The 201,941-nt window shown below is 36.9% G+C and overlaps 2 protein-coding genes across 10 annotated transcripts; one reads left to right on the plus strand and one right to left on the minus strand.

Annotated features, from left to right (window-relative positions):
- Positions 1-2,883: 2,883 nt before the first annotated feature.
- On the minus strand, positions 2,884-168,955 carry LOC120635643 (segmentation protein cap'n'collar-like). Of its 6 annotated transcripts, none has more exons than XM_039906688.1 (22): positions 168,723-168,955; positions 159,323-159,444; positions 116,923-116,997; positions 115,170-115,313; positions 114,306-114,351; positions 72,922-73,052; positions 68,889-68,975; positions 32,395-32,576; positions 31,385-31,467; positions 29,327-29,406; positions 29,045-29,144; positions 18,971-19,057; positions 17,762-17,873; positions 16,457-16,553; positions 15,459-15,564; positions 14,250-14,350; positions 13,277-13,394; positions 12,345-12,431; positions 9,678-9,808; positions 6,789-6,962; positions 6,201-6,303; positions 2,884-6,004 (listed from the first exon to the last, which is right to left on the minus strand). In XM_039906688.1, the coding sequence occupies exons 2-22, from the start codon at positions 159,404-159,406 to the stop codon at positions 5,940-5,942; spliced, it is 2,193 nt and encodes a 730-aa protein (XP_039762622.1). In that variant the 5' UTR covers positions 159,407-159,444; positions 168,723-168,955; the 3' UTR covers positions 2,884-5,939. The 6 variants fall into 6 exon arrangements, with proteins under 6 accessions (XP_039762622.1, XP_039762620.1, XP_039762618.1 ...); XM_039906686.1 differs by having other exon boundaries at positions 12,330-12,431; XM_039906684.1 differs by lacking the exons at positions 159,323-159,444; positions 168,723-168,955 and adding exons at positions 130,804-132,233; positions 156,139-156,424 and having other exon boundaries at positions 12,330-12,431; positions 115,170-115,310.
- Positions 168,956-192,311: 23,356 nt separating this feature from the next.
- Positions 192,312-196,763, plus strand: LOC120635597. 4 transcript variants are annotated; one of them, XM_039906607.1, is made up of 3 exons: positions 192,312-192,356; positions 195,291-195,446; positions 196,202-196,763. In XM_039906607.1, the coding sequence occupies exons 1-3, from the start codon at positions 192,326-192,328 to the stop codon at positions 196,630-196,632; spliced, it is 618 nt and encodes a 205-aa protein (XP_039762541.1). In that variant the 5' UTR covers positions 192,312-192,325; the 3' UTR covers positions 196,633-196,763. The 4 variants fall into 4 exon arrangements, with proteins under 4 accessions (XP_039762541.1, XP_039762544.1, XP_039762542.1 ...); XM_039906610.1 differs by lacking the exon at positions 192,312-192,356 and adding an exon at positions 192,675-192,705; XM_039906608.1 differs by lacking the exon at positions 192,312-192,356 and adding an exon at positions 193,101-193,289.
- Positions 196,764-201,941: the final 5,178 nt, after the last annotated feature.

Below are 201,941 nucleotides of genomic sequence, written 5' to 3' on the forward strand. Positions count from 1 at the left end.
CAGCACCTTGGCTTCAACGTCCATCGGTGCTACTTAAGTTAGTTCGTTGATCTACGTCGGTAACTCTGGTTCTTCTACGTATCTTCTCAGTTACAATTTGATCTCGTAGACATCAGGCAGAGACTGATCTTCATTACCAGTTTCGTGAATTTATATAACTTTGAAGTAAAATCAATTGCCCAAAAAGCGGCAGCAGCTGCCGAATCTGCTCAATTGCTTAAGCGCCGTAAATACTCCGTTATTTGTAATGACTACGTTTTTGCGGCGCTTGCGTTTGAGACTCTGGGGCCATGGTCTTCGGACACGAAAAATTTTATTAACACAGTGTCACAAAAATTGGTCCTTACGTCTGGTGTCCCAAGAGCTGGCGCTTATTTAGCCCAACGGCTAAATCTAGCTATACAAAGGGGCAATAGCGCCAGCATTTTGGGTACCATGCCCATAAGTGAACAGTTACACGGCTTATATTTATTATAAATATTAATTTTAGTTTGTAATTATTATTTCCATCTATATGTATTATTACTTAAATAAATAAATTAATTCATTAAACTCTTATTACCTAGTGATTGTGAGGTATTAGCATTTTCAGTTCCAAAATTCTCAGCTGGAAGTCCAGAATTACCATGTTTTTTTTTATTAACGATAGGCCAGCGCTGCCTATTGGTAATAAAAAAAAACAATCACGCCTGTTAGGAAGCTGTATAGGTGCCTAGAGAAAGCCTATTCACTCTTGCCTTGAAGGTACTCAAGTTATACGTGGCAGGAAACACAGTTGCCGGGAGCGCGTCGTTTCGTGCGTTGATGGAATATCAATCACATAAACACTCTTTTCGATTCCACCGATGCACAGAGAAACAACATTGTGAAGTTCCTGAACACACTCATCGAAGTATATCCGGTAAAAAACCGATAAACAGGCAACATTGCGTCGGTTCTGTAAACTATTTCGCCTGTGTCATGTGCTTCGGTGAGCACGTTAAGTCGTCATCGGTCTCATGACCAGCAGCACTTCTACTATCCCACTAATATCCTAATAATTTTATAAATGAGAAAGTGTGGATGATCGTAACTCGATCACGCAAAAACAGCTGAACAGATTTAGATGAAATTTAGCATGCATGTAGCCTTTGACATGGAAAAGAACATAGGCTACCTTTTATCCCGATTTTTAAGTAGCTCCCGAGGGAAAGATGAAAATTGTTTACGAGCCAAGCCGCGGGCAGACAGCTTTGTAATTTGGTATGCATGTCACCTATGCTATGGAAAAGGACCATGTACTTTCTATAGCGATCTCTAATAGTTCCCGTGGTAACATTAAAAATTGTTAGCAAGCACGCGGGAATAAACACCTTAATCCACGCGAACGAAGTCGCGGGTATCAGCTAGTATGATAATAAATGTTAAAACCCACCAACTCGGATTGGAGCGAAGGGTCGAGTCTAAGTTCTAAACCTAAGCTAAGTGGCACGTAGATAGGCAAAGAATGATAAATGATGTGACAGTGATGTTTCCCAAATGGAGGCAGGGTTTTCCGATCTTGCACCTCCAATATTTTGGAGTTATTTGCGTTTTAAGCAATTAAATATCACTTACTTTAACGGTGAAGGAAAACATCGTGAGGAAACCTGCATGCCTGAGAGTTTTCTATAATGTTCTCAAAGACGTGATACGTCTACCAATCCGGGCTAAACCCTTTTCAGTCTCAGAGGAGACATGGAGAGAGTGGTGTAGATAATAAAACAAGCATACAGCCACGCTAAGAATTTATTTTAAAAAACTTAGTGAAATGCATTACCCGTCGCCTAAGTCCCTTATGTTACATAAATATTATTTTTAATTTTAGTTTTTTTTTTCTGAAAAGCGCTATCACTAATAATAAAAAATATGCACCACAGAGTAGTGAGGTTCTCGAAGACAACAATTTTTTTTCAATTTTTTTTTTTTTATATACATTACTTACTTATTTGTTCGAGCAAAAATGCTTAGTGATATTTTCGTAAATTAAACTTTTGTTAAAAATTATTTTATTTAGCTATAAATTATGTTAAGGCTACTTTGCAATACTTTAACATTCACAGCTTAAAAAAATCGGAGATTATTGTTTAGCATTTTTAACTAAAAAAATTAAGAATAATAAAACAACAAAACTTAAAATACTTTAAGTTGGGGAACTTAAATTATGAATTTTTTGAATATCAATTCAATGGCTATGTTAATTCTTGATATCAATATAATTTTTTAGGTAAGGTTGTAAAAGACTAGTTGATTAAAGTTACGAATATATCAACAAAAACAAAACTTATTATTTGATTTTATTAAAAAAAAAAAAAGATTGTTGCCTTTTGAAAACTGTTACAATATTATTGCCGACACAAGTGACATAATATAAAAACTTATCAATTAAAAATCTATTGAAAATCCAAAAAATCGATTCGGTACACAACTGAGACCGACCATTCAGATTTTCCTGAAAAAATCATTACTTCTGGAAGGTTCTAACCGGAGTTCTGTAAGCCACTTAAATAGTAAAATTTAAATATAGCATTATTTAATTTCAAAATCGATGAATTTCATTAATTATATACATTTTAAACGGTTAAAGCGACACTGACAAAGTATATAAGAATTTCGCTTACAAGGCTGTTTGGCAGTATTAACGTCGATTTATTTAAATATTTAGCGAGAATGGACGCGATTTATTCATTTATATAAAAAGCTTTTTAAATCTTCCTTTTTTTTTTTTTTTTTTAATGTACTTTTATTTGTTTCGTGCATAAAGAAGGGTATTTTATAATTATATAAATTTATCTTTTTTTATTAATAAAAAAAAAACATTTTCAATAAATGGTAAAAAAATAATTCACTATAGAACAAAAAAACTATTTGTTAGAAAAGAATTGAATTGAAAATGTGTTTTTTTATAATAAGGGAAAAAAAATCTAGTATACGAAAAAACCGCGTCCACTCTACATAATTTACCAGTTAGAACCTTTTTTTACATAATATCGCGTATTCGTTTTTAATTTGTACTCTTTTCCGAACAGATGTATTGGTATTACTATTATTTTTTTTTTACAAAACCTTTAATTTTAAACCTAGAACAATCCTAAGCTTAGCTATAATTAATATACATAAATAAACCTACAGATAAAAAATATGTTACACATAAAAAAAAAACATGGTTCTTAATCGCTTCTAAAATTACTTATTGCAACGTGACAATGTCAAAGACATCAATTATTTCCTTCAGCCTCGGTTAAGAGGTCAAAGGGATTTAGTAGGGAACACTAGTTCGATCAAAACCTATGCGACACTAAAAAAAAAATGGAATATTTTTTTTCTATCACAATTTTTTAAAGTTTTTTTTCCAAGAGAAAAATAAAAGACTGTTGTTAATCCAACAAAAAAGTTTCGCTCAAATATCACTTATAAAAATTCTCCTCTTTTTTTTATTATTTCATAATTAGTATACATAAGGATGACTTTTTTTAAGCCATTTCAGTATTAGTAGTCAGTGCAGCATCATAATTTTTAGTCTAAATGAAAAAAAAAAAACATTTTTCTTTAAAAAAAAACTTAGGTACATTTTTATAAGAACTCATTTCCATTCATTGCTTGTGTTTTAAGATACACATTTACTCCAAATGATGTTATAATACATTTTTGTAGGATGCCCTTTCACATGGCGACATTTTTAAGACGCAGTTGAATGTAAAACGCTTTACAAACGCGCTACAAACGCGTCTAAGCCGCAGCGCAAACTATTGACGATGTTGTATAAATACATATAACCAATGATGTTGTAAGTGAAAAGAGGTGGACAGGTTAGATCCTCCATAGTCTATTGATTACTCTTCTCCTCTTTGAGAAACAAGATGTTCTCATGAAGAAGTTACTCATGACATTTTAGGGTCACACAAACATCACACACAAAATATGATAGTATGTCTGCGTCTAGAGGAGAAAAGCTCAAGTATGGTAACCCTATATTGCAAAAAGCGTAGTTAACGATGCAATACAGCGGACAGATCATAATAGTACTTTTGCTCTGACTCATAGTCCATGTTTTCAGCAATAAGAGGACCACGTTATTAATAAAGTAGCGGTACGATATGAAGGCATTTTTATCTATATCTCCCTGCCTTATAGGTTTACTATATCCTCAAACTCACTTTTTACTAATTTTACCCATTAAAGAGTGCCGTTACTTTCATTTCAGTGATCTCACTTATTTCACTCAGGGAGAATTTCACCAATTCAGAATCTTTGTCTAAGGTTGGCTAATTAGCCTAGTTGTAATGTGTCTATTTTTACTTATAACATCATTGCAAACCACAAACAGTAGAAAATGCGGTTCAGAGGGCAACATATTTATTTTCCGGAAAGACAAAATCGACCAGCGATTGTCCAACTGGTATTAGTTAAGGTAGCTAAGGTGAAATACATTTTTTGTGAATACATATTTCTTTTGGAAAAAAAAAATCGCAGATATTTCAAATGCGAATAAAGATTTAAATGCAATTTTCGAAAGTTATAATCACATAGCAATAAAAAAGTTTTGAAAAATGATGTAACTTGAGCAAAATGTATTCACAAAAAAATCTTCCATTTTGAATTTCAAATCAGTTTTTTTGTTTGTGAAATAAAAATGGAAAAATTGACTATATCAAAAACAATATCCTTCAAAGCAGTAATAGACATACCAAAGTATGATAAAAGGCATAACGTAAATGTTAAGATCACGGATATGGGCGAAAGTATTTTTATGTACGGAATGCAAATAAAAAAACTCGCGTTTACACTTTCCTCAAAAACTACACCAATTTTGCTGTGATTTTTTGTTCTCTTTTCCCTACTTGCTTGTACTCGGTTATCATGTACAGCATGCAATTGACTATGGGCCTATTCCACTTTGACCGTCTTATGAAATCTTGACAAATTAACTTTATTGAATGAAATAAATTGAAATAAAGAATTCTATGGAAAAGAACACATTTTTCGGTGCAAACTGTCTACGTTACTGCACACTGTTAATACAAAGTTATATGCGCGTTTTCAACTGTGTGTTTGAAAACGCGCATATAACTTTGTATTAACTAATCAGTGAACATCAAAATAATTCAAAGGTTAAACTAAAAAAGGGTTTAAGTGATATCAGTTAAACCATTTTATTTCTAAAAGTTACCTGTTAAATTGACAGTGCTCCTGCTAAAACTATATATTTTAGAGTATTTTAGAAGAGTATCAGCCAAATTGATTGAATTGAGTTGTTTTAATTTATTTATTAACTGAAGTTATATTAATACGGTTAAATTTACAAGCTTCACTTTGCCCGGACAAAGTTACTTTGCCCAGTGCATCTAAGGAGAGTTCTCAAACTTTTCTTCAATACCAGTCCTAATGCCTTTCTCAATAGCTGAGATATCTAACTTACATTTTTTTTTTAAATGTAGGTTAAAGGGATTTTGCTTCAATCCAGATAATTCTATACCTGGCTAGCACGGGCGGGAGATAAAAATTATATCCTCCGATTAACAAGGGATATACTTACTTGTGATAAGTAAAATTTATATTTAAATTTATATTATTTTTTCCAAGATATGATTGTCTCATGCCCACACTAGCCGTGCTGGGAGAGATTTTTTTCGAAAATAACTTCTATGCGCACACCCCGCGAATTTTGGCCGCAAACATTTATAAAAAGTGGTACAATGAGTGTTGGGAAATTTATTTACTTGCAATTAGCCGCTTGGGTTGCATTCAGTTATTTGTTGCCTTCGCTTCGCAACTTTGCCCGGGCAAACCCTGTGAATTTTGCCCGTGAACATATATAAAAGGTGTGTTTTTGAGGAATGCGATTCGTGTATTGGTGTCATATTGTTTTATATGTGTTAGTAATATGTCTGACTGTTTGTTTGTGTGTGCGCGAATGGATGTCACTGCTCGTAGTTCTTTGTCTTGCGGTCCATATCGTCGTCCGAGGTGCGGTTCATTGGGTGATCTGCAATAAGTTAATATATAAAATAAAATTTAAATATCTTATTATTATTAATTTATTTATGGATATGGGGATATTAACAACATCGGGATGAAAACCAGCCCGGTGTTGCAGTGCCATGATATCCTCTCTGCATAATTGGTGCAGAGAGGATACCATCGCATGCTCGTGGTAATAAAATATTAATGCGAAATCTCACCAGAGTGTTGCATTTTGGGTACAAGTACGACATTGCCATCAGCTGCTTGCTGGAGCGAGTACTGGTTTGAGGACAACGGCCTACCGTCCTGGTCGCGAAGGTTCTGGAACAAACGGTCATTGTTCATTACTGTGCACACCGAAATGTTGTTTGACCGCATCGACCCTGAGGCTGTAGGTCCGATGCCAACAACTGGGAAATGTTTGCGTGATGAACATAAATATTTTTCAATATCTGTGTGTTTATCTGTGTATCACAAGTATTCATGTATATTATTCATCAGTCATCAGTCATGTCGACGGTTGACTCACAACGAGAATAAATATCGACGGTTGGCTTATCTGGAATACATGCCAACGGTTGACTTAGAAGACGTCTGAAAGTTGACTTTACTGGAATGCATGCCTATGATAAACTAACATTGAATGCATGTCGACGGTTGACTCATCTGGAATACATGCCGATGGTGAACTCGCCTGGAATACATGTCGATGGTTGACTCGTTGAAAATAAATATCGACGGTTGGCTTATCTGGAATACATGTTGACGGTTGCCTTAACTGGAATACATGTCGACGGTTGACTCACCTGGAATACATGTCGATACAGTGCGGCGAATCGCTCCTTCACCCGTTGCCTCTCCGCCATGAGCGAGTGGTGGTCTCTTTGGGTGCGTGCTTTCCTATCGCGTACTGTACGCACTTCGTCCGCCAGCGACGTGATCTGATCAAGCTTCCGTTTGCGACAGTTCTGAGCTGCGACCTGAATGAACATATGAATAATAAATAAATAAATATACTACGATAATACACACATCGCCATCCAGCCCCAAAGTAAGCGTAGCTTGTGTTATGGGTACTAAGATTACTGATGAACATTTTAATGTATAATACGCATAAATACTTATATACAAATAAACACCGAGACACTGTAAAACATTCATGTTCGTCACACATACATTTTACAGTTTTGGGAATCAAACCCACAGCCTTGACTCAGAAAGCAGGGTCGCTGCCCACGGCGCCAATCGGCCGTCAATGATGAATAGTATATTCATTTACTATTGTACTATTGCACACAAAAAGGCAAAATTTGGCGCGTTAGGGAATAATTATAAGAGTAAATTATTACGATGCGCGCGCGCACCGTCACAAAAAACCGACACCCTCAAGTTAGCTATAGTCGACGCAGTAAAAGTGAGGACATCTACGTATGTTTGCGTGGGAACTGACAACTGTATTCACGATCTGTATTTATTTGTGGTATTTAAATAAACTTTATTGAACTAGATAATGCGTTATAGTAAAACTTTTGAAGTATTAAATAACTTTTTTCTATTGTTAGTGTCGTTTTTTCTACTAACGTAGAATAAGGCGAAAGATAAAAAATTTGAAAAGATTTTAATATAACTAGAAGTAACACGCGTACATAAGTATGCACACGTTTTTTTTTCCACTACAAGTTAGCCCTTGACTGCAATCTCACCTGGAGGTAAGTGATGATGCAGGTATATAATACCCCTAATCGGTTTCTACGCGACATCGTAACGGAACGCTAGATCGCTGAACGGAAACGGCAGAAGCCCCCACCAGACCGGACCGGACCAGAGAGAATTCAGAAATAAAAAAATTCCAAAGGTTCCAAAGGAACCCGGGACCTTCCACTTAAATTCACAGCGCTCACCGCTACGCCAGGGAGGTCGTCAAATATTTCTTTATCGAAGTAGGCACATAGATGGCACTTTTGATGCGTTCATTACATACAAAACGTGTACATAATACATAGTAGTGAGTAGTGAAGTTTAAAAAGAAAAAACATACTAAGAATCGAGCAATGAGCGATGCGAAATGAAAGTTTGTATGGAAAAATTAATTTTAAAGAAGTACGTATTAAAACAAGGTGTTGGCCCAGTTGGTAGGACTGCGACTTCACTTTCGGGGGAGCGAGTCCGAATCCTCGCACCTCTTTCTTTTCTAAGTTATGTGCGTTTTAAGCAATTCAAATATCACATGCTTCAACGGTGAAAGAAAACATCGTGAGGAAACCTGCATGCCTGAGAGTTCTACATAATGTTCTCAAAGGTGTGTGAAGTCCACCAATCCGCACTGGGCCAGCGTGGTGGACTACGGCCTTAACGGGGGGTTAACGAGTCACTGTGGGAGGAGACCCGCGCTCTTTTGTGGGCCGGTAGTTGGTATGATGATGTAGACAGATAGATAGATAGATAGACAAATTCTTTATTTTACACAACTAAGGGATAAAGATAATATAAATTGAAAACATAAATACAAGAGAAATAAAAATGCGCAAAGGCGGTCGTAAAGAAGAAGAGGAGTATGGAAACGGGATACTGCAATTTTTAAAAATATGTCATGTCAAACTACATCAACTGTATATAACAATAATACATAAATAGCTAATACAAATACAAATAATATAGAATTAAATTAATAAAAATTTTAAATTATTAAATTAATTAATCAACGAATTAGTTTGTCCATCCAGAGGGGCAATGCTGCCAGCATCTTAGGAACTGTGGCTCGCTGCGGTGGTTTCGAGGACGTTTTAGATTTTATTTAGTTTTTAAATAGTTTATTTTAGGTTATAGTTATGTATTAATAAAAATAGGCAAAGGCAAATAATATAGAAATATTATACATATCTTAATATATAAAAATCTCCTGTCACGATGTTTGTCCGCGATGGACTCCTAAACTACTTAACCGATTTTAAATTAAATTGGCACACCGTGAGCAGTCTGGTCCAACTTAAGAGATAGGATAGCTTAGATCTTTAATTATAGTCACAATTGTATTTTATTGCAAATTATTTGTCTATAATTAATTGACAGTCACATGTTATATATATATATATACTACTATACTCATTTAAGGCTTAGCGATTCTGAATACTTTAAAAACAAAATCAAACGCAGACGAAGTCGCGGGCAACAGCTAGTATATATATAGAAATACATACAGAGCAAATATATAAGTTTATGACTCCGTAGTTTTAAACGACTTTTGAAGATGCTTAATGATTAAGACTGTCTAATGTCTCTTGGCAATCCATTCCAGAGTATAACTACCTTGGCTGTAAAAGAATTTCCATACGCATGCCAGTGACTGGCAGGAACAAGCAAACTTTTGTCATCCTTAGCCCTCAACAGAACATTGCTACCAAGAAATTTGAATCGCTTTTTTAATGACAAGGTTGCTTGGAAGCATCCGGCTCCGCTTTCATCTCTCACAAGATGGAAAAATGAATGTTAAAATGTAAAATACAAACTTGTTATGTTGGAAAAGAGCAACTGCTGAGTTTCTTGCCGGCTTCTTCTCGGTAGAATCTGCCTTCCGAACCGGTGGTAGAGTCACTACACACAGACAGACTTGACGTTTCAAAAGTGCTTATTTTTTTTTAAATTTCTTTTAAATATGGTGGCGTCTGACGCTAAAATAAAATAGAATGTAAGCTTACCTTATTTTTGCCCCTCCTTCGTATATCCCTTATAAGAGACAGCTGGGCTTCGCTCAGGTCGTGTTTGGACAGGCGTTCGTTGAATTCATCCATCGGCAGATTAATAATTTCCTGCACCTCCAGCGGGATACCTGTCGGATGAATGAGTGGAACTTAAGAAAAGGGCAAACTTAAACAAAAGGCAAACTTAAGAACAGGGCAAACTTAAACAAAAGGCAAACTTAAGAAGAGGGCAAACTTAAACAAAAGGCAAACTTAAGAAAAGGGCAAACTTAAACAAAAGGCAAACTTAAGAAGAGGGCAAACTTAAGAAGAGGGCAAAGTTAATGAAAAGGGCAAATTAAATGAAAGGACAAACTTAAAGATAAGGGAAAACTGAAGAAAAGGGCAAAGATAAAAAAGGGCTAACTTAAATAATAGGGCAAACTTAAGAAGAGGGCAAAGTTAATGAAAATGGGAAAATTTAAGAAATAAATAAATTAATATACTACGACTATACACATGGTCATCTAGGCCCAAAATAAGCGTAGCTTATGTTATGGGTACTAAGATGACTGATAAATATTTTTATAAATAACATACATAAATACTTATAATTTACATATAAACACCCAGACAGACAAGAAAAGGGCAAAGTTAAAGAAAAAAGCCAATCTAATGAAAGGACAAACATTAAAAGAGGGAAAGGTTAATGAAAAGGGCAAACTTAAGAAGAGGACAAATTTAAAGAATAAACTTAAAGAAAAGGGCAAACTTAAGAATAGGGTAAACTTAAGGAAAGGGTACACTTAATAACTAAATCTTAAATTATAAAGTTAAAAAACTGCCTACATAAATAGTCCACCTACATAATATAGTGTACATTATTCTACTAGTTAAGCCCTTTCATTTGATACCAATATTGAGGGAGTGGTGAAAAAAAGGCACACATACTATATTTTTAGAGTGGACGCTTGCGTCGTGCGTGCGTTAATAGAACAGAAAAAAATCTTTTTTCGGTATCAATACTACAATTATGTTACAAATGCCAAAGTATGTTAGACTGTTAGTTTGTTTGTTTGTCCGTACTTCACGCCCTAACCTAGCAAGCAATCGACTTTATGATTTACATAGAGTTAATTGAAAGAACGGAGAGTAACATGACGTTTATACAACGTGTAAATTAAAACGGAAGTAATACTTCACAGGCTTGAGAGGCACATTATGTTCTGTCTTTGAGACTTATCTGTGAAACCGAAACCCTAACAGTTTTTGAGTAAACCACTGCCATAGTTTTTACTGAAAAAAAAAACAGATACAGCCCTCACATCACATGCAAAAGTAAAATCAAGTGGCTCGTGTCACTTTATTAGATACGCGTCGCGTAGCGTAGGTACTATGCGCGTTTCGGTATTTTATCTTCAACAGGGTTGCCAATATTTTGAATTAGTTTGTATGCAAAAATAAATAGTTTCTTTTGATTTAATATTTTTACTGGGTGATTCCTTATGAAATATACCTATGCATCCAACAGTATTATTTCGTAATTCCATTACACGTTGAATATATCCAAAAAAAAAAATGGATTTATAACACTTTTCTGTGTAATTGATGGTACATACAGTAACTGTTAGAATCTCTATGCTATAAATTATTAGTACATATGACCCACTCGTTACTTCCTCTCTGTAATGTACCCATAGAGTAAACACCCAAGGTTTTAGCTCTTAAGTTTATTTGTTAATATATGTTAATATTGAGCCAGCGCAATTAAAGAATTGATTTATGAAAAACAGTCGATATCGTGCTATCTCTTTCTGGCACTATACAATATTTAGCGAAAGAAATAGGTGCTATTTACAAATTACAATTACAAATACAACGTTTGCTTCTTGTAAATACATTCTTTATTGGCGCGGTTTATACTTCTTATTTAATTTAACGATTTTCAAATATATTGATTCATTATAACTTTTTCTATTTAACTGACAGTACACGCTATTTTTTTGAAGTAAAACTTCTTTAGGCGCGACTCAGATTTTTTTCTGTTGGAAGTAACGCTTACGTCAGACGTCTGTGTAGTTTCCACAATTTAAAAATAATAATTTGGATCGGTCGTAAGTATATGTCGTATACTCCACGCTTCTTGACTTATACGCCAGCTACTGGCAAATATAATAATCAATTAGGATTATTTATTTCAAATATTTTCAAACGGATCAATTGTGAATGGCGAAGTAAATAAAAATTCAACAGTTTTAGAAAAAATATCTTAAATTACAAAGTTTTTGAAAATTGCTTAATATACTTGTTTATTTATTAGTTTGTAATACATAAAATATTAGTAAATTTTCTGACGATTGCGACATTCTATAATATTCAATGACAAGGTTATATCGACATGTGCTGATCTAAGCTAAAATTTTCTACTCTAAATTATTCTATTTAACAAGTCAAAATTTTTATAAAATGTGAAAGAGATATTAATGAAATGGTTGAGTCCCTGGAATACATTACTCTTTCATCAATAAAAAAATAATAAAGGTTTTACTTAAATCGCGCGTAACACGCACACACTATTTTTTTTTAAAGTCTTCGTTATCTATGGTTAACATAATATTTATTAGTAACAAAAGTAGGCCACTCGTGACTTGTTCTCTGTAATGTACATACCCATAGAGTACATACCCAGTGCTTTAGCTCGTTTCTCGTCCCGCGATAGGTGCGACCCCCCGCAGCCGCCATCCGACGTGCTCCCGTCCGTAAGTCGACGTACTGTGAAATAATAAAGAAAATAATAAAATGAGTGTTAGTTAACTTATTCGTATACTCATTGAGAGAACCGGCGCGCAAGCAAAGTGCCAACCCCACACAGTATACTCCACATCGCATCCATTGGAGTCTCTCTTGGGCGGTTGAATTAACTCGGTATTTAAACCAAAAAAGAAACAGTTTTCCACTGAGTTTTCCAGTTTTCTTTTGATTGAGAAATTTTGGATTACATGAACGATTAACAAAGCTTGGGTATGAATTGCTCTAGCTTCACAGATAAATATTAATTGACTGTGAGATGGTGATAAAAAAACCTCAGCTAAGTTTGTTGTGGGAATAGACCAGGATGCGTTTGGAACCATCCTCCTAGCTTTAGTATTAAGTCAACAAAAGTAGTTATCACCAACACAATAATGGTAACATGTACGTATAGACGCTTCATAATTGTTAGGTCTACATGAATAAAACATTTTTGAATTTGAATATTATATTCTCCGTTATTTTATTTTAGTTCACTATTTCGTGAGTTTTACCAAATATTGATTCATAGACTATTCTAGAGTGTTCTATAAACATGTGATGTAATAGTAAATGTACTTTCGGGGGGCCGAGTTGAAATCCCAGCATATTCTAACTTTTCTAAGTTATATGTGTTCCAAGCAATTAAAATGTCACTTGCGCCAAAGGTGAAGGGTTTTCCTAGGGTCTTGTGGAGTCCACCAATCCGCAGTGAGCCAGAGTGGTGGACTGCGGCCTACACCCTTTTCATTGTGCGAGGAGACCCGCGCCATTTAGTGGGCCGGTAACGGGTCGATATGCTGAGGTAATGATACGTATTGGTACATTACCTCTCTTGTCTCTCAGCGGCGGCCGCTCGGCCGGTAGCGGCGCGCTGTATGTGTGGTTGTGTCTCACTCTATCGCCCGAACCAAAACCGAACCGAGGCCCGGGACTCGGCACTGCGCTCTGCGGACAAACAATAACAATGACATATTCCTTACTAAAATCTGTCAAAATAATTCTCTACCGATATTTAAAAAATAAAAAAATATATATATTTATATACTACGACAATACACACATCGCCATCTAGCCCCAAAGTAAGCGTAGCTTGTGTTACGGGTACCAAGATGACTGATGAATATTTTTATGAATAATATACATAAATACTAATAATATACATAAACACCCAGACACTGAAAAACAGTCTTGTTCATCACACAAACTTGTTTCATGTGGGAATCGAACCCACGGCCATGGACTCAGAAAGCAGAGTCGCTGCCCACTGCACCAGTCGGCCGTTAATATTGGGTGTGCAATAAGGCTTTAGGGGTACATCATTAACTGTCTCGGAGACTTATCTGTGAAACCGAAACGCTAATAAATAGTTTTTTAGTAAACCTATTATTGCCGTAGTTTTTACTGAAATAAATCAGATACAGATATCAGATATCACATGCAAAATTCAAGTGACACCTGTCACTTTATTAGGTACGCGTCGCGTAGCGTAAGTGCTACGCGCGTCTCGGTCTTTGATCTTCAATAGGGTTGCCACAAGTTAACACTTAGAAAGTTTTGAGTTAGTTTTTATGAAAAGTTTAATATTCTTGCCTCTTTTGATTTAATATCTTTATTATTATTATTAAACTCTTTATTTGTATACCACAACATTTAAAATGTAACAAAAACAGAATCATCGAAAGAAGTAGTAATACAAACAGGCTTTACAGGGTGATTCCTTATGAAATATAATTATGCATACTTCAATAGGTTTTCGTTACACGTTGCATAATAGTGAGTATATAGTAGTAAGTTAGTTACCTGTAGTAGCGCGTGGCTGGAGTGCGGTGCATTGATGTCCAACGCTGGCTGGAGGAGTGGCACGTGGGGCGGTGCAATTTGAGATCGCGCATTGTACTCCACTGTGGAACATATGTTTATTTCGTCATCGTCGACCCATTAACGGCCCACTACAGAGCACGGGTCTCCTCCCACAATGAGGAGGAGTTGAGGCCGTAGTCCACCACGCTGGCCCGGTGCGGATTGGTGGACTCCACACACCTTCCTTTGAGAACTATCAGGCATGCAGGTTGACCCAATACCCGACTTAAGATCGCTTTGCGCTTTCGACTCCAGCGTTTTTAAATCGGGCTCGTACTTCTATGCTTTAAAAAAAATTAGCATGTTTTGTACATTAGATACATGTATATGTTTGTTTAACGTACATAAAGTCAAAGTCAAAAATATCTTTGTTCGAGTAGGCCCATAGGTGGCACTTTTGATGCGTACATTACATGAGAATTACACGGTAGTGAGATGATGGCGATAACCATATTCGTAAACTTAAAACTAAAGCTACAAGGGTTCCAAACGCGTGCTGGTCTAAGAAGAAGCACACAACAAACTTAGCCGGGTGTTTTTTTTGTTATCACCATCTCACATTGTCAATTAAAATTATTAGAAGAGCAACAATTCAGACCCAAGCTTTTTTATCGATTACGTAGAATAAATTGGTTCGACATCCCAAAAAGCTAGTGGTGGCAAAACGTTGTACGAGTATATTTTAGAATTTGAAATGTAGTTATACCCGTCCAATGATTGTTGACGGCGACGAAAAAACTCATGTTTTACAACTTTTTAATTAAACATACAAAACATTTCGTAATTCTCGATTAAATAAATAAAAATGAAATAAATAATTTTTTGCCAATGACGCATACAGATTACAAAGGCTGTATGGCTAATCACCTTTGCCTTTCTTCTTTTTTATCAAGGTACGCATGCAGACACCGAAGAAGATTAAATAAATGGACTCTCGCCATTATGCATGTCATGTTTTACAACCTTTTAATTAAACATACAAACAATTTTGTAATTCTTGATGAAATAAATACAAATGAAATAATTTTTTTTTTTCCATTGACGCATACAGATTACAAAGGCTGTATGGCTAATCACCTGTGCCTTTCTTCTTTTTTTATCAAGGTACGCATGCAGACACCGAAGCAGATTAAATAAATGGACTCTTACCATTATGCATATGCATGCTGTCGTGGTAGGTCTGCTCGCATTCGTACTTTATGACGCCGGGCGGCCGCGACGCCACTATGGGCTCTATGGGGGCAGCTGGTTGTTCCTAAGAAAACAAAAGTTATGATAAAAACAAACCTTATTACTAACGCCGTAAAGTTCATAGTCGCTCGCAAGTAAGCGAGACAATAAACCTACCAACAACGAAGTAGTTGCGAGAATTTTCTACTTTTATTTTTCTGTAACATCTTTTTCACCTGTATCAGTAAATAAATAAAATTGGTTGATCGATTGATTGATTGACTGAAATCTTAGCTGTTAAGTCAAAAACAAAAATTTTTTTGTCTTTATTCAAGTAGGCCCGGCCCACAGATGGCATATATGGTGCTTAACATTACATGAAAAATGTTTACAGTACATTTTTTTTGAATTCCACTTCAAGCTAGGCCATGAGTGCAATCTCATCTTGTGGTAAGTGATGATGCAGTCTAATACGGTAGCGAGCTAACCTATTAGGGAGTATGGTAGCCATACCCTAATCGGTTTGTACGCGACATCGCACCGTAACACTAAATCGTAATGACAAAGTCAAAGTCAAAGTGAAAAATAACTTTATTCGAGTAGGCCCATAGGTGGCACTTTTGATGCGTACATTACATAAGAATTACACGGTGGTGAGATGATGGCGATAACCATATTCGTAAACCCAAAACTGAACCTACGAAGGTTCCAAACATGTTCTGGTCTAAGAAGAACCCCACAACAAACTTAGCCGGGTGTTTTTTTTTGTTATCACCATCTCACAATGTCATTTAAAATTATTAGAAGAGCAACTTGGTTAGAGCAATAATTAATAATTCACAGCCAAGTTTTTTTATCGATTACGTAGTCCTTTATACTATAATAGGACTTTTCTATAAGCTTACGTTTAATCGCAAGGTGGTATCCTAGCCACGGCCGAAGCCTCCCACCAGACAAAACAATAATGATTCATTTACCTGGAAGCATCGTTTTCCAAACATGTGGTGTTTCTTTTGAGGAGCGTGCGAGGCGCGATCTCGGCCGTACGTACTGTCGTACGGACGGAATTTTGAGCTGGAACAAAATATACGTGTAAATGAAAACAGAAATAATACTTCAGAGGTACATTATTTACCTACTGTCTCTGAGATTTATCTGTGAAATGAAAACGCTTATAGTTTTTGAATAAACCGTGCCATAGATTTATAAATTTAAATTTTGTCATTGAAAAAGTTGATCGAAACTGTAACGTTTCCTACTGGATGACGCTACAGTCGCTATAAGACTGATGGGAAAGGCATATATTAATTTCGGCATCGACGGTAGAAGAGCCGTAGCTTAATTGGAGAAAGCGCTCAGGCCGCGATACTATGCGCGTGTCGTTTTTTACCTCCAATAAGGTTGTCATAAGTCAAAACTGAGGATGTTTTGAATTAGTCTGATATCTATATTTTAATGATATCTATGGAAGGGTATGCAAAGAATGTGAGAACCGAGTTTAAAAACAATTATAAAGTATTTCACGTATGACACGTCACGAATGTTATGTTGGTTTGTGTACGCTTCTAAAACTCTAAAAGTTCTGCACCGATCGAGCTGAAATTTTAGCATAATATATAATACGCATCAAGGATTGTTTTTATCTATTTTTCTCAACCATTCAATAACAATGTGCCACAGCGAAGTGTGGCAGGGTACAGCTAGTATAATATCATATAGGTGGCTAAACAACTAGTAGATGAAAACCGAAATAATTCAGAGGGTTTAGAGGTACTGTATCTGATTTATCGGTGAAAGTTATTCGCTAATAGTTTTTGAGTATATTATTGCCGTTGTTTTTACTGAAAAAAATCAGATACAGCCCTAACATCACATGCAGAAGTAAAAACAAGTGACTCCGTAGGTACTATGCGCGGGTCGGTCTATCATCTTCAACAGGGTTGTCACAAGTAAACACTTAGAATGTATTGAATTAGTTTGTACGGAAAAATAAATATGCTTTTTTTGATTTAATATTTTTACAGGGTGAATCCTTATGAAATATTCTCATGCACCCTGCAACAGTATTTCGTGATTCCGTCACACGTTGTATATGTGCCAAGCAACTGCATATAAAGGTAGAAGTAACCGGCATCGTGCTAAGAACAGGTTTTCAAGTATCTGGTCATTCAAGGCTTGAGAACAAACTTGGAAACCTGCTACGGACCTTAGAGTTGAGATTAGAAGAGAGAAAGGAATCGCAAGTTTGGTGACCCCTGATGTCTGGTCCATGGAGGCTTTACCTGTGGAACTCCTGCGCGGAATCGCTGCCGTCGCACCACTCGCCGTCAGACAAGGATGGCACCCTCTCAGATCCCATGGACGACACGGCACTGTCCGAAGCGGAGTCACGCTCTGAAACAAAGCAAATCAATCCATTTTTCTTTATCAACCTTCTTCTGGCATTCACTCAAAGTTATCTGGTGTCTTAACAATAATGATTGAATGATCATTTAATATATTACCTTTGCGCATACGAGTAAACAAGATAGAATAAAAAAAATACCAGAAAGCTCTCGGCCTGCAGTTGTTTACATTAAAACTAACTGCACTCCAAAACTCACCAGAGTCGCTAATATAAGTGCAAATAGTAAAATTCTGTGTCTAAATAAAGGCTACATTATAATTTTATAATTATTTGGACGGCCGATTGGCGCAGTGATCAGCGATCCTGCTTTCTGAGTTCGTGTATTCCATTCCTACAACTGGAAAATGTTTGCGTGATGAACATGAATGGTTTTAAGTGCCTGGGTGTTTATAAGTATTTATTTATATTATTCATAACAATATTCGTCCGTCATCTTAGTACCCATAACCCAAGCTACGCTTACTTTGGGGCAAGATGGCGATGTGTGTTTGGTCGTAGTATATTTATTATTATACAATTAGTACAAATGAAATTAAGCTTAGCCTAATTTGCTATACTCCGCGAAAAGCAGGAGAATCTGTATGGTGTAATTTATAATTTCTTCAATCCTTATACTCTACACCAAACAGATCCTCAGCAATGTTCCCTCTACGCACGTTTCGAAACCGGAGCATCCTCAGGAGATGTTGACTTTACAATGAATAATTGTTAAGTCTTAACAATTATTCATTGTAAAGTCAACATCTCCTTGAAGCTTTCCGCGGAGTATAGCAAATTAGGCTTAAGTTTCATGATATATCATGCATGGATTTCCGCAAAGTAACGCCCGCTTCTATCCAATACTTCAGCTTTTTCATGTAAAGTTATAGTCAAAGTCAAATATTTCTTTATTCAAATAGGCACATAGATGGCACTTTTGATGCGTTGATTATATACTAAATGTGTAGACAGCATTGAGTAGTGATGGCGATAACTACAATCGTAAACTTAAAACTAAAGCTACGAGGTTTCCAAACGCGCCCTGGTCAGAAGAAGGCCACAACAAACTTAGCCGGGTGTTCTTATTGATAGAGTGTTGACTTACCAGTGGTCATCGGCATGTGTGTATGGCTGTGCGCTGCGGAGACGTGCGCGGAAGACGCCCCGTCCAGCATACGCATCGTGTACATGCCTGCAACAAGAAAAAAAAGTAGTAAAGCCATTTGTGACAAAGCTCGTCCGGCGAACTACTACCGCCTAGGGTGAAAACGGCTTGTCTATGTCACTTTTCAACACAATAAATAAACAAAACTTTGACGGCCGATTGGCGCAGTTTGCAGCGACCCTGCTTTCTGAGCCCAAGGCCGTGGATTCGATTCCCACTACTGGAAAATGTTTGTGTGATGAGCATGAATGTTTTTCAGTGTCTGGGTGTTTATATGTATTTTCTAAGTATTTATGTATATTATTCTTAAAATTATTCACCGGTCATCTTAGTACCCATAACACAAGCTACGCTTACTTTGGGGCTTAACGACGATGTGTGTATTGTCGTAGTATATTTATTTGTTATTTATTAAAAGCAAAATATTCCGTCCGATCCGTTTCCCTCGTACGAGTGTGCACACTTTTTATTCTCGACAACACTGATGGTTTTATCGACTACTGCCTGCGTTCTTCGTCCGCGTTTATTGCGGTATTTTTTTGCAAATCTCTCGGGAACCGTTCGTTTTTCTGGGACAAAAAATTGTCTATGTTACTCTGCGTCCTTTCGACTTACTCTATGCCCAAAATCAAGTTTATTGGTTGCTTGTTAGGGCGTGAAGGTAGGTAGGTAACTACTTTGTTATAGTTAAATTTTATAGCCACCTATATTATCCCTATTCCTATCCCTACTAATATTATAAATGTCAATGTAAGTTTGTTTGTTACGCTTCCACGCAAAAACTACTTAACCGATCCTCATGAAACTTTGTACACATATTCTTGGAAGTGTTACAAGTAATATAGGATACTTTTTATCCCGACATTAAGCTCGGTTCCTTTGGGAGAGGGGATGAAAGTGTTTGAAGATTTTACACCATAACTCCCGACAAATCATAACCGATTTAAATCATTATTTTTGTACTATAGAGGTTATAATATGTTTCATTGAGCCTAAACAGGACAGAACTCCTCAGTGGACAGCAGCAAACCCCTCATTTAAGGCTTAGCGATACTGAATACTTTTAAATTTTTTTAGAACTACAACTAAATTGAATGCCACATCAAAATACAAAATCAAAAGCAGACGAAGTCGCGGGCAACAGCAAGTATTATATAAGTAAAAGTCAAAAGACGCACACGATTTCCAACGCAAAGAAATACACTGCTCGTGACGTGTCTGCGTATGTATGTGTGTTTGTCTGTTGTGACATCCAGTGGCGTGCACAGGGTTTTTGACCAGGGTATGCAAAAAGCAGGTACATGGCATAAAATGGAAATTTTCCCCTCCAATATGACTTATATAAAATAATTTGGTATGCAGTGCTTTTGTGCATGTATGAAGTGCACGCCACTGGTGGCATCGTATTGGAAATACTTTATAATTGTTTTTAAACTCGGTTCTTACATTCTTAGCATACTATAGATATCATCGGGTTGCGTCAAAATTAATTAGTTTAACAGAGGTTTGATTTTATTACCTTCTAATCGTAGCACACACAATGTTTTCATTGTTAACTGTCGTTACCACAATGTCAACAGTTCATGACTGGCGTTTAACGAAAAGCTAAAAGAGTTAAGAAACACCCTAGGGAGAAAACGAAGGGCGCGGTGCGGTGGCGATATCAACAGCTATTCAGGTACGCATATTCGTTTATGCACTTAATTGAATCAGGTGTTACGAAACTGCACAAAGTTTTTATCACTCGTGTAAATTATTATCATTGAACTATCTCGAGAGGTAATAAAAATGTTTTTTTTTAAAGTGTCGTTACCACAAAGTCGCAAGTAATGATGACAAGGTGGAAAAGTGTGTTTTATCACTAAATACGCCCATGTGTTCTTTAGGTATTTGTTTTGCGGTTATCTTAACTCAGGAGTAATAAAATGTAGGTAGGTTTAAAATATTGTTATGTATGACTTTTAGCTCATACTTTAACTTCGACGGCCGGTTGGCGCAGTTTGCAGCGACCCTGCTTTCTAAGCCCAAGGCCGTGGGTTCGATTCCCACTACTGGAAAATGTTTGTGTGATGAGCATGAATGTTTTTCAGTGTGTGGGTGTTTGTATGGATATTCTATGTATTTATGTATACAATTCATAAAAATATTCATCAGGCATCTTAGTACCCATAACACAAGCTACGCTTACTTTGGGGCTAGATTTCGATGTGTGTATTGTCGTAGTATATTTATTTATTTTATTTATTTAACTAGTTGCACGCGACTCCGTCCACGTTTGTATTTGTTTTTAGAGCATCCCGTAGGAACAGTTTATTTGGGAGATTTCAGCGTTCATTTTGTAACGCTGAAACGCCCTGCTCACGTCTCACTTTACACCCGCGGAATGTTGCTACCTCGCAAACTTTTCCGTTTTCCTTTCCTTTTTTGTATATGGTAAACGTTTAGAACATTAGATGTAAAATAATTAACGTCAACTGTTAAGTTGTAAAATAATAAAAAAATAAATATACTTCGACAATACACACATCGCCATCTAGCCCCAAAGTAGGCGTAGCTTGTGTTATGGGAACTAAGGTGACAGATGAATATTTTTATGAATAATATACATAAATACTTAAAATTTACATATAAACACCCAGGCACTGAAAAACATTAATGTTCATCACATAAAATTTTTTTAGTTGTGGGAATCGAGCCCACGGCCTTGGACTCAGAAAGCACGGTCGCTGCCCACTGCGCCAATCGGCCGTCAAAGTGGTATAAAGTGACTAACCGTTTGTTCGAGAAACCATTCCAAAGCAGATTGGTTTTTGATGCTTCAAAGTCAAGTCAAGTCGTGTACACGATTTCAGTATTGTCTTAATTATTTGCCTTTTTATTGTTAAAAATTATCTATGTAAATATTAATTTTAGTTTGTATTATTAAGACCTACTTGAAATAAACTTTTACATGAAAAAAAATTATGAAATAAATTAAAATGTAAGATGGTTACAAAAAAAAACTTATTATTTAAATTAATTATGGTCAAAGTTTCACCACTTGGGTGCCAGTAGTTTAATAAACGTAGTTCTAGTTTGCCCACGGTGCAGTAACCGAAATCAGTATGAGAAACTGTATAAGTTTAAATGACTCCTTAGATAACATAGGTAAAACCGTAGGATGTAGCTGGTTTAATATTATTATCATACTCGTATCTCTGAACACAATGATTTATTATTTTCATACATAAGCCGATTAACGAATTTGGTATTACATATAAATAACGTGATGACGCAAACAATATTTTCGTAGCCAACAACGAAACACGAGTAACAACGAGATATCGACGCAACGAAATATAACGATTAGTAACGAATTCATAGCTTCACGTGTTTGTTGATAAGAATCGTTTAGGTATCAGGTGATAAAGCAATGAAAATATCATTTGCTTCAGCGGTGAAGGAAAACTTCGTGCGGAAACCTGCATGCCTGAGAGTTCTCCATAACGTTCTCAAAGACCAAGGTGGAGTACACCGAATTCAGTGGCGTGCATGGAGGGTATGCACAGGGTATGCAGATGATATAAAATGAAGAAAATCTCCAGTGCGAGTTCTAAAAACATAACGGTAGGCTTTAGATAACTCATACAAAGGATATCCTTAAGTTTTTTATAACTCGTTCTGGAGTTTTTTTTTCATTTTATATTTATTATCAGCCCGCTAGTAGCATTCCCTTTGCATACCCTGTGTGCACTCCAATGCCACCAATCCGCACTGGGCCAGCGTGGTGGACTAAGACCTAAAGCTTTTGTTTTCCTTAACCTAAGGTTGCCTAGAAGAGATCGCTACAAAGCGATAAGGCCGCCTTTTGTATACTTCTTCTGTCTGTGTTTCCTTTTATTCTTCTTCTGTATTTTTATTTGTGTGCAAATAAAAAGTATAAATAAATAAAGCTATCCCATTTTGGAAGAAGACCCGTCTCCTCCACGGCTAGCATGGACAGGAGACAGTTATATCCCCGGGGACAGGATTTAAATGTATCTCCTCCCACAGCTTTATCAACTCTCAGAGCATTGGCACACAAGTGGAAATAATATCCAAATAATATATGTGTAATTATAAACGGGGGTGAACTTCTCCTTTTCATATTCCCGTACTTTAGGAGGTGGAAACGTTAATTTTATCCCTTGTCAGGGATATACCCCTCCCCGTGCTAGCCCTGCTGCAGGAGACAAAAATTTTATGCCCTGACATGGGATGTAATGAACATGCCCATCTGCTTAATCACTGGAACATGAAATAGAAGTTTTAGAATGTATTTATATCTCTGTAACTACTTTTTACACTCTTTATATTAGCTTCACTTGTATGTTTGTTTGTAACCGACTTCTTTGGGCGCGATTTTGACCCACTTTAAACGGTCAGATTTCTTTCAAACTTTGTAGACATATCGAGGACCGATGACAATACACTAATCTGAAAAGATTATTCCAATTTTCACTATAAAAATAAGATTTTTAACTAATTACTACAGCGCCATCTAGACCCAAATGTAAAAAACCTATGGCGTTCGCGTACCTAACAAATTCCACAGAAAACATTAAGCTACTAGATGGTAGAGGGCGTTAGCTATTACTTTTTAATGGCCTGTTTTAAATAATAATTAGAACTTGCATTTCGAGAGACGGGCACACTGAAAAAAAAAAAAAAAAATTATCTCTTTAATGGTGGATGGGTTACCGATTAATTTTACTCTAATTAAAATAATAGAACAAACATAGTGAAAAAAAGAATGAAGTAAAAAAAATCTATAAAGTTTACATTACAAATTCGTTTTAACATTTTATTTTTTTAAGAATTAATTTATTATTGGTTTTATATTTAATTTGCAAGGAGGTGGTGGCCTCAGGTGAAGGCCTCCTCCAAGGGTTTGCATATGTTATATGGATATTATTTCCTGTTAAACGGCTAAGACACCGAGAGGTATCTATGCATCGTTCGAGTACATGTAGGACTGCGGTGCATCTTTTCTTGCTTTTTCGGAAGGACACTTGCCGATAACCACCTAAAGGGGTTGCTACGGCGTTACCGGGGGAGTAGGGCGAGCGCGAAAGCTCGCCATGAGAAGAGCCCCAGGGCTCGACGACATCGGGGGGGAGAGTGGGAGACGCCGACCCGATGGTGCCTCCTGCGAGGACCCGGACCTCGGCTCGGTTCGACGTTAATCTGACTGTTTGCGGAGCATCGATAATGCAGTCGTATTTATATCAAAATACCCACCAACTCAATGTCATGAACATTGGTTGTTAATTGTTTACCCATTTTATAAAATAACTGTAACATTCCACTTGTGCGCCAGTGCTCTGAGAGTTGATAAAGCTGTGGGAGAAGATAAATTTATATCCTTAACCCGGGGATATAATTGTCTCCTGCCCATAGCGGTGCTGTAGTGGGTCGTTAAGGGTAGAGGCGTGTACTTTATCATACAGGTCAGTCATCACCCTCGATCCATTAACACCATCCAATGATTGGCAAAAATTTCGATCTCTTGATCTGTGACATACCAATCTATTCCGCGGTAACCGTACATTATTTGCTAATAAACAGCAATTTATGTGCTATTCCAAACTATTATCTATAACTGTGCTTAATTTTATCCAGATTGGTTAAGTCTTAAATGACTTAAAACTGATTCTGATGAAAGTATTCGAGTATCTTTTCTCGGCCGAGGAATAATACCCACATTATTAAAAACCTTCTTTATCCGTTTATTCTGCTTTCTTATAATTAAACTAAATAGACAAATGCACTGAGCCAAGCGTTCTATAAACACATGAGCGTATTTATTACATTCAATTTTGCTCATGGTTGATAATGACGTGTAGTCTCGAGCGATGACGCCGTGCGACTGAATGAAAACCAGGCAATTACCTTGCGTAATATAACTTACACATATAAAATATCATAGTGTGCCCGTTTATTTTAAAACTTACCGTCATACATATTGTAGTACGAGTTTAAATATTCGACGGCGTCTGGGTGGTAAATTGGATTCAAATATGGCGTAATAGGGTAGAAAGGCGTCATATACGGGTACGGGAGCATTAGCATGTGCATTTTTAATCGGGGGATATATTTTAGATCTTATATCTTTTTACTATTAACTTTCTCTTAACTCGCTTTATAGATATTCTGTAATATGTATCTATAACGATGTTTGAGTTTCGAAATATCGATTCATTCGTTTTTATCAGCGAATTTTTTCCAAGAACTCGCAATTATTTTCTCTAATCTTTTATTAGCTTTTATCTTTAAGATAAAAGATTGACTAGAATCCGAAGTCCATAATCTTTTGGACAATACCTTCCTTTTTTTGTTCGAGATTCAAATGACTATCAACGTCATATGACGTTTGTCTTTGCAGCGGAATCTTCTACGACCTTCCACAGACTATCGTAATGTAAACAGCTTTTATCCCCACAAATAATGCTATTGCAAATAAAACGCCTCGTGTTTTCTTTATCTAAGAATTAATTCGATGAAAATAGACTTCAGTTTCTATTTAGCAACGTCAATTCAACTATTCTCATTTCCAATCGGTTTTCCTATATTTAAACGACCATAGACAAAAATTGTATCGTTTCAAGACGAAAACGTGGACTTTGATCCAAGACTCGCAAGTTGTCTTTGGTCTACGTAGGGCTCGGCATACAGCGCATTTACATTTGGGACAATTCTTGATATGCACCCTTCCACTCTTCTTTGTACGTTTGTTCAAAAAGTATGTCATATGTAGGCTTTTCGTTAACATGCAATACGAAACTCCTTTTTGCACAAGATTCTAAGTGTTACAATACAAATTCAGTCTATATAGTTCAAAACTTTTGCACAACAGGTAAAAGAAAAAATTAAAAAAAAAAGTTATTTTATAGTTTTCAATTCACAATCTTTAAAGGATAGTCTCACACAAAATATGGTCTCACTTTACTATGTTATTCTTCTTGACAAACAATCTATAAATGTACGAGAAAATTCCCATTTTGAATAAATTGTTCTAATTCGCGATATTTTTCACCATTTGCTTTAAAATGTTTTAAAGTTCTTCAAAAAACAACACTCCAGTAGCGTTATCAGAACTGCTTCTATAAATAACCCAAAACAAATTCTTATTTCAAATCACAGCACACAGCTGACAGCTAAACTTTCCGCGGCAAACGTAACAAATAAGGTCCTGGTATAATTTTATCTCATCGTATTATACAAATAAAATACTTATCGTTATCATTTTATTGTCACATAGGTATATACACAAATCACAGTATAAACATCTATGATAATCATGTACTTTCACAATACTTTTACTCGTTTCCGAACGTCAAGGTTGTTGTTTAAAAAAAAAAAAACTTTTTTAATCGAACCGAAGCGTCCATGCTTTGGACTGCAGCCGTACATACTAAAACTAAAAGAATGACTAATCAACTTTCGAGTGACATCATATAGGTCAAATCGAGCGATAATGCGTAGATAAAAACGTGTTCATATTACATTTATGAAAAACGCAAATTGGATAAAAATTTATTCGTTAGACGAATTAAGAAAAAATTAAATTGTTTTCATTTATAAAACTGTAATTTTTTTTTTTCAATTTATTACAATGCATTGTAGTTTTTTTAATTCGTCCTTATGGGGATAAGCAAAGATCTATGACCGTACAGCCTAATAAAAGATTAGTATATAAAATATAGACCTCATAATAATATGGATAGAGTTCTTTTATTTCTAAATTAGGTAATAAGTCATTATTCCAGTAAAGTCATTTAGTATGTCAGTTACTAGTAACAAATGGACGGAATACAGCTAGAACAATTTAAACTAGTCGGTATGTGACCAACAGAAAGTGTAAAACCCCAAAGAATAATGTAATCAAAAAAAAAATATTTACTTTTCTATCGCTCATCATTGACAGATCGTATAGATAAGCCCAAGGCCGTGTATTACAACACTATTGCGTATAATTATCAAGGCGCCATAGATTTATAGAATGACATTTACACCCGTTATCACTAACAACGAGCAAGGCAATGCTTAAGTAAGTAACGCCTAATCAAATATATACATTTACCTTTCACCGATTTCCGATTTTCACTTGGCAACTCTTATTAACCTTACTTGTCTATGGTTCTTGGTACTTTGTGTTTGTATTATCATATTTTTCATTTTAAAGTGAAACTTTTATTACGTCGTCTCAGACTTTTTCGACTGTGCTGTTGCATGTCGCGTGACGGTCGGCCGCGGAGTAGGGATAAAGTGACAGGCGCTCGTCAGAGCAGCCGAGGCCAGCTGACCGTGTAGTGTATAGACTATCACTCATTTGTGCCAGTGCTTCATATAATATTGGTAACATTTATAACCTTATGACGAAGATGGAATTGATAATAGAATGATTGAAAATAATTGAAAAACGGATCAAAATGACTTAGCGATTGTAAAATATTGTTTTCAGTTTTTTGATATGTGTTTATCATCTAAATAATTGTTAAGTATTATGTATGTCGTATTCTTAAAAAACAGAGTTCAAAAAAAATATTAGCTAACATTACTATTTTCAAAGTATAAAAATAAGATTGATGAAGCAATTTTTCCGAATTTTGATGACCCTAATTTGGTTTGTTAACATGTATCCTTTTTTCGTACATTTTATCCCACAGAAATTCCAAGTTCTCATGGATGGATGGATTAGTAGAATAATTAAAATTATCCTTGTAACAAATGTGGGAATCGAACCCACGGCCTTTGACTCAGAAAGCAGGGTCGCTGCCCACTGCGCCAATCGGCCGTCAATGCAGATATTATGTAATTTGAGCTTAAGAATATTTATTGTAATAATTTTGTCGGACACAATATCACACATACCTACATATATTTGAGAATGATGTTACTAAGCGCGGTTTGCTTTAGGATTTAACTGGTGGAAATCGTCACGTAACGAAAAAGCGTTACGCGAGAAGGTGTCAAAGTCTGCGAGCTCATTCCGGTGATTTAATTCATTCATTCAAATTTTAATGTTCAATGTTTCTTGGTTGTCCGACAATGTGATAACTAGATAATGCGTTATAATAAAACTTTCAATGTATTCAATACCTTTTTCAATTGCTAGTGTCGTTTTCCCTACAAACGTAGAACAAGGCGTGAGATAGAATTTTTGAAAAGATTTCTATCTTGTTACGCCAAAGAAGTACAACTTCTAACGCGTGTACATATATTTAACAATAGCGGACCCCCGAAACTTCTTCTGCGTATGAGTCAATCAAAAGGCGAGAATAGATCTAATACTAACATCGTAATCATCGTGGCTAGCTATATACCCTTATTCTATATTATTATTTAAGTTGATACATACATACATACATCCACCATACATCCATACTCACAAAACTTTCGCATTTATATTACTAGTAGGTTGATACACATGCATTCGATCGTTGTCCCATATGCCTTGCGACTTGCTGTTATTTATGAAGAGTTATGTCCTTTATCTCCGACAATATTTATCAGATCGTTATTAAAATAAGACGATACATGCTTGATAGTATACACTTTTAAATAATAAAAGAATTATTGAAATCGGTTCAAATTTAACGGAGCTATGAAGTCAAATTGATAAAAAAAAATCATGCCATTTCCCGGAGAAAACTTATAGTTTATCGGTATAAAAAGTATCCTATATGTTGACCCAAAATATCAGCTACCACTATACCAAATTTGATTTAAATCCGTTCAGTAGTTTTCACGTGATGCCCGGACAGACAGACGGACAAAAATTAAATAAAAATCGGTTTTGGACTCAGTATCGATTATAAAGCATCCCCCGGTCAAAATTTTCAAAATATATTAAATGTACAGAAATCGTCCAGTTACAGTTTTATTATAAGGTATAACCAAACCGGTTATAACCGGTTTGGTTCGAATATCCCTGCACCAAACCGGTTATAACCGGTTAGCATAGTTGTCAGCTAGTTATGTATAAAAGCTCACCTTCGTTCATCGCCATATCCATTAGTTGCAGATCCTCATCGTTGAGTATTGACTGCAGGAAACCGTCCTGATTCGGCGGCGCCATCTCACTGGTGGAATTCTGTAACAATAAAAAAAAATGCTTCACCATACAGATTCTCATGCTGTACGCGGAGTATAGCAAATTAAGCTTAATTTTCATAATCTTGTATTTGGATTTATTTCCCTTTTTATGGCGATTCTTATTTTCAACTTCATTTCACACAAAAACAGCCTTCACTGCTTTATTTTAATGAAAAATACCTGATAGTAAACTCCATCTTGGTGTTGGGGGTGATGTGCGGATTCCACCTTATACGCACCTTCCAGCGGGGCCGAGGCGCCTGCAATGATATAACATATATACAACGTGTAAATAAAAACCGAAATATCACTTTACAGGCTTTAGAGGTACCTACATTAGAATAGAAAAATAAGTCTTTATTGCACATACAAATAGAAAGCTAGGTTAACAAAATTTAAAAAAAAAACCAAATTCAAAATTCATTCATTTCAAGTAGGCATAATATTAGCACTTTTGAAACGTCAAGTATGTCTGTTTGTAGTGTCTCTACCACCGGTACGGAAGGCAGATTCTACCGAGAAGAAGCCGGCAAGAAACTCAGCAGTTGCTCTTTTCCAACATCGTTTTACAATTTAACAATCAGTGTTCCATCTTGTGTGAGATGAGAGCGAAGCGGCTTGCTTCCAGGCAACCTTGTCATTAAGAAATTCATCAATAGTATAGTAACCTCCATGTATTAAATGTGTTTTTATACATTCTTTAAACATATGTAACGGTAGATCTAATATTACTTTCGGTAGCATGTTATAAAAGCATATACGCAGCGCCACAAAGGTTTGCTGTACTTTCCTAAGACAATATGCTGATATCACTAATTTATGATCGTTTCTAGTAAGTCGATTGTCTATATCCCCTTTTTTATATAGTTTAATGTTTTGTTTTACATACATTAAATTGTTATAAATATATTGCGAAGCTACTGTAAGTATAGCTATTTCTTTAAATTTTTCAAGGAGAGATTCGCGCGATCGAAGTTTGTATATTGATCGGACAGCACTTTTTTGTAATAAAAATATAGGATCTATGTCAACAAACGATTGTACAAAATATATGCGTAGAGGCTCGCTAGAAGCGATCTACATTGTTTACTATCTCTGAGACTTATCTGTGGAAGCGAAACGCTAATAGTGTTCGAGTAAACCACTGCCATAGTTTTTACTGAAAAAGATCAGATACAGCCCTAACATCACATGCCAAATTAGAATCAAGTGACACCTGCCATATTACGCGCGTGTCGGTGTTTATCTTCAATAGGGTTGTCAGAATGTTTTGAATTAGTTTGTATGTAAAAATAAATATGTTTCGTTTGATTTAATATTTTTACAGGGTGATTTCTCATGTAATATACATATGCACCCTTCAAAAGTATTTCGTAATTCGGTTACACGTCGTATAGAGCCTCAACAATAAAGGTTACGTGCTGTATAAGTTTGCAGGGTTCCGTACCGAAAGGGCAATGAAAATACACTTTATTGTACACGTAACAGAAATGAAATTATAAACAAAAAAAAACACTAAATAAGGCCTTATCGCTAAAAAGCGTTATCTGCCAGGCAACCCAACAAAGGATAGGGTTTAAAAAACACTAAGATTTTAAGACAAGGTTGTACACAAGAAGTACTATATATATATATATTTTAAAGTATAAAAACTTTAAAATATATATATATATATATATATATACACTAGCGGACCCCAGCGCCATCTGTCGGGCTGATTTGTGAATCTAAACCATCCAGTGTGCCACCCAAACGCATACCAAAACATTCATTCAAATCGGTCCAGCCGTTTAGGAGGAGTTTAGTGACATACACACGCACACAAGAAATATATATATAAAGAGATATATATATATATATATATATATATCTTTATATCTTTAATGCCAAAAGTCAACATCTCCTGAGGATGCTCCGGTTTCGGAGCGAAACGTGCGTAGTGCGTGCAGATCTTCGGCAATATACCCTATATTGCCGAAGATCTGTTTGGTGTGGAGTATAAGGATTGAAGAAATTATAAATAACACCACACAGATTCTCCTGCTTTTCGCGGAGTATAGCAAATTAAGCTTAATTTTGATAATATATCATGGATTTTCACAAAGTAACGCCTGCTTCTATCCAATACATCACACTAGCATTTACCTACATATTTTTCATGTAATGCACGCATCTATAATGGGATATTCTTGACTTTGAGTTCGATGGGTTGATGATGTTTGTATACTGGGCTCTCACCATAAGGTTCGTGTTGTTTTTCAGGCACGGGAGCTATGGGGGCGTGATAGTTCGGCGCGTAACCCGCAGCGGCGCCATGGGTGCTGTTAACAAAAGAGTTTCTATAATCACTTAAGCTCACTTTGAAGGTAATTGGTGCGGCTAACGAAGAAAATGTGTTTTTAATAATTACTTACGGGTATAACTACGGTAATCAAAATTGGAAATTTGTCACTAAAAATGGTAATTTGTCATCATAGTTGTAAATTTGTCGCCAAAATTGGTAATTTGTCATCATAATTGGTAATTTGTCACCAAAATTGGTAATTTGTCATCATAATTGGTAATTTGTCACTAAAATTGGTAATTTGTCACTAAAATTAGTAATTGGTCATCGGAATTGGTAATTTGCCAACGAACTTGTTAATTTGTCATAGAAATTGGTAATTTTTAGCCAAAATCCGTTAAATAAAAAATACTAAATCGTTATTTTTATAAATTAAAAAAGCATATAAAAAATTTCTGAACCGACAGGATTTGAACCTGCGACTCTGGCAATCGCGGCCTGAGCGCTTTCTCCGATTATGCTACGGCTCTCCTACCGTCAATGCCAAAATCAGTATATGCCTTTCACATCAGTCTTATAGCGGCTGTAGCGTCATCTAGTAGGAAACGTTGCAGTTTCGATCTACTTTTTCAAAGGTCCATATTACAATGAGACACGTTTGAAACAAGAGATGACACATTGCTTTTTTTATAATTTTTTTTTATCTATACTTGCTTTAGGCCGCGATGGCCAGTGAGACGCAGGTTCAAATTCTGTCGGTTCCGAAAATTTAATATGCATTTTTAATTTATAAAAATTGATAATTCCTCCAAGTGTAGGTAAAAAACACTAATAAAAATTATAAAAATTACTGAATCGGTAAATGCAACTGTATTCTGAACGGCATACATACAGTAGCGAACAATCTATAATAATGAATGAATAAGAAAAAGATTACCAACATTTAACATCTTTATTAGCTTACCTGATGTTGTGCGGATGGGCGTGCGGGTGCGGGTGCGGGTGCGGATGCGGATGCGGGTGCGGATGCGGGTGCGAATGCGGATGCTGGTGGTAGTGCTGGTACTGGTCGGGCGGATGCGGGATGGTCAGCAGCGAGGCGAGGTCCTGCCACCTCTGCTCCACCGACATAGAGCGCATCAGTGACTGGAACAAAGGACATATCTGCATTGAATAGGCTGTTAAGCTTTGGAATGCCTTTGGCCATAAATAGAGACATCTATATATGGGGTATTCCATGCCAAATCGACCACTTTTGAACCTTACCCCTTTAGATTTCGATGATTTTTTTTATCTTTTTCTACTCGATGAAAGACGTTTTTCAGAATATTTTCAAATTTTTTTATCCAACCCAAAAAAAGTTATGAAGCTTTCAAAAAAGTGGCTTTTTATTTTCAAATAGCCAAAAAATTCTCTCAATAATTGATCTTTCGGGTCGTTTTTTTTTTAAATTTTTTTGAAAAATAAATAAAAAAAATTTAACATGATCGCTTCCATGAAATAAGCGCGTTTTTGTATAAAATCGTTATTTTTTCGAAGTTCGTCGTTCTAAATTTTTTTTTTCTCAAAAAAAACTTATCCCAGTGAGGGCCGATTTTTTTTCTATTTTTTTTATTTAGTTGAAAAAAAAATTTGTTGCATTTGCTTTCTCTTTTATATATATAAATAACAAATTTTTTTTATATATAAAAGAGAAAGTGTGTGGGTATGTTCCGTATAGGCTCCGAAAAGGCTGGACCGATTTCAATGAAACTTTTAGGGAATATCCGGATTGACCTGGCGAGTAATCCTGTAGAGTTCGGTGACGATCGGAGCACTCCTATTTTTGAACTGTCAATCTGTCAAATATATGATGATATTCTATTGTTGGGTGTAGATAGTGATCTTCACCCGCTCGAGAAGAGAATAGAAGAGAATGAATACGGAGAGAAATAAATGATTTAATATATTATGAGACTTAATTAAAAATTTAATGATGTAAGTTTATTGTTTAAATAAAATAAAGCAAAATCTAGCTCGGCGATGCGGGCTGGGTACGCTAGTAAATAATAAAAAATAAAAAAAGAGAAGCGAGCAGTGTCCCTTTTCTTTTTTCATTTTTAATTCTTTATGTTTGAGGATAATTATTTTTTTTAAAGTAAATATCATTTTTATGTATTACATTTATAAATGTAATTACTTATTTATTTGTCTTTAGTTACAAATATTTTTTTTATATTTATTAATGTAACGAAATATTTATTTTATTGGTATATGTATACATGCACCACCTAACTGTTTTCTGTATTTTTATCTCCGCCATTGGTTGCCTTAAAGAAATCGCTATGAAGCGATAAGGCTGCCAAATTGTATAGGTACGTTGTTTTGTTATACTTTTTTTTTTATGTACTTATGTCGCGTGCACTAAAAGTATGTTCATTCATTCATTCATTCATTCATCATCATTATCTTCATCAATAACCATGTCTTAAGAACATCGACCCATCACCAATGTGGCCCAGTGCGGATTGGTAGTCTTCACACAACTCTTAGAGCGTTACAGAGAACTCTCAGGCATGCAGATTTCCTCACTAAGTTTTCCGCTGCAAACACTAGTGTTCGCAGTGTGTCAGAATACCGGTTGTTTATCTGTATATTATATGTATTTATGTAAGTTATATTCATAACAATATTCATCAGCTATCATAGTACCCATAACACAGGCTACGCTTACTTTGGGGCTTGATGGCGATGTGTGTATCGTCGTAGTAAATTAATTTATTTAAAAAAAAGCCATTCTATTATTTGAAGTACGGCTTTGTTAGTATTTATTAAAATTTTGAAATTAATTTTAAACTACACTACTACATTTATTACGTTTAGTTGTGAGTATTTGGGGTATTTTTTTTAAATCTACTAACACCGCTATTTCATAAGACCATCGCCGTTTTTCAACTAGGCTATCACCGCTTCTCCATTAAAATATCACCGCTTCTCAACTATTCTATCACAGCTTCGCCATTAGGCTATCACCGCTTCTCATAAAACAATCACCGTTTTTCAACTAGGCTATCTACGCTTCTCATAAAACAATCGCCGTTTTTCAACTAGGCTATCACCGCTTCTCATAAAACAATCACCGTTTTTCAACTAGGCTATCACCGCTTCTCCATGAGGCTCTTCTATCTTTAATTCATTTCAAATTCGCTCCAATAGAAAAACAGTCAATAGCAATAGAAGGAAATACAAGTAAATTAACACTTACGGAAAATTACACAGAAAACAGTAAAGCGACATGGTACTTTCTTTGGTGGGCAAATATTGGGTGTGTCAACACTTGCTCTCAAGAGGTACCTACGTGTAGACAGAGCGTACGATTTTATTAACGGTGTTTGTGTAATCTACGATTTCGTATTTTACAGGATGCGATGCGATACGACGGTGTAACACGATACGATGATACGATACGACACAAATACGTCTAAAAGAGCTTAAGATCCTTTTCTTGTAGGAGTGGGGAGCGGTGGCGTGCATACGTTTTATACCAGAGTACGTATAAATCAGTTAGACGTCATATACCAACACATTTTAGATATTTTAGGTTATGCAGTGAGCATGTATGAAGTGTACGCCATTGCAGGAGAAGCCCAGCAGTGGGACTTTAATAAGGACGGTGACAATAATGTTTAGGTCTGGGGTTCCCGGGTACCCGGCAGGGGCATTTCGGGAATATATAATTACTTAATATTCTCTGCTCTGGGCTGGTGAGAGGCTCTTGCCGTGGCTTGTTACAACCCGACAGCCATGCCGCCAATCTAAAAATAATTGCTAAACCGCTAGCAGGTTAGCCTGCTACCATCTTAGACTGCATTGTTACCACCAGGTTAGAATACAGTCAAAGGCTAACTTGTAGTGAAATAAAAAAAAATATGTGAGATGGTGATAACAAAAAACGCTATCAACTAAGTTTTTGTAGGCTTCTTATTAAACCTTTGGAACTTTCGTAGCTTTAGTTTTAATTTTACGAATGTATTTATCGCCATCATCATCATCATACATAAAAATGTACATAACATTGTGTTTGTTTGTTTTAAGTCTTTATTGCACACACACATTTTATATAAATTAAACACAAATAGAAGAAACTTAAAATAATAAAAATAAAATAGAGCGTGCAAAGGCGGTCTTATCACTAAAGCGATCTCTTCCAGACAACCTTTGACGTTAGGAAAAAAAAACGAAGGAACGGGTTGGTGCAGCAATTTAAGTATAAAAAAAAAAAATATATATATATATTTATATATATATAAAATAATTTTAATAAACTACTTACTCATAAATTCTAATACTACATACATATTATACATAATATATATAAGTATATACATATTTAAGCAATATACTACATACTAGATAAAAAATGGTGAGGACTATGTACATATTTTATATGTTATTTACGCATCAAAAGTGCTATATATTTGGATAGAAGGAGGCGTTACTTTGCGGAATTCCATGATATATTGTGGAGATTAATAATAATTTCTTCTATCTTTATACAACGCACTACGGACGTTTCGCTGCGTATACGAAGCATACTCAAAGTAAAGTTATGCTAGCACATTCTCTTTTTCTATCTATTCTCGATTATGCGGATGCAAGCTTTCTCAATCTGACCGAGGATCAGCTTAATAAACTTGAGCGTCTTCAAAATCTGGCTATTCGGTTCATATTTGGCCTTCGCAAATATGACCATGTTTCCGTATTTCGACAAAAACTCAAGTGGCTTCCTATTCGTCGTCGCCGGGATATGCATGTACTTTCTCTTCTGTACTGTGTGTTATTTCATCTAAATACTCCCTCGTATTTAAAAGAGAAGTTCACTTTTCTTGGTGAGCAATCTGGTGTAAGATCGTGCCGTGCGCTGACGCTGTGTATGCCTTATCATAAGACAAAATTTTATAAGCGTTCGTTTAGCGTACGAGCTGTGGAATTGTGGAATGCGCTTCCATTGAGCATACGACGATCCAAATCACTGGCGATATTTAAAAGAGCAGTTAAGGCCCATTATATTGTTAACGACTTTTAATAGTATGTATATATGTACTTACTCATTTATTGTATGTTAAAGTATTTAATTATGTAAGTGTTGTTATTATATATATTAGTTTATTTTTATATTTATTTATTTATTATATTATTTACTTTTTATCTATTTGTGCACACTAGTTTATGTATTGGCATGTAGTTATTTGCATGTATGTATTTTAATATTTGTACCACCAGCAGTCTATTCTCCTCTTCTTATTTTTTTCCTAATTCTAAGGTTGCCTGGCAGAGATCGCTATTAAGCGATAAGGCCGCCTTTTGTATTACTACTTCTTTCGATGTTTCTGTTTTTGTTATATTTTAAATGTTGTGGTATACAAATAAAGAGTTTTAATAATAATAATACTCAGGAGATGTTGACTTTACAATGAATAATTGTTAACAATTCATTATTCATTGTTAAGTCGTAGAGGATATATTGCCGAAGATCTGTTTGGTGTGGAGTATAAGGATTAAAGAAATTATCTATCACACCACACAGATTCTCCTATTTTTCGCGGAGTATAGCAAATTAAGATTATTTTTCACAATATGCTTTATTACTAGATATTTGTCATTGACTTTAAAGCACCCATATATATTTTGTCGCACGATATAAATGGATTTCTATCAAGAGTTATAGATCGAAAAATAAGCATTTTCACGACTACCTGTGAAATTACGCGGACGACGTCAAAATTTTATGATTACGAATACATAAACAATTATGACCCTTTTTGGACCTTATGATTAGGCCCCGTGCACACTATGATCCAAGCGAAGAAATGAAACTCACACAACACGTCTATACATGGACTGACTTCTTCTTAGACCAGGGCGCGTTTGGAACCCTCGTAGCTTTAGTTTTAAGTTTACGAATGTGGTTATCGCCATCATCTCACTACCGTCTAATTCTTATGTGCGCAAATGGGCCTACTTGAATAAAGATATTTTTGACTTTGACTTTGACTTTGTGTATTCTCTTTCTTTATTTGCATTTATATCAATCAATCAAATTAAAAAATATATTTTCATTTATATAAATCAATTATATATGTATTTGTATCTTTACATTTTGGTATTTACGTATATCTATCAACACTCTTGGCACTATCCCGTTCTCTTGCTGTAAGTCCTATCTACAATTGCCTGTAAGAGATTGCTTGCAGCAATAAGGCCGCCTTTGCATGTCTACATTGTGTACTGTATACTCCTTACTGTTTCTTTTCCTGTATGTTATACGTGCAATAAAGTGTTTCTTCTTCTTCTTCTTCTTCTTCTTCTTCAATTGTTATTTTTTTGTTTTGCATCTTCTAGAGATTTTTTGCATTAACTTGCTATGCCAGCTAGTTTTAATTTTTGATTAGGTACTTTATCGTATCTACAGTTAATAAATATTATCTGTCATAGGAAGTGTTACTTGTATCTACATCGTATCGCTCTACTGCTTCCTTACAATATTATGTGGATAATTTTGTGGAAAACATGTGAACCCTATTTCTTTTTGTTGAATTTAAGAGCTATTGTTGTAATATGTAACTTTTCCCCATTCTGGATTGGTGACAAAGGCATACTACAGCAAGCAACACTGCTTCAATGGTACGACTTCCAGTCTCGGAGAGGAATACTGTGGCGGTCTCCGCATTACATAACTAGATGGCGCTACTAAAATCCTACATCGCGCTAGCGAAGTGTTCACTAAGAATGCCTATATATACAACTTCCAAAAATGAAAGTTCGGTCGGCTACCTCGCCGCTGGCTGATGGGCGCTTGCCAACTCATATTGGCAAGTTCGACCTCGCTGAGCGGCGGGCGCAAGCCCCACCAAAGAAATGCCAAGTCGCCGCAGCAACGCTGATCGCGATGCCGCGACTCTTCCCCTGAACCTGACTCCGCGGACCCAACGGTCCTACCAAGTGACCCGTCTGTAGTAGCAGACGGCGGTGAACACCACCGAAAAGGGCCAACGCCCTGAACGGTCACCCCGAGCCCCAAACCTGGGACTCCGAGGAAGATTCGAGGCAAAGTTCGGTCGGGCCCGATTTCTGACGTCATCCGGACGTGGATCCTTACCACGGTCACGGGGGCGATCGGACTAAACAATGATTAGTCCAAAAGTCCAAAAACAGTCAGATTAACGTCGAACCGAGCCGAGGTCCGAGTCCTCGCAGGAGGCACCCTCGGGTCGACGTCTCCCACTCTCCCCCCCGATGTCGTCGAGCCCTGGGGCTCTTCTCATGGCGAGCTTTCGCGCTCGCCCCACTCCCCCGGTGACGCCGTAGCAACCCCTCAGGTGGTTATCGGCAAGTGTCCTTCCGAAAAATGAAAAAAATGAAAATGAAAGTTCGGACCTCGGTCTCCGAGCACGATCACCCGCTCGGAGGAAGATCTTCCTATTGTTACGGTCGAGCGTATCACCATAGCTCCTGTAAAATCCTTATTCGTAAACATTCTGGTTATAAAGTTTTTAGGGTTTCAATTGCTTTCATTTCCTTAAGTCATATTTCTTTCTCGTTCAAACATACGGCACTAAAGGTTAAGTATAACCAGCCCTCGCCCCCGGAACATACATATACAGATTGAAATTAAGACGTTACTATTATGTTGCTTTAATTGTAACTTCAAAAAAAGGAAATAATAAAAATAGTAAGTAAAGTGTGTGTCTGTGTGCGTGTTTGTGCGTGTGTGTTTGTGTGTGTGTGTGTGTGTGTGAATGCGTGTTTGTGTGTGTTGTGTTAAAAATTTTTGGGGTAGGAATTTTAAATCGTTAGAGACATTAGCACACAGTGTGAGGCTTTGACCTAAGGCTTTGTAGATACCCTTAATCGATAAGAAAGTTTACAGCGGCATTTGACACTCAATGCGCGTACGTCATAAATTAGAACTATTTCCATAGAATTATTAATTTATGCGAATATTTCTGCTTTCGAACTGTCATAAAAGTTAATACTCGTGTGACGGAATTGTCAACGTTTTTATTAAATTAACTGGCTGCCGCGCGCCTTTTATGACCGCGTTATTTACTGTTTTTGAAAAATCCCGCGGGAACAGTTTGTTTTCTTTTCTTTTCAATACAAGGTAGCTTATGCCACTTAAAGCAAGAAAAAATATATATATTTAGAAAAAAAAACGTGAGAGCCGTCACGGGACGCCTGGCAGATGTGAAACATCGAAATCGTTTTCTGTAAGTTATTCCAGATTATTGCATAGTGGAAAGATAAAGCATTACAAATTTTTCCCGCAAATGAAAAAAAACCAAATGGATAACCACTCCTTTTTGTAAGTTGGTTAATAATGACTGTTTTATTACAAATTAATATTCATTTTTATTGTTACATACGAAATACAAAAATTCAATCATATAGCCTGTGTCGCCACGCAAAAAATCAGGTTTACCCTCCGCCTACAGATGTTTCACATAAAAAAAAATTGCATATTTCTTAATAGGCTAACCAATAAATGGACAGATTTAGGGGTAGACTTATTGATTTAAAAAAAAAACACAGTCACCATCATCATATCAATCCATTATCGGGCCACTACAGGCCACGGGTCTCCTTCCACAATGAGAAGGGGTCCATTCAACTAACTCTGTGTCAAAAGCCAAGTAAGTGGCTTAGCTAGGACAATCGAACAAACAAACATTTTTTTTTTATTCGACTTCAAAATAGGCTTTGACTGCGATCCCACATGCTGGTAAGTGATGATGCAATCCTTACACATGATTACGGGTTAACCTGTTCGGGGTACGCCAGTTATATTTAACCCATATCTGTTAATAAGTTTCTACGCGACATAGTACAGTTCCTAATCGCTTGTCGGTAGGGTGGTTACAAGCCACGGCCAAACCCCACTAGACCTGAGTCATGATTCAGAAATTATAAAAAAAAAAACTTCGGGTTTTGTTTGTGCCCCCATACCCACCAGTGCCATTGGGCACACAAACGTATTAACGAAACTACCATACCCACCACTGCGCCTAGGAGGTCTAACTACTCAAAGAGAGCAACTCAACATGTTTGTTTGTGCTCTCATTACCGCCCGTGCCATTGAGAACACAAACGAAATCTTCCCGTACCCGAGACCTCCCACATGTAAGACCACAGTACCCACCACTGCGCACTGAGCTAGTCTTAAAACTCACAAAATATAAGTTTAAATTATGATGTTTGTGCTCCCATTTCCGCCCGTGCCATTGAGCACACAAACAAAAGTGAGCACACAACTCGACTAAGCACACGCCAGTAGGTCTGTCTCTGTGTATTTGTCGAGCACTAAGCCAACGCCAGTTTTCACCGCACCGGCGAAACGGTTTCTTGGAGTGTCGCCTTTATTTTCGCTTAACTGTACCGTATGTCACTCATTTTGTAAGCTTTAAGTGTGTGGGTGAATGAATATGCTACCTTTTGTTACAGATTCGAAAAAAAAAAGAAACCAATTTTTCCTACAATTTGGCGACTCATCATATGAACTCATTACCGGTCCACTACAGGGCACGGTTTTCATTGGCCCGACCCGGGAATCGAACACATGACTTCGTGATCAGCAGTCGTCGCACATGCTGACGCGGCAGTAGCCAATAAGATAACAAATATAATGATGTCAAGTAATTATTTCCATAGTATGTTATTCCACAGAAGCAAAACCAGCAAACCGCAGAACGCTATGCGATATGTTGATTTTGAGTAAAATAAAATTAAAATAAACTCTTCACACAGAGCACGGTTATAAGTTTAAAGAGTCTTAACACAAATGTTCGCGTCAATTCGCAATAACTCTACACTTCTTCCATTCTCTACGGTTACATTCAATTTTAAATGATTCTCTTTGAAATCGAGGAGTGTCGATTACTCATAAATATATTGTGTTGTTTTGGGTCGATTTATTATTAGCTTTTTGGTGTATGCCATTAACTATAAAAAGTACTGTATGCGAACAAATGCGTGAGGAAACATACTTAAAGTATCTAGTTCAATGAGTACACAAACACTACAATTATGTGTGACCCATAAATAATCGGATTGAATACTTATATACTCTGTGTATATGTATTCTTCATTTGATTTTCTTTTCGTGTTTTGATTAAAAAAGAATTTAAAAGCAACAAATGATTGAATTAAACAGACACGAGATGCTAAAACTTTATGTAACTAATTACAAATAAGCATAATACTTTAATGAGTTTCGAATTCGAAGTTACGACAATAAAGATAAGGCTCTATGCCTTACAATCAAATAAGACATGATTATGAAAACCACTAAAGACATGGCTGTACGGTGATATACCTTTGCCTTTTCCCTATGGGAAAGGATAAAGAAAAAAAAAGTTACGGTGTCCTAAGCAAAACGGTGATGATTATTGGTTTTATATCTGAATAAATATACGTTTTTTTTATTGTGCGGCGAAACGTCGGCGCGTGAGTTTGACAGGCACCGGTTTTTAATTATGAAAATTAAGATGTACTTAAACGCGGAACGGGTGCCCGGCGGCCAATTTTATTGAAGTGCCAATTGGACGAAAGCATTTGACACAATCTGGCGACGGTGTTAAAATGTTGTTTATTGACACATTTCACAAATCGATCGAACACTGCTTCAATTAACTAATTTAGCAACTAACTCTCTGTTTATGGGGGGTACTGATTTTGTAAAATCTATTAATTTTTTTTGACTACAAATTGGCTTACTGCAATCTCACCTGATAAGCGATAGTAGCGAGCTAACCTGCTAGGGATGTGGCAGTTACGTTAAGCACATACCGGCATTGTTATTGAACGCTAAATCGCTCGGTGGCACGTGATTGCTGGCACGACGGTACCTAGCCACCGCTAAACCCTCACACCAGATCGTACTAGGAAAAATTCAGAAATTATAAATTCCCATATTGCCCGTGCCGTTGATATAACCTAACACCTCCGTAAGAACAGCGCTCACCGCTGCGCCCATTATCGGTCCAACACCTCAATTCTACGCTAAGGCAAGACGCCGTGTCATCGTTCCGTGGTTGTCATCCAATAAATTTTTAGCAGTAGTAGAAATTTCTGTGACAGAGTTCGCCCGGGGAAGTACTACCTTTCTTTGCGGCTTTTTGCCAACAGACTAGCAACAGGCTAGAATTGCTCTAGCTTCATAGCTTAATTTAAATTTACCGGAAGATGGTGATAACAGAAAAATAAGTTTGTTGTGGGCTCTTCTTAGACCAGGGCGCGTTTGGAACCCTCGTACCTTGAGATTTAAGTTGGCGAACGAAGTTATCACCATCCCGTTACAATTATGTAAACAAATATGTATGAACGCTTCATAAGTGCCTGTGATAGGCCTACATGAATAAAGAAATTTTGAATTTGAATTTTGACATTTTGACACACACACACTTTAAACCAGTGGCGTGCACAGAGGGTATGCAGATGATATAAAATAAAGAAAATCTCCAGTACTAGTGCTAAAAAACTTAAGGATAGAAGAGTATAAAAAGCCTAACATTCAGCGGGGGGGGGGGGGGGGGGATGAGAGAGAGAGAGAGAAGGCGAGATAGAATCCCAGCACGCAACTCTAACTTTTCTAAGTTATGTGCGTATCAAGCAATTGAATTATCACTTGTTTCAACTGTCAAGGAAAACGTCGTGAGGTAACCTGCATGCCTGAGAGTTCTCCATAATGTTCTCAAAGGTGTGTGAAGTCCAACAATCCGCACTGGGCCAGCTTAGCGGACTACGGCCTTAACCCCTTCTCATTGTGGGAGGAGATTCTGTAGTGGGCCGGTAATGGGTTCATATGACGACGCTGATGATTACGTTACTCGCTGTACATAGCTCGGAAAACCGATGGATGCTGGAATGGCGACTGCGCACCGGTATACGCACTGGTCTACCCTTAACGAGGTGGACAGACGACATCAAGCGATATTGGATAGAAGCAGGCGTTACTTTGCGCAAATCCATAATATATCATGAAAATTAAGCTTAATTTGCTATACTCCGCGAACAATGAATTGTTCACAATTATTCATTGTAAAGTCAACATCTCCTGAGGAAGCTCCGGTTTCGGAGCGAAACGTGCGTAGAGGGTACATTGCCGAGGATCTGTTTGGTGTGGATTTATTTAATTTATTTATTTATTCAAGCCTTATAACTTTCCTATACTTAACTTATACAACTACAGTGAATTATGTACTACTTAATCTATTATTCAATTATTATTACTTTATGTATAATTTTTATGTATCAGGAACCCTCTTCGGTGAAGGCCTCCTCCAAGACTTGCCATCTTTCCCTATCCTGAGCTATTTGGTGTGGAGTATACGGATTGAAGTAATTATAAATTGCACCATACAGATTCTCCTGCTGTTCGTGGAGTATAGCAAATTAAGCTTAATTTTCATAAGACATCAAGTGAGTCGCTGGGAGCAGCTGGAAACAAGCGGCCAGGGACCATGGATATTGGGACTCGCTCCAAGAGACCCACGTCCAGCAGTGGACGTCCATCGGTAGAAGCGACGATGATGATGTTTATTCTACTTAGGCGATTCGCCTAATATTTTTATTAACTCGAGTTAATAGCATTTATTTATTTATTTTTGTACCATAAATTGTGAATGTGAACATAAGATACATGAAGTGTACAAAGGAAAGCTTATCTCTATAAGAGATCTCTTCCAGCTACCCCAGGATGTGAGTAAGATGATTTAATTGTGGTAAAGGTCAAATAAAGGTACAATATACTTCATAATAACTACTAAGTATGTTTAATATATCTAAATAATAACAAAATTCTACATACTAACATTTTAATATACTATACATATATACAAAATACATAAAAATAATATAATAAATATTTATATAATATAAATATAAATATATATCTATAATAAGTAAACAGTGATAAATATACTATGACAACGATAGATAATGCTCCTTTACATTGTGTTTAAAAGAGTGCACCGATCGGCAGTGTCTAATATGTTCTGGCAGTAAGTTCCAAAGGTGTGTAGCGTTTACGTTATGTGTAACTTAGCCAGCGTATTCGTATGTCACTGGGAAGTCATAAGTCCATCGTGCGGAGTGATTAAATGCATATGTCATTATGTGATGCGGAATGGCTCGCGTGCGACAAATGACCGCTGTGGATGCTATAATTTAGTAACGCCTTGAGTCCGTTTCAAGGTCGCCTCACATTTGTACCATAAAAAACACCACAAACATGTTTCCAATAACTGAGCGGGTTTTTTTTTTTTTTTATGAGACGTGATTGCAGTTTTTCCGGGATAGAAAGCAACTTATCTCCGTCTCCAGGAAGTATGCTAACATTTCTTTTTTTTTATTTATTTTATTTTATGGATTCAAGACTTTTAAGGCCTATGAAATAAAAGAGCAACTGCTGAGTTTCTTGCCGGCTTCTTCTCGGTAGAATCTGCCTTCCGAACCGGTGGTAGAATCACTAGAAACAGACAGACTCGACGTTTCAAAAGTGCTTATATTAGGCCTACTTGAAATAAATGAATTTTGAATTTTTTGAATTTTTATGCTAACATTGCGCAATATGTTACCAAGATCGGTTAAGCTATGGAGTTTTTCTTAAGTGAAACTTCTTTAGAATCGTTGTGATTTCAAACTCGTTAAAACTTTAAAATAGGTCCATAGAGACACAAACACATAAATGTAAGTCAAAGTCAAAGTCAAAAATATCTTTATTCAAGTAGGCCCATAGGTGGCACTTTTGATGCGTACATAAGAATTACACGGTAGTGAGATGATGGCGATAACCACATTCGTAAACATAAAACTAAAGCTACGAGGGCACATAACGCGTCCTGGTCTAAGAAGAAGCCCACAACAAACTTAACCGGTTTTTTTGCTTATCACCATCTTACATTGCGATTTAAAATTATTAGACGAGCAACCTTCAATAGGGTTTTCATAAGTGAACCCTTAGAATGTTTTGAATAATATGTTTCTTTTGATTTAATATTTTCCTTATAAAATATACTTATGCATAATATTTTTTCTTAATTTTTTTACACGTTGTATAGGTTGTACATCAGAATAACACATATGCTATAACTTATGAAGAAGTTTATTGCTAGTCGGGAAGAAATCTGTGCAAGCAATCGCAAGTAAAACAAAGAACAGTTCGTCCGGACCCGAGCATCACAGGTGCTAACCACTGGACCACCGCGACATCCGATAACAAGTTCAACACACACGTTAACTACATGCAATTTAATTTCAAGGTTCCAAATTCGGTTCCCGAGCGAGGTAATTTTATAATTCACAACAATAGTAAACACAAAAAATAACCGGCAATTTAGCTCTTTAGCCACTGTTCTGTAATTTACTCTGTTGGTACCTTTTTTTTTTTGCTACGTGTTTACGTAATGATTGATTAGTGTGAGGAACCTACATACTACACATAAGAAATATATATACATAAGATAACAAACCGAGTACTTCGTGAGGCACACACGAAGCGTCAAATATTAAGAATCAAACTAATTGCAAATTATCAGAATCATTCCACGGTAGCAATTTGTATTTCAATTAATTACAGATCTCGACCCGTTGCCCGTTGCAACTCTTATAATGCTCTAAACGGATTTTGATAATACTTTCACCGATAGAAAGCATCGCTTCTCAAATACGCTACGCTCTTAGACATTGTACTCAAGTGATACTTGACTATCTAAATGTGCAACATAACATTACTGCCCGTGCAATACCTACTTCTGAGCGTAAGAACTACCGTCTTACTGCCATCGCTTAAAGCAGTATTATTCTAATTTTGTTGAAGTTTTATTGCAGATTCTATCTAATAATTTTTACTCTTCAGAACTGCATAGTATCTATACTAATGTCATAAATGCGTAAGTTTGCATGGATGTCTGAATTAGCTACTTGACACTGGCGAGGTACAGTGTGCTGTTTTCGCACTACGAAAAGCAATAAATCAAAAGAAGATGGATGACGCATGTGGCTGTACAGTTATATACCATTGCCTTCCCCCTATGAAAAAGAATAAAGAAAAAAAAATACTGAAAGCATATGGATTAAATTAATTACATTGGCTATTTTATATTCCGGGTAGAATTGGATGGATTTGTTTTTGTTTGTCACAGATATAGATACGTTTTGGTGCATTGTTAAAATGTCGCAGGCTAATTATAAAACTGAAACATATTGAAATCTGGCTTTACTTTGCGGAATCCCATGATATACTGTTAAAATAAAACTAGATTTGCTCGATACTCCGCGAAAGGCAGCTGAATCTGTACGGTGTAATTTATAATTTCTTCAAACTTTATACTCCACACCAAACAAATCTTCGGCTATGTACCGAAGTTATATAGTATGTACTCTTTATGCACGTTTCGTTTGACACCGGAGCATCCTCAGGAGATGTTGACTTTACGATTTAATTAAGATCTGTTGAACACTTAAGTATTATTGGAGATTGAGGGTCAGAACTGAGCCTGCTAAAAACATAAAACAATATTATGCGGTTTTATGGAAACAAGTTCCTTTTTTATTATTAAACATCCTAGTTCTTTTTATTTTCTATTAAGAACTTTAAATTAAAAGTAGATAATTAAATTATTGAACATGATATAACCAATTATAAACAAAGAGTAAAGAGTTGAACGATTATCGGTTAAAATAAGGTTTTATATTTGAAAATAAAGTCTTTTTTGTTGTTTGTTTACGAGGCAATTATGTCAGTAAGTGGTCTCGGAGACAATTTTCTTGGCTCGCCATATAAATTACACGGCTTGGGAACAATCATATAGTGTCCCCTAGAATTAATGTAAACTATGTTTCCATGACAGGCCCCGTAAGTGCGATCTCGTGCGTGAAATTAAAAAAATACGTTTGTCGTTGGACACCATTTTTTTTTTTCATAACAAGGTAAGTTATCGTACAGCCTAAGCCGGTGGCAGGCCAACCTATTAGAACTATGGCAGTTATGTTAAACCGTTACTTTTAATCGGTTTCTACGTGGAATCTTACAAGAACGCTAAATTGCTTGGCGGTCGGCCCCGGCCGAAGCTTCCGACCAGAGAAGTTAACCATACCGATATTTATAAAATCCGGTATCATAAATATGTATCTTCATTCATCATCATATCAAACCATTACCGGCCAACTACAGGACACTGGTCTCCTCCCACAATGAGAAGGGGTTAAGGCCGTGGTCCTCCACGCTGGCACAGCCCGGATTGGAGGACTCCACACACCTTAGAAACTACAGGCATGCAGGTTTCCTCACGATGTTTTCCTTCACCGTTCTTTATCGTATCGTATCTACATTATCAAATTCAAATTTGGAAAATATATGGTACTAGCTGTTGCCCGCGACTTCGTCTACGTTTGATTTTGTTTTTTTGATGTGGCATTAAATTTAGTTGTAAATTTAAAGTATTCTGTATCGCTAAGCCTCAAATGAGGGGTTTGGTGCTGTCCGCTGAGGAGTTCTGTCCTCTATCTCCAACCACAGTTTGGGCAAAATTAAACACATATTATAACCTCTATAGTACAAAAATAATTATTTAAATCGGTTATAATTTGTAGGAGTTATGGTGTAAAACCGTCAAACACTCATCCCCTCTCCCAAAGGACCGAGCTTAATGTCGGGATAAAAAGTATCCTATATTACTTTTAACACTTCCAAAAATATATGTACAATGTTTCATGAGGATCGGTTAAGTAGTTTTTGCGTGAAAGCGTAACAAACAAACTTACCTTGACATTTATAATATTAGTAGGTGTTAACCTTTTTTTGCTTTTATACATATTTCGTCGTTCACATCGACACCAACGCCCAAATATTCATTAAATAATTAAAGCTTATTATAACTTCAGTATATTAATCTTATCCTCATATTTAAGACCCGCTACCGGGCAAAGGGGATACTCTCTTAAAATATAAGTTATAAACCTTTATTATAAAAGCGCGAACTGGTGGTTTAAGAGTTTCTAACCAATACTCTACTCCAATGAGGTTAGTCGGGTTGTAACGTTTTTTTTAAAGTTACTAAGAGACAACACCTACAATACTAATAAATATGTACTAAATTCGTTGATATTTAGACAAATTATATTGGCAATAATAATTAGTCCTTTTACATAAGAAATGCTTATTAATGCCTCCATTCTATATGGATGGAGGCTGTACTGAAGGGAAACGGGGAAATGAAAAGGGGAGTAAAATTGTAACATGTTTCTGATTATAACTGATACCTTACTCTACAAACACTGGGATGGAGTAACACCGAGATCTATTGTATTCGGTCTTAACGTTTTTTTTATCCTTTTCAGGACAGGCAAAGATCATTTTCCATACAGCCTTTATTAGGTCTAAATAAATCGATGGGCTTCTAGAAAGTAAAAAAATCTACTGGTTTAAACTCGATCGGTAATAAAATATACCCCATTATGAACTTAACATCATTTAAATTTAATTATTGGACTATCAAAATATGAGACTCCAGAGAAAGGTTTGAATTGAAACACTTAACATTTAAAACTGATAACTGTCAAGTTTTCTGCTCCCGCGCATTCCTATATAAAAAACAACTCTTACAATTTTTTTTGTCACTAGTTCCTTGTACACAATTTTGTAACTCTACCCAAAAACTTGTTTAGGCTGTTTATTTTACAAAAGATTTTTAAGCATGTTAAAACTAACAAGAGCCTACTTTATCAAAAAAAAATAAAAAAAGCAACTCACCTGATATTCAAGCAAATCCATATTTCCAAAAAAAAACACTTAAAAAACTACAAATAAATTAAACTTAAACACTTAATATTGCACTTAAATCAGACTGTCCACAAAGTGGTTAAAATATTGCACACATTTCATAATCAGGTACTTTAGGACAATTAAAAAATAAAAATTTTAACGCTACATTATCTGTTTAAAAAAAACAACTGTCACTTTTCCCGCTCCCGCGCGTTCCATGTTTAAAATCGCCGCGTCCGCGTTTGCTCGCGTACCACACTGGTATACCGTAATGGCCGTCTTAAAAAACTTAAAGCTAATATGCGACTGTGAAATCGCCAGAATCGGCCATTTTCTAACGGTATAGCCGTAAGGAGAACTAAGCCGTTGCTTTCTTTAACTTGGAAGTAATTACATACGTCAATTTTGTACAACTTTTTATTATTGCCGCATGCAATATTGTCACTTATTTGATGGCGGGTAGAATTAAAATGGCGTATCGGTATATACACGTTTTGGTAGTAATTTGTTTGATTGATATGAGTTGGGACGGTTATTAATCGTTAATTTTTAATCCGCTTTAAAATAAATCAAATTGCGAGTGTTTTGTTTTATTTCTATTTCTATTCAATACATTACACTACATTTCATAAAACATGTGAACCAAAAAAAGATAAAAAGTAATAAAAAAAAGTTTTTATGGTAAAACCGTTAAAATGCACATTTAGTTCATGATGTGACTCCAATTAATACAAAAACAAGTATTTTGAAGTCGAGTAAAATAAGAAATAATAAATTGGCTTTCGTCCTACTTATGCGAGTATCTAGACAAGCCAACGAAACGTAATTATTAATTATCTGTGCCTATCCTATAGGCCTGATAGTGCGATCTCGTGCGTGACATTAAAAAAAAAATACCTTTGTTGTTGGATATCATATTGTTTTTTTATAACAAGGTAAGTGATTATGCAGCCTAAGAAAGATGGTAGAAGGCTAACCTGCACTGTTAATAGGTTTCTACGCGGCATCGTACCCAAACGCTTAAACTTTTGACGGCTCCTTTTTGGTAGGGCACGTTGGTGGCTAGCCGCGGCCGAAGCCTCCGACCAGACCAGACCAGAGTACATTACCTAAATTTATCTTTCTAGGATCGAACCTGGAACGCCACATTTAAAAGACCACCCGTAATCTAAGAAGATTACGCAACAAGTCGCATTTGTATCATGATTATTCTGACGATCTCCCCCTAGCGCAGCGAAAAGTCTTTGTAAAGAGAAGTCCCAGGTTTTTAGCACCCCGGTACCGTTTAGTGTTTAGGAACCTAGGTAAACCTGCCCTACTACTCATGTATTGAATGACATTAGTTCGTTGCTGCGCGAAAGACCAAAAAACACTCGCACGTTTACAATATTGAGTAGGGATGAATCTACCGTATAATTAATTTATCGAACAGTAATTCAGAGGAGAACGAGTGAAAGTATGAGATATTGAGGTGCAAGTACTTATTCGAAGAGTGTAAAAGTTACCACTTCGTACCACAGTTTAGCGATCGTGCAGTTCGGCACCGAAGAACTCGGCGCCGAGGTCGTACCCCGGTTACGCACCTCTAACTTTTCAGTTTTGTGCGTTTTAAGGAGTAAATATCACTTGCTTTAACAGTGAAGGAAAACACCGTGAGCTAAACCTGCATGCCTGAGAGTTCTCCATAATGTTCTCAAACACGTGTCAAGTCTACCAATCCGCACTTGACCAGCTTGGGGCCTAAACACTTCCCTTTGTTGGGGTGAGACCCTTGCTTCGTAGTGGGACCCGTAAGGGTTGATCATCATATCAACCGATAGACGTCCACTGCTGGACATGGTGTTTTGTAGGGAGTTCCAAATTCCACGGTTTTGTGCCGCTTGAATCCAGCGGCTACCTGCGACGCGCCTAATGTCTTCCGTCCACCTCGTCTGCGGGGCGGGGCACAAAGTTCGGAGGGATGGACGTTGGGGTCCCAAGGTGCTGGAATGGCAGCCCCGAACTGGTAAGCGCAGCGTTGGTAATTAAGCGCGTCGCAGGTAGCCGCTGGATCCAAGCGGCTCAGAACCGTGGAACTTGGAACTCCCTGCAAAAGACCTATGTCCAGCTTCGGACGTATATCAGTTGATGTGATGATGATGAATTTAATATACTGGTGGTTTTATGGCAACCCCGCACTAGTAAGATATGATGATATTTTTATAATATTCAATGCCCTCTAAGCTGCATTAATTTCAGCCAGTGGGGTGCATTAATAGATTGACGTTTGTAAAGTAGGTGAGCCGACTGTACTGTACACTTTCTAAACTGTGGTAAAAAGTTAATTTAGTAGTAAAACATAGTATAGCGTTTCACTGCGTTTTCGTTACAAATATCTTCTTAACTGTTCTAAAATCTAGGAATTAGAACTAGATTAATTGTGACTGCGCGTAGCTGTGCAGTTTAACCGATTCCAAAGTGGGTTACTTATTATTTTAATGGTGAGACTTTTATTTAATGTTTGTCTCTACTTGAAACAGGTTTTGGTTTATGTTGTTGCCCGATTTTGTGCACATAAACGAGGGATACAAAAAATTCAAAAAAAAAAAAAAAAAACGGTTGTCTGTAAAGTCGGTTTACTGACGATAGTTTAACGTGACAACGTCGTAAGAAAATACTGATGGAATGGTTGCATTTTAATTTTATTTGTTTGATAGATATTATCGTTGCTATAAAAAATTGACACCACATTCACTTTTCACTGCACTTCATCCTTGCCGAAAACATGTAAATGTATTGTATAGAAGCTGTCCACGCGGACGCATCGCTCACTCAAGTAGGAGAGAGACAGATGTCGAACGCGGAGGCCGACTGTGCCTCTTTGTCGCTCGTTCCGCGCTGCTCTCGCTTGCACTTCAAGCCTTGAATGGAACGCCTCAGATCGAGGTAACGCCGCATACGTCATCTTTTTACGTGCATGCAGCCGGCTCCATCGAATTATAAGACGTTGTTACGTCAAAAAAAAAAATACAACGTGTAACAGAATTACGAAATAATATCGAAGGATGCGTACGTATGTTTCATAAGGAATCACACTGTAAAAATATTAAATCAAATGAAGCATATTTATTTTTCCATACAAACTAAAGTGTTTACTTATGACAACCCTATTGAAGATAAAAAAACGACACGTGCATAGTACCTACGCTACGCCAAGCGTAACTCATCTGCACCGGCCCAGCGTGGTGCAACACGGCCTTCATCCCTTCTCATTGTGGATTGATATCATGACATATAGCTTAGTACCAGGGTAGTCATAAAGCAAGAAGATGGCATAAATTGTAAAATCCTCCTACCATAAGAGTTATATCAAGAAATTAGGGTAGGCAGTGCTTTTACGACTGTATGAGTGCGCACCACTGGGTGGAAGTCTGGATAGTGGCGTTTTTTACTGGCCCCGATAATCATATTATATACAACGCCATAGCCGTCTACGAAAAATACCAGCACAACATAATCAAAGCAATGATCGACGCGTGCAAATGATCTATGGATCCATGGATCATTATCGATCCGCGAGCGCACGCGCTTTTTGTCCGACGTGGTTATGACAAGAGTAATGGCATTGTCAAGGCGGCGCGAGTTAACGGGTTCTTTTGCTGTGTGTGCATTTAAAGTGGATACCTTCTGTGGTATGCCGGTGATTTAAAAAAAACCAACACTGTCGTTAGCTGCCCTCTACAGAGCACGGATCTTAGAGCAAAAAGGGTTTAAGCCGTAGCCCACCATACTGGCTAAGTGTAGATTGGTGGACTTTACACGCCTTTGAGAACATTATGGAGAACTCTCAAACATGCAGCTTCCCTCACGATGTTTCCCTTAAAGTGATTGATATTTAACAATATTATTTAAAAAAACGCTCGTAACTCTGAAAAGTAAGAGGCACCCTCGAAACAGAGGCCGTTGACGAAAATCACTATAGTTTACATAAAAATCGACTTGCATAGTATTTACTGTTTTTTTATGTATTTATGAAATGTACATAGTACATATTTGAAAATTTAATGTACGGTCATAAAAACATTTCTATATTAAAGAAAAAAAGTGACTGCAATAATTTAAATAATAACAGTAAGAACTAGCTAGGTGACATAAAATTCATAATTCGTTTAAAGGAAATTGAATGCAATTCTACAATAAACTATCTTGGAGATGTCTCTTAAAAAGTTCAAAGCTTGTAACAAACGTAAGCTTATAGAAAAGTCCCATTACAGTATAAAGGCCTACGTAATCGATAAAAAAAGCTTATATTATTGCTATTCTAATAATTTTAAATGATATTTTGAGATGGTGATAAAAAAACACCCGGCTAAGTTTGCTGTGGGCTTCTTCTTACACCAGGACGCGTTTGGAACCCTCGTAGCTTTAGTTTTAAGTTTACGAATATGGTTATCGCCATCATCTCACTACCGTGTAATTCTCATGTTATTTACGCATCAAAAGTGCTACCTATGTATGGGCCTACATGAATAAAGATATTTTTGACTTTGACTTGTGCAATCTAGTTCAAGTATAAATAAATAATAAATAAATATACTACGACAATACACACAACGCCATCTAGCCCCAATGTAAGCGTAGCTTGTGTTATGGGTACTAAGATAGCTGATGAATATTTTTTTTTAATGAATGAAATACACATAAATACTTATAATATACAGATAAACACCCAGACACTGAAAAACATTCATGTTCATCACACAAACATTTTCCAGTTGTGGGAGTCGAACCCACGACCTTGGACTCAGAAAGCAGGGTCGCTGCGCACTGCGCCACTAGGCCGTCAAAGTATATAGTTGTAGTATGTAGTTATTCTCAGTGGCGTGCATAGAGGGTATATACAGGGTGTTACGAGTTATAAAAAACCTACCCTTAAGTATTTATAACTCGTACTGGAGATTTTCTTCATTTTATATCACCTGCAAGCCCTCCATTCACGCCACTACTTATTCGTATGTTTTTTTTTCTTTATTTTTTTTATGCGCAACCTACAGTCTGTACCTCCCAACCTTTTTTTTTCCTTATCCTTAGGTTGCCTGCAAGAGATCGCTACTAAGCGATAAGGCCGCCTATTGTATACTGCTTCTGTCTGTGTTTTTTTTTAATTCTTCTTCTGTTTTTTTTTTCTCAGCAATACTGCTTGGCGGCAATGTGAAAAAAAGTTCTACTGCTACTAGCGAGTTGGTTGAAGCCCGCTATCCCCGATTGGCGGTGCGTGGTGGGCTTAAATTGTATAAGTGAGAGAGGACCTACGCCCATTGGGACACCAATATGCAGTGAAAGATAACGAGGTTTAGATACAAATATTATAAGTTATATAGATGAAAGAAAGTAACCATTGTACTCAGAATACGTTTCGAAATGTTGCTGTCAAAAGATTTAATTCGACATTGTCAGAATTGCGACTATTTAAAGTAAGTTAAAAACGAAAATTCCATCAAAATTGTTTAAGATTGTGACACGACATAATTCGATTTTAGCATGCGACGGTGCAATTTAAATTTTTTTTTAATGATTTTCTTTATTCCCAATTTTTTCATTCGTTCCGCCAGTCGTTGAGTTCATCTTAAAATAAGTTTTATAATTTTAATAAAGTGCGTACAGTTTTAGAATTTTTAAATAAAAAACTTTTTTTAAATTTCCGCTAAAGGTAACTTCGTATTTTTTTTCTTAAGAGAATATTTTACAGATCAGTATAAAGCGGACGGCTATTTTAGTCAGAATTATGGTCAAGATGAGCGGTCATAGCCCAATGGGTAGGACCTCGAATTCACTTCCGAGTTTTGTGCGTTTTAAGCAATAAAAATATCAATTTTATAAATTTAAAATGCATATAAAAATTTTCGGAACCGACAGGTTTTGAACCTGCGACTCGCTGGCTATCGCGGCCTGAGCGCTTTCTCCAATTAAGCTACGGCTCTCCTACCGTCGATGCCGAAATTAGTATATGCCCTTCACATCAGTCTTATAGCGACTGTAGCGTCATCTAGTAGGAAACGTTGTAGTTTCGATCTACTTTTTCAAAGGTCAATTTTATGCATTTTAAATTTATAAAATTGATAATTCCTCCAAGTGTAGGTAAAAACACTAATAAAAATTATAAAAATCAAAATATCACTTGCTTGAACGGTGAAGGAAAAGATTGTGGGGAAACCTGCATGCCTGAGAATTCTCCATAATGTTCTCAAAGGCATGTGGAGTCCACAAATCCGCACTGGGTCAGCGTGTTGGACTACGGCCTTAACCCCTTCTCATTGTGGGAGGAGACCCTGTAGTGGGCCGATAATGGGTTTTTATCATGATGGTCAGGAATGTGAAGGACTTCCTTGATTATTAACAGTTCTTTCCACCTCATTTAGCAGCATTCAGCACCCTAAGAGCTACATAGACAAAGGGCGGGACTTTAACACCCCTTCTTAGCGTCGGACGGTATCATTGTGAACCATGATCAAAGCACTAAATCTAAACACACGGGCACTATACAAATCGCCGTCCGACACCACTCCAACTGCAACATAATCAAGTGTAATGCTCACAAGTGAATAGCGGCGTAATTGCTGACCCCAAAGCGATCTATAGATCCCCGTCGATCTATAGATCAATGATCGATAATAAACCGCAAGAAAGTCCGACATGGTTCCTTTGAATTGAGTTACACGTTATTATAATAGTGTCGTCGGTCGGTTGGAGTTTTTAGCAAATTTTAATGGACTTTTGGAATGTTCTGGACTTTTATGTCAGGTAATTTCTCAGATATCTGTCTATTTGATAGCCTCACAGGTGAGTCATATTTTCATATTTCGGATGGACACTTAACCCAATAACCACCTGAGGGGGCGTCATCGGGGGAGAAAGAAAAGAGCCCCGGGGCTTGATGACATCGGAGGGAAGTGGGGGACGTCGACCCGAGGGTGCCTCCTTCGAGGACTCGGACCTCGGTTCGACGTTAATCTGACTGTTGGTGGACTTTTGGACTAATTGTTGTTTAATCCGAACGCCCCCGTGACCGTCGTGAAGGTTCCACGTCTGGATGACATCCGAAATCGGGGTCCTCGTCTACGCCGGCGAAGATGCTATGTTGTGGCTGGGACAGATTGTCGGTTGTTATTTTTTGCAGGTCAGTTAATGGTATTGTGGTTTAAGATCTTTATTTCTCAAAAGAATTACAAAAACTCGCTTAGTTGAGAAAACAACAGTAGATAAACTGTTGCATGCTAGGTAAACTTAACAATTTGTTATAGTTAGCTGCGTTATTGCTGGGTTCTATCAGGTACCCTTGTTTATATAAGACTTATCTGTGGAAACATGTTATTAGTTTTAAGTCAAACAATTTGTTAACTATTTAGTATCTACAACTGTTGGTTTTCCAATTAAAGAAAAAATAAAAATAAAATAAACATTAAACTTAAAAATAAAACATGCTGTGAGCGTACACTATAGGAAGGACATATAAATCTATAAAGCATAACTCAATGCAGCTAAAAGAAAATGTTCGTACAATCGGGTAGTTTCACAAATATTACCGAGCAAAAACATACGACTTAAACAAAGATCATCGTTTACTGGAAACGACTTATACTGACATATTATTTATCAAGTAGAATTTTAATTTTTTCTTAAAAATAAACGTAGATTTAGCTTCTTTTATATCAGATGGCAGTTTATTATAAATTGAGTTTATAAGTATGTATTGGGTTTTTGTATCAAGAAATTTTTGGTACCAGCCCGGAGTTGTGAGAGTGGCGGTGACTCCGTGCCTCACGTTAACCTATCGGTCCTGCATCTGTATGGCATGGAGAGTATATCTGTCGGCATGGGGAGTGTACCTGTGTTTGCACACAAACTTGTGCCCTATACTATCTCTCGCGTAATTATAAAATCCCTCTGGAGATTGACATCGCGCCATCCCGAAAATCGATCAGGGAAACTATGTTTATTATATCTTTTAGTACCCATGAGCGTACTACGCACTGTCCCATAACATTAGTTGCTTATAACAGATTCCGTGCAGCAATAAGGCCGCCTTTGCAAGCCTTCAACTTCCTGTTCATAAATCCCCATCGATCTAAATACCCTATGATACTACCGTACAAGAAAGTGAGACACGATTCCTTCAGATTTAGAAGTTTATTAAAATAATGTCGTTTAGAACTTTAATAGACTTTGGAACGCTCTGGATTTTTCATGCAGTTAATTTAATCGAATATTGAATGATGTTTACGTATATTATATTCATTTAAAGCAATATATATATAGATACGTTTATAAGTAAACCGTAATAACACATAGGATTATATTTATAAATATACTTTGTTAGTTAGCCAAAATAAAAGGAAAAGTGTCAAGTAAGTAAGAAAAAATCTGTTTGCGTGTGGCGTGTGGTGCATAAAGGAAGATAATGTATGGTAACTGATGGACGTTGGGGTCTGACGGAGGCGACCCCGCACCGGTAAACGCAGGTCGCCCCCCAACGAGGTGGACAGATGACATCATGTTAGTCGCTGGGAGCCGCTGGAGGCAAGCGGACCGTGGATTGTGGAACTCCCTACAAAACACCTATGTCCAGCAGTGGACGTCGATTGGCTGAAATGATGACGATGGTAATGAGGATTGTTAATTTTTAACAGTTCTAAAAAGGTAGTTATTATCTCAAGGGAAATCCGAAATTCTACGCAGACGAAATTGCGAGCAACTGCTAGTACGAGTACCTACAAAAAAAAGTATCCTTTCTTACATTTTTTATTTTCTAAAAAAATACTTTTCTTATTCTACTATAGTTAAACGAACCTTTCAAAAACAATATAATACATTATGCCTTTACCGCAGAATTTTACTTCAATACTCAAGGGAAAACCCTACAAAAATGTCTATCATAAACAGTCAATGGATACAATTATCAACCCTATTACGATAGGAATAAGCATAATAATACAATAGATTTTATTAAAAAGGGACACCGCCATTCCCAAGTGATTACAATTTTACACGTTACAATAATTAATGGTTACAGAAGCAACCGGACGCCATTTTGTTTTGTTAAGAAAGGATTGCTTTTGTTAATTGTCCGGATTTTTTTTGTTTGACTGCTACATGTTTGTTTGAAATGTACCGATTTCGAAATTAAACTTGGCGAATTATTTAAACCGTTGATAGTAATCAAAGTCAAAGTCAAAAATTACTTTATTCAAGTAGGCCCATATGGCACTTTTGATACGTACATTACATGAGAACGGCAGTGAGATGATGGCGATAACCATATTCGTAAACTTAAAACTAAAGCTACGAGGGTTCCAAACGCGTCCTTGTCTAAGAAGAAGCCCACAACAAACTTAGCCGCGTGTTTATTTTTGTTGTAATAATTCACACCGAAGCTTTTTATCGAATACGTAGCCCGTTATACTATAATAGGACTTTTTGAACTTTTTAAGAGACATCCAAGATGTCAATGGGTAGTTTATTGTAAAATTGTATGCAAACGAAATGAGAATTTAATGTAACCTAGTATATTGCACTGTAAGTTTATTCTTACTTTTGTTATTTAAATTAATGTGCAGACACATTTTTTTTGTAAGTTTATTATTACTTTTGTTATTTAACTCGCTGAGCTATTTCGGTAACTCTAGTTCTTCTACGGATCTCCTCATTTCTGATTTGATCACGTAGAGATACTCCTAACATAGCTCTCTCCATCGCCCGCTGAGTGACTCTGAGCCTTCTTATGAGGCCCATAGTTAGCGACCATGTCTCTGATCCGTAAGTCATCACTGGCAACACGCACTGTTCGAAGACTTTAGTCTTCAGGCACGGGATGGGGGGGGTAAACATCATAAGGACACCTAAATACCTAAGAGTTCTCAATAATGTTTTCCGGGACGTGAAAACATTTAGAGTTCCGATTAGGGGTACGGATTTAATATAACTGCCGTACCCCTAACAGGTTAACCAGCGCGGGTGAGATTGCAGGCGAGCGTAAATATTTTTTTTGATGTGAAGAAATCCTGTCGGTTCCGAAAATTTTTATATGCATTTTAAATTTATAATTATATTTTCTATGTTCTAAATAAAATGTAGACCAAACCAGATCAAACCTGTATTACCTCGTTGGTCTAGTTGTTAACATGGTCGGATACATATCACGAGTTCCAGGATTCGATCCTAGCCTCGGGCCAACATGTATTAGGTACCGGTTTTTAGCTCGGAGTATAACTTTTACAATTATTCATTGTAAAGTCAACATCTCCTGAGGATGCTCCGGTTTCGGAGCGAAACGTGTGTAGAGGGTACATGCCGCGGATCTGTTTGGTGTGGAGTATACGGATTGTAGTAATTATAAATTACACCATACAGATCTGCTGCTGTTCGCGGAGTATAGCAAATTAAGTTTAATGTTCATAATATACTAGCGTACCCAGCCCGCTTCGCCCGGCTAGATTTTGCTTCAAATTATTTAAACAATAAACTTACATCATTACATTTTTAATTTAAGTCTCCTAATATATTAAATCATTTATTTTTCTCCGTATTCATTCTCTTCTATTCTCTTTTCGAGCGGGTGAAGATCATTATCTACACCCATGTACACCCAACAATAGAATATCATCATAGTAAATAAAAACTGTATTTGACAGTTTGACAGTCCAAAAATAGGAGTGCTCCGATCGTCACCAAACTTTACAGGATTACTCGCCAGGTTAATCCGGAGATTCCCTGAAAGTTTCATTGAAATCGGTCCAGCCGTTTCGGAGCCTATACGGAACATACCCACACACTTTCTCTTTTATATATATAGATTATGGATTTCCGCTAAGTAACGCCTGCTTGTAACAAATGGATATTTGTGTTTAAGTTTTTAAAGTCCGCCAACAGCGAAGTGGATAAAAGCTTTTTTTTTATTCCACTACAAGTAAGACCTTGACTGCAACCTCACCTGGTGGTAAGTGATGATGCATTCTGCTCCCAAGTCCTTAGTATTCATTTAAAATGACAATGTGAGATGTTGATAACAAAAAAGAACACCCGGTTAAGTATTTTGTGGGCTTCTTTTTAGTACATGGCGCGTTTGAAACCCTCGTAGCTTTAGTTTTAAGTTTATGAAGTTATCGGCATCATCTCACTACCGTGTACACGTTTTTTATGTTATCTATGCATCCTACTTGAATGAGGATATTTTTGACTTTGACTTTGACCTACGAAGGGAGCCCATGCCCAGCAGTGGGAAATCAATAAATGACAAAGGAGAAACAGCCTTGACAGTCGGCAAGGTGACAGTCGAATGACTAATGTTGTTGAGAGATTGTGACAGGTGACGCTTGGCCACCTGCGATGTATACATGACAAATTGTTTACTGACACATAGTTTACAGGATGTTCCGACAAATTCAGGAAGGTATACAGGATGTTCCAAGGAGATCAGCTAAAAGTAAAGAAAGCAAGGACAAATTGTTATATTTTCCAATATATATTCGGATGACAACATGTTCACTAACACATAATATACAGAGTGTTTCGACATCTTAAGGATGGTATACATGGTGTTTCGAAAAGATCAGGAAGAAGAAATATAAGAAAGAAAAAATTATGTTATCTGTCCCAATATATAGATAAAACAAAAAACTAAAACATAGTATACAGGATGTTTCGACAACTATAGGAACGTATACAGGGTGTTTTAAAAAGATCAACATAATGTAAAGAAAGGGAGAAATAGACGTTGCTAGTTACGACACTACGGGCAAAGCTGTGCAGCAAAGTGAGTCTGCGTTCCGGTACGATACTGAGTAGAAATTTGGATGGATTAAGGATTACATGTATGATAACAATTGGGTATGAATTGCTCATGCATAGCTCAAGATTAACTAGACTGTGAGATGGTGATAACAAAAAAAAAACTTTGCTAAGTTTGTTGTAAGCTCTTCTTAGAATAAGGCGCGTTTAGAACCCTCCTAGATTTAGTTCTAAGTTAACGAATGCAGTTATCACCATAACCTAACATTAGTGTTAACATGTTAAATGTATGAACGCTTCATAAGTACCTGCGATAAGGTCTACATGAATAAAAAAAATTGGAATTAGAATTTTGAATTTGAAACTGTAGAGGTATAGGGTAATGGCTTAGAATTGCCGTGCTCGAAAGCAAGTTAGCTAAAAAGAAAAATATTATAACCAAAGCGACCGACAGCTTAGCTTGCTCTCCGAGGCACGGGGGTGGATTCTATCAATTTCCTAACTCCGAGCTAGTACTAAGATCTCTTTATAAAAAATCTTTTTAACAAATTTCTTGCCCAAACTGGAAATCGCAAGTTACAATAAAAAAAACCCTCATACTAATTATCTTCATTTTAAAAGTCGGTTGAAACATAAATCCACCCTTTTAAGTGTACACCCTCACAACCACCTTAAGGGCGAAAATGTCAAAAGAAAAAAAAACATAAATGACAAATGACGCGTTGACAGTCCGCGGCTTGTCGGGCAGGTACTTGGTTTTTGTGACCCACGCCTCCTCATTGTTGTGGTGTGGCGGTTTTCGGATGCCGCTAATTGATTTTGTGTGTGTGTTTTTTTTTTTAATTTGCTTTAGGTAATGCCCGCAAAATGACATAAGAATTGTAGTTAGGACTTCAGACTGTATTTTTTGGTCTAGTATCGTTATTGATGACTTACGGAACTGAGACATGGCCGCTAACCAGTGGCGTGCACAGGGTTTGTGACCAGGGTATGCATAAAGCAGGTTCATGGCATAAAATAGAAACATTCCCCTCAACGTACGTGTTTATATAAGATAATTTGGGTATGCAGTGCTTTCGTGCATGTATGAAGTGCACGCCACTGCCGCTAACTATGGGCCTCATAAGAAGGCTCAGAGTCACTCAGCGGGCGATGGAGAGAGCTATGCTAGGAGTATCTACGTGATCAAATCAGAAATGAGGAGATCCGTAGAAGAACTAGAGTTACCGAAATAGCTCAGCGAGTTGCGAAGCTGAAGTGGCAATGGGCGGGGCACATAGCTCGGAGAACCGATGGACGTTGGGGTCTTAAGGTGCTGGAATGGCGACCCCGCACCGGTAAACGCAGCGTAGGTCGGCCCCCAACGAGGTGGACAGATGACATCAGGCGAGTCGCTGGGAGCTCCCTACAAAAGACCTATGTCCAGCAGTGGACGATCTTTCGCCTTATTCTACGTTGTTGAAAAAATGGCACTAACAAAAGAAAAAAGGTATTGTTTGAATTATTGCAAATTAAGTCAACTGTCAAACCTTTTTTAGAAAAACTAAAATGTTGACTATAGCTGACTTCATGGTGTCGGTTTTTTGTGACGGTGTTTTCGCATGCGCATCGTAAAAATTTACTCTCACCATTTCTCCCTAACGCGCCAAAAGAAGTATAACTTAAGTATTACAATAAATTAAATAATAAAACTTATTACACTGTAAACGCTTTTTCAAAATAATGAAATATTATAATTTTTATTATTAAATTGTCTGCCTTTATACTACCCCAATTGCTGCGCCCTAAAAGGGTTTTAATAACAATTGCTTTCGATTATTGTGATATTATTATCAAATAAAATTGAGATTGGAATTGATTGAAATTCAATATTTTTAATTTACCTGACCGGGAACAGAACACGGGACCTCACAAAATAGCTGGCGTAATTTTAACTAGGCATGTCCATCTTGTATGCCAACAATTTCTCCATACAAATCACATTGATTAGTGATTTTATCTGCGCCGGCCGATCTCTCGCAGTTTGATCTCGCCGACGTCTTATCTCGCCATCTGACGTCCACTCAGCATCTCTGGGAGATGCGATCGCGGTATGCACTAGCTTATTAACCCAACTACGTCAAACCGATAGAACGGTTATATTTTCCCACGTATTCGTAATTAACAATCGACTTACCAGAAACGGACATAAATAAGTGATATCTGCATATCGTCTGCGAAAGGTGCAGAACTCCTTTGTGGGGTTGAGTATACGCTTTTACAACATGATTCCTTTTCCAAAGAAATTCTTAACCTACCAATGCATACATTTAAAAATGTGTAAAAACGCATCTAGTACAGCGAGGTTACTATACATTTGATGAATTCCTCAATGACAAGGTAGATAAGATGCAGCCAGCTTCGCTCTCATCTCCCGCAAGATAGAAAAATGATTGTAAACGTTGATGTTGGAAAAGAGCAACTACTGAGTTTCTTGCCGGCTCTTCTCGGTAGAATCTGCTTTCCGAACCGGTGGTAGAGTCACTACAAACATACAAACTTGACGTTTCAAAAGTGCTTATAAAGTAGGCCTACTTGAAATAAATGAATTTGAATTTGAATTTATTTTTAGTAATTTTTATTATTTAGTTAAGCCAAAAGCACTAAAAGTTAAATTATAGTCGTAACACATAAAAGTGGATAAGTAGCAATATTTTATTTTTTTAATTTAATATTTGACGCCCGAGTGGCGCAGTGGGCAGCGACCCTGCTTTCTGAGTCCAAGGTCGAGGGTGCGATTCCCGCAACTGGGAAATGTTTTTGTGATGAACATGAATGTTTCTCAGTGTCTGGGTGTTTATCTGTAAACTATGAGTATTTATGTGTATTATATTCATAAAAAAAAATATTCATAATCTATCTTAGCGCCCATAACACAAGCTATGCTTACTTTGGGGCTAGATGGCGATGTGTGTATTGTCGTAGTATATTTATTTATTATATTAATATTTCATAGGAAATATTACACTTGTTTGCAAGCACATAAATATCTTTGAGACAGCTGCTGAGCTTTTATGGGAATCTTAACAGTAATACATTAATGGTGCATAATGCAATAGCTCGAAATACTTGTAACATATACTATGTATGTTAAACTAGATATAAGGCAGTTGCCTAATCCCCGAATTCGATCCCCGGCACGCACCTCCTATTTAATCGGTAACCATTGATACCCAATATACAGGGTTAATAATACAGTGTTTCAGCTGAGAATGAGAAGGGAATAAGGTCGTAGGCCACCGAGCTGGCTCAGTGCCGTAGACTTCAAACGCCCTTGACAAAAAGACCTCTAAGGCATGCAGGTTACCTCGCGATGTTTTTTTTCCCATAGCGTTAAGAAGTAATAATAATAACAATATTCTCTATGTTTCAGGCATAGATTTTTTTTTTTTCATTTTTATTGTTAATACAAGTTGTACCCAGCCACGCTTCGCTGTAGCACATTTTTATGGAATGGTTGGGAAATGGGAAACAAAACAAAGAATACATTACATATGTCAGCGAGTGTTTTTCTCGCTTTCGGCAGATGGTGCGGTCACTGGTACATCGATCGTTAAAAAAAACTGGTGACTGATGCGAAAAATAGATACAAACAATCCTTGATGCGTATAATATAAAACCAACATAACATTTTTATATGTATATTTATATATAGTAGATATGCATATAGTATGTTATGTACATTATTACAGATTGCATCGCGAATCATAAAAGATATGCATTTAAATATCGATCCCAGTGCAAAATCGAATGCCGAGAAAAGGGGGTAACGGACAGACAGACTGACTGACAGCTGCATAGGTAGGCGTGGCGAAAAGTGGTCAGTCATTGCGGGATACCTGCATTCAATGCCCGATAGCCTGACTCACCATAAAGTACGCGAATTGAAATTTATATGCACTGATTTGATTTCACGTAATTTAAAACCTTCAGACCTTTATTGCGAACTCCAGGCGCAAAATGGAAGGGGTGTTATAAGTTTCACGTGTTAGTCTGAGCCATCGAAGCTCCCGAATGATTTTGGTTTTGTTTGAAAGCTAAGTCGCGAGAGTTCTTAGCTATGTTTGATGAAAATCGGTCCAAGATGGCCGACGCCACAAAATGGCGGATCACATATTTTCTCGCAAGTCCTCATTAAATTAAATTTCTTATCAATTAAATACCTGATAAGAATTTAATTTAATACACGGTTTCTGTACGTACTAATTATATGTGTATAATGTTAGTCTGAGGTGTAGTTTTCGCTTTTATTAATATTGTATACAGTTGGCTTCCAAAAAAAAAAAAAAAAATTAAAAAAAAAACGCACCCCTGCCACCTTGCCTTGTAAAATTATAATCCGTTTGACCGCACGCATGTTTGTCTAAGCGAGGAATTCATAACATTTTCAAGTGATCGCAGTTTGTGGACTAAAACGGTAGCCCAATTTATTAAGCTAGTGAGGCACTAGTGTCGATGAAACTATTCTATTAAAACATATATGCCCTCAAAGAGTGGTAGAGTCACTACACACAGACAGACTACTTATTTACTTACTTGAATTTTGAAACTTGAATTTTTTGAATTCAAAGGTGCGTGGAGTCCACCGATCCGCACTGGGCCAGTGTGTCTACCGCACGGGCTTAACTTCGGGCTAGAAGTGTTTAACTTCTCATTGTGGGAGGAAACTTGTAACCTGTAGTGGGCCGACATATTATATCGGCCCACTACTGGGATTATAGGATGATGATGATGTTATACTTATCAAGTTAAGAGAAACCCCCGCTACAAAATTGCGCCATATTGTCTCATCACTTGTGGTATTGCAGTCAAGTGCTAACTTGTAGTGAAACAAAAAAACGGCTGTGTACTTTATGTACACGCGTTAGAAGTTATACTTCTTTGGCGTAACAAGATAAAAATCTTTTCAAAAATTTTATCGTTCGCCTTGTTCTGCGTTCGTAGAAAAAACTACACTAACAATAGAAAAAAAGTATTTAATGCATTGAAAGTTTTATTATAACGCATTATCTAGTTTTGTACAATTGAATCAATGAAATCACCGGAATGAGCTAACCTTTTTAAAGTCAAACTAAAATGTTGACTATAGCTAACTTCAAGGCATTGTTTTTTTGTGACGGTGTGCTCGCGCATCGTATAAATTTACTCTCAAATTTTTTTCCTAATTCGCCAAAAGAAGTATAACTTCAAAATAAAGTTACTGTAGTGTGCTTCGCAATCGACTTCATCTCATCACTACTGATAACAATTGACCATAAAAACTCAAATTTACGGAATGCCTTTATTTATTTAGGATCCGATGGGACACATGCGCGTGAGTTGAAAAACTCAAGTACCTTTTTTTAACTAACTGACTCATATATGAATCTGTTATGTATAAAAATATTACTTTTAAGGCCTTATACCGAGTTATTTTATTGCTAGAGCGGTTTTAGCCCAGCGGGTAAAACTTTTGTCTCCCATTCGGTGGCACGAGTTCCGCACCCGGCACGCATCTCTAGCTTTTTTGTTTTCTTCAGAAGTTATACTTCTTTAGCGGCGTTAGGAAAAAATCATGGGAGTGAAATTATTTGAATTGTCTAAGTCTGCGGTCTCATTCCGGTGATTGAATTCAAAAAAATTCAAAATTCAAAATTCATTTATTTCAAGTAGGCCTAATATAAGCACTTTTGAAACGTCAAGTCTGTCTGTTTGTAGTGATTCTACCACCGGTTCGGAAGGCAGATTCTACTGAGAAGAAGCCGGCAAGAAACTCAGCCGTTGCTCTTTTCCAACATCAACAATTTACATTTTGCACTTTTGACATTCATTTTTCTATCTTGTAAGAGCTGAAAGCGGAGCCGGATGCTTCCAAGCAACCTTGTCATTAAAAAGTACATCAATTGTATAGTAACCTCGCTGTAATAAATGTGTTTTAACAAATTCTTTAAACTTGTGCATTGGCAGGTCCAAAATCACCTTAGGAATCATATTATAAAAGCGTATACTCAAATGATCCCTGTACCTTACGCAGACGATATGCAGATGACACTAATTTATGACCATTTCTTGTAAGTCGACTGTTTATGTCCACTTTGAATTGATTCAACGGTACAAACATCTCAAATTTTAATGTTCAGTGAAACTTGGTGGTCCGATACCGACATAACTAGGTAATCATCATATCTACCCATTCTCGGCCCACAACAGGGCACGGGTCTCCTCCCACAATGAGAAGGGGTTAAGGCCGTAGTCCACCACGCTGGCCCAGTGCGGATAGGTGGACTTCACATACCTTTGAGAGCATTTTGTAGCACTCTCAGGCAGGTTTCCTAAAGATGTTTTCCTTCACCGTTGAAGCAGGTGATATTTTTAATTACTTTGTATTACTCATGCGGGATAAGTAGTATCTTAGTACTCGCTGTTGCGGTTGAAAAAGAGCTGTTTGCCCATTTTAAAATGACGCGTGAGTTTTTTCGTTAAAATTAACGTGTCCACCTCCTAAAGCCACGAACATAGAATAGGAGAAGTTTACCCCCGATCATTATAACACATATATTATTTGGATATTATTTCCACTTGTGCGCCAATGCTCTGAGATTTGATAAAGCTGTGGAATTAAGATACATCTTAATCCTTCCCCCGGGGAGATATTTTTTTCCAGCAGGGCTAGCACGGGCGGGGGATAAAAATTATATTCCTTAACAAGCAGAGCCGTGCATTGAGTTTCTTACCTGGGTATGCATACAGCGGCAAAACATGGATAAAACGGCAAAAATCCTCCTCTTTCACGAGTTATATATAACATTTAGGGTAGGCAGTGCTTTTGTGCATGTATGAAGTGCACGCCACTGCTAACAAGGGATTTAATTACCGTGACCGCCTGCTGAAGCCCGGGAACATGGAATAGGAGAAGTTTACCCCCGTTTATTATTACACATATATTTGGATATTAAAATTGGACTGGACTTGTGCATCAGTGCTCTGAGAGTTGATAAAGCTATGGGAGAAGATAATTTTTTATCCTTTCCCGGGGAGATAATTGTCTCCTCGCCATCCATGCTAGCCGTGCTGGAGAGGATGTACATACACTCTTTATCCCGTGAAAACTAACAGTTTCCACACGATTTCGACAGAAACGAAAGAAATGCCAGTATTTTATATTATTTTATTCCTTCAAATTGTTTGAACGCCGTGTGTGGTATCTGATCCGGCGACACCAAATCATTTATCACCTACAATTTGACGTTTTTTTTCTCCATTCCCGAATGTTTTGATGCTTAACTCCCGAGTTAACAATGTACGGTTTTGTTTGATGGTGTAGTTTGGTTGTAGTTTTTTTTGCTCTAACGAATATCAATTTGTAGTTCTGGCGCCATTTTGATTTTATCACTTGTACGAGGCGCATGCATGCTCACGATCATATATAAAAAACGGATCAAAACGTTGTGTTTAAAGGAGCGTAGATTAAAATAAGTAAAGATTATAGTGTTATGCGTATAAGCACTAAATTTGTTCAAAGACGCTTTTATTTCATTAATTACTGAATATGGCTAAAATACTAAGTGAGCGAATGTTATCGTCGCGATTGCGAATTCCGAAAACGGCCACTATTAATACCCCAATAACATCTAAGTGCACGGAATAACCTATCTTTAGATACCTTTTGTAAAAAAGGGTACCTAATAGAAGCGCGAGGGCAGCAAAACTTCACTTTCTTAAAGTATAAAGTGCTATTGCGTTGTATTTTATAGTCGCCCAGCTTGTTATAAAATTCGCCCACTCAGTATTTCTATTCGTTATATTAGTATTTCGCTCGCACGTTTAGTTAATTTTTCGATTTTCTCGAGTTTTATTCCATTATTAAATTACCTTACCTGATTATGGTAGTGCGCGAGTGGGTGGTGCGGCACATGCCGCATCGCCGGATGCAGCATCTCGCTCGTACTGCTTCCCTCTACCGCCTGCAAGACAGAGACAGAAAATGTATTTCAAAAATTCAGCTTCCAGTAGAGAAATCAGTACGCGTCGTACAAGCTTCGATCGCTCGCAGTCGTTTCCGTGTATCGCATTACTCGAACACCATAGTAAAATGGATCTCATTCATAAAATAAAATAGTTGGAAAATCCAACAATGCACGCCTCATAATCTCATTCATTACAATGAAATTGAGATTATTTTTAAATAATAATTAAACTACTTACATCTAATTATACCGTGAAAAGCAATAGGCTTCTATTCCTCAAAATACTCGATAAGTGAAGTATTTCGCTCGTTATCGTCACCACAAGATAAGGGATCCCGCAAATACAGACACACGGACGTCCAAGACAGAACTTTTTAAAACAATTTTTTATTTAGTTTAAATAATAAAAAGATATTTAAAAATATCATGAGTGTCGAAAATAGTGTTTTTTCTCAACATTTGTCTATTTATATTCTCTTATAAAAGTAATAAAGAATAAAAAAGTGACATTTTAAGTTGGAGAATCACTCGGTGTGCGTAAACTGACAGTAATACCCACCTCAACGCTTCGCTTGTGAGGCGTGCAATTCAAAAATTCGTATATCTGCCTCTCACAATCATTTATGAAGCGTACGAGTACCTTCATATAGTTAATGTAAATCTTAAGCTACGAGGGTTCAAAACGCGCCCTGATTCAAGATCCCACGACAAGAGCACATCTTGTACTAAGGCTACAGGTTTCTGGAAGGGGTTATTTTTAGTGCGAGTGTCGAGGTTTCCTACATACGAAGACTGTCTGTTTGTAGTGACCCTACCACCGGCTCGGAAGGCAGATTTCAACGAGAAGAAGCCGGCAAGAAACTCAGCATTTGCTCTTTTTCATCAACTGTTGACACATTTTACATTTTAACATTAATTTATCGATCTTGTGAGAGAAGAAAGCGGAGCCGGACGCTTCCAACTTCCAAGCAACCTTGTCATTAAGAAATTCATCAATTGTATAGTTACCTCGCTGTAATAAATGTGTTCTAACATATTACAACGTTTTAAACTTATGCAATCAATAGGTCCCAAATTTCATTGGGATTCATAATATAACAACGTTTTCCAATTATTTTTTTGTCTTGTGAGATATGATAGCGGAGTTGTATGCTTCCAAGTAACCTTGTCATCATAATAAATAAATAACTAAATAAATAAACTACGACAATACACACATCGCCATCTAGCCCCAAAGTAAGCGTAGCTAGTGTTATGGGTACTAAGATGACAAATGAATATTATTTATGAATAATATACATAAATACTTAGAATAAACACCCAGACACTGAAAAACATTTGTGCTCATCACACAAACATTTTACAGTAGTGGGAATCGAACCCACGGCCTTGGACTCAGAAAGCAGGGTTGCTGCCGACTGCGCCAGTCGGGCGTCAAAACATAATAATGTCTTCACTTCAAATAATAAAATTAAATTAAATTCATTTTAATCATAAACCAAGTAGTTTTAATTAGTGTTGCCCAAATTCAGTCTTGGTCTTGCAGTCTTGGTCTTGTTCTTGCGTTTTTGCAAGACCAAGACCAAGAACAAGACCGCGTATTTTTAGCAAGACCAAGACCAAGACTGACCGTGCAAGACTTGAGCAAGAACAAGACATAGCCTTAGCGCTATTTCACGGAGTAGTTAGGTGTAACAGTTCGGTGTATAGGTAGGTAGGTACGCTTAGGAATTCTATGAGACGCAAAAAACTATATCAAAGAATATGAAAAACTGGACCTATGCGCATTACGACTAATACCATAAACATAGCGAATAAAAAAATATCTATTAAAATCAAACTGAGTGCATGCATAGTTATGTTTTAACCATCGGCACTTTGATAATGCGGCATCAAAGGTTTTGTACTTACTTCTCAAAGAAATTTGCCGCTTTTCGGAAGTACATGGTTATGATACACGCGCCGGCGGCTTCTTTTGAAATCTAAAACAATCGTTGCCGCCGCGCCGAAATCATAACATTTGACACTATTCATGCAAAATAATTTCGAATTTTAAGAGTACCTACAGGTGTTCCAAAGAATAAATAAGTTTCAGATTGGTGATTTTACATTGGTGGAGGACGCATGAGACAGAGTATCCGATTTTATCGAAAATGGCCCGTGATTTTCTCTCAATACCTGCAACTTCAGTACCTGCTGAGAGGTTATTTTCTAAAGCATCATTAGTAATTAGAAAACATAGAAATAGGTTAAGTGATGAGTCAGCCAGATGGTTACTTTGTATTAATTCTTGGTCAAAAGAATTGATATAAAGTATCATAACCTAATGATAAAGCTGTTGATTTGTGTTGTATTTTATTTTTTATTCAAATAAATGATAAATCGTAAAACTCTTTTATTAAATTTCTTATAAGTTGAGGGTTCAATCTCTTTCTAGACAGATAAGTATTGTTCTTTAAAATACAGTCAAGTTATTGTAATTAATTTGTTTTTTTACATGTTTTAGCAAATGTAAGCTTATAAATCATAAATGTTTATTAAGAAACAGTTACTTCCATGGAAAACGACATATAGGTCAGTTGATTTTTCGAATTTCTTATCAAATCTTCAGTTATTTATTAATCTGCTTGATCTTTACTATGGCTATGTTAATTCAAGCTCACAATGTTCCAATTCTAATACGTTTTTCTAAGATTTAAAGTAAACTTTAATAAATAGTAATAGACTAATAGGTAATTGCAAGACTTGCAAGACTCTTGCTGCAAGACCAAGACCAAGACCAAGACTGGGAGCGCAAGACCAAGACCAAGACCAAGACCAGGTGTATTGGCGCAAGACCAAGACCAAGACTGGCTAAGTCTCGTCTTGTTCTTGCATTTGGGCAACACTAGTTTTAATAAGTAAAAGAAATCGTAAAAAAATTGAAATTCACTGCAAATCGAAAGCACACTAGAGACTTAATCTACGAATTAAAAGTGTATGGAGCTTCCAAAACTGCTGATTGGTCATGACGCGGCGGCCATATTGTGACGTCACGGTGACCGTCTGTCCAAAACGTTAATTTGTATATCGGTATCTTTATATACAACGTGTTAAAGAAAACCGAAATAATACTTCACTGAATTTAGAGGTACATTATTTACTGTCTCTGAGACTTATATGTTAAACCGAAAACCTAAGTTGTCCTAGAAACCGATTAGCGGTTGCAGGTTTAATACAACCGCCACACGTCAAAAGGTGGTATTAATGCAAAAAACTTTTCAGAATACTCTCCATTATAAAGCATTGTGTTACTTTGCGGTAATATAGGATACGTAAACTTTAAAACCAGGTTTGATGTACATATATACGTTTGGGTGAGGCATCGGTCACGGTGACGTCACAAGATGGCCGCCACGTCATCGCCTATCAGCGGTTTTAGAATAAGTTCACTTTTTTGATTAGTATCTACTATAAACGTGTACAGTGTGGTGACGGCAGATCCTTACTAATATTAAAAGTGTTTGTTTGTCTTTCCTTTACGCCCTAACTGAGCAACCAATAAACATGATTTTTGGCACAGATTTAGTTAAAAGTTATTTAACGTTTTTACATATTGTGCTACTTCTCGGCGGCCACTGCTTTCTGAGTTTAAGGCCGTGGGATCGAATCCCACAACTGGAAAATGTTTGCGTGATGAACATGAATGTTTTTCAATGTCTGACTGTTTATCTGTACTTTATAAGTATTTATGTATATTATTCATAAAAATATTCATCAGTCATCTCAGTACCCATAACACAAGCTACGCTTACTTTGGGGCTAGATGGCGGTGTGTGTATTGTCATAGTATTTATTTTATTATTTATTTATTTACTTTATAATGTTTTTTGATGTGGCATTAAATTTAGTTGTAGATCTAAAAAAAATATTAAAATTAATATAAATAAATAAATAAATATACCTGAGTCTGCTCATCCTTGGTGTCGGCCTCGTCTCCAAGCTCCACCAGCTGGAGAGCCTCTTCCAGGAGGTCAAAGCGTGACTCCTCGCTCACCAGGCCTGTCGGAAGTTCACCCTGGAGCACGTATTCACCTGGAAAAGATGATGGCCTTCAGTAATCTTCACTTAACATCTGGCAGAGATAACTTTTAGTTATAAGGTCGCCTTTTGCTTTTAATTTTTTTGAAGTATATTTGTAATTTCTCCTTTACTGCGCTATAAAGATGTTTAAATAAATAAATAACATGTGTCCTTATATACACGCGTTAGAAGTTATACTTCTTTGGCGTATGGAAAAAAAAAAGTACTAAAATGCAGCAGTGATTAACGATAAATATTAAAATTAATCAAAAAGATTTCATTTAAATAAAAAAGTTTTTATTAACGTAATAATATTTATTTATTCACACTGTTTGTACTGTAACGAAAAACGTGTTCTAAATATAAAAATACTACACAACTTGAACGTAGTTTTCATGCCACCTAGAACTAACTTGACGATGTAGAATTCAGGTGTCGGTGTGCGCGCGCATCGTAAAAATTTACTCTAATCATTTTTCTCGATCGCGCCAAAAGAAGTATCACTTCAGAAACTTTTCCAAAATTTTATCTTTCGCCTCATTCTACGTTTGTAGAAACGATAGTTACAATAGAAAATAACGTATTTAAAACATTGTAGGTTTTATTATAACTAGATAGTTAAATAAAGTTTATTTAAATATCAAAAACAAAAAATTTTTTTACATAATTCAAGAAATCGACATGATGAACATAATAAAATTTGGAATACTAAAAGACTCATTATCGGACAACCAAGTTTCACACAACATTAAAATTTGAGATTTTTGTACAATTGAATCAATTAAATCACCGGAATGAGCCCGCAGACTTTGACAATTGAAAGTGTACACTGTCAAATCTTTTTTTGAAAAACTGAAATGTCAACTATAGCTAACTTCAGGGTGCGGTTTTTTGTGACGGTGTGCGCGCGACATAAAAAGTTAACTGGCGTACGATGCATTCCCCTCTCACTCGGCTTCGCAACTACCTTCATCCTGTTAAAATCGTGTAACCATGTGCGCGCGCATTTCGTTAAATCGTATAATTTCACTCCCATGAGATTTTTCTAACGCCGCTAAAGAATTATAACTTCAATGATTCCGTAATAATCAATGAATCAATTAAAAATACTTTATTGCACACAAGAACAAATGTACAAGTAATTCAAATTTGTGTAACAAAGGCGGCCTTATCACTATTGTTCCGATAGTCGTTTCAGTCAATGGTCTTCTCGCGAAAAGCTTAGACCGACATCTTAAGAAGCTTTCGCTTGGTTGTTGGATCAAGGGTCGGATACAGAAGGCAGTAGTCCTTGAAACGACGCGTATTGTGAGGAGGTTTCTCACTCTGGAGCCCTGACCGCCGCGCCGGTTGCTTGGGCATTCAAAAGTGGATATTTTTGTTATATATTTTAACAATGTTAAATCGTATATTGATTGTATACAATTTAAAATTGTTAAAATATTAAAAAAACATTGTGTGTTTATCTGTATGTTATAAGTATCTATGCAGATTATTCATAAAAAAGCGGTGATAGACTAGTGTGCAAGGCATCGCTGTCCTTTCGAGGAGAGTTCGAGTCCCGGCACGAACCACGGACTTTTCGGAGTTATGTGCGTTTTTCATTTAAGCAATTTAATTATCATTTGCCTTAAACGGAAAACATCGTGAGGAAACCTGCATGCTTGAGAGTTCTACATAATGTTCTCAAAGGTGTGTGGAGTCCACCAATCCGCACTGGGCCAGCGTGGTGGACAACGGCCATTACCCCTTCTCATTGTGGGAGGAGATTCGTGCCCCGTGGTGGGCCGGTAATGGGTCGATATGATAATGATGACATTGCAGTCAAGGGCTAACTTGTAGTGGAATAATAAAAAATAAAAAATACGGAAAGGAGTTTTGGTAAAAAAAAATGTAATCAATTAAAATAAGCAACTTAACCGGCGAAGTTAATACCAACAATGAAAACATTTTGTCGACTGTCCGTCCGGCGGTCTTTTATCACCATCATAATGGTGTGGGGCTTAGGATCCTAAGACCTTTCACAGCTAAAAGGATTATGGTTTTTGACGATCACTGTATAGTCAACAGTTTGGTACGAGGTGCGTTGTCAACTATTAATTTATATCGCTTTTGTCTCATAATGCGGGTAGATTGTTTCGGGACTTCTGTTTCGGTTTTACTGCCCCGTTCGGTTAGACCGCTCAAAAGTGCTTATTGCCCCACATGTGGGGTATTTGACGATATTTATACACGTTGTGTTGTAATGTGTACGGAATGATAAACTTAGAATAAGTTTACCAGATAGTTATTGAAGTTTTCAAGGGCAACAAACAGTTCTATCCTTCCTAATATTATAAATGTGAATGTAAGTTTGTTTGTTACGCTTTCACGCGAAAACTACTTAACAGATAATCATGAAACTTTAGACACGTATTCTTGGAGGTATCAGAAGAAACATAGGATACTTTTAAAAAAATATATATTATTTACGAAAGATAAAAAAATGTTTGTCAAAAATCTCGTCTGACTATAGATGTAGACTATGTAGCAGTACGCTGCATACCGAAATTTACGCGGGCGAAGCCGCAGGGCATATCTAGTTACACATAAAAGTAATGCCGTATTTTTATATCACATAAACCAATGCAGTTATCACAACTTGGTTAATTTAATTAGCTTTTTAGCGTTTCCTCTTAGATCAGAATAAAAAAACCGATTTATAAATTAGTTAGAACATATTTTAGATTAATAGAATAAATATCTGTATATAACTAACAGAGCGACATAGTCACATTATTTGACGAAGCTCTTTAAATGAAGAGAAAACAAACAAAAAAAAAAATATCAAATATACTACGGCAATACTCACATCGCCATCTAACCCCAAAGTAAGCGCAGCTTGTGTTAGGGGTACTAAGATGACCGATGAATATTTTTATGCCTTTTATACACCTTTGCCTTTTATATCTCTACAAGCGTAGAGATATAAAAGGCAATAGATAGTAGTAGACTTTGCTTTATTTTATTTAAACAATAAACGTACATCATTATATTTTTAATTTAAGTTTCATAATATATTAAATCATTTATTTCTCTCCGTATTCATTCTCTTCTATTCTCTTCTCGAGCGGGTGAAGATCATTATCTACACCCATGTACACCAGTTTGACAGTTCAAAAATAGGAGTGCTCCGATCGCCACCAAACTTTACTGGATTATTAGCCAGGTCAATCCAAAGATTCCCTAAAAGTTTCATTGAAATCGGTCCAGCCGTTTCGGAGCCTATACGGAACATACCCACACACTTTCTCTTTTATACATATAGATAAATATAAAAGGCAAAGGTGACTGACTGACTGACTGACTGATCTATCAACTCACAGCTCTAACCACTTGACGGATCGGGCTGACATTTTGCACACAAATAGTTATTACAACGTAGGCATCCACTTAGAAAGGATTTTTGAAAATTTTAGCCCTCAGACGGTTAAATGGGGGATGAAAGTCCTTCATTTATCAATTTAGTTTTCAAGCTACGAGTACATCCATGAAACTTCTATTTTAGGTTTTCGATTAAAGATAAAGAAATACGTGATTCACAAATTTTAAAACTTCCAACTCCCAATGCATCAAATAGGGGATGAAAATGTATATGAATGTTTCTGATTTTTTAAAGTAATTCACGTTCATATTTTTATATTTGCAGCAAGGAGTTATTGTAAACCTTTGTAGTAAAAATTTACCGAATTAAAAATTTAACTTAACGCGAGCGAAGCCGAGGGAAAAGCTAGTTGCTATATAAAATATTTCAATTTCTGGACTGGCCCGGGTATCGAACCTAGTTCCTCATGATCCAGAATCAAACGTGCTGACCACTAGACCTCAAAAACGTATCAGTCAAAACCACAATCAGTACGACTAAATCTTTTGATAAAATTTTAACGATAATGCGTAGAAACGTCAAGTTTAAGAGTGAAAAAAAGTGTGACGTTAACAAAAAAAATCGGTCAACCGCAGTGGCAATTGTGGATGGCACAATACCGGAATTTGTGTTAATCCTTTCATTGTTACGTTTTTTTTTGCTAACAGTACTCTTAAGTGACATTTTTGAAGGATTTATTACTTCGCTACTTGTTAATTAGGAGTGGCGACATCCAAGTATGTAAGAATTTTTTTTTGTTTTCAAATGTCTTTAGACTTCCTTAAAAGATGTTAGGAATGTCACTATATAATGTTACGGTGGTTTTTGTGTTAAAGTGGGTAAATAATTAAACTTTTGATAACTATAAATTCATATTTGCGACGGCCGATTGGTGTGATTTTTTTAAGATTGGTTTTTTTAAGTCGACTTATTCGCGGACGAAGTCGCGCGGGTCCGCTAGTAACATCTAAAAATATAAAAGAAAGTTGTGTTAGTTACACCATTTATAACTCAAGAACGGCTGGACCATTTTTTTTATTCCTCTCAGACCGGAATAGGATAATAGGTATTTAAATGTAACATTCATCAAAAAAATAAAATGATCCGCGGTACGAAGTTCGCCGGGACAGCTAGAAATATATAAAAGAAAGGCATAAACGACATAAAAAAGCTTGCCTATTGAGACCGGGAGGTATCTTTGCATCGTTCGAGTCCATACAGGACTGAACTGTATCGATGATGCCGTCGTATTTATATCGTAATTATCCACCAGCTCAATGTCATGAACATTGGTTGTTAATCAAATATAATTTTTATTGTTTCTTGAAAACAATTTATAAATGAAATAATAATTTATTTAAATATCTGGCAAATATATATATATATATTTTTCGCCATCGCAATCTAGCCCCAAAGAAAGCGTAGCTTGTGTTATGGGTACTAAGATGACTGATGAATATTATTATGAATAATATACATAAATACGTAGAATAAACATATAAACATATAAACACCCAGACACTGAAAAACATTAATGTGTTCCAGTAGTAGGAATCGAACCCACGGCCTCGGGCTCAGAAAGCAGGGTCGCTGCAAACTGCGCCAATCGGCCGTTAAAATTTGCTATGCTCCGCGGAAAGCAGGAGAATCTGTACAGAGTAATTTATAATGTCTTCAATCTTTTAACTCCGCAAGATCTGCCTGGTGTAGAGTATAAAGATTGAAATATTAGATACAAGCAGGCGTCTGGAAATCCATAATATATTATGGAAATTAAGTTTAATTTGCTATACTCCGCGAACAGCAGGAGAATGTGTATGGTGTAATTTATAATTTCTTCAATCCGTATACTCCACACCAAACAGATCCTCGGCAATGTACCCTCTACGCCATTTCGCTCCGAAACCGGAGAACAATGAATGATTATTCATTGTTAATTCAATATCTCCTGAGGATGCTTCAGTTTTGGAGCGAAACGTGCGTAGAGGGTACATTGTCGAAGATCTGTTTGTTGTGGAGTATAAGGAGTAGTGATTTTCATAATATATAAAGATTGAAGAAATTAAAAATTACACCGGCATTTCGCGGGGTATAGCATATTGACCTTAAATTACATAGTAGGTATATCATTGAATTCCGCAAAGTAACGCCTGCCTCTATCCGATATCTAGCCACTAAGTAATAAGCATAATTTTCATAAGATACGATTCAGTTTTAACGAAACAAGAAAAGAACAGACACTAAAATAATGTCCGCGTGTACATAGGTACCTATACATTAAGTGACTGCGTGACTAATTTTTCCTTATTTATAAACCTATTTCATTCTCGCCGATTGGTCGAGCGTGAAGGACACACCGATATGGCGATTCTCTTTTTTTTTTTTTTTTCTTTTTTTGTATTTTTTTTCCGGCCCCGGACGGAGGGATAATCGATTTAATTTGATATGTTTTTTGTTCGTTATGTACCCATTTAGATGGAAAATCATTTAGGTGTAGGTATTTATTTAATACATAAGTAGTTATATTCGGTGTTGCCGCTTTGTTATTCTACTACTCGCGGGTATTTGTGGTTTTTAATGTTAAATTATTAAATGGTGTACAAAATATTCGCAATATCCGTGTGTGGGCCGAGTTCGAATCCCGGCACGCAACTATAACTTTTCTGAGTTATGTGCGTTTTAAATAAATAAAATATCACTTGCTTCAACTTACTTGCTTCAACAGCTTGCAAAACCTGCATGCCTGAGAGTTCTACATAATGTTCTCAAAGGTGTGCGGATTCCACCAAACCGCACTGGGCCAGCGTGGTGGACTCAACCCCTTCTCCTTGTGGGAGGAGACCCGTGCTCTGTAGTGGGCCGGTAATGGGTTGATATGATGGTGATTGTCACCCTAGCGACAAAGACGTGCCGCTAAGTAAAATCGCTTCATTCCGCGTACCGTAACAATGTCGCGTAGAAACCGATTAGGGGTCTGGATTTAATATAACTGCTATACCCTTAACAGGTTGGCCCGCTACCTTCTTATACCGCATCATCACTTACTTGCAGGTCAGATAGCAGTCAAGGGCTAACTTGTAGTGGAATAAAAAAAACTAAATTGAAGTACCTACTCGTCTTTTTATTACTGTTTCTTTTAACTTCTATAATTACACCTTATTCGTGTTCCTATTTCTGACACGCACTTAAGATATAAAACAACATAGGTAGATATAGTATTACGTGGGTAAAAAAAAAAATGTAGGTATTATTTCTAATTAAAGATCACTGATCTATAGACTCCAAGGTTACGTCTCACTGAATGCTATAAAAACTTAAATAACGCAAAAGAAAAACACAAATGTATTTTTTTTTAATTCCATAAAATATATAGATATATTTTTTTTGTAATTCACACATCGTCACCAATCCCCCAAAGTAAGCGTAGCTTGTGTTATGAGTACTAAGATAACTGATGAATAATTACATGAATAATATACATAAATACATATATATAAACACCCGGACACTGAAAAACATACATGTTCCTCACACAAACATTTTTCAGTGGGAATCGAACAGACGGCCTTGAACTCAGAGAGCAGGGTCAATATTATATTTATATATTTGTGTAATGTTTATATCTTATTTATTGCATAACCTCTGCAACTAAATCGATCTAAACTAAGGACAGTTGTAGGTATGATAACAGGGCACTGCCCACTAAACAAACACCTTTCCATTTTAGGTATAACTGACAGCACTCTCTGCAGAGCATGCATGGAGACGGAGGAAACACCGATACACGTAATGCTCCAATGCAACAGAGTAGCAGAACAACGCGCAGCACACCTTGGCTCCTCAGCAACACTCCATGAAGCACTCGGCGACCTGGGCGGCCTGCTAAGCTTATGGAACGAGCTCGGCTGGCTGGAGTGATCCAGCGGGGAGCCGCATCAGTGGCCATACGTACAACGGACGGTCCCAGACCAACCAAGTGCGGAAAAGGCCCAGGAACAGAAGAAGAAGAAGAACCTCTCTTTTTTCTACTTTTTTACCGTTAACGCCTTTGGTTGCATGGAATAAATCGCTATGTAGCGATAAGGACACCAAATTGTACTCTCTTGCTCCAGGACGCGTTTGGAACCCTCGTAGCTTTAGTTATAAGTTTACGAATATGGTTATCGCCATCATCTCACTACCGTGTAATTCTCATGTAATGTACGCATCGAAAGTGCCACCTATGGGCCTACTCGAATAAAGATATTTATGACTTTGACTTTAACCATCTAGCCCCAAAATAAGCGTAGCTGGTGTTATGGGAACATTCAGGTTCATCACACAAACATTCTTCCAGTTGTGGGAATGGAACCCACAGCCAGGACCCAGAAAGCAAGGTCGCTGCCCACGGCGCCAATCGGCTGTCGAAATGACGATAAGCTCGTCATTTCGACAGCCGATTGGCCCGAAGATACATGAAAAGAAACAACTAAAATGTTAACCCCATCCCTTTTGATTAAAAAAACACCCTAGCTATAAACTTGTATGATGTAAAGTTATACACTCCTAAATCACGAACTAAAGAGAAATACTTCGTATATATATATATACCTATATAAACTTTGGTATGGATCTATAGATCAATGATCTATAGATCGTATCGACTTCACTTTCGAGCAGTCATTGCCAAGGCTACGAACTGTTCGCGCCGCCGGTTCGATCGCGTAAGGTAATGACGTTTGTTACGCACCGTAACTTCTTTCTAGATACTATTCACTCAATAAATAGCCTATACACCCTCCTCCACCCATATCGATGATGGGACGTTCCATTTTGTGCACGCACACACATAACCACATACGCGCGCACATACACACACACACACACACACACACACGCGACGCACACACGCACACACACACACACACACACGCGCGCGCGCGCGTTTTAGGCAGCATGGTATTATGAAAATAAAGCTTAATTTGCTATACTCCGCGAACAGCAGGAGAATCTTTATAGTGTAACTAGCTGTTGCCCGCGACTTTGTCTGCGTTTGATTTTGTTTTTTGATGTGGCGTTCAATTTAGTTGTAGTTAAAAAAAAAATTAAAGTATTCAGTATCGCGAAGCCTTAAATGAGGGGTTTGCTGCCGTCCGCTGAGGAGTCCTGACCTCTATCTCCAACCATATTCAGATCTACAAAAAGTTTGGGCAAAATTAAACACATATTATAACCTCTATAGTGCAAAAATAATTATTTAAATCGGTTATAATTTGTCGTCATGGTGTGAGTTCTTCAAACATTTTCATCCCCTCTCCCAAAGGAACCGAGCTTAATGTCGGGATAAAAAGTATCCTATATTACTTCTAACACTTCCAATAATATGTGTACAAAGTTTCTTGAGGATCGGTTATGTAGTTTTTGCGTGAAAGCGTAACAAACAAACTTACATTGACATTTATAATATTAAGTAGGGATAGGTATTTATAACTTGTTCAATGCGTATACTCCACACCAAACAGATCCTCAATAGTCAATAAATCGTTAATTAAAAAAAAAAATAGGTTCAGTATAGTTCCGAAAAAGGATTGATGTTAAGGTCCCCAGGTGCTGGAATGGCAGCCCCGAACTGGTAAGCGCAGCGTTGGTCGACCCCCAACGAGGTGGACAGACGACATTAAGCGCGTCGCAGGTAGCCGCTGGATGCAAGCGGCACAGAACCGTGGAATTTGGAACTCCCTACGTTTGATTATTATATTCCACATTTACTTTATGTCCCGATAACATTCATATGTGAGCCAATTCGTCATAATGTGCACTCTTGCATTGAATTTGTTGGCAGGCCAAGCCACCGGATTTTTTTTTTTTTTTTGATATAATATTCATAGCCATTTTCACACACATACGTACGTACATTCTTTTGATCATATTGCTGTAAGGTTAAGAAACTCTGAGATACATTAAAATATTGAACAGCTTTTGTACTACGATAAAAGTATTAACAATATACAATCTTAAAGAGAATCTTATATCTAAGTAGCTTGTCATATGAATGAGGACGCAAACTCCACAAGCATTTTTTTTTTTTTTTATACAGAGAAAATGCCTGACGCATAATACTCCGTTGGGGGAAACGGTGTAGTTATGTGGGACTTGCACCCACTAAAAACTCTGTGTGTCCCTCGATAGCCCTATAAGTGAGAGCACGGGGTTCACTTGCGCATTCACCGCACAAAACTCCACAAGCATGTCTCACCAATTAAAAAAAATATTAGCAAACTTGGTGAAATACAAGGGCCTTCTTGACATGAAGCTTTTGCTTCTACTTTTTTCCAGCCTATGTACACCCTGATAGGCAATCTTTTTAAAAAAAATAGAAAACCGTTTAAAACTAAAATCAAAGTCTCGTTTTATTTTCAACTATAACAATAAAGCGTACTTTCCAAGTTGTTGTACAAGTACCACAATGTTGGTAATTAGTAAATCTATAACTTTAAAACTGATGAAGCGAAGCGATCATCGGTCTGAGGGCGTTTCAAGTGAGGTCGAATCTCTGCTCAGGCGACGATTGGTGTGGCGGAGTTTCGGATTACGGATGATTAGTCCGCACCTATTCCAGGCCGTGGTTAGAGCCCTAATCTGGATGACGTCATAAGTTGGGAACCTCGACTACGCCGGCGAAGACGCTTTGCAGAAGTTGGTTTTGTGTCCTGATAGATTCCATTGTCAGTAGTAATCTGAGCGTCACGGTCGTGAAGGATAGAAGGGTCGTGTACAATTATTCATTGTTAAGTCTGAGGATGCTCCGGTTTCGGAGCGAAACGTGCGTAGAGGGTGCATTGCCGAAGAACTGTTTGGTGTGGAGTATAAGGATTGAAGATATTAAAAATTACACCATAAAGATTCTCCTGCTTTTCGCGGAGTATAGAAAAAAAAGCTTTGTTTTCATAACTGTCGGCCGATTGGCGCAGTGGGCTACAACTGGACAATGTTTGTGTGATGAACATGAATGTTTTTCAGTGTCTGGGTGTTTATCTATATATAATAAATAACACAAGATATGCTTATTTTTTGGGGCTAGATGGCGATGTGTGTATTGTCGTAGTATATTTATTTATTTATTATAATATATCGTTAAGGATATGTTTAGGCCTCCTCTTGTTGAGAGTGGCGCAACTATGAGGGGGGTGGGATGTAAGTCCAGAACAAAATATAAGACTCAGTAGATCCTTGAAACCTTCATTATGTACCACTAAATCATAAATGTATAGAACAAAAAACATTAGGTAAATTCATACGGAATGGTACCTGTAGGTGAATTAAAAAAAAACCTTTCAAATTACTAAATATCCTTTTAGAAAAATTAAAAAAAATAAAATATAACAACCAATAGCATTCGGAAATCTCAGATGGCCACAATAATTTGGTATCCCACGGCGGCATCTCAAAGTGAGTGGGCGAGACAAAAGATATACCTTTCTTGGTCTGGCTGGTAATCATTTATTAGAGCACAAAAAGTTGAGGGTGACCACGCTTTTTGCTAGTCTTTACGGATAGTCCTGTTTAGTGAAATTTTTAAACAACTATTTAGCTATGGGCTTTCCTTGGTACGGTTCTAACGACCATTGGTTCTGAGCTATTTTCTCCGCCCATTGCCACTTTTGTGTTTACACTTGAGCTATATCTGTCTATTGTAGCTCTTGTTCTACTACAGATCTCCTCAGAGCGTTAACGCAAATGTTTTGCTGTTTACATCATCAACTTGTTTTCGATTTTCTGACGCCGAAACTCTGTTGTTTTCAAAAATATCATTCAAATTGATAAATGAAAAGAAATGGAAAATTTACGGATTTTTTTTTTTTTTCACCGTTCACCGATTCATTAGGAAGGCTTATGCGTAAAGGTTTGCTGTTGATTGGCTGAAATATGTTGCGTATTTATTTATTTATTTATACACTTTATTTGTACACCACAAATAGTAAAAAAGAACAATGGACACAACAAAAATAAACTTAAAAAGTAGGATGCAAAGGGTGGCCTTATCGCTTAGTAGCGATCTCTTCCAGGCAACCTTAGGATAAATAAATAAATAAATAAATAAATAAATATATTACAACAATACACACATCGCCATCTAGCGCCAAATTAAGCATAGCTTGTGTTATGGCTACTAAGATGACTGATGAATAATTATATGAATAATATACATAAATACTTATAATATATAGATAAACACCCAGGCACTGAAAAATATTTATGTTCATCACAGAAACATTGTCCAGTTGTGGGAATCGAACCCACGGCCTTGGCTCAGAAAGCAGGGTCGCTGCCCACTGCGCCAATCGGCCGTGGTACGATAGGATTCATTCTATTTGTTTTACATCAAATAGAATGAATCCTTCTAGAATGATAGTCTTCCTACCGACACCACACGCAAGAGAGATGGAAAACTCATCGATCGCCGCTCGAGTGAAAGAGACAGCGATATTCTATATCAAGATGGCGGCGTTTTAAGGGAAATTAAAGTCAATTGTCTCACCAATTGAAACAGACGGCGTGTATTTTATATTAATAGGAATAGGTCTACGTCTAGAGACATTGTATTTCCAAGAATATATTAATACCAGTTAAGAGAGCCAGTAACATTTAGCTTTTCAATTCAAACTTAAAAGACTTACACTATAAGAACTTTTGAAACGTCAAGCCTGTCTGTTTGTAGTGACTCTACCACCGGTTGGGAAGGCAGATTCTACCGAGGGGAAGCCAGCAAGAAACTCAACAGTAGCTCTTTTTCAACATCGGCAAATTACAATTGTTCAGACCGCTCTTGATGATGCTCTGGGGCCCAAGTCTGCTATTGTTTCATTGGTCGATCAATAGAAAAAGAATAAACGAAAAAAAGGGGAAAAGGTTAATTTAATTATTTTTGACGCATTTGTGCTATGATAATTAAGCTTAATTTGCTATACTCCGCGTAAAGCAGGAAAATCTGCATTTTGTAATTTATAATTTCTTCAATCCTTATACTCCACACCAAACAGATCTTCGGCAATGTACCCTCTACGCACGTTTCGCTCCGAAAACGGAGCATCCTCAGGAGATGTGTGATGACGGCCGAGTGGCGCAGTGGGCAGCGACACTGCTTTCTGAGTCCGAGGTCGTGGGTTCGATTCCCACAACTGGAAAATGTTTGTGTGATGAACATGAATGTTTTTCAGTGTCTGGGTGTCTATCTGTATATTATAAGTATTTATGTGTATTATATTCATAAAAAAAATATCCATCAGCTATCTTAGTACCCATAACACAAGCTACGCTTACTTTGGGGCTAGATGGCGATGTGTGTATTGTTATAGTATATGTATATTTATACAATTTATTTATTTAATCAAATAATCTAAGAAGTTTGTTTGCAGAATATACATCAGTAGTCGAGTTTTTTGTCACAGATCTCGTCGGGATAAGTACCTACAACCGCCATGTTTATTTCAGCAGCAAAGCAGCATAGTTGCAATGAAGTTTTATGGTCTGAAGGGAGTGGTTACCGGCGTGATTAAAGGTATATGAGGCCTAACACCTACGCCTCAGCTTGATGGAAACAGGGCGGCATATCCCGGAGCCTGCTTCTCTAATCCAATAGTATATCATTGAAAGCTAAACTTCCGCAAAGTAAAGCCTGTTTCTATCCAATATTTAGCAACTAAGTATTCATTGTAAAGGCAACATCTCCTGAGGATGCTCCGATGTCGGAGCGATACGTGCGTGGGGGGTACATTGCCGAGGTACTGTTTGGTGTGGAGTATACGGATTGAAGAAATTATAAATTACACCATACAGATTCTCCTGCTGTTCGCGGAGTATAGCAAATTAAGCTTAATTTTCATAATACATCATGGATTTCAGCAAAGTAACGCGTGCTTCTATCCAATATTATTACTTTAAAAATAAAATCCTCTCTCTTACCAGACCAGTGCCCAGCATGGGGATAGTAATAAGCTGATGATGACGATAATGACAAATCGTTAGTTATTCAGTATCGGACTTTCAACAAAGTTTTTTATTTATTTATTTATTGACATGTATTGCAAGTTATTGTATGTATATTTGTATATAAATACGTATGTATGTGTAAAGGTAAAAATAAAATTTTGTTAATATGAAATTCAGTGCGAGATTCTTTGTATAAATTAATGTTTTAAATATAATTCTTTGTATAAATAAATGTTTTAAATTGTTACTATTATTTCATCCTTCTTCCTACTATACGAATGAATATTCACATTAAAATTATTTTACCACTCAAAGTCGTTGTCACGTAAAACTTTCGCCCGTTTACCGACTTTACAGGCAACCAATTTTTTATTTATTTATATTATTATTCTAACACTATCATTACAGAATACTTAAACCTAATGCGATAGTGTAGCTTTTTTTTTTTTTTTACATAATCTTAACATTATAATATTACCTATTCGGGTAACAAATAACCCACATTGCGATCCTCGTCAATTCACTCAGAGCGCAACAATACAAATCACATTGCTCTGATATGACATTGAGGGTGCGGAGGGCGCGCGTCATTGGTGCCTCTTTTATAAAGTTCTATAGTATATATAAGTTTATTTTTTAAGTTCTGTTATTTCAACCTGAAGTCGACCTGTATTGAAAAAAAAATACCATTTTTCGAATGCACGATAGCGTTTTAAAGAGTGTAAACAATCGGAGCGTATGCCCACGTCCTCAAAACGACCCAAAAACGACCCACAAGTGTCGGGCACCCACCATTGTTGTTCCGGAAAGAGGGCCCGAAATAATGATACAAAAATTTTTCTACAACGCCCACACAAAAATCGTATGCAACACAAAAGAATATATTACTTATTGTCTTCTGTTTAAGGTATGAAATGGTACAAAAAAAAAATTTAAGCTACCTTGATAATTTGGTTCGAAGAGTGTACCTCTTGTGTCCTAAGAGTTCATTTCGGGTTACTTAGATGGAATTCGATTTTTAAACAGACGTTTTACGACAATGAACGCATTGCCGGACAGGGCGGAGGTCTCAGAATGAGAAGGGTTCAGGCCGAAGAACACCACGCTACGGATTGAAGTAAGACCGCGGTTTACGCTAGGCTGTCACTGCTTCTTTATAATTTTCTATTGTCATACAAAAGACATCAACGCGCACTAGCCATATTTATAGCTTGCGGTTTATTCGTTTACCTGGGGTGTATATATTCATTATGAAACTTCAATGCATTACCGGCCTACAGAGCACGGGTCTCCTGCCACAATGAGAGGGGGGAAGGGGGGGAAGGGGGGGTTGTTAGTAGAAGCGGCGATAGCGCATTGGGTAGCTCGACCTCACTTTCGGGTGGCCGAGTTCGAATCCCAGCCCGCATCTCCAACTTTTCTAAGTTATGTGCGTTTTAAGTAACTCAAAAATCACTTGTTTCCACGGCGGAGGAAGACATCGTGAGGAAACCTGCATGCCTGAGAGTTCTACATAACGTTCTCAAAGTTATGTGTAGTTCACCGATCCGCACCAGGCCAGGGTCGTGGCCTTCGGCCGTAAACCCTTCTCATTATCGGGGGAGACCCGTGCCCTGTAGTGGGCCGGAAATGAGTCAATACTTTTTTTTTTTTTTATGACATAAATTAATACTGAATTTGAAGTCGTAGAACATAAGTTGTTTGTTTTAATACTAGGAACTATAAGACCGAGAGCTGTCATGTATTTTTTATATAATAACCCTATATTTATCTTAGCTAGTTATATGCGCATACACAAACAGCCAGAACAAAAATCTTTCTTGGGTATTAAAAAAAAAAAAAAAAAAGATCATAAAGCTATTTCGATGCGGCTTTATAAGATTTATCGATACACTTTCTATAACTGCCAGCTACTGGTACATGTCCCTAGGGTCCAGAAACACGCATAGGTATAAAATATTTTGACATTTCATATCTCACTTTGATGGATCACTGTCAAATGACATTTATACAATTGGCTTTTTGATTCGATACGCGCCGTACTACCTACGCTTTAGATTTTGACTGATTGTAGTTTAAGTGCTGGAAGCTTTTAAAGAAGATAATTCCAAATTCAAATTAGGAAAATGTGTGATTTTTATTTGTTTTTCGTACTGTGAAGATGAGTGAATCTAAAGAAGAAGGATCTACAAAAAAGGGTAAAAATGCAACGCAAGCCGCGAAAAATATTTGCAGTGTTTATGGGCCTAGTGGCAGCGTCTGTGAGAGTAGCACAAATTTGGTTTAAGCGTTTTCAATCCGGAAATTTTGATGTCAAAGATGCACTCCGCTCTGGTCGCCCTATTACGGAAAAAATGGATACCATTGGCAGTGGAGCAAGATCGGCATATCAGTGGTTACAACGTAGCTGAAGAACTGGGAATTGACAACTAAACAGTTTTGACGCATTTGAAAAAAACTGGGTACACAACAAAGCTGGATATATGGGTACCTCACGAGCTCACTGAAAGAAACCTAACGAACCGTGTATCATTTGTGATTCTTTATTACGACGTAATGAAACCGAACCATTTTTGAAGAAGCTGTTAACTGGTGATGAGAAGTGGATCATGTAGGGACGACAAGAACGTGCAAAAAAGGTTGTGGTCAAACGCCGGTCACGCTTCAGACTGTGGCGAAACCCGGGTTAACTCGCAACAAGGTGATGCTGTGTGTATGGTGGGATTGGAAGGGCATTATTCATACCACCAGGCAGGATCATCGATTCTGAACTCTACTGCGAACAACTGATGAGATTAAAGCAACAAGTTGAGAGAAAGCGGCCGGAATTATCAACAGAAGGGGTGTGGTTTTTCATCACGATAACGCTAGACCTCACACATCTTTAGCCACTCAGCGAAAATTAAGAGAGTTTTGCTGGGAGGTGTTAATGCATCCGCCGTATAGTCCTGACCTTGCACCTTCAGATTTCCACCTGTTTCGGTCTCTGCAGAATTCTCTAGACAGTGTCAGGTTAATATCACGAGAGGACTGCCAAAACTACTTGTCGCGGTTTTTCTGATCAGAAGCCCCATAATTTCTATAGCAATGGGATTATGTCCCTACCAACTACCAAAATGGCAAAAAGTTATCGAACTAAATAATACCTACATACTCTTGTTAAATGTAAATGAACTATATCAAAAAATGTTTTGAATTTTCTTAAGAAATGCGAAGAAACTTTTCCCCCAATCTTACATATTACAGAAGACACCGAGGTAAACTACAATATCATTTAGGCTTACGGCTTAACTTCTTAAGGTAAAACATGTATATTAGAGACAATAATACTTCCTGATTTTATAATTTCTGAATTTTTTGTGGTCTAGTGGGAATTACAGGCAGAGGCGTGCCACTAAGCGATTTAGCGTTCCGGTACGAGTTCGTTATATAAACAGTTTAGGGCGTATGAGTATAATATACCTGCCATATATTACCTAACAGGTGAACCCTCTACCTTCATCACACACCAGGTGAGATCATTCAAGGGCTAGTTGGTAGTGGAATTAAAAAAAATACTCTCAAACAAGGTCTGGTCTGGTAGAAGACTTCGGCCGTGGCTAGTTGCCACCTTACCGACAAAGACGTGCGCCATAGAATAAGTGTTCCGGTACGAATTCGCTTATAAACAGATTACGGCGTGTTGGTTTTTTTTATAACCGCAATATACTCGCTAACACGTGAGCCCGCTACCTTTTTAGATTGCATCATAACATACGAGGTGAGATTGCATTCAGGGGCTAACTTGTAGTGGAATTTAAAAAAAAAGAAAACAAAATAACTCACCTAAAACAAAAGCCAAACACTATCACATACAACACTCGCACTGAACAATATTAACTAAATAACACTGAAAAACTAAAGTTCATTACACACTTTAATCCTTTTAAGTCCTTTTAGAAAGGACCCGAGTATAAGTCCTTATAAAAAGGACCCACGTATAAGTCCTTTTTAATTACACCAACTAGTATATACGACTGCACCGGTGTTTGTTCTAGCACGCGTACGTAAAAACGACAGCATATATATTAATTGTAATAACATATATCCCTGTCCTTTTGTTCACATAAAACACAGCATTTTCCGTCCATACACCATAGAGTCACAAGGCAAAATGATGCATACCTTTTTGTCCCTTGAGACGCACACATATAAATTTTTCATTGTTGGATACAGCCTACGCGGGGAGGCGTGGCTTCGGGGCGAAGTAATAACGTATATGCATCTCCCTCTAACATATCATATATTGCTGCGAGCGAAAGGGATAGGATGTTAGGCGTGTTTAAGTGAGGTTTTTTGAGCAGGATATCTTGTAGGTTAGGTATAGGTATGTGTGAAAGGGTCTTTAAATTGGTTTATTATAGGAATTGGGGATTTGATTGGGGACCAATGTTGAGGATGTAATGGGGGTTTGTGGGTTTTTTCCTTTTTGCAGTGTTATTTCTTTTTAGTTAAGTGAAGATATATTGTAACTTTATATATTCAGATGTTATTATAAGACTTTTTTCAAAGACCTCTGGAATATTGCTTTTCGGTATTTTATTTAAGATATTATTCTTCATGCCTCCGTCAAATCTGTTTTTTAATGTTTTAAGACGTAAAAAAAAAGGTTTCCCCCCCCCCCGGGTGTTTTTGCTTTATAACCGACTTCAAAAAGAGGAGATTATCAATTTAGCACGCAAGTAAGTAATTTTATTAGGAACAATGGTAGCCCAGTAGTCAAAGTTCAATCAAATTAATTTAAATAATAAGTTAAAACATTTAAAGGGTTTTATTATCAAAGACTATATTTCTATAATCACAAATTTTTCCAAGGCACTGACACTGATACTTGAAAATTTGCTTATTTTTTTTTCAAACAAATTATTATCCAAAAATTTACTAACAAAGGGTAAACATATATGCGTGTGTGTGAGTAAAATACACGGTAGTGTGTTATGTTTTTTTATTGATTTAATGTATTCTATAAAAAAAAGTATTCTGCACTCCATCTCCATATAAAATATGTGTGAGAAATTTCATATTCTACCGTACGCGCAATTTTCGTTAAAAGGGTTACCTACCGTTCTTGCTGAACGTATTAATAGTTATATATAGATTGTTATATATATCAATAAATAAATAAAATTGATTTATTGATTTATTTTCCAAACTTGCAATGTTGCACGTTATATATATATATATTATATGTGAGATGGTGATAACAAAAAGAACACCCGGCTAAGTTTGTTGTGGGCTTCTTCTTAGACCAGGGCGCGATTGGAACCCTCGTAGCTTTAGTTTTAAGTTTACGATTGTAGTTATCGCCATCACTACTCACTGCTATGTAGACATTTTGTATATAATAACGCATCAAAAGTGCCATCTATGTGCCTATTTGAATAAAGAAATATTTGACTTTAGACTTTTGACTTTTTATACAATTCTACTATATATATTACGTATGTATGTATTATAATACATACCTGATTGTACAGAGTGATTTTCCCAAAAGGAAAAGGAAGGAAAATTTAAAAGTGTTTACAAGCTAGGGCGCGGGCAAAAATCTTTGAAATTTGGTATGCATGTCACCTATGCTATGGAAAAGTAAAAGATCGCTATAGAAATTACATGTACTTTCTATAGCGATCTCTCAAATAGTTCCCGTGGTAGGATTAAAAATTGTTAACGAACGAAGCCCTAGACCCAATTCTCAAGTCCACGCAGACAAAGAATCGCGGGCAGAATCTAGTAATATATATAATTTTTGGACTTGGACTATATTTGGACCACATTGTTGTGGGCTTCTTCTTAGACCAGGACGCGTTTGGAACCCTCGTAGCTTTAGTTTTAAGTTTACGAATGTGGTTATCGCCATCATCTCACTACCGTGTGGTTCTTATGTACGCATCATGAGTGCCATCTGTGGGCCTACTTGAATAAAGATATTTTTGACTTTGACTTTGACTTTATATCATATACATTATCCAAATCGCCAATAAACCTAATTGGCGTAATTAGCTTATAAACTTCAAGATGGCTACTTATGTTTACTCACGTTAAGTATATAGGTACGTGTTCGAATCCCATCACGCACCTTTTAACTTTTCTAATTTATGTGCGTTTTAAGCAGTCCAAATATCACTAGCCATGCTACAACGGTGAAGGAAAACATCGTGAGGAAACCTGCATACCTGAGAGTTCTCCATAATGTTCTCAAAGGTGTGTGGAGTCCACCAATACGCACTGGGCCAGCGTGGTGGACTACGGCCTATCCCCTTCTCATTGTGGGACTTGGCCCTGTAGTCATTGAGATAAATTTAAAGAATTTAAAGATTTTAAAATAATGACAGTGTATAGTCAGTACATATTTGAAAATTTAATGTACGTTCATAAAACATTTCTAAATTTAAGAAAAAATGTGACTGCAATAATTTAAACATTAGAAGTAAGAATAAACTTACAGTGCAATATTATACTAGGTTACATAAAATTCATAATTCGTTTAAAAGAAATTGCATACAATTCTACAATAAACTACCAATTGTCATCTTGGAGATGTCTCTTAAAAAGTTCAAAGTTTGTATTAAACGTAAGCTTATAGAAAAGTCCTATTATAGTATAAAGGACTACGTAAACGATAAAAAAGCTTGGGTGTAAATTATTGCTCTAACCAGGTTGCTCTTCTAATAATTTAAAATGACATTGTGAGATGGTGATAAAAAAAAAAACACCCGGCTAAGTTTGTTGTGGGCTTCTTCTTAGACCAGGACGCGTTTGGAACCCTCGTAGCTTTAGTTTTAAGTTTACGAATGTGGTTATCGCCATCATCTCACTACCGTGTGGTTCTTATGTACGCATCAAAAGTGCCACCTGTGGGCCTACTTGAATAAAGATATTTTTGACTTTGACTTTGACTTTGACTTTGACTTTGAGTCAGTGGCGTGCATAGAGGGCACAGGGTATTCAGATGATATAAAATGAAGAAAATCTCCAGTACCAACGAGTTATAAATAATTAAGGTAGGCTTTTTATAACTCGTACTGGAGATTTTCTTCATTTTTAACCGACAACAAAAAAGGAGGAGGTTCTCAATTCATTGGGTTTTTTTTTGTTATGTATGTTACCCGATTTCTCGAAGACGCCTGAACCGATTTGAAAAATCCTGTTCTTCTTTTCAAAAATCAACAACAATGTAATCCAAAGTAGCAAATTTTATCTGCTTTTTAGTTCCTGGGCGTATGTTGAAGGCGGGATTTTTTTTTAAATTTAATATTTTTTTTTATATCATCTGCATACCCTCTATGCCCGCTACGGTCTGTTGGCCGGTAACGCGTTGATATGATAAAGTACCTAGGTAACTAGTATTTTTTCATGTCCGCGGATCGCGTTGAAAAAAAAACAGAATGTTTTCCAGCGCCAGCATTGTGTTTAAACCGCTGATGAACGATGACTGGCGGCCATCTTGGAGTGTCACGGTGACTCGAAATGTCCGCGCGCACTTCCGCCCGGCGAAAGTGAACGAGTGTTTACACTTTACAGTACAATTTACAAGCCACTGGTTATTTCACTAGTATTGATAGTTCACAGCTAGCTCAGTGGGTAGGACATCGACTTCACTTTCGGGGGGGCGAGTTCGAATCCCAGCACGCACCTCTGACTTTTCTAAATTATTAATTTATGTGCGTTTTAAGCAATTCAAATATCACTTGCTTCAACGGTGGAGGAAACCTGCATGCCTGAGAGTTCTCCATAATGTTCTCAAAGGTGTGTTGAGTCCACCAATCCGCTCTGGGCCAGCGTGGTGGACTACGGCCTTAAACCCTTCTCATTGTGGGAGGAGACCCGTGCCCTGTAGTTGGCAAAATGTTTAGGATGGGCTCTAGTTTCCTACCACGGCGCACAAACGTACTACGGACTGTATGGGAGCTATGGTGATACGCTCGACCGTAACAATAGGAAGATCTTCCTCCGAGCGGGCATTCTTCGTGAAAACTTCGCTAGCGCGATGCAGGATTTTTGTAGTAGTTCTGTAATGTGGAGACCGCTACATATATTTTAACATCCAAAAATTCACGCAAACTGCCAAAGAAGTGGTACATTCGTAAAACACGCCCCTAATTGCAAATTCACGCTGTTTTCAAAAGTCGGTTAAGATGCATTCCCATACTGTTATATCACGATGACTCGGGTGTTGCTATTTGTAGAAAGTATATTTTATAACTTCTATTTAAAGAGCTATTTTTTTTTCCACGTGAAAGTCAAATCTAGCCAATTATTTTAAGTCTTAGTTAAATAAAAATGATTTTCGCAAAATAATATTAGACAGTATTAAGAGCTTTCATATTTTACTAATCTGTACTTTATAATAAAACTGTAACTGGAAGATTTCTGTACATTTAATATATTTTAAAAGTTTTGACCGGGGGATGCTTTATAGTGACTGAGTCCAAAACAGGTTTTTATTTAATTTTTTTATGTCTGTCTGTCTGTCCGTCTGTCCGGGCCTCACGTGAAAACTACTGAACGGATTCAAATAAAACTTGGTATAGATGTAGTTGATATTCCGAGCCTTAATTTTCATAATATATTATGGCTTTCCGCAAAGTAACGCCTGCTTCTATCCAATACTCCTCACATAGCTCTTTCCATCGAGCCCTGAGTGACTCTGAGCCTTCTTATGAGGCCCATAGTTAGCGACCACGACTCTGATCCGTAAGTCATCACTGGCAACACGCACTGTTCGAAGACTTTGGGGGATTTTGAACGAAAAAATTTCACGAAATTTCCCGGAATCCGAGTTGGATTGGGCGGTTCACCTATTTCTCGAAATTAATATGCTACTTTTGATTTAATTATTTATACAGGGTGATTCGTTATGAACTATATTTGACGGCCGATTGGCGCAGTTTGCAGCGATCCTGCTTTCTGAGCCCCAGGCCGTGGGTTCGATTCCCACTCCTGGAAAATGTCTGTGTGATGAGCATGTATATTTTCAGTGTCTGGGTGTTTATATGTATATTTTAAGTATTTATGTATGTTATTCATAAAAATATTCATCAGTTGTCTTAGTACCCATAACACAAGCTACGCTTACTTTGGGGCTAGATGGCGATGTGTGTATTGTCGTAGTATATTTATTATTTATTTATTATTATTTATTTATTTATTATTTATACTTATGCACCCTTAGTATTTCGTAATTCCGTTACACGATGTATAAAAATGGTATACTATGGAAGTCATACCTGAATCTATCCAATAGTCAGTCATTGGCCAAGCTTTACCGCGCAATCAATGAAGACCTGTAAACCTCACAATTAGTTGGAGAGTCGATCTGCCGAAAACGCTGAACGACGGTGACGCGACGCCATTTTGTGACGTCATCGTGACCGATCTGTATACGGAATCCTTTATTCAACTATTCAATATCAATACACAATTTCACCATCGATCAGTGATCGAATTTCAAGCACACGAGTCGAGTGAGACAAGACACATAAATGTTTAGGAGAGAGTGAGATTGAATAAACAATCCAGTAGTGGGAATCAAACCCACGGCCTTGGACTCAAAGAGCAGGGTCGCTGCCCACTGCCCCAAGCCGCCAAGATGTTAATAGTTTAAAAAAAAAAGTCGAAAACCGCACAATCAACGTTCATTAACACCCTTTTACGTCAAACAAGGGTTTGGTAGCTACCTGAGGTTCTTGGACAGAAAAAAAAATGTAGCTTTTAAGATAATGGGATTTCAGGCGATTGGTTGGCAATTTTTTTTTTTTTTTTTTAAATAAATAAGCGGACTTCGGCTTCTTTTCCGAGAGGCCGATTTCGAATCCCAGTACGCGGCTCTAGCATTTCTAAGTTATGTGCGTTTCAGGCGATTAAATTATCTAAAAAAAATCTATTGGAAAAGAGCAACTGCTGAGTTGCCGACTTCTCAGTAGAATCTGCCTTCCGAACGTTTCAAAAGTACTTATATCAGGGCTATTAAATAAATAAATTTTGAATTTTTTGAATTTTTAACATTTTAAACTACGATTTTCGTGGTTAATCAACATTTTTACTGTCGTAGTATATTTATTTATTTATTTCTTAAATATAGTTCAACGGCCTGTGCCAGGACTGTGTCCCGTCGTGACCACGATCCTTGCAACTGGGTCTTAATATCGACAAATCCCAAAATATTATCGTGGTATGTACCCGTTGAAATACTTAATACTTAATTACTTAATATTTAATATCACTCGCTTCAGCGTTTGGCGGCCGACTGGCGCAGTGGGCAGCGACACTGCTTTCTGAGTGCAAGGCCGTGGGTTCGATTCCCACAACTGGAAAATGTTTGTGCGATGAACATGATTGTTTTTCAGTGTCTGGGCGTTTATCTGTATATTATAAGTATTTATGGGTATTATATTCATAAAAATATTCAACAGCTTTCTTAGTACCCATAACACGAGCTACGCTTACTTTGGGGCTAGATGGCGATGTGTGTATTGTCGTAGTATATTTGTATATTTTTTTTCAGCGGTGAAAGAGAACATGATGTTTTTCAGCGGGGAAACCTGCATGCCTGAGTTTTCCGGAATTCTCTCAAAGGCATGCGGAGTCCACCAATACTGGGCCAGCGTGTGGAATACGGCCTCACCTCATCTCACACAGAGTTTATGTGACAAGGTATCATCATCATCTCAACCAATCGACGTCCACTGCTGGACATAGGTCTTTTGTAGGGAGTTCCACAATACACGGTCCTGGGCCGCTTGCCTCCAGCGGCTCCCAGCGACTCGCCTGATGTCATCTGTCCACCTCGTTGGGGGCCGACCTACGCCGCGTTTACCGGTGCGGGGTCGCCATTCCAGCACCTTAAGACCCCGTCCATCGGTTGTCCGAGCTATGTGCCCCGCCCATTGTCACTTCAGCTTCGCGACTCGCTGAGCTATGTCGGTAACCCTAGTTCTTCTACGGATCTCCTCATTTCTGATTTGATCACGTAGAGATACTCCTAACATAGCTATCTCCATCGCCCGCTGAGTGACTCTGAGTTTTCTTATGAGGCCCATAGTTAGCGACCATGTCTCTGATCCGTCAGACAGACAAGGTATAGATTAATGATATTCATTTTATGTGTGTAATCTTGATAAGTATTGGTGTGTAATTGTTCGTAAGTATCTATATAATAATAATACACCCCACCAATCGGTTTCCCTTGGTTTACCTAATCCTAAGGTTGCCTGGAAAAGATCGCTTCTCAGCGATAAGGCCGCCCTTTTTATCCTACTTTTTAAGTTTATTTTTGTTGTGTCCATTGTTTTTTTTTTCGCATTTGTGGTGTACAAATAAAGTGTATAAATAAATAAATAAATAAATAAAATAATACCCAGTGCATACCCTCTATGCACGCCACTGGACTTGAGGAAGGTGTATCTTAGTGAAACGCAAGCGAAACCGGGCGCGTGTGCTAGTCCAGAATAAAAAAAAAGTAGTGAGATCATGAACAAAAGGAATCGTGGGATATTAATCGAAAACTGTTTTTTTTTTCTTCTCCATAGTCGATATCCTGCAGATAATAGTAAAGGCTTGCTCATACTGTACTCTTAAGCAACGATATTTTAGACCCGACGCAAAAACCAGTGTGTGTGTGTGTGCGTGGGTGCGTGCGTGTGTGGTGTGTGTTGTGTGTGTGTGTGTGTGTGTGTGTGTGTGTGTGTGTGTGTATGTGATATCCGGTTTTGATAACGTTTTTTTGGTTTCAATGGTTAATTAATCGGTAGTGTTTTTAGATTAGTCTAAAATGGCCCCCGCCACAAAACGGCGGGTTATATATTTTTTCACCACTCCCACAATATGGGTATCAAATTAAAGGACTTTGCTAGTAAATTTCTATGACCAATTTCAAATCCAAATTGGCCGCCACTACGAAATCGTGGTTGTTTAAATTTCAAATTTGTATTTATGTTGACTTCTATCAGAATTTCAATAGTACTAGAGACGTTTGCGACTAAACTTATCCGGGAAAGTACCGCGATGCTTATTTCTGCAGCAAACCAGCATTGCTGTGTTCTAATATGAACGGTATATTAATGATCAGTACGATAGTAGTTTCATGTACATTGTACTAACGCTGAGGTCGTTGAACCCGTTTGAAGCCTTACAAACTTATCCAGCTAGCGGGAACTTCATACATGAACAAAAGCACTGCCTACCCCAACATTGATAACTCGTAGGGGAGGAGAATTTGTGTCGTTTTATGCAATATTCCTGGTGTATGTATACCCTGGTATAAAAACCAGTGCACGCCACTGCTAGCAGGTAGGGTACTATTTTGTACGCCTCATAAGCGTCTGGGTATTACTGTCAGTTTACGCACACCGAGTGATTCTCCAACTCAAAATGTCAATTTTTTTTATTCTTTATTGCTTTTATAAGTGAATATAAATAGACAAATGTTGAGAAAAATCACTATATTTAACACTCATGATATTTTTAAATCTCCTTTTTAAAGTAATTGAATTTTTTTTTTAAAAAGTTCTGTCTTGGACGTCCGTGTCCGTGCGTCCGATTTTTTTTTTTTATAGGCTTCAGTATTTTGAGGAATAGAAGCCTATTACTTTTCACGGTATAATTAGATGTAGTTTAATTATTATTTAATAAATACTTTTACAAATAATCTCAATTTTATTGTAATGAATGAGATTATGAGGCGAGGTGTACTTTTGGATTTTCTAACTATTTTTTATTAGTAGCATAATTTTTTGTTACAACTCTTTCTGGGGAATACTGCCGCATAGGAGCATTTCTGTGTTCCGGTCTGAAGGTTGCGGGTGCCGGTGTTAGAAGCACGAGGCTTAGTACGTACGCCTAAGGTTGATGGACACTTCCCTGCGAAGTGTTGCTCAGTTCATAGGCCATGGTTTTCCGTAACCATCTCGTGGGCCATCCGTTTTGTATTTAAATATTATATACAGGTCATAAGACAAACCGCAACTAAGTGGATATCGCCACGCTGACACTCGATAGAGGATGCTTCTTACCACACCACACAGTATTTTTTTTTCTTTACCAAGGAATTGATCAGATGAACTGGCTCACTGTTTTACGACAAAAAAAAGGGATTTTGTATTTAAAAATATTTGTAATCTATGTAAATAAAGTGGATGTAATCAACGGTTTTTTTTTTAAATAACACTTTTAAAACGTATTCATTGATATAATATCTACAGCAAACTCAATAAAATTATTAAAATCTGAAAAAATAAAATGATATGAACGTACCTTTATGCAAATCCTATTAACTAACTACAGAAAGAAATATTGTCTATTGCTTTAAAAATAGCGATCAAATTCCAATAAACAGTAATAAATCCATAATAATTTGCATTATTCGACTTACGATATTTACGAAACGCTCTTCGAAAAATCGCCTTTATTCTGTCCCACATTAAGATCAATTTTTTATTAGCAAAAACTTAAAAGGATAATACGCTACACTTCATAAGGATACGAATGTGTCTTAACTACGAATATCAATCTTAATGATGGTAGTATTTAAAGTCGATTTTTTATTGTGTTTTATATATTTAAATTTTGATCTATATTTAGTTCAAATCGAAACAAAAATTCGAATTCTAAATTAAGTAACAAAAGGTTCAATGTCGTACGGCGTAAAATACTTCTTTTAGGTCTTATAAAGTGAAAAGGAAGAATGTAGTTTTGGAATACACTTATGATGACTACAAGGGAAGTAGCACTCTATTCGATTGTCATAAGGTTGAGTTTTGTATGGTAACAGATAAAGAAGTTAAGTCCTTTGTGATGTTAAAGGGGGAATTATTGATTAGTAAGCTCGGCAGCCAATCACGGGCATGCAGGAAGCAAGATGGCCGCCAGGGCTGTTCTCCCTTTAGGAAATTTATATCCGAGGCTCTAATTTATTACGTATTGTACTCGGTCGACATTTATCTTTTTCATTTTATTAATGGTTGGATGTTTTATTTTAATGAAATGGCGGGCTCAGCCATTTTGAGTTGAGTTTCTAGCTAGTTGCGTATATATCTTGGATGGAAATGTTATATAAAACTTCTCGTACCCGCGGCTTCGGCTGTGTTTATACATCGTATAATTTTGTCTGGAGGCTGCGACAACGAATTCGTGCCGCCATGCAATTTAGCGTACCGGAACGCCGACTAGAGGTATGGGTTTAAAACGGTTCCCTATCCCTATCCCTACTAATATTATAAATGTCAATGTAAGTCTGTTTGTTACGCTTCCACGCAAAAACTACTTAACCGATCCTCATGAAACTTTGTACACATATTCTTGGAAGTGTTTGAAGTAATATAGGATACTTTTAATCCCGACATTTAGCTCGGTTCCGCTAGAGATGGGATGAAAGTGTTTGACGATTTTACACCATAACATCGACAAATTTTAACCGATTTAAATAATTATCTTGTACTATAGAGGTTATAATATGTATTAAATTTTGCCCAAGCCTTGTGTAGATCTGATGAATGTGGTTGGAGATAGAGGACAAAACTCCTCAGCGGACAGCAGCAAACCCCTCATTTAAGGCTCAGTGATACTGAATACTTTATTTTTTAATAATAATTCAAAGGCCTGGCAGAGATCGCTTTTAAGCGGTAAGGCCACCTTTTATATTCTTCTTTCTTTCTGCTAGGTAATTAAACAAGTTCGTAACGAACTTGTTTAATCAGCCTAACCTCAGCTTTAATCTAATGTACATGAAACTACTAGTGTTTTAATGATTTATTTAGCCTTTATACAGGAACCCAGTAATATTGCTATGGCGGCAGAAATAAGCATCAGGTAGTAATAGTTCTTCGGACGAGTTCTGTCACAAGAAGCTGTACTACTACAACAAATAATTTTAAGCATACATTTCACCCTACCTGCTTGGCACTTAAACAAGTCTGTATCGCTTCTCGGCGGCTCAACGACCTCAGCTTTAATCTAATGTACATGAATGAAACAACTATTTTTTTTTGATGATTTGGATACCCTTCATACTGGAAAACAGCAACGTTTCCTTACCGCAGAAATAAGCATCAGGTAGTAATAGTTCCTCGGACGAGTTCTGTCACAAGAAGCTGTACTTCTACTACAAATAATGTTAAGCATAAATTTCACTCTACCCGCTAGTTACAAGTTCGTAACGCTTCTCGACCTCAGCTTTAATCTAATTTACATGAAACTGCTAGTGTTTTGATGATTTTTATACCCTTTATACCGGAACCCAGCTTGCAGCTGCTTTGCGGCAGAAATAAGCATCAGGTAGTAATAGTTTCTCGGACGAGTTCTGTCACCAGAAGCTGTACTTCTACTACAAATAATATTAAGCATAAATTTCACTCTACCCGCTAGTTACAAGTTCGTAACGCTTCTCGACCTCAGCTTTAATCTAATTTACATGAAACTGCTAGTGTTTTGATGATTTTTATACCCTTTATACCGGAACCCAGCTTGCAGCTGCTTTGCGGCAGAAATAAGCATCAGGTAGTAATAGTTCCTCGGACGAGTTCTGTCACAAGAAGCTGTACTGCTACAACAAATAATTTTAAGCATACATTTCACCCTACCTGCTTGGCACTTAAACAAGTCTGTATCGCTTCTCAGCGGTTCAACGACCTCAGCTTAAATCTAATGTACATGAAACAACTATTGTTTTGATGATTTGGCCCTTCATACTGGAAAACAGTAACGTTTCTTTGCGGCAGAAATGAGCATCAGGCAATAATAGTTTCTCGGACGAGTTCTGTCACCAGAAGCTGTACTTCTACCACAAATAATATTAAGCATAAATTTCACTCTACCCGCTTGTTACTTAAACAAGTTCGTAACGCTTCTCAGCGGCTCAGCGACCTCAGCTTTAATCTAATGTACACGAAACTACTAGTGTTTTGATGATATTTCCATTCATACTGGAAAAAAGCAACGCTTCTTTACCGCAGAAATAAGCATCAGGTATAAATAGTTCCACAAAAAGCGGTCACAAAAAGCTCCACTAATTGTAGAAATAATATTAACATTTAATTTAACTATACAGGCTAGTTACATAAATTCTTAAGGCTTCCCAAGCGTTCAGCGACCTCGGCGTAAGTACAATGTACATGAGACTACTATTGTTTTGATGATTTATCAATTTTTGAGTCACGCAATGCCGTAACGTTTTATCATCGTGAGTTTTATATCGAGCGTGTTGACGTAGCCTTTATCGAAAGCCCCGGAGCTTAGAAAGTGAACGATAGAGCAAAAAAAAAAAAAACTCGACGGCCAAAGCCAAAGTCAAAGTCAAAGTCAAATACTACTTTATTGAAATAGGCTTATACTTTCGATGCGTATATTAAATTATCGTTTACGTATTCTTTGTTTTATACTTATGTATACTTAGTATATATTAAAAGATTGCTATGTATCTAATGTGTATTGTTTGCCTTGCTTAATTATGTTTTGGTGGTGTATTTTATGTAATATATCTTACAGTATATATAGTTTTTTAAATGCATTTTAAATTTATAGATTTGATTATTCATCCGAGTGTAGTTAAATACACTAATGAAAATTATAAAATTACTAGCTGTTGCCCGCGACTTTGTCTGCGTTTGATTTTGTTTTTAAAGTATTCAGTATCGCTAAGCTTTAAATGAGTATAGTAGTATATATATATAACATGTGACTGCCAATTAATTATGGACAAATAATTTGAAATAAAATAAAATTGCGACTATAATTAAAGATCTAAGCTATCCTATCTCTTAAGTTGGTCCAGACTGCTCACGGTGTACCAATTTAATTTTAAATCGGTTAAGTAGTTTAGGAGTCCATCGCGGACAAACATCGTGACAGGAGATTTATATATATTAAGATAGTTTTGTATATTTTAAGGGCATTCTTGCCTGATACAAATTAATACCTAATTTTTTTAAGGCTTTAATTTGGATGTACCGGGTTCGACCCCGGCAGGCGCAATATGTGAATTTATAATTTTTGAATTCTGTCTGGCCTGCTCTAGTCAGAGGCTTCGGTCGTGGCCATTTATCACTGTTTCAACAATGAACGTACCGCTTTGCTATTTAGCGTTCCGGTACGATTTCGCATAGGAACCGATAAGGTGGATGGGTTTCATAAAACTGCCATACTTCTATCAGGTTAGCCCTTAGACTAAGATGGTAGCGGAACGTAATACATTTTTTCGATTTATAAAAGTTCAACCAACTAAGGGATGCAATAGGGAACGCGGTAAACTCAGGAAATATCATGAGATATCATTTTTATATTTTGTGGCAATGGGCGGGGCACATAGCTCGGAGAACCGATGGACGATGGGGTTCCAAGGTGTTGTAATGGCGACCTCGCACAGGAAAACGCAGCGTTGGTCGGCCCCCAACGAGGTGGACAGACGACATCAAACAAGTCGCTGGGAAACGCTGGAAAATTGCGGTACAGGATCGTCGATTTTAATAATAACGTTTAACTCAGATAAAAATCCATAGCTACAACAATAACAATTATCTAATTTACTATATTATAAACTAAAATTGGCCAAACATATAAATAATAAAAAATCAGGAATCTCCTAACTAAGGTAAATACCCTCTTGAGCACCCGGTGCTCCATAAAGGGATTTTCCCATTTATTGGCTAATATTTTCAAAATTAATTCCCTTTTACATGATGAATTGTGGTGCTGGAGAAGAATGCTAAGAATACCTTGGAATGCATTCCGGACCAATAAGGCCATTCTTGAAGAACTCGGCATCACGCAACGTCTATCTTCCATAGTACAGGCTCGTACTCTCACGTTCTTTGGTCACGTATCCAGAAGAGACAACGACTCCATTGAACGTCTGGTTGTCCAAGGAAGAATCGAGGGCACCAGATCACGCGGAAGATCGCCCATGAGATGGGCTGACCAAATAAAGGCTGCAGTGGCTGTCCCCTTACATGAGTGTGCTAGAAAGGCAGCTGCCATCTTGGATCATCTTGGACATGTCTCTTAAAAAGTTCTAAGTTTGTATTAAACGTAAGCTTATAGAAAAGTCCTATTATAGTATAAAGGACTACGTAAACGATAAAAAAGCTTGGGTGTAAATTATTGCTCTAACCAGGTTGCTCTTCTAATAATTTAAAATGACATTGTGAGATGGTAATAACAAAAAAAAAAACACCCGGCTAAGTTTGTTGTGGGCTTCTTCTTAGACCAGGACGCGTTTGGAACCATCGAAGCTTTAGTTTTAAGTTTACGAATGTGGTTATCGCCATCATCTCACTACCGTGTGGTTCTTATGTACGCATCAAAAGTGCCACCTGTGGGCCTACCTGAATAAAGATATTTGAGACTTTGACTTTGACTTTGACTTTGCCAGAGAGGAGTGGAGACGAATAGCCAAGCGCGCCACAACCCTTAAATGACGACCACGACCGCTCTGACAAGAGCGAACCGACTGAGAAGAAGAAGATTTTCAAAATATGGTTGGAGCTTCCGAGCATTCGGCTCATCATTGATGCAGATCTTTTTCTCATGATTGCGTAGAAGTCATCAACATGATTCTCCGCAAACATTTGTGATGCACTGCAGAAGCGCGGCAGCCCCAACAATACTCTGAAGCCATTATTGTAAACCTACAAAAGACCTATATCCCGCACTGGACGTCAATCGGTTTAAGTAATGACGATGATGATGAAACTTAAATGCGTGTGAAACCACAGCACACAGCTAGTCATCATCATCATCATCGTATCGATCCATTACCGGCCCTCTACAGGGCACGGGTCCCCTCCCACAATGAGAAGGGGTCAAGGCCGGCCCAGTATCGCGGATAGGTAGACTCCACATACCTTTAAGAACATTATGTAGAACTCGGTTTGATCACGAAGTTTTCCTTCACCGTGGAACAAGTGATACTTTTCAATTACTTAAAACGCTAATGTAATGTAAGTTTGTTTGTTACGCTTTCACGCAAATACTACTTAATTACTACTTAACCGATCCTCATGAAACTTTGTACACATATTCTTGGAAGTGTTAGAAGTAATATAGGATACTTTTTATCCCGACATTAAGCTCGGTTCCTTTGGGAGAGGGGGATGAGTGATTTAACACCATAACTCCAACAAATTATAACCGATTGAAATAATTATTTTTGTACCATAGAGGTTATAATATGTGTTTAATTTTGCCCAAACTGTGGTTGGAGATTGCGGACAGAACTCCTCAGCGGAAAGCAGCAAACCCCTCATTTAGGGCTTAGCGATACTACATACTTGAATTTTTCTTAGATCTACAACTAAATTTAATGCCACTTAAAAAAACAAAATCAAACGCAGACGAAGTCGCCGGCAACAGCTAGTAACTTATAAAAGTTAGAGGTGCTAGGATTCGAACTCGGCCCCCCGAAAGTGAAGTCGAGCTCCTACCTAGTAGTAGTTTCAATTGAAATAAATACAATACAATATTAATGGATGCCCCCCTACTCTCATGGGATTGAGTTGTCCGCCTGTACCATTAATCATTGGGTTTTGTACGTTGCCTATGACATTGTTGGTTTATTGAAATCATTTTTAAAGTGACTTAAAGTTCATCGCAGACCGCTGCAACTGCCGCATGACTTCACCACAGGGCTGGAAGTCGCCACAGTCGAGTCAAAAACAAAAGTTTCTTTAATCGAATTTCCCTATGTTTTTTTTTCGTAGACATAACTGACGGACCAAGCTGATGGTCAATTTTGTCAGCCGATTGGCGCAGTGAGCATAGGCCCTGCTTTCTGACTCCAAGGCTTTGATTCCCACAACTGGAAAATGTTTGCGTGATGAACACGATGTTTTTTCATTGTCTGGGTGTTTATCTGTATGCTATAAGTATTTATGTATATTATCCATTAAAATATTCCACGGTCATCCTCAGTGGCGTGCATAGAGGGTATGCACGGGGTATGCAGATGATATAAAATGAAGAAAATCTCCAGTACGAGTTATAAATACTTAAGGGTAGGCTTTTTATAACTCTTACAATGCCTATAGTTACTGGAGATTTTCTACATTTTATATCACCTGCGCACCCTGTGCATACCCTCTATGCACGCCACTGGTCATCCTAGTGACCATAACACGAGGTCGCTATTTAGCGATAAGGCCGCCAAATTATACGTTCTACGTTATTGTGCTGTTGTATTTGTATCTCTGTAAATTTTCTCTGTGGTGTACAATAAAAGTGTATTCATTCCTTCATTCATTCGTACGCTTACTTTGGGGCTAGATGGTGATGTGTGTATTGACGTAGTATATTTACTAATTTATTTTATTTATTTATTCTCACACAGTAGTCCAATAAAATAAACACGCTTAGTGTATATGTATTGTCATACAACTAAGCTTTTTATTAATCTAAACAGTAGGTGTGCACTAAAAAAACTGCATGACTTCAAAAGACAGAGATATTACCATCTCTCGCGGTCCTTGTAACAGTGTGTTATTAACTTTAGAGTGACGGAAGTGTCTATTGAAATCTATCTTAAAAATATCTATTCCATTTTTGACGACGAATAGTAGCAGAGAAAATTAAAAAAAAAAAAAAAAAAAAAAAAAATTAAAGTCGAGTCGTCTGTGAAATTTTAAAGTCGGTTGTGTTCAATCGACTTCGAAAATAACTACCTGAAAACGTATGGGTTGACTATTCAAATACTCAGTATTCCATAATAAGGTTAAACCAACATATAGGTACTTCATGAATAGCCTATGTCAGTCCTTCGCTGGACTAAAGGACTAAAGGCCTAAATAGGGGCATATTGACCAAGCTGGTTTACAAACGTCCATCGGTTCTCCGAGCTATGCACGCCGCCCTTCCCGACATTCATATACCTACTAGTTGTGCCGGCGAACTGCGTACCCCGAAACTATTTTTTTTATGAATGTTATATTTTTATACTTATTATCATATTCCGGTCTAAGAAGAAAAAAAACAAATAAATTAGAAGCAAAACTAAACTCGTTGCGCAGTTTACTAGGCTACACAAAATAGCAAATTCATTCGAGGGCAATTGTATATTATTTTATAACAAACTAGCGTACCCAGCCCGCTCCGCTATGCTAGACAATAGAATATGAACATAGTAAATAAAAGCTGTATTTGGAAGTTTGACAATTCAAAAATAGGAGTGCTCCGATCGTCACCAAACTTTACAGGATTACTCGCCAGGTCAGGCTCTGCATGCGCTGAACGAGGGACGCACCGCGCCGGTGCGTTCTTAGGAGATCCCGGAGCCTCCCAATTATGCGCCGAGGATGGCCACCGAGGGTGTTTTAGTGGGTAAAAATCCTACATAACCCGATTTTCCCCGAGGTCGAGTATCTTTGAAGATTTCCCCCCGATAGCAAAAAAAAAAAAAAACATGGATAGCGACAACTGTCTTCTGATTTGACAGTGTCTAATATCACCATTGATTTACTGAAAACTATATCTGTTCAGACAATCAGCCTACTAAAAGTATGCAATCTATCTTTATATAAAAGAGAAAGTGTGTGGGTATGTTCCGTACAGGCTCCGAAACGGCTGGACCGATTTCAATGAAACTTTCAGGGAATCTCCGGATTGACCTGGCGAGTAATCCTGTACAGTTTGGTGACGATCGGAGCACTCCTATTTTTGAATTGTCAAACTGTCAAATACAGCTTTTATTTACTACGATGATATTCTATTGTTGGGTGTACATGGGTGTAGATAATGATCTTCACCCGCTCGAGAAGAGAATAGAAGAGAATGAATACAGAGAGAAATAAGTGATTTTATATATTATGAGACTTAAATTAAAAATTGATATAAGTTTAATGATGTAAGTTTATTGTTTAAATAAAATAAAGAAAAATCTAGCCCGGCGAAGCGGACTGGGTACGCTTGTATATCTATAGATTAACAAGTTCCTTACATTAAATATATAAAAAAAAAACTAAATTCATTTATTTCAAGTAGGCCTAATATAAGCACTTTTGAAAAGTCAAGTCTGTCTGTTTGTAATTACCACCGGTTCGGAAGGCAGATTCTGCCAAGAAGCCGGGTAGAAACTCAGCAGTTGCTCTTTTCCAACATCGACTATTTTTATTTTAACATTCATTTTTCTATCTTGTGCGAGATGAAAGCGGAGCCGGATGATTCCAAGCAACCTTGTCATTAAGAAATTCATCAGTTGTATAGTAACTTCGCTGTAATACATGTGTATTAACGTATCCTTTAAAACTTATGCATTGGTAGGTCCAAAATTACCTTAGGAATTACAAAAGCGTACTCAATCCCACAAATGACTTCTGTACCTTTCGCAGACTATATGCAGATGACACTAACTTATGACCATTTCTTGTAAGGCGAATGTTTATATCAACTTTTCATTTATAAAGATGCGAAATGTTGCTCTATTCATAGGCGAGGCTTTTCGTGTTACCATCGGGTGGGACATATTATGCTCGGTCAGTCAATTATTACAATAAAAAACTTATTTCCGTTCAACCGACTTACAACGTTCACAAAAATCGGGTTAAATTTTCTTGCTTTTCAATCCTGAACGAATGCGGGAAACTTTTAATTTATTCATTATACCTATTATTGTGATATTATAACGAAATTTGAATTATTATACGAAGTGGCCTTATAACAAAAGGGCGGGGAAAAAAACCAATAATAAAAGTCGATTATCTTCGAAATTTTGAGAAGGACACGTTTCGGCGGCGTCCGACATAATGAGCTCGAGAAATTCCACCATAAAGTGATCTTCCGCGTCCTCCTCGCGTTTCGAAAATGTACAAGAACCAGGAAGACGCACCGGGACGTCTTAACAGTGCGGCGGCTCAATGTAAAATGGCCGGTGTCAAAGAGTGACAGCCGAATTCGAATTTCAAAAAAGTATTCAACTTTTCCACAAGTCATCGTTTCGCTTGTGATTAATACTTTGGGTTCTTTTTTATGTGTGGATCTCGGTGAATTTTAAAATTATCGGCAGATATTATTATGAATTCATATCGAATGCAGACGACGTGAAATAACCTTTTGTACTCTAATGGATTTATGTTCACCTGGTACTTGAAAAAGTTTTGGCTTTAATCAAGATGTCAATTGGTTGGTTTGATTTCCTTTCCAAATTGCCCGTGAGCACTGAGGGAAGCCACTCAGGGCCACTAAGCGGGCAATGGAGAGCGCTATCCTCGAAGTATACTTTACTTCAAGGTTAAATCAGATCAATGGATGACCCAGACTAAACAACTTATTTTAACTAACCGTAAAACTGAAATGCCAATGGGCTAAGCATATATTTCGGAGGAACGATTTAAATTTTTTTTTTTTTTCTTCTATGGATTCAAGACCTTTAAGGCCGGTGGAACGATGTGAAATGGGGACCTAGGAAAAGACAGCGATGGCATATTAGGCCTCAGATTAACAATTAAGAAAAAAGGAAAAAGGAATTTTTATGTCTTTTACTGAATAGCAGAAGTAGGTACCTCAATCAAAATCTAGTAATACCAAAGGATGTCATTAAAACTATTCAGCAAGGTTTAAGTAAAGTCCACAGCCGAGTATTACGTTACAATTAAAGTATATACTCATAATTGTTTCTGGTGTGGTAGTATGTGAAGATTTGACCTTAGCCTATCTTTTTTTTTATTTGTTATATTTAATCTTTAATTATTACGGACTTGTATCCAACACAGATATCCCAGCCCCATCAGCCCTTAAGTAACTTAGGTAAAAAAAAACTTAATCATTAAAATAATACCTACTATAAATAAAATGTAACAGTTGTTGAGTTTATAAAGATTCGCATTTCGAGGAAGTTGCCGGTGACAAAATGGCTTCTTCGAGATCTGTACTGCTGCAAATTTCATATGATGTAAAATGAAAAAATTGGTTGTCTGTAAAGTCGGCTTACTGACGATAGTTGAACGTGACAACGTCGTAAGAAAATACTGATGGAATGGTTGCATTTTTCGAAAATTTTAATTTTATTTGTTTGTTAGATATTATCGTTGCTATAAACAATTGACACCACATTCACTTTTCACTGCACTTCATCCTTGCCGAAAACATGTAAATGTATTGTATAGAAGCTGTCCACGCGGACGCATCGCTCACTCAAGTTGGAGAGAGACAGATGTCGAACGCGGAGGCCGACTGTGCCACTTTGTCGCCCGTTCCGCGCTCTCGCTTGCACTTCAAGCCTTCAATGGAACGCCTCAGAGAGAGGTAACGCCGCACGCGTCATGTTTTTTCGTGCGTGCATCCGGCTCCATCGAATTATTTGTTGTCACGTCAAAAACCATCGATTGTGGGCAGAGCAACACTGCGCAGGGCATGCAAGAAACACGTCCTACAAATTACGGATCGATGTCCATCAATCTGAGTCGTAGGTGTTAAGCCGAGAGGAGTTTTCACCAATGAGATTGAGCCATTACATTTTGATGTGAAACATCTATAGGCGGAGGGTAAACCTGGTTTTTGGCGTGGCGACACAGGCCGTGGCGACGCATCACCACGCTGTATGATAGAATATATGCACTAAGTATACGTTGATGAACATACTTGAGTTGTCGCATTTTTAAAGAAAGTTTTGAATTAAAACATTTTGCATATGAAGAAAAAAAATGTACATTAAATAAACAGTCAACATTTTCTGGAGAAAATCGTAATTTTGTATATTTTTATCATGTCATATTTAGTTCCTGTCATAATCTGTACTTTTGTGCCTATTTGACGGCCGACTAGCGCAGTGGGCAGCGACCCTGCTTTTAGAGTCCATGGCCGTGGGTTCGATTCCCAACTGGAACGTGTTTGTGTGATGAGCATGAATGTTTTTCAGTGTCTGGGTGTTTATCTGTATATTATAAGTATTTATGTTTCTATTTATTCATAAAAATATTCATCAGTCCTCTTAGCACCCATAACACAAGCTGCGCTTACTTTGGGGCTAGATGGCGATGTGTGTATTGTCTTAGTATATTTATTTATTTATTTACTTATTTATAGTCCCGTGACGGCTTAAAATTTTTTTTTAATCATATTTCTAGCTCTTCTCTCTTTTTTGTAACATGGGCTTTCCATCGTAGCTTTGTGTCAAGCGTCATTCCCAGATATGCGGTATCTGTCAATTATTGATAGGTACAAAGAGGATAGTATAATAATTAAATAACACAAAAACTATACTCTTTGGCGACGGCAGATCAGAATGCAGTTGTCTTCACCCCTGGTCTTTGTCGAGGCGACCTACGGTCATATAACGGAGAGCGGACAGCAGCGTCCTTTTGTGCTATCACCAACCCTGGAAAACCCTGGCGTTGCGAGAGGACTTTGGTCCACTAGTGGGCTTTAATAGGCTATAGATGAAATAACACCATACGATTCAATAGTTACGTATGCAAAAGGTACAAAACTAAGGTGAAATACATATAAGTATAATTTTTTTGAAGTACACATTCAGTTATCTAAGGGTGAACGCGGAACCCCCGCGCGGCGCCGGGTCCTACCATTAGTCTTATGACTCAGCAGATTAGCAACTGTTGTTTTCGAGTTATTGTATACCTATTTCCTATATGCAATTTATATGGGTGTAATATCTATACAAACTATCCAATGATATTTTTATAAATTTACTATATATTTTTTTTTTAAATTCCACTACAAGTTAGCCCTTGACTGCCATCTGGGCTAACTTGTAGTGGAATAAAAAAAAAGCGTAAGGGTACACAAGGGTAAGCGATATTGCAGTCTAAGATGGTAGCGGGCTAACCTATTAAGGAGTGCGGTTTCTGCGCGACATCGGAACGGAACGTTTAATCGCTTAGCGGCATTAGCCACTGCCGAAGCCTCCCGCCGAAACTCAGACGAAATATAAATATATAAATATACTACGACAATATACACATCGCCATCTAGCCCCAAAGTAATATATAAATATACTACGACAATGTACACATCGCCATCTAGCCCCAAAGTAAGCATAGCTTGTGTTATGGGTACTAAGGTGACTGATGAATATTTTTATCAATAACATACATAAATACATATATAAACACCCAGACACTGGGAACTGGAAACATTCATGTTCATCACACAAACATTTTCCAGTTCTGGGAATCGAACCCACGGCCATGGACTCAGAAAGCAGGGCCCACTGCGCCAATCGGCCGTCAACTAAAGAAATAGCTGCGAAGTTATAGGTACCTGCCGGGAATCGAACCCGGGCCTTCCAAACGCTCTCCGCTGCTACAAGGAGGTCGTTAACAATAGTGTGATAGCCCCCAGTGGTTAAGGCTACAGCCTCACATATTTCTACATTGGATTCGAACTCGGTCCCCCGTAAGTGAATAACCCCTTCTGTCATAAATAAAGAACAATATCAAACTCCCAAACAAAATTTCAATGATGTTATCTCTTATATATTATGCATGTATACATAAAAACCTGCCTCTTGAATCACTCTTTCTATTTAAAAAAAAACCCTATCAAAATCATATAATAGAGACAGACAGACAGCGCAAAGCGACTTTGCTTCATACAATGTAGTGAGGTAGAAACAAAATACGAGTGCAGACGCGGTATAAGCTAGCTAACTAGGTCCCCTTCCATTGTATTCGGTATACAGAATTGCAATTGCGTGTATCCATGCCACCCCTATATTGTGGAGGGTAGGGGCCACACCCTTATGTATTCGCACCCCAGCTATATAGCTATTTAAAATGAACACTTCCAACTGCCTACTGGTATTACTACTCTATAAGACGCTAACAGTGTTGTCAACTTCCAAACATATTTAAGCCTTTAATTAAATAATCTTCTATAATATAAAAAGAGAAAGTGTGTGGGTATGTTCCGTATAGGCTCCGAAACGGCTGGACCGATTTCAATGAAACTTTCAGGGAATCTCCGGATTGACCTTGCGAGTAATCCTTTAAAGTTTGGTGACGATCGGAGCCGCCCTATTTTTGAACAGTCAAACTATCAAATACAGCTTTTATTTACTATGATGATATTCTATTGTTGGGTGTACATGGGTGTAGATAATGAACTTCACCCGCTCGAGAAGAGAATAGAAGAGAATGAATACGGAGAGATATAAATGATTTAATATATTATGAGACTTAAATTAAAAATTTAATGATGTAAGTTTATTGTTTAAATAAAATTAAGCAAAATCTAGCCCGGCGAAGCGGGTTGGATACGCTAGTAAAATAAAAAAAAATCTCCTACAAAAAAAATTATAAGAATAGTTGGAAATTATGAAAATTAAGCTAATTTGCTATACTCTGAGACGTTACAATGAATAATTGTTAGGACTTGACAATTATTCATTTTAAAGTGGGCATCTCCTGAGGATGCTCGAGTTTCGGAGCGCAACGTGCGTAGAGGGTACATTGCCGAAGATCTGTTTGGTGTGGAGTATAAGGATTGAAGGAAATATAAATTACACCATACAGATTCTCCTGCTTTTCGCGGAGTATAGCAAATTTAGCTAAATTTTCATAATGTATCATGGAATTCCGAAAAGTAACGCCTGCTTCTATCCAATAAGGCTTTATATGTTTTATATAATAAATTATATCTATAACTAATGCTACCTTCAGTTATAAAGTTCGACGAAATCTTTCCATAAATAAATTTTAACTCAGAATTAAACATTCAATACCTATAAATTGGCTGTACGGTGATACACCTTTGCTTTTTCCCTATGAAAAAGGATAAAGAAAAAAATCAACACCTATATATTCCTGTTGAAAAGTGCCTAAAACGATGATAACACGTATATAGGTGGAGTACATAAATGCAATTATTATTGAACACATATCGCTTTTTAATTAATTAAAAAAAAACAGGGATGTACTCACCAGTCTCCGTATCCACGGTGTAGGATAGTCCAGCCCATGGATCATCCTATAAAAAAGTATACTATTTTAGTACTGTATTCATACCGTCAAATAAACAATGTGTAAATGTAAACCGAAATAATACTTCACAGTGTACATTAAAACAATGGCGGATCCAGCTTTGGCGCACGGAGGGGGTCACATAATCGTGATCAAGTAGGTATTTTATTAATGTACCTAAGTACTGTACTTAAAATTTTTTATTCTTTATTTTACACTTGCAAAACTTAACCTTAATAACTTGTACATATACACGTACATAATGCCATCTTCTCTTGAAGACATCCAGAGAAGAATTATCACTCACGGAATGAGGCAGCCTAACCGTGGTGAATGATTTGCCATAACAGCTAGAGGTATGTCGAGGGGTATGACGCAAAACAGCGCAAGAGTGAAGGGTTCCCCCCCCCCCGATCCGCCATTGTATGTACTGTCTCTGAGAATTATCTGTGAAACCGAATAATTTTTGAGTAAACCACTGCCTTAGGTTTTACAGAAAGAAATCAGGTACAGCCCTAACATTACATGCAAAATCAAAATCATGTCAATCCTGTCACTTTATTAGGTACGCGTCGCGTAGCGTAGGTAGGTACTATCAACTATGCCCGTGTCGGTCTTTTAACTTCAAAGGGTTGTCAAAAGTAAACACTTTCATGTTTTGGATTCGTTTCTATGGGAAAATAAATATGCTTCTTTTCATTTTTACAGGGTGATTCCTTATGAAATATACTTATGCATCCAACAATATTATTTCGTAATTCTGTTACACGTTGTATATATAACACTTTTTTTCAATAATCGTTCAAAATAATAAAAACGACATACCTCCTTATGGGTCTCCAGTAAAGAAGCCTTCACCTTCTCAATGTTCTCGGTTTCTTCTTTCTTCTTCTGCAACTTCTCCTCTGCGAGTTTCAGCTCTTTGTCTATCTGACCTTCGAGCTCCACCTTCTTTGCTTGAGGGCCCTCCTTAGGAATGAAAAATTATTGATAACTTAACTTAAACAAACACAATTTGCACCTTCCCTTTTGTAACAGGTGGTTACAGTACATGAAAATTAAAAAATCTTTGTTCATAAACTGTTTCCTAGGATGCATTCAAAGATACTTAATATTTTATTGCACAACTGTTTCCTTGGATCAAATCAAACACAAATGTTTCCTAGGATAAAATCAAATATAAGTACTTAATATGGTTTAGAAGGCTTCAGCGATATATTGATACACTTTCTTACCGAAATAAAGTATTTGTACTTTTTACTTAAAATTTGTTCCACATCTGTTTTCTAGGATCAAATTAATGAAACTTTTAACTTTGTTCCACAATTGTTTCCTAGGACCAAATCAAAGATACAGAAAATTTTGTTCCCCACCTTTCCTAGGATCAAGTCTAATTAACTGGTGGTAGAAGCCGAAGGGTTCACGGGTAGCTACCCAAAATCTGTACCACAATGTTTTAAAGAATTAATTCGAACCGCTAGGATGGGAACGCACTCCTGGCAACTGTGTTTCCTGCCACGTATAACTTGAGTACCTTCAAGGCGAGAGTGAATAGGCTTTTTCTAGGCAAGCGTGCTCCAACCTAGACCTCATCATTGCTTTCTAACTGGCATGATTGTCGTCAAGCTCTTGTCAATCGTTAAGAAAAAAAAGAAAAAGAATTGTTCCACAACTGTTTTCAAGGTTCAAATCAAAAGCTATTTCAATTTCAATATTTCATCGAGTTAGTGACCTAATTAAACCAGCTCATTTTGGCTAACTAGTGCAACCCAAAAAAATAAAACGTGTGTGTACTTATGTACACGCGATAGACGTTATACTTCTTTGGCGTAACAGGATTAAAAATCTTTTCAAAAATTTTATCTTTCGCCTTATTCTGCGTTTGTAGAAAAAAACACTCTAACAATAGAAAACAAAAATCTAAAATTTTAATGACGAAACTTGGTTTTCCGATTCTATTGTTACAGTAAGTTTTTTCTACAAACGCAGAAAAAGGTATTTAATACATTGAAAGATTTATAACAACGCATTACCTAGTTATCTCAACGTAGGAAAACCAAGTTTAACCATTAAAATTAGAGATTTTTAATTGTACAATTGAATAAATTAAATCACCTTCTGGTGACGGTGACCCCGTAGACTTTGACAATTCAAAGTGTACAGTGTCAAACCTTTTATTGAAAAACAAAATTGTTGACTATAGCTAACTTCAGGGTGTCGGTTTTTCGTGACGGTGTGCTCGCGCATCGTAAAAATTTACTCTCATAATTATTCCCTAACGCGCCAAAAGAAGTATATATATATATATACTTCTAACTTTAAAAATTTACTCTACTAAAACTACCAGGACAACATATAAACTGAGGAGATGTTTTCATATTCAATTTCTATGGAAGACGTAAAACCAAGTTATATAATCGACTAATTATAACTGTCACGCCACTATGTATTATGTGTATTAAAATCAAAATATTGACAAAAGGGGCGTTCAAAAATTAATTCATTAAAAACGATCGTGGAAATTAAGCAACTGTAACAAATTTAAAAAAAAAAAAAAGAAAAAATTTGAGGAACTCACCGGTTGCATAGGGTCCTCCAGGGAGAATCCCATGTCCACATCCTGCTTCCAAAGCACCTCTATCAGATCCATGTCCTGGAGACAAAAAACCAATATTATCAAGTTGACAAGTTTGTTTTGCAATCTTCGAACGCGAATCTCAGAAGCTATACTGGTCCGAATTGGAAAAAACTTTTCACATCGGATAGTCCATTTATCAAGGTAGGCAATAGGCTATATAACTTCACGCTACAGCCAATGAAATATGTTGCAAAAACGTGACAAATTATTGCTTTTGAGAGCTTTACGATACGTCAAAATTTTATTCAAACGCCGACGAAGTCTTAGTATTGGAATGTATAGGAGTTACTTAAAATGTTAAATCTATGTGGCTCGTTATTTTAGATACAATGGTTAAGAAAGCTGCCCTTTTCGAACAATTAAAATTCCCACCCTTTATAATAAAGATACAAGCAGCCATTTTTAATTGGTATAATATGTAATTAATAACCCCATGCTATAATTACAGACAATCCATTTTAAACCTTAGCTGCATAGTTATAAAGTTAAAAATTCTATGATCGCGTTACTCCAAAAATATTACACAGTGTTAGGTCATGTGATAATAAGCTTTATATCTTTACAGTTAGGTTTGAAAACTTATAAAATCAACATAAATCGAATACAAAAAAATTTGAATAAATAAATCGTACATCCATCGTAACTAATTTCAAAAGATAGTAACCATGTATTTTTGTTATTAGAATATGAAATTTAAACTGCTTCGAATAAAGTTTAGTTTTGATAGAGCATTTATCTTTGTTATATGATCCTATCATAGTAGGTGGGTATTTCTTACGCTGCATTGGTATCACAGCGGGACGTGGTATTAATTTCTTTTAACAAACCAACAAGTTTTTAAAACGGTTAAAAAAAGGTGTACTTATATTTTTTGAATAAAAAATTATTTATCTACATAAACATCAAGGTGTGTATTAGGTATATAACTGTTTAAATACTCATTTTTATAAAAAAACAAACGATAGGTATCTAGGAGTTCTTGTTTTACCATATGTAAAACATAATAAACTCGTAGGCCACGTTACCTACGTGTCCTACCTATTTTATATTTACTTAGGACACGCAAGTACGTAGGTATTAAATTGCATATACGAGATTAAAGATAATAGACTTCACAACAATCCCTCCAACCAGTTACTAGTAGCGCCATCTAGACGCATACGTAAAACCCTATGGCGTTACTAGCAGATGGCGTTCGCGTACCTAACAGCGGCATCTAACGTAAAATAATCATTCCACGGAAAACATTAAGCTACTCGACGTTAGAGGGCGTTAGCTGTTACTTTATAATGGTCTGTTTTAAATATTGATTGATGCAACATTTCAATTGTTCTTATTAGATTTCGAAATTTAAATAAATAATTATAGTACGTTTAAAAAAATTAAAATTAAGTATTTTTATGATATTTTTGGCACTCGCCGGTTGTTTCAGCTTGATGGTAGATGGCGCTGTAAAGCAAAACTTTTTAACCTTCTAGAACATATTATGATCAGTGAGGAAAACCCGATTAACCAAGGTCAAACCCGGTCAAGGCGATCCAAGGTTGACGTATCAACTACGAAAATAGTGGTTACTAAACTGCACCCCCGTAGATCACTTGTAATCATAATAGGTAGTTATGTGCGCAAAATTTCCGTCTAGCGATATACAACTCTACCATCTAAACATAAGGTTTAAAATTAAATTAGCACAAACACAGTTCCATACATTATTCAACGACAGATAAAATAACTGATAGGTAGGTAAGTAGCTACATAATAATAAATACTTAAAACTCAACATCGTTTTATAATGTTTTAAAGAATAACCGCAATAACCACAGCCTAAACAATTACTTTGAATTTCATAATAGAAAAACCGAACACAGGCAAACAATTTTTGACCTAACCTGGAAATCCTGTCTAGGAACTCGCCATCCGTAGTCCAAGATGAAATTTCAAATACCAGTGCCCTGAGTGCGAGATTTTTTATCAATTCAATCGCGAAAAAGTTAACTATGATTTGTATGGCGTTGAAAGAACGCCATCTAGGGACCAGAGATGGCACTCATTATGTTAGTTCTGCATTGCCATACAAAGATAATAATAGATAATACTATGTGCCTACTACCTACATTCCTAGTACGTACAACTAAACACGATTGCTTTGGTATCGATTTTAAACACGAAACTACCTAAGGTCTTGGATACGATTCCTACCGGGGTAGTATTATCCTATCGCCATGTTTATTTCTGCCTCAGCAGCTTTTTTATAATTAAGCTGTCACAGAATTAAGAACATACGGAAGCCGCGTACACGACTAATATTGAAGCATCAAAAACCACTCCAGTTTATAATGGTTTCTCGGACAAACGGTTAATCACTACAGCAGTTGACAGTAACTATTATAACGGACGGATATTATGACGAACGTGCGTTTACAATATTTTTAATATTACTTGTTATTATTATTATTATTATTTTGTTATTTAAATGTATCTCTTTATATTTTAATAACTGGGTTTATACCTTTCAACAAAGCTTATTATCATTTGTTGATTTTAATTTTTTTTTAATTCTTAACAATGCTTAAAAAAATTTAGAAACACTATTAAAATTTATAAGAAAAAACATCCACCCTCGGCTTGCGGGGCTTTTGAATGCCCAAGAAACCGACGGTCAGGGCTCCAGAGTGAGGAACCTCCTCACAATACGCGCCGTTTCAAGGAGTACTACGCCTTCTGTATCCGACCCTTGATCCAACAACCAAGCGAAAGCTTCTTAAGATGTTGGTCGAAGCTTTTCGCGAGAAGTCCATTGTCTGAAACGACGATCGGAACAATAACTGTCCACTCATGGCGGTAATCTCGTGAGCAAGGTCCAAGTATTTAGATACATTTTCCTTTTCTGCTTTCACCAGATTATCGTCATGTGAAATAGTAATGTCAACAATTATTGCACGGCGCGGCGCGCGATACATCGATAGCGTTATATTTACCTCTAATGTACAAAGCGTTCACCATAAAATGGTAAAATTAGAAAAAAATTGCGAGTTAGCAACATTCCGCGGGTGTAAAATGAAATGTGAGCGGGGCATTTTCACTGCTTTTGGACACAGAAACTCATTATGTTCTTAAAACTCAACGAATGCTGTGTTCCGATCTGAACGCCTCATATATTATATAGAAATATACCACGCATATGCACCATTTGCAGCAAAACCGACTTTGGCAAAAAAAAAAACTAAATTTCTTTATTCATGTAGGCCTACCACAGGCATTTATGAAGCGTTCACACATATATGTTTACATAATTGTATGGGTATGGTGATACCTTCGTACGTCAACTTAAACCTAAAGCTACGAGGGTTCCAAACGCGCCCTGGTCTAAGAGCCCAGAACAAACTTAGCCGGGCAAATTTTTTTTTTGTTATCACCATCTCACAGTAAATTTATATTAAGCTTTGAAGCTAGAGCAATACACACCCAAGCTTTTGTATTGTTTAAGTAATCCTTAACATTATAATTACGTTTTATATAAACTTTGAACTTATTGAGAGACATCTCGAAGATTTAATTCGGTAATTTGTTATAAATTAAAAACACATAATACATTTCGGACATAGGATTTTTATCATTCCTAAAAGTCAAGCGAAAAGTGGTACAAAGTCGCGGATGAAAGCTAGGTTCAAATATAAATGTGTCATGAATTAAACTAACCCGCCGAATGTATCTTCTGCAATGCATTGTTTACGACATGCCACGTGGGTCGTGTGGACATGTGAACGTAATCGGCACGTGTTACTAAATGCGTATTATAATATCACATCAAAGCAACTATTTTATCTAACTTGTCTCATTAAGTAGAGGGACTTTAATTTTTTACATTTATATGTTAAACTAAAACGAATTAAAGAAACAGATGTTTTCTCAATTAATAAAAACAATACGTTTTTTTTTTATTGTTATAAAAATAATTTCGAGCTAAGAGTATAAATAAATAAATAAATAAATAAATATACTACGACAATACACACATCGCCACCTAGCCCCAAAGTATGCGTAGCTTGTGTTATGGGTACTAAGATGACTGATGAATATTTTTATGAATTATATATACATAAATACTTAGAAAATACATATAAACACCCAGACACTGAAAAACACTTAATGCTCACCACACAAACATTTTCCAGTTGCGGGAATCGAACCCACGGCCTTGGACTCAGAAAGCAGGGTCGCTGCCCACTGCGCCAGTCGGCCGTCGAAGAGTAGGTAATAAGCAGTTGTTTACGTATTAATAAAAAAATAGAAAATACATACATAAATTCGGAATTACACCATATATTTTATATTTCTATTAGGTATATTATCGATGTTTACACAATCGATATTTTTTCTATAATTTAGACAGCCGGTTTGGGCAGTGGCGCTGCCCACTGCGCAAACCCTGCTTTCTGAGTCCAAGGCCGTGGGTTCAATTCCCACAATTGGAAAGTGTTTGTTTGATGAACATGTGTTTTTCAGTCTCCGAGTGTTTATCTGTATATGGATGGCGATTTGTGTATTGTCGCAGAAATATATATATTTCTTGCAAAGAAAAAAGAACCTAGTCAAACGGACATACAGAATCACCAAAGCGATCCTATAAGATTCCCCCCCCCCCTCCCCCCCTCTTATAGGACAGACAGACCACCGACCCGCATTGAAGCAGCGTGGTGGCTATATGCTCTAAAACGGTCCTATGGGAGCAGGAGGAATACGTGAAAAATAAATGTGTTTATTTAAAAACAACTACCTGCTGTCTAATAGCCATAGTGCAACATCATGAATGCATTGTTTATGACAGGGCACGTGGCCAGTGTACCTAAACATGAAATCGAAAGCGGCACGTGTTGCTAAATGCGTATCATCATATCACACCATATTGCTATTAGTTACATTGTGATAAACGACTAAGACGCCGAGAGGTATCTTTGCATTGTTCGAGTCCATGTAGGACTGCGGTGCATCGGTAATGCAGTCGTATTTATATCAAAATACCCACCAACTGAATGTCATGAACATTGGTTGTTAATTGTTTACCCACGGAAGGACATTTGCCGATAACCACCTGAGGGGTTGCTACCGCGTCACCGGGGGAGTGGGTCGAGCGCGAAAGCTCGCCATGCGAAGAGTCCCAGGGCTCGACGACATCGGGGGGGAGAGTGGGAGACGTCGACCCGAGGGTGCCTCCGGCGAGGACTCGGACCTCGGCTCGGTTCGACGTTAATCTGACTGTTGGTGGACTTTAGGACTAATCATTTTTTAGTCGGAACGCCCCCGTGACCGTGGTAAGGATCCACGTCCGGATGACGTCAAAAATGTGTGTGTGTGTTGTTGGGACACGTTGTCGGTAGTTATTTTATCGTCAGGGTCGTCAAGGACATGCTTCGGACGTCGCCGCTTTGGCTCGACGTCGGGGACTGGACGCCTCGACCACTACGGGGTTGGGGTCTCGGACTGCATTTTCAAAGTAGGTCTTTGATATTAATTTCATGTACTGGGCTGTGGTGGGAAGATCGAGGTCTCGGTGGAGATCTACGTTGCGCATGAACCACGGACTGTCCGTGGTCATACGCATAAACTTGTTCTGCAGGACTTGAAAGCTCCTGTAGGAGCTGTGAGGGCGATGGGCGAATACGACGCTGGCGTATGTCATAATGGGACGTATGCACGTTTTATACAAGGTTACCTTGTGACGGAGCGATAATTTGCTTTTGCGGCAAATCATCGGATAGGAAGACCCATCACATACGCAGCCTTGTTGCGGGCCTTGCGAATGTGTGCGGTGAAGCTCATTCTATGATCGAACGTTACTCCCAGGTATTTGGCCTTGTCTTGCCAGGGTATGGGACGCCCGTAGAGGGTGACCTCTGCGGGGTTTACCGTGGAGCGGCCTCTCGGTTTGCCCGTTGCGGTGCATCGATAATGAAGTCGTATTTATATCGAAATACCCACCAACTCAATGTCGTGAACATTAGTTGTTAATCCCTATCCCTATCCCTACCCCTACTAATATTATAAATGTCAATGTAAGTTTGTTTGTTACGCTTTCACACAAAAACTACTAAACCGATCCTCATGAAACTTTGTACACATATTCTTGGAAGTGTTAGAAGTAACATAGGATACTTTTTATCCCGACATTAAGCTCGGTTCCTTTGGGAGAGGGGATGAAAGTGTTTGAATATTGTTTGTCGATACTCTTCAGTCCTATGTGGACTCGAACGATGCAAATATACGTCCCGGTGTCTTAGACGTTATCAGAAGTTAATAAGTGTTTCTTTAATTAAGAAAGCACTCTATTATTTTGGAGTACAGTTGGCAGCCTTAGGTAGGTATACCGTCTGCGCCGAAACTCTAGGGATATTGAACTGAAGGGCGAAAGGGATTCAAAGGTTCATTTACCCGAGACCCGTCTGGTCCCTAATGTACAATCTTAACCAAATAACTATGAATTCCTTTGTTCAATGCCCGCAATTTCGTCTGCGTAGAAATTCCAATTCCGCGTTACATTAAGCATAAATAATATATAAATAAAAAAACCGAAAACGTTAGAAGTTATACTTCTTTGGCGTAACATGATTAAAATCTTTTCAAAAATTTTATTTTTCGCCTTATTCTACGTTAATACGTTTGTAGGAAAAACGCCACTAACAATAGCAAAAAACGTATTTAATACATTGAAAGTTTTATCCTAACGCATTATCTAGTTATCTTACTATCGGACAACAAAGTTTCAGTCAACATTAAAATTTTAGATTTTTGTACAATTGAATCAATTAAATCACCGGAATGAGCCCGTAGACTTTGACCATTGAAAGTGTACACTGTCTAACCTTTTTAAAGTCAAACTAAAATGTTGACTACAGCTAACTTCAAGGTGTCGTTTTTTTGTGACGGTGTGCGCGCGCATCGTAAAAATTCACTCTCATATTTTTTTCCCAATGCGCCAAAAGAAGTTTAACTTCACAAAAGAAGCCAAACATCCTTATTAAAAGTTCAATAGAAAGAGTCCGGAACGTACACTCATTACAATCGTAATAATAAAGGTATGAGCGAGTAAATAGGTATTTAACACGTGCCACTTTCGATTTCAAAGACACGTGCAATAAATTACAAACAAAACTTACTTGCATTAGCATTTGTTACTTCTGTAATGCACGCAATAGATATCAAATACAAAGTACCAGGGCAACATAAATAAAGAGGAGATTTCGGTATACCTGCCCGTTCTATTGAACATGTAGAATCAGTGAGATTAGTATTTATTTTCAATAAGTAAAACTGCAAAATATAGCGATCAGCCATGACAAGTGCAACGCCGAACTCACAATTATGACGTCACGTCTATATAAACATAATTATGTATAGCTTGAACTTCGAAAATCTTTGCGTATGTCCAGTATTTTGTGATTTCAAACTATCAGTTTCGAAGTTTTTTTATCATAAATACCAAAATCAATAACAGCCGAACATCGCTGAAGCGGATCATTTTAAGTGTGTAATTTTAATTATTTATGTATTTCATATAAATTGAGGATGTTATTTGTTATCTATTTATATAGGTATTTATGTTATATATTTGTTTAATTTTAAATATTATTTATTGCACCACCTACCTCTTGTCTATGTTTTTTCCTTTTACGCCATTGGTTGCCTGTTAGAAAACGCTATGTAGCGATAAGGCAACCAAATTGTACTCTCTTGATATGTATTTATATCTCTGTAACTACTTTTTTTCTTTGGTGTACAATAAAAGTGTATTCATTCATTCATTCATCAATAACCCTTAGCTATAAAATAAGTACTTGCTGAAGTTCTTATTTTGCCTATGACGTCACGAGTACGGCCATGACACCCGGCGAGCGTTTTCGCGGGAAATTATTTGCTTAAATATAATTTGCAATATATACCAACAAAACTTTTAATTTCTTCAAAAATATAAGTAGGCTTTTGGATTTTGACCGCTACGCTACCTTGCTATAAAGAAAACTTGACGATACCTATCTGACGAACGTTTCATACGCCATATTTAATTTGCGTCAATACTTATCAGAGGTCATTCACGTTGCGCGTATTTTTGAGTGGGCATTGTAAAACTTAGCATAGCTATAAAAACGTGATTCTTAAACAGACGGAACAAAGTCCAAACAGAATCGTGTCAAAAAACCGTTCAAGTGCGAGTCGAACTTGCACACGAAGTTATTGTTACCTTTATATTAAAAAAAAAATGGCAAAATTAACCGACTTCGTGAAACAACTAAAAAGCAAGAAATAAATTGCAGTCAAGAGCTAACCAGTAGTACTTAGAAACTTAAAATAAACAATTAATAGTTCTAAAAAAAAGCTTGGTATAAAAAACCAAAGTAATTTCTACCTTTTAGTTTAGTTTATGTATAAAAATTCGACGGCCGACTGGCGCAGCGGGCAGCGACCCTGCTTTCCGAGTCCAAGGCCGTGGGTTCGATTCCCACTACTGGAAAATGTTCGGTGATGAGCATGAATGTTTTTCAGTGTCTAGGTGTTTATATGTATATTATAAGTATTTATCTATATTATACAAAAAAAATATTCATCAGTCATCTTAGTACCCATAATACAAGCTACGCTTACTCTGGGGCTAGATGGCAAATGTATTGTCGTAGTATATTTATTTATTTATTTATTTATTTAAAAGCGTGTTTTTTAAACTATTATTTTTATTACTAACTATTAAATTTGTTAATATTAGAGAAATCGACGAAAGATAATGGTTGTAAATTGAAATTAACATCATCGATTGTATCATCGACTATAGATGAAAATTATATAAATTAACAAAAATCTTATTTTGCACATTAAAAAATTGAATAATCTTATAGATTTGAAACTAAGATTTTCGTGGTTAATTAACATTACCTTATAATAGTTCATCGTGGTCACGACGGGACAGTGTAGGTACGAGATACCCGTCACAGTCAGATGACTGCCCGTGACATCCAACTTGACATGTCGTACCTACACGATCCATGCAACTGGGTCGAAATATCGACAAATCCAAAATATTATCGTGGTATTTACCCGTGGAATAATCTTATCAAATAAGTGTATTGTCTTCGGTCCTCGATATATCTGCAAAGTTTGAACGAAATCAGAACGTTTGAAGAGAGTGAAAAGCCGAAGCGTTCGTTTTCAAGCATACAGGTGGAGTTAATAAAAAAAGAGTGTAAAAAAACCATTCATTGAAACGAAGTTTCTACACAATTAATGAATTTCTAACATTAATGACAAGGTTGCTTGAAAGCAATTTGAGCCGCTTTCATCTATTATCACCAGGTGGAACGATGATTGCTAAATTGTAAAATATTAATGAACCGTTGGTAGAGTCACTACTAACAGACAGACTTGACGTTTAAAAAAAGTGACGGGGAAACCCATCCATGTTCTCCCCCTCACCGGAAAAGCATGAATTTTAGAAAACCCATTGCGAAAGCTTTTTTTTAAACGGTGTTATAGGTTTGACGTGTATGTGTGTGTGTGTGTGTGTGTGTGTGTGTGTGTGTGTGTGTGTGTGTGTGTGTGTCGTTCATCCGTTCGGATTAACCGATTTTGATTTTGTTTAATAGTTGAATTAGTCGGGTGTGTTCACGCCGCCACAAAATTTTCTTTTTATATTTTGTCCTAAATATTTTCATTTTGGGGGGATTATAAAATAACTAGCGACCGACCCGGTTTCGCACGGGCGCAATGTATGTAAGCATGCATGTATATGCATGTAATTTGAATTTGTTTTTTGGGAGTTTGATTGTCTCGCCCGCTGCCGCTTTTTAAACCGTATATGTCGTAGTATATTTATTTATTTGTTAATATAATATTGTACAACATGTCATATCTTTATATATAAAAGAAAGTTGTGTTAGTTACGCCGTTTATAACTCAAGAACGGTTGGACCAATTTTTATGATAAGTATTTGATTTTTTGGATTCCTCTTAGACCGAAATCATTAGGATAACTTTGTCCTGTAATGACAAAATGTACGTTAGAAAATAAATAAATAATCGTTCTATTTAATTAAACAAACCGTATCAAATTTCGTTGTCTAGTTTCGCAGATGTAATCATACATAGGGACATACAGACAGCGGGAAGCGACTTTGTTTTATATTACGTAGTGATAGTGTTACTTAAGACGGCTTGTGAGTATTATTGTGCTTCGCGACTCTTGACCTGGTTGCTATGTGCTTACTTACAAGGCTGTAAGTGTAGAGTGACCTCCTTTGATTCATAGCATATGGCTGACCGCACGTTTGCTAATATCGCATATAAAATGACGTTCAATCCGATAGTTTATCGCTGCGAGAGACAAAGAAAAACTAATCAACACATTTTTGAGTTTATGTAACTTTAAGTTTATACTATACTAGCTTTTTCCCGCGGTAAAGTTTAACTACAAAGTTTTAAAAAAAAATGTTAATAGAAAAATATGAACGTAGATTACTTAAAAATCAGAAAGTTTCATATAAATTTTCATCCCCTATTTGATGCCTTTGGAAACACGTATCTCTCTATTTTTAATCGAAAACCTAAAATCAAAGTTTCATGGAATTAACTTGAAAAATAAATTGATAAACGAAGGATTTTACACAAACTTTCAACCCCAATTTAACCCTCTTAGGGTTAAAATTTTCAAAAATCCTTTCTAAGCGGATGCCTACGTTGTAATAACTATTTGTGTGCAAAATTTCAGCCCGATCCTTCAAGAGGTTAGATCTGTGCGTTGATAGATCAGTCAGTCAGTCAGTCACCTTTGCCTTTTATATAGACTAACATAGCGGCGATAGCGCAGTATATAAATAAATATATATACAGTCAAACCTGGGTAAGTGAGAACTGGATAAGTAAGAAAACTCTATAAGTGAGAATAATAGCCAGGACCTGTCATTTTAAGCTCCCAAAACCTCTATTAGCGAGAAACAGAAACCTTTGTAAGAGAGAGTCGTTTTTCCCTCACGGACCTCCGTAAGTGAGACTGCTACTTATCTATACCTCTATAAGCGACAGTCGAGCAAGCAATATTCGACAAATTTTATGAGTTAGAGAAAAACATTCAAAATACAAAAACAGAAACCCAAACGAAATTCACGGATTTTTTTAAATGTAAATAAGTTCTAAATAAAATAAAATTACAAAGTGCATGAATATATGTCTTGTTATTGCTGCGTACCTCTATAAGAGAGAAACGCTACCCATGTACCTGCATTAGCGAGAAACTCGGGTTAGTGAGAAAACTCTATAAGCGAGAATGAGATTGTGCTCCCTTGAACTCTCGCTTATCCAGGTTTGACTGTATATATATATATATATATATTTATATACTGGGCTAGATGCCAATCGCCATCTAGCCCCAAAGTAAGCGTAGCTTGTGTTATGGGTACTAAGATGACTGATGAATATTGTTATGAATAATAAACATAAATACTATCACCAGATTAGCCATTATGCAACTGTACTGTATCGACACATTACCGGCCCACTGCAGGACAGGGCGGTGATAAGCGGTGATATCGCATTGGTTGCGAGCTCGACTTCACATGCTGGGGGCAACTTCGAACCCCAGCTCGCACCTCTAACTTTTTTAAGTCATGTGCGTTTTAAGAAATTAAAATATCACTTGCTTCAACGGCGAAGGAAAACATCGTGAGGAAACCTGCATGCCTGTGAGTTCTCCATAATTTTTTCAAAGGCGTGTGGAGTCCACCAATCCGCGCTGGGCCATCGTGGTGGACTACGACCTAAACCCTTACCCTGCTTATTGTGGGAGGAGACACCTGCCTTGCAGTGGGCCGGTAATAGGCTGATTTGATGTACATATCAACCCAATAACGGCCAATGTTAAGCTTCATGTGCATATAATTAAACCGGTAACAAAGCACAAGCAGCATTGCTGTGTTCCGGTCTGAAGGCAGACCGGAACACAGCAATGCTGCTTGTGTCACCAAAAGCTGTACATCATATCAACCCATCAACGGCCCCACTACAGGGCACGTTATTGTTAATCGAAATTATTCTTATGTTTTAAGTTGACAAATTCTAATAATTTGATTTTATTTTTCTTTTTTTACCTTTAGTTCTAAGTTGACATATTTTAATATTTAAATCAATTGTTATAAAAAAATTTAATTTGGATAAACAAAATTAATTGAGTAAAAAATAAACATAATTGTCATCAACATATCTCTTATGTATGTGCATGTAGCAATTTATAAACAATAAACATTAAACACGTGTCTCCTCCAACAGTGAGAAGGGTTTAGACCGTAGTCCACCACGCTAGACACGCTGGACAACCAAATAAATCTTCACGCGGTACACTATGCGGCCAGCCTTAGACAAATGATTCACCAAGAAAAAGTTACGTTGGCAACGCACTAAATAATAATGCGTATATCATGATACCGTCGCGTCGTCACAGGTTAGAAAAACAATATTTTTATCTATGTATAATAATATGTAATCTGTTTTTTTATGTTTCCCTTTATCTTAAGAGTTTTTAACTAATGTGCCGAGCGGTGAAGACCGATCAGAGCACAGTTGTCACCAGTGGCTTGCACTGGGTTTCTTGCCAGGGTACGCAAACATCAGGAAAATTGCACAAATGGCAAACATCCTCCTCCTACTATACGATAAATCAATTTCAAAACACACCCGGCTAAGTTTTTGATCAGGACCCGTATCCTCGTAGCTTTAGTTTAAAAAAATATATATTTTTTATTAGTGTTTTTACCTACACTTGGAGGAATCATCATTTTTTATAAATTTTAAAATGCATATAAATATTTTCGGAACCGACAGGATTTGAACCTGCGACTCTCGGGCAATCGCGGCCTGAGCGCTTTCATCAATTAAGCTACGGCTCTCCTACCGTCGATGAAGAAATTAGTATATGCTTTCACATCAGTCTTATAGCGACTGTAGCGTCATCTAGTGGGAAACGTTGCAGTTTCGATCTACTTTTTCAAAGGTCCATATTACAATGAGACACGTTTGAAGCGCAGGGGTTAGAACTGTGGGGCAATTTGGTTTTTTTTTTATTTTTGAAATTTCACTCTTCTGATCTGATGGGTGGCTTCGGCCGTCGCTTGTTACCCTACGCTGTCAATCGTAACGTAATGTATTGACATTACGTTACGATTGACAACGAGATAAGTCCATATACCGTGTACCGTGGTATTATATATAATTCTCCTTTTTACGTAACATTAGTCATATGTACCTTAGTTCAGCTTGGTTGAGTATTTTTTTAAACACTTTCATGGGGTATAAAGTAATAATATTTTCATTCTGTATATGTTTCAGTAGATGGTTTTCTTTATACTAAGACATGCACACAACGTCATCTAGCCCCCAAGTAAGCGTAGCTTGTGTTATGGGTACTAAGATGACTGATAAATATTTTTATGAATAACACACATAAATACTTAGAATATACAGATAAACACCCAGAGACTGAAACAATTCATGTTCATCACATAAACATTACCCAGTAGTGGGAATCGAACCCACAGCGTTTGGCTCAGAAAGCAGGGTCGCTGCCAACTGCTCCCAATCGACCATCTATGTTTATTGTTGTTGACTGTTAGTTTGACTGTGACTCAACAATTGTTTTTCGTTTATTAGAATTTTACAAGCACGAAAACTACACTTGACTCCCACTATCGATTCCACACCTCAGTTCTTTTGCAACAAAGACAACCTGTTGAACAGAAACATTGTCTATGCTAAAGAAGTAAACTTGAAAACTTAGTACTATCAACTAACCTCTTGGGTCAATTCGTCGCCCGTATGATGACCTTCATCGGGCTCCAATTTGACATCGGGCATCTCCATCACCGAAGAATTGTCCATCTCGCTCACACCACTAGAACTCGCGGAAGTGAAACTGGTGCTCGCCCGCTCCCTCTTCACGTCCAACACCAGTTCCTCTTCAAACATCGGCGCCAACTCATACACTTCAGTATCCAATGGTGTGTTCTCAAGGAGATATTGTTCCAAGTTTTCCTGTTGATGCTTAACGTCCAAGAATTCGAGATCATTCTTGAGTTCTTTGACATCATCGTACAGCTCACCATAGTCCTGAAGATCGGCCAAATTCTGATGAAACACAGAATCCGATTCCTCGTAATCCAACTTCTCCGATTTCGTTGTGAAATATGGAACGAAATCGTCTATAGCGTTGTCACTGTACAAATCGTCCGCCTCTCTTTCCTTCTTGATTTGGATCATCAGATCATCGTCTGAATCCGTCTCCTTCTTGATCTGCATTTCGTTGGGCACTAGGAATTCGTTGACATCGAAAGACCTGCTCGCTATTTCGGTGAAGATGTCCGACTCAGTGTGGTTCTCGAAGAAGTTCGCAGACAGCGTGACGACTGCATCTGGTTGCGCCTGGGTTTCAACTTGGGCTTCATCTTCAACCTTTACCTCTTGCGCGACATTGTCGTCAGAGGAAACGTTGTCCTCGCCATTTGTATCAACAACCTCCTCCTCCTGCGACAGCCCGGGCGCGATTGTGTCAGTCGCAACATTATTAACTAAATATGTATGAACTGAACCCTGATTATACCACATCCGGTCATTGTTTTCCAAGTGATTGTACCGCCCGAGGGAATTTAGCTCTTCGAACAGTTGTCTTTCGTAGTTTACCAATATGTGGTCCAAAGATTTCGGGTGCACGAACCTTGGACGTATCAACGTCCTCGCTTCGTGTTCCAAAGACCAGTCAGATCCATTCGATATATGGAGACCAGCTAGCTGCTGTGTCTCCAGCTCCAAATATTCCTCGGGGTTCGCTTTTAACAAGCTAAGGACTAAAGCTAAACGGAGTAATTCGTCTCCATATAGTTTCTTTAAGGCGATCATGTTTATTGTTTTTTTTTGTCACTTAATTGTATTCAGTCTTTATAGGGTTGAGCACTAAAATAATGAGATCATAACCGAATAGGTTTTATTTATTAAAATTTTATGTTTTATCACTGGTTTATCAAGTCCTTCCCTCAGGATTATTGTCGAAGACTATCTTCCGTTTACGCTTGTCTGGTGACATCTTGACGAAATGTCACAAGTGTCCAGCAAAGTTTTGTCTCACATCCAGGCACATTTTGCATGAGCACATTGTCACTGAGTCACAAGGATTAATTTTGAGTTCTTTATGGCTTAACGCCAATTAGTCCACACTAGTTGAGGGAAACCTAAATGGGCAAGATCGTGACCTTGAAAACGGCAGTCTCAAACAAAGAAAATAAACAAAATATCTATTAATACTTCCGATCTTCAAGACACCTAAAACTTATGTGTTTGATGTAGGAATCACGGCTAAACGCTTGACCGCTCTTGAGGAAACGAAAACCGATTAAACGTGTTACGGAGAAGAATATAAGTATCTTTAAGTCGCACGGAAAAACGGAGAGATTTCAAAAAGCGCAAACAATATTCACATTACCGTCAAAAATCATTCAAAATGTTCGAAAAAACATTTTAGTTCGAAAAAAGTACGTAAGTCAACATTATACGAAGGTATCGCGTAGTTGATATATGCGCATTTTAAACGTGTATTAGTTACCACATGATTCGAGCGATAACGTTGTACCAATGAATCCGATTAACATTTGACATCAACTAATTACAAAAAAACACTATAAGAAGGGAATTTAAATTCGTTCACAAGACTGAAAATTCAGAGGAAAAACTAAAAATATAACTAAGGTATTATACTAATATACCTTAGTTATTTATAGTAATGGTATAAACAAATTGAAAAAAAAAAACTAAATTAATGAAGCATAATTACGTTTCCCGTCCTTGCAATTAAATAATAATTTTGTTTCATAAAACTAAATTTTTAAACGTTTAAAAACGTTTTCCCCGCTTAAATCGCGATGTTATAGACAGGTGCTGCGAACAATGTCTTTGTTTATTTATCAAGAGACGCGGCGCACGGCCGCACCCCACGACGGTCGGTGAGCAACTGCGAATAAAATATAAACTTCACCAATTCAAAACGCCATTGCACTGCAATCATTGTCCAGAAAGTCGTGGCCTCTCGTTACACATAGGCCGTTTCGCTTCTAATGCCATTTGAGAATAGACGTGCAGGGTCGATGGTTCTGTTTATTCTGGGCTTGATTAGGTCATATCAAGTGTATCTAGGGTTGCCAACTAAACGTTTTTTTGGGAAGTACTGACTGACTCACTTTGTTTTTTGTTGTTCGGAACCACATCATCCCGTTACTACCAAAGGAGGATATAAACTTGAAAACGCATTATATTTAACTCTGAATATGTGCATGTGTGTGTGATATTTTTAAAGTAATTAATTATCATGCTGTGATGCGTTTTAGCGTTGTCGCAGAGATGTCGATTAGGGGTATTTATATTTTGCCATACCCCTATGAATTTAGCTATCATTTCCGAATCAGATCTTACCTGATTCATCGCTCAAGTCCCGAATGTTAAGTTTTGTTTTAAGTCCATTGTCTTTAAAGAGAGCTTCAAGTGTTATTTGCAGTTATACCTTTGGCGAATTATAAAAATCAAATAAGAGTTTTTTTTTAAATTTCCAATGGTTGACAACCCTAATGCAATGTATTCTGCAAAATTTATGAATCATGTGATCTAGGTAAATAATATTAAGAAATAATACTCCAACGTGTGTTTCTTAAGAGTAATAAAATAGTTCGTATATTAAAATATTCCATTGTTTACAATGTTCAGATATTAATTTTTAAAATGTTAATCGTATTTAATGACTAGCGGGCCCTCGCGACTTTGTCCGCCTATAAGTCAACCTTCAAAGATAGACATATGCCGTTGTGGACTTTTTTTTTGAACTTTTAAAGGGGAACAACTTTGTCATACATGATTTTATCGAAAGCCTAACCGTTTGCGCAGCTAACGCAGCGGAAGTTCTCAAGTGGGGAAAAATCCCGATTTTGAAAAATTCCTTATTGGTGCTATGCTCCTATTGGTCACTCAGCTGGTTACTCAGCCCCACAAAGGTTTTCTGTACTGTTAAGCTGGGCGATATTGACTACATACGCACATAATTTAGAACACACAGAATCCGCATTCAGCCATTATTGAATGCAGTGCGTAGTGTAGTGCCCAAAAACAGTGAAAACGCCCCGCGCACATCTCGCTTCACAACCGCATAGCTCACAAACTTTTCCCACATTCCCCATTTCATGGTACACGTTTAGACCAGCACGGCTAGCATGGGCAGGAGACAATTATATCCCCAGGGAAAGGAAAAAAAAATATCTTCTCAAACAGCTTCATCAAATCTCAGAGCAATGGTGCAAAAGTCTAAATAATATCCAAATAATATATATGTGTAATAATAAACTATAATAAACTATAAGAGGAGATAAACTTCTCCTGTTCCATGTTCCCGGGTTTAGGCGATGGACACGTTAATTATAACCCTTGTCAGGGGATTTTATCGGGGGATATAATTTTTATCTCGTGCCCGTGCTAGCCCTGCTGGAGACAATTTTTACCCCGGGGAAAGGATAAAAATGTATCTTCTACCCAGTGGCGTGCATAGAGGGTATGCACAGGGTATGCAGATGATATAAAATGAAGAAAATCTCCAGTACGTGTTGTAGTGTATGTGATTACACTGTCTCGTGTGTTCCTGAGCAATGTTACTACGTCAGTACTACCCGAGCCGCAGGCGCGAGTAGACGTGTTACAGTTGGTCGTGGGCATTGCGAGCCAGTGACTAGGGGACGCTATCAGAGATCCTACACGAGTTATAAACTTAAGGATAGGCTTTGTAAGAGTTATAAAAAGCCTACCGGCAACCACGCCCTTCACACCGGAAGACAGCAATACTGCTCGACGGAAAAAATAAGCATGCCGTGTTTCCTTCCCAGGAGGAGTACTCTCACAAAAACTCTCTCTCTCTACTACTACTTCAACCGGGTGCTCCGCACATCAAATCGTGGGTTGTTAAGAACCAGAGAAACTGACACGGCGTTGCACACCCAATCATAAACACCAGAGGTCAGACAAAACGGTCGCTCGTCATGACCTAATTCCATTAATGGATATTTGTATAATTTATCAGTTGAATGATATTCATGTACGTAACAGAAAAGATCATTATTGCTAACAAAAACCGGAAAATTATAATAACTTTTATTTTAACAAGCATCCATCTTGGATGGCCGCCATGGCGGGGAAACGGCCTCATGTCATTCCAAAGGCAAATTCAAAAACAGAACACACTGAAGTTCATTGCATTGATTTAATGTTTATGCATAATCTGTAGCGAGCTGTTACTTTTTTTATTACGTACAGGAATATGCACGACAGATCTATTATCGCCTTTCTTTGTTGTCTTTGTTTCGAGGTGTCATTATTTTTTAATTTATTACCTACTTTATTTATTTTTGGCATACTTTTTAATGAACATTCGCTTGCGGGCAGAGAATTTCGCCCGCAGTGCATATAATTATAACTTATTCGGTAAGCAACATCTCTCTTGATGATAACGTTAACCTAAAAAAGATCAATTATTTAATATTGTGCTGTAAAAGCGTACGGACAGATAACTGTTGAATATAATGTATCTACATAGCCGATTTTAGTTAGTAAATTTGACAGTTCAATATTTCGATTTAATTTATTAATGCTATAGTCTATAGTATAGTCGAAATTTTTTAAATTTGTGAAACACGTATTTCTTTATTTTTAATCTAAAACCTAAAATCAAAGTTTCATGGATGTAACTTGAAAAAAGAATTGCTAAATGAAGGATTCTATAAACTTTCATCCCCCATTTAACCATCTTAGGGATGAAATTTTCAAAAATCCTTTCTTAGCGGATGCCTGCGTTGTAATAAGTACCTGTGTGCAAATTTTCAGCCCGATCCGTCAAGTGGTTAGAGCTGTGCGTTGATAGATCAGTCAGTCAGTCACCTTTGCCTTTTATATTTATAATAGATTATAAATATCATGTATGATGTATCACCTTTTACTTAATTATAGTACTGTATGTTACCACAAAATAAATAAATAAATTTCGGGCGTTTTTATTTCATGTTGACGATTTTTAAGTTGACGTTACCACAGGTAAAAAAACAGTTTCAAGTGTCAGTTATAAAAAAAATTCTTTCGCGCCAAGTGAATCCGCCATATTGTTCCACCGCGGTAGAAAGTGCGCGAATTAAGAGAAAGTGAATCGTAACTTAACTATTGTACTCGCGAAAGCGTATATTTTACAGCGTTTTTAATTAATAATTTAAAACAGCGTACACATAATATTCAACTGAGTTTATATATATATATATTTTTTCAATTATTTATTTAGTTTGTACGTATAAGTTTATCATTTACGTTTATGGCAACAATGAATTAAAAAATATATTTATTTCTGCGCTCACAAAATACCTATATATAAGAAGATTAAAACCTAGATTTAATAACAAATATTTATGTATGTGACAATTCAATTTTCTAAATTCTTTTATTCCAAGTATGCTTACTTTATAAGCAGTTTTGAAACGACAAGTCAGCCTGTTTGTATTGACTCTACCAGCGGTTCGGAAGTCAGAACTACCGAGAGAACAAATAGGTGTAGTTGATTGCCATTCATTCATCCATCCATCAGAATCCACCATATTTGCATCACGAATAGTCTGGAATCCGACTTTCAAAAATAATATAGGTCACAGTTTAGCTTTCTTTGTTATGTGAAATGGGTGGCCACCGACTACGCCAATTTGCATGGACATTTATCCATACGATAATTTCGGTCCCGGTGGTATAAAGCACTGAGGCCGCGATTGTCGGAGGGACGTGGGTTCAAATCGCCAGTTCCGAACGTTTATATAAAATTAACATTTTTATGTGTTGACCGCAACTTTGTTTGCAATGAATAATAGTTTTCCCATGATATTAAAAAAAAAGACCGGAATCGCCTTTGCCTATCTCCAGCAGGTTCCAGGCAAATGCTTAACCTCAAAACGGTTTCATGGTTTGTACATTATCATGCCACAAACAGAAAGAAATAAACTCACATTTATAATATTACATACATCTGATTTTTAAAAGCGAAGTTTAATACTGTTAAAAAAATGCAAAAAAAAAAAAAAGACGATTATTATTTATCATAATAAGGATTTTCTACAAACACGCGTTTGGTTCTAATAATAGTGGTTCTAAGTTGTTTCTATTTGCGATAAACCTATTCTCCTTGTAACACAAGTCATATACTCCACTACAGAAGTTAAGGACGACATGTACATTGTGTGTTGCCTTCCTTTACCCTTATATGTGGTAAGATAAGGACAGGTGACAAATATAACACACATATGGTTTTTACGAGCCATCTGGTTAGGGTTTTCTATGTATGGCATTGACAGGTTTCAGATTATAGTTACCACAGATTATATATGGTCCGATTCGCGAACTATCGTATAAGGGGAGAGAGTTGACAGCTATAAATTTGAGGTTTGAACAGTTATGCTAGGTGACACATATATTATTTTTTTTTAATTTATTTATTATTTATATTATGTAATTCTTCTACTAGTACATGGGCGTATCAAGCTTCTGGCCTAGATGGGGCAAGTGAGATTTTTTTTAGGTCAGATCGCCTGCGGCTGTTTTGGTCATACACACTACACGAAGGTAGCTACATAAAAAAATTGCTATGTGAAGTGTAGTGTGTAGGAAGTGGCGTGCACTTCATACACGCCTAAAAGCACTGCCTACCCTGAAATTGATATATAACGGAGGAGGGTTTTTGACGTTTTGTGCAATTTTTCTGCTGCATGTGTTAGGAAATAGGGAATTACAGCACTGAATGTATGATAAACCCGACGAGTATATTAAATATATCAACAAACCATGGTTTGTATACTCATTGATAGTGTTTTGAAAATAGAATAATGGCCTTTAATAGACTATCAAAGAAAAGTATAGGATCTATGGCGGGTGACGCGATTTTGAAAAGATAGATTGGCGGGAAAGAAAATTTAGCACCGATTTTGAATTAATGATTTGAGGAAAGGAGATAAAGAAAGTATGATAAGGAACTCAGTGCACGCCACTGTGTGTAAGTGTGATGTTGAAAAAGAGCAATCTGCGGAGTTTCTTGCCGGCTCTTCTCGGTGGAATCTGCCTTTCGAACCGGTGGTAGAATCACTACAAACAGACTGACTTGACGTGCCCATAAACTGAGCCTTCTTGACATAAATGAATTCTGGACAGATAGCCGCAAATTATTGGGGGGGGGGGGGGGGGGGGTGTCAATCATTACTATAAAGAACCACCGCGCCAATACAGAACGTGATGCAAAAGAACTGGTATGACATCTGAAGGATGACCTATTAAACAGATGCGCGATAGATCCTACTAAGTTCAGAAAAAAAGTTTTGTAATTATTTTACATTTTTTAAACGCATATCATTTGTTTCATCGTCATCAATCGGGTCTCGTCTCAGATAGACAACATTTAGGACGTCTACGAAGCTGGAAAAGTGCGGATCGGTAGACTGTACACGACGTTGAGAACGTTACGGACTATCGGGCATGCAGATTTCCTCGCGATGTTTTCCTTCGCCGTTCAAAACCAAGTGATATTTAATTGCTTGAATTAAAACGCGCGTAACTCCGAAAGTCAGTAGTTCGTGCCGGAACTCGGTCTCCACGGAAGGAAAGCCGAAGCCTTACCCACGGGGCTGTCACCGAATATTATTTATTTGGCTATGTAGGAGAGAAAAACTTGTCTATACTCTAAGTTATAGTAAAATTGCATTGAACCAGGGTAAGCTTCAACGCAAATATTATCCGATTAATCTTTATCGGATAAATGTAGATAATGCTAAGATAAAGTAATATATATGTATGGTAGAATGTCTTGCCGAAGCAATGCCTAATCAAAGAAGATTCCTAGGCATACATGTACCTTTCACCAATCGAATATCACTAGTGAAATTATATAACCTAAATTGTCTATGGTTCTTGCCACAAGGTATTGTGTTCTACCCCTTCCCTTCTATCCCTATCCCTATTCCCTTCTTCTATTAAAAAAAAAACGAATTTATATTTTTTTCATCTGTCAAGTGTCAGTTTAAGAGTCTCATAAACTTCACGATTCGCCGAATCGGTGTCGATGATGGCACCTAACGTCGTTAGTCATTACATAAAGAGTTCGTGAAACGTTCTTTTGTCTCGGAATCACCGAAAGTAAGTATAAAAAATACGCCATCAATTTATTTTTACAATTGCAACCTAGCAACAGATTTGATCTGTCAATTATGTAGTCAAAGACCAAAGCGAAATTCAACCTTCTTGTGTTAAAAAAAAAATACGTATTCAATTTCCGAACGTTAGCTCCAACCTTGAACTCAGGTGGGCGTTAGAAAAAACAACGGGTGACGTAAATTAGCGCGCGAATCGCCATTTCCATTAGAATTTCAAATGTTTGCAGTTCGATGACCAAATAAATTTATACAATGAATCATAATATCCATAATTGAGTAATAAATATAGATATTCGGTATCTGATCTGAAAACAATTCATCATCATTAATAAATGACAATCGCATTTTATCTCATAATATAATAATAATTATGACTGTTATTAATATTTGCAGATATAGGTAAATAACGTTCAGTAAAGTTGACATTGACATTGACATTTCAAAAGTTCGGTTAGTTGGAAACTGTGACACAACTACCGTGCCTATAAGTACTCCGACGTTAAGACACCTTTATTACTATGACCCTTGTCAAAATAGCTGAACAAGGTCACGAATTCAATATCGAAATCAACTCCACTTCTCGTATGGATAAAAGGGTATTAATAAAGACCGAATTTATATTTTTTTCATCTGTCAAGTCTCAGTTTAACAGTCCCCTAAATTTTCTTTTGTTTCTCGAACAGGCGGTAAGTTACTTCACTCCACGTTCTTCATTTATCAGCTGACAGTAATAATTTTGCCTCTAATGTTCTAAACGTTTACCATAGAATGGCGAAAATGGAAAAGTTTGTGAGCTAGCAACATTAAACGGGTGTGGAGAGAGACGTGTACGGGGTATCCTAACTCTTTTTTGGACACAATGCACAACACATTAATAGTTGAATGTGGGTTCTGTATGTTCTTAATTCTATGCACCTTACTATGCCATCCCATTTTCGCCGAAACCCGACTAGCGCAGTGGGCAGCGACCCTGCTTTCTGAGTCCAAGGCCCTGGGTTCGATTCCCACAACTGGAAAATGTTTGTGCGATGAACATAAGTGTTTTTCAGTGTCTGGGTGTTTATCTGTCTATTATTAGTATTTGTGTTACATATTATTCATAAAAATATTCATCATTCATCTCAGCACCCATAACACAAGCTACGCTTACTTTGTGGCTAGATGGCGATGCGTGTATTGTCGTAGTATATTTACTTATGCCGAATTACTTCGCAAAGAGTTCATTAGTTATTTATAATTCGATAACAAGTGCGGCAGATTCTTATGTTATTATTATTATTCTTGATGATGAACTAAATGTAGGTCGCCTTAAGAAGGTTGACACGTTTATACAGGCCTTGGGGATGAAAAGTGCATTCTTGCTATATTTAATGCGTCCTAAATATTTTACACGTTGCAATGCCAGTGCTGATTGTGCAAAATTATAGCTACCAGCAGGGCTAGTTTACCCCCGTTTACTATTACGTATATTATTTGGATAATATGACCACTTTTATCTATAGTCTCTCGGGGAAAGGATAAAAAATGTAACTTCTCACACTCTCCCATTTTCCAGTTGTGGGAATCGAACCCACGCGCTTCGACTCAGTAAGCCTACTGCGCCAGTCGATCGTCAAAAGCTCGTCTCGCAGTCGGTATTAACAGGTGGACACGTTTATCATATCCCCCGTCAGGGGATATGATCGGGGGATATAAGGCCATCCAGCACGGCTTGCCTGGGTATGAGACAAATATCTGGGGGAAAGGATAAAAATTTATCTTCTCCCACAGCTGTATCAACTCTCAGAGCACTGGCGCACAATTGGAAATAATATCCAAATAATATATGTGTAATAAACAGGGGCAAAATTCTCCCATTCCATGTTCCCGTGCTTTAGCAGGTGGGCACGTTAATTATATCCCTTGTCAGCAGTGGAGTGCACTTCATACATGCACAAAAGCACTGCATACCCAAATTATTTTATATAACTAGTATTGTAGGGGAGTTTTTCCATTTTATGCCATGTACCTGCTTTATGCATACCCTCGTCAAAAACACACGTCGTGCACAAGGCACGCCACTGCTTGTCAGGGGATAAAGTCGGGGGATATAACTTTTGTCTCCTGCCTGTGCTAGCCCTGCTGGCAAGGTATGAAATTTACGTGTCGATCAGCGAATGCCCTGCAACGGAGAATAGAGTAGAATAGTGTTTATTTTCTGAAATATGGGTGCAAAATGAGTCTTAATATAACAGAGCTGCAAAATATTCCGCCATTTCGGCGTGCATATATTCAAATCACTCAGGATTCTAATTAAAGATATTGCATTGTAAATAATAAATTAAACTTTTCCCTTTCCCCATGTCATTAAAATAAACGTCAGGAATTCAATTTGTTAACCTGTGTCACAAATATAATGTCATTATGTAAATAAATGTATCTAATATTAATTTGCATTAGATAATAATATGAATATATGAGAAGTTTACCACATTTGGATGTATCGGTAGTAAACTATTGCTCTAACCAGGTTAGTTCTTTCAGTTTTTAATGACAATGTGAGATGTTGATAACAAAAAAAATAACAACCGGCTAAGATTTTTGTGGGCTTCTTCCTAGACCAGGGCGCGTTGGGAGCTCTCGTAGCTTTTGTTTTAAGTTGACGAATTTAGTTATCGCCATCAACTCACTTCTATGTCATATTTTACATGTTATGTACGCATCAAAAATTCCATCTATGTGCCTATTTGAATAATGAAATTTTAATTGAAATATTTGACTTTGAATTCGGTTTCTCTGTCGTGACCTTAACCAGTGTTAAGGTTCCCACCGAATCAAACGCTTACTGAGCAAAGTGGCCGGTTATACTCTTCGGGCTTCTGTGTAACCTGCCGTAGAATCACATAGGAGTGGGAGAACTCCTCAAATATTTTTTTTTAAGAACCAGAAGATTTCTATATGTATATATTATAGTTATATATTTTATTTATATATTTGTATAATTTTAAATGTTATTTATTGCACCACCTACCTCTTTTCTATGTTTTTTCCTTTTACGCCATTGGTTGCCTGGGAGAAATCGCTATGTAGCGATAAGGCCACCAAATTGTACTCTCTTGATATGTATTTATATCTCTAAATAAATAAACATCCTATGTAAGACGCCAAAAAACACAACGTATTTTTTTAATTGGCCGACATTCATCCCCAGTCCGGGTGAACTAAATTTTATTAATACCGAAACATCTCCTGAGCTCATAATTCAGCAAGGTTTTACACCAAAAATACGCTGCAAAATGTGACGTGATAAAGCGTTTCCCAAACAGAGGCGGTAGCGGTCCGTCAGTTACAGTTGCAAGTAGGGTTCCCAGATCAAAAAATCTAAATTCCAGAGAAAATGCCGGAGACTTGATGAGATTTCCTGACTTTCTTATAAATGTAATATTAATGTTGATAAACGAAGCAAATTTTCACATTTTTCCCGCGCGTGCGGACTTTATGACTGTGAACGAGACCGGGGGGAAGGGGTGAGGTGAGGGGAAGCGCCTCTACTCACCATCTGCCCGCGCTCGCTATAACATGTCAGTGCATTACATGAAAAAATTCCGGACGGTTTAGACTTTCCCCCCGCATTCCGGACAAAGACCTGTATTACCGGACATGTCCGGCAAACCCTAGTTGCAAGAGACCGTGAGAAGTGTCCCATAGTCATAAATCACCAAGGTTTTACACCAAAAATACGGTGAAGTGAAATGACGTGATTTGATCGTTGCCCAAGCAGGGAAAGTGGCGCGCGCGGTAGCGTCTGTCACCGACCGCGAACAAAAACTAGTGTCTCATAATTCAGCAATGTTTACACTATAAATACACTGTAAAATTTAAGCATTTCCTAGGGAGAGACTGTGGCGGCCGCAATCTGACTTAAAATAACTTTGTCAATAGACCGTCGAGGTTAAGGTTTAAGTGAGCGAATTTTCTGCATGTATTTTTAATTTAAGGGATGATATTCAGCCATTGTCTATAAAAGACAAGAGAATTAATTTCAACATTAAACCCTTAAATAAATGTTGAATGTTAGATATCGAGGGACTTCTCTATGAATACTACTCAGTGTTAACATGAGTCTGGCACTGCACAAACGTCAAAATTTTAAAATTCCAGACATTTTACAGATTTACGCTACAACAAAGCCCGGCCGACAACTCCATCGCCCGTTTGGAGAACGCTTTAAAAATCTCACATGCAGTCGCGTGTTTGCGTAAGGCCACTTTCGAAATAAACTTTTCGTCTGATTTCGGAAGGGCCTCGGACGTGAGTATTTATATGAACGTTGCTTTATTGCCAAGAAATTTCTTTTGTTTTGCTTTTAGTAATATGAAAATAACGTGTCAAATTATTTGCATGTGTAATGTTTATATCTTATTTATTGCACCGCCTACCTCTTTTCTATTAGGTTCCTTTTACGACTTTGGTTAGCGATAAGCAGTGGCGTGCATTGGGTTTCTTACCAGGGTATGCATACACCAGAAAAATTGCATAAAACGGCACAAATTCTCCTCCTATTCGAGTTATATATCAATGTTAGGGTATGCAGTGCTTTTGTGCATGTATGGAGTGCACGCCACTGGCGATAAGGCCACCAAATTGTACTCTCTTGCTCTATGTTTATATGTATGTAACTACTTTTTTTTTGGTGTACAATAAAAGTGCATTCATTCATTCGTTCATGGCAATAATATTTAGTTGTAGGTACTGGTTTACTGCGAAGGCTTATCACGTTTAGATATGCTGATATTGTAGGAACCTTCAGGATTAAAAAGAAAATGCACTGTAACAATATTAATATTAGAAGCAAAAATAAACTCGTTGTGCAGTTTACTAGGCTACACAAAATTGCAAATTCATTCAAGGGCAATTGTATATTATTTTATAACAAATTACCAAATGAAATCTTTGAGTTGTCTCTCAATAAGTTCAAAGTTTATATAAAACGTAAGCTTACAGAAAAATCCCATTATAACGTTAAGGATTATTTAAACGATAAAAAAGCTTGGGTGTGAATTGCTCTAGCTTCATAGCTTAATTTAAATTTACTGGAAGATGGTGATAACAAAAAAATAAATTTACCCGGCTAAGTTTGTTGTGGGCTCTTCTTAGACCAGGCGCGTTTGGAACCCTCGTAGCTTTAGATTTAAGTTGGCGAACGAAGTTATCACCATCCCGTTACAATTATGTAAACAATTATGTATGAACGCTTCATAAGTGCCTGTGATAGGCCTACATGAATAAAGAAATTTTGAATTTTGAATTTTGAATTTCTTCTGTTCACAGGTCCATACCAATGTTAGGGAAATTATGAAAGTGTGTAATTTTGATAAATAAGCTTAATTTGCTACACCTCCGCGAAAAGCTGGAGAATCCATAACTGTATTTATAATTTCTTCAATCCTTATACTCCACATCAAACAGGTCTTCGGCAATGTACCCTCTACGTACGTTACGTACGTACGTGTTGCAAATGCGACTAGCATCCAAAAGTAGCGATACGTCCGTATCGCTGTTTTTTAATACCATATGTGCGTTACTGTTTTTTTTAATACCATGTGAAAATTTTATTGGAACCATTCCGAAATATCCCCAATCGAACAAATAAAAATGTAGCCCAAATATACATTTAAAAAAAAACCATTCGAATCAAACTCCAATTTTTCGTCATAAATAAATATACTACGACAATACACACATCGCCACCTAGCCCCAAAGTAAGCGTAGCTTGTGTTATGGGAACTAAGATGACTGATGAATATTTTTATGAATTATATATACATAAATACTTAGAAAATACATATAAACACCCAGACACTGAAAAACATTCATGCTCATCACACAAACATTTTCCAGTTGTGGGAATCGAACCCACGGCCTTGGACTCAGAGAGCAGGGTCGCTGCCCACTGCGCCAATCGGCCGTCATGCCATACGACTAAACAAATTGATACAATGGTACTACACCCAATCGATCGGATACCATCTCCCCGCCAACCCCCACTTCTTTCACCCGATGTCGCTCAAAACAGTCTCGCGTTCGCTAGCATCCAAAACTACCCTTAGATACATTTGTCGTTTCTGCGACCACATGGTTGTCACGGTCGTTTCCTATAGTTTTTGGCAAGATCAGGCGGAAGTTAGCACGTGCATTAAACTGAATACAAACCTCGATAACTGTAACGTGCGAAACATTTCAGGAAATGTACGCATTTAGTTGTGACTGGAAAACTGAGGTCGTTTTAATAAAATACATGATACTTCAAGAAAAGCTGGAGAATCTGTATGATGTAATTTATAATTTCTACATTTCTTATACTCGATACTGAATAATTTTTAAGTATGACTATATATAGTATTACTTAACAATTACACATTTCATTGTATAGACAACATCTGAGGATGCTCCGGCTTCGGAGCGAAACCTAGAGGGTACATTGCCGAAGATAGCACCGTACGGATTCTCCTGCTTGTCGCGGAGGATAGCAAATTAAGCTTAATTTTCATGCATACAGTAAAATTAACACACTTTTCGTTATTTCGTTTGGATCAAAAGGGTTTTGACTGATTCCTCATCAAGCCTCATCTCTTATGGAAGAAACGGTTTTAGAGCATAGACCCACCACGTTGCTCCAATGCGGGTTGGTGGGCTTTAACAACTAACATCATAAGTAAGTTTTAATAACCGGGACCGACGGCTTAACGTGCTCTCCGGGGCACGGGGGTTGACACCGATAATTTCATCAAATCTAAATAATTGTAAATATTTATGTATATCGTACTCTAAGACACAGCGTTCAATAAAAATATTAGTAGGAGAGTCTACTTTTATCATTTCCCGTTATCATTCTCATTTTCCAAGTATAAAATTAAGATTGATGAAACGATTTTTATACCCTTAATGTTACCCTTATTATTCCCAAAATTTTTAGTTAAATGTCTATAATGCGAAAAACGTTTAACTTTTACCGTGGTTTCATAAAACCACACAATCCATTTTTTATTTAATGTTTTTTAAATCACAGTAGGTTTTAAGAACGTGCATTACTCCCTAGTGAATAAACGATTTCTATGCGCGAGAGCACAAAATGCAGTTTTATTAAGTTTGACGGCCGACTGGCGCAGTGGGCAGCGACCCTGCTTTCTGAGTCCAAGGCCGTGGGTTCGATTCTCACTACTGGTAAATGTTTGTGTGATGAGCATGAATGTTGTGTACATGTATGTATATTCTAAGTATTAATGTATATTAATCATAAAAATATTCATCAGTCATCTTAGTACCCATAACACACACGCTTACTTTTGGCCCTGGGGCTAGATGGCGATGTGTGTATTGTCGTAGAATATTGATTAATTACAAAAAAAAAAAAGGAGTTAATAAGAGGTAAGATATATCACGAGATCACGGAAACAAGGCAAAGGAGTTAAATCTTGCAGCCTAAGACATTTATTACGGTGAACCTTGCGCGGATTACATTGGAACAAAGAGAATGATTTACTTGAACGTCCTTAATACGTCCTCACCCACACACGTGTGACTGTGCCGGATCGTTGAACGTCACCCACACGGGGTGAGTCGGTAAGGACACAACGTTACCTAACTAGGATTCTTTCTATCCCGGGAAAAATAACTAACGGTTTCGACAGGATTTTCCAAAAACCAAATATACAAAGTTAAATCTTATATCTTTAAACGAGCAATTCTTGTATGTATATAATTGAAATCTCGGAATCTGCTCCAACGATTTTCATGACATTTAGTAAACGGGGGGTTTCGGGGGCGATAAATCGATCTAGCTAGGAATCATTTTTCGAAAATGTCATTTTATTTGTGTGACGGTAATATAATATACAACGACAATACACACATCGCCATCTAACCCCAAAGTAAGCGGTAGCTTGTGTTATGGGTACTAAGATGACTGATGAATAATATACATATACCTAAACACCCAGACACTGAAAATCATACATGTTCATCACACAAACATTTTTCAGTTGTGGGAAACGAACCCACGGCCTTGGACTCAGAAAGCAGGGTCGCTACCCACTGCGCCAATCAGCCGTCAGTAATAACCGATTTGGTACAACGAAGTTGCACTGCTCAGCTAGTATTTCTTTATTAAAATTGAGACAAAGATGGCACTTTTGTTGGCGTACATTTATTCAAACTCTTTATTTGTACACCACTCAGAAAAACGAGAAAAAAAAACAAACCCCTGAAGAATGAAGCAGGACACAAAAGGCGGCCTTATTGCTAAGGAGCGAACTCTGCTAGGCAACTTTGTTAATGGGTTGTTCCATTACATGTAACACCACACAGGGCACGGGTCTCTTCCCACAATGATAACGCGTTAAAGCCGTAGTCCACCACGCCGGTTTAGTGCGGATTGGTGGTCTCCAGACACCTTTGAGAATATTATGAAGAACTCTCAGGCATGCAGGTTTCTGAACGATGTTTTCCTTCACCGTCGAAGCGAGTGATATTTTGATTACTTAAAACGCACATAACTTAGAAAAGTTAGAGGTGCGTGCTGGGATTCGAACTCGGCCCCCCGAAAGTGAAGTCGTGCGCCCACCCAACGCGCTATCACCGCTTCTGCCAACTACTGGTTATTCATTTTAAAATACGTTCTTAGTAATACAAGCAGTACTCTTACAAAACACAATTGTTTTTGTTTCGAAACCTAAAACCTTTTTATACGTCATCAGTTTCGATGCTTACGTTATATCTTAGTCAACAGTGATATGTTAGCGTTATAATAAGTAAATGAATGGGGTACATGCATTTTTAGGGTTCAGTACCACGATAGTTTTTTTTTTTTTAATTATTTTATACTAACTAATATTATTAAAAGGCAAGTGTGTTTGTTTGTCTGTCCGACGTTCACGCCCTAACTAAGCGACCTGCAAACTAGATTTTTGGCATAGAGTTAGTTGAAAGGACGGAAAGTAAAAAAGGCTACTTTTTATCTTGGAAAAAAAGGCTGTAAGTTAGGCCTTGGCTGCGATCTCATCCGGTGGTAAGTGGTGATGCAGTGCAAGATGGCTGCGGGTTTACTTGTTAGTGGTATGGCAGTTATATTAAACCCTTACCGAACCCAAACCTCGACCAGCACAGCAATGCTGGTGGGCGGCAGAAGTAAGCATCGCAGAGCTTCCCTGGACGTGCTCTGTCACATAAACCTCTACTACTACAAAAACCTAGTAATAATCCTCTTTGCGCCAATCCTAAGTAACTATAGGTAAAAAATCGAAAATAAAAAAAAACCCGACACTAAAGAATATTAAGTATGTATGGACGTCCCACGCGACCCATTACCCAGAATACACATGTTTATTTAATATTTAAGGTCAAGAGACGAATCACGATTATAAAGAATCGATTTTATCTAATTATCTATACGAAATAATTTTCATTAGGTGAAGCTTACGGCCATAAAATATTCGTAATCTTTTATGTTTTTGCGCAGTGAAAATTCTATCTGTTGGTTTCCATCAATAAAAAGTCACTAGTGTGAAAAAAAACTTTGATTTCCCGTTACATGTTTATGTATTTTGTATAAAATATTTATATAAAGTAAATTCAAAATTTCTTTATTCATGTAGGCCTATCACAGGCACTTATGAAGCATTCATGAATATAAATTTATAAATAATTGTATGGTGATAACTTCATTCGCCAACTTAAACCTAAAGCTACGAGGGTTCCAAACGCGCCCTGGTCTAAGAAGAACCCACAACAAACTTAGCCGCGTAATTTTTTTTTGTTATCACCATTTCACAGTTTATTTATATTAAGCTATGAAGCTAGAGCAATTAACACCCAAGCTTTTTTTATCGTTTAAGTAATCCTTAATATTATAATAGGATTTTTCTTTAAGCTTCGGTTTATATAAACATTGTACAACTTTGAACATCTTCATGTTAACACTACCCCCACAATGAGAAAAAATGTAGGGAATTTCTAGAACCTAGTCTATATGGTATGCACACATAGCCCGGAGAACAGGTGGAAGATGGCTGAGTAACTATAGGTATAAAGGCAAATAAAAAAAAACCGTCGCTAAATAATAAAAATAATAACCAGTATGTACTTAGAAATATATATAGAAAAGTCCTATTATAGTATAAAGGACTACGTAAACGATAAAAAAGCTTGGGTGTAAATTATTGCTCTAACCAGGTTGCTCTTCTAATAATTTAAAATGACATTGTGAGATGGTGATAACAAAAAAAAAAAACACCCGGCTAAGTTTGTTGTGAGCTTCTTCTTAGACCAGGACGCGTTTGGAACCCTCGTAGCTTTAGTTTTAAGTTTACGAATGTGGTTATCGCCATCATCTCACTACCGTGTGGTTCTTATGTACGCATCAAAAGTGCCACCTGTGGGCCTACTTGAATAAAGATATTTTTGACTTTGACTTTGACTTTACTAGTCTGGTATCTATCTAGTATGCACACATAGCCCGGAGAACAGGTGGAAGATGGCTGAGTAACTATAGGTATAAAGGAAAATTTAAAAAAAAACCGTCACTAAATAATAAAAATAATAACCAGTATGTAGGTACTAGTCTTTTTTTTTCTTTTTTTTTTATACAGAGAAAATGCCTGACTCATACCACTCCATTGGGGAAACGGAGTAGTTATGTGGGACTTGCACCCACTAAAAACTCTGTGTGTCCCTCGATAGCCCTATAAGTGAGAGCACGGGGTTCACTTGCGTATTCACCGCACTCTCGCCAAGTTTTGACCCCCCAGTGCGTGGCGGGTCCTATCATCACTGGCCTGATCGCTGCCAAATCCTCCAGAGAGGCGTACACTACACGGCACGCCACCTTCTTAGGCCTGTTATTAATCTAGTATGTACACATAGCCCGGAGAACAGTTTTTTTTCGGTTTGTGTGTAGCTGATTTGTCCTAATGATTTTAACAGCGTGCCTCGGAACGGGGCTCTGTCAAGAAGAGTTTGAACCCTAGGGCTCGAAGGTGCGAAGGGATCGTCGGCCTGAGGGCGCCTCAAGTGAGGCCTCGATAAATTTGCTGGAACGGCGACCCCGCACCGATAAACCCAGCGTAGGTGGCGCCCAATGAGGTCGACAGATGACATCAGGCGAGTCACTGAGCCGCTGGAGGTAAGCGGCCCAGGACCGTGTATTGTGGAACTCCCTACGAAAGACCTATGTCTAGCAGTGGACGTCAATTGGTTGACATGATGGTGATCTAGACCATCTTTGATTTGAAATGTATCATAGTGTTCATTGAAGCGTTGATAGCCCAGTGGGTATGAGCTCGACTTCACTTGCGGGGAGCCGAGTTCGAATCCCAGCAACCTCTAACTTTTCTATGTTATGTGCGTTATAAAATATCACTTGTCTAACGGTGAAGGAAAACATCGCGAGGAAAACCTGCACGCCCGAGAGTTCTATATAATGTTCTCAAACGTGTGTGGAGTCCACCAATCCGCACTGAACCAGCGTGGTGGACATTATGAGAGGAGACGCGTGCCACGTGCAATGTAAGCCATCAAAAGTGTCATCTATGTGCCTATTTGAATAAATAAATAGTTGACTTTGACTTTAAACTTTGATATGATAATAGTGTACAGTATCCTTAGTACAAGATTCACTCGCAATCGAGGAGTAGTTATCGTGCATGCAAATACTTGAACATCGCCTACAATTCTTCAGTTCGGCCTTTTGACGTTTGTAAACAAAAATGAAAAGCACAGAATTTGCGACTCTATAACAAGTAGCATTAGGTCCATTTTACTTTGACGATACAGATTCCGATATTCGATAACAGACTCGTAGATTGCGAGCGAGCTGATATAGTACTACTGTATTCTATTAGTCAAGCCTTTTTGGTATCGAATAGATACCCATATTGAAGGAGTTGTAAAAGGTAAGTTAATCCGCCTTTATGCGGCGGCCGCCATCTTGCAACGATTTTCACAAAACATAAAATGCAAATTCAAAAGTATTCGAATTCAATATTTCTTTATTCATGTAGGCCTATCACAGGCACTCATGAAGCGTTCATACATATATGTTTACTTGATATGTGATAACTTCGTTCGCCAACTTAATCCTAACGCTACGAGAACTCCCGTCTAATTCACATTTCAAACAAAAAAAGACAAAATCGAAATCCGTTCTTTCGTTCGGGAGTTACGATGCCACAGACAGAAACTCACAACCACACAGAGACACGTCAAACTAACACCCCGTCGCGACGTGGGGGTTAAAAAAAGAACAGATAAACAATTAATACATAAGTTCGCAAATGTTTGAAAACCCATAAAACAAAAGGTAAACATAAATAATATTTTATAATAGACCGGTCGCGTCCTTGCCAGAGAGCGGTCGCGCGGGTCAACGACCTTGCGCGTACGGTGCGACTCGATTGCCAAAAATATTACGTGCAAACGTTAGCGCGCCCGTGAAAATGACTCGGTGCACGAGTATGGATAAAAAAAAATTATAACACGCTTTAGTATAATTACAGAGTAAGTATAGATAATAGAATTAAGGACATACAGAACCCGCGTTCAATCATTATTGTACGCAGTGAATTGTGTCCAAAAACAGTGATTAAAAAGTCGATATAAACAGTCGACTAACTAGAAACGGACATAAATTAGTGATATCTGCATAAAATCTGATAAAAGTACAGAAATCCTTTGTGGGGATGGATAAATGCTTTTATAACATGATACCGAAGGTAATATTAGATCTACCTTTACCTAAGATTAAACAATATGTTAAAACACATTTAACAAATCGTGGTTACTACACGATTGATGAATTCCTTAACGACAGCCTGCTTGGAAGCAAGCCACTCCGCTCTCATCTCTCACAAAAAAGAAAAATCCTAAAGATTGTTAAACTTTAAAATTATGTTGGAAAAGAACAATCTGCTGAGTTTCTTGCCGGCTCTTCTCAGTTGAATCTGCCTTCCGAACCGGTGATAGAGTCACTACAAACAGACTGACTTGACGTTTTAAAAGTGCTTATTAATTAGGCCTACTTGAAATAAATGAACTTTGAATTTTGAATTTTTGAGTGAAAACGCCCCGCGCTCGTCTCACTTCACACCCGCGAAATTTAGCAAGCTCGCAACTTTTCCGATTTTCCCCATTTCATGGTAAAGGCATTAGAGGTAAATTAATAACTGTCAACTGCAATATGGAATGGAGTGACTAACTACCTTTTCGAGAAACACTACTAAATTGGAGTGGTTTTCGATGCTTTAATATTAGCCGCGTACACGATTTCTGTATGTTCTTCATTCTGTGGTATAGACATACAGAGGTCCGACAAGACGAAGCCGTCTTGACGAAGGAATTGCGCGGTAATGACATTTAATATTTTAATTTAGAATTTTTCAATTTAATCAATATCATTATCATCATAAATAAATAAATATACTACGACAATGAACATATCGCCATCTAGGCCCAAAGTAAGCGTAGCTTGTGTTATGGATACTAAGATGACTGATGAATATTTTTATGAATATTAACACTTGTAATATATACAGATAAAGACCCAGACACTGAAAAACATCCAAGTTCATCACACAAACTTGTTCCATGTGGGAATCGAACCCACAGCCATGGGCTCAGAAAGCAGGGTCGCTGCCCACTGCGCCAGTCAGCCATCATCATAATATCAAACAATAGGCGTCCACAGTAGGACATAGGTCCCTTGTAGGGAGTTTCAAATGCCACGACCTTGTGCCGCTTGGATCCAGCTTAAAAAAAAATTACATTTGATAGTCTATAACCATAGGATATAAACCATAAAGCATGAAATCTTAGGAGCTGGGCAAACGAAGTAACAGCGCGGGAGGAGGATGCGACGCGGTAGGTCAGGGTACGTATATTGTGTAGAATAGACAATGAAAGTTTGTATGAGAAAAATGTACTCATCAGACATGGTACACAAAGGAAACACTAGTTAAAAAAAAATTGTGACCTAGTATTTTTCGAGTGAGACATGCACGGGTTGTTTTCACTGTTTTTGGACACAAAGCACTTCATAAAATATTGGCTGAATGAGGATTCTGTATGTTCTTTATTCAATATTATTCTTTAGTAATAGCTACCTGTCACTATACAAGTCTCCGCACCGTCTGATGGGGGGGGGGTCAAAGCTGTCCATGGTTGGTAGATGTCCGGCAAGTATACAATGGCTTCCCAGGGCGTTTAGCAAAGCCAACGAGCAGGACATACTGGGATGGTATTTAGTTTGGGTACACACGCCCACATAAAGCTTTGAAAAATAAAAAGTTTCTCCCATTGCATGCTCATTTTGCAAGATCGCTTTTAGTGCTAAGGCTGCCTTTGCACCCAAGGACTAAGTACTATCTTCTGTATTCTATTCTACTAATATATTTTATTATATGGCCCTATTACTTTAAATGTCATCTCAATCATTCTGATGCAACACAAAGCAATATTGCAAACTAAATAGCTGAATCTTTCATCATTACATCTGCATTATTACATTTTGACAACCACTAAATGCCTCAGTTTGATACCTGTCAAGGACAATTTGGGAGTTTATATTTTCGTTACTCTCTGGTCTGGGCCGGTGGGAGGCTTTGGCCGTGGCTAGTTACCACCCTACTGGCAAAGACATGCCCCTTAGCAATTAAGTGTCCCGGTACGATATTCTGTAGAAACAGATAAGAGGAATGGGTTTAATATAACTGTAATAACACGTTAGCCTGCTACCATCTTGGACTGCATGGTCTAACCACCAAGGGCTGACTTGTGGTGGAAGAAAAAAAAAGGAGGCTGTTTTTGAATACTGAACAAAGAAAATCCTTTATTTGTGGTACTCTACTGTGCAGGTAGTACCGGGTAGCACTGTGCAAAACTGACAACCTTGGTTTCTGTATGTCTTGTAAGTGTGGTCCCAGGTTCTATATCCAGCAAGGTCAACTTACAATCAGTGTGCGAGACAGAAATCCCTGGTAGTGCAAATGGTGGTTGAGTAAGTGAGACACAAAATAAAGCTACTCAGCTTGTGTAGGTTCAGACTTATCTAGTCAATATAGTATGAAGAGAGACTGCCTTTGTAGTATTGTTTTGTCTTTTAATTGTGTGCTATAAAGATTTTTTTTTTATAATCTGTATCTCTTATCTCTAAAGAATTTAACAATCTTATTTTATTATTTCAATTGTATTTCTTGTTACTGACCAAGGATATATGAAAAATGTTTTTGTTGAAAAAAGATGATAAATATATTCTTTTTTCTTATTTCTCCACAAGTTAGCACTTGATTGCCATGCCCCCTGATGTAATTATGGGATACTCCTAATAGGCTTCTATGAGACAAACTACCTGTTTTTTGTAGGGTGGTAACTAGAAAGTTCCAAATAGCATCCACTGAGGATTGAATACCGAACCTCCCATATCTAATACCACACCAGTCACAACAGTGTTAAAGAGTCTACAAAATTTAATCTGTCTTCAGCTGAACTACCAATTTTATTTTACATTGTTTATTTTTAGTTTAAGCAATTAAAATATCACACGCTTCAACTGTGAAGGAAAACATTGTGAGGAAACCCGCATGCCTGAGAGATCTCCAGAATGTTCTCAGGCATGCAGATTGTGTAGAGTCCACCAATCCACACTGGGCAAGCAGGGTAGGCCTTAACCCCTTCTCATTATGGGAGTGGACCTGTGCCCTGTAGTGGCCCGGTGATATGATTATGATTTTTAGTCATTTAAACTTGATTCACCTTAAGTAGTTACAGCTTATGATAATGGCTCTCATGCCTTATATAGCCTTACGCCTTTGGTTGCCTGGAAGAGATCGCTATGTTGACCCATTGGCACAGTTTGCAGCGACCCTGCTTTCTGAGTCAAAAGCTGTGGGTTAGATTCCCATGACTGGAAAATGTTTTGTGCAATGAACATGAATGTTTTTCAGTGTCTGGGTGTTTATCTGTATATTATAAGTATTTTATGTATATTATTCATAAAAATATTCATCAGTCATCGTAGTACCCATAACACAGGCTGAGCTTACTTTAGGGCTGGATGGCGACGTGTGTATTGTCTTAGTATATTTATTATTATTATGTAGTTATAAGGCTGCCAAATTTTATACTTTTTGTTTAATTCTTATTTATAATTTTTCTATATGTTTATGTGGTGTACAATAAAAGTGTATTCATTCATTGCCATTATTTTGTATGTTATTACTACTAACACACACTAAGTATTCTAAAGTGCTATTTTATTATATGTGTATAGACAAACTAGACTCATAGGTGGTGGGGAAAACAGACACAGGAACAAAATTTTTGATCTTTGCTATGTAGTCACAAAGAAGCAGTTTTGTTTTTGTGGACTGGGCTAGTCAAATTATGCTATATTCCTTGTGATAATTGCAAAAATATGCAAAGATTGCATATTTTTTCTAATAAGATCACACAACATTATTTGCCTTAGGTCAGATGTTTTCAGATTAAACTTATTATTTTTTTCATTTCATAGTAATACACTTAATGTAACAAATGTTTATTTAATTTACTATACCGGTAAATGCCCTATATGACTATTTAAACAAGATTCTGATAAGAAGCCGATAAGATAAGAATATAACTGAAAAGTTCTAACAAAACATCCAGCTTAAAAAAATAACCTTTATTCTTTTCCCCAACACAAGACTACATGTAAATAACCTTTGTCCTTTTTTTTTGATTACCCACAAATATAATCACGCAAAGGATAAAAATATATACAGCCAAACGTTTTGCCGATTAACCTCTAAAGTTAATAGGTGTGCAGTTACTTTTGCATTTTTGTTTGAGACTGCCGCAATTTACGCTCCGTTACCTTCAGTTAACGAAAGAGATCCAATAAAAGAGGTAAAACCGATGGAAAAACAGCAATAACTGTTTCATGTGAAGGAGATACACACACTTTTTAACACTGTGAAGCACTGACAATCCGAGTAATGTCTAACCGGCAATACGTAATATCAAATTAGTCACAATTCTAGCAAAAGTTTTAGCACTAAAATGCACGATTTCGCAACGATTTAAGTTAGAAGACACAATAAGGCGATTACACTCTATAGTAAACTGTTTGTGACTGACTTCGGATCGAAGTTTTTGAGTGACGACACGTCATTGCTAATCTGACAAATAGAAAGAGACAGAGCTATACTCGGAAGCGCAGCTGTTGTTTCAAGACTTTTGCGTTAGATTATATTTCATTTCAATTCCATATATAAATCACATAGTCAAGTTCGATTTAATTAACATTTAAGATACTCATTAATTAGTTATATTGATAATAATACCATAGACGTATGGGTTAAATAATTTGATTTCATAACAGCGCCATCTTTTGACAAATGGCAGTACTGCTATGGAACAGGAAATTTTATGTCATACTAGATGGCGCGTTTAACAAAAATTTAAATAAAACTCGTCAAGATTTAAATTATTATTTATTATCGAGCATAAAATTATGATATTAATATTATTATGAAATTACTATAAGATTATGATTGAGTTATGGCGCATTAGAATACGTTATCTTTATCGTAGGTACATAATATGTCGTTCACCCTAGAATCACTAACATAATTGTGTATCATAGATAACTATAAAGTGATACCTAAAATGAAAGTGTCGGTCTGTGGTTGCGAAAAAACTACACAGCCTAATGCCTTTATAATATGATATCATTATAATTAGATTGAAAAGTTTTATAATAAAAGGTTGAACGTTTCAATCATTTCAAAATAGGCTAAAATGCAAACGCCACCTTTAATTTATTTATCTACCTACCTAATAAAATATGTTATTAGTTTTTTGTATCAAACAAACTAGATAACCGCTTATTTATTTTAATGGTTCATTAAGTGTAACGGTTTATTTTTAGAATAAATTTCTTTAAACCTAAATAGTTTTCACTTTAAACCAAAAATTTCCACGCATATGGCGCTGGCATATTCATAGAATAGAAATATACTAGAATAATACGTAATTATAATTATACTTCTATGATTCTAGTACATACGACAGCATCGTATCATATTGTTGTTTCTATTATGTACGTAGACATACGTTATAGAAGCGTTTGGTTAAGGAAATTGGTAGTTTAGGTATTCTTTGATAGACACAAAATATAAATATACGACTACAATACACATATCGCCATCTAGCCCCAAAGTAAGCGTAGCTAGTGTTATGGGTACTGAGATGACTGATGATTTTTTTTTTATGAATAAAAGACATGAATACTTATAATATGGATATAAACATGTCATCACACACATGTTCCAGTTGTGGGAATCGAACCCACGGCCTAGGACTCAGAAAGCAGGGTGCTGCCCACTGCGCCAATCAGCTGTCAGTATGACATTTTGTCCGGTGGGAGATTTTGACCGTAGCTAGTTACTACCATACCGACAAAGACGTGCCGCTAAGCGATTTAGTGTTCCGGTGCGATGTCGCGTAGAAACCGATTAGGGGTATGACTACCATACTCCATTACAGGTTACTCCGCTACCATTGTAACAGGTGAGATTGCAATCAGGGGTGTGCAACTTGCATTAGGTTTGTGTGATGAACTTAAATGGTTTTCAGTGTCTGGATGTTCATCTGTAGGTATATTTCAAGTATTTAGGTTTAAAGACATTTATTCTCAAAATAAATAATGAATGTTTCACCTAAACACAGGCATCGCTAAACGCCCTACGAGTTTAGTATAATGATGGTTTCAGAATGCTGTTGGGCTTACACCGTTATTGTAGTGCATCAGAAATGTTCGCGAGGGCTCATACTGATGACTTTTTTGCCATCAGAAGAAATCGAATAGCACCCTTCATGAAAAGAACGTGGGTAAGCAGTAACGGCATTCTGAAAGCACTATAAATCGATACGACTCTCCAATTTACAAGTTGTACCTATATTAAACTCCACGTAGGGCTGGCTGCCTGGACGCAGAAATTTTAATTTGTAAGTATTTTTTTTATATTGCATATTAATATTTAATGTGAGTTTTTTATTTTATTTAGTTTAGTATTTAATTATTCTATTTATGTTAAAGTTTAGTGCGTAGTGATGGGTCATAGATACAAAATAAATAAATAAATGAGAAATTAAAATTAACATAAAGAAGTGGTAATATATTATCTAGTTAGTGTGATACAAAAACAAAACCAACACAAAAATACAAAAGATGGCGCGTTTATAAAAATTTTAAACAATGCTTTTTTAGCTTGTTTATAAATGATTTAAAACGTTTCTCTCAAAAAATCTCTTCGGGTAGACTATTGTATAGTAGTGCTCCCTCAACCTGTATAGTTTTACTTAGTTCTTGGGTAATCTCAATTTATGCCTGTTTCGTTTATTTAGATGTGATTTAGTTTTAAACGTAATTTGTGTATGTATGACTTCGGTAAGTATTTTTCTAACTAGTATGCATGTTTTGTATTTATACAGCTGTCTAAGGGAATGTATGTTAGTTTTTTTATATATGGTGTACACCAAAGAAAAAAAGTAGTTGCAGAGATATAAATACATAGCAAGAGAGTACAATTTGGTGGCCTTATCGCTACATAGCGATTTGCAACCAATGTAAAAGGAAAAAAACATAGAAAAGAGGTAGGTGGTGCAATAAATAAGATTCAAAATTATACAAATATATAAATAAAATATATATATAAATATATTACATATAAAAAGTTCTTGGATAAGTTGGATAACGATAATCAAGTTGGAACAAGGTTTTCAAGAGTTTGTTTTGAGAAATTTGAATAATTTTGAGGTTTGTATCATATGCACTTCCCCATATTTCTATGAGGTATTCTAATAAGGGGCTTACTAGTGACTTGTAAATAATAGTACGGACTTTTTTAATGTATATTATTCATAAAAATATTCATCACTCATCTTAGTACCCATAACACAAGCTACGCTTACTTTAGGGCTAGGTGGCGATGTTTGTATTGTCGTAGAATATTTATTTATTTATTACAATTTCTAAACGAACAAACTTTACTCACCGGAATATATTTCTTGTTGATGGCTGCCACGTCGACCGGGTCGGGGCTTAAACTCCTCATCCTGGGCATAACTTCGTCCAACATTATGAGTTTCCTCAAAATCGGTTAAGCTTTGATATAAACTGTAACAAAAAAAAAACTCTTGTCTATATTTATTTTATTTAGTTATTTTATTATATAATTATTTATATTATAGTAATAATTTTATTTTATTAAGTTGTGTTAGTTACACCATGTTATAACTCAAGAACGGCTGGACCAATTTTTGTAATATTTCACCATAATTTTCTCAAAGGAGTGTGGTGTCCATCGGTCCACACTGTGCCAGCGTGGTGGACGGCAGCCTTTAAGTGTGGGAGGATACTCGTGCCCTATAGTGGGCCAGTTATGATGATGAACCGTAGAGAAGCCGCTGGAAACAAGCGGCTCAGAATCGTGGAGTTTGGAAATTGAAATATTAAATTTAATTCAATATTCAATTAATTTAATTAATTGTTTTATAAATACAACCTAAAATAAACTATTTAAAACTAAATAAAATCTAAAACGCCCTCGAAACCACCGCAGCGAGGCACAGTTCCTAAGATGCTGGCAGCATTGCCATTGGATGGCCAAACTAATTCGTTGGCCAAGGTAACTGCCCGCTCTAGGATCACCGGTAGACTCCATAACCCTTTTCGATAATTCTTTGAAAAGGGCTCTTGCCTCCGGACCCCACGGTCCCAAAGTCTCTACTCCAAAAGGCACAAAAATGAAGCTGCTATCCAGGTTGCCATCCTATTTCATATTTACGCCTCTTGGCCTGCTCGGCACTGGTAGCAGCCGCACCTACCATTGACGAGGTGGCTTGAATATGTGATGCAGCTAGGGTATCAACACAAGTTGCATCCCACAGAAGTGACCTTCCAAGCCTCCAAGGTATGAGCGTCATACCATCAGGTCTCTTGCAATAGGCTAATATATATATATATATGGCTAATATATATAGTTCTAATACAGCTGAATTAAATTCAAATTCAAATTCAAATTCTTTATTATGAAAAAGACGTTATCATATTATGTATACGCAAATTTTATCTTTCACATCGACGTCCAAATATTGAGGTAAATTAAAAAGCGTAATATTAAATATAACGTCAGTATAGGTAATTAGGTATATATATGTCTAGTCAAATATTTTCGACGGCTGACTGGCGCAGTGGGCAGCGACCCTGCTTTCTGTGTCCTAGGCCGTGGGTTCGATTCCCACAACTGGAAAATGTTTGTGTGATGAACATGATTGTTTTTCAGTGTCTGGGTGTTTATATTATAAGTATTTATGTGTATTATATGAATAAAAATATTCAACAGCTATCTTAGTACCCATAACACAAGCTACGCTTACTTTGGGGCTAGATGGCGATGTGTGTATTGTCGAAGTATATTTATTTATTTATTTATTTATTTATTTATTTTGGTGCACTAAAAATTCTTTGACTGATTTAAACTGATTTGTAACTTTTTTTTTCTTTTTTATTGCATATTAATATGAATGAATTAATGAATACACTTTTATTGTACACCAATGAAAAAATAGTAGTTACAGAGATATAAATACATATCAAGAGAGTACAATTTTGGTTTGGAGTAATATTTAATGTTTAAGTTTTTTTTTTTGATATAGTTTAGTTTTTAATTATTCTATTTATGTTTTAGTGTAGTTTTAGCGTAGTGATGGGTCATAGATACCAAACTTGATAATAATTAAATGAATTTTGAAAGAGCCATTTCTTCAATGCTACATTTTGTAAGAGCCATTTCTTCAATGCTACATTTTGTAAGAGCCATTTCTTCAATGCTACATTTTGTAAGAGCCATTTCTTCAATGCTACATTTTGTAAGAGCCATTTCTTCAATGCTACATTTTGTAAGAGCCATTTCTTCAATGCTACATTTTGTAAGAGCCATTTCTTCAATGCTACAAAACGAGAACGCCCTACAAAATATCTATGTCCAGTGGATGTCTCAGAATGAGCAGTGTTGTGGTAGAGTCCACCACGCTGGCCTAGTGCGGATTGGTAGACTTCACACACCAGGCCAGTCATGCAGGTCCTTCACCGTTGAAGCTAGTGATTTTTTTGAAAATAAAAAACGCGCATAACTCCGAAAAGTAAGAGGTGCGCGTCGAGGCTCAAACTCGGTCCTCCGAAAGTGGAGCCGAGGTCTTAACCAATACGCTACCACCGCTTCGGGGATTTATTATCCATAATAAATGATATCTGGTGATAAATGATATAAGCATATCATTAAAGCAAGCATAGTATTTCGCAGAAACGTGTATAATATTCCGATGTACTGGGCATACAAACAAACAAATTAAGAAGAAGAAGAAAAAGTCTTTATTGCACAAACAAATATAAAACCAGGTTAACAAAAAAAAAAACGATAATATACATATGCACAAAGGCCGCCTTATAACTCGAACCGATTGACATCCACTTGAACTTAACTTACAAATTACAATAGTATGCTTGTAACGGAATATCGAAATACTCTTGAAGGGTTCAAGCGTATATTTCATAAGGAATCACCCTGTAAAAATATTAAATCAAAAGAAGCGTATTCAATTTTACGTACAAACTAATTCAAAACATTTTAAGTGTTTACTTATGACAGCATAAGATAAAATACCGACACGTGAATAGTACGTTAACAACGCTACGCCACGCGTAACTAATATAAAGAGTCACTGGATTTTACTTTTGCATGTTATGCTGTATCTCTTTCAGTAAAAACTATGGCAGTGGTTTACTCAAAAACTATTGGCGTTTCGGCTACACAGATAGACAGAGACCTCTAAAGACTCTGAAGTATTATTTCGGTTTTGTTTAACACGTATGTGTAAAAGAAATCGCATGCAAGCTAGTGTTAAATAATATAGGAAAACAACTTAATTTCATCACCCTTGCTCGTAACGTGGACCTTAAGACACAGAAATAAGGCTCATAATCTAAGATATTAGACACTCGGATTTGTTTTAAATGATCGTACTTGTACGTTATTTATGGTTACCCGATTAGTTAAGTTTGTACCTCACTGCAAGTTATATGTGTGAATATGGACCATTTTTAATTTTGACGGATAGTGCGGATTTATTTTTTTAAAGAGGTTTTTTGCGGCGGTAATAGTAGGCATTTCCTAAAACGAAATTTATTTTTAAATTCTCAATTATGACGTTTAATATTATTCACAATTTATAAATAGTTTAAATACAAAAATATTCCCATTATTATATTTTGAATAAAGGTTGTACCTATGCAGCGAGCGATGCTGGCTGTATGCAGTGGCGTGCATAGACAAAAAACGGGTATGCAAATTATATTATAAAATGAAGAAAATCTCCAGTTCGAGTTATAAATACTTAATGGTAGGCTTTTTAAAACTCGTACTGGAGATTTTCTTTATTTTATATCATCTGCATACTCTGTGTATACCCTCTATGGACGCTACTGGCTGTATGTCGGTTTACCTTTGCGCGGGACAAAAAAACAGCGTGCCATTACCCGCAATTAATATTTTGTTGGGTTTGATTAGGTATTTATAATTAAAAATGAGTTTGGGAAGCAGAGTAATAGAAGATTTTTCTCCGTCCGCGAGTGAGTAACCAACCAACTTACAACAAAATTTAGAGAGCGGCCTGCCATTGAATTTATAACATACAGAATCTTCAATGAGCCATTATTGTCTGCAGTGTATTGTGTCAAAAAACAGTGAAAAAGCCCCGCGATCGTCTCACTTTACACCCGCGGAATGTTGCTAGGTCACAAATGTTGCCATTTTCCCATTTTATGGTGAACGCTTGGAACATTAGAGGTAAAATAATTACTGACATCTGCTAAATGCATGCATGTTCAACATATAATGTTTTTCAATGTCTGGCTGTTTATATAACATTTTCCAGTAGTGGGAATCGAACCCACGCCACGGCCTAGGACTCGGAAAGCAGTGTCGCTGCCCACTGCGCCAATCGGCCGTCAAATTCATCGTCATCATCAACAGCCGACAAGCGTCCACTGCTGAACAAAGGCCTTTCCAAGAGCGCTCCACCAAACACGGTCTTCTGCCTTTCTCATCCAGCCGCTTCCAGCCACTTTTTTAAGGTCATCTGTCCAGCGGGCTGGAGGTCGTCACACTGAGCTTGCCGATTCGCGGTCTCTACTCCAGAACACGTTTTTTATCCACGTTTCTGAAACGATACGTTTCTGAACGCCCTGCCGTTAGATATCCGTGAGGCACAATCGATTAGGACCTTCAAGAAACTAGTGAAGGATCATTATTTGTCTCTATCGGCCGAACATCGCTGAAGCGGATCATTTTAAGTGTGTAATTTTAATTATTTATGTATTTCATATAAATTGAGGATGTTATATGTTATCTATTTATATAGGTATTTATGTTATATATATTATTTTAATATTTGTATAATTTTAAATCTTATTTATTGCACCACCTTTTCTATGTTTTTTCCTTTTACGCCATTGGTTGCCTGGAAGAAATCGCTATGTAGCGATAAGGCCAACAAATTGTACTCTCTTGATATGTATTTATATCTCTGTAACTACTTTTTTTTCTTTGGTGTACAATAAAAGTGTATTCATTTATTCCTGAAGAAAAATCCTATTATAACATTAAGGATTATTTAAACGATAAAAAAGCTTGGGTGTGAATTGCTCTAGCTTCATAGCTTAATTTAAATTTACTGGAAGATGGTGATAACAAAAAAATAAATTTACCCGGCTAAGTTTGTTGTGGGCTCTTCTTAGACCAGGGCGCGTTTGGAACCCTCGTAGCTTTAGATTTAAGTTGGCGAACGAAGTTATCACCTTCCCATTACAATTATGTAAACAAATATGTATGAACACTTCATAAGTGCCTGTGATAGGCCTACATGAATAAAGAAATTTTGGATTTGAATTTTGAATTTATTCATTCATTCATACGTGCCGCTAAGATGTGGAACACCCTCCCGGAAAGTACCTTCAAGGCTAGAGTGAATAGGCTTTTTTTCGTGCTCTAACCTAGACCGCATCATTGCTTTCTAACGGGCATGATTGTCGTCAAGTGCTGGCCTATCGTTAATAAAAAAAAAATGCCCCGAAACGGTCCTACGACAGACATGACCATTGACCCGCCCACTGCCATTTCAACTTGCTTATCCCTTGAGCTATATCGGTGATCTTGGTTCTTCTATGGATTTCGTCGTTACAAATTCCATCCCGAAGAGAGACTCCGAACATAGCTCGTTCCATAGCGCGTTGCGCGACTTTTCATTATATTTTAAACTAGCGGACCCTCGCGACTTCGTCCGCGTATGAGCCAAGCTAGAATAGATCTGATGCTAACAGCATAATCATCGTTGCTATGTACATACTATTATTTAACGTGGTATATTGAGTTAGTTAGTTGTCATTATTTTAGTAGATAGATAGATACATACATACATACATCCATCCTCACAAACTTACCCATTTATAATATTAGTAGGATGGTACGCATGCATTCGATCGTTGTCCCATATTATGCCTTGCGACTTGCTGTTATTTGTGAAGAGTTATGTCCTTCATCTCCTTTAGTATTTATCGGAGCCTTATTAAAATAAGACAATACATGCTTGATAGTATACACTTCCAAATAAATAAAATTGGTTGCCTGTAAAGTCGGTATACGGGCGAAAGTTTTACGTGACAACGACTTTGAGTGGTAAAATAATTTTAATGTGAATATTCATTCGTATAGTAGGAAGAAGGATGAAATAATAGTAACAATTTAAAACATTTATTTATACAAAGAATTATATTTAAAACATTAATTTATACAAAGAATCTCGCACTGAATTTCATATTAACAAAATTTTATTTTTACCTTTACACATACATACGTATTTATATACAAATATACATACAATAACTTGCAATACATTTGCGTACAATGAAACAGCGTTTACTACAAAGGGACGCGTGCCTTTCACTTTTTATGTCTGTCTCTCTCGCTCTTAGGCGGGCGCGTGCCTCTCATTCGCTCTCATTGTGAGCGCATAACGTGAGCGGAGCGTAACGCAGTTTCTTGAAGTGTCACCCGGCAAACCAATTTATAAGACGTTGTCACGTCAAAAAAGAATTATTAAAATCGGTCAAAATTTAACGGAGCTATGAAGTAAAATTGATAAAAAAAACATTCCATTTCCCGGAGAAAACTTATTGTTTATCGGGATAAAAAGTATCCTTTATGTTGACCCGGAATACCAGCTACTACTATACTAAATTTTATTTAAATCCGTTTAGTAGTTTTCACGTGATGCCCGGACAAACAGACAGACAGATTATAAAGCATCCCCATATCAACATTTTCAAAATATACTAAATGCACAGAAATCTTCTAGTTACAGTTTTAAAAATATATATTAAAATTTTCATTTTCTAAATATAACCTAAAATAAACTATTAAAAACTAAATAAAATCTAAAACGTCCTCGAAACCACCGCAGCGAGGCACAGTTCCTAAGATGATGGCAGCATTGCCCCTTTGGATGGCCAAACTAATTCGTTCTATTTCGTTTTAAAGTATAGATAGTATAGATTATACAAATAAATATTGTAAGTCAAAAAGTATATACCACTTTAAAACAAATACAGATATTCTAGTCAGGTGACGCCCACACCCAATAGTCAACAAATCAGTTTAATTTGTACCAGGAAAAACTTCCACTTTGTACCTACTTATGCAAAACACTCGTATCGGACGTTAGACGTATAGACCGTGGTTTCCCTGTGAGTCATAACACGTGATAGGAATTGGTATTAATAGCGTGCGTCCGTCTGTATTTAAATATTTATTCATCAGGGTCTCCGTTCACAAGCGATCCGTAGCAAGCATCGATTGCAATTAATTTTTAAAAGTGTTTTTATCCTGGCTAAGTTTGTTTTGGGCTCTTCTTAGACCAGGGCGCGTTTGGACCCCTCCTACTCGTACCTTTAGTTCTAAGTTAACGAATGCAGGTATCACCATCACCTAACATTCGTGTTAACATGTTATATGTATGAACGCTTCATAAGTGCCTGTGATAAGTTATGAAAATTAAGATTAATTTGCTATACTCAGCGAAAAGCAGGAGAATATGTTTGGTGTAATTTATATTTTCTTCAATCCTTATACTCCACATGTTGTCATTCATTGTAAAGTCAACATCTTCTGAGGATGCTCCGGTTTCGGAGCGAAACGTGCGTTGAGAGTACATTGCCGAAGATCTGTTTGGTGTGGAGTATAAGAACTGACGAAATTATAAATTACACCAAACAGATTCTCCTGCAGAGTATAGCAAATTAAGCTTAATTTTCATAACTGGCTAAGTTTGTTTTGGGTCTTCCAGAAACGCGCCCTGGTCTAACCAGGGCGCGTTTGGAACCCTCCTAGCTTTAGTTTTAAGTTAACGAATGCAGTTATCACCATCACTGTTAACATGTTAAATGTACGAGTATGAACGTTTCATAGCCTATTTAATTTTTTTTTTTGGTAATCGTTATTTATTTGGGACTTTTATCCAACACGGATATGCCAGCCCCATCATCCATTAAGTAATTAGGTAAATTGAAAAAACTAAATTATTACAATAATACCTACTATAAGAGAAATTTAACAGACACAATCTGTTATTGCTACCTACGCAAAAACGCTTCTGTGGTCGGTTGAGAGGGAAAGCTCGTGATAAACGACTAAGACACCAGGGTATCTTTGCATCATTCGAGTCCGTGTAGGACTAAAGTGCATCGATTCGATTTTCGGATGGACACTTGCCGATAACCACCTGAGGGGTTGCTACGGCGTCACGAGGGAGTGGGGCGAGCGCGAAAGCTCGCCATGAGATGAGCCCCAGGGCTCGACGACATCGGGGGGGAGGATGGGAGACGTCGACTCGAGGGTATCTCTAGGAATAAATTATCTCATGCAAATGTAAATAATTTTATAAATTCATTATAATATTATTCTATAATAACAAATAAGTAAAGTCAATCTTCACAATATTTTAGTATCCAAGAATTCATTATAACTGCAGAAAGCCTTCTCGACAAGCCAAGTCTTCAGTTTTTTGCTAAATAAATTATTATTTGGTGCATCTCTTATGCTACCTGGTATCCTATTAAAAACTTCTGGGCCCATGCCTGCTACAGTCTTTGTAGCTTTTTTAAGGCTGTGATATTTGGATAGAAGTCTATGAGGGTATCGTAAGTAACAATGACTCCTTTTGTCAAACTCGTTTCTGTGCTGCTCTACGTATACTGCTACATTATAAATGAGTAGGCAAGGTAGCGTTAAAATACCTAGTTTAATAAAGAAGGGTTGAGCTGGGGTGGATATAAATACGGGTTCATTTTAGATGCACTTTAGTCCCCGATTTCTGACGTCATCCGGACGTGGATCCTTACCACGGTCACGGGGGCGTTCGGACTAAATGATTAGTCCAAAAGTCCACCAACACTCAGATTAACGTCGAACCGAGCCGAGGTCCGAGCCCTCGCAGGAGGCAACCTCGGGTCGACGTCTCCCACTCTCCCCCCCGATGTCGTCGAGCCCTGGGGCTCATCTCATGGCGAGCTTTCGCGCTCGCCCTACTCCCTCGTGACACCGTAGCAACCCCTCAGGTGGTTATCGGCAAGTGTCCATCCGAAAATCGAATCGATGCACTTTAGTCCTACACGGACTCGAATGATGCAAAGATACCCTGGTGTCTTAGTCGTTTATCACGAGCTTTCCCTCTCAACCGACCACAGAAGCGTTTTTGCGTAGGTAGCAATAACAGATTGTGTCTGTTAAATTTCTCTTATAGTAGGTATTATTGTAATAATTAAGTTTTTTCAATTTACCTAATTAAGTACTTATACGATGATGGGGCTGGCATATCCGTGTTGGATAAAAGTCCCAAATAAATAACGATTACCAAAAAAAAAATTAAATACGCTTATTTATATAATAGCTACAGAGACCTATAGAGAAAAAGAAAACCATTTGGTTTGTAAACGCAGCCTTCCAATTTTGAATTTCATTAGCTTATTTTTAATTGATACACTCACATCTGTCTAAATATGTACAACAACAATATAAACAGATAACAAAACTATAGTCACAACTAGTATCGCTTCTTTCATTTAATGTATTATGTAGGCATTAAAATATATTTTACGTACATTGACAGCTACGTAAACAAACATTGGAACAGCCACTGCGGCAGAACAGAAATGGAATGTCAACGCGATCATACATCCGACTGAAATCTGTCAAGTATAAAAGCTACGTGATTGATAGGTACGCGTAGTTTACACATGTATTACATCATATTTATTAATACAAAAACCAAAGCGATACTCACAGTTTCGATAAAAAAAAATCCAATACACAAAACAGGCACTTCACTTTTTAAATCACAGAACGTGTTTTTGAACGAATGAAAAAAAAAACAGGTGTTTTTTATAATAAGACTTCGCGCGCAAACTATAAAGCGTACAAGTTGTAACGACACGTGCTTTGTAGGTTATTATGAGATGCGAACGTACGCCTTGATCCGGCCGGGTTATATCAATGGAAGACGTCAAAACAGCTGTATAGCCTATGAACAACTGACATAAGGATAAAGTGTAATAATAAAGTTGTGATGTCAACAATTACTAATAGCGTAAGAGTTAGTGGGAAGTAATGATGACGCCAGCAAGCCGCATTGGAGCTTTATTATATTGTTGGCAATCGTGGGGAATTGGGGATGGACTCAAACAAAACTCATTTACAATTTTAAAGTAAAATTTGTTATATATATTCGGGCAGAGTTTCTTCCCTCTCATACTTGTTAGAAAATGAAAGTTCGACAATGCAATGCTTCTACTTTACAAGTTTGCCAACAAAACAAACCAATACTTTTTTACGATTAATAATTAGTTTCCGGTAAGTTATTTCATAAACTATTTAGAGATTATTCTATTTGAAAAAAAAATATTAATCATAAGGAACTGAGTTATAAAACAATTCAATTTCAATGAATCCTGTAGTGACGTCACAACATTTATTTATTTATTTAATTATTTATTCCCATCTTACATTTTTGTCATTACAGGAAAAAGTTATCCTAATACGATAATGCAGCATGTTACGTACATTTTAATAATATATATAACTATAGTGTATATGATAAAATCCAAATCGCTATATTTGTGAGTTCACTCAGAGTGCAACAAAATAAATCCGTCGTCTCGGCTATCACATTGAGGGTACAGAGTGCGCGCGTCAGTGGCGCCTCCTTCAGTAGCTTGGTGCGCCCGTTCGGCACCGCCAGCAGCGATGGCCTGTGCCTCCGCCAAACATACCGGTCCGGCGCACGCAGGCTTACCAGGCGTAACACATCAGCATTACATATTTGTCCCCTCAGTACTCTAAAAACATACGTTACGAGTGTAAGCTCTCTCCTTACCCTAAGCTCGTTGTATCCTACCATGCCCAGAACAAATAATGTAGGTATATGGCGTAGCTGACAATATAAGTACTTTTTGATTCTTCAGTTGATCTGCTCTAAGTAATTATTGCCAATGACGTCAGAGTCGCCAATGTTTCGCTATTCAAAAAAAAACGAGTTAGACGTTAGTAATGATTATATTAAGTGAGTTATAAATAAATAAATCTCAAATTTATTTTTTATCAATATTCAATCAATCCGTAACAAACAATTTCTATTCCACTCAGTTTAATTAAATTATGTTAGGTCATAGAAGTGTTAGAATATGTCGAAGGTAGAATTTTTTAGAAGTGTAAAGTATGTATTGTAATTTTTATGTAACCACATATAAGTTATTCGAAACATTGTGTTGACAGAATAAATTAAAATAACCTTCCTCTAAATTATCCACAACCTCTAGCGCTATTATTCTTGTCTGTATTTTATTCTATACGTAAGTAGGTATATGCGCATGATAACTGTAGTGATAACAGACAGTTTTGCTAAATTCTTGATAAGGTAATCTTTTAGCGCGATAGCAAAATGTAGACTTAAGTAAACATTCTTGCTAAGGTTAAATGTGAGCCGAGTGTTTTTTTTCAGTGTTATTTTTTTATTCAACTTCAAGTTTGGAACTTTGTTAGTAAATCGCGGAGTTTAAAAAACGAACCGATTTGGTTTTCGAATTCACAAATAGGGGGGAATATTTTTTTATTTTTGTCATCTAATTTATCAAAATTCAAAAAAATAACAATAATTAGTATCAAAGAAACTGATTATATCAAAATAATAAGTACTTCGCGGGTTGCGACGTGTAACCGAATCACGAGATACTGTTGAGCGATGCATAAGTTTATTACATAAGGAATCACCCTGTAATAATATCAAATCGAAAGAAGTATATTTATTTTTTCGTACAAACGAATTCAAAATATTCAAAGTGTTCACGTGTGGCAACCCTATTGAAGATAAAAGACCGACACGCGCATACTACCTACGCTACCTACCGCGGACCTAATAAAGTGACAGGGGACACTTGATTTTAACTTTACATGTTTATTAGGGCTGTATCTCATTTCTCTCATTAAGTATGGCAATGTTTTACTAGAAACCTATTACCGTTTCGATTTTACAGATAAGTCTCAGAGACACTAAATCATGTACCTCTAAAGCGTGTGAAGTATTATTACGGTTTTCATTTACACGTTGTATATCTTATCTTATTATTATCTTATATCATTAAACGATCAATTCTTGTACATATATAATTGGAATCTCGGAATCGGCTCCAACGATTTTCATAAAATTTAGTATACTAGGGGTTTCGGGGGCGATAAATCGATTTAGCTTGGATTCATTTATATTGGACATACGACTATTTTTTTAAGTCGACTCATTCGCGAACTAAGTCGCACGGGTCCGCTAGTGCTCATTACAATAAAAGAGCTGATGGTGAAACTGATGACGGCCACAGGAACTTTTTATTTATTTATTATTTATTTTAGCCTATCCTTAATTTATAGTATGTAATAGTATATTTACATTTTTGAAATAATAATGTATATATATATATTTTTTTGCCTTGATTTATTAATCATTAATTTCTGCTTTTCTCTTTTTTTAATTTTTCTTTTTAACTTAATTCTTATAATAATATTTAGAGATCATAGGCCTCCCCCCTTTTCTTTAAAGAAATCCGTTTTGCCACCGGAACTACTTGCACAATAATAAGTCTTTCAATGGTCGCTTTTCTGTTATGGTAGTTTGGTAAGCAACCTACGCTCGTCACTATAAAGGTCATTATAAAGGCTATTTATTTCAAGTAGGCCTAGTTTATAAGCACTTGTGAAACGTCAAGACAGTCTGTTTGTAGTGACTCCACCACCGGTTCGGAAGGCAGATTCCACGGAGCAGGGCCGGCAAGAAACTCAGCAGATTGCTCTTTTCCAACATCATTTTACAGTTTAACAATCTTTAGAATTTTTCTGTTTTGTGTGAGATGAGAGCGGAGTGATTCCAAGCAGCCTTGTCGTTAAGGAATTCATCAATCGTGTAGTAACCACGATTGGTTAAAGGCTATGGTTGTGCATAATGTATATATATACTTCTGACAGAGCTGCCCGAAATAGGATCATGGGATATATATATAATATTATATTCTATAGTAGGTAGTAGAGCTTTTTCTGACAGAACTGGACCAATTATCTTCAACATAGTTAAGAACACTCCAGACTAATTCACGTTTCAATTAAAAAAAAAACAAAATCGGTTCATCCGTTTGGAAAATATGACGCCACAGACAGAGACACACAGACACGTAAAACTTAAAACAGCACGTGGTTTATGCGTCGTCGGTAAAAAAAAGACATCATTACCTCTTGATGTAAAAATTACTGAACGGTTTTCATCCCAAGTATTATCCGAGGGGCCTCTACATTGATTACTGACATCATTTTATTACGACTTTTTTTGTAATACAAAGTATGTGACTAGGTAGTCCATTTTTTTGGAATTGCATGACGTTATCTTAAATTGTGAGCGGCGGCCTAGCGGCAAAGACTCCAATTTCCCTCATAATTTTTTTTACTACGCCAATACACACTTCACCATCTAGCCCCAAAGTAAGCGTAGCTTGTGGTATGGGTACTAAGGTGACCGATGAACATTTTTATGAATAATATACATAAATACTTATAATAAACCAGACACTGAAAAACATTCATGTTCATCACACAAACACTTTCCAGTTGTGGGATTCGAACCCACGGCCTTGGACTCAGAAAGCAGGGTCGCTGCCCACTTCGCCAATCGGCCGTCTATGATTACTTCAACCGATGGACTTCCACCGCTGGACATATGTATTTTGTAGCGAGTTCCACTTGCTTCCAGCGGCTCCTAGCGACTCGCTTGATGTCGTCTGTCCAACTTGTGGATGCGTCGAACAACGCCATGTCGCCTTTCCAGCACCTTGGGACCCCAATGTCCATCGGTTCTCCGAGCTATGTGCCCCGCCCATTGCCACTTCAGCTTCGCGATTCTATGAGCTATGTTGGTAACTCTAGTTTAAAAATACTCCCAGCATAGCTCTCCCCATCCCTAGAGTGACTCTGAGCCTTCTTATGAGGGCCTTGATATTCATCATCATCGTATAAAAATTCAAAAAGTTCAAAATTCATTTATAGACACATTATGGGCTAACTACAGGGCACAAGTCACCTCCCACAATGAGGAGAGTTAAGGCTGTAGTCCAGCACTCTGGCCTGATGTGGCCAACGTGGTGGACTTTGGCTATTGGTGGACTCCACACACCATTATGTACTTGTACGGGAGCTATGGTGATACGCTCGACCGTAACAATAGGAAGATCTTACTCCGAGCGGGTGATCGTGCTCGGGGACCGTGGTCCGAATATTCATCATTTTTTTTTTTTGTTTTTTCGGAAGGACACTTGCCGATAACCACCTGAGGGGTTGCTATAGCGTCACCGGGGGAGTGGGGCGAGCGCGAAAGCTCGCCATGAGAAGAGCCCCAGGGCTTGACGACATCGGGGGGGAAGTGGGAGAGGTCGACCCGAGGGTGCCTCCTGCGAGGACTCGGACCTCGGCTCGGTTCGACGTTAATCTGACTGTTGGTGGACTTTTGGACTAATCATTGTTTAGTCCTATCGCCCCCGTGACTGTGGTAAGGATCCACGTCCGGATGACGTCAGAAATCGGGGCCCTCGTCTTCGCCGGCGAAGACGCTGTGTATGTTGCGTGTCCCAACAACACACACGACACACATGATAAAATAACTATAGTTATTTTATCTAAAGTTATTATTTAATAACTATAGTTATTATAAAATAACTATAGTTATTTTATCGTCAGGGTCGTCAAGGGCATGCTTCGGACGTCGCCGCTTTGGCTCGACGTCGGGGACGGGGGTATAAGTTGACGCCTCGACCACTAGGGGGTTGGGGTGTAGTTCGAAACCTACCACGGCTATTGGCTTCCATTTGGATTGATTGTTTTGGTTTTCGGAGGTTTGATTTGGTGATTTGTTGTTGTTTTCGTTGTTTTTTCCAAAAGCCCTTCTCAGGGCTAGTAGTAGTAGTGGTTGTTGTTATTTTCGTTGTTGTTATTGTTGTTGTTGTTGGTGTTATTGTTATTTATGGTTGTTATTGCTTGTTTTTGAACGGTCGTGCATCCAAACGGCTCTGGTTCGTTGCCGGTGCCGTGCTGGGTTCCACCCCTTGGGGGGATCGTTTAAGGGCCCTTTTAAGGGCCACTTGCTAATTGTTGGTTTTTCGTTTTTCGTTGTTTTTCCTTTCTTTGCGTTGTTTTTCTCTGTATTGTTACCTACTTTTAAGTGTTAACAGAGGTTGTCGGCTGGCACTTTACTGTGCGGTCCCTGATCGTCGGCCCGCCTGGCTTTCCAGACGGGTGGACCATCGGAGATGACGGATGACTTGGGCTCATCTGGAATGGATGGTGCCCCTGGTCCTGAAACGCGCCCGCGTCGCAGGGCGGTCGCAGTGAGGGGAGGAGCTTCTGCTCGGACCCCTATTGTGGCGAGGTACTCGCGCCGTGAGGACTCGGCCTCGCCAAGCTCTCGCAACTCATCGGTCTCAGGGAGTACGACCCCGATTCCTAGGGGGAACTATGGGTTAGGGAGCGCGACGGCTGAGCTTAGGGCGGCAGAGGAGGAGACGAGGGAGAGCGGATTGAGTCGGTTCCTCCGGGACCGCGTGGTGGGGCGGGCGGCCCATACTACGGTCTTAGACCCAGAGGAGGGGATGGCGAGTGAGGAGTCTTGCCGAGAGGACCCCACCAAGCTCGGCACACAGGAGCTGCGGGCTTGGGCGGGAAGGAGCACGGCGTCCATCATACAGTTGGCTACCAAGTCCAGCCACCTGAAAGGGACGTACGTGAAGAAATTCAAGGAGGCGGCCTCGAAACTCCAGGCCATAGTGGAAGCCCTCACCACGCGGAACGAGGCCGAGGAAACCCGCCGTCTGCAGGCGGATAACAACCGCCTCCGCTCTGAACTGGAGATAATCAGGGCGGAGCAGAAGGCGTATCGGCGGTACTTCACCGAAATGAAGACCGCGATGGCCAAGTAGGCAGCGAGGGAGGCCTCGAAGATGGCAGCTGAGGGAGCTTCGGCAAAGGAAGCGGCAACAGGTGCGCCACCTGCTTCGGCCCTGCAGGCGGACGTCCTGGAGGAGATAAAAGCCTCCATAGTGGCCGCAGTTGGGAGGATGTTGGACACCCGTTTTGCAGGGATTGAGGAGCGCCTTCTACCTGAAAGGGTCGTCCGCCCACCGCTGTCCTCAGACAGAAGGGGCCCGGTTCCTCCCCGTACGGCTGGAGCTCCACAGGCAGTTCGGGGCCTCTCGGGCGGCCTCGGAGCGAGCCCGGCCTCAGCGTCGCCTGGGGCACCCCCGGCGACGGCGGGCCCCAGCCGAGCAGCGCCGCAGGAAGAAACCTGGTCGGAGGTGGTGACCCGAAAAAACAGGGCCAAAAAGACTCCCACCAGCAATCTCCCGACGGCAACACCGAAGAACCCTTCCGCGGCGGCCGCTAAGCCCAAGCCAAAGCCCAACCTGGCCCCGCCCAAAATTGCAGCCGTAGTAATTACCCTGGCTCCAGAGCCGGCCAGGAAAGGCGTGACCTACGCTCAGGTCTTGGAGCAGGCGGAGAGAAGGGTAAATCTGGAGGAGCTCGGCATTGGCGCGGGGATGCGGATTCGCCGCTCTGCCACCGGGGGCAGGCTACTGGAGTTGCCTTAAAGAGCAAACTCAGGACCAGGCTGAGGTGCTCGCGGAACGTCTCCGAATAGCATTGGAGGGAGTGGCGGAGGTCGTCCGCCCTACGAAAACGGTGACACTCCGTGTTACCGGGTTGGACGATTCTGCCACGGCCGTTAAGGTTGCGGAGGCGGTAGCTCGGGCAGGGGGCTGCTCATTTTGCCACCAATGTTCGATCGACCAGCCGTATAGAGTATCCCAGTGTTTGCTGTAAACAGTAAACCTGTATTATGTTTTATATCCCCCGCTTATATCCCCCCTTACAAGGGATATAATTATCGTGTCCACCTGCTAAAGCACAGGAACATGGAATAGGAGAAGTTATCCCCTGTTTATTCATCATCATCACCATCATATCAACCGATAGACGTCCACAGCTGGACATAGGTCTTTTGTAGGGAGTTCCAAGTTCCACGGTTCTGAGCCGCTTGGATCCAGCGGCTACCTGCGACGCGCTTAATGTCGTCTGTCCACCTCGTTGGGGGTCGACCAACGCTGCGCTTACCAGTTCGGGGCTGCCATTCCAGCATCTTGGGACCCCAACGTCCATCCTTTCTCCGAACTATGTGCCCGGCCCATTGCCACAGCTTCGCGATTCTATGAGCTATGTCGGCTTATTATTACACTTATTATTACACTTATTATTTGAATATTACTTCCACTTGTGCGCCAGTGCTCTGACAGTTGATAAAGCTGTGGGAGAAGGTACATTATTGTGTGCAATAAAGTACTTTTGATTGATTGATTGATGATTATCATTGCTTGGCCATTCCATTCGAAATAGCGCGAGCGTGGCGATGACTCAAGTATGTGCAGTCCAATCTGCTTGCAACCAATTTCAGGACGCTGATGTTACTGCCACGTAGTCTACGTACTAGGGATCCACACGTTTTTCGCATAATAAATTATAATTCAAAATTCAAATTCAAAATTCATTTATTTCAAGTAGGCCTAATTTATAAGCACTCCCTTTTCTAGTAAGTCGGCTGTTTATATCTACTGTTTTGTTTGTAAATGTTTTCTTTAATAAAGATTATATTATTATTATTATTTTGCGAGGCTACAGTACTGTACACCTATTTCTTTAAATTTTGCACGAAGGGATTCGCGCATGATGGGCAACGGCATAGAAGCTATCCATTCGAGCCTTAGCGAACATCCCTGATGCAACATCGATTCTAGGTATCGATTTTAATATCGATTCTAGGTATCGACTTTAATATCGATTCTAGGTAACGATTATTACATCGATTACGATTCCGATTGCAATTGCGATTGCGACTACGATATCGATTTTAATATTGATTATGATTCCGATTGCAATTGCGATTGCGACTACGATATCGTTTCTAGCTATCGATTTCAATATCGATTATTAAACGAATTACGATTCCGATTGCAATTGCGATTGCGACTATGATATCGATTTTAATATCCATTCTAGGTATCTATTTTAATATCGATTCTAGGTATCGATTCTAGGTATCGATTTTAATATCGATTATGATTCCGATTGCAATTGCGATTGCGACTATGATATCGATTTTAATATCGATTATAGGTATCGATTTAAATAACGATTCTAGGTATCGATTTTAATATCGATTCTAGGTATCGATTTTAATATCGATTATGATTCCGATTGCAATTGCGATTGCGACTACGATATCGATTTTAATATTGATTCTAGGTATCGATTTTAATATCGATTATTAAATCGATTTTGATTCCGATTGCAATTGCGATTGCGACTATGATATCGATTCTAGGTATCGATTTTAATATCGATTCTAGGTATCGATTTTAATATCGATTATAGGTATCGATTTTAATATCGATTATGATTGCAATTGCGATTGCGACTACGATATCGATTTTAATATCGATTATAGGTATCGATTTTAATATCGATTATGATTCCGATTGCAATTGCGATTGCGACTATGATATCGATTCTAGGTATCGATTTTAATATCGATTATGATTCCGATTGCAATTGCGATTGCGACTACGATATCGATTTTAATATCGATTCCAGGTATCGATTTTAATATCGATTCAAGGTATCGATTTTAATATCGATTATGATTCCGATTGCAATTGCGATTGCGACTACGATATCGATTTTAATATCCATTCTAGGTATCTATTTTAATATCGATTCTAGGTATCGATTCTAGGTATTGATTTTAATATCGATTATGATTCCGATTGCAATTGCGATTGCGACTACGATATCGATTTTAATAACGATTCTAGGTATCGATTTTAATATCGATTCTAGGTATCGATTTTAATATCGATTCTAGGTATCGATTTTAATATCGATTCTAGGTATCGATTTTAATATCGATTATGATTCCGATTGCAATTGCGATTGCGACTATGATATCGATTTAAATAACGATTCTAGGTACCGATTTCAATATCGATTTTAATATCGATTCTAGGTATTGATTTTAATAACGATTATGATTCCGATTGAAATTGCGATTGCGACTATGAAATCGATTTAAATAACGATTCTAGGTACCGATTTAAATATCGATTTTAATATCGATTCTAGGTATCTATTCTAGGTATCGATTTTAATATCGTTTATGATTCCGATTGGATTCTAGGTATCGATTTTAATATCGATTCTAGGTATCGATTTTAATATCGATTATGATTCCGATTGCAATTGCGATTGCGACTACGATATCGATTTTAATATTGATTCTAGGTATCGATTTTAATATCGATTATTAAATCGATTTTAATTCCGATTGCAATTGCGATTGCGACTATGATATCGATTCTAGGTATCGATTTTAATATCGATTATAGGTATCGATTTTAATATCGATTATGATTGCAATTGCGATTGCGACTACGATATCGATTTTAATATCGATTATAGGTATCGATTTTAATATCGATTATGATTCCGATTGCAATTGCAATTGCGACTATGAAATCGATTCTAGGTATCGATTTTAATATCGATTATGATTCAGATTGCAATTGCGATTGCGACTATGATATCGATTCTAGGTATCGATTTTAATATCGCTTATGATTCCGATTGCAATTGCGATTGCGACTACGATATCGATTTTAATATCGATTCCAGGTATCGATTTTAATATCCATTCTAGGTATCTATTTTAATATCGATTCTAGGTATCGATTCTAGGTATTGATTTTAATAACGATTATGATTCCGATTGCAATTGCGATTGCGACTATGAAATCGATTTTAATATCCATTCTAGGTATCTATTTAAATATCGATTCTAGATATCGATTCTAGGTATCGATTTTAATATCGATTATGATTCCGATTGCAATTTCGATTGCGACTATGATATCGATTTTAATATCGATTATAGGTATCGATTTAAATAACGATTCTAGGTATCGATTTTAATATCGATTTTAATATCGATTCTAGGTATCTATTCTTGGTATCGATTTTAATATCGATTATGATTCCGATTGGATTCTAGGTATCGATTTTAGTATCGATTCTAGGTATCGATTTTAATATCGATTCTAGGTATCGATTAAAATATCGATTCTAGGTATCGATTATAATATCGATTATGATTCCGATTGCAATTGCGATTGCGACTATGATATCGATTTAAATAACGATTCTAGGTACCGATTTCAATATCGATTTTAATATCGATTCTAGGTATCGATTTTAATATCGATTATGATTCCGATTGGATTCTAGATATCGATTTTAATATCGATTATGATTCCGATTGCAATTTCGATTGCGACTATGATATCGATTTTAATATCGATTATAGGTATCGATTTAAATAACGATTCAAGGTATCGATTTTAATATCGATTTTAATATCGATTCTAGGTATCTATTCTTGGTATCGATTTTAATATCGATTATGATTCCGATTTGATTCTAGGTATCGATTTTAATATCGATTCTAGCTATCGATTTTAATATCGATTCTAGGTATCGATTTTAATATCGATTCTAGGTATCGATTATAATATCGATTCTAGGTATCGATTATAATATCGATTATGATTCCGATTGCAATTGCGATTGCGACTATGATATCGATTTAAATAACGATTCTAGGTACCGATTTCAATATCGATTTTAATATCGATTCTAGGTATCTATTCTAGGTATCGATTTTAATATCGATTATGATTCCGATTGGATTCTAGGTATCGATTTTAATATCGATTATGATTCAGATTGGATTCTAGGTATCGATTTTAATATCGATTCTAGGTACCGATTTTAATATCGATTATGATTCCGATTGCAATTGCGATTGCGACTACGATATCGATTCTAGGTATCGATTTTAATATCGATTATGATTCCGATTGCAATTGCGATTGCGACTATGATATCGATTTTAATATCGATTCTAGGTATCGATTTTAATATCGATGATGATTCCGATTGCAATTGCGATTGCGACTACGATATCGATTTTAATATCGATTCCAGGTATCGATTTTAATATCGATTCAAGGTATCGATTTTAATATCGATTATGATTCCGATTGCAATTGCGATTGCGACTACGATATCGATTTTAATATTGATTCTAGGTATTGATTTTTATAACGATTATTAAATCGATTTTAATATCGATTCTAGGCATTGATTTTAATATCAATCGATCGATATCGATCGAATCAAAATCGATATCGTAGTCGCAATCGCAATTGCAATCGGAATCATAATCGATATTAAAATCAATACCTATAATCAATATTAAAATCGATATCGATTCCAGGTATCGATTTTAATATCGATTTTGATTCCGATTGCAATTGCGATTGCGACTACGATATCGATTCTAGTTATCGATTTTAATATCGATTATGATTCCGATTGCAATTGCGATTGCGACTATGATATTGATTTTAATATCGATTCTAGGTATCGATTTTAATATCGATGATGATTCCGATTGCAATTGCGATTGCGACTACGATATCGATTTTAATATCGATTCCAGGTATCGATTTTAATATCGATTCAAGGTATCGATTTTAATATCGATTATGATTCCGATTGCAATTGCGATTGCGACTACGATATCGATTTTAATATTGATTCTAGGTATTGATAACGATAACGATAGATATTAATAACGATTATTAAATCGATTTTTATCGATTCTAGGCATTGATTTTAATATCAATCGATCGATATAGATCGAATCAAAATCGATATCGTAGTCGCAATCGCAATTGCAATCGGAATCATAATCGATATAAAAATCAATACCTATAATCAATATTAAAATCGATATCGATTCCAGGTATCGATTTTAATATCGATTATGATTCCGATTGCAATTGCGATTGCGACTACGATATCGATTTTAATATCGATTATAGGTATCGATTTTAATATCGATTATGATTCCGATTGCAATTGCGATTGCGACTACGATATCGATTTTAATATTGATTCTAGGTATTGATTTTAATAACGATTATGAAATCGATTTTAATATCGATTCTAGGCATTGATTTTAATATCGATTCTAAATATCGATTTAAATAACGATTCTAGGTATCGATTCTAAATATCGATTTAAATATCGATTCTAGGTATCGATTTTATTATCGATTATGATTCCGATTGTAATTGCAATTTCGACTATGATATCGATTTAAATAACGATTCTAGGTATTGATTTTAATATCGATTCTAGGTATCGATTTTAATATCGATTCCAGGTATCGATTATAATATCCATTCTAGGTATCTATTTTAATATCGATTCTAGGTATCGATTCTAGGTATTGATTTTAATAACGATTATGATTCCGATTGCAATTGCGATTGCGACTATGAAATCGATTTTAATATCCATTCTAGGTATCTATTTAAATATCGATTCTAGATATCGATTCTAGGTATCGATTTTAATATCGATTATGATTCCGATTGCAATTTCGATTGCGACTATGATATCGATTTTAATATCGATTATAGGTATCGATTTAAATAACGATTCTAGGTATCGATTTTAATATCGATTTTAATATCGATTCTAGGTATCTATTCTTGGTATCGATTTTAATATCGATTATGATTCCGATTGGATTCTAGGTATCGATTTTAGTATCGATTCTAGGTATCGATTTTAATATCGATTCTAGGTATCGATTATAATATCGATTCTAGGTATCGATTATAATATCGATTATGATTCCGATTGCAATTGCGATTGCGACTATGATATCGATTTAAATAACGATTCTAGGTACCGATTTCAATATCGATTTTAATATCGATTCTAGGTATCGATTTTAATATTGATTATGATTCCGATTGGATTCTAGATATCGATTTTAATATCGATTATGATTCCGATTGCAATTTCGATTGCGACTATGATATCGATTTTAATATCGATTATAGGTATCGATTTAAATAACGATTCTAGGTATCGATTTTAATATCGATTTTAATATCGATTCTAGGTATCTATTCTTGGTATCGATTTTAATATCGATTATGATTCCGATTTGATTCTAGGTATCGATTTTAATATCGATTCTAGGTATCGATTTTAATATCGATTCTAGGTATCGATTTTAATATCGATTCTAGGTATCGATTATAATATCGATTCTAGGTATCGATTATAATATCGATTATGATTCCGATTGCAATTGCGATTGCGACTATGATATCGATTTAAATAACGATTCTAGGTACCGATTTCAATATCGATTTTAATATCGATTCTAGGTATCTATTCTAGGTATCGATTTTAATATCGATTATGATTCCGATTGGATTCTAGGTATCGATTTTAATATCGATTATGATTCAGATTGGATTCTAGGTATCGATTTTAATATCGATTCTAGGTACCGATTTTAATATCGATTATGATTCCGATTGCAATTGCGATTGCGACTACGATATCGATTCTAGGTATCGATTTTAATATCGATTATGATTCCGATTGCAATTGCGATTGCGACTATGATATCGATTTTAATATCGATTCTAGGTATCGATTTTAATATCGATGATGATTCCGATTGCAATTGCGATTGCGACTACGATATCGATTTTAATATCGATTCCAGGTATCGATTTTAATATCGATTCAAGGTATCGATTTTAATATCGATTATGATTCCGATTGCAATTGCGATTGCGACTACGATATCGATTTTAATATTGATTCTAGGTATTGATTTTTATAACGATTATTAAATCGATTTTAATATCGATTCTAGGCATTGATTTTAATATCAATCGATCGATATCGATCGAATCAAAATCGATATCGTAGTCGCAATCGCAATTGCAATCGGAATCATAATCGATATTAAAATCAATACCTATAATCAATATTAAAATCGATATCGATTCCAGGTATCGATTTTAATATCGATTTTGATTCCGATTGCAATTGCGATTGCGACTACGATATCGATTCTAGTTATCGATTTTAATATCGATTATGATTCCGATTGCAATTGCGATTGCGACTATGATATTGATTTTAATATCGATTCTAGGTATCGATTTTAATATCGATGATGATTCCGATTGCAATTGCGATTGCGACTACGATATCGATTTTAATATCGATTCCAGGTATCGATTTTAATATCGATTCAAGGTATCGATTTTAATATCGATTATGATTCCGATTGCAATTGCGATTGCGACTACGATATCGATTTTAATATTGATTCTAGGTATTGATAACGATATCGATAGATATTAATAACGATTATTAAATCGATTTTTATCGATTCTAGGCATTGATTTTAATATCAATCGATCGATATCGATCGAATCAAAATCGATATCGTAGTCGCAATCGCAATTGCAATCGGAATCATAATCGATATAAAAATCAATACCTATAATCAATATTAAAATCGATATCGATTCCAGGTATCGATTTTAATATCGATTATGATTCTGATTGCAATTGCGATTGCGACTACGATATCGATTTTAATATCGATTATAGGTATCGATTTTAATATCGATTATGATTCCGATTGCAATTGCGATTGCGACTACGATATCGATTTTAATATTGATTCTAGGTATTGATTTTAATAACGATTATGAAATCGATTTTAATATCGATTCTAGGCATTGATTTTAATATCGATTCTAAATATCGATTTAAATAACGATTCTAGGTATCGATTCTAAATATCGATTTAAATATCGATTCTAGGTATCGATTTTATTATCGATTATGATTCCGATTGTAATTGCAATTTCGACTATGATATCGATTTAAATAACGATTATAGGTATTGATTTTAATATCGATTCTAGGTATCGATTTTAATATCGATTCTAGGTATCTATTCTTGGTATCGATTTTAATATCGATTATGATTCCGATTGGATTCTAGGTATCGATTTTAGTATCGATTCTAGGTATCGATTTTAATATCGATTCTAGGTATCGATTATAATATCGATTCTAGGTATCGATTATAATATCGATTATGATTCCGATTGCAATTGCGATTGCGACTATGATATCGATTTAAATAACGATTCTAGGTACCGATTTCAATATCGATTTTAATATCGATTCTAGGTATCGATTTTAATATCGATTATGATTCCGATTGGATTCTAGATATCGATTTTAATATCGATTATGATTCCGATTGCAATTTCGATTGCGACTATGATATCGATTTTAATATCGATTATAGGTATCGATTTAAATAACGATTCTAGGTATCGATTTTAATATCGATTTTAATATCGATTCTAGGTATCTATTCTTGGTATCGATTTTAATATCGATTATGATTCCGATTTGATTCTAGGTATCGATTTTAATATCGATTCTAGGTATCGATTTTAATATCGATTCTAGGTATCGATTTTAATATCGATTCTAGGTATCGATTATAATATCGATTCTAGGTATCGATTATAATATCGATTATGATTCCGATTGCAATTGCGATTGCGACTATGATATCGATTTAAATAACGATTCTAGGTACCGATTTCAATATCGATTTTAATATCGATTCTAGGTATCTATTCTAGGTATCGATTTTAATATCGATTATGATTCCGATTGGATTCTAGGTATCGATTTTAATATCGATTATGATTCAGATTGGATTCTAGGTATCGATTTTAATATCGATTCTAGGTACCGATTTTAATATCGATTATGATTCCGATTGCAATTGCGATTGCGACTACGATATCGATTCTAGGTATCGATTTTAATATCGATTATGATTCCGATTGCAATTGCGATTGCGACTATGATATCGATTTTAATATCGATTCTAGGTATCGATTTTAATATCGATGATGATTCCGATTGCAATTGCGATTGCGACTACGATATCGATTTTAATATCGATTCCAGGTATCGATTTTAATATCGATTCAAGGTATCGATTTTAATATCGATTATGATTCCGATTGCAATTGCGATTGCGACTACGATATCGATTTTAATATTGATTCTAGGTATTGATTTTTATAACGATTATTAAATCGATTTTAATATCGATTCTAGGCATTGATTTTAATATCAATCGATCGATATCGATCGAATCAAAATCGATATCGTAGTCGCAATCGCAATTGCAATCGGAATCATAATCGATATTAAAATCAATACCTATAATCAATATTAAAATCGATATCGATTCCAGGTATCGATTTTAATATCGATTTTGATTCCGATTGCAATTGCGATTGCGACTACGATATCGATTCTAGTTATCGATTTTAATATCGATTATGATTCCGATTGCAATTGCGATTGCGACTATGATATTGATTTTAATATCGATTCTAGGTATCGATTTTAATATCGATGATGATTCCGATTGCAATTGCGATTGCGACTACGATATCGATTTTAATATCGATTCCAGGTATCGATTTTAATATCGATTCAAGGTATCGATTTTAATATCGATTATGATTCCGATTGCAATTGCGATTGCGACTACGATATCGATTTTAATATTGATTTTAGGTATTGATAACGATATCGATAGATATTAATAACGATTATTAAATCGATTTTTATCGATTCTAGGCATTGATTTTAATATCAATCGATCGATATCGATCGAATCAAAATCGATATCGTAGTCGCAATCGCAATTGCAATCGGAATCATAATCGATATAAAAATCAATACCTATAATCAATATTAAAATCGATATCGATTCCAGGTATCGATTTTAATATCGATTATGATTCTGATTGCAATTGCGATTGCGACTACGATATCGATTTTAATATCGATTATAGGTATCGATTTTAATATCGATTATGATTCCGATTGCAATTGCGATTGCGACTACGATATCGATTTTAATATCGATTATAGGTATCGATTTTAATATCGATTATGATTCCGATTGCAATTGCGATTGCGACTACGATATCGATTTTAATATTGATTCTAGGTATTGATTTTAATAACGATTATGAAATCGATTTTAATATCGATTCTAGGCATTGATTTTAATATCGATTCTAAATATCGATTTAAATAACGATTCTAGGTATCGATTCTAAATATCGATTTAAATATCGATTCTAGGTATCGATTTTATTATCGATTATGATTCCGATTGTAATTGCAATTTCGACTATGATATCGATTTAAATAACGATTCTAGGTATTGATTTTAATATCGATTCTAGGTATCGATTTTAATATCGATTCTAGGTATAGATTTTAATATCGATTCTAGGTATCGGTTCTAAATATCGATTTTAATAACGATTCTAGGTATCGATTCTAAATATCGATAAAAATATCAATTTTTATATCGATTATTAAATCGATTATGATTCCGATTGCAATTGCGATTGTGACTACCATATCGATTATGATTCCGATTGCAATTGATATTGCGACTATGATATCGATTTTAATATCGATTCTAGGTATCGATTTTAATATCGATTCTAGGTATCGATTTTAATATCGATTCTAGGTATCGATTTTAATATCGATTATGATTCCGATTGCAATTGCGATTGCGACTACGATATCGATTTTTATAACGATTCTAGGTATCGATTTAAAAATCGATTCAAGGTATCGATTTTAATATCCATTTTGATTCTGATTGCAATTGCAATTGTGACTATGATATCGATTTTAATATCGATTCTAGGTATCGAATTTAATATTGATTTTTATATCGATTCTAGGTATCTATTCTAGGTATCGATTTTAATATCGATTATGATTCCGATTGGATTCTAGGTATCGATTTTAATAACGATTCTAGGTATCGATTTTAATATCGATTCTAGGTATCGATTTTAATATCGATTTAAATATCGATTCTAGGTATCGATTTAAATATCGATTTGAATATCGATTCTAGGTATCGATTTTAATATCGATTCTAGGTGTCGGTTCTAAATATCGATTTTAATAACGATTCTAGGTATCGATTCTAAATATCGATAAAAATATCGATTCTTATATCGATTATTAAATCGATTATGATTCCGATTGCAATTGCGATTGCGACTACGATATCGATTATGATTCCGATTGCAATTGATATTGCGACTATGATATCGATTTTAATATCGATTCTAGGTATCGATTTGAATATCGATTCTAGGTATCGATTTTAATATCGATTCTAGGTATCGATTTTAATATCGATTCTAGGTGTCGGTTCTAAATATCGATTTTAATAACGATTCTAGGTATCGATTCTAAATATCGATAAAAATATCGATTCCTATATCGATTATTAAATCGATTATGATTCCGATTGCAATTGCGATTGCGACTACGATATCGATTATGATTCCGATTGCAATTGATATTGCGACTATGATATCGATTTTAATATCGATTCTAGGTATCGATTTTAATATCGATTCTAGGTATCGATTTTAATATCGATTCTAGGTCACGATTCTAGGTATCGATTTTAATATCGATTATGATTCCGATTGCAATTGGCGTTGCAACTACGATATCGATTTTTATAACGATTCTAGGTATCGATTTTAAAATCGATTCTAGGTATCGATTTTAATATCCATTTTGATTCTGATTGCAATTGCAATTGTGACTATGATATCGATTTTAATATCGATTCTAGGTATCGAATTTAATATTGATTTTTATATCGATTCTAGGTATCTATTCTAGGTATCGATTTTAATATCGATTATGATTCCGATTGGATTCTAGGTATCGATTTTAATAACGATTCTAGGTATCGATTTGAATATCGATTCTAGGTATCGATTTTAATATCGATTCTAGGTATCGATTTTAATATCGATTCTAGGTGTCGGTTCTAAATATCGATTTTAATAACGATTCTAGGTATCGATTCTAAATATCGATAAAAATATCGATTCTTATATCGATTATTAAATCGATTATGATTCCGATTGCAATTGCGATTGCGACTACGATATCGATTATGATTCCGATTGCAATTGATATTGCGACTATGATATCGATTTTAATATCGATTCTAGGTATCGATTTGAATATCGATTCTAGGTATCGATTTTAATATCGATTCTAGGTATCGATTTTAATACCGATTCTAGGTCACGATTCTAGGTATCGATTTTAATATCGATTATAGGTATCGATTTTAATATCGATTATGATTCCGATTGCAATTGCGATTGCGACTACGATATCGATTATGATTCCGATTGCAATTGATATTGCGACTATGATATCGATTTTAATATCGATTCTAGGTATCGATTTGAATATCGATTCTAGGTATCGATTTTAATATCGATTCTAGGTATCGATTTTAATACCGATTCTAGGTCACGATTCTAGGTATCGATTTTAATATCGATTATAGGTATCGATTTTAATATCGATTATGATTCCGATTGCAATTGCGATTGCGACTATGATATCGATTTTTATAACGATTCTAGGTATCGACTTTTATATCCATTTTGATTCTGATTGCAATTGCAATTGCCACTATGATATCGATTTTAATATCGATTCTAGGTATCGATTTGAATATCGATTCAAGGTATCGATTTTAATATCGATTATGATTCCGATTGCAATTGCATAATAAAATCGATACCTAGAATCAATATTAAAATCGATATCGTAGTCGCAATCGCAATTGCAATCGGAATCATAATCGGTATTAAAATCGATACCTATAATCGATATTAAAATCGATATCGTAGTCGCAATCGCAATTGCAATCAGAATCATAATCGATATTAAAATCGATACCTGGAATCGATATCTGGAATCATAATCGATATTTAAATCGATACCTGGAATCGATATTGATTTTAATATCGATTATGATTCCGATTGCAATTGCGATTGCGACTATGATATCGATTTTAATATCGATTCTAGGTATCAATTTTAATATCGATTATGATTCCGATTGCAATTGCGATTGCGACTACAATATCGATTTTAATAACGATTCTAGGTATCGATTTTAATATCGATTATTAAATCGATTATGATTCCGATTGCAATTGCGATTGCGACTACGATATCGATTTTAATATTGATTCTAGGTATTGATTTTAATAACGATTATTAAATCGATTTTAATATCGATTCTAGGCATTGATTTTAACATCGATTCTAAATATCGATTTTAATATCGATTATTAAATCAATTTTGATTCCAATTGCAATTGCGATTGCGACTATGATATCGATTCTAGGTATCGATTTTAATATCGATTATGATTCCGATTGCAATTGCGATTGCGACTATGATATCGATTTTAATATCGATTCTAGGTATCGATTTTAATATCGATGATGATTCCGATTGCAATTGCGATTGCGACTACGATATCGATTTTAATATCGATTCCAGGTATCGATTTTAATATCGATTCAAAGTATCGATTTTAATATCGATTTTGATTCCGATTGCAATTGCGATTGCGACTACGATATCGATTTTTATATTGATTCTAGGTATTGATTTTAATAACGATTATTAAATCGATTTTAATATCGATTCTAGGCATTGATTTTAATATCAATCGATCGATATCGATCGAATCAAAATCGATATCGTAGTCGCAATTGCAATTGCAATCGGAATCATAATCGATATTAAAATCAATACCTATAATCGATATTAAAATCGATATCGATTCCAGGTATCGATTTTAATATCGATTATGATTCCGATTGCAATTGCGATTGCGACTACGATATCGATTTTAATATCGATTATAGGTATCGATTTTAATATCGATTATGATTCCGATTGCAATTGCGATTGCGACTACGATATCGATTTTAATATTGATTCTAGGTATTGATTTTAATAACGATTATTAAATCGATTTTAATATCGATTCTAGGCATTAATTTTAATATCGATTCTAAATATCGATTTTAATATCGATTCTAGGTATCGATTTTAATATCGTTTATGATTCCGATTGCAATTGCGATTGCGACTATGATATCGATTTTAATATCGATTCTAGGTATCGATTTTAATATCGATTATGATTCCGATTGCAATTGCGATTGCGACTACGATATCGATTTTAATATTGATTCTAGGTATTGATTTTAATATCGATTCTAGGTATCGATTTTAATATCGATTCTAGGTATCGATTTTAATATCGATTATGATTCCGATTGCAATTGCGATTGCGACTATGATATCGATTTTAATATCGATTCTAGGTATCGATTCTAGGTATCGATTTTAATATCGATTCTAGGTCACGATTCTAGGTATCGATTTTAATATCGATTCTAGGTATCGATTTTAATATCGATTATGATTCTGATTGCAATTTCGATTGCGACTATGATATCAATTTTAATATCCATTACAGGTATCAATTTTAATATCGATTTTAATATCGATTCTTCGTATCGATTTTAATATCGATTATTATTCCGATTGGATTCTAGGTATCGATTTTAATAACGATTCTAGGTATCGATTTTAATATCGATTCTAGGTATCGATTTTAATATCGGATAGCATTCCGATTGCAATTGCGATTGCGACTATGATATCGATTTTAATATCGATTCTAGGTATCGATTCTAGGTATCGATTTTAATATCGATTCTAGGTCACGATTCTAGGTATCGATTTTAATATCGATTCTAGGTATCGATTTTAATATCGATTATGATTCCGATTGCAATTTCGATTGCGACTATGATATCAATTTTAATATCCATTACAGGTATCAATTTTAATATCGATTTTAATATCGATTCTTCGTATCGATTTTAATATCGATTATGATTCCGTTTGGATTTTAGGTATCGACTTAAATATCGATTATTAAACCGATTACGATACCGATTGCAATTGCAATTGCGACTATGATATCGATTTTAATATCCATTCTAGGTATCTATTTTAATATCGATTCTAGGTATCGATTCTAGGTATCGATTTTAATATCGATTATGATTTCGATTGCAATTGCGATTGCGACTATGATATCGATTTTAATATCCATTCTAGGTATCTATTTAAATATCGATTCTAGATATCGATTCTAGGTATCGATTTTAATATCGATTATGATTCCGATTGCAATTTCGATTACGACTATGATATCGATTTTAATATCCATTCTAGGTATCTATTTTAATATCGATTCTAGGTATCGATTATGATTCCGATTGGAATTACGATTGCGACTATGATATCGATTTTAATATCCATTCTAGGTATCTATTTTAATATCGATTCTAGGTATCGATGCTAGGTATCGATTTACTATCGATTATGATTCCGATTGCAATTGCGATTGCGACTATGATATCGATTTTTATATCGATTCTAGGTATCGATTTTAATATCGATTTTGATTCCGATTGCAATTGCGATTGCGACTATGATATCGATTTTAATATCGATTCTAGGTATCGATTTTAATATCGATTATGATTCCGTTTGGATTCTAGGTATTGACTTAAATTTCGATTATTAAACCGATTACGATACCGATTGCAATTGCAATTGCGACTATGATATCGATTTTAATATCCATTCTAGGTATCTATTTTAGTATCGATTCTAGGCATTGATTTTAACATCGATTCTAAATATCGATTTTAATATCGATTATTAAATCGATTTTGATTCCGATTGCAATTGCGATTGCGACTATGATATCGATTCTAGGTATCGATTTTAATATCGATTATGATTTCGATTGCAATTGCGATTGCGACTATGATATCGATTTTTATATCGATTCTAGGTATCGATTTTAATATCGATTCTTGGTCACGATTCTAGGTATCGATTTTAATATCGATTATGATTCCGATTGCAATTTCGATTGCGACTATTATATCAATTTTAATATCGATTATAGGTATCGATTTTGTTGTGTCTATTTGTTTTATTATATATATATGCATGGTTATAATTAATAACAAACACCTCAGATTGCGGAAAGCATTCCGTATACAATACAAGAATTAATAATGTAAACCGGGCCCTTAGTTTACCTAATCGACTCGAACTTCGCCGGTTATTAATAAATTTAACACCAATCCTATCAATGTTTATTACTTACCTACCGAATTATTTAATATGTTTTTCATTACTATTCAGTACTTAATGAAAGGAACATTAATTTTTTTACTCGTTATTTATTACTTTCTCGATTGTTCTTAAAGAGCTTGTGTTGATCGTGACCATGAATTTAGGATTATGTATTTGCGCATTATGTATGTACATAGTTTTATAATTACATTATATATATATGTTCGGCAAAATTTCCGCGCTCAAGTTTTCATCTAATAACCAGCAGTTATGCTGAGTCGTAGTCATATTATTTTTGCGGCATATGGGTGCACCAACAATACAAACTGACGAAGAAAAAAAAAAAAAAATAGTGATTGTAGTTCAGTCTTGCTAAAATTATACATAATCTGTGACCCGTATGAGTTGGAGACGGAATAAAAAATTACAGGAATCCAGATCAAAAAGGAAATACAAAGGAAAAAAAATAAAAAAAGAAGTAAAATAATTAAAGTGTGATTAAATTGAAATGAAAGTTAAAAGAGTCTTTATGAGGTTTGTGTTTATAATTAGACACGGACAGCCAATACCGTGGGTTTGATTCCCGCAACTGGAAAATGTTTGTGTGATAAACATGAATGTGAAAAACTATTTTTTTTATTTTGGGGAGTTGGAAAAAAAAAAATAAAAAAAATTGTTTTTATCTTAAATCAGAAACTGTTATATAAGAGGGGATTAGAATTTATATGACAGTTTCCGATTTAAGTAATTTACGTTCATATTTTTCTGTTTGCAGTAAGACATTTTACACCTTTGAATTTACAGTGAGAGAAGCCGCGGGCAAAAGCTAGTTTTGGTGGTAATTTTTTTTTAATCTTTGACTATTGCAGATATCCACTCATGCTACTGCGATTCCAGTTGTAGATTATTGGGGGACGACATAGAATCTGCCCAAAACCTTGTCGGCATAATCGGTAGCCATAACCAAAGACTCCGATATCCGAGAGCTTTTAACGGAACACAAGCAGGCGTCGAGCTGTGCTTCCTTCGAAGTGGGCTACCTCACCTTCGTTGTCAGTATATAAAATAAATACAACACCTGTCAGTCAATGAGGGGTCTTCTTTATTTAGCGTAGCTGGTATGTATTCCTTTTTGTAGGTAACTTTTGTGAAGTAGTAGATATTTTGTGACAGAGCTCTTCTGGAGAAGCTTTACTGCCATGCTTATTTCTGTCGCCAGTACCTGATCGTACATCAAGGTCATATAACTTTTCCGAAAGTATCTAGTAGAGCCACAGTATCTAGTAGATCTTTTTGTGACCTAGCTCTTATGCGGAAGCACTACTGGCACGCTTGTTTCTGCCGCCAGTATCTAGTATATCTTTGAAGGAACTCTTCTGGGGAAGCACAACTGCCATGCTTATTTCTGCTGCCAATGCCTAGTAGACAGACTTTCTTTTTGTGACAGAGCTATTCTAGGGAAGCGAAGCAGAATTGATATAGTCTGCAGGACGTGGGTTGCCAGTGTAGACACGTAAGGCACTTACGTGTAAGGACTCCGGGCAGCACGTAGTAAGTACTTACGTGCAGTAAACAACAAGCTCGTGGAAACTGTCCATACGGTTGGGGCCAAGTTCTTTAAGACCCACCGCAAACATAGAACCAAAAAGTTCTCAGCCCATAAACTCGGGCTTTAAAGAGACAAGAAATGAGACAACAGTCTTCAAAAGATGCGTCTGAATATCGGCGTATTAATAGACAGATCTCGAAGTCGCAGACGAACGACTTGCGATACTTTAATACTGAGAAAATTAATCGCCATTGAGCGCAACAAAGGGTCGAAAGTGTTCGCAAGAGATCTGTCTATCGGACAGAGCCTTTTGACACGTCTGAAGACTGACAATGGTAGTCTAATTTCCTCTAAACCCGAGATCCTGAGTGAGGTTGAGAAATTCTATGGACAGTTATACACCTCAACACAAAAGCCTGTTGAATCTTTAGCTAAAAAGCTATATATGTTAGGAGTATCTCTACGTGATCAAATGAGTCAGAAATGAGGAGAGCCGTAGAAGAACTAGAGTTACTGACATCACCGACAGCTCAGCGAGTCGCGAAGCGCATTGGGCGGGGCACATAGCTCGGAGAATCGATGGACGTCGGGGTCTTAAGGTGCTGGAATGGCAACCCGCACTGGTAATCACAGCGTAGGTCGGGCCCCAACGAGGTGGACAGATGACATCAGGCGAGTCGCTGGGAGCCGCTGGAAGCAAGCGGCCCGGGACCGTGTATTGTGGAACTCCCTACAAAAGACCTATGTCCAGCAGTAGACGTCTGATTGGTTGAGGTGATGATGATGATGATGAAGGTTTTAAAATATAAATATACTACGACAGTAAACACATCGCCATCTAGCCCCAAAGTAAGCGTAGCTTGTGTTATGGGTACTAAGATAGCTGTTGAATATTTTTATGAATATAATACACATGAATACAGATAAACAACCAGACACTGAAAAACAATCATGTTCATGACACAAACATTTTCCAGTTGTGGGAATCGAACCCACGGCCTAGGACTCAGAAAGCAGGGAAACTTAAGATAGGCTTTGTAAGAGTTATAAAAAGCCTACCCTTAACTACTTATAACTCGTAATGGAGATTTTCTTCACTTTATATCATCTGCATTCTGCATACCCTGTGCATACCTTCTATGCAAGTCACTGCCAAGGCTTAACACCTGTAGCGGCCCTGCTGGCGTCAGCGGTTTCGCCGAAAGGCTTGTAGGAACGTTTGTGACTAGAGTGAGTCAGTTGTCCCTAGCCCGCCGCTCACTCTAGTCCACCTTGTGTGTCAGTTTTATTGTAAAGTTATTAAATATTTAAAGTTTAGTTTTAGCCTCAGTTAATCTTCAGTAATCTTGATAGAGAACACCGCGCTATACGAAGAGTCGTGGAGGTTTATATAGTCAAACAGTTCCCACATTGGTGACCCCGACATGTCCCCAAAACACTTACGCCTCAAATTGATGGACAAGGGCGGCATTGCAGGACTCCTTGAATGCAAAAAATGCTAGCGGTACCTACTGGATTCTTAACAGCATACATAAAATAGTAACATTTTTGATAACATTTAAATTTTCAGGTGCATTAATTTCAATAGCAAAGTCTCTACGTTCTAAACAGAGTTCAATAATCCACGAACTGTCATGGGGTATGAGGGGTAAGATTTTGAAAGGATACCAAAAGGATCTCCCGCCGAACAGACGATTTGCTATATCGCTACTGAGGGCCCATGAAGGTATTATTTAGCAACAGGGCACGGCAGGGTGATTACGTATCTCGCGACAGCAATGCGACAGGCGTAAATCTTGCAATCACTGCTGTCAAACGTCACTTTTGTTCATTTATTGCATGGAAGTGACGTTTGACAGCAGCGATTGCAAGATTTACGCCTGTCGCAATATATGTAATCACCCTGCGGGTGGTTTTTTTCGTTTTCTTTTTGAAGTTATACTTCTTTTGGCAGTTATGGGAAAAATGATGAGAGTAAATTTATGCGATGCGCGCGCGCCCCGTCACAAAAAATCGACACCCTGAAGTTAGCTGCAAGGTTTGACAGTGTACACTTTTAATTGCCAAGGTCTACGGGCTCATTCCGGCGAGCTTATTATATTAGAGGATTTCCAGTGATTCGATTGTGAAAAAATTGTAATGATGAATGAAACATAAAATGTAACCCTTTCCCGGGGATAGAATTGTTTCCTGCATGCTCCTCCCACAATAAGGAGGGTTTAGGCCGTAGTCCACCACGCTGGCCCAGTGCGGATTGGTGGACTCCACACGCCTTTGAGAATATTATGGATAGCTCTCAGGCGTGCAGTTTCTCTCACGATATTTCCTTCACCCTATTTGTCCACCTGAGGGGACTGACCAAAAGGACGGATAGGATTAATTCAAGCCGTGATACCGCTGCACAAAAAACATTCTAATTGATAAATTTATTTTAAGTACATAACCGTAGAGAGTGAACAATAATTTTTACTCCTTTTTCAGGTCCAGGCAAAATGAAAGCCAAGCAAGAAACACCGGCTGACGCGTTTTCACAGAAATCCGAAGACAACAGCATGAAAATCAAACTTTTCAGACTCATGTACGAGACGGTGAGAGACAGCGATTTGAAAGTACGTCGCGCAGAACTCGTCAAAACACAGTACACTAACTCCTCTGTATTCGAAATCGGTTTCTTAATGGGCGATGTCACAGATAAGATGAACGTAATGCACGATATTTCAATGACGCTGGCGAAACTGCACGAAGAATGGCGTCCGATCGAACACATAAATGCGTACGAACAGATCGCCAACAAGGCGATCGAAATCAGCCATTTACTCGACGTCGTCCGTGTTATTTACAAGAAAGTACCGATTGAGCATCGCCCCGGGGCTATGGAGCATGGGAGCAAGGAATTTGAGGCCGAAAAGTGAACGGAAAATTATAGCTGTCCTAAATCCCCACTCCCCCTTCGCCTACCCTCTTTCACCTCTTCCCCCTCCACCCTCTAACACCTAGCAACGGCTAGCATGGGCCGGAGACAATAATATCCCCGGGGGAAGGATAAAAATTTATCTTCTCCTACAGCTTTATCAAGTCTCACAGAACAAGCGCACAAGTGAAAATAATATCCAAATAATATATATATTCGTAATAATAAACGAGGTTAAACTTCTCTATTCCATGTTCCCGTGCTTTAGCAGGTGAACATGTTTATAAAAAAAACCCTGACAGGGGATATAATCGTGGGATATTATTATGCTCGCCCTACTGCTAGCTTTGGGTTACCACGGGCGGGAGAATCGAACGAACAGCTCTCTGGTACAGCACGAAAGTAGCTGCATTACCCCAAAGTAAAATTCCATATGACAATGCTGTGAAAGTCACTAAAATAGACCAGCCTAGCAGTTTCTACGTCGGTCATATGGCGTACCTTCTTTACCGCATAGGCAGCAGAACTAAGCCTGTTCGATAAATTATTTACATGAGGGCCCCATTGAAGTTTAGCATCGAACGTTATTCCTAGAAAAACTGTTGTATCCTCCAGGTTCAGTTCCTCATTATTAAGTAGTACAGTTTTCACGTGTTTGACATTTGGTAAAGTGAATTTTATACACTTGGTTTTTTTTCCGGTAAGAACCAAATTTTTAGCTTCAAACCACTGTACCGCTTTAGCGAAAGTGTTGTTTACGTCGTCAAAAGCTAATTCACGATTTTACATTTTTGTCCTCTCCCCGGGAAGAAAAATGTCTCCTGCCCATGTCAAAAGGTATATCTTGTTGGAGTAAATATGTGTTGGGTATGTATGGTGTATGAGTAGGTTTACCAGCCGTAAACCTCGTCATACTCCATGTCCCCTTACAAATTTTCATTTAATTTAAATGCAATAAAAAGCCCCCTTTCCAAACATAACCCCTTCCCCCCAATGCGGCTGCCCATCCTATAAATACTTGTAAATAGTTCAGAACGCAACCTGTGTTTTATTTAACCAAAATGCTTCCTCTATCCTTTGTATTTTCTAGATGTATTTTAACTGACGTCTTGACACAGCAAGACGTTGACTTGACGTTACAGACTATAGCGGCCAATTGGACCGTAAACTCTACTACTTGCTTTAAGGTGGCCGGTCTAAGATGACAGCTGATTGGCGTAGTAGGCAGCTACCCTGCTTTCCGAGTCCAAGGCCGTGGGTTCGATACCCACAACTGGAAAATGTTTGTAACATAAATGTTTTTCAGTGTCTGGGTGTTTATCTGTATATACGTATTTATGTGTATTATATTCATAAATATATTAATCAGCTATCTTAGTACCCATACCACAAGTACTTTGGAGCTAGATGGAGATGTGCGTATTGTCGTTGTACATTTATTTATTTATTACTATCTGTTGCCCGCGACTTCGTCCGCGTTTGATTTTGTTTTTTGATGTGGCATTCAATTTAATAGTATTTCTAAAAAAAAATAAAGTATTCAGTATCGCTAAGCCTTAGATGAGGGGTTTGCTGCTGTCCACTGAGGAGTTCTGTCCTCTATCTCCAAACACATTCATTAGATCTACATAAAATTTGGGCTTAATTAAACACATATTTTAACCTCTATAGTATGAAAATAATTATTTAAATCGGTTATAATACGAGTATGTCGGAGTTATGGTGTAAAATCGTCAAACACTTTCATCCCCTCTCCCAAAGGAACCGAGCTTAGCGTCGGGATAAAAAGTATCCTATATTACTTCTAACAATTTCAAGAATATATGTACAAAGTTACATGAAGATCGATTAAGTAGTTTTCGCGTGAAAGCGTAACAAACAAACTTACATTCACATTTATAATATTAGTAGGGATAGGGATTATAATGGTAGCGGGCAAGATGGTACCGTGCGGGCGGGTTAGAGGTATGGCAGTTATATTAAATCCATCCATTGTGTCTTTGTCGTTATCATGCACGTGGCGTAACGTCGGAATGGTTACGAAGTGGTTGTCCCACTTAACACGGCACGGTTTTAACTTTAGAATTAGATATACCTCAAATACATCGTTAGCTCTTTCAGTAACAGCTTTTACGCTTAAAGATCAAACACTGTGGGACATATAGAAAACATCGTTTGAGGTTTCTCGTAAGGTTAAATACTAGAAACCAACGACATCAAAACTAAATTAGTTACCCAAATACATGGTATACGATACTCGCTAATTTTATTCCAAAAAATAAAATAACATTACAAATGCTCATAAAATATTAATTAGTTACATAGTAATAAGAGAGTTTAGCTACTTTTACGTGCGCATACTTGGAAACATAAAAATGAATTTGCTTATGATTTTCATTATTTTTGGTAAGTAGATACAACTGAGAAAAACTTGGCCAGAGGATGTCGTGACCTACCCCTTATCTAAGTTCTAACATCATCATATCAATGACTCTGACTCACAACAGGGCGCGGTTCTCCTCCCACAATGAGTAGGGGTTACGGCCGTAATCCACCACGCCAGCCCAGTGCTGATTGGTGGACTCCACACACCTCTGAGGACATTATGTAGAACTCTCAGGCATGCAGGTTTCCTCACGATGTTTTCCCTTACCGTTGAAGCAAGTTTGTTGCTTGCTCTTTGAGTGATGGCATTTGAAGTAGATTCTTTATATTCTTTCTTTTAAATAAAATCTACTTATATACATTTATATATAACGTATATTTATTTAAATTATCTATGTATTTGTATCTTTACTTTATGGTATTTATGTACATCTCATCAGTTTTAATAATATTTTTATTAATAATATACATAAATAATTTCAATATACATATAAACACCCAGACACCGAAAACATTCATGCTCACCACACAAACAGTTTCCAGTTGTGGAAATCTAACCCACGGCCTTTGACTCAGAAAGCAGGGTCGCCGCCAATTGTGCCAATCGGCCGTCCAATGATTCGGTTATGAATTCGGTTGTATTTCTTTTTTATTTTCGGAACAAATTAATAATGCTTTCTTTTCATAATGCAATATCTGATTCCTGTCGTATTCGGTTCATAAAACTTATACTTACAATTCCGATATTCCGATGTTTCGCATCTGTCAAGGTCCCGTGACGGAAACACATTTTTTATTTTTTTAGACGGCCTATTGGCGCAGGTGGCAACGACCCTGCTTTCTCAGTCCAAGGCTGCGGGTTCGTTTCCTACAACTGGAAAATGTTTGTGATGAACATGAATCTTTTTCAGTGCATGGGTGTTTATTTGTATATTTTAAGTTCTAGTTATTCATAAAAATATTCATCAGCCATCTTAGTACCCATAACGCAGGCTACGCTTCCTTTCCTACCTGATGGCGATGTGTGTATTGTCGTAGTATATTTATTTATTTATTTATTTAAAAAATAAAACAAAAGAACCATTTTGTAAGTACATATTTTTATTCGTCTATTAAATTATCCTGTGACAGTTACTGAGAAATTCAATCGAAACATTTCTATTCATTTAAACTACGCAATATTTTTTTTATACAATTAGGTACATAATAACATTATGTTCTCGAGAGAAAAAATTATCGATATATCAGTTTGATATAACGGTTCATAAGGCCCGATTATGTATAAATCAGCAACTATACGAAAATAAGTGAAATGTCTTTAGATTATTTTCTTGTATTGATTAAAATAAACTTAAGTTTTTTAAGTCTAATTTCCCTAAGTCCGGTACAAGTTGGGACATTTTTTTCTAACCTGTTAAAATCAAAACAATCTTCTCGGTACTCTTTAGTTATCCTATGTTTTAAAAACAAAAGTAAAACTATAGCCAAATAATTCTATTTTTATATTATTTTATTTACATACATATATTTTTTTAACGTTCTCTCTTTCTATTTTCAAAATGTTATTCACACTGCAGAGCACCGAAAAGATATACATTTTTAGATAGGTAAGAAAAAAGAAATTTTTGCATGACATTTATATGCTAGTTTAAGTAAAATTCGCAGTAACTTTAACCTAACAATCCACGTTGAAAGATCGAACATTTTGTAATGAGTTTTATTAAAAAAAAAAATCATATATAAACGCTGTGTAACCAGCGTTCTTATCAGACTCTCAAACTATAAACCATGGAGCATCCGATTCATTTTTTTTTGAATTTTTTCAAGTTTTTATTTTTCTATTTTCGGATGGACACTTGCCGATAACCAACTAAAGGGATACTACTGCATTACTAGGGGAGTGGGGCGAGCGCGAAAGCTCGCCATGGGAAGAGTCCCAGGGCTCGACATTGGGGGGGGGGGGGGGGGGGGGAGTGGGAGACGTCGACCCGACAGTGCCTCGGCTCGGTTCGACATTAATCTGAGTGTTGGTGGACTTTTGGACTAATTATTGTTCAGTCCGAACGCCCCCGGGTCCACGTCCGGATGACTGGATTCGATACTGTAAAGAGACTCGACGATTGATAATTCACGAAACACGTTAAGTTCATTAGAAATTTAATATTCCTAACTTACACCGAGCGTAAGAAAATCGAGCTCCAACTGGACAGGTCGAGTTCCTGACAAAGTTGTATTTACAATAAAAACACACGAGGGTGTGAAAACAAACAAAATAATTTTCACTTGTGGATAAAAGATGGTTTCATATAGTTGACAATTTGCACAAAATCAGTACATATACATACAATATCGTAGTTACAGATCGGTACAGATAGTTTAGACTCGTGAGGGCGCGCGGGTATGTCTGCGTGTCCAATAGCTTAGGTGGCGCTGTGCGTATTGTTGTAGTATATTTATTTATTTACTATTATTATTGCACTTTTTTACACTTGCTTATTTTTTGAGTTCAACTCTTTTTGCTTATTTTACTCACGCAAACATTGTCACCGCGTGCACACACGAGTAAATATGACAGAAAGGATATCGCAACTTACGAGCGTGCGTGACTTGTGGGGGTCTTTAAACGACTTCCTTCAAAATGTTTATCGAATCGGTTCTTTTGTTTAAGTGTATAGACGAGCGCTAGACTGCAATCACACCTGTAAGCGATGATGCAGCAAAAGGTTGAGCGCGCTTGCCTAGAAAATGCCTAATTAATCTTGATATGAAGGTACTCATATTGTAGGTACTCAGTACTGGGGAAAATGGAAGCTGGAAGGGCATCCCAGATCCTTGCGGTGCGGATCAGAAACGAAGATGCAAAGCGCTTCGTACTAGTCCGCGGTATATCAACCACGTAGGGATACAGATCCTTACGGTGCCTCG

The sequence above is a fragment of the Pararge aegeria genome, chromosome 27 (genome assembly GCF_905163445.1).
Source record: "Pararge aegeria chromosome 27, ilParAegt1.1, whole genome shotgun sequence".
Classification (NCBI taxonomy): domain Eukaryota; kingdom Metazoa; phylum Arthropoda; class Insecta; order Lepidoptera; family Nymphalidae; genus Pararge; species Pararge aegeria.

Bases quoted from the DNA above. Each gene is read 5' to 3' on its own strand.
- LOC120635643 (XM_039906682.1), bottom strand. From the start codon at position 131,904: ATGATCGCCTTAAAGAAACTATATGGAGACGAATTACTCCGTTTAGCT. The intron at 31,468-32,394 runs GTAAGCTAATAA...TTTTGTTAACAG, and splicing joins GCCCATCCGCACAACATCAG to CACCCATGGCGCCGCTGCGG. The intron at 12,432-13,276 runs GTAATGTACCAA...ATTATTTCACAG, and splicing joins GCCGCTGAGAGACAAGAGAG to TACGTCGACTTACGGACGGG.
- LOC120635597 (XM_039906607.1), top strand. From the start codon at position 192,326: ATGAATTTAGGATTATGTATTTGCGCATTAT. The intron at 192,357-195,290 runs GTATGTACATAG...TTAAATTTTCAG, and splicing joins ATTATGTATTTGCGCATTAT to GTGCATTAATTTCAATAGCA. The intron at 195,447-196,201 runs GTATTATTTAGC...CTCCTTTTTCAG, and splicing joins GCTACTGAGGGCCCATGAAG to GTCCAGGCAAAATGAAAGCC.